Source organism: Gobio gobio (assembly GCF_949357685.1).
Source record: "Gobio gobio genome assembly, chromosome: 15".
Taxonomy (NCBI): domain Eukaryota; kingdom Metazoa; phylum Chordata; class Actinopteri; order Cypriniformes; family Gobionidae; genus Gobio; species Gobio gobio.
Window position 1 is genome coordinate 17,736,570 of NC_137108.1, and position 288,358 is coordinate 18,024,927.

A 288,358-nucleotide genomic window follows, 5' to 3' on the forward strand; every position below is an offset into this window, starting at 1 on the left:
GAGATGAGACTCTAATTGGTTTATTGCACGTTGCGCCCAAAACACCCATTACTCATTAAGAGTCTAGGTACAACCCTTTTAGACCATTTTAAAGAAAGATCTTTTAGAACGTCCTTGAACTAACAAAAGTGGATTCGGACACTCTCTAAGTGCACTTGCACTGCCGTGCGTTTTAGACCATGTGCTTAGATCATTAAAACAGGGCCCTAAGAGTGAATGTGTGCATAATAGCCTATCACAAATAGTTCAAATGAATTCCTTTAGGCCTACAATTAATTCTCTCTGGTTTGGTTTGATGTTATGGCCTTGAAACCCATGGCGAATTAGCCTTCGAATACAAATTTGATGTCAGGACTGTTCAACACGCAACACTAAAACGCTAAGTAACAAAACAAACTAATTTATAAATAAATACAACTTGTAAGTCAACTTGAACATTAAGGGCTTGTGCAGCTACACTCATGCATATATTTTCTAGAACGGTTGTGGACAGGTGCGGTGACAACTAAGTGTGAGATTCTTTTGGAATAAAACAGCCTTTGTGGCAACTTGTGCGGCGTTCAGTAAATGTTTTCCTGTCAGAGCTTTAACATCTAAGGATAAATCCCAGAGCAATCTTCTTCAGAGGTGTTACATTTCCACCACAGCTTGTGTTTGATGGTCCAAAGAGAGCCGAGAGAGATTTGGCGTGCATATTGATTCATCATGTAGTACATATTCATACACACACAGTTGAGAATAATCTCCAAAGAGAGGTGCACAAGGTGAACTCAAGTCGATGCACAAGAAGCGTAATTAAAATACCATGAGAAAATGTTTATTCAGTAGTGTTTTTTTTATGAAATACAATACTGTTTCTGTAATTCTGTGACATTACCACTCATCACACTTCTCCAGTTCCAGCTTTTAACATCATGCCGATGCACAAATGTCCTCAAATCCCTGTAGAACTGTTTCAGAACAGTAGGCACTTCAAGGGCTTCTAAAACATTTGTGAATATACATTTTCATAGATTTTTTAAACTAACATATTACATATAATATGTAGTATATAAATAATTATATTCTATAAATTATTGTATATTAACATATACAGAGACGTCGTTGACTCTAAATGGTCAGGTCTTTAAAAGAAACATATTGGAAATGCACATGAAAAGAAGAGTAAAAATGAGCAGATGTGATCCAAGGTATTAATCATCATCACTGTTAACAACACTGTTTGAGTCTTTGGAAGGTCAGAGACATTCAGCAGAATATGCGCGAGTCAGAAACAAAAGAGAAGTCATTTTAAAAGCTGCTTTCGCGTGAGCGATAATATTATGAAATAAAGAGAAATGGCCTTCATTAGGGTTTCTGTCAACAGTGAACATTGAAAATGTGTCGACCGAGAAGAGCGTGGGCGAACAAATCAGTAAAACTGACGACTTTTACTGGGTAAATGATGTGAACCTGTCATGAAAGATTCATTCTTGGACTCATTACACTTGTTCATAATCCATATTCTAATGAACTTTTCCCTTCCAAATGTTGGGTAACTGGATAGGAAATAGTTTTGCGGAGGGGGGGTGACCTTGATAAGCTTGTGTGCAATGCAAACTTATATCATATCATTACAAAGTAGTGTAAGTCAATTACTGCAGTTTTCAAGGATGCTATAAATGGAGACTTTGATGAAACAGTCAAGTATAACTGATTTTCCAAAGAGACAGAAAAAGAGAGAATGAAGAGCACAAGTATGGAGGAATGTGTTCTTGGCTTTAGGCAAAGTAGAATGTGAACTTTCAAGGACTTAACACTGTACCAACTATATTAGATCATGAAATATAACAAAATACATTGAAACATTCTGCAGTATGCTGTGATCTTTGAATGATTTCATACAAACATTCAGTTTGACTGAAGAAGCCAAAGGAGAAAAATACCCTTTACAAAAACGATGAGATGAAAAACGAAATTATCGATAAAGTCCACACTGAGATAAGTTACTCAAATGTAATGAGTGGAAAATTAAAGGTATCAGATATAACCCAGGATTTACACCCCGGAATTGTCTTGTTCTTTAATAAAACGTACCTCTACTGTTACAAAGTAGTCACTGACTAAAACCTGTGAGAAATGATTTACTTTCATACACTGACAACAATTGTTTTCGAAAACCATAGAGAAACAATCTTTGACATTTTTGATCCCAAAAAAAAAGAAAATACAAGCCCCGTTTGGGTTTGTGAAGCAAAAATTACTTTTTTGTTACATTTTTAAATAAGTAAAGGTTCCCCGTAAAAAAAAAATCCCCTCGATGTGCTACCGATCCACTGTTACTCTTGGAGAGGAGTTGGTTGTTGTAATGATGTTACTGTTGGCAATGATTGGTCATTCAGGCGTAGAACTCTTTACTCGGAGCCTTCTGATAGGCTGAGCTGGGTGGCTTGCGCTCTCCAAGGTCATAGCTCCCCTCATCCTTCTTTCTCATACGGTACACCAGAAGGAGGATCAGGAAGATGGCAAACAGGAAGCCAATCACTCCGCCGGCTATAACCGCTGCAACAAGAAGAATGACACCGTGTCAAAAAAACACGTTTATAATATCTAACACACAAATCCTCTCCAAGTTCTTCAACAAAGGTTCAGAGCTACAAATTAAATTGATCAAAATATCAGTTAAATATATACACATAGGCCCTGTTTACACTTGGTATTAAAGGTCCCATGGCATGGCATTTTTCTATTATTTTATAATGTTTCCTGAAGTGTACTTATATTGTTAGTATGACTTTTACATCATAAAATGTCATAATTTAGAAATAAAAGGCATTTTTTCTATACTGCTGTTTGCCCTGTGGCTGAATGCCCAGCTTCAAGAGGCGTGTCTGCTGTGAGACTTCAGTAAAAACGCCCACTGTTGTGATTGGCTGACATCTTTGCATTTTAAATGAGCGGAGGGGGCGTGGTTTAACGAGGTCTACGAGGCACGAGCAGGCACGAGCTGCTGCCAGAGAGACGGATGGACCTGAGTTCACTTCACATCAGTTCTCAGCATGTCTGAACTGTTGTAGTTACAGCATATACTTCAGGTTATTAGTCTATTTCTAGTCGGAGGGGCTGTCACTCATGTCAGAAAGTTAGTAACTTTAGTAAATTATGGATCAGCGCTGACTGGAGACGCGAACCGTTTAGAACGATTCAGTCCGATTTGGTGAACTGATTCAAAAGAAAGATCGTTCGCGAACCGGACATCACTAATGTACCAGAGACTGAGCTCAGCGATTGCTAACAAAGTTATTTATAGTAACTACTGAGTTATGAGAGCGCTGTCAGTCAGCGCGAGTTTATTGTGTTTGTATCTGAGAGTTCTGAATAAACACGAGTCCCAGTCACACCGAGTCCGTCTTCATCATTATTACCAACTTTGTAACACATGCAAAGTACCATTACAGCTGTCGAGATGGACGAGTTAAAAGTAAGTGTTGATAATAGCATTATTTTTAAAATAAAATAAAAGCGTCAGTGACGCGCGTTGAGTACACAGCGCAAACAAAGACACAACAGCAGTAATCGAATGTAATCCAGTTTATTGTGGGGCTAGGCTGGCTAGCCCGAATATGCTCACGCTTACCCCCCTTCTGCTTAATCTCACGCCACGTTTGGTGCCTCCGCTGTGGGCCAGATGCAGTACTGGGGGTCGGGGATGTTGAAGGCCAACGGCCAGTGCAGCCCGAGCTTCGGCGTGTGTGAGGCCGATGTTGAGCAGAAACTCATGACTGTATGCACATTTTAGAACCGATAGACGCGACGAGGACGTACAAAAACACTGACTCACAAAATAGAAAACACGAAAACACCGTTCTGTCGGGAGAGAGAGAAGCCGCCGTGTGTGCACGAATAATAAATAATTAGCTACACATCAGAAATCACTGATCACAGATCAGAAGGAACTGAAAAAAGACTTCTGTTTTCATTTGTACATCCAAACACTGAGAAACTGCCAGCGTTCACTCGTTCACAAGCAATGATCTCTATTCTCTCGAGCGTTTGCATGGGTGTGCCAGATTCTCTGGGCGGAGGAAAGGGAGGTAACCGTTCCTGCTTGGACGTCAAACCAGGAGACTTCAGGATTGGTTTGTCTGGCCTGTCATTTTCTCAAAGGCAGAGAAAGACAGCCAGAACTCGGTTTTACACCGATCAACATTTCTATCCACTTGGGGACAATATTCAGGCTAGGGGAACTCATATTAATGTTGAAAAACCTCATAAAATGAAAATTTCATGCCATGGGACCTTTAAGATGCGTTTTGGTCGATCGGATCACTAAATACAAGTGTAAACAGGGTCTAAAACGTTTTGAGCTTGTCCACTTTCGACCACTTCCAGAGGTAGACGAAATGCATTCGACCGGATTGCTTTCGTAGAGCAAACGCTCATGTGGCCGAATGTGTTCAAACAGCCAAAAAAGACTACTCTCTGCCTACTGACCTAAAGCTTAAACATTATACGCAAGCCAGAAGGGATTTAAACTTTGTCGGCTGAAGACCCAAGTTTGATTTGAAGATGAAAACGTACCAAGCACAACGCCCTGCCCTGACGGTCTTGTCTCTATTCAATGTTTCTTTGTTTGTCTTGTGTCTGACCACATGGCTCTGTCTTTGTTTGTGTTGGCCATGTGTTCCTCTAGTCCCACCTCCTTGTTTCCCTTTACCACGCCCCCTTGTTTAATCTTTGTTTCACTAATTGTGCTCACCTGATCCTCATGTGCTGATCCCTTTTATAATGAGCTCCTTTCCTTCTTGTCTCTGTTGGTTTGTTGTATTCACTCAGTGTTTGTGTATGCGTCTCTTGTCAGTCAGTGCTAGTGTTTCTGTCAGGTCTAGCTTTGAATTTAGTTTCTATTGGTTTTATTTTTTCCTGATTTTAGTCTAGTCAAGTTTTCAGTCTTTATTTTGCTGTAGTTTTCCCAAGCTTTATTTTGAATTCTCTTTTTACTTTTATTGTTAACTGCGTCTTTGTTTGCTAGTTCCAGTTATTCATTATAGAATTTATTTATTATTTTCCCTTTGCTACTTCCAGTTATATTTAATTAATTTGTTTTGGTAGCTCTTGTTGTCTTGTCCTGAGTGTTGTCTTGTCCTGAGTCTTGTCTTGTTTATCTCATGTCTGTTCCTGCCCTGCCCCCTTTCCGGAGTTCCCTGGCCACGGATTCTCACTGCCTGGCAGCAAGTCTGATGCAGCTGTCTAACAAGCCTCCGGTTCTGTGAGTTTCTACCTGGCAGCAAGACTGGGGCCACATCTGAGATCTACTACCAGCTTTGGGTCGTGTGCTCCTGCTTCTCAGGAACACTGTCCATCCAACAGTCTCCGAGGTCATCCTTTCTGTCAGTCCTTGTGTCATCTGCCCTACTGTTTGATCTGCTTCACGCCTCGCTCTCCTGCTGTCTTCAGTCTTTTTATTAAAAAAAACCCCTTGTTGCTCATTTGCATCTGGGTCCTGACACTCCCCTTTCTTGATTTCTAATGTTTCAGTGCAGAAACAAAAGATGCTCACCGTGTTTTTCCATTAGTCTCTGGCCATGTTCATATTTAAATTGCGTAAGCTTAGTCCATTAGGTCTAAAAAAAAAAAAAAAAGCCCATAGATTTACCCACCCATAGACCCCCATATGAATTTAAACACTAGGTGTAAATGGGAATGTGTCACCCTCGTCTACTTGTGATCCGCTCGACCAAAACACTTTAATACCAGGTGTAAACAAGGCCAGAGACGTCTGAAATGGTTTGTCAACTTATTAATTTACAGAAAATAAATTGGGTGATTCTTCAAATATTGGCACTTTTGATTACTTAAAAATAAAAATCTTAAAATGTTTATGTCCTGGAATAAAGATTAGGCAGGGGCCGTATTCACAAAACATCTTAAAGCTAAAAGTAGCTCCTAACTTGCCGGTTTAGGAAAAACTCTTAAAAATAATGGGCATGTTAATCCTAATTATAGGATTTTAGTATCTCACAAAACATTTTAGCGCTAACTAGCTCCTAAATCAGTGAAACGTTAGTAGTAGTCAAGAGGACTCCTAAGTCAAAAAGACCAAATCACAAACAATCCTAATGGCTGTTGTGGACATTTCTCCCCTTTCTAACTTCCATTTTGCTTCCTGTCTAATCACTGTCCTGTCATAAAAAGGCAAAAATGCCTAAAAAAACCCCACATATTTATTAAATAAGTAAATAAATAATGTGTCTGATTACCTGTGGCAGTTGTTTCACAAGTTCACATTTACAAATGATCGGATAGAGTAAAATTAGCATTTTTTGGGTGCTGTTCGAGGGCTCCGAGCTCAGAATTTAGCCCAAATCCAGAGTTTCCCCCGAATCTCTCCGGCTGGCCAGCTGGGCCAGTCGGGGTGGTGGAGGGATGCAGAAAGCTGTCGAGGTAGGTGAATCGGCTGTGTATAATGTATATACTCGAGCTTATTAGATAGTGCTCCTCCCTAACTTTGTTTATAAAACATAATTTTGCATGCAATCTCTCGAAATGCAGACATGTAAAAGGCTGACATTTAGCTGAACTTGTTTCATCAGTGACATTTAGCCTACTTTTTGAAATCTTTATTTGAATATGATAAACATTTTATTTAAAAATCTTTATTTGAATATGGTAAAATGATACCTCACTCTACAATATTTCTACGATTAAATCGCTGACAGAGACCCCTCCCCTATCAGCCAATCACTGTGGGCATAGTTAGTAAGCATGATTACATCATCCATAGCAACAAGGTCAACCCCCGCCCTTACTCTTAGCTTAAGACTTTTCTCTATTCCTTAGTAAAAGTTGCTCTCAGCAGCTTTGTGAATAGAATTTAAGAGAAAACTCTTAGCTAAGAAAATTTACTGCTATTAGGAGAACTGTTTTGTGAATCCGGCCCCAGATCAAATGTTGAATTACAGGGAGTGCAGAATTATTAGGCACTTTGATTTTCTGATCATATTTTTTTTCCAGGCACATTTGACCAATTCCAAACCACAGTAATCCTAATAAATACTATTGATTTAGTATTTAATAATGTATAAGTGATATATAATTGTTCATGAAGGCTGGAAATGAAAATCACCTTATATTCAGGTGTGCAGAATTATTAGGCATGTTTTCTTTTACAGATAAATTGAGCCAAAAAAGAGATTTAACTCAGACTGAAAAGTCAAAAAGTATTAAATGCCCATGAGAAGGATGCAATACTAGACATTGCAGTTAAGGCATGACCATTGGACAGTGAGATGCTCGTTGGGTCAGCAGGATCTGATAAAAACAGGTGGTGAAGAAAAGACACCTGTTAACTGCAAAAGAATTAAGAATTAAGGTGAAGAATTAAGGGTGAAACCATTAGGAACCCTTTAGTCTCCAGCGCCACCATTTTCCAGAGCTGCAACCTACCTGGAGTCTCCAGAAGTGCAAGGTGTCAGGATCTCAGAGACTTCAGTTAGGTAAAGAATCCTAAAAAATGACCCCCACTAAATAAGAATCATGAGCTGAAGTGTTGTAAAATACATGAAGCCTGCTTTTTTATAGGCTTTATTGGTTTTATAGGTTGAGAATGACTCTTGAAGGACCAGCACCACATCCTCTAGTACCACTGTTTGAAGAATTCATCTTCCAGAATCTGGCAGTACGTTTTGGGAGTTCATTTTAGTCCATCCTGAAGTCCGTTTTGCAGAGATGGACTAAAAATGAACTCCCAAAACGTACTGCCAGATTCTGGAAGATGAATTCTTCAAACAGTGGTACTAGAGGATGTGGTGCTGGTCCTTCAAGAGTCACTCTCAACCTATCTGTCCATAAAGCCTATAAAAAAGCAGGCTTCATGTATTTTACAACACTTCAGCTTATGATTCTTATCTAGTGGGGGTCATTTTTTAGGATTCTTTACCTAACTGAAGTCTCTGAGATCCTGACACCTTGCACTTCTGGAGACTCCAGGTAGGTTGCAGCTTTGGAAAATGGTGGCGCTGGAGACTAAAGGGTTCCTGATGGTTTCACCCTTAATTCTTCACCTTAATTCTTAATTCTTTTGCAGTTAACAGGTGTCTTTTCTTCACCACCTGTTTTTGTCAGATCCTGCTGACCCAACGAGCATTTCACTGTCCAATGGTCATGCCTTAACTGCAATGTCTAGTATTGCATTAGTATTGCATCCTTCTCATGGGCATTTAATACTTTTTGACTTTTCAGTCTGAGTTAAATCTCTTTTTTGGCTCAATTTATCTGTAAAAGAAAACATGCCTAATAATTCTGCACACCTGAATATAAGGTGTTTTTCATTTCCAGCCTTCATGAACAATTATATATCACTTATACATTATTAAATACTAAATCAATAGTAGTTATTAGGATTACTGTGGTTTGGAATTGGTCAAATGTGCCTGGAAAAAAAATATGATCAGAAAATCAACGTGCCTAATAATTCTACACTCCCTGTATATATATATATATATATATATATATATATATATATATATATATATATATATATATATATATATATATATATATATATATATATATATATATATATATATATATATATATATATATATATATATATATATATATATATATATATATATATATATATATATATATATATATTAAATTAATTATGTTTCTATTTGTTGTGCTTTCTATTTGATATGCTTCCCCCCATTTGCATCATAACCAAATATAATCAAAACTAAAACATTCTTTTAGTTTATTTTTTATGTTTTTGAAAAACAAAATGTTCTCCAAAATGTTTGGCATGATGGTAATGCCGGTTAGGTTGTTGTACAAATTGTGCAAAGTAGAATTTTTATGTTTTTTTTTTTTTTAAGTCTAGAGACTGAAGACAAAACCGTGAGACATTGTAGTAAATATAACACTTAAACAATCTTGGAATCTGAGGAAACAGTAATTTAAAGAGACAAATTAAAACTAGAATAATTGTTCAAATTAGAATTGCATTTTGGGCCAAATTTACTAAACAGAGCAAATTAGCGTGAGAGCGCAATCCTATACAGGGAGTGCAGAATTATTAGGCACGTTGATTTTCTGATCATATTTTTTTTCCAGGCACATTTGACCAATTCCAAACCACAGTAATCCTAATAACTACTATTGATTTAGTATTTAATAATGTATAAGTGATATATAATTGTTCATGAAGGCTGGAAATGAAAATCACCTTATATTCAGGTGTGCAGAATTATTAGGCATGTTTTCTTTTACAGATAAATTGAGCCAAAAAAGAGATTTAACTCAGACTGAAAAGTCAAAAAGTATTAAATGCCCATGAGAAGGATGCAATACTAATGCAATACTAGACATTGCAGTTAAGGCATGACCATTGGACAGTGAAATGCTCGTTGGGTCAGCAGGGTCAGACAAAAACAGGTGGTGAAGAAAAGACACCTGTTAACTGCAAAAGAATTAAGAATTAAGGTGAAGAATTAAGGGTGAAACCATCAGGAACCCTTTAGTCTCCAGCGCCACCATTTTCCAGAGCTGCAACCTACCTGGAGTCTCCAGAAGTGCAAGGTGTCAGGATCTCAGAGACTTCAGTTAGCTAAAGAATCCTAAAAAATGACCCCCACTAGATAAGAATCACAAGCTGAAGTGTTGTAAAATACATGAAGAAGGTTTTTTTATAGGCTTTATGGACAGATAGGTTGAGAGTGACTCTTGAAGGACCAGCACCACATCCTCTAGCTCCACTGTTTGAAGAATTCATCTTCCAGAATCTGGCAGTACGTTTTGGGAGTTCATTTTTAGGCCATCTCTGCAAAACGGACTTCAGGATGGACTAAAATGAACTCCCAAAACGTACTGCCAGATTCTGGAAGATGAATTCTTCAAACAGTGGTACTAGAGGATGTGGTGCTGGTCCTTCAAGAGTCACTCTCAACCTATCTGTCCATAAAGCCTATAAAAAAACCTTCTTCATGTATTTTACAACACTTCAGCTTGTGATTCTTATTTAGTGGGGGTCATTTTTTAGGATTCTTTACCTAACTGAAGTCTCTGAGATCCTGACACCTTGCACTTCTGGAGACTCCAGGTAGGTTGCAGCTCTGGAAAATGGTGGCGCTGGAGACTAAAGGGTTCCTGATGGTTTCACCCTTAATTCTTCACCTTAATTCTTAATTCTTTTGCGGTTAATAGGTGTCTTTTCTCCGCCACATGTTTTTGTCAGATCCTGCTGACCCAACGAGCATTTCACTGTCCAATGGTCACGCCTTAACTGCAATGTCTAGGATTGCATTAGTATTGCATCCTTCTCATGGGCATTTAATACTTTTTGACTTTTCAGTCTGAGTTAAATCTCTTTTTTGGCTCAATTTATCTGTAAAAGAAAACATGCCTAATAATTCTGCACACCTGAATATAAGGTGTTTTTCATTTCCAGCCTTCATGAACAATTATATATCACTTATACATTATTAAATACTAAATCAATAGTAGTTATTAGGATTACTGTGGTTTGGAATTGGTCAAATGTGCCTGGAAAAAAAATATGATCAGAAAATCAACGTGCCTAATAATTCTGCACTCCCTGTAAAAGCGCGATGGGAGCGGAAAGTTCAGCACGTGATCTACTGCGACACACAAATTAAAGAACACAGACGAATCATACCAACAGCAGCGCAAATTAGCGTCTGGTTTAAGATGTGCTTTTTTGGGCGGTAAATAACTGCGCAAATCCAGAAAATTGACAAGGGCAAACCTTAATAAATCACCTTGAGTGATTCATTTAAATACTCTCCTCCCATAAGTTTTGCATCTAAAAGGGAAACTCCTACAAATGCAAATGCAATAAGGTCAGCTGCAAAAAGAACTGTTCACGACTTTTCAGCGCTAATTTTTCACTGCGTGTCTTTGGTAAATCCTGACAGTAGTTTTTTAACGGGAAATAAAGGTTTGCGCTGGTGCAAGCTGTTAGTAAATCTGGCCCTTTGTCTTTAAAGTCTTACTTTAATAGGGGACTGAAATATTCCCCTGATTAAAGAATCACCCTTCTGTGTGTTGTTTATTTTGAACATACCTGCCAGCACTTCTGTCCTCTGGAAGAGATTTTCTGTGCGAACCTCATGAAGCAGGTCAGCATCTTGTACAACACTCGGTGAGCTGGTGGCTTCAACAGTGACCTGGGGCTTTTCTGTCTGATAGTTAGAGATCTAAAAAACAGTGAGAGAGGGAGCGAGAGAAAGACAGACAGCTTAACATCAAGATTGCTGACAAAAAAACAATTCAGCTAGTTGGAAAAAGTGAAGAGATTCAATAACAAGATTGAAGGATTAAAAACATAAGTGGTGTTCAGTAAAACTGCGAGAGACAGCAGGTCAGTGTATGCGTCAAAGAGGAGTAATATCAAAAGTATCACAAGTTGTCAAAGTTTTGCAGGGTGTGCAGGTTTTTCGGAGCAGTGGGAGTCAGCAAAAGCTTTGATAGTGTCAGAAGCAGTACGACTGAAATGGGCGAGCAATCGCACCTCTGGTCCCATGTCTGACTCAATGAATGTCTCTATGCTGATTTTGTCCATCTCTCTGGAAATGGTGGACTCCAAGCTGGGGCTGCTGGTGTAGACAGGCTCCTGAGTAGACCCCACACTGAATTCTCGGTACCGCACAATTACAGTGGAAGTGTCTTCATCATCATCTGTATCACTAAAACCTAAAAAGAATTGTGAGAAATAAAGAAATGAGATCAGTCAGCCATTAGAATGTTTTCCATATACAAATGAAATATAACTTGTAAGTTGTAAGTTGCAATCCTTGAATTTGATTGGCTGAGCAGTATTTTTTACTCAGCTTGTCTTTTTTTGTGCATTTCAAACTGTCTATCAGTCTTTGCTGGTAGGAATTTATAATTGTCTCTTTCTGCGGGGTTACAATAATATGCCAGTAGGTGGAGATCATGAGTGAGTCATTGAATCATTCACTCAATCAACTCATTCAAAAACATGGGCTTTCTGAAATTGCATACTCTCTTGAAACTGTTTTGAATAAATACTTACTTTGCGACCATTAAAAACGCACATTCTATAGAGTATGAATGTAATGCAGACATATTACGTTCACTATGTTGTCATTGACATGTCAATTGCACCAATTGTGTCGCTTCACTGCCATTCACAAATCCTCTCCCGTGGTCTCATGGGATAGTAAAGTGTCCATCGTATGCACACTTCAGAATCTTGCTGGAAGTAGTAGGTCATCTGGGTACTTTTTGAGTACTGTGAATTCGGACATTCATCTTTTGTCGCATACTGTATTTTGCCTACTTTATAGTAGGTAAGTATGCGATTTCGTATGCAGCCACGGATTCATTCATGAGCAAAACAAGTGATTGTCTTCACGAGTGAGTCATTGAATCATTCACTCAACTCTTTCATTCAGGAATGAAAATACAGCTGTCTATTGCCTGAAGGTGCGCCAAAGTTAATTCTGCTGTGGCTTAGCAAAAACAGATAAAGTCACTGTGTGAGTATTATGTCTAAAATATAATTTCCTCAGTATTATTTCCTTATATTTTCCAATCAAATCATAAATCATGATGATTTTCATCAACACTTATGTTTGTATGGTATTGTCATTTTTAAGGCGATTTTGAAAATATGAGGTTTTGCAAATGTTGACCTATGATGACGTGGGTGACCTATGACGTGTGATGGGACTATAATGACATCCTGACGGCCTGAGCTTTACTTTGAATGTTGAATGTGTCCGTATAAATATAATATAAATATAACAATACAGAATGGGAATGCAAGATCAGCACTTTTGCTTAAAGTGTTTCCAAGAGAGACAGATGAAATATATAAAATTTATAAATATTTCATGTGCCAGGTACACGGCACTGTGGTACAGCAGAAAGAGGTAGAGAAATGACTTATTAATAATGCAGAATTTCTGTATGGAGCAGACATCTGCTGAGTGACTATGGTGGTCTTGGCTGACCGCGTTTGACTGCAGGTGAAACATCTGCCCGCTCAAGGGGTGGGCAGCATTGTCTAGCAGCCACCTAGAAGCCCTTCTATTAAAAACACATTAGACAACCATTAGCCACAACAACACTGGCTCTGTGGGTTAATTGAAATTACTTCATCAAAAAGTCTTTCTAGTATACACTATACATTCTACACTAGTTAGTAAAAAAGCAGCTATAATAGAATAATTTTGTCTTTTTTTTGTTGAGTGATTATATAGGATAAACATTACAAGACTCTAACTAGACAAGACTTTTCTATTTTTTAAGAAAATGTCAGTTTTACTTGATGCAACACCCGCAAGGGTGTTTTGGATGGTTGCCAGGGCGTTACTATGCAGTTGGACCAAGTCAAAAGAGCCTTTCCACATGTTTCTATGGTCCTATTCCAAATGGCACATTTGATGTGGACTTGCGTTGTCGGTCTTGTGCTAGTGTTTGTGATGTCCACAAGAACGGTCTCATTTGTCATTGTAGGTTTCAGACTATCCAACAACACAGATTTGGAGGAGAAACACAAGGGCCACATTTGTGAAATTTCAGTTTTGCGGGCAAAAAAACCTGTCCCTTTTATAAAGTACAGCTCACACAGAAGTCACTTTCAAACCAAGCAGCTGTATGTTGCTCAACAACTTGATAATGAGCAAAATCTGCATGGGGAACTTTTTCGCCATCACAAAACTTCCGATCGCGTGGCTTTCTATTGGAATGACTGGACTTTAGCTGAGCAATGGTAAATGTGACCTCACCTCACCTAGGCTTGCATTTGGGACAGCGCCTTTGATATTCTGGCCCCTAGATCGCCACCAATGATCTCTAGGATCAACTTAGGCTCACAATGCTTTTGGGAAATGCAGCCCTGATCACTTAGGGACAAAAGTAGCAACATACCTCTCCTCAACAAGCCCCATGATTAGACATTATCATTCACAAGGGGTTTGTTGAGTAACAGTCATATCACAATTATGGTCTCTTGAGACCGAAGCTGCCTCAGAATAACAAGAGTAATAAAATTGGCTATTATAGAATCAGTAACAGTGATATAAACAATCCTTACCAGATCCTGAACCAGAAGTGGAGTCATCATCATCCAAAGAGTAGTCACCGGACTGCTGGTCATCCAAATAGATGTCATCAGCTGAGACGGGGGACTGACCGGAGACCAGTACCTGCACAGGTGAACACAAGCAGTATTTTAATATCTAACTTTCTTTAAAGCAAAAGGATTAGTCATTCCCTTAGTACATATGAAATGATCTAAAAAAATCTTCAGTTCCTGAGACAAGAAATGTGCACCACTTAAGTACCATTAACATATCAAACAAATCCTTTTTTTTCTATTTCTAAACAACACAGAAGAAAATCTTGGCTGATTTTGTTTTATGCTGAAGGCAAACAACAAAAATGCCTGCCCAAGGTTCCTCCCACTTCTGTTTCCCTGGAAACTACCTCAAAGGAAAGTAATATTTGATTCTCTTCCTCTGGAGAAAACTCTCTGAAAGCTCCCTGACCCGCTAAAACTGCGCTAAAAACCAATCTAAAAGTCAGCATCTGTCATTTCTTCGCACATTGTGGAAGTAACAAAAGGTTTATCGCTCTGAAGTAATACTTCAAGGTTGAGGGGTGGCGCAAACGGACAGACACGGTCTAGCAAACAAACGCAAGAGGCTATCATTGTTGTCAAGATAGGGGCAGATGGACCTATGTCTATTTCCAAAACCTATGACCCTTTCTTTTTCACCATGATAGTATCACATCCTCCAGCGACTTCGTCGTCTCCCACAGACTTTTCCATTCACGCTTGCTCGAGCTCAGCCGTCTCTGATCTTCTCCATCCATATTAACCCTTCATCAAATCACAAAGCGAAGCCACCAACAGCCACGCTTTGTGCACCTATGTGTGATTGTATTTCTTATAATGTGGAGGGCAAACAATGAAATAGTGCATGAAAGCGCTGATATTGTCTGTATGTGTGTGTGCATTTGATTAAAGTCTACAAGAGCGCCAATGGATCTGACAATGAGATTGGATAATACTCCAAGCACCTTTGTGTGTAATCTGAATCCTCCTATTCTCCCGGATGATAAATAATGGCACTCAGGTGATAAGGTTCAATTTTAGAGTGGTCACTCATGCAGGATAAAAACCCAGGAAGAGTGAAGGGGTTGGATTCAAAGCCTGTACAATAACAAGAGGCTGGAGCGGGCGCTGTTTTCAGAGGCGCTGAGGGGGAGATTAAACGGGACTTGAAAGCCAATGGAAGACTAAATAAAGCCACAGGGCCTGTGATCAGCCGTGGGTCCCGCTCAGGACACCTCGAACATACATCAGCCTCTGTTTGACTCTTCACATTTTTCACAGTCTCCTCACACAGCAAAGGCTTTCATTAGCCATCATTGCTCATCACGACAGCGAACACACAGGAAGATGGGATACAAAACCCTGTTTAACCTAGTGGGCTTACAATAACTGAACTTGAGTGACACAAGGGCTGTGTATAAAACCTAAGGCAGCTGACTAGACAGTCAATGACTAAACAGCCAGTGATTTTCTATGAAGGTTCCTAAGCAAATTGGTTTCAGACAGACTTCAAAGCCACCGTAATGTCATCTCAAATGATCTACAAAAAATTCCTGCGAGCTTTAGACATTTCCGAAAATGTTTATGTCTGATTAAAGTAGGCTGAAGGGGGGGTTAAGGGAGGAATCAGACAGTGTTTTTTTGTAAACAGGAAGTGATGTAAACAGTGGATTTGAATGTGCCTTGATGCCTTCCTAGGCCCTGTCCCAAATGGCACCCTAAACCCTCGCAGTCTTCCTACGAGTCCGCACTGTCATGACGTAATGCTTTGACTGTTGGGAAGATGTCCGCTGCGGAACCCGCACCAGTGCTTATTCGACCACAAAGGAGGCGCTCGCGAGCACCCTGCTGAGACCTAAAATGACAAATGGGACATCCTACGGTCTCGTGGACTGAACGGACACGCTCACGCGGCAACCATTGTGAGTCCACAAGACCGAAAGTGCATATGAAGTGTGCCATTTGGGACAGAGCCCTACAAAATAAAAAGTGTAGGACAGGCCTTAAGGAGCTATTTCTGATCCAAACTTTAAAGGGATAGTTCACCCAAAAATTAAAATTACCCCATGATTTACTCACCCTTAAGCCATCCAAGGTGTATATGACATTCTTCTTTCAGACGAATACAATCGGTGTAAAATAAAAAATATGTCCTGGCTCTTCCAAGCATTATAATGGCAGTAAATGGCAGCCGAAAATTTGAAGACCAAAAAAGGGCATCCATCCATTATAAAAGTAATCTACACAGCTCTGGGGGGAAGTTGAATACGAAAGGCCTTTATTAACCCCCCGGAGCCGTATGGATTACTTTTATAATGGATGGATGCACTTTTTTGGTCTGCAAATTTTGGGATGCCATTCACTGCCATTATAATGTTTGGAAGAGCCAGGACATTTATAATATAATAACTTTACAAAAAAACGCTGACTGATAGTATAACTTGGAAGAGCTGCACTGTTTACGCTACATCAACATCGTAAGAGTCTGACACAGGCTAGAGGAAATTGTTGAATAAAGTCGTTATTTTTGTTTTTTGTACACAAAAAGTATTTTCGTCACTTCATTAAATTAAGGTTGAACCACTGGAGTCACATAGACTATTTTAACGATGTTTTTACAACCTTTCTGGGCCTTGAAAGTGGTAATTAAATTGCTGTCTATGGAGGGGTCAGAGAGCTCTCGGATTTCATCAAAAATATCTTGATTTGTGTTCCGAAGAAGAACGAATGTCTTACGGGTTTTGGAACGACGGGTTTTGGGTGGGTCATTTACTATTTTTATTTACTAACTAAACTCTTTAAAGTTGGCATGAAATGGAAATTTTTTTTTATCTATTTTCTAAATACTTCTCTCTGGTGATGTACTGTATATCTGACTTTTCCAGTCATTTAGTTTGCATAAATCCCGTCTTTTTTCATACAATTAACCTCAGGCTCGCATTCAGATCTGCCTTCATCCAATCAACAACCTATGGTTAGAAACTCGTCCCAACCCAACATTTCGTTTAAGTCGAATGTACATCACAAAAACAGTCATGCCTATTTTTAGCTAATAGCACTAAATATCTAAAGATCTAGGATAGAGAGTGCAAAAGTCAAAGTATCTGAGAATATGGAACGTGATTCATAAAAAAAGTTCAAACTCAACCACCAGTATCAAATCCTGTAATAATTCCAGCATACATTTTTCCCATTTTTTTCTCTTATTGGAAAGTTTGAGTCTCTGTAGCTTAATCCGTCTTCCACTGAGAGCGATTTTGATCCCTGCGATTTTCACACCCATGTGTTTCATGAAAACTGACTTTAATGAATGGCAAAAGTGATTTAGAAAGGTCTCTAGAAATTCCTAGCGTTTAATTGAATGGGAATGCTCGGAAGAGCTTTGGTGAAATTGCTAATGGGATGAAGGGACTAAAAAGTCACGAACTGAAAGAAACTTCTGCAGGTGGAGGAGTCAGATCTCAGATTTCAGACTGAAGTCACTTTATTTTCTTTACTTTGAGGACGGCCATGAAAGAGAGAGAGACTTAAGTGAGGAAAAGAGAACCGAGTGAGAGAGCGCGGTAAGAGTGTGATGGATAATATCTCTCATTCCAAAACAAACTCCTGTCAGCCATATGAAGGTGAGAGCCGCATTCCTGAGTTCCCGGACTGCAACACAAGTGCTGTATTGTGCGAGGGTCTGAGTCCCTCTCTTTCAGCCCGTGCCAATGATACAGCTGGACAGGAAACTCTGAAACTCACAACCAGCTCACTCTTCTCACTCAAACAGCCTTGCCAAGCAGCCCAGCTCTCTCTCTCTCGCTCTCTCTCTCTAACACCCTCTCTCTCCCTCTCAGCTCACCGTCACCAACTCGTATGTTACACACAGTGTCCAGCCAGCTGTACGCAGCTGCCAAGTCGCAGAGTTGAAAGCAGAGAGAAAGTACTGACACATATGCTGGATTTGGCAAGCAGAGGTCTAAAGTACATAAAAGGAAAACATTTACTGCTGACCGAAAATGAGGTGAATAATTCAAAGACAGGAAGCAACAAGGGCATGAAATTAGAATGCTGTCCGTGCCAACATTAAAACGTCTACATCAATATTGAAATGTAATGTGATTTTAATATGATTTCACTTGTCCTTCGCGTAGAGAATGACAGTGGCAGAAGCTAAACGCTAGTGGCAGTTCTCCAGGTGGCTCTGTCTGTTTCCACACCCTGTGAAAACCTGATAAATTAAGTCTACTCCGGCTTTCCTCACGCTCTTACCACAGGATACACAGTGCAAAACACACAAATATGGTAAATTGAGCTGGCAAATGTAAATGCAGCCATTTTCCATAAGCCATTTATTTCAAGTCAACAACCTCTTGTTGAGTGGATGGTATATCAGACTCTGGGCTGGGCTGGAAAGCAGTTCTTTCTTTTTTTCTAAATCGCTAATGTTAGTCTTAAAGGTGCTGTATGTAATTTTTTGACTGTACTAAAGCGTACAAATACCATAATATGTTTGCAGATATTTAGGAAACATGCTAAGTTCACATTCTTCAACAATGCTACAGCCAAGTATTCTACTTTGAAATGTGCGTTCCGTGTCAGAATGTCTGTTTTTGTTTTGGTCTGTGTGATCCCGCCCCTCTGCCGATGTTTACCCAATAGTATTTAGACTTAGCGGCAACCTTCAGGACTTAAACTGCAATACATCGACTGGCAGCTAGAAGTCAATTCCATATATCCCCTATGTTAAACTGCCCAACTTTACAGCACAAAATATGTTTATAGCCTTGTACAAAGATTGGTTTTGGTCTATATAGCTAATTTTGCCCTTCATGACAACTGTGAGGGGGGTGAATATTTTAATAACTTATAAGTTTAAATTATATAAAGCCTAAAGTTCTGCATAATTAAGGGTGTGGCCACTTGGGTGATGGGTGGATTGCTACATCCTGCCTCTTTGCCCATTTTCTTTTAATAGGGAGTGACATGTGGAGACGCCGGATTCGCACATTTTGGGATTCAAAAATGGTCTTCAGAAACCAGGTGACATTTACAGTCTATGATTTCGACAGCTTATTGCAGCAATGGAAGTCAGTAAAACAAGCTGATGTCAGAGATCACAGATTCTACCCAACCTAAAAAGCCCCTATTGTGTGTCCTCAATCTGGCCTCCCGCATGAGGGCGGAGGAAATAACTCCAAATTATTTTGAATTTGGACTTTGAAATATTGAAATATTTTGAATTTGGAAAAATAGTCCATCTACAATAGTCTGTATGAATGTGTGCCTAGAGCTGTGTTTACAGAGCGATGAGCGGTTTATTTTGTGAATAAAGTTATGTTGAACGTTCTCCTTTCGTGAGCCTTTGACTTCGTTACAGACTGCTTTCCCTTACGTTTGGATTTCGTTTATCTTCAGTGTGAAGTATTGCCAATTCATCTTGTTGTTTTGCAATTCTTGTTTGTTTTCTTCCGCCTGCCTGTGTATTATTATTACTTGTTTTGCTCATTTACCCCTGCCCAGCAAGCAATAGCCATCATTTCACTGTCTCGGTTAACTATAGACCAGATATTGTCCGGCTATGAGTAACCCACTTCTAGCCAAAATAACCTTAAATTTGGTTACATGTAATTTTTGCCAAAATAACTTGCGAGATGTATGATATTCCATCACGTAAGCAAAGTAGTGATTACAAGGTGTTTGGTTTCATTTCTTTGACATGATCTATGACTAGTCTTTAATTGATGACCAGTCTAATCTTGGGCTTAGATGTCTATTATATTTTGCCTTGTTTTAGCCTAGATGTCAGGGCTGCTTTTGGACGGTTATTAGACGTCTTTTAAATGCAAAATTGCTTGCTGGGTGCTGTCTCGATTTGAATTTGTTTGCATTGTTGGAACTGTCTATCTGGTTACTGACCTGCGTGCCTGACTGACTACTCTAAAAAAAAACTCTGCTAATGGATTGTACTTTGGAGTCGACCCTGGTCTGTCAAAGTTGGTCGCATCAAATGAAAAAAAAAAATCACATTTACAATAATTATTTTCAAGAATTTCATCCTTATAGTAAGGCTCTGGACAGTTGTATCACAGAGAAATTTATAAAATATAAAATATAAAAATGAATTTTAATGTAATAATTAAAAAGTAAAACATGTATGAATAGCATTTTTAAGTGCCCCTATTATGTTTTTCGAATATTACCTTTCATGCTGTGTGTAATAGAGCTGTTTATGAATGTAAAAGGTCTGCAAATCAAAGTGCACAACACATTTATTGTCTCCTAAAATAACTAATTTGCATAATGGCAGTCTATGATCTTCACTGGCTGCTTCTGAATGACTACTTTAACCCGACCTAAAACATTGTAGTCGTAGCTGAGGCCTGGAAGGGTTTGGTTTGTGTTGTTGACATGTCGAGGTATGCCTGATATTAAGATGCCTTTTGTTCGATCGGATCACAAGTAGATGAGGGGGACACATTCCTGTTTACACCTATTTTAATCCGCCTCTTTTGTCCACTTGACCACTTATGTCCTGATTTCTTCAAGGGGAGGGTCTATGGGTAGGTATGGTAAATGTATGGGCTTTTTCAGATCTTTCGATCTAATGGATGAAATAAGCTCATGCAATTTGCATATGAACGTTACTAGAGACGACGGAAAAACATATGGAAAGCAGCAGCTTTCGTTTCTGCTCTGACAGAAACACGATAAGTGCGTGTTAGAAATCAGGAATGGTGAGAAAACATTGCGCTTGGTATGTTTTTCGTCTTCAAACCAAACATGGCTTTTCAGCCGACAAAGTTTAAATCCTGTGTTAAAAGCGTGTTTTCCATACTGTTTATGCATTAGGTAAGTAGTGGGAGAGTAGATGAGCGTACACACTAGATCACATGAGCGTCGACACTACGAAAGCAATCCGGTCAAGTGCGTTTTCCACTACCTCTGGAAGTGGTCGAAAGTGGACAAGCTCTAAATGTTTTAGACCCTGTTTACACTTGTATTTAGCATCGTCTACTTGTGATCTGATTGACAAAAACGCATCTTAATACCAGGTGTAAGTGGGTAGTGTTGTAGTCAAGACCACCTAAACCGAGACCAAGACTAGGGTGTGCCGAGACCAAGACAAGACTAAGACCAAGGCAGGGCAAGACCGAGTCAAGACCAAGACCAGACCAGCACTCCTTAAATTCATCTAAAAGATCCATCTACTGTCTGAGAAATGTCTTATATTTAATGAATAAATACAATTAGAATAGTAAGACACTATAGTGTTGATACCAATCAAATCACTGACAATAAAATTCATGGCACAGAAGTTGCATCTGAATTGGTACAATTACACCTGCATAAATAATGTTCAGATTAATTTAACATTAAAACATTAACATTATTGAACAGTAACGGAATCATTTATTCAACCGATTTGTTCAAAGCAGCTGATTCATTTAATGACAAAACATTGCCGAATTAGCAAAGACACAGTTTAAAATGTGTTATTTAATATTAACTTCTTGTTTGTATAAATCAATATTATTTGCAATCACGCTTATATTCATGAAAACAGCCCTCTTGATCTTGTGATATTGCTTAATTATAGTCTATGTTATATAAAACAAACTACATTTTGTAGGCATTTAAATACATTTTGGGCATTTTTGAGACAATAACTCATTGGAACTCATTGATTTTGAACAACGGCAGCACAGTAACAAAAGAAATCACATTACAAAGAAGTTATTCATTGCATTTTAAGCAGTAAGTTTTACATGAAATCACATTAATGATGTTAAATCAGACAATGCACTGGCAATTTAGTGATATCCTTGCAGTTGTGGTCTTGACAGGTCTTGAGATAAAATCCAGAGTCCTCTAACTCTGAGACCAAGACAAGACTGAGGAGAAATGCAGTTGAGACCGAGACAAGACATTCAAAAAACCAAGACCGGTCTTGAGTACTGCAACACTATAAATGGGACCTAGAATATGATTTATCCTTAGAAGTTAGCTAAGTTAGCTAGCTAAGTCAAACATTGCAATCTAAGCTGATTTACAGTACAGTATATTTGTCATAAGGACATAGGGAGTAACCAGGGGTTAAATTTGATTGTTTAAGTGGGGTGTACCATTGTGGTGGTCCTATTTACATAAAAATAAATCACTGAGTTAGGAATGCAAATACACTGACTAACATAAAAGAGCCCGTAGCCCCGGCTACAGAGTCTAACAGGCTTATGAAAAAGAGAAAAATACAGCAAAGAAGAGAGAAAATATCAGTTTAGAGACTGGAGTGAATTGAAGACACTGAATGCACAAGACAAAGCAGGGTTTTTTTTTAGCTGAAGCTCACACCGCCAGACTAATATGATTATTACACTCCGAACGGCCCCTTTACACATTCCAAACTGCATTCGGTTCCCTAAATGTAATCTCAATATGAAGCAGACTGCTGTGTTTCCTTTGAAATTCCTCTCTATGCCCATGAGGCCTGGCTGTGTAATTTCACATAGTCTGCTGCTCCGCTCCAGCCGCAGGAAAACGTGGTGTGTTTTCCTAGTTCAGACTGACACCTATTACACAATGATGCCATAAAGCCACCATCTTCCCTGGTAGAAAACACAGGCAGAGCCAGCATCTGCTCTGGTTCTCTCTGATCAGAGGGACAGAGCAAATTACCCTTGGACACACAGCTAAATCCAGCAAGACCTCAGTTGTCTACATCACTTTAATTAGCAGACATACAGTACTCAAGATTTACGTGTAATGTTCCGTTTAAATTATATGTTGCATATTGCAGACTGTAATAACTAGTTAGTTTAAAATACACTTATAGGCTTTTCCCACTGCGAATAACCATGAGTTAACATCGTTTTTAACCTCCAGGCTACTATTAACCTTGGATTAAGCAACGTTTCACACTTTTAATTTTGAATGGGGCTTAGCACAGATTTTTTTTGCTCTGGGTAATGAAGCACTGCTCAATGCCAACAGATCGCCTACAGTCTGTTTACAGACCGCCTGATGCATATAGCACACAAAGATAGCAAAAAATCTCATCTCACTCATGTCAGTTTTCCAGGTGGCATCAACAAAGATATAGCTATGTTTGAGGTTAGAAAGAAACCTATATCCAAGAGCACAATAAAGCGCTGCAGGAATGATTCCTAAAACCTTCTGAAATAGACCATTCTGAAATAAGTTCAAAGGTTTTGGGTTAAATGCCTGAAATAAGGTCTGTGGTTAAGGTCTGTCGTTTTGTTTTATGACATAAAATACATCAGTAATATTGTGATTTTTTTTTAACACTTATCTCATGTCTTGCAATCCCTTACAAAAAAGAAGTTTATACAAGTGTACTATTAGTATACTTCTTTTAAACTTAAAATAAGACAGTATATTGTCAGTCTAATTTTTATGTACTTCTCAGAAATATACTTAAAATTGCACTTAAGTATACTTGACTAATACTGAGCGAAAAGTCTAAGTATATTTGGCCTATCCGCTTGTTAAGTCATGACGTACGGAACGTCGTTTCTGGGTCCAAGCCTCAACTCTTTTCACTTGAGAATGCCATTGACGGCCGTTTATGAGCGCTATTTATTCATATTAAACATCAAACATTTTAAAAAGTTAAACATTTTAAATACTTACAGTCTACACAGCAGGCTCTGTGCTCACAGCGTCACAGACATTAATATTTTATCGATTTATAAAAGATGAATCACTGTCTGGCAATCTGGAATTTTGGTATGGAGATAAAGGTTATGATTATATATTTTTTGTAGTATTACACCACATTGTGTGTGTATATTAGCACCGTTTGTTGTTTTTCTTGTAGTATGAGATGGAGCGCTTGGACCCGGAAGCGTTGCCACGTGACGTCAGACTTAACAACTGGATACATCTTTAGATCGAGATATACTTAATATAGTATAATTAAGTATTATACAGTAAGTATACTTGGCTTGTAGTTTTTGATTGAGTAGCCTATGAAATACTTTTTTCACATAGTGTTACATACTGTCTATACTGTCAAACTTACATTGTTTGAAAATATTGATAAAGAAAACAGATATGTTCCTAATTCTGAGTATCTGAATTGTTGCTAGTCCACTGGTAGTGTACATAGGAATTTACTTCAAATCTACATTACTCTTTCCCTGCCATAGATAGAAATTCCCAGCTATCCATGTTTTCACTGTTATATGGTGCGCTATTACGCATCTTCTGAAAGAGTACAGAATCTCCGGATTAAAACACTGGTGAAGAAGAAGCAAAAACAAATGATAGAAGATTGCTTACGCAAATGTAAAATAACTTTACTTTTTTTAATGTTTTTTCATGAAACTTACCCATATTTAACTGTTGATAAAAAGAATGCATGAAGCTAGAATATATTGTTTTTAAAATGGAAAGAGTTAAAGTACAGTACAGGTATATTTCAAGTATATAATGCCTAAATAGGAACATAGTAGTATACTTAAAGTGCAAAAATTATATATAAATAATAAACTATAAATATGATGTTATGTTCACTTAAAGAAAACTTACTCATATATTTGCAGTATAACACTACTAAACTAGTAGTTTACTGAGAGTATACTTCAAAGTGTACTTTCATAAATTAAACATTATGTGCTACAAGTTTTTGATTTTGATCAGTATACCTATAAATTCACTTGTAGTGTAAACTTTGTTGTAAACTAGTTGTGTATTCAAAGTTTACTGCTGTTACACTTAAAGTGAAAAATATAATTTACAAAAATATACTTGTAAAATAAACTCTAAAATATACTATATAAAAATATAATTTTATACACTAAAAAGTGGGCCAATTTTGTCCCAAGTAGTATTGAAACAGTAAACTTACAAGTATATTTCTAGTACATTGATATTAGCATACTTACTACATAAAGTATACTTAAAAATACTTGAAATTTACTTAAAAATACTTAATAAAATGAACTTGAAGAAGCCTACACTTATTTTTCGTATGGGATCAAGTGGCTAACCTGTTCATTATCTACTCACAAGTCTGCGTTTACAGCCTTGAATGAAACGTGTAATCATCATCTTTTTTTGGTCACAGAGCTTATGTCCTGTAATAATAATAGAAAAATCCAATTGGCTTTTTGTCAAGGGAACCAGGGTCATGCTAACTTCCGGGTTGGTCTACCAAAAATGCAGACAAAATGTCATTACTGTAGCACTCTACTTATGGACGCACAGTCATTTTGATTAAAAATTCTGCACACATGCTAATTTCTTCTGTGTTTTCTGATGTTTCAGATACCCCCCCCCCACCCCCACCCCACCAGAATAAACTGCAAAGTGCACCACTGCAAAGTGACTTTATGCCGATCTAAATATCTGTGTCTGAATATACCTACTACCCTATATAGTATGCGAAAAGCAGTACACTAAATGAATGTCTGAAAATGTAGTATTCGTAAAACAGAAAGATTTACTGCTTGCTCAAATGTGAGAGAACTATTCATGTTCATATACACCATGTTGAAAACCTCGACATGGATGACATCAAGAAGTTCAGTGACACGACAGTAGGCAGTTTTGGAAATAATATGCAATTCTAAAATTTACAATGCTTAGTTCCCTCAGATGCCTTTTTTCCACATCTCATCTGGGCAACACAATTAAGGCGAACACTTTCATTATAATAACAAAAAAGCATTTCCGCAGATAGAGAAGCAGTTAGTGCCTCATATTAACCTCATACATATGCAAATAAGACTGCTAATGGAGTGTTTAGAAATTTACAGTGTGAAATCTCAAAACTACACAGGATCACCGTAATGCAGGGTTAACTATTTAAAGTAAGTAAAGTCTTACGTTAATATATTAGAATATATGTACATGCTTTTTATACTTATTACACATTGATGTGGTAGTAATGTTATTCATATGATTGTCAACTTATTCTTTCCACATATTTCATTTGTCAAGCCATTTCTTCATTGAATGAAACACAAGAAATTCAATAGAAACATCTGAGTCATTCACTTGTATTGAATTTAGAAATGAATATGAATCAATTTTACAGCACAAGGAAAAAACTGAAAGAAGAGAAGAATAAAAAACAGTAGGACACTGTGTAATGATTATTGGCTAATGAGCTGAACATGTTGAAAGCTGCAGATGTTCTTCTGTCTGCTTGTGTGTGCAGAGACAAAAACTTTAACAGCACACATACAAAAGACACTAAATCAAGTGAGAAAACCACTTTAAAATGGAAAGTCAAATAGTTTTTTTTTTAACGTTTCTCTGTTTGAGCTTTGGCTAAATAGATGATAACTGACTGAAAGTCGTATGAACCACGAAAGACAAAAAACAACCATGTTAAAAAAAAGTCGCTGTTTGGATTTAAATAGGCAAATTCTTAAAGGGTTAGTTCAGCAGTTTGGCGGTTTGACACGCGATCCGAATCATGATTCGGCTCACTGATTCATAACGCTTCGAAGCTTCATGATGCTATTGTCATCACTATGTAAGTCGTTATTTAGGGTTTTTTTGCACACAAAAACTATTCTCGCTGATTCATAAAGGTCTTTAGTACCTTTTAAGGGTCTTGAGAGTGTAAAGTGCCATTGTGCCAATGGAGATTTCAACTAAAATATCTTCATCTCTGTTCCGAAGATGAACGGAGGTCTTACGGGTGTCGAACGACATGAGGGTAAGTAATTGATGACAGAATTTTCATTTTTGGGTGAACTAACCCTTTAAGAGTCGGATCATTATTGTAGTGATTATTATGTTTCTAGCATGTTATATGTTTGCCAACAGTTCTTCTAGCCCGAATTGATGGAGTGTGTAGCTTTTCACAGTAGGAAGACACATCATGGCCATATTCCAGGATGACAATGTCAAGATTCCTCAGGCTCGAAGAATGGTTGGGAGGGAGCACGAAGAATTGGACCTTTGAGTCCAGACCTTAAATTCATTGAAAGTCTTTGGGATGTGCTGGATGAGACTTTACAGAGTGCTTGACTCTTGCATTTTCAATACAAGGTCCAAATATGTATGTACCTCTTGCTGGAAATAAATTCAATGAAATTATTGTACTATATTTTAGTTTGATAATATTTTCTATTTCCTGTTTTGTATTTTTAGAGGATTGTATGGTACTAAATGTTATTTATAAAGTAGTTATAATCCATTTATTCACTTTTTGAGCATGGACCTGAAAATTAAATTTCCAACTTAAACGGTAATAAATATTTAATGCTTTAGAGCAGTGGTTCCCAACCACGTTCCTGGAGGACCCCCAACAGTGCACATTTTGCATGTCTCCTCAATCAAACACACCTGATTCAGGTCATCAGCTCATTAGTAGCTACTCCAAGACCTGATGTGGGTGTGTCAGACAAAGGACACATCCAAAATGTGCACTGTTGGGGGTCCTCCAGGAACGTGGTTGGGAACCACTGCTTTAGAGTACAGACTTAAGTTTGGTCTCTTTTTAAAGACGACATTTGTCCATTTTCAATTTTTATATGAAATAAATTTTGCTCTAAAACAGTGAGGAAATCAAAGCCATAAATCTAAACAAGTTGTGTTCTAAATTTGAGGTTGATATCTAAAAAAAATAGCTTTCAGTAAGGTTTTGTTTGTGTGCAGTAATTAAATTTGTCTCCCATTCATTTCCAATGTGATAATTTTTGACCACGAACAATACAAGTGTGGGTGTGACTATTTTTTTCAGGACCATTTAACCTTTTCGAATCATGTCATGACTTGTGTGTGTGTGTGTCTGTTCCCACAGCAAGTACCAAAAAACCTTTACCAAATTTCTTACCATTCCAATGAAGGAAAAAAAGATTTGCTCAAAAATGACTCAACAGCACCAGAGGGTTACGCATTTGCTTATTTAAATCCAAATAGTGACTTTTTTTGGCCGGGCAGTGTATATATAAACATATATACTTTCACGTACACTCCTTTTCCACAAGGGAAAAAGTTATATTTACTTGCTATTTGCATCTAAATACCTTTTTAAACTAAAACACACCCAGCTACTGTGCTTGTGGACTAAAACCTTGAGGTTCACACAACTGTAGCTGTCAACTCTGAAGATTGACTGGAAGATTTGTGACCAGTGTGCATGTGTCAGGACTCCAGGGCTCCGGTAATGATCAGGACTACCGGACAGTGTGAGAACGCAGCTGTGACCGTGATATTAACCCCAACCGTCTGAGCTCTCGACGCACAGATGATATAACGCCTGACCAGCTGTGGAGATTCAAGCACACAGTGCACACACAGACTAAAACACTTACACTTCACTGCGCATATACACAACATCCATCAGGCTGCCATAACTGTCCAAAATATGCTTGGTGGAAAGTGGGAACCAGGATGAATACTGTCCATTCAGACCACAGGCATGTCTGGTATTCCTAAAATGCCTTCTCAAATACAGGTGCTGTCGGGAGTGGATGGAGCATAAGAAGCAAACAGAACGAGAGAAATGAAGGGTAAAGAGAAGGTTTACAGGAAAAAGAGAGAGGGAAAGACAAAAGAGAGGCTATACAAAACAGAAATAAAGTCTTGTTTTTTCAAAAAATGGTCATGGGAAGGAGGTGCTTAACCTCCAGATCAAACTAAATATTATATGAGCTGTTTAATTTTCTGTTCATTTTACATGAAGTTTGCAATTTTTGCAACCCTGTTACCAAAATACACTCTCAAAAAAAAAGAAGAGTACAAAATTGTACCTTTTAAGGTAAGTGGCCATCACTGGGGTGGTACCCTTAAGGGTAAATTTTTGTACCTCTAAGTAGAGGAAAACAATGCTATAATTGTACCTTAAGGATCAATTGTGTACCTTTAAAGGTACAGTTATACGTTTTCTCCCCTAAGGAACAAAATTGTGCCTTTTTTTCTGAGAGTATATGAGACAAAATACATTATAAAACCCAGATTTTTCTGTTTTTTTCTAGTAATAAGCATTAAAGTGCCACTATTAATCGATTCTGAACTGCCAAAACGAGTCGTCATCAATTCCAGTCAGACTTCCTGTTACAAACCTAGGATTGTAACACCTTTGCGTAATGCCAGCCTATGTTCTTCAACGGCTGCTCGCGAACGTCTACATTGACCCTCAAACACTGTAGTTGTATCTGAGGCCTGAAAGAGTTTGGTTCATGTTGTCATCATGTCGAGAAGAAGCTGTTTTCTGTGCTGCGGAAGCAAATCCACTTTGCATGCACTTCAAAATGAGGACTCGCGCTGGAATTGATACGGTAAAACCGACGTCATCATTACGATTCATATCACAGTGTATCAAGTGCAAAGGAAGCCTCTGGAGCTGAAATTCAGATGTGGTAACGAATGTTTAATTTCCGTCATGCGCTGTAAGCAGAAGACCAATCACAACAGACTGGAGACATCTGACCAATCAGAACAGAGGAAGCTCTCAGAAAGGCGGGGCTTAGAGAGACCAGATCCTTTATCGAACTGTTTCAGACTATGTGAGAAAAGAGATGATGCTGCAATTTATATTATGAGAAAATTAAAGTGTAAACCTGTTGTAGGAGACCTCCTAAAAAAAATCAGGAATCTTTAAAAATAGCGTAATATGAGAACTTTAAATAAATATCAAAATTAATCAGATAAACTGCAGGAATGAGTAACAGGGTTGAATAATTTAGCCTAAATTATTAGATACAGTAAAAACATTTTTTTTTTGTATTACTAGGGGTTCATTATTTGACCCAAATATTTTTAGGGGCGAATTAGTAAACACTACAGTTTTTTGTTTAGAAAAATAAAATAAAAGTGATTTTGTAATGGTGGAAAATTATGTGAAAACAGGGTTGCATGCAAAATATGCTGCATAGATTAATATGATTTTGGTAATTAAATGAGCTAATAATTACAAATATTTTTATGTAATTAACGGAATATTAATTTGATTATATCATTATGGCTGTTGCGGTAGCGGGACACTTTAGCCTTTTTCCCCTATCACATATTTTAGCAATCATCACAAATTGGTATCATTCAAAAGATTAAACACTCATAATTCATTCTGTGAAAACCGTTTTGAGATTCGACATGGTTTTACCATATACATACACTACTTTAGCAACACCAAATTTGGAACAAGACTTGGTTAAGCAGTCCCAATTTTTTTGTAAAATATGTATAAAATAAAAATTTTTTAGTTCCGTACATTTGCTTTACAGTAAACTTACACATCTATCACTTTTTTGAATCGCCTTCTTCAAAAAGAGACCTTAGATCTGATTTCCAAAGCATTAATTACCGGTAATTTAAATTCAGATCTACGCTCACAAAAGGGGGTGGCAGTTAACAGGTTAATACTACTTTTTAATACTGTTAATACTTTCAGATAGCAAGGATGCATTCAATTGATCAAAAAGACAATAAAGTAAAGACATTTCTAATGTTTCAAATGAAGAAACAATGTTTTTTAGAACTTTCTATTCATCAGCGAATCCTGGGGGGAAAGTATCACAGTTGTTTTCAACATTTAAAATAGGAAACGTTTCTTGAGGAGCAAATCTGCATATTAAAATGATTTCTGAAGGATTATGTGACACTGTAAATGTAATAATGCTGAAAATTCAGCTTTGCCACCACAGGGATAAATTACATTTTAAAACATATTAAAAAACAGTTATCTTAAATTGTAATAATATTTTACAATATACTGTTCCTGGGTTAAATAAATGCATTCAAACTTTTGAACAGTAGTGTATCTAATAGAGATCACAATGAAAAGCACAGAATTTGTTCCTTTAAATGCTTTAAAAATCTAATGGAATATCATTGTGGAAAGTGGCACAAGAGTTTATACCTTTATATTGTTATAGACTACTGAGTTATAATGAAGGAAGGGAAAAAATTACGGTTACACAGCATGTGAGGTCTACTGCATCTGGAGAACAGGTGAAAACACACACACACACACACACACACACACACACACACACACACACACACACACACACACACACATACTGCATATACTGTACAGATATGAAAATGTTCCAGCCAGGGTCTTTCCAAAAGACTGAGAGTTTATGATCTGGTCCGTGTACAGTTTTAAAGTGACGTTACAATTCAACTTTTCACAGCGCATAAATACAACAATAAAAATTTTAAAAGAGATTTTAAGACATTTTCCAAAGGCGTCTCTGGATTCCATGATTTTATTGGGCTAACCACTAATCAATGTATTTACCATTTTTAAGCTAAAACGTCATATACGCCATGTGAAGCACCATAAAGGTGCCTGCTGGTATTTTTTAACGGTCTTTAGAAACTCATGGAATACTGTCTTTCAGTAACTTAAAACCTCATACCTCGTTTTCCCATTTCTACGCACACTATGTACCATTGTGTCGGTGCACACCTGGGGCTCATGGGCTCTTATTTGAGAGTCCTCTGGAGAGCTCAGGTAACCCATTGGGTCATGAAGTGCACACCTGGTTATTCAGACCACTGATTTACAGCACATAGCACACCTGAGCTCTCACATACAGTATATCATGTTCACATGAGTGGACAATGAAATCCGAGAACTGATACAGCGACTTAAATCAGACAGATGGGTCAATCTGTATAGTACAAATCATCTGTTATGAGATCTGTTGTGGGGTCAATGACAAAAAGACTGTCCAAGTTAAAGAAAAGAAAAAGGCTCTTCTAAATGAACTCTTTGAAATCATGTTGGTTTTTGATACAAAAAAGTGAAGATTCTAAAAATGTCATGTGGTGTTACCATCAAGTAAAACGTAATAATATATTTTAAGTGTACACATTAATCGTTACATTTTAAAATATATTTTTCAAAGTTAAAAGTATTTATTTTTTACAATTATTTGATTAATTAATTAATAAATATAATCAAATTTTTAGCGAGTCACACCACATGACATTTTACACCAGAACTACCTTGCATATAAATCAAATACCAAGAGGGGAAATATATATACACCAAGCCAAAAATGGCTAAATATTTAGTGGTCTTTTATTAGTCTTAACCATTTTAGCCAAAATTGCACAAATACCATAGATAAAGTTACTGTGCGTGGAATAGCCTTCCCCTTTGTTTTCTTAAATTGTTTAAGCCGTATGGGTAAACTTGCTGACAGCTTTTTACAGGAAGAAGAGTGTTGTTCCACTCAATGTTAAACGGTTCATGAATTGGAAAATGTCTCCCAGTTTGTTTGCATTTAATGTGAGACCAAATATTCACTATAATGTTCCAATCTGGCCAAAACATAAGCCTGATGGACTTGTTCTCAATCCACTTCTTGGCTGTCTTTGCAATTTGGGCAGGAGCATTGTCTTGTTGAAAAATAACATCTGATCATTCCTCTTTAGATAACAACTTTTCATTTGTGGGAAGCAAGCCATTCTGCAATATTCCCCTGCACTCCAAAGCATTAAATTACTTTTCACAGTGAAGTAGCTCCCCAATACCAGCAGCTAAAAAGGCTCCGCACACAATGACACCTCTTCTGCCATGCTTCACTGTGCTAGAGACATTTATTATTATATTTCTCAGCAGATCATCGAACACACCTCTCTGTAGCATCACCATGCAACTCATGTTTCATTGTGATTCATCACTCCACACACAATTTCTCATATTCTGTCAAAACTTCTTTCTGTCTTTGATGTTGAGCTGAGACAGCAATGGCTTTTTAAGTACATTTGCTTACATTTTGCTAATTTCCTGACCAATGATTTGTGGTTAAAGTCAATTAAGTGTTCAGCCATTTTGGGTTTGGGCTTTTTTTTCCCAGTAGTGTGTGTGTGTGTGTGTGTGTGTATACACCGATCAGGCATAACATTATGACCACTGACAGGTGAAGTGAATAGCACAGATGCTCGATTGGATTGAGATCTGGGGTATTTGGAGGCCAAGTCAACACCTCAAACTTCTTGTTGTGCTCCTCAAACCATTCCTGAACCATTTTTGCTTTATGGCAGGGCACATTATCCTGCTGAAAGAGGTCACCGCCCATGACCCTGTAGACTGTTCCTTCCTTGGACCACTTTTGATAGATACTGACCACTGCAGACCAGGAACACCCCACAAGAGCTGCAGTTTTGGAGATGCTCTGACCCAGTCATCTAGCCATCACAATTTGGCACTTGTCAAACTTGCTCAAATCCTTACACCATTTTTCCTGCTTATAACACAACAACTTTGAAAACAAAATGTTTGTTTGCTGCCTAATATATCCCACCCACTAACAGGTGCCGTGATGAAGAGATAATCAGTTTTATTCTCTTCACCTCATAATGTTATGCCTGATCGTTATATATATTAACTATTCTTTTTAACAATTCTGAACTTTTAATTAAAGTATTCTGCAAATACAGATTGTTTTACAGTGATAATAGGAAATTAATGCAACAAAGAATGTTTTGGCAGTACAGCAGCTCTAGAAGTAAGTCATTGTCCAGCTTAAGTACGTTTTTGAATGATTCATTTCCGTTGTAAAAATCATTAGTTATTAATTCAGGGGCCGCTTACACAACACTGTTTTCAATTGAAAACAGAAAACTTTTAATGCGTTCTGGCCGTTCATTTACACAACAACAGCGTTTTGGTGGCCTGAGAACGCAAACTTTGGAATACCGTTATTACTCCATGTAAACTTCAAAAACGTAAATCTGTGAAAACGGTGACGTAATGCACATGCATATTATGTGTTTAGTCTATAGGCATGTGCGTTTTAATACGTAGTCTTTCTTTACAAAGTGACATTGCCAATTGCTTGCATGGGATGCATCGTTTTTAGTCATTTCCATCATTCAGGTGTCTAAATTCATTTTAATTCAGAAATTATGATCATCAAGAAGTGTCAATGTATGTATGAATTGGATTTTTAATGTATTTTTAAACAGATTATTAGATCTGGACAAAATTTTTTTTAATTTACTGTGGAATAACGAGGAAATAGAATAAAACAATCCAATAAAAATAATAATAATTTGGTAATAATTTACTCACCACATTCAATTAAAAACATAACTAACTAACTGCCCGGATGCATCTATGTTTAGATATGTGCAAGAAGCTCAACAGTACCAGTCCTCCATTATCTTCATTACACTTCCCCTTTTGTGTAAACGAGTAAATTAGTATTTGTATTTATTTTAAGATCCTTTAACAGGTACAACAAGGTGTAAGATTTTAATGAAAAAAATCACTTGGTGCAACAACACAGCTTGACATCATGCTGTTGATCAGCACCTTCAAAAAAGACAAATCTGAGGCATGAGCCTCCCTCATTCTGAGCAGCGTTCCTCCGTCTGTGCTGCTGGAGGACGGCCAAACCAGCTCCCTCTGGAAGGATAACCAGGCTCAAATTTACTGCTTACTTCTAAAAACTGAGCAGACTTTGGTGGAGTCTTTCGTGGACTTTACTCTGCGCTGCTCCAAAATAGCACAGTCAGTATCAGACAAACTTTCGTGAATCTTGCAGACTGTAAATTGTTCAGACTGTTTTCCGCATTCCAACGTTTCTAAAAGGGAAAAGTATTACAAAAAAAAAGGCAAAGGAAACTGGGGTAGAGGATATTCTGGAACTTTACAGGAAATTACATACAGAAGTTTTCTGTAAAATTCTTAGAAAAATAGGGGACAGATCATTAGATTTACTCTAGTCCCAAGTGTACACTTGATCGCCTAAAGGTATTTATCTTTCTAATGCCTTCTGTAAGACAGTCTGCTGGTTCTTAAGCTATGAAAAATCTCAAATGAATATCAGAAATGTACAAATATAGAGAAAAAACTTGCACATTCTTCACTTCACATAAAAATCCACCTATAAAACGTCAAATGCTTGGCCCATCCAAAGAAGCTTGTTTCTAAAAAATATGCCTCAAATTCCAAACAGGCTTTGGTTTGGTGGATAAAAGTGTGGTGAGGAGGGAGAGAGAGGGTGAGGAGTGAGAGATAGGTGGAGAAAAAAATAAAATAAAATCAGATCAACATTTTGATGTGATATGTCAGCTTAAACGCTGATAAAAATGTATCGGCCACATGAAAGCCTCACTATCTGGAGGCATCTTTTGTGCTCATGCCCTCTGTCTGCAGGGTGCTATCTGGCTAAATAAAGTTCAACAAAACAAATCTAAAAGCAAAAAGGGTGATTGTGAAACATTACAGAATCCAGAGGGCTTATTCCCCCCACTAAATTTAGACTTACTCTGTGGTGGTTGTACCATGTGTTAAATGTTTCCCAAAGTCCCTTCAGAAGCTAAAGATCATGAGTGATCAGATTCTCATGATGTGGATTTGACATGTTAACTCTTTCCCCGCCATTGACGGAAATTTCTGGCTTTCTGTGTTTTCACTGTTATACGGTAGGGGGCACTATTACACATCTTCTGAAAGAGTACAGAATCTCCAGGTCAAAACTAGGGATTTTAACCGATGACCGTTCGACCGATGGTTGACCGTATCAACGTTAACCGATCAAAGTTGTCGGTTAAAAAAAAAAAGTGATCTCTAAATTAGGCTATTATAGACAGTGGACTAAACGCTACTACAGTTAGCCATCTCATTCCAAAATCTTTGTGTGAAGTGAACAAATCCCTCACACTCGATTTTTCATAACTCGCCTGTTTGTACTTAATAAACCAATAAAAACATTTGGCGCGAGGTCACAGCGTTTGGGTTTGCACGCTCACAAGGTTTGCAAAAAGTAAACAGGCTAAAACACTTGAGGTTATTGTATACAACATTCCGCATAAGATGGGCTTACGTTTGGAAATATATTACATCTACATTTCAGTGGTAACACATAAGGTGTTGATCATCATCTTTCTTTATTATTGTTAGCACTACCTCGGCGTCTCTTCGGAGCTGTCATTTTCCTAAATGAGCCGCGGCAATGTTTCAAATGAGCTTCTAACGCTAGACAAATGCCTTTATTTTCAACGCGATCACCTTATACCCAAACCATTCCGAAACTAAGGAGCCATTTATCCTCCGATTACAAACAAGCTCCTCGGCTCCTCGGATTTTAAAAAAGTGACGTGAGTGAGGGAGGCGGCGGCGCCGGGACAGTGTGTGTGTGACGCCGCATTCACACGGGGCTTCGGCGTCAACGCTTGACGGAGGGCGTGGCTGAAGCTTGCTGCTGACGCGACCGTCATAGTGACAACAGCTAATCACATTACTTGCCGCTTGGACCACAACACAACACAAAAAAGCGCCTTTTTTGACAGCTAGTCTGTGAGACTATTTTGTGTATGAAAACTGATCACTTTAATATTTGATTCCTCATTTGGCAGGGGGATAGCGCCTATTTGAACCACACATGATATGATATGCTGCCTGTCATTCAATGATAAACAGAGTACACGGACGGAATACAAGCATGATACATTCCAGATTCTCCAACCCGCCGAGAGCGGGAGGCAGAGCGGCAGAGAGATGCGACAGAGTTGCGAAATTGCAGGCACGGCTTGCGGCTGTTATTTCAAATAGCGCAGCATATTTTAAACTAATCGGTTAACCGGTTTCAACCGGCTAATGAGGCTCAGTGGTCGGTCAAGAAAATGTTTAGTTTTCGCCATCCCTAGTCAAAACACAGGGGAAAAATAAGCAGAAACATGTGATATGTAATCATATGTATTGGGCTAGACGATTAATTGAAAAGTAATCGAAACCGGAATTCAGAACCTCGAACCGACATAATTTTCCTATGTCGGTTATTTCGTTTTTTTTAATCCTGTTAATACTTTCCCGTGTGTAGGTATGTGACTCCGCCCCATCCAGTCACATCAAGAGCAGTTTGCAGGCACACGGAACGATTCAGGAGCAGTTATCTTTATTTACACAATCTGGATGCTCAGTATTGCAAGGCCAATTGCATGTTTTACACAGTTTATTTTAAAGGTAAGTCGATCGTTTTTATATGCGCTGCTACACGCACTGCACACACAGACAGCACGCACAAGCCCCGAAGCGAGATCACATTCACTTGCGTCCTCGCGTTTAAAGGCTTGCCAGTTTGAACATTCAAGCGATTTTACACCATTCAAGAATATGGAATATGGAATACATCTCCGTTTAGTGCTCGCGAGCTGAGACCAGATCACTTTCACTTGCGTCCTACTGAAAGTTTGGCAATTGTATGTGTTTTAAGGCTTGCCAGTTTGAACATTGAAGCAATTTTAGACCATCGGATGTGTGTCATTATTTTGAACTAATGCGCTGATGCATTGTGACACACGAACACTCATACAGACAGTAGCTCGGACATCAGGTGAAGATCGCAAGTGCAGAGAAACATTCAGGGGGCCATGAAAATTTTGTGAAAATTATCAAAAGTGCTGGTGGTGGCTGGCAGCTTTTTTTAAAACGCTGGTGGGGAAAGAGTTAAAATGCCTCCAGATGAATGATGCTCAAAAAGAAACCAGTAAAATCAAAATTGACCATATTTACTTCCGAACTGCATAATGCATCTTGTTCTGAATGATTCTTTTGAAAAATATATTTTATCAAAACATAACTATAACTATTCTAAAACAATCTAAAACAACTTTCCTTTACCGATGACATCACTTAGCCCGCATAGGCTACTTGATAATGTTAACCAGTAGCCAAATAGCTATTTAGGCATTGCTTGAGCACATGCACAAAATGCTGATTTCTGGTATGCAACAGCTATTTTTCACAATCCAATTTCATTTTTTGTATTTGCAGTTTCACTCGGAAAAAAAACTTGACATAACAGAAGTGAAATGGGTTGCAAATGTTTCATGTATTTTCACAGCAATGCTCATTAGGGATGTTGCTGGCAATCTACAGGAGACAGATTTTAATGAATCCTCTGTGTAGATGAGAGATTTCCAGATATAGCTTGAAATATATGATATTATGCACATGAACAGTCCTTGACAGCTGTTTTACATTGATGATGCATCTTTTGCTACGCAGTGTGTATCTGATGATTGGACACACTACTTTGCAATTGACGAGTTATAATTATTCATACATTTTGATTACATAATAGAATTTAGCACAAAAAGTACTCAGAGGGATTCATAAGCAAATAGCGAAATGCCCCATAACCCAGCTGTTCTTACACTTCCTCTGTTTATGGCTTTCGCCGCTAGTATTCCACAACACAAGCTACTCCCACAGAGAGAGAGAGAGAGCACAGGAACATCTGCATCTTGTACATAAAACATCTGGCATAGATGTTTCTGCATTCTGGACAATAGAAGCACATCCATCTATGGGATTTATGCAGGGCTAGGGACTCTCACGTCGACGCATTCCTCCAGAGTCCTGCAGACAGCGGCCTAATCTGTCTGCGGTATGCAGGATCTGCTATGTCAACACACTGGCATGCCATGGAGTGAAACACCTATGGAACCATTAATCACTTCAGGACAATATCCTCATGGTTTTATCAGATGAGCTATGACAAATACAGGCACAAGAAAGCATTCACCTTCATTCTTTTTTAAAGTGCAAACTAAACACACCTACACAGCACTGATTGACAACGCTCCTGATTTAGAACTGTTTTTAATGCGAGTGGAACCCACGTAAAACTGTGAACAGACATGCACAGGGAGCAAATTTACCCAGTGTTACATTTCCCTTTCGCAAAAAAAGTCTGTACACTGTAAATACAGATGTGTTTCCGAAAGCACACCCACAACAGATGAGAATACCACATGCCTCTGGCAGACACACAGCACTTTTCAGATGCTAAATTGGTCTTCAGTATGGATAAACAACACTTGGACTGTTGGCACATTTTTATAAGCACTTTTGCCTTGTACTTTAATATATCATGACATTGTGATGGAATAATGTTCCAAAAAGTGCAGTTATCATCTATTACAGCTTTTGTATACTCAAGAGATATTCTCAACTTAAAAAGTGAAGTAAATTCACTATAATTAAAATGAGCCTACACTCTAAAAAATAATTCAGTGGCTTAGTAAATATCACAGTAATAGTTAACTTTATTAACTTAATAAAATCTCTAAATATCATTTACTTGATGTTTTGAGTTGAACATACCAAAATAATTGACTAAAAATCCAACAGTTAATTTTGTCTCAAATTTACAGTTATATTTAAGTTTTTTTCACTTAAATAATTTAGTGTTCGAATAACCAATTATTTATTTAAAATATACTTAATATATTTGTGAAATTTCCATCAAAATATTTGAGAAAGGAGAAATAAATCGATCTGTTTCAAGAACCACAAATATTACTTAATTCAAATCAAGATTATTAATCTTTAACACACACTGAAGAAATGGAGTAACTGTACTCGATTATAACACTGCACCCCTCCCCCGCCCCTTGACGTGACGACGGCTCGATGGTTGAGGGAGGTTTCAGGTTTGTGTGTTTTATTTTATCTATTAAATCATTACTGTGCTTAAAATAATTGTAATTAATGCAACACAACATACAGGGACGCAATGTGAGTCACCTAAACGGGTGTGGCATCTGTCTTTGAGGCCAAACACACGACTTTATTCCTTAAGATAATGAATATAATTAATTTGGATGATAAAATGTTCTTAAAACTGTGCACTGTTTGTTTATTGGCAGGTTATGGAGTCAGGCGCGTTGCAGCATCTTTGAGCTACGAGTGAAACGCAGGACGACGGTTTGAAGTTCAAAGTCCACCCGCAGAGCGCGAGTCCATCTCAGGCTCGAAAAACAGCGCTGGTACGGTGGAAATGGGATAACAGACAGGTTGATTACACTTGAATTACTTTACATGTTTAATTTTTACTTCTAAAATGTTTGTTACATGAGTTTAAATGTTGCCAATATTGTATACATGTCAAAACTGTAATATATGCTGTATTGCTGTACTCATCGACAATAAAGGCCAATGTCATGTATAAGTGTGGTTGTGTGGAGTATTTTACAAAGGTTTAGAGGAAATGAAAGTTAATATTAAAGTTATACTATAAGAGTAAATATTACTATGAATAAAACATTTTAATATTGATAAATATTGGTTTTTAAATGTTTTTCCTTCAATTTGTTCTACTCAATTTTATTTGTAAATGTGCTAAATGTAGTTACTCAGATCTACTTAATTTTTTTACTTGCATTTGTTCAACTTATACAGTGTATGTAATTGATTACACTGCTTTAAAATCTACTCAATTTTATAAGTGTAAAAATGTTTCACCAAAAAAATTTAGTAAATCATAGTAAACGTTTTTAGAGTGATCGGAGAGGCCAAAATGCTGATGTAAACTCTAAACAAACTTCTCTCAGGTTTATTAGTGGTTAATAAACTATTAGTGGAGTTCTGTAGTGGTTTGCACTGTGGGGTTTTACTGTATACATGTCATTCACACTTTCACTTCATCCAGCCTACCACCTCTGCAAAGTTTCCGTCTCTCTATCTCTCTTCCTGTCTCGTGTTTTATGTTTGCCTGTTGCAGGATTCATCACTAAAAGTGAATAAGCAGGGTTGCTCAAAGTGAATGACACATACAAGATGTGGGTGGATAGATAGATAGATAGATAGATAGATAGATAGATAGATAGATAGATAGATAGATAGATAGATAGATAGATAGATAGATAGATAGATAGATAGATAGATAGATAGATAGACAGACAGACAGACAGACAGACAGACAGACAGACAGACAGACAGACAGACAGACAGACAGACAGACAGACAGACAGACAGACAGACAGACAGACAGACAGACAGACAGACAGACAGACAGACAATATAGATAGACAGACAGACAGACAGACAGACAGACAGACAGACAGACAGATAGATAGATAGATAGATAGATAGATAGATAGATAGATAGATAGATAGATAGATAGATAGATAGATAGATAGATAGATAGATAGATAGATAGATAGATAGATAGATAGATAGATAGATAGTCAGACAATGGATATATAGACAGACAGACAGACAGACAGACAGACAGACAGACAGACAGACAGACAGACAGACAGATAGATAGATAGATAGATAGATAGATAGATAGATAGATAGATAGATAGATAGATAGATAGATAGATAGATAGATAGATAGATAGATAGATAGATAGATAGATAGATAGATAGATAGATAGATGGGTGGACATTTCTTTTCCTCTCAATCCAAAACTGTCTGCTTCTTCTATCCGACACAAACTTTTCTGAAAAATTTTCCATTTGCTATGCTAATTGAGGGGATCAGGAATTCAGATCAAACCTACATAAGATTCCATTCTGTGTTACAGCTATACACACACACACGTACACACACACACACACACACACACACACACACACACACACACACACACACACACACACAAACTGTCTGACAACATCTCTATTTCATGACTTCCTCTGCCTGGGGTTGTATATGCAGTCAGTACACAAATATTGTTCAGATACTGGCTCGACTACAGTGCACACAGGTGTTCTGAGTGGGAGTCTGTTTACGCCCATGAATGAGGTGTCAGCACAGTCATACGTCTGTCATAACACGTTGCCTTGCCAATGGGTACAGTTTATGTTTGGTTACATCATATTACGATGATACAAATATGTACGATTATTTGGTGGAACAGCGCAATAAGAAAGGCCGTAATAATCTGTTATCAACACTCACTCCCTAACAGTAAAATGTCAGCCATTTGTCCAAGAGGGTTCCCCCCCCCCCCCCCTTTCTTTCTCTGCAGTTATGCCATTATTTGGCTGTTTCCAAGTAGGACCAGACAGATGTGGCTTTGGATCAGGCTATGAGGACTCAAGGCTACACATTATGTGAATCCTCACTGTTGAGGAATTGAAAACTGAAATACATTCAAAGTGGAATGAAAAGAAATGAAAGGAATGCAAGTAATTGGGGAACCACTTATTGTCATTTTCATATTCGTTTCATTTGCTCCAAGAATCATGAAATAACCTATAAACCTTCTGATTTTCATGTAAAGCATTCCATTCCTTCTATAGACATGTTGAAATAAGATGCCACCTTTTAAAACAGATTGGTTAATACTTAAATAAGTTTGAACAGTCTATTTATTCACTATGAATGATTAGCACTGATAAGATGTGGTGCAACTCTGAGTCAAACTGAAGAGTAAAATCATTGCCAAGGTTAAAAAAGGATAAAAAACCTTATTTCAGGACGTACTGAAAACATGAGGGCAGTTGCTTCACTCGCACAACAAATCAATAAACAGGGTATTAGCACTGCGCAAAAGCTTTTAACAACTTCCAAACATCTTCCTGTAAAATTACACTGCAGTGGCTTGATTTTATTGCTTCTTTGTAATGGGCTTCATCACAGTCGAGAGCTAAAGGTAATTAACACATACAGATCTGCGTCCTGAAGCAACCTGCAAATTGCTTGATAGCACTTTGAAAGCAGTGTTGCTATTGAGAATCGATGTGCTGTGTTCATTGCTTTGCAGTCTAGTTCGCACAGAATGGTGAGACCTGTGGATATAGGAACAATCAGGCTCAGAGCTCTGAAACACCACAGTGGTTTTTAGTTTAAGAATGGGAAAAAGTCAACTTAGGATTTTTAGAGTGTAAAACTGGCTGGGAAACCTTCAAGCTCTCTCAGGAGGAGATCAGGGTTCATTAGCTGGTCGACTAAAAGCTATCTCAGTGGGCCAGAATATGTGCTCAATAGCACATTTATAAAGTGACATTGAACTTGAAGTGAATGTTCTGAGATGGAAAATCATGAGAACAATTATCACTTTAATATCATTGATCACGTCACTAATGTTGTTATACAACATTCTCATAATATGATGGGATTCACAGATCTTCCCGTTGACCAAGTTGACACTTTTGCTGAACCAAAAGGTGCATGTTAATAGTGATTAAGCAGTATAAAACAAGCACAAACATGTGGTAATGTCATAACATTACCACATATTTTATGATTATATATGGAAGTATGTACACCGTCCACCAACAAAAGTAACAACAAAAACAACATCAAACTCACCTTGTGGCCGGACAAGCAGACAGCTGCTGAAAGTGTCAGGAATATCCAAATGTTCCTCATTATTCCTCTTAAGAAGTCTTTTGGAAAGAAATCGTGGATGGCACTCGTCTGCGCTCCTTAAACCGGCTGCTACAGCTTCACCTAAAACACACACGCAAGATCCTTTCTCGAAAGATGTTTGGCGTTTTGATCCACCTGATCAAACTTCTCTTTTGCCTTTCCAAACGGGAACTACTAAGAGAGTATTGATGCGGTGTTGATATCTCGGGTCCATGTGAGGCAGCGCGGCTCTGCTCGGAGAGAGGATGAGGAAGAGAGAGAGAGAGAGAGAGAGAGAGAGAGAGAGAGAGAGAGAGAGAGAGAGAGAGAGAGAGAGAGAGAGAGAGAGAGAGAGAGAGAGAGAGAGAGAGAGAGAGAGAGAGAGAGAGAGAGAGAGAGAGAGAGAGAGAGAGAGAGAGAGAGAGAGAGAGAGAGACGGGGGAGGATTTTTGCGTCACAGTTGACTACCTACTTGGACCAGACTTTTTTCCGTCATTTCCGGCAAAAAGTGTGTCTGTGTGCATCTTACTCGTATTAAGACAGACTTCAGCTAAAATAAATAGCGAGATATTGTAAGATTAGCTGTTTTCGAGCGTGGTAACTGGTCCAAGTTAGTAGACCCGCTACCATAACCATCTGACGTTTTTTTTCTATGGTCCAAACCAGCTTCAAAATGTAAAATGCTCTTTACCAGACCTTTTTTACTTCAAGGATTCCTTTGTCCAATACAACATTCAAAGGTTCTCGTATCATATCTGATATGCACCTCTGGTATTTCTGTTGTAATAAAAATAAACTAAAAACTAGGCTATTTTCAGTTTAATGTTGTACATCTTTATTTTTGTGATTTGGTAACACTTAGGTTTCAGTAGTTAACTACTTTAGTTAACATGAATGAAGAATGAACATTAGTTAATGCACTATGAACTAACAATGAACGGCTGTATTTTTATTAACTAACATCAACAAAGATGAATAAATACTGTAACAAATGTTTTGTTCATTGTTAGTTCGAGTTAGCTAATACATTAGGTAATGTTAACTACTGAAACCTTATTGTAAAGTGTTAACCTTTTTGGCATTTTAATTAAGACTATGTTAACTAAAACTAAATTTGACTTTGACTTATTGGGGCCACATTTCGATGAGGCCTGGCCCCATGGTTGAGAGCAAATCGAGAAATCATCTATCATCTTACATAAACTGTGTAAATTACAAACCCATTACAGGCAGTGCTACACGTTTAATAAAATGTACAGTTTATCATAGGCTAGTTATTATTGTTTTGTTTATTTGCTTGCAACAACCGTTGCAATAATCCTCTATAGCTGTGTAATCAGCCACAACAAAGAAACAAAATGGCAAAGATTGCAAAATCGTCTTTGAAGGAGATCCTATATTAGTTACGTTTTACAGTGGCAACAATACCAGTCCTAACTAGTGTATTTTAGCTCAAATATGGTTGTTTATTCCTTGTCATTTCCAGTGCTGGGTGTAATGCATTACTAAGTAATTCATTACTGTAATTTAATTACTTTTCCCTTTACGTAAAAAGAGATTACTCTTAATTTTCTGTCATTTAATTATTTACTTATGGTGTAATTGCATCAAATATTGTATAGACTACAGAACAAAACAAAGGTGCATTTAACATTACATTTATATTATTTATTTGAAAGAATTAAAAGAGCAGTTTCATGTTTATCTTAGTGTTCACCTGGTCGAGGTTGATATGAGATTCATAAAGTAATTAGTAATAAGTAATGCAATCATTTTTAGAGAGAGTAATTAGTACAGCACTGTTGAAGATGTAATTATAACTAATTAATTAGTTATTTTTAATGAGTAACTTACCCAACATTGGTTAGGCTAGTTCTATGAAAATGCAAACACGTTTCACCTTTTACTGTAGATTGTATTATTTTTGTAATCCTGAAAAAAAAATTATTAGTAAGATGATGTGTTGGACATACGACCAATGTATATGAATATTTTCTGAATGGGGGTTTGTCTCCCCCTGCTGTTCTGACCTCATATAAGTGCACAAAATTACAAGCACACTTTACATAATGCTTTATACACTCAATTTATTGAGCACTTACGCAAATAGAGGTTCAGAGCATTTTAATAAGAAATCAAAAATTTGAATAATGTATACACAAGTGTTTTAGTGCTGCAAAAACATCAAATGTTTTATTTTAAATCCCTAAAATAAAGGACCCCAACAAATACACGTTTTTAATGTTTTATTTAAGTTATCTATTCATCAACTTCTGTTTTTTTAAGGGTAACCAGTGAAATAATGTTGACTTTGAAAGAATGTCTCACACTTTACCGTCAATAAAATGTATCTGATGATTGTGTCATTATAATATTCAAAACAATAAATACAGAGATTATCTCAAAACATTCCGAAAGACAAATGTCACATTGCAAGATCTACATGAAAACTGTCTACATGACACCACATAGGACCTGCATAGTTAAATGTGATTTTAAATTAGACTGAAGTGAGCAAAAGTCTTGATACTGAAAAATACAGTAAAAATGCTTAAAATTGGGAGATAAAGCAAAGGAGGGGAAAAGATACTGAAAGCACAGTGGACACAATATCATCTAATTCCAGGTTTAATGTCTGTTCCCTTTAAGGTGCCGATATGGTTTTTCCTCCAAACAGGGGGAATCTGTGAAAAAAAAAAAAAAGTTACAATCATCACTATAAAGTTGTAGAGAAGCTGCTGCACAGCAAACATGGAGTGTTGTGAGTGTTACGCACAGGAGGTGGAGAGCTGGGTTCTAAGTGTCGGCCCAGAAAAGAGAGAAGTCTTCTCCAGATTAGTCCACTGCCCAGGAACATGAACCCGGTCACCAACCAAAACACACGCGGGTCCTACACAAACACACACACACAAAAATCAATGTGGGTCAATGGACCCATTTGGAGCAGACGTCACAGTTACGTCACTTGCAGCTGCGCACACATAGTAGTGGCAGAAAAATAGCGCAACAAGTGGAGGAAAATAGGTAAATTTCTCAGAATAAGAGATAAATGTTTTGTTGTGCCTTTGTATGTCGGAATCAGAATGCAAAAAATACGGTCTTCATTTTTATATAATTCCGTCGTTGAAGACACCCTTTGAAGCTAAACGCAGACGTTTATGTTGCAAGTCGCAGACTGGACTGATGAAACCTACAATGATTTGTCTACTATTATAGCAGGAATTTGATGTAAACAGTAAGTCTACATAATATTCACATATGCAGTTCATAGGGGACATGTATACATAGCATTTAGAGCATGAAATAATTTATTAAAAAGTAACATTTTACATAAATAACTTTTAAACAGCCTATAACATTTTTATCTCATTCTTTTTCTTGCATTTGCGTGTTTATATCTCCCAGTTCGGACTTTATAACTCGCAATTGTGAGTTTATAGCACAATTCTAAGGGGGGAAAAGTCAGAATTGCAGGATATAAACTCACAATTCTGAGGAAAGACAGAATAACGAGTATCTCTCACAATTCTGTTTATAGACAAACTCTGATTTGCGAGAAAAAAAAGGTCAGAATTGTGAGATATAAACTCGAAAAGATCTTTTTTTACTCTTTTATTCTGTGGCTTCCACAGATTGCTATAGCAGAACTGTCATTTTCTACTAACAGGTAAGCTCCACCCACAAAAAAAAGTAATCGCTGTTTGTAAACACAAAATAGAGACAGAGCGCGTCATAATCTGAAAATCACACCCACCAGGGGGGAATATAATCCAACCGTCACCTTTGACTTCGTATTGCTTGAAGCGGCCTCCTTGTCATTTTTGACTTATAACAAAAAACAGAACGATGTCTAAAAGCTGCTATGTGACAGGGTGTACAGCAAACAAGCTAAACAAAACAGAAATACGTTTTTATAAGCTATCGACCTAAAAAACAAGCGTTTAAGGACACAAAAGTGGATACAGGCAATTGAGACAGAGCGCAAAAGGTCTAATTACTCTGAGAACTATGCCCACTGGAGGGGAACGTGATCGGTGAAAGAATACGCTAAAATATAATATATAAAACTGACATTAGGATATTTGACTTACCAGTGACAAAATGTTTACTGCACACATAGGCATAAAGAGTGTCAGGATCCCACAATTTACCCACGTCTTATTTCCTGTATCTACTTTTGTCTCCTTAAACGCTTGTTTTTTTGGGTCGACAGCTTATAAAAACTTAGTTCTGTGTTTTTTTTAGCTTGTTTGTTGTACACCCCATCACATATCAGCTTTTAGACATTGTTAAAAAAAAAAGTGTAAGTCAGAAATGACAAGAAGGCCACTTCACGCAATAGTCAATGGAGACTTTCAAAAGTACCGTATTTTCTGGACTATAAGTCAATGTCATCAGTTTGCCAAAATTAGAACACAGAACGTTCAAATGTTTTACGCAACATTTACACTTGGTAGGGAGCAGGTGTATATGCCTTTCGTATTAAAGGTCCCATGGCATGGCATTTTTCTATTATTTTATAGTGTTTCCTGAGGTGTACTTATATTGTTAGTATGATTTTTACATCATAAAATGTCATAATTTAGAAATAAAAGGCATTTTTTCTATACTGCTGTTTGCCCTGTGGCTGAATGCCCTGCTTCAAGAGGCGTGTCTGCTGTGAGACTTCAGGAAAAACGCCCACTGTTGTGATTGGCTGACATCTTTGCATTTTAAATGAGCAGAGGGGGCGTGGTTTAACGAGGCACGAGCAGGCACGAGTCTGCCAGAGACAGATGGACCTGTGTTCACTTCTCATCAGTTCTCTCAGCATGTCTCAGTTCAGGGTGAACTGTTGTAGTTACTAGAATATACTTCAGGTTATTAGTTTATTTCTAGTCAGAGGGGCTGTCACTCATGTCAGAAAGTTAGTAAATTATGGATCAGCGCTGACTCGAGACGCGAACCGTTTAGAACGATTCAGTCCGATTTGGTGAACTGGTTCGGTTCACTAAAAAGAACCGATTCAAAAGAATGATTCGTTCGCGAACAGGACATCACGGAGACGGAGCGATTGCTAACAAAGTTATTTATAGTAACTACTGAGTTATGAGAGCGTTGTCTGTCAGCGCGAGTTTATTGTGTTTGTATCTGAGAGTTCTGAATAAACACGAGTCCCAGTCACACCGAGTCCTCTTCATCATTATTCTACCAACTTTGTAACACATGCAATGTACCATTACAGCGAGATGAACGAGTTAGTAAGTTTGATTAAAGCATTATTTCTAGATATGTTCCAATCATATGAATAGCGTCAGTGACGCGCATTGAGTAACTTACACAGCGCAAACAAAGACACAACAGCAGTAATCGAATGTAATCCAGTTTATTGTGGGGAAAGCTGGCTAGCCTAGCCCAGATACCCTCACGCTTACCCCCCTTCTGCTTAATCTCACGCCGCGTTTGGTGCCTCCGCTGTGGGCCAGATGCAGTACTGGGGGTCGGGGATGTTGAAGGCCGAGCTTCGGCGTGTGTGAGGTTTATCTCTAAAGATGTTACTGCTGATGTTAAACAGAAAAGACTGTATGCACATTTTAGAACAGATAGACGCGACGAGGACGTACAAAACACTGACTCACAAGATAGAAAACACGAAAACACCGTTCTGTCGGGAGAGAGAGAAGCCACAGCGTGTGCACGAATAATAAATAATTAGCTACACATCAGAAATCAATGATCACAGATCAGAAGGAACTGAAGAAAGACTTCTATTTTCATTTGTACATCCAAACACTGAGAAACTGCCAGTTCACTCGTTCACAAGTAACGTTAATGATCTCTCGAGCGTTTGCATGGGCGTGCCAGATTCTCTGGGCGGAGGAAAGGGAGGAAACCGTTCCTGCTTGGACGTCAAACCAGGAGGCTTCAGGATTGGCTAGTCTGGCCTGTCATTTTCTCAAAGGCAGAGAGAGACAGCCAGAACTCGGGTTTACACCGATCAACATTTCTATCCACTTGGGGACAATATTCAGGCTAGGGGAACTCATATTAATGTTGAAATACCTCATAAAATGAAAATTTCATGCCATGGGACCTTTAACTAACATTTTCATGAATCCGATTTGCAATGAACGATTTACAAAAAAAATTGTTCTGCTCATGTTTCATGAATGAGGCCAATCGACTTCCCATTTTCATGCGATTGGTTGCTTTACATGCCAGTCAGACGGCCAATGAAAGCTGCAATGGAGCAATACGACAATATCAGTCTGGCAGATTGATAACACATTGTACACAATTCTGGCTATAACACTAGTAAAACGTTAAACTGTAGAAAAACGGAACTAACCTCTTCAAAGGAAGATTCTAAATTCATTCCAAAAGCCACACCCATCAAACCAAATAAGGAGAGGGAGAAGGTTCCCATGGTGAGCTGGAGGTTCAGGCGCATCATGACATTCCGATGGCTAAATTTAAGACAAGACACCACAGGTGAATAGGGTAAAATGTTATCAATTTCACTATAATACACCCTGTTCATTAAACAGAGTACATTAAAACTGTTTTGTATTACAATTTTCTAAATGGCATGATTAAATATGCAAAGAATGCATTACCTAATTAAGTATGCAATAATTTGCATAAATTCTTCAGAACAGAAATCTGAATATTGGATAAAGCCATGTTCTAAATTCTCGTTTCGTTTTGCTGTACATAGAGTTAAAGGTTTTTACAGAGGGGATTTAATTTGGATATCTTTTTTATCACTCCATAAACCAGAAAATACTGAACAGCAAAATGTTTTTAGGAATAAAATCAGGCTAATGGTATATGGTCAAAGCTTACATATACCAAAAAAGTGATTTTTGTAATGAAATCTACAGGCACAAATAGATAAAGTGTAAATAAACAGTGCAGCACTTCCGAGTTCTATGGCTCACCATTGGCTAGCTCCTGCGTCAGCATCACACGCATGCGTCGTGGTGCTCACGTGAACAGCATTGGCCAATGGTAAGCCGGCATTCTAACGTATCGCTTCGAAAGCACTGTACTGTATTTACTATGTCAACAGTGTAGGAGAATGACACAGCCGAGAAGAGTTTGTTGAATAAATTCATTCTTTTTGGGATTTTTGCACACAAAGTATTCTTGTCACTTCATAAAATTAAGGTTGAACCTAGGGCTGTACGATTAATCGAAAAATAACCAAAACCGACATTCAGAACCTCTAACAGACGTATTTTTCCCATGTCGGTTATTTCGGTTTTCACGTGACTCCGCCCCGTCAGTCACATCAAGTGCAGTTTGAAGGCACACAGACAGATGCAGGAGCAGTTATCTGTGTTTATAGATGCCCAGAATCACTATAGTAACTGCACGTTTTACACAGTTTATACAGGTCAGTTAATTGCTGTTCTTATAGCCTACGCGCTGACACACACACACACAGACGGCGCGCGCAAGCCCCAAAGCCGCTTTCACTTTCGTGCTCATAAAGTTTGTCAAGTAAATGCGTTTAAAGGCTTGCCAGTTTCAACATTTAAAGCGATTGTGAACTATTCAAAAACAACAATACGGAAAACTTCTCCGGTCAGGGCTCAGCTTTTTTCAGTGACACAGAAAAACTCTCTGAAAACGCGCGCGCCCTGAAGGCAGACCTCTATCACCTGCGTTCTCACAAAGCTTTGTCATTTGTATATGGTTTAAGCCCTGCCAGTTTGAACATTAAAGCGAGTTTCGACCATCAGATGTGTATTATGTTGAACTAATGCCTGATATATTTTGACAAACGAACACTCAGACAGAAACTGTGACTAAAGTAAAGTCACTAAAGTAGCTTAGAAACTCAACCGTTATAGGCATACATTTTAATACCTTTGAAGTAATTACAAACCATAGCTTCATAATGAATAGAGACGGTATGAGTAATTCACACACACAATCAGTCTCTCATTAATGCATTCAAATAAATGTAATGTAGGCCTACAGTGTTAATTTATCAGTATCTGATGTACAACAAACAGAAATCTGCTCCATAGACAATAAGTGCTGAAAGTTTACTTCAAGTATTTTAAAATCACAATGCACTTTTTCATTAGAAAAAAAAAATCCACCTTTAATAGTAGAAAATATTTACAGTACAAACCTTATCAGTGAACTTACTCAAAAACCTTATGAGGGCAAAAAAAAAAAGAGAGCAAAATAATCGTTCATTAATCGTAATCGAGGTCAAATGTTCAATTAATCGAGGTTTTTATTTTTGGTCAAATCGTTACAGCCTAGTTGAACCACTTGAGTCACATGGACTATTTTAACCATGTCTTAACTACCTTTCTGGGCCTTGAAAGTGGTAATTAAACTTGGGTCAGAGAGCTATCAGATTTCTTAAAAAAATTCTTAATTTGTGTTCCAAAGATGAATAAAGGTCTTACGGGTTTGGAACGACATGAGGGTGAGGAATTAATGACAGAATTTTATTTTTGGGATGAACTAACCCTATAACATTAAATCAAATTTCAAAACATGTTTCAATCAATTGTAGTACTGTATTGTGACCATGCGAGCATGTCGAATATTGAGCGTCACACATCTCTTAGCTCACGGTCACACTCCACTCATGTACTGCTCACGCTTCTAGTAAAATGAAATCCCACTCTGACATAAAATTTCTCTGTACTATACGTCTTTCGGTTTGTAATGAATTTCTTGAATTAATGTCTCAATTACAGTAGGCTTATAGATAACAATTATGATATTATATTTGTGGATTTAAAGCATTATTTAATATAGTAAATATAAATAAACGTGACATTACTTGACTGGATAGTGCCGAATTGCAGAGCTCTTGCAAAGATATCCACATCACTATGCTTTCTTCACTGCTGTTTTCTCACCGCTGTCATTTTTGTTGTATGTTTATTTTGTTATTGAGGGGAAGCACGCAGCACATATTTACATATTCGTCAAAACGGCACTTTCATCAGTGTGCACGTCAGATTTTTGCTATATAAAAAAAAAAATACATCAATCTTTGCCAACTCAGTTTCTCCACACCAGTGTTAATCTTGACAACAAATTTTGATTTAGTTTTAGTCATAGTCTTTTGACTAAAACGCCATTTAGTTTTAGTCATATTTTAGTCACCTGAATTGTTTTTAGTTTTAGTCTAGTTTTAGTCGACTAAATCTACAATAGATTTAGTCTCCTAAAATCTAATGAGTTTAGTTAAATTGTAATACACTAAGCATTTAAGCATTACATAACCGACTGTCACTTGAACTGACATTTTGACATCATTTTGTTTTTGACATTAAAAATACACAAAAGAGAGCTCAATTCACTTTGTTTTTGTTTTTTTAAAACATCTATATAGTTTTTTATAACTTTGTGTGTTTTAGTTAGTAGGCCATATCAGGTTAAGCTAAAGCTCCAAAAAAAATTGTTTATTTCTTTTTTTAATTTCAGTTAACATTTATTTAATTTCAAGTAATGAAGATTTTTTTAATGGTTTTAGTTAACTATTAATACCCTGATACTTTATTGAATATGTGTCAAATACTGATCTTTCCTCCTGACTATGAATTAAATTAAATACAGTTTATTGTGTAACCAAAAACTAATATATAATGCGTGACTTTTAATTATAAACAAGCTCGAAATACACATTGACTCTTATTTTGAAATGTCTGCGCCTTACTATTGCAGTTGCAGGAACTCATTCAAGTTCACGAGATAAAATATGCATTGTTACAACTGTCTAAAACATATTACTATATAAACCTCGTAAAGTTTGAAGGAAAAAAACATTGTCATTGCTCATCAGCATTAGTTCATTAACAATTGCCTGGAATAAATGTGTGTTATTGATTGATTGTGAACCGCTCTGGAGCGCTGTATTGGGGATGAGCCTGTAGAACACGCAAATTGCGCCGTGTTTTCCAGCGGTTAGATCAGCACGGTCAAATCAAATATGTGCATTTGTTACACAGGACATCAGTTCTGACTGGATCTCTTCCCTAATCGACCCTCCCTAACATTTGTGTCTCGTTTTTATTTGTTGACGAAAATGACAGTAAGGGTGCTTTCACACTTGGTTCGATTGCCTGGACCGAACCCGAGTTCGATTGCTCCCCCCTCCCCCTGCTGGACTGTGTTCATATTATATTATTTGGATCCAAACCGGGGTGCGTTTGCGTCATCAAAGCAGCAGCTGTTTACCAGGTTGCTTAGTAACGACAGCGAGCGTGAAGGCGGCAAAATGCATAGCGTTGCTCACCTGACTTTTATATTTTTGTTTTTTAACCATTGGTTTTGTTTCTAAAGCTTCAGTACGTAATGGCACTTGCGTCTATATGCAGCAAATGTACTGCAATGCTCTAAAGAATGCTGAAGACGAGCAGAAATTAGGTTTACAGCTCTCTGCTTGCAGTATGTCAGTCACGCTCGTCTGGAAAATGAGTGAAACACACACACACACACAAACACACATTTTTATCAAATCATCCGTCATTAATAGCGGTTCACTTCCGTGATTTAGTACGATTGCGTTCACATCAGCAGCGAACCGTACCGGAGTTCACATGAACCGTACCCCAGACCACCCTTTTTAAGCGGACTCTGGTACGGTTCGCGGGTGCGCACCCGAGTTCGGAAGACCGTGTTCACATCATCCAAACGTACCGAACTCTGACATTAATCGAACCCGGGTGCGCACCAAAACTGCTAGTGTGAAAGCACCCTAAGTTTTCGTCATAGTTTTTGTCATCCAACACTAGTTTTTATTTAGTTATCATCTCGTTTTCGTCAGTGAAAAAAGGTTGTTGACAAAAATGATGACGAAAATTATTCGTCAACGAAATTAACACTGCTCCACACTCCCTTACAAATAAATGTCATTCTTAGTTCTTAACTTTGATGTTTACTGTGCATTTAGGCTATGTAATGTATGAAGATCGCAACTTCGTTAAAACAATATTACAATTCCATAACCTCAAACTTATTGATTAATTTCACATATTCTCGAACCAGCATTTAGCCAGCATATTCTGGGTTGAGCGAGCGGAATCTTCAGAAAGGCGCTCTCCGCTCCGCTCACATGCTCTGACTGTGACATATGCATCTTGAAGTGTATTGCATCTTGAGGTGCAGCCCTAGTGCAGTTAAAAGGCATTATGGAAGATGTGGTTGCCGCTGGTACCTGTCCAGGTTAATGAAGATCACGCTTTCAGAGTCATCGATGAGGTCTTTCAGCTCTCTGGCTTTGTTGCCAAGCTCCTCTGCTTGCATGAAGTAATTCTCCAGCAGTAACTCCATCTCTTCAGCGTGATCTATACCCAGACTACTCTCCTCACTGGCTCCATGTGAACACACACACATACCCACAGGCAAACACAGGCACACCAGCAGATAAAAGACCCACACAACAATTATCAGCTAGCTATTTACACTGACATCAAGAATATTTGTGTACATGTAAATGTGTTGCTATAAAGTTGAATTCTGTGATGTGACACCTACAACACTTGCGGGTCGCTCCACTTGGTGACACAGAGTTCCTCTATCAGTTCGTCCTCATCCAGGATTTTTAGCAGACTCTCTTTAAACATCCTAATGTCCGTCTCTAGCTCTGAAAGGCTGCAGGAAGATAAAAAGGCTGTTTTTTCTCTCAAAGAAAATTATAGATCATGATACTTCAAAGCTTCCGCTCTAAAATAAACACTTTAATGACTTGAAATCATTTTCTACCAGACAGAGAACATATTGCCTAATAATAATAATGAGATGTGGGCTAGATATGTCATTTTATGAGGCTCATGTTATATCTAGATCTGCCAGATATGGTTTGATGATAAACCATGATACAAATTCCCAATGGTTAGTATTACAGTTCCATGTTTTAATTATCATTAAAAGCATATTTGATCATCGTGATTTGAAAAACTAGTGGTACTGATCAGCAATAATGCCACCTTCACGTGCTATCGGAAATTTCGTACTTCCCATTTCTAAAGTCGAAATTACGAGCTTATTGCATTTGAGTACTTTGTGGTCAGAATGAACAGGAATCATGGAGGACACCAGGTTTATTCTTGCCTATTTATTGGGGAAATCTTATTAAAACCAAAATAATATGTAGTGTCACATGCACTGACAACCATATACAACCATATCCGGATAGTCCGCTTTCTGCCGATTCTGTAATTTCAGTCAAATGCAGGCTATTTTGGCTGTGTATAAAACATATAATACGCTTCAAATGATTACTTGTATATGTAAATATGCACTACATTAATGTCAAGACAAGATGATCTAGCTGTTTTTGGGGGAAAACTAATAAATCATACCTATCACAGCTGTAGTTCTCCCTGCCCCCATGTTTAAAGTATACGGCACGCCCATCTCGGGAATTTGGGTATCAAATTTATTTCCGAACTTCCCAGTGGTAAACACGACATCAGAGGGCGTTCACGTGCAATTTTTACCTAGGAAACTCATATTTACGATACTTCCGATAGCACATTAAGGCAGCATAAAGGTAGGGAAGGGGATTTTTTTTGTTATACTGGTTGAATGTCTCTTCACATCCAGATAGCAATCACTAAGTTATTGGGTCTACATATTTATATGTATATATCTTGCCTGTGGAAGGCGTAGGACCATAAAAAGTTCGTCAAATCATTGCATTCGATGTCTTACCTGCCTGTCAACGTATTTCCATACCTCCGCGCACCGTCAAAAAATGCGTTTCATGAATCTACCGCAGTCAGGTGGTACAGCTAAGTGCTCTTTAAGTCGTTTTTGTACATAATTATTGTAATGTTATGTGTTTTGAGACATGAGGTAGTTTAACGCTCTGAAGGGAGGGTGGGATCTCAAGCTTTTAAAGCTAGCTCGCTATTGCTAGCCGCTCCGAAGATAGCCTACCATACCTTTAAGCAAAGTTGATAACAGTCCCACACAGGTGCAGCATAGGTTTTGTTTTGTGTGAAAACATGACGGAAGGAAGAGTGCTGAGAGAAATTATATGAATGAATGAATGAATGAATTAATGAATCTCTAAGTGGGAAAAGACAAGTAATGTGTAAAGCCTAATGAAGTAGTGTTTATTCAGCGCAGTGCTGCTTTGTTTACAGAGGTAACCAGGGAAACAGCTCTATTTCTGCTGTTCCATAAGCACCACCTACTGTCAGACAATGGATTTAAATTTTCATTCAGCCTGTTTGCCATTTTTGTTCAGATCAATGCAAAAATTAGACCAAATCTTTGTTATTTTGATGGGAAATAAGATAATATGCATTCTAAAAATCTCAAAACTTTGGATAAAAGGGAAGCTATGTAGAATGGTTTATGGCGCAGATAAAATACCTATACATTTTTTTTATTAAAGGCTGAAATGTGAGGTTTATCATTTTTTTACTTTTTTTGTCAAAACTATTTGAACGTATACAACGTAGGCAATGATTATTTCAACAAAAAAACTGCATGAAATTATTTCAGTGTGTGTATGAGTACTTTTTCGAACATTTCCAGCTCATTTTAACAACGCCATAATAATATCAATAACCATAAAGATTATGGTCACTATAATAGGGATATGAAATTTTCATACACTCTCATCTCTATTTTAAGCGCTCCCTGTGGTTTTCCGATGGTTTGATACTCAATGGTTTAATATATAATTGATCAATTTTATTTTACAGTGCACAAGTAATATATTTCTTGTTTAATTCAATATTACATTATAATTACAATAGAAATCATAATCGTACTGAATGGGTCAAAAACTGTGAAAAAATGTGGCCTTTGATGCCTAGCTTTACTCCACTACAAAACAACCCCAATCATTCTAGTACAAATTGTTCTTTCCCAATTAGAAAATTCATGTATTTTTTTATGTATTCATGTATTTTTATTTTCAAATCATTATAAGCATCACATTTTTATTGCACATTACATTTTGCAATGTCATTTTTTTCCCAACATCGTGCAGCCCTATTTAGATACTATCAGAGATTGGTCAATATTATGTACTTTTTATTAACACTAGCGATGAGCAAAACTACATATTTTCAAAATTGACAAGTCAACTCGGAAGCTAATTATAATTAGGCTTTAATACCACAAAACTATAAAAAGACTTAAGAGCAAACATTCTCTTTCAAATCACCACCACAACAAAAAAAATATTACAGATACAAAGACAAAAAAAATCTAGATAAACTCACTAGGGGACATTACTAACAACCTAATCAGCTGTTTGACGTCGAGTCGACTATCCTGACTCTTCCCTAATTAACAGAAGAAAAACCACAACAAAACAATCATTTTATAACTCTGGATAAGCTTAATAGCAATTACCCTACCAATTATGTTACAGCGATCTTTCATTAAGATTAGCTAATAAGAAAGTTTGGCTCTTAATGGTGTAGTTTAATGCCTCTTGCATTTGGGAACATAATGGTCTAAACACAACACAGCAAGTTAATGAACTCACCTCTTGCTATTAAGCAGGAGCATATGGAGTTTACTGCGGTCGGCGGAGAGGAGCTTTGGGTCAACCAACGACTCCAGACAATCAAGAACCTGAGGCTGAACTTCATTCAGTCGCATCTGCAGTAAATTCACCTGTGCCAAACACATGCTTACCCATATAAACATGCAACAACATAGGATTACACACACAAACATGGAACAATTATTAAGTAGACACAGAGAAAAACACCCAAAAAAACATGGACAAAAATCAGACTATGAAACAATTCCACACTAGCCAGGATATCAATAACAATAACAAAGTCATATCTATGCTTGTTTATGATGCATAGATATGCAACACAATATTTTTACAGTTCAAAGTTAATTATACTCAACAAGGCTGCATTTATTTAATCAAAAATACAGTAAAAACTGTAATATTGTGAAATATTTGTATAACATAATACACCTGCTTTTCTTTTTTTTTTATGTAATTTTAAAAAAGCAGAATTTTCAGCAGCCATTACTTAAGTGTCACACAATCCTTCAGTAATCAGTCTAATATTGTGATTTAGTGCTTAAATAACATTTTTAATTAACGATATTTTATATTTTTTGTGGAAAAAATTATACGTTATTAGATGAACAGAAAGTTCAAAAGAACAGCATTTATTTGAAAATGTTTTGTAACACCATAAACATCTTTACTGTCCCTTTTGATCAATTTAATGCATCCTTGCTAAATAAAAGTAATTAATTTCTTAAAATAAAATTAAAAAACGTACTAGGGCTGTGCGATATTGAAGAAAAATGCGATATCCTTGTTAAATAATGCGATATTCGATATGCGATACGATATTGTTTTAAGTGTGTAAAATCTATTTATTTCCCCAACTGATATCATAACCGAATGTGTTTACATGAATACTCATCAAGACAGCCATTTTGACATAACTGTATGCGTGTTTGACAGTTCGAGTGTGTAACAAGACAAGAAAAAAAGAACGGCTTGTGCGCATGTTTGGGTGTGTGTCAGACAGCGCGAGACTGCAGTGCAAGTTGTTTTTCGCAAGTTATTGCGTTTAATAACTCTTTTTAACGTCAAGCAAGTCACATAAGTAACAGTCCTGTGCCCAATTCTATTCTCTGGTATATGCGTCAACCTAAAACATATACTTTTCGCAATGTTAAAATAGCCTATTAAAATAATTCAGATATTGCGTGCCCCTGCGATATGCATATTGCGATATATACATATGCATATTGCGATATATACATTTGCGTTATTTCGATAATTTCGATATATTGCGCAGCCCTAAAACGTACCACGCCCAAACTTTTAAACGGTAGTGTATATACAGTTATTCTTATTTATTAATAAAAAATTATAACTTTAAATGCTCACCCTGTGTTGCAGAATGGCTTCCAGAGCTCTGAACTCAAAGGGCAGGGAGTAAGTAGCTAAATTTCCATCTCCTGCCAACTGTGGCCCAAGTTCTAACACCAGCCATTTCTCCAGGCCAAGACCACGGAAATCCAGCATCAGTAAACACTCCGGGGTAACCACTGCCTTCATGGACTTCACATAAAAAATAAAAAAACTTATTATTTAAAACAAGAAATATCTAATTTCTAAATACAAGTGAGTTATCACCTTTAGATAGAATATTTTTTGTTTTTGGTATTAACAAGTATAAGATAAAGATCATCTTGTGTTTATGAAACAATCTTCAGAAGCTCAGAGTGTAACGATGTGTGTCCATACCTCCATGCGTATGATGATGGCATTGTTCCGTGCTGTAATACTTGTTAAGTGCTGGAATCTCAGATCTCTCGCCTGCAAACTGAGCTCCTGATACAATTCAGTTTTCTTCTTTTCTAGAGAACAGAATAAGACCCAGATCCATCGATAAAAATCTAACATGGCAAATTTTGTCCAGAAAACACTTTTTCCCCAATTCTCTCTCGCTTCATAAGGAATTAATCGAATGTTAAATCAGATTAAAACAGGGTTGATAATAAACTAAACTAATTTAATAACATATTTAAAATACTTAAAATTGAACAGATTAAAATAGGTGGTTGATCATAAACAAGATTCATTACAAAATACTCAATTTAACATACTAAATCAAATATTCTGGAAAAAAAGGGAATTATTTTCTTTTTTCAAAAAAGCAAATATTCAAGTTAATATTTAGGGATGTATAGTAGGGCCATTGCATTTTAAAGAATTTCTTCATACAATTTAATAATATTGTATTGTTAAATAAGTTTCCTTGACAAATATAGAAGTTCACAACATTCAATTTGTTTATGTTAGTGTAAGAGCATGTCTTTAAATAAGACTTAGAATTAACATTGCAATGAATTTCTCCATAAAATGTTATATTATTTCCTTTTTTATAATAATAATAATAATATGAAGAAGAAGAATTCTGTCATATATGACTTTCTTGAGTTATATTAAATAATACCCTGACTCTTCCGAGCTTTGTAATGGCATTTAATAGTGCCCAAGTTTTTGAAGCTCCAAAAAGCGCATCCATCCATCATAAAAGTAATCCATACGACTCCAGTGCCTTTTGTCTTCTAATATATTATAATCACTGGCTTCCGTCAACGATTGTGCGCACGATCACGAGACAGCCGAGTTCCAGCGGAAGGGTGACCTCTGACACGACGTGATGTAGGACGTAACTCTTATATCGCAATCCCCTGACATTTTTCTTTTAAACCTCTCATTTTAATCCATGACCGGCATTTTGTTTTGCTCCTGCGTTCGTCAATTCTCACCTAAGCTTACACTACGCCTACATCATCCGTCATTTGTCGGGTCAGAGGTCACTTTTTCCAATGAGACTGAGAAGCTGCTCACTGCAGAGCAAATGGGTGGATCTTACATCTAGCTGCTTACCTGTAGCCCAAACGCTAGAGCGTGGCGCTATCAAGGCCAAGGTCATGGGTTCGATTCCCAGGGAAAGCAAGAACTGACAAAATGTAAAATGTGTACCTTGAATGCAATGTAAGTCGCTTTGGATAAAAGCGTCTGCCAAATGCATAAATGTAAATGTAGCCCCTCCTTGCTGGAGGTCTAGCAAGAAGGAGCTAGACCTAAGCTCCACCCATTTGCAGTAATATTCATAATGGGTGTTTCTCAAACGGAAGGCTGCATCCTACGAAGGCTGCACATCTCGGCTGGCAAGTCATCAAAAGTCGCTGAAGGCCATCTCAATTTGAAGGCAGCCTTTGTTTCGCGTCCTTCATTCAGCCTGTTTTAAAGGACACATTGGATGTATTCTTTGTGGCCTTAAATCACCAACAATCCTTTGCACACAATTAAAATCACACAAAAAAAAACTGATGGAAAATGAGTTAGTACTGAGCTTGTCTGAGTTTATTATGAAATGTAAGACAAAAATAATGTTTTCGGACATGAAAAAGCATAGATGTTATCTTTGTTTTGCTGTAAATTAATCACAAACACTAAACTGACAATAATGTAAGCCACTGGGAGACCACAGATGGCTGTCAGTCACTGTATTGCATTATTAGAAAGACAGTTAATATAAAGATTTGTAATACAAAGTATTTTTAAATCAAGTTTTAATAGTATTTTTGTGCTGTGATCACGGGGACGGGAACATGTGTGACGTAGCCATGCACACTTACTAGACGGTCTCATTCTAGCGTTTAATTGATGAGGAGGACACTAGCCTACACACCTCAGAAGGACTGGACTGGGAAGGACGCAGTCTCGGTAGGATGCAGCCTTCTGTTTGAGAAACACTCAATATTCAGGGATATTCATCCATACCCTAACCCTACCCCTACCCACATTTCTATCCCTCCACCCCATTGGACCTCTAAAGAGGAGGAGCTGTAAATCATTTGACTCTGCAGTGAGTACCACTTGATGAAACTCAGCTCTCTAGTGGACATGCGAACAGCTGTTGCTGGAAGCAATATTCTCTCAAATATTGTTCACAAATCTGTCTAAATCTTTGTTAGTGAGCACTTCTCCTTTGCTGAGATAATCCATCCACCTCACAGGTGTGGCATATCAAGATGCTGATCAGACAGCATGATTATTGCACAGGTGTGCCTTAGGCTGGCTACAATAAAAGGCCACTCTAAAATGTGCAGTTTCACTGTATAACATGACGTACATCATTTGTAGGGCTGCAACAACGAATTGCTAAAATCGATAAAAATCGATTATTAAAAGCGTTGGCAACGAATTTCATAATCGATTAGTTGTGTCGCACGACTATTATGCCCGTCAATAAGACGCGGAGATGTTTGAGTATAAATGAGTCCTTGATGAGGAGGAAGTTCAACAGCAGGGTAACGTTAAGTGACAACAAAATCCCAGTTTTGTTCCGTTTGGAAGTGAGGAGCGTGACATCCCTCCAGTAGCTCTTCTGGTGTTTACTCGTTATCCAGCTTGACAAGCATGACAGGTTAGCGTTAGCTTGTTAATAACAGTAGTAAAGCAGGGGTGGTAGGCTATAGTTTGCAAGACTAAAGACACGTTTTTAATCACTTGCCTTTCTTGGCCCATTCATTTTTCAATCTGTTGCTATGTTAATTTCGTTGACAAATAATTTGTCAGTATTTTAATCAACAAAATTTTTCACAGACAAAAACGAGACGAAAATCAAAACCAGCTTTGAATGACAAAAACTATGACTTATATCTAATGTCATTTTCGGTCAGCATTCGGTCTTAAAGTGACAGCAGTCCATTAACCTGCTTCCATTTGTGCTCTTAATATTAATCAAACAACAAAAGACAGAAAATCACCTCTTTATTTTTAATAAGGATTCATTATATTTATTATACATTAATTATTTAATCCATATTAATCTATAAGTAATGTTGTATGCATGTTGTTATAAAGAATGCATATCATTCATTGAAAATAAGACATTGTGTTCTTCTTTAGGAGGAGGAGTTTTACTTAATTGTTACATAATATTTTTGAATATGTCACAGCAGTTAAATCTGTGTCTGGATTTAATATCATTCATATTAATAGGTTAATACAGTAGATGTTTTCTCCAGGAGTATATAATGGGTTTGGACATTTTAGAGAAATTCTTAATGCATTACAATTTAACTAAACCCATTAATTTTGTTTAAGTGTATGCGTCTGAGTGTAGTGAACAAGTTCTAACATCCTGTTGAGTTTTCTGATTAGTATTTTTCTTTATATATATATATATATATATAATATTATATTATATTATATTATATAAAAAAAAAGATTTATAGATTTATTGTAGCAACCTGTGCACTTTCTGAAGATTTTTTGCACTGTGAATTTGCACTGTCAGTTCTGTTTTTGATTAAAGGATTGGAAATTAATGTTTTTAATCCGATTAATCGATTAATCGAATAAATAATCTACAGATTAATCGATTATTAAAATAATCATTAGTTGCAGCCCTAATCATTTGACTCTGCAGTGAGCACCACTTGATGAAACTCGGCTCTCTCGTGGACGTGCGAACGGCCGTTGCTGGAAGCCAGAGACACTTTTATGATAGATGGAAGTGCTTTTTAGAGCTTCAAAAACTAGGGCTCTATTCAATGCCATTATAAAGCTGGAAAAAAGGGTATTATTTAATATAACTTACATCATACCAAAAATTTGGAACATACAGTAGTTTGTGAAAAGCATCCAACTCACCAAATGAGGTCACATTGCCATTACGCTCAAATTTCATCTGTTGAATGAGAACGTGAATCAGTAAAGGTGAGTGTGAATGACCTAACCCTTCTAATCATAGACAGTGTGTGATTAAAACTAAAAGATGCACATCTTACCACAACAAACACTGGAGCAACACTAGAGAGGGCTGCCTGGGATGCATCAGTGCCTCTTTCTCGACAGGAGAGGTCTGGCAACAGAAATAAATGTGTTACTCCTGTTGTTTGAGCAGCCGATCGAGTCATAAAACAACACAGCAGCAGCAGCAGCACTTACAGGGTCCCTGAGCTCTCATCCGCAGGGTGCTGTGAGGTGTCCGTCCACATGTTGATGTAAGAGGGCGTTTGAAAGGTGATCTTGAGCACTTCACAGATCTCCATGGCCAGCATTTCATTGACACTTTCCTGAGACTCTCTCGACACACAAACCTCAAACATGGCTCCATGTTTTAAAACACTTGAGTTAAAAGTCCATTTTACCCCGACACCCAGGTGAGGTTACTGTGCGAACTCAAACTCCATCAATACTAACTTAGTCAACATGACACACTTACTTTGGTCATGCTAGAACTCCATTGGAACCCGATTATGTTGCTAGTTTGTATTAGTTGTTAAAGTAAAGAACATCTCCAAAATCCCGGTAATAAAAAGTAAGAAAGAAACGGCCGGGTTTGATGCCTTTAGCTGTCCTGCTTACTCACATTCGCAGGTTTATCTCCGCTTAACTATTAGCTCGTAATGTGTTTGGCATACGAACACATAAGTACAGTAATACCGTCTCCATCGTAGAGTTAAGCGAGTTGTGAACAGCGTGTTTTCGGAAACTGTTGATGACGTGAAGCACGCGCTCGCTGTCTCTCCAATGGGCGGCAGTGATGGGCATCGACGTCACTGAGCTGCATGACGGTGTTACTATAGGCTTGTTTGAGATGCGCCTCGCCTCGCCTGAAATTCAGCCGAGACTAGGCGGCTGCAGTGAGGGGAGGAGTGAAAAAAGTGCAGGCAAGCCGGACAGTTCTCTCTTCTCGTAGTGGATCAGACACCTGCGAGATCAAAGGCGGATATCGCGGGATTCACACTCGTGCGCTTTGTTGCTGATAAACTGGATGTAATTTAAGTTCTGTTACTTTTATATGAATATAAATATTATGAACAAGACACCCAAAGTTTTTGTTATTTATTTCCATTCGAAAGACGTGTTTATCAATCATTTTTACTTTAATTAGGCCTACATACTTGTTTGTATATATATATATATTTTATAAATATGACAACAATCACATAACCCACAGAGAGATCGCCTTTGTTAGAGAGTTTGGGAATATTCACACATAAAAACATGATATCAGAGTTTTAAAATCAAACATTTTGAAAAAGAACCATGCATCACGGTTGTTTAAACCAATAAGCATTAAGCTGTGTCGTCAGCAAGTCGTTTCCCATCATGCTTTTGCTCCGCGCAGTCTGTGGAGAGCAGCTGCGCTCGACTGCAGAATCCGACACATCCGCCTTTCGCTCGCGAGAGTTTTTTGACATACGTCAGCATGACATCAGAGCAAGGCGGACCGCCCTCGGACACTTTTCTAACCGGAATGCATCTCGCGCTGATCACCGGTGATCGGTTCTGCGCAGATTTCGCTCATCTCAAACAAGCCTAATATATTCGGTTCCTGAAATATTTGGTTCCAGTGGGTGGTGCAATCATGAATATTGATTAGTTTACCCGTGCTGTGGGAGTGTCCTTGAGACTACGCGCAAACGAATGGAACAGAAATTATTGGTGCACGCTCTTCAAATCGCAACATGTTTAATGGATTACAACTCAACGCAACTCTTCACATTTTCAAAACAGTTTTTGTGTTATGATACTGACTGAGCTGTTGTGCTGATTGATTTATTAGATGCATTCAAATACAAAGCATAATAAATACAATTTATTTTGACTTTGATGTGTTTGGGCTTGATTGATACTTTAATTGGAATAGTTTGTGTCGACAACAATAACTGAGATAAACCTCCACAAATGTATAAAATAATTGCATGTGCTACCCTGGTGTGATTATTCATGTCATCCTTAATTTCTTGCTTATTTTTTAGATAGCCAGTGCTTCCCAACCTCCACAGGCCCATCGATAAGACTCAAGTACCTCTTTTCAACAACTACAAATGTTTATTTTCCTGGTTATTGTGTAGCATTAAAGTCAGAAAGCTTTAAAAAAAAAAAAAAAAAAAAAAAAAAGCAACATCAAAATATTTGTCTATACTGTAGCCTATCTAAACCTGTATGACTTCTTATGTGGAGCACAAAATATATTCCTAATGGGGGAAAAAACTACAACACTTTTCTCACATATAATTTCAAAATATATTCTTATATGTTCCACAGAAGAAAAAGTCATACAGGTTTGAAATACAATGAAGGTGACCATTTTAATGTAGGTGACAATCCCTTTAAAATGGGTCCACAAAAACATAGACTAACATGTTGTCTGTTCTTTGACAATATGTTGCACTGTGGTGTAAATTATTTTGAAATAACCAACATGTCATGTTAATATAATGATGTGTGGAAGCATCCAAAATGATCCATATGATCCATAGAGGTGTGTTTAATTGTGTAACATTCTCTAATCTATCAGAGGTGTTTTTCTATACACCATACAATGATAAACAAAGGTAAACCATAATCTTGTAGGGCAGGGATTGCCAAACTATTTTGCCAGCCAAACTCAGTTGACCCAAAATATTTACTTTAAGTCTCCTGATATTTTAAGTTAATATTTCAATTTAACAAAACATTTGCATGTTTGCTATTTTTACTATTGTTATATAACAATTAAGTAATGAGGCAGTTGCTCCATGAATGTAACTCACATTGAAAAGACAAGGAACATTTCAAAACAATGTGTGGAAAGAAGGAATGCAAGAATAATGCGTCTCTGAGATAACTGTTTATTAAAACAGAGCTTGGTCACTCTTTGGCAAATGAGAACATCCTCCATGTGTGTCCATATCACACACATTCAGAACCAGCGTCTGCAGCTCTCACATCCAATCCGAAACAGACAATCTGACTTTGCATGACAATGAAAACATAGAAGATACATTGGTGAGGACATATTTCCTCATCTTTCCAAAAAATATTGAAGTTGCTGCTTACCTTTGCCCAAGAAGAATATGTCATCATCAGAACAAATAATTCAAAAGTTTATACATGTGTTTTATAATACTGCAATGTTTATTATAATGACTACAAAGAATAATACTATTTTTCTTCGTTATGTAGCTTATGTGGTTAATTGTGCATTTATTATTGTGACTTTAATGATACAAATTTATGCAGTATAATGTGAGACAAAAAGGAAAACATTTGTAGTTTGGTGTTGATAAGGGGCACTTGAGCCTTACTGATGGGGTTTTCTACAAAATGAACAAGAAATTAAGGATGACACAGAATAATCAAAACAGTTTAAATTCATATTATTAGGCCACAGGAGATTAATTTCAGTCGTGTATCACTGAATGACAACTATAGCACAAGGAAACTATTCAAATGAATTTTAAATAATCACACGTTTAAAAAAAATAAAAAAAAGGCCAAACAGATCAAAGAGTTAAAAGAAGCTAGACTCACCAGTTATTCGCTCATATTTGCTCTGCATAATCTGAATGTCTGCAATTAATCAGGCAAAACAGCTCTGGCGATTTATCAAACTTTGTTTTGAAACTGTTGCACAGTTGTTGTTTATTATTAAACACTTTTTATTAAACTTTTTTACTATTTTGAAATAATAATTAATCGGAGTGTGTGCTAATATTTTCTGTTCCATTGATTTGCGCGTAGTCTCAAGGACACGCCCATAGCACGGGAAACGTATGAATATTCATGAAAACACCACCCACTGGAACCAAATATTTCAGGAACCGAATATATTGTAACACCGGCGTTAAAGAGATAGTTTACAAAAAAAAAATACAATTCTGTTATTATTTACTCACTTCTACAAACTCACTCATTTACGGTTACGAACCTGTATGAGTTTCTTTATTCTGTTCAACACAAAAGACGATATTCAGAAGAATGTTGGTAACCACCAGAGAGCTGACCGTAGCATTTGTATTTTTTTCTGGTTATGCTTTTTGGGTGAACTAACTTATCCCTTTAAAGCTGCACGCTTTATCAAACTTGACGTATAAATCAATAGCAAAAATATTAGGACCTATTTTCAAAAACATATTCACATTTTATTTATTTAGAATTCTGTTGTTGCGAATATTAAGTTAATGATATATGTATATTCTATTATTATTATTTTTATATTGTAAATATAATATATAGCCTAAGTATTAGTATTATAATATTAAAAAAACAAAAAATAAATGTATTGAATGTACAGTTAATTTCTTTATTTTGCTAGCAAATACATAGGCCTACATACAGGCGTAACTTATTTTTCGAATGAATTCACACAATGCAAACTTCGTTATTCAGTTTTGTACTAGTAGCCTATTTGTTACATAAGACATTTTTAAAAAGCTGCATGTTCACTGGATCAAGAAATATTTGTTATAATGAACTTTATATAATTCTTTTAATTAGAAGTCTTAACAATTTAACGTATCTTCTCTGCATTTCTCCAGCTTGCTTATCTAATAAACCTGACATTGTAGGCCTATGTATATTACAAATATTGCTGGCTCTTTGATGAAGTGCTTTTATTCCTCTTTTGTAGCCATCTGCTAAATGCATAAATGCAATACATTTATTGTTTTCTGTGTATTTTGCTTGTGCATCTCTTTTTATTATTTAGCCTACTTACAGTTGGCTTTTGTTATGTATTTTTTAGGGGTAGGGGGGGACTGGGATAACAATTTCAGGCGTAATGTTTTGACATTACTAGATGTGAGCATAAAAATTAATAGAGACATGGAGACAAACATGCATCTTTTGTAACACAGAAGAAGAATCCATAAAACACTTATTCTTTGAATGTGTATGTACGCAATTGTTTTGGATTGATGTTGAATATCTGATATTTAAATTCACAAAATTAAAGATACAACTATCTGGTAAAGATTTGGAGCAAAATTTGGTGGTTAACTTAGTATGTATGGAAAATACCATATACACAAATAGAAATGGTCAAAAAATAAACCTAACATTATATTATTTAAAATTGAACTTAAACATTATATTGAGTCCCTAAAATATGCAAAAAATAATAATAAATAATCGAAACGGATTTATAGAATCCTTTTCTTTTTGGAATTTTTTGTAAGTTTTCCCCTGTATAGTTTCTTTTTTCCCCCCTGTTGTTTCCTTTGATGCTATTGTGAATGTAATAGATGATAATATGTGTATGTTGTTCGTGTTCTTGTTATGCAATAAAAAAATAAAAATTTGTTTTTAAAAAAGTCAGAAGCGCAGATACTCATTACGGCCGCAGGGTGGCGCGCTACGCATTTATCCCACTCAAACCTGCCCACAAATACTGTATTCCAAGATGCTGGTCGTCCATGAGATCATGCGTTTGTATGTTCGGGGAATTTGATGTAAATGAATATCTCCGCTCCAGTCTCTGTGCTCTGGTGATTTTAGGCCCTTCTGTCATTCACTGAAACATCAACTCGCTGCTGCACTGATGCTTTTCCAGCGCCTGGAATAGAGACATAATTTCCCCTCCGCGAGCGCGCAATGATGAATGAACGAGGCAAGTGATGCTGTGCTTTGCCAGCTAAGGGGAATCGCTGAAAGCTTTTTGTTCTGTATTCGTCCCCTTTGCAATAACGACTCGGCGTGGCGTTACGATGTTCCCGTCGTGCTATTCTAAGCCCAAAAATGGCTCTCAGTTCAAGATGTCTTACACTAAAGTGATATGTGGGGTGTTGGTGGTGTATGTCCTCCATACGTGCTGGGCCATATACGGCTTCATTCACACCAAACCCTGTGACAGCGCCAAAGGGGACAGCTGCGTTACATCTTATCTCACTGTCAAGCCTCGACTTCAGGTGAGAAGATATCATTGAACTGTCTTTGTCAAATGTATTGTAAGTAGCCCGTTTCTTCAAAAGGTTACTGTTGCGTGTAATCTCTCAACAGCTTAGTATCTATTCGACTCTGGACCCCAGTGATGAAGCTGGACACAACCTGCTCTTCAAAGTGGACAGATTTGACATGAACGCCAAGTTTGAAAGGCAAGCTGACCTTTTGTAATTTGCCTCCCGTGTGAAAAAGAACTACAGTTTAACATACTTTTAAGAAGAGTATTTATTTTCGAACATGTTAATTGCAATTAAACTAAAAGGTATTGTATTAAACGCAGCTGAACTTGAGAGTGCTTTTTGTCCCGTTTAGATAATATGTAATATAATTTCATAATGTTGTCTTTGAAATATTGTTTAAAGAGTACTGCTGAATTTACCGAAAAGGATTTATTATAAACTTGTATGACATTTATTTAAATAGCCTATTTGTAATGAAGTTGCAATTAAGTAGCCTACATCTAAAATATATTAACTTAAAAAAAGCAATATTGAATAGCACATTACAGTTAAAATCATAATCAAGTATTTTAAATCTGCTTTAGTATGTTAGTCAACAACACATTAAAAGAAGTGTCCTTTAAAGCATTACAAAAGATTATTAAAACATAATGATTCAAAACGTACTTTTTAAAGTGACATTACAAAGTGCACTTTTTTAAAATGTACTTAAAGGAACACTCCACTTTTTTTGAAAATAGGCTAATTTTCGAACTCCCCTAGAGTTAAACAGTTGAGTTTTACCGTTTTCGAATCCTTTCTGCCGATCTCCGGGTCTGGCGGTAGCACTTAGCACATAGCTTAGCATAGATCATTAAATCTGATTGGACCGTTAGTCTCTTGCTCAAAAATGACCAAAGACTTGCGATATTTTTCCTATTTAAAACTTGGCTTTTCTGTAGTTACATCATGTACTAACTTTGCTCCTATACCATGGGTGCAGTGGCGCAATGATATTACGCAGCGCCTGAAAATTGTCCCCAGCACGCTCCCTGTGCAAGCAGGTTGTCACGTTGGTTATGTTGATGGAAGTTAGCCTATTTTCAGGCGCTGCGTAATATCATTGCGCCACTGCACCCATGATACGCCAGCAAAGTTCCTTGATTATTACGCAGGAATGAGAATATAGTTCCTTGCCATATCACCCTAGAAAATCGCAACTTTTCATTTTCCGTCGGTCTTAGTACATGATGTAACTACAGAAGAGTCAAGTTTTAAATAGGAAAAATAAGTCTTTGGTCATTTTTGAGCGAGATGCTAATGGTCTAATCAGATTCAATGATCTATGCTAAGCTATGCTTAATGACCCGGAGATCGGCTGAATGGATTTGAAAACGGTAAAACGCAACTGTTTAACTCTAGGGGAGTTGGAAAATGAGCCTATTTTCAAAAAAAGTGGAGCGTTCTTTTAAGACATTAAGACTTAAGTGACATTTTATTCATTATTATATTAAAACCTAATTCCAGAAAAGTTGGGATTGGGACATTTTGTAAAATGCAATAAAATCAAGAATATGTGATTTGTTCATTTAACCTCTATTTAACTGACAAAAGTACAAAGACAAAAAAATCCAATGTTTCCTTGGCCAAATTAGTATTTTGTAAATATAAATAAATTTTTTCGATTTTGATGGCTGCTACGCACTCCAAAATAGTTGGGACAGACCCAAAATAAAAGGGAAAAAGATGACAGAATATCCTGTTTTGTTACAGTCCGCAGTTAGCATGTGGATTAGTAGGTGTGGGTATCGTGAATGGGCTATAAAAGGAGCATCCATCATAGGCTTAGTCTTTGCAAGCAAAGATAGGTCAGGCCATGACTCACCACTTTGCCAAATTACATGAGAGAATTGAAACAAAAAATAAATCAAATTTCTCATCTCACGCACTGGCTTTACTTGATAATCCAGACAAAGATGTTTGACGCAGATGAACAATGAAAGAACATTTAATAAACACCAGGAACTAGAAATGGGGTGGACCGATCCTTGCAAAATGGTGCTCACTAACACAGATTTAGACATATTTGTGAACAATATTTGAGAGAAATGGGCCTTTTGTGTACGTAGAAAAAGTCTTAGATCTTTGAGTTCAGCTCAAAAAAACAAAAGTGTTGCGTTTATAATTTTGTTCAGTGTAAATAAAATGTTACATTTCCTTGCAAATGCCACTTGGTTTGATTTTAATAATAATTTAATGACATTTAAATGACAGATTTTTTTAAGTGTGGTTTTAGCGACCAGTATATATATCAAAGGAGCATGGTATTTACCATGTGATACCATAATAATAATAATAATACATTTTATTTGTACTGCACTTTACATTTGGAACAAAGTGCTACAGTTAAGATCATTTAAGAAGGATAAAATACTAATAGATTGAATAGTTAAAAGTCATAAGTTCTCCTAAAAAGAAATGTTTTTAGTCCTTTTTTAAAAGTCTCAGTAGTTTGAGGTGCCCTCAGATGGTCGGGGAGGGCATTCCAAATCCGAGGACCATAGGATTTACTACCATAGAATCACCACAGTACATTTTTGGGAGGGCTAGATGACAATCTTATTTACCATTTAGTTACAGGAAGTACACAGTGGCTCAGAACTGGTGATCTAGTGAGAAATCGATACAATTTGAGAAACTTTTACTTTAATGTGATTTTGACCATTTTTATTGTATGCAAATACTGAAACTGCATTGTTTGGTTCCTCAGATAGCATACAATGTTTTGTGATTAAAGGAAGGTGAGTGTCGCAGTTCCTGAGATGACCCATGCGAATGGGACCGTCCATGCCGTGGTGTTTGTGCACAAGAGTGGAGTTATACCTTGGAAAGACAGCAGACATGTTCGGCTTGTGGCCCGTCTCACCTCTCAGATGATCCTTCTTCAGTCTGGCACCAGCACAAACCGTGAGGTATTGTTGCCAATTATTACTGCCCGCACTTTTTCAGCAGTCTTTATCATTGTTGTATCCATACAAGTTCAAAGTACTTGAATTCCTCCAAATCTTAAAGGGTTCGTTCGGCCAAAACTAAAAATTATGTCATTAATTACTCGCTATCATGTCGTTCCAAACCTGTAAGACCTTTGTTCGTCTTCTGAACACAAATTAAGATATTTTTGATAAAATCCGAGAGCTCTCTGACCCCCCATAGACTGTAATGTTAATACCACTTTCAAGGCCCAGAAAGGTAGTAAAGACATCATTACAATAGTCCATGTGACTCCAGTGGTACAACCTTAAGGTTATGAAGTGACGAGAATACTTTTTGTGTGGTAAAACAAACAAACTAAAAGAACGACTTTATTCAACAATCTCTTCTCTTCCGTGTCGGTCTCTGACGCTGTTCACATTGTAAACACAGTGCAGTGCTTCCGGGTTCTACGTCAGAACGGCGGCTCACTATTAGCCGGCTCCTGTCAGCATCACACGCATGCTTCATGGTGCTCAAGTGAACAGTGTCAGAGACTGACACGGAAGATCTTATTGTTCAATAAAGTCTTTTTTTGTTTTAAATTTCGCACAAAAAATATTCTCATCGCTTCATAAAATTAAGGTTGAACCACTGTAGTCACATGGACGATTTTAACCATGTCTTTACTGGCCTTCTAGAGCTTGAAAATGGTAATAACGTTGCAGACTATGGGTCTATTATCAAAAATATCTTAATTTGTGGTCTGAAAGATGAACGAAGGTCTGCTTTTTCACCCACTTAAAGGGATAGTTCACCCAAAAATTTAAATTAGCCCATAATTTACTCACCCTCAAGTTATCCTAGGTGTATATGACATTCTTCTTCCAGACAAATAAAATCGGAGTTATATTAAAAAAGTCCAGGCTAATCCAAGCATTAGAATTTGATTAATAGTTGCTCAGTTTTTGAAGTCCATAAAAAGTGCATCTGTCCGTCAAATAACGTGCTCCACGCGGCTCAGGGGTGTTAATAAATGCCTTCTGAAGCGAATCTTGTGTAAGAAAAATATCCATATTTAAAAATGTATCAGGTAAACTTTCGGCCAACCGCCTTCCGTGGAAAAGTGTTGAATGTTGAAAGTGAAACTCAAGATGCGTACGTGACTCATGACGAGCGGACCTGGTCGCGTTAGTCTTTCGATCGGCAGGGGAACTTTCAACAATTTTTCCGTAAATTGAACAGGGAAGGCGGCTGGCCGAAAGTTTACTTCATAAACTTTTAAATATGGATATTTTTCTTACAAACGCATCGATTCGCTTCAGAAGGCCTTTATTAACACCCCAGAGCCGCGTGGAGCACGTTGTTTGATGGGCAGATACACTTTTTATGGACTTCAAAAACAGAGCAACTATTAATCCAATTCTAAAGCATGGATTAGCCTGGACTTTTGTAATATAACTCAGATTTTATTAGTCTGAAAGAAGAATGTCATATACACCTAGGATGACTTGAGGGTGAGTAAATTATGGGCTAATTTTCATTTTTGGGTGAACTATCCCTTTAAGTAAACCTTAAGTACATATGTATATGTATTTTCATGATGACTTCTGATATCTTTGAAATATGGTTAAAGGGGCTATATGCGTTTTTCTGAAATTTAAACTCGCGACTGACACCTGTGGCCAAAAAACAGAACTGCTCTTATTTTCTGCTCGCTTTCGCAGCGGTGGTGACGTCACATCCGCAGACAGCGCGGGAAAAAAACGACCCGACAGAAAATAGGAAAAATAGGATACAGGCTTATAGGTGCACCCACTGTGAGCGGACAAGGTGTCAGTATGCTCATCAGGAGATGTTTGAGTCATAAATGGTAAAATAAAAAGGCTATTGTTACGTTTATTTTGGGGAAAAAGTTGCATATAGCCCCTTTAAAGTGACAATATACTCCTTACGTACTAGAGCCCGTACACACATGCACACTTCAATCTCTCGACAAACTAAAAGGCGTAGATGAAATTTGATTGATTGTACTGAATGTCAACTTGCTTGTTTTGCTCAGGAAAAGGATTTATTAAGTCCAGAGAAACTATGCTTCTAACCTCAGCTGTAGAGCTGTATAATGACATCCATAGTTGGCTAAAGATACTTTTAGGAAAAGTATAAGTAATAAACATGCAACCCTGCATAAGAGCATCATCCAAAGTTTCTCAACTTTATTTGTACAGTCCAGCAAAATATTATATTACTTTATCAGTCCATGAAAAACATATGCACTAAATTAATAAACTCTACTACAAATCCCTTCATATGCAGTAAAAAATCTCAGCTGATTAAAACCAGTCAATTACGTTTAGTTGACTAAATTAAAAAAAGTTTGGGTTTTTTTGTGTGCAAATGCATCATGACAGATAACTTGAATGTGGATACTTTCCTGTGTAAAGGCACCAGAGCGGCAGCAGATTGTTTCTTACTGGAGATCACGACTTACCTTGAACGTAATGAATGAGGATTTCACCTTCAACAGTGCTGCGGTGCCCAGCGACCTTCGGCGCTATATGAAAATGTGAGTTATTTTCTGAAACCTTGATCATGTGTGTCTGTGTCGAATGTCTTACCTGGGGCCCGTACCATGATGGTAGTTGAACAAACTCAGGGTTACAGGATTAGTTTCGAGTTGACAAAACCAAACCAATCCAATCAGGCTTTGTAGGTACCATGATGCGGAGTCAAGTCAAGTCCCCTTTATTTATATAGCGCTTTTTACAATGCCGATTGTTTTAAAAGCAGCTTCACAGTGTTAAACAGAAAAATAATGCAACAGAATTTGAATCGGCTGTACAGCCGCTCTGGAGAAAATGGTGATGTTATCCAGCTCATTTCAATTATCATATAGTGACAATACAGGCAGATCAGTAATTTAGTTGAATTTTTTTTTGAATATTTAGTTGGAAATTTAGTGTCCCCAACTGAGCAAGCTGGAGTTTGTTTATTAAGCGAGCAGGGCAACCACCCAGTAGAGCATTACAATAATCTAGCCTTGAGGTCATGAACGCATGAACTAACTGTTCAGCATTTTGTATTGAAAGCATGTGTCGTGATTTAGATATATTTTTAAGATGGTAGAATGCAGTTTTACAGATGCTAGAAACATGGCTTTCAAATGAAAGATTGGTATCAAAGAGCACACCCAGGTTCCTAACTGACGACGAGGACTTGACAGAGCAGCCATCAAGTGTTAGACAGTATTCTAGGTTACTACTTGTGGAGTTTTTTCTGAATTAAGTTGCAGGAAATTACTAGACATCCACTTTTTTAATCAGCATCTCTTTTAATAGCCTAGTCGGTGTAGGGTCGAGCATACATGTTGTTGATTTTGATGATTTAACGAGTTTAGCCAATTCTTCTTCTTCTTCTTCTATAGCAGTGAATGAGTGTAATTCACTGAGCATGAACCTTCTCTGTCAGCTTTGATCATGAGTTTAGGTGTAACATCAGTAGCATCAGTAACATTTAGTAATCACATTTTTAACAAAAAAACTACATGTAGTAATTTTTGATCCTAAGCTTATTTATATTACCTTTATAGTCTATATTTATATTAATTTAACCTAAGTGCATAATAATAATTGATCAACTAAAACTGTTTGTGTAATGGATTACGGGTATGATAATTACATAATATCTAAATCATACAAAATTATTATTATAAATAGGCTTTGCTGAAAGCCCGACGATATTGTCTTTAAAAATCAGTTGCTATGAAGTGACCTTTAATTTGGAGAAACTCTGACTTTGACTTTAGTCAGAGATGTGTCACTCTGCTCACAGCTGATTGGTCCAATTTCAGTTTGAGATCTCTTATGCAGAACATAACCTGCCCCGGAGCAGGTTAGCCGTGGTGCGCAAGTTACAATGGCGATGAACACTGCTAAAATCCAAACCACTTTCATGGTCCCTAAAACCCAGGGTTGGCGCAAACTAAACTGAAACAAACCTAGCTAGCCACCTAAACCGGCTTCATGGTACAGGCCCCTGTGGCCTGTTGCACAAAGCTGGTTTTAGTTGCTACCAAGATAAGTTCGAGTTTTTATTGGATTGGTTTTTAACAGTGTTTATCACCATAGTAACTTACACTACACGGCTAGCCTGCTCTGGAGCAGGCTTTCTTCTGGATTAGAGATCGCAAACCCAAACTGGACCAATCAGCTGCAAGTAAAGATGCAATAAAGCCACACCACCTGTATCTCTTGTTCCAAATTAAAGCAGTTTATAGTGAAAACTTTAGAGACAAAATTGCTCATCTTTTGGTGCTAATTATTTATTTATATTAGGCTATATGAATTATAATTACTTTATAATTCATACAATAAATTCATATAATTATTGAATATGCATATATAATTGACAAGTAGCCAAATATTAATATAAATATAATACATGCATTCATAATTCCTTTAAACAACGTGTATTCATTTGAGCTCTTTGTGAACCTATTATTATTATTAGGCATATTTATTTGATTCACATCACTCATTGATATAGTCAGATATTCTTTCAGCTACCTTCTCAAACTTTCGCTGCAGCAGCAGTGTTTTTTTCCTGCTTTGTAAACGCATTTAAAATCATGATAATTTTCGAAACGATCTCTCAATCTTCAGAAGAGAAGTGAATCAAACGGACACTGTGATTGGCTGTGGATTAAACTCTGGATTAAACCCGAGTTGACACAGAATGTTTATACCAAGCTTTGAACCGTTGAACTTGATCTAAACCAGGTTGGATTTATCTGGATTTGTCAACTCTAAACTTACTCTGAAACTCAGAGTTTGTTCAGCTAGCTTCATGCAACAGGCCTCTGGATATCCAAAACTGTTTGTTTTACTTTCGTTATATTTCCTCAGAGTTGAAGATGGAAAAAAAGAAAAAAAGAAATTGTATCTGCCTCTTTTACTGGTTGACGAGCTAAGAAGCCGATTCAAGGACTTAATTGTATGTAAAAATTCTGAGATTCTATATAAAATTGAAAAATGCCAATTTAAATGCCTTTGATTTATGAACGCACGTTTACATGTTAAATTACACAGGAGATAAACAGCACCACAAAAGCAGTCCCGCTGACAATATCATACGACACCATTACCTTGCGCAAATTCAGAATATGGATCCACATACAAGCTGTCATATACTCACTCAAACATTTTGGTGAGTGACATACAATGCATGGCATCAAATCATAATGCATCAAATCATGCATTAATCATACGTTTCTTTTTCTACTTTCCTCCTTGCAGGATTTTCAGAGCAGAATCTTGATGAAATTAAAGGCATGTTTGTTGACAGTGGGCTGCACATCTTGGCTTTGTCCATTCTAGTGCCTGCATTCCATGTAAAAATGCTTTATAAAGATACATATTTTGATGTACTTAATCGGTTTATTATTATTATTATCTTACCAATAATGGAATATTCTGTTTTGCAGCTCTCTTTTGAGGTATTTGCCTTCAAGAATGACATAAGGTTCTGGCAAGAAAAGAAGAGTTTAGCTGGTATTTCTAGAAGATCAGGTACTGAATAAATAGCTGCTGTATGTTGGTGCGACAAGACTAGCCACAAATAATTTGTCGCAATTGGGAAAAATGGCTATAAAATCGCGTTTGTCCCTGCAGTTGTGTGGAGATGTTTCAGTACTATCGTAATATTCCTCCATCTACTAGAAGAGAAATCCAGCTGGCTGATTCTGCTTCCCACTGGGATCTCGGCTCTAATTGAGGTATAAAAATAGATGAAATGTGCTCATTTTGGACCGCTGGCATTTATTTCTGTTTAAACCAAACATGACTTTCCCCCTACTATCGTTTGTTCTTGAATTTGTAGTTATGGAAAGTGAATAAGGTCTTAGCACTTTCACCCACATTTCATGTAAGTGTTTATTAATTATTCTCCGTAAGCACAGTATGGTCTTTTTGAGGAATATGCTACACATCTTACTCACTGTGATTTTGTTTTGTTGAAGGATGAAAGAATGGATGACTTTGAGCGCACGACAGAAGACTATGATTCTAAGGTGTGAGCAATTTTGAACCGTTTCACATTTAGATCATTATTAATTCCTGTTTTATTGAGTTCCTATAGAATTGGTCATGCCATTCTTTGACACAGCTTTTTTTTCTTTAGTCTGATCATACAGTTCAAGTAGTTTCACAAGGACATTCTCATTACTTGTACAGGCCATGAAGTTCTTGTCATATCTGATGTATCCATTGTGTATCAGTGGGGCCATATACTCGTACTTGTATCTCCAAAATAAAAGGTAACATTTTTCATTAATAAAGTATAATCTCATTTAGTGGTGCTGGAAAGTTTGTGAACCCTTAAGACACTTCTGTAAATTTGACCTACTTTGAAACTGGATCTACCTGTAAGCTATATAAACCTTTACTAGATAAAGAGAAATCCAGTTAACAAATAACACTGCATATTTTAACTTAATTATTAAGCGAAATAATCCAGCAGTGCACATCTTTGTTCACTGTGCTGTTATCTGGTGTGACGCCCTTGAGCAGCAATAACAGGAACCAAATGTTTCCAAATAACTGTGAATCAGTTCTATATGTCAGCTTGAAAGTATTTTGCCCCCTTCCTCCTTACACCTGCTCAACTCATTTATATCAGAGAGTTATATTGCGCATCTGTCTATATAGGTCATATTAATACAGAAAATTCACAAACTTTTTAGCACCACTGTAATTTAATATACTATTATATGTATTTATGTTTTTATTATATTGTGTACTCTCAATAGTTGGTACTCTTGGATAACCAATGGCCTTATTAGTGGTAAGCGCTTTAATAATAAAAACTGTTAATTCACACTTTATTACAAAATAGGTCAAAATAAGCGTTCCTCTTCTTTTGAAACATTAAGGTGTTTATGCGTTTGGATTTCTGTCAATGGTTCCTCAGCTGTTCATCAATTACAAGGTTTGTGTATTGCCCAGCTATAAAATACAGTTCAACTGCAGTTGTCTTTTTCCTGTACTGAATGTTCCTTAAGTGTTTCTTTTGCTTTTCTCCACAGTTAAAATCAGTGGCTCACCTGCAGATGTCCATCTTGATGTATAAGGTATGTTACAGTGTTCATTTAAAGAGAAATCAATTCACCATTAAAAGACCATTAAAACGAAGAGGCTGTTCACATACAGTGGGGAGAACATGTATTTGATACACTGCCGTTTTTGCAGGTTTGCTCACTTAAAAAGCATGTAGAAGTCTGTAATTTGTATCATAGGTACACTTCAACTGTGAGTGACGGAATCTAAAACAAAAATCCAGAAAATCACATTGTATGATTTTTAAGTAATTAATTTGCATTTTATTGCATGACATAAGTATTTGATACATCAGAAAAGCAGAACTTAATATTTGGTACAGAAACATTTGTTTGCAATTACAGAGATCATACGTTTCCTGTAGTTCTTGACCAGGTTTGCACACACTGCAGCAGGGATTTTGGCCCTCTCCTCCATACAGATCTTCTCCAGATCCTTCAGGTTTCGGGGCTGTCGCTGGGCAATACGGACTTTCAGCTCCCTCCAAAGATTTTCTATTGGGTTCAGGTCTGGAGACTGGCTAGGCCACTCCAGGACCTTGATATGTTTCTTACGGAGCCACTCCTTAGTTGCCCTGGCTGTGTGTTTTGGGTCGTTGTCATGCTGGAAGACCCAACCACGACCCATCTTCAATGCTCTTACTGAGGGAAGGAGGTTGTTGGCCAAGATCTCACGATACATGGCCCCATCCATCCTCCCCTCAATATGGTGCAGTCGTCCTGTCCCCTTTGTAGAAAAGCATCCCCAAAGAATGATGTTTCCACCTCCATGCTTCACGGTTGGGATGGTGTTCTTGGGGTTTTACTCATCCTTTTTCTTCCTCCAAACACGGCGAGTGGAGTTTAGACCAAAAAGCTCTATTTTTGTCTCATCATACCACATGACCTTCTCCCATTCCTCCTCTGGATCATCCAGATGGTAAACTTCAGACGGGCCTGGACATTGACCAGGTCCTGCCGTATAGTTCTGGGCTGATCCCTCACCTTCCTCGTGATCATTGATTCCCCCATGAGGTGAGATTGACCATCATCTTGAACTTCTTCCATTTTTGAATAATTACACCAACAGTTGTTACCTTCTCACCAAGCTGCTTGCCTATTGTCCTGTAGTCCATCCCAGCCTTGTGCAGGTCTACAATTTTATCCCTGCTGTCCTTACACAGCTCTCTGGTCTTGGCCATTGTGGAGAGGTTGGAGTCTGTTTGTTTGAGTGTGTGGTCAGGTGTCTTTTATACAGGTAACTAATGAGTTCAAACAGGTGCAGTTAATACAGGTAATGAGTGGAGAACAGGAGGGCTTCTTAAAGAAAAACTAACAGGTCTGTGAGAGCCGGAATTCTTTCTGGTTGGTAGGTGATCAAATACTTATGTCATACAATAAAAATCATACTATGTGATTTTCTGGATTTTTGTTTTATATTCTGTCTCTCACAGTTGAAGTGTACCTATGATAAAAATTACAGACCTCTACATGCTTTGTAAGTAGGAAAACCTGCAAAATCGCCAGTGTATTAAATACTTGTTCTTCCCACTGTAGGTCACATTTTTATACTGCAGGTCTTGATACCCAGTTCCGATTTTTTTGACAACGAGCTCCAATCTTCTTCTAAAAGTGACATATCTTATATCTAGATTTACACTACACACTTGACAAAACAACCAAAGGTACACGTAGGGTCGTCACGATTCCAAAATTCCAGTAGTCAGTACCAATACCATTCAAATTTTACGGTTCTCTGTACCAATTTTTAAGCAAAATCTGTTGGAACTATTTTACTATTTTATTTAACTATTTGATAAAAATATTATGTATGATGGTGAGCATTATAAGTAAATAATTCATATAAACATTTGAAGGCTACATAATGTCTACATATAAAAAGATCAACCCTCACATAGACGGCAGAGGCTGAAAATGCCACGAGCGTCACACATGCTTCAGTGTGTGTGATAAATAGAACCGCACGTCTGTGCCATTCACCCACACAGAGACACGCAGAACATTCAGAATTCATATCTAAATAGTCATTTGTGGTTAGTTATTCTGGAGCCCCGCACTTAGATAAACACAGAAGCGACTGAAAGCAGCTGCCTATTAGTAGGTACCAGTACTACAGAAATGCTGGTATCGTCACATTTTCCAAATTTCAAAAGTCCCTGTACTTTTGACATCCCTAGGTGCACTTAATGAACCGGAAAAGCTTAGGTCGAAAAAGGAAGTAAAAACGGGGTGATTTTGCAGTGGAGGCAGATGAAGTGCTAATACAAGCTTTTGCATTCCGCACCATCTTTAAAGGTCAGCAAAACATTGGGTTGAGCTTTCGTCCTCCTCTATTGCGCCATTGAAAAGAGTCATGTGATCACGGTTGGTGTCCGCCTGAGTTGCACATTCGCCACCATCGCTTTTTCAGTGACGCATGACTTGCATTGACAGGGGAATATCCCATCTGTCTGCTTACATGGCAAATGCACGTATCAGATTTATTTCCACATATGAATGAGGCCTGAAACACATCTGAGCATATCAGAATCCATGTGGTTTTTTCCTGCTTACACATTCATGGTTCATATCTGATCTGTGCCACATGGGAGGAAAAAAATTGGATTTGGGCCTCTTGAACCATGTAATGTAAATGCGGCCATCGAAGGCTTTTTGCATTCCACTGTGCTGCTTTTCCATAGTTTTTTTTTTCATTTCATTTTTACGTATTTGACTGTTGTACTTGTGGTTCACAGCATTCTAAAACCACGACACTCAATTTAAAGGAGATAAAGTAAAAACACAAAATTTACCTTAAGCTTTTAAAAGTTGTGTATGCATTAACACATTGGGGTGTTCAGTTCCGTGTTTTTCAGCGTCGACTCCTACTCCATTTGCTTTTTTAAAGGGATAGTTCACCCAAAAATTTAAATTAGCCCATGATTAGACATTTACTCACCCTCAAGTCATCCTAGGTGTATATGACATTCTTCTTTCAGACGAATAAAATCTGAGTTATATAAAAAAAATCTTGGCTCTTCCCATGTACGTACTTTCGTTTTTGAAGTCCATAAAAGTGCATCCATCCATCATATAACTGCATCACACGGCTCTGGGGGGTTAATAAAGGCCTTCTGAAGTGAAGCGATACGTTTGTGTAAGAAAAATATTCATATTTAAAACTTTATAAAGTAAAATATCTAGCTTCCACCAGATCGCCTTCCCTATTCAACTTACAAAAAAATTTACCTCTCACAGTTCAAAATGCTTACGCTAAGTCTAATGACATTGCACACCAGTTACGTTTTTCTTTTTTGGAAGAGAGCCAGGACATTTTTAAAATAACTCTGATTGTATTCGTCTGAAAGAAGAATGTCATGTACACCTAGGATGACTTGAGGGTGAGTAAATCATGGGCTAATTAAAATTTTTGGGTGCACTAACCCTTTAAGTCAAAACAGGGTTGGCAATATGCGAATACAAGATTTCCGTCATTATTACCACTAAATGAAGGCTATTCTTTTTTTCAGGCACAAAGCCTAAAACTAGCTTATTAAAACAGCACACTTTGAGCATGACTGGGCAAATTGGTCCAGTTTAGAGATGACATTACCTTGAAATAATGTGTCACCATCGTTTCCTAGTTGTTGCCAATACTACCTCATTTTAAAGAGGGAAAAGTCATGAGAAAAAGCTTTGGTCGAATATTATTTCAGAGTTAAATAAACGAGAGAGAAGGCAATTTATCGTTAAAAATGAATTAATCTAATTCAGCTAAACGTTCAGGTGAGTGCATTGTCTCTTGTATCTCTTGTAATAATGCAAAAAAATCTGCTTGGATAGGATAGAGTTCAAGATACTACAAATAATATCTAGTCTAATTAGGTACACTTATTAATGTGTTTATTCTTGTTGGCAGTTTTTTTTTTTTTTTTTTTTTATTAAGATAAGTTAAATAATTATGAACACAAATTAGGTTACCATGGCAAACCAAATTAATATAAAACCACAACGCTAGCAAAGAGTTAAAAGTGTATATAATTACAACGTAATTGGCTGTTATTTAATTGTAAATAAGCTACATGTAGGATAAAACTGTGAGACTGTGATGTTGTTTCTGCGACAGCTCCAGCTCTCTTATGCACGAGTGAGCAATTTCAAACGCAGCAAAGTAGTCGACAGCGAAAGTCGATTCCTGTGCTGGAGGAAGTCGAGGAATCGACTGTTTTGGAGTCGACTCCCCATTACTAGCACCCATATTAATACATCAACGACACCTATTTAGTGTTCAGAGACTTGCCCGCACACTCGTTGTGAAGTAACGAGGAGGAAGTATTATTTAGATCAGTGGTTCTCAACTGGTTTTGGCATGGGACCAACATGTTTCCATGGACAGCCACAACCCAGATTTTTTGATATTTGAGCCAAGCAAATTTATTTCTCAGAAATGGCTGACACACACACACAAGTACCATCCCACTTTACATACACATTAATTGTACACAATAAACAGTATAATGTAAGGCTATTACATAGGATTTACCAGTACACAATGTACCGGTTAAATATTTTATTGGTACTTTTATGGTAATTTCATGGCTGACTAACTGATAACGTAAGAACGGTGTTGCTTGCTCGTCCAATTGAAGAGTGTGCACTGCAAGCACAGTATAATGTCTGAAAGGACCGGAAAGTCCGTTTTTCTGAGGTGAGAGACTTTATTTCGTAACTGGTTAAGAAACCGCATCTGCTTCAACAGCGCTGTTGCACGTCTTCAAAATAAATGTATTCCTTGAAGTAGATTTATTATTATTATTTTATTTATTTTACTCCGTGATCCAACCCTCGAGTTGAGAAACACAGACTTAGAAGAATATAAAATGTGTGAAAGGTCATCAGACATGTTCCTGGCTGTGTGTAGCACCTACAGCTCTGCATATCCTTCAGAAGGATCTTAATGTTGGGGCTGAACTTTTAATAAGGTAAATGATCATTACGTTCAAACTACTACATAAACTGTAGTACAAATGGGGAATATCAATCTTACTTTTTTGTTTTTTTGTTAAGTTTGTGCTTAATAGGAAGTCTTAAGATTTCAATATAAAAGAGACCCTTTCCAAAAAAGATCATTACTGAATGGTGAATTGCTTTTGCTTCCCAGGGCTTGAACACGTTCATCAGTGATGTGTTCAGTGGAATAATAACAACCCCTGGACCCCATCAGTTGGCATGCTTCAGAGATGATGTGGTCTTTCTCATCTACCTCTATCAGCGCAGGTGGGGAAAACATACATTTGGTTCATGTGGAAAAGGATGTGAACAAGTAAATCTGCAAAAAGCCCTTTGCAGTGTCGGGGAGTAACATCTGAGTATTCTTCTAAGTACAAATCTTAGTAATGTAGCTACATTTTCATTGACATTAGTTCACTTCTTTATCCAGTATCCCCTTTTCCTCTAATAAGCTATTTTTTTCCAGTAGCTTTCTTTAGCATTAATAAAACACATTCTCCTAAACTGTTCTCTATCTCTGAAGAATTGGGGAGATTCATTTTAGTCTGGATGGTTTAAATCAAATGATTCACAGATTTATTTTCTAGCCCCTGCTGTATTTTCCAGTCTTATATATATAATATGTAGTCAAGTGGTTCATTGCTATGTTTTTAGCACTTTGTTAAATAGGGCTGCTCGATTATGGCAAAAATCATCATCATGATTATTTTGCTCAATACTGAAATCACGATTATTTAACACGATTATTGGTGGGTGATATGATCAAAGTCTTATTTCATGATATGAGTCATTTTAAATGTCAGTGAAATTTCACAATTATTAATACTTCAGCAAAAACTAATACTAGGTTAATTCATGTAAGTAAAAGTCCTCAAAACAGTTACAGAAGACAAGTAAACAGTCAGCAATTCAATAAGTTTTATTACCTTCTTTTTTTCAAAAAGGTTTTATGCTGAGACCTTAATTGAAAAACTTGATTTATTGCATCAGATGAATACTTGTATACTGTACACTACCATTCAAAAGTTTGCCATCAGTTGCTTAAATTGTTAAATTAGCAATACTTATTGAGAAATTATTGCACAAGGACACATAAAATTTACCAAAACTGACAGTTAGGACATTTATGTTACAAATACAAAAAAAAAAAAAGAAAACCTATTCGTCAAAGAATACTAAAAAAAGTATTGCTGTTTACGCAATAATATAAAGCAGCACAGCTGTTTTCAAGATTGATAATAATAAGAAATATTCCCTCTCTGTCAGTCACTTCGACATGGTGTCGAAGACACAAGGGGTCATACTTGGGAGCCCCAATCACCTCAGATACTTCAGAAAAGGCCAATGAGAAGTGGCACTCCCCACTTCCTCATTTCCCCTCTAAAGAAGAAGCGGCTGCTGGAAATAAATACAGCACAGCACAGCGGTCTCCCTAAAAGAGCAAGCACAGATAACTGCAGAGAACTTCCCCTGGACGCTTTAGCTACAGAGCAAACAGACAGAAATTGTCTTTTTTAAAGAGGCCTTTCCACCTGTGTTTCTGGGTGTGGTTGTTATCTGTTGTCTCACGTGCTTGGGTCGTACACATGCTGAGAAAGCTTTCGTGGATGGCTTATGTCCTCACTGCGACAACATGACCATGGCAATGTTGCAGTCGCGACTCTCTTTTCTGTCTAGAGAGAGAGTCATCTCAGCCATTTCCCGTGCTGGTCCTTCTGCAATGCACAAGGCCGCGACGGCTAGCACTGAGGGCGATATGAGGACAACAACGGGAGCATTTCTTCCGGGTCAATCCCCATGGGCCTCCCATTTCTCATCTCGAACGTTGCGTCCATTGGATTTCCCGTATGTGTTTGACATTGCATCACATGTTGCATGAGGATGTTGTTGATAGCAGCATCAGAGGGTGGGCTAATGCCTTCTGGCGTGGAAAACTCGGCTGGGCCCCCACCCAGTCTGTGTGTGACTCTAAGTTAGAGGTCATGCTTGCCCGGGCCGCCGAGAGTATCGGGTTCTTTATTGTCCTGAGCACTCTCGGTTGAATGATTGGTATCTGAGCTTGGAGCGCGACTCACAGCCGCCCCCGCCCCCGCCCCTCCCATTGCCTTTCTTCCTTGAAGTGCATGAGGAGCTCACAAAGTCATGGAAGCTCTTCCGCCCTCACTACCCTTGATGGTGGGGCAACCAGGGGATATATAGTGCAAGGCAATTCTGGTGCCATTTAACCCAGGGGTTTTCAAACTTTATGATGCCAAGGACCCCCAAATATGATGAACCTTTATGAGGGACCCCCTCCCTAAAATCCATCCATATCTTTATGTACGAAAAAATATTTAAACTGTTAGATAAATAGTAAGTGTGACATTATAAATACAACATAGTTTCCCAACTTAAATTGGCTATTAATGTTGGATGTATAAACCTGAAGAAGAACATTTTCAATTCAAAATTGTTTGTATAAGCACCTTTCACAATAAATGTAAGCAGCTTACGTCCTGCATTAAGAAAACTGTCTTACAACCCCAGTGAGCGAGATAAAGGGGACTATAGTGAGAAAAACAAACTAAAGATACAAAGCAAACATTCACAACATTCACAATGTATACGGCAAGAAAGGAGAGAAACATTTAGAAATTAAACCGTCAGAATAATCGGTAGACTTTATCCATTTTTGCTTTGTCTTTTAATTCTCTGAAATTTTCTGGGTACCCCTTAGAACCATCTGGAGGACCCCTGGGAAAACCCCTGATGTAACCTAATAGGAATTTCTTACAAAATAACAAATCAGACAAATGAATAAATGCGAATAAAGGTTTTTATAGGACATAGGACAAGAGAAGGAAAAAGAAGAAAAAAAGAGAAGAACAGAAAAGGTCAAGGAAGTCAGTCTGGAGTGACCTATTCTCATTGTAAGTACTGTCCTTTGGTCCCTGAGTGGTACAAACAACTACACGGCTTTCGTGGGGCATTGGGTAGGTTAAGATGTTGCGAGTGCACTTGTTATCCAGCATGCGGTAGCTTTTCAACATCCACAACGCAATAACCTCATAACTCGGTTCAGCTTTTGTGGTGCTTTCCATAGGGACCCATAATGTCAGTCTTCAACACCACGTCAAAGTCACTGACAGATAGGGAACGTCTCGATTACTGTTGTACACTCCGTTCCCTGATCGAGACATGGTGTCCGAACACTGGACTACCCTCTGGATAGTCAGAACACACTCTCAGCTCCTCAGCACAAACCTGAATGAGTGGATGCAGGCCAGCTCTATTTATACCCGTATGTCCGAGGGAGTAGCACATGCAAATTCTACTCGCCAATTCCCATGGACTTTTCTGAAGTATCAGAGGTGATATCAAGATACAACAGTAACCAAGACATTTCTTGAACACCAAATCAGCGTATTTTATTGGTTTCTGAAGGATCATGTGAAGCTGAAGGTTGGAGTAATGGTTGCATTTTGAAATATATTAAAATAGAGAACATATATATTTTTATAATAGTAATAATATTTCACAATATTACTATTTTACTGTATTTTTGATCAAATGAATGCAGACCCCAAACTTTTGAATGGTAGTATGTAGCTTTTAGCTTGATATAGTTACAAAGTAGCTTCCCAGTCTTTATTAAAGGGTTAGTTCACCCAAAAATGAAAATTCTGTCATTAATTACTTACCCTCATGTCGTTCGACACCCGTCAGACCTCCGTTCATCTTCGGAACAGAAATGAAGATATTTTAGTTGAAATCTGATGGCTCTGAAAGGCTTCGAAGCGTTATGAATCAGTGAGCCGAATGATGATTCGGATCGCGTGTCAAACTGCTGAAATTTGGCGATTCAAACCGCTGATTCGACTCGCTGATTCATAACGCTTCGAAGCTTCATGAGGCCGTGTTTTGAAATCGTCATCACTATGTAAGTGGTTATTTAGGGTTTTTTTGCGCACAAAAACTATTGTCGCCGATTCATAAAGTTATTTTAGAACCACTGTACTGAGATGGACTTTGTAACGACGTCTTTAGTACCTTCTAAGGGTCTTGAGACTGTAACGTGCCATTGAGCCAATGGAGGCCTTTCAGAGCCATCAGATTTCAACTAAAATATCTTCATTTCTGTTCCGAAGATGAACGGAGGTCTGACGGGTGTCGAAAGACATGAGCGTAAGTAATTAATGACAGAATTTTCATTTTTGGGTGAACTAACCCTTTAAGGGTAGAATTATTAGCCATTGGACTGCCTAAAATGTTCATTTCACTGTCCTCAGGATTTACCCAGTGAGCAAGTCCAGGTCGCGTGATTACGGGGCATCACACAGGAAGAAAGCCAAAGGAAAGCCACATGAAGACTAAGCGTCCACGACGTTCTCTGACAGCTTGCGCTCTCCATGCATGCAATACAGGAGAAATGCTAAGAACACTGAAGAAGGACATTACAGTCGTCGAAAGTTCTGTGTATTCTTGAAATGATCCTGCCTCCTGCTGTCTGCTGCAAAATCCCAAGGAGCTACACCTACTTGAACAAGCCAGAGCTGATGAGAATAGCAGAGCACACCTGCTTTAAACTAAATCAGTGTGTAATATTCACTCAGGCCGTTCCTTCCACCAATTAAAAAGTGATGTAAGCTCTAAAAGAAATTACAGCAACACCCACCTGGGCTTTTACGTCCGTTGAAAGAATGACTGCAGTGGCAAAACCTGTGATTACTGAATCTACAACTACTGTTTTTAAACGTCCAAAATAGTTGTTTTAAACAGAAATGTACATTCTACAGATTTTGAAACACATTTTGAGTTAGCTGCTTTGCATTGTTCTCTTTGTTTTGCATCTGAACCACAGTTCCTTTCTGACATGCTGTGCACATCAACAGGAAATGAACCTGTTGAAAAGGTACTGACTTTTTCATTTTCTGAAATAGCAAGCTTCAGTACAGTATTTATTGCAAATGTTTAAAGAGTATCTTTTCGTCATGCGCATTATTTGGTCTTGGTCTTTTACATGAAAAAGAAAAAAATGTCAACCACATCTGTTTGACTATGTCTTTCATTTGACTTTTAAAGAATGTTTTATTAAAGTTTGACAACAGAATGATTTCCTTCTGGGGGGTTTTTTCCGTCTTGTTGACTTTAAACACATTTAAAGTGATTTTATCTGTGTTGTGGTAGTTTCACCCATTAGTGGAAGCAGTCAGACCTGTTCAGTCTGAAGGGAGGGAACATAATAGGAATAGTTATACAATTTACATGATGACATCAGATAAACAAAGCAGTACTCGAGCTAGAGTGTAAATGTCTGAACTTTTTACCTAGCCATAAATATGACTATTAATTCATTGAATAAAAGTGCCATTTTTCACTGAAGCCAGTCGAGATTAGTCTGAATTTCTTACACTACGTCTCGGTTGAAAAGCCACGAGAAGGATATGAAATCATCTGCGACGGAGCTACACATACAAAAAATGCTCTGTTTGTAAAATTCAACAGTTGTGTCAGAATGCACATTGACACCAGGCCAAAAGTATGAGGGAATGCCAGCTGTACTGGTGTGTGGCCCTTTTTCACTTGTTCTTTCAAAAGGATAAGAGAAAGAATGTCTGCTTGGGTGTATCTTTGACGACACAGTGAGTTTCAGTCTGAGGCAGAAACGCCCAGTGAACATCTCCCACACAATGCAGTCAGTGTTTCAGCAGCATGGATACTCTTTCTAGTCTGCTCTTTTTACTTCTAACTGTACACTCAGGTATGGCTTCTCATTCGTTTGAATTGCATTTTGGATTGTCAACATGCTTTCATGGTTAATAATTTGTAATCCGGCTCTGTAATATGCGTCTAATTTTGTGGTTGGAAGAAAATTCAGTTGCCATTTCTAAACAGCGCTAAGAATTACTGTATGGTTAAAGAAATGATAAAAGTATGATATATATGCTACCGTTTGGAAGTTTGGGGTCTGTAGGATTTTGTTAGTTGTTTTAAATGCCCTATATGTTCACTAAGGCTGCATTTATTTGATTAAAAATACAGTAAAACAGTAATATTGTACAGTAGCATAGTAACAACAGTAGGCTACTAATGTTATAACAGTTTTCAATCTTCATTTTGAAGTTGTATTGATTCCTGCGATGGTAAAGCTTTTCAGCGTCATCGCCAGTCTTCAGTGTCATATGATCCTTCACAAATCATTAAAATATGCTGATTTGTTGCTCAAGAAACATTTCTTGCTGTTATCAGCACAGTTGTGCTATTATTTTGTGGAAACTGATACTTTTTTTTCATGGATTTTTTATTTGAAATAGAAACATTTTGTAGCATTATAAATGTCTTTGTCACTTTTGATCAATTTAATACATCATTGCAGAATAAAAGTACTAATGTCTTTCAAAGTGACCCCAAACTTTTAAACGGTACTTTATATTCAACTGGGTTATAAGGCTACTTTTTAAGCTTGGGTTTATAACCCTCTCCATGATTATGTAAGTGACTGTTAATATTTACCAAGCTGTAATGTGTATTGTGTAAACAACATTTCCCAGCACTAACAGTTTCAAGGGTAGTGAAATAGTATTAGAACGCAGTGTTCTCTATTATGAATTCCAAAAATGTTGAATTGTCTGTTAGATTGCATAATAAAAATAACTCAGTTCAATATTGATAACATAAATGCATGTGTTTCTTTAAGAGCCAGCTTATTTTTCTCTTTTGCAGTAAATGCTCTTACGTGTTACTTGTGTGGCTCCGTAACATCAAATGAAGAATGTAACAAAAACTATCAGGACTGCCAGGCTCCTCTGGACACCTGCATGACCACTGTAGCCACACTTGGTGAGCAAATGCCCTTGACATCACAGCAGCTCTGTTCTTCTTCAAAACATACCTGATCATCCAACTACATATCATTCTTAAGAGCATTATCTTCTAAACATAATTCTTGGACCAATCCTGTCAGGACATGGCCACATTTTTTATAATATACACAAATCATGTTTTGTAGTCTTATGTTAATTCATGTTTTTAGTCCGAGTTTTGTTTTGGAGGCCTCTAATTAGAGTTACTAATGGTCACTGTTGTAACATTCTGGTTTGGGTGGAAAATGGGAAGGACAATCACTATAAAGTGACTTTCATTGTCAGCCTCAATGATGAATTACTCACAGTGGGCGGAGCTAAAGAATCTCGAGCACACACACACACTCCCTGGATAACTTTCGATTCACTGTACATTCGTGTTGTTTACATTATATGCACTTAGGCGCCGATTGCCAACAAAACACAGACATTTGATGCAGTTTGAAGTTGAACACACTTGCAGAACTCTGTTGATGCTCCAGAAAAACAAACTGCATCCATTGTTAACGCTGGGTTATTTGGGAAGCTGAAAAAGGTTATCTTTTCCTCACAACCAGAAACACACTTCTTTAGTGACATTGTTGATTTTGTGGTCTAAAAACAAAACGCTGTTGATGCTCTTGCTCTAGTTCTGGTTGATGTGCACACGCGCATATCAGCGAGAAGTGCACACATACAAGGAATTCTGCCCTTTATGACATCATACAGGGCCACACTCGGGAAAAAAAAAATCTGAATCTTGTTAGAATCCTGAAGGAGTATATTTGGCACAGAAATACTCCGTCATACGTCCAACTAGAGTTGTTCCGATTCTAGTATCTGAAATATCACCAATACCACAACAAATTCTGGCATCGGTATCGGCGAGTACTTGAACCCATGTACCGATCCGATACCATTTTTTTAAACAAGACCTAGTTATTATGACCGCTAGCTTGGCCTAACAACTGCACGCTTCTTCTTCGCTGCTCAGAATGCATTGCAAACACAGGAAGCCACAAGCAACCACTGTTTAGAGCAGGGGTGTCCAAACTTTTTTAAAAGGGGGCCAGATTCGATGTTGTGGACATACTCGGGGGCCGGTCCCTTTTCTATTATATATATATATATATATATATATATATATATATATATATATATATATATATATATTTAGTTTCTTGGAAACATGACAGATTTGACAAAAGCTTGAACTGACAGTAGAGTAGCTTGAGATAGGACACAGATGTAAATGTATAGATATTTAACAATATCTGTAAAACTTTCATCAACCAAAAAGTGTTAATGGGTGAAAATTAAATATTATTACTGAGTTAGAACTCTATTCTTATTTACATTTAACAAGTGCTCTATTAAGATCACCACAGGTACTTTTCTTACTTGGTATTTCTGTCTTTTTTCCAGTCCAAATATCTAAAAATTCTTAAATCAAGAATCAAGAAAATCAAAATTACATATTTTTTCTTGATTCCTGGGGGGAAAAAATCTAAATGAATTGAGTTTTGGCTTGAAACAAACTAAATTATCTGCCTATGGATTAGAAAAATAATCTTGTTTCTGTTTGGGACAGAAACAAGATTCCAATCAGAAACATTCTTTTTCTTACCCCGTTGGCAGATATATTTGCTTGTTTTAACCAAAAACTATTTCATTTTATTTTCCAGAAAATAATAAAAAATATCTAATGTAATTTCACTTCTCTAGTTAATGCGTCTTGATTTAAGAATTTTTAGATATATTTATACTAGAAACAAGACAAAAATACTAAATTACAGCATTTTTTGCAGTGCACACAAGGCAAAAAATACAACAACAAAAAAAATATTTCTATATCTAGAATGGCTTTATTGTATTTAGTCTATAAACATATAAATACAAATGCACAAAACTGCAAGTTTATGACAAAAATAGTCTGCAATTTGGCTTTTATTACTAATTTAATACATGTCTACATTACAAATTAAATAAAATTAGATATTAACCTACATTTCTGACAAATTACCACGGCTACAGGTAGTGTTACCACAGTAAACACATGATAAATGTTGATGAATTGTTGTTTGAGAAGTATTTGAACTGAATCGGCTCAGCTGATTTACACGTTAGAGTTGTTGATTAAGTCAGCGCTGTTTAACTGGATTTAAATGAAATCAAATCACAGAGAGATTCGCAGCTCGTACCGGGGACCTCTGTGCTGAACTCGAACACTTCTCACAGGCTGTTTAGTGGCCGCGTGATCGAGACACTCAGCAGGTACACATTTGTTCAGAGCTTTTACGGTCTATGGTTCAGAGAGTCAGAGCTCGCGAGTTGCGCAGAGCACAAGAAGCGCTGTTTCCCTGGCCTAAAATCTAGTACTGCCACCTTGCGTTGACATTGTGAAACTGCACGATGTGTAAATTATCCGTGGCGGGCCACATATAATATATTTTAAAGGGTTAGTTCACCCAAAAATGAAAATTCTGTCATTAATTACTTACCCTCATGTTGTTCGACACCCGTAAGACCTCCGTTCATCTTCGGAACAGAAATGAAGATATTTTAGTTGAAATCTGATGGCTCTGAAAGGCCTGAAAGGCAAAAAAATGGCTCAGATTTCAGATGGCTCTGAAAGGCAAAAAAAAAATTAGGATTCAGAGAAGCATTGAAAGGTTTAACAATTGTTTATTTCTTGCAAGAAAGGCATTCATCACTCTGAGCTGTCAGAGGGTTAAGGCAAACTTCCGTCTGTGTCTGAAAGCTTTATACCCCCCAACCTCGCGCGCCCAAGCTGCCACATTCAACTTCCTCTTTATTTCATCAGCTTGTGCGTGCAAGGTTTACAAAAGTCACGTGTCAAACACATCACCATATCATGTCATATTCCTTAATATAAATACACTGTGTATCTGCCTGTTGCCGGGCAGAAGTTTCTTCTTTTATCGTTTCTCTGAACTAGACCCTTTTCTTGTTATCTAGTTTTGGCGAAACTAAGCGGAACTTAATGTTCTCTGAAATGTATTTTAATAATGCATCAAACCACAAAGAACATAATGTTCTCTGAAGCTTCACTTAATAAGACAATGGTTAATACAAATTTATGTTAAAGCATGCATTCAAAATTTCCATAACAAGAGCAGCAAAGAAGAAATGAAAACACGTTAGCAGTATGTCCGCTGTTTAGCAGTATTTCATCTCTGTGTGGATGGCGGGCTCATGACACTCGCTCGCGGTCTTTGTAGTCTCTGCCTTGTCACTATCAAGCGGCAACCTCCCTCGGTTTCTCTACGTCCATTTTTTTTTTTTTTTACAGTCTATGGTCACTATATGAGAACACGAACGCATAAACCGTCATTTCATGAGAATTTACTGTTTCATTTGAGAAAACTTGAGAAGGTCTTCAGGGCAACCCGTCAAAATAAAAGTTTGGTTTAATGGGAAGAAATTGCCAGAATGTATTAGGCTACTGTTGTACAGTAGATTTAGCTACATCTCTATGTAATAATAATACGTCTCTATTAATAATAATAATTATACCTAGATGTTTGTAAAGAGATTATTTTCTTGTAAAACTTTATATTGTAAAACTAAAATACCTTTTTCAGTTTGCAGTGTTAGATTTGTGGCTGCATTTGAAGTTCTTTTTCCCTTGAGAAAAATAAATAATATTACTGTCAAATGCATGTCAGATGATAAAAATACTGTAATAAATACAGTAGTTCACTGTATGTATTTGTTCATGTTTTATTAAGGGATAAGTCTGAAGCACACCATAAAATAATTCTAGCAATTCATACAGGGCTAGTAGTATATACAGATACACACCCAGGTATCGGATCAGTACTCTGTATCGGCCAATACCCTGAGCACAGGTATCGGAATCGGTATCGGGAAGGGAAAAAGGATATCGGAACATTTCTACGTCCAACTCATTTTTTTCATGCCATGTTTAGCATGAGAACAGTGTAAATAAGTCAGATGCAGATAACTGGCTATTTTCAGACAGTTCATGTTAGTGAGTAGTCTACGTCTAATTATAAACACCACTTTTACCTGATCTCCAACTTAAGCAAACGCTTTTAATACACATTTAGTTCAAACAAATCCATGCCCGGTTGCCAGGTTTTCACAACAAAACCCGCCCAATTGCTCCTCAAAACTAGCCCTGTCGGTTTTCAGGGGGGTCCTCCGGTCCACCCACATGCTTCTCAGCCATGCAGCCTTCACCTGTGGAGAGAGGCGTGGCCATGTCCGCTCAATACTCCCCAGTTTCTAGACTCCACCCCATGTCAAAACAGTGCCATGAAGTGAAACCATAGACTGTAAAAAAAGATGGACGACATGCCTTCACTATCTTCCATTGACGTAAGTGAAGCTATAGATATGTATACATACTTATATATCGTCGCTGCCCGATGAAACTCACGTATGTCCAAAACGGTTACTTTTCAGGAAGTGAAAAAAACACCGTATTTCAAAAGCAGTTGAATGTAGCGTTGTCATACTTGGTACGGCATCTTTACATGTAACCATATTCTTGCCAGTGTAATGATATAATCCACATTTGACCAAAATTGAGTTTAAATGGACATACGTGCATATTTTACAGTAACGGTGGTCGATACGCGTTCTTCCGATCATTAATTAGAATGGCCAAGTCGCGTTTCATATTGACAGAGGAATACGTGCTGGACATTCTCAGCCTCTGGCAAGCGGTGATAGCAGTATGAGTGAGGCATGTTCTAGTGACAATCATGACAGTAGCATTACAGGCTATAATTTGATCAGTTTGACTAAGAAAAAAAAAGTTTGAATCTTATCAATGAGACCGAGTTTATTTACATACTAGCAAGCAAACTAATCTGTGAAGAACTAGAATAGAACTAAACTGTGGAGAGCTTCAATGTCGTACTTTCGGCTATCCAGTGCTGAGCTTCGATGAAACTTCATGAGACCGGCGAGATGCTTCCACAGGGCGGGGAGATATGCGGCGTGATTGACAGCTTTGACACCAAATGGATATACGTGAAAATCAGATGACATGATTTCACAACTTTTCATTGGCCATTTAGATATGTGAAGCATACTGTATACAGAAATGAACCTGGACATTCAATCCGTCGAAAAATCTCAAAATCGGCAAAATGGACATACGTGGTTTTCATCGGACAGCGACGATATATATATATATCTATGAGTGAAGCCACCAGTGTTCAAATGTGGCGCTGACATCTTTGGTCTCGAGGGATGCCAATTTACACAAATTCCCCTGATCGATTGTCGTTTAAATTAACGATCAATTAATCGATTAATCGTTAGCCTTAACACTGCAATATGCGTCTATAGCAGTGGCCTATAGCCAGTCGATGAATTGCAAATCACTTCTGTTTTGGTTTCAAGAGAGACCGCGTGAGGTTGCCGCTTGGTATGGTGGCACACTTGAGTGAAACGCACAGAAAAGTGAAGCGCAAAGGGAAAACGGTATCGCAAACTCACACTTGACTGAAACACGGAATAAGCAGTGCAAATGAAGGGACTTTATGCATTATTTTGACACTATAGACTACTGTTAATACGTCCGTAATATTGCTGTGGAAATAATCAAGCTTTTGGGGTTAGTCATGGTCTGTAGTAGCCTGGCTCCGCCCTCCTACGTACTTCCGCTCAATTTTCATTTTCCTTCAGTATGTCATCTGGGTTTGCAGTATATTCACTGGTTTTCTCCGGCCAAATTTTAACCGGTCCAATCAGCGAACAGAGGGAGTGGCTGAGAACGATGACGTTAATGTCATGCGCTAGTTTGAGTTGTAGTTCAGTAATGGCGGCGGAGAAAGATGCGAGCGAACCCGTTCGGGTATACCCATAAGTTAAAGCCGGAGCAAGAACAATCTTTGTTGATTTTTGTTTGTGGCCATGATGTTGTGGACCTCCTCCCCACGAGGTTCGGGAAAAGTTTGATTTTCCAGCCAGCTCCGTTAGTGTTGAAGGAGCGAAGTAAGCTTTATAGGGTTAATAAGAGAGATTGCATTTTATCCTAATGTCTAGGCCTATGTAAATAACAGAATCTTAGAAGAGCCACATTCAGTTGAAAGCAAATAAAGAAGTTTACCTAATAAAACAGAATGGCATAAGGCAACGGATTTCAAGAAGTCAGATGTTCTGTACACAAAAAGCTGCTATGTTAGTCATAAAAACTATTCCAACATGGAAGAGGGAAAACTAGATAAACTTTGATTTTGTCTTTGTAGGAGGCGTTACTGCCATTGCGAAGACATGCTCCTTTTCAAAACTCTGCACAAGTGCTGCTTCAATTGCCTCTGTAGACAGTAGTGGGAATGGAGTCCAGGTGACATGCTGTAACAGTAACCTGTGCAACTACAGTGGAGCCACAAGCATTACACTGCACAGATGGCTGCTGGTCCTACCGCTGCTCCTCATCACCCTCCTCTTCAGACAGCACACTTGACATGTTAGACACTCAGGGTATAGAGCTCCATCATGGAATAACAGTCTTTTTCATGCTGAAAATACAACCTTGTAACTACTGAGCCATGTAACTTAATTTCCCCAGCTTCATTACCTGTTTGATAACAGTGTTTTTGTTGAAAATAAGGATGTACATTTAACCTATCATGTTTTCCAGACATCCGATCATATTCAAGTACTTGTTTATATAAATTTGAAGTTAGCAAGAGTTGCACAAAATAATGGCCTGTGTAAAATGTGTATAATCCAATGTTAACATAACTGTTGTAAATTAATTCAGGCCCTAGATTTTTTTATATCTATGGATATTGGTGTTTTATGACTTATTTTACTTGTATAAAAGAATTCTAATAAAAATTCAGTTCTAATAAATACAATGCTAAAATCTAATTCTTGTTTTGAATTAAAGGTGTCATTTTATACTGTTGTCTGAGGTCAACTTATGACGTTCGCGTGGTTTTTACATTCAGAAACATAATGAATAAGTCATAGGCTATTTTCTGCCTTGGTTTTGAGGCTCTCTGAAAAACGCTCGGTTTTGATGGGCGTGCCGCACTGAAGACTTGGAAGTAAACGCCCACGGCTAGGATCGGATAAGATTTGCACATTTAATGAGCTTTTGCTCCCCTGTCAGTGACAGCGTGTGGCAAACGGCAACCGGAATGAATCACCCACCCCGTCTGAAAAGCACATAGCCCCGGACTTTGGGCTTTGCGAGCTGGCGTTACAAGTCCGAGTCTGATCACGAATGAACCAATAACACCTTCTCCAGCCTGTGACAGCTGCTAAGGTATGTAATCAATAGATATCAAATTATCTGTAACAATGCAATACTAACACATATAAAAACATGTTTTACTCACATAAGTGTGTTTTCTTTGACTAACAAGGACATTTTCAGCTCTGAAACTTGCAGGATATTCTTCTATCACGATTAACTTTTATATACCAAAGGCTCAAAGGAAAGTTGATTTCTCAATTCATCACCCCTTTAAGCAATGCAAAAAACAATGGGTTATAAACTAAAATAACTTTTAAAAATGTTAATGGTAGACTGTGTAAACAAAACTACATGCATTTTGCAAATAACATTATTTTGGTTGGTTATCCTACACTGCAGTGGCAGCTGGTCAATAGAGGGCGCTGGGGCGCCGCCCCCATCAAAATTCCAGAAATATACATGTATACAAAAATGTGAAAATAAAAATAAAATAGTTTACTCATACGATGTGCTGGCTGTTAGTAAGAGCCTCAGCATTTAATAAAAACTGGCTTTGATGGGTTAACTATTTTATATGTTCTTCAATATGATTCATGCTGTTTCATGCGCGAGGGACGCCGGACAAATGGATGTCTATGTGAGTCCAAATATGGGCAGCATGTGACCTGAAGCTGGTCTCTAATTGGTTTCTTAAAGATCCTCCTGCGGACGCAGGTTGCTGTGTCCCTGGCGAATCAGAATTGGATGCGTGTTATTTTATCCAATCTGATTGGTTCTCGTCACCTGTCATTCAACTTTCCGCTCTTGGCCACTAAAGCGAAAGTGCGCGGGCGACATCGTCACTCCGACTCCGCGAAAACCTTGTTAGAATGATCAATTTCGTAGAGATGGCAGCAGTTAAACCAAATCCTTTCACAAGGCGTTCGTTGGAAGAAAAATTAAGGATCCCGAACCGGACCAACACGATTTACAAATCCAGCAGCAGGCCAGTGACAGGACGCAGCTGCACTCGGAGCTTCACACGCTTGTTATGAGAAACGTAGGTGGCTGGCTGGATGTGTTGTTAGCAATGCCCTTTATTGCTTTCCCTGTCTTTTATTTCAAAGTGTCTGTACTGAAGTTTTGTGGGCAACAAAGGGGGTAAGAGACCTCAAAAATCGAACTGAAATATGCAAACGTCATGACACTACTGAGATGACTGACTTTAATCAGAGAGTCATTGAGAAATTTGCTGGAAAGAAAGGAGAGCAAAATGTATATGTTCAAGTAGTCAACATGCTAGTCTGTTGTTGCTGTTTCGTATCTTTTTTTTCCTTTCCTCATTCAATTATATGTGGGAAATGAATGTGTAAAAAGATAAAAGTGAAGACACTGTTTTCTCTTTAATGCTTGAATTTGTGCTTGAATTTAGTCAACATGCATCTTGATACTACACCCCACCGCCAAAAAAAACCCCGCCCCCCAAAAAATAATGATCACCAGCCGCCACTGCTACACTGTAAAAAATTAAAACGGAAAATGTACTTGTCACAGTTATGTTCAGTTTGTTTTAGTTTTCATGGACATTCAGTTTGTTTTCATCAGTCACGTGTTCATTTGTTCTATTTCCTGCCACAATCTGTCACCATGGACACTAACCTCATTCATCACAGCTGTCATTTTAGTTAATCATCTGTGTATTTAAGTTCCTGCTTGTTTTCAGTCCATTGTCTGGTATTGTGCAGTGTGCAGTCTTGCACATTGGCTTATTTGGATCTTATTACAGTATTTTTCAATTGCTAAAACACATTTCTTGAAACCTTCATCCATATTCTAAAAACTTTAAACACAAAACACAGTCTTTAAACTACATTCACAAAACCCCTGACTCTTCTGGCAAAATCAAACACTTGACTCAAAACCATTTGATCGGTGCTCAAAATCAAACAATGCTTTCAAAACATAAACACAGCCAGTCAATATATAAACACTCATCAGCATTCATTAGACACTACATCAAAAAATTGAGAACACAATCGTCCAGGGCATGTAGTTACAGAGAAAAAATGTTTATTGCATATAGAAAGTAATTTTGCCATAAATAAAAGTAAATAATTCACAACTCAGTACAGCAAATATATTGCATACTGTAAGTAATACAGTATTGAATTTATGTATTTTCAGCATAGAAATAAAGTAAGGCCAAAGAACAAAGACAACTCTAAATGAAAAGTGTATTACACAAACTTTTGTGCAATTGCAAAATCAAAGTCAATGAGAGAGGTAGGTTGCAGCTTTGGAAAATGGTGGCGCTGGAGACTAAAGGGTTCCTGATGGTTTCACCCTTAATTCTTCACCTTAATTCTTAATTCTTTTGCAGTTAACAGGTGTCTTTTCTTCACCACCTGTTTTTGTCAGATCCTGCTGACCCAACGAGCATTTCACTGTCCAATGGTCATGCCTTAACTGCAATGTCTAGTATTGCATTAGTATTGCATCCTTCTCATGGGCATTTAATACTTTTTGACTTTTCAGTCTGAGTTAAATCTCTTTTTTGGCTCAATTTATCTGTAAAAGAAAACATGCCTAATAATTCTGCACACCTGAATATAAGGTGATTTTCATTTCCAGCCTTCATGAACAATAATATATCACTTATACATTATTAAATACTAAATCAATAGTAGTTATTAGGATTACTGTGGTTTGGAATTGGTCAAATGTGCCTGGAAAAAAAATATGATCAGAAAATCAACGTGCCTAATAATTCTGCACTCCCTGTAGATCCAGCAGCAGTCGCATCGCGAGAGCAGCTGGGCCGTCTCACCACGCACAGCGCTGACAAACTCTATTGGCGATTTCGCCGCTCTATTGAAGTGATAACGAGCGCCAGGCATCCGCTTTATCCATTTGAATTTGATACAAGCGCAACATCATGTGTACAACAAAGGCTCTGTGGCGAAACTAGCTGAACCAGACCTCTCCGACCATGTGAACGGAAGTGTTGAGGTGAACTATAGGCTGCCTACACCAGAGGTTTTCAAACTTTTTGTGTGTGTGGACCACTATTTGTAATCAAAAAATTTTGCGGACCACCTCATAACACACATAATAAAATATGTCTACACACGGTCCTACCTGAATTAATCCGCAACTCTAAATAGGCTTACTAGCACTAAAACTATAACTAGTCATCACATCAGTACAACAGGCTTGTTAAAAGAAAGTTTACTGCACACAACGGCTGCCACATATTTAATTTATTTATTCTGGCTCATAGATGCATCCGACTCACTGTCAATCTCTTCATTTTTTGTAACTTCTGCCTCTGTCTCTTTTCTCTTCAGAGAACCTGTTGCTATCCACCGATCCATAACAGCACTGAACTTGAACGTCACGGCTGAGCGCCACTAGCCTATTTTAGTAATCGCACAATAACTTGACAATTTAATACAAATGTTATATCAATATAGGCCTACATATTCTTTTTACTTTTTATTTTTTAATGGGAATTTCCTAGTAAAATGAAGGTAAAAAAATATTATTTTATTTTATTTTGCCTTTCCACGGACCACCTGCAGTACCCTCACGGACCACTAGTGGTCCGCGGACCACAGTTTGGGAATGGCTGGCCTACACGACTGTAATAATCATGGCCATAGTCAGCTTAGATGAGGTCGCCGTGGTCTAGACCTCGGTATTTTTCAGAGGTGTATATAAAAAATGTTGTAAAATAATTTCATCAGATTAGGCATAAGATAATGAATATGTGTGTGTACATATTGTGAATTAATGTATTAAACGTATTTAACTAGCGTTCGTAGCCTTCAGTGAATTAACTTATCCGTTATCAGTTAACCTTATGTTTACTTTTTTCACCGACACAAACGAAAATGAAAAGACTATCAGCCAGAGCTCAGCTTTTGGAGGGGAAGAGACCGGGCAAAAGAAAGAGTTATGGAAACGAGAGAATGATGAAATGAGGAGAGAGCAGGTATTACAGATAATCTATTCTACTACCCAATAACATGGTTTTAAAAACATTATTTTTTAAACCTTCAACCATCTTAAAATGCACATGACGATTTGACGATTTTGTTTTTTAAAAATACGAATTATTTCTGTGGTAGAAAACGTTGTGGCACCAAGATCAGCTACGGTTTGGGCCCTACGTGTTCTTAATCCAGGCCTGGTTGCAGTGGAGTTAAAAGGACAAATCAAATCACAGTACCAGTCAATATGGGAGCTATTTTGACTGGATGTGAGAATAGCCACAATATTTGGACCATCATACATTGTTGTTTTGTTGTTGTTGTTTCTTGTGTTTTATGATAGCCTACAGAAAAACTTTCGATTCTGCATTTTGACATACTCTGCAATAGTTCTTGGTTGTGAATTATTTCTGTTGTAGTTGTGTCTTCAGCCATTTTGGTGTGTTACATTTGAATCAGTTTTGGACTTCCCATTTTTATGTTTGAATTTACATTGTGAAAAACAAGGTTGTGTTCCATATTGTGGTGCTCAGAAATTTTAACATAGTATCGTCATCATATCAGTGTAGATGTTGATGGACCACAATAAAATATCAAGTAAATAAGTATTGTGATACTTATCCCAAAAAGTATTGCTATACCACGATACTCAATATGTTGCCCAACGGTGAGTCATTTTTCCCTGTTGCACCTACATAAAATGTGAGGGTTCCCCCACCTGCCAAATCCCAGTTTAACCACTGTCTACACCAAAATCAGTAAATATACAATAATCATCCTTATCGCAAGAGCTGTTCAGTCCAAACTGCACTAAAAAATTAATCATGGTCTTGTAATTTTCACAAAATAAATTGTGTATATTTCCTTAATAAAATTGTGATGCAGTGTTGTACAGGAAATATTGAGAACATTTCACTAATAAAACCAAGCGATACATTTTCCAATTTTTTTAAGGAAATTTAAACTATTTTGAGGCTTGAATTGAGGAACCGATTAAGCTGATACAATTAAGGGAAAAAAGGCTACCTATTTATTTTAATAGAATTAGCTCAATTGTGCAGTTTTATTTAGAGACACCATTGTACATATGCTTTGCCTGTGGCTGGAAATGGAGAGTTAATATTTAAATGAAGTGTTATTTTATGTTTTTTTGAGTGAAGGGAAACATCTGTTAATGTTTAATGTTCAGTTATGTTTGACATTTGAAAGAGTTTCTTTATGTTGAAGTTTTGACATTTACCATTGTGCAGAAGAGTAGATCTTATGGTTAGGCATGTATACTAATTTCATAAAGCATATTGCTTTATTCAATGAGCAAAGACTGTGCTAATGTCAGTGCAGTAACAAGTTCGTTTCTACTTGTGCTGTGCTAGCAGCCTTCAGTCTATTGTGTTACTCTACTCAAAGTTAAATATACCAGGTCGTTTCCATTCATTTTAAGTTTTATCTTTGTTTAAAGTCGACTTAAATAACCACATTTCACAAAAAAAATTAATTGTTTCAAAGACTAAATAAATAGATTCTACATGATTTATTCAGGTAGATTCCATTAAAAACAAGCCTTAAAAACTACTCAAAAATATTGTGTGTATTGTTACCATAATTTAAGTAAATAGCACAACATTTTTTACAGCTGTGAATTATTTAATCACATTCAATCTGATCTGTATTAGGGGAGAGCGGGGCACGATTAACCCGTGACAGTGCCCCTGATTACCACCAGAGGGCACTCCCTCCCGGACTGTCATTCCATCAAAGACTACATTACCCATAATCCTTTGCCTGGACTTATCATCACTCATTGTTTACACCCCTCTCTCATTTATCTCATTACCTCTGTCTATATATCTAGCCTGTTCATCCTGTTATTCACTGTGAAGTCTTGTCTGTACAGCATTACGGAGTGGGTTCCCTGGTTTCCATGTTCCTGTTTATATATATATATATGGATTCAAAAACGGTAAAACTCAACTGTTTAACTCTAGTGGAGTTGGAAAATGAGCCTATTTTCAACATTAGTGGCGTTCCTTTAATTGAAGACAACTTAATTGTTGTAAACAACAACCTTTTCATTATGAAGGAGAAAAAAAACGGCATAAATTAAATCGTAAATGTAGGATACACATTAGTGGAAGACAATTCACCAATAAATAAAATTATTATTTTTATTGATCAAGAACTGATTTAAAATAAATACCTACAACAGACAAAAACAAAAAAAACAAAACCGATGTGTGCTGTACAGGGCATGTGCAATCTTCAACTAATGGTGATTCAAATCCTTCTTTAAAATATTTGTCCAGCCTCATTATGTGATAACACTTCTATCAACAGGTGAGCTCATGTTAACAGTTACACAAAATGAAAAATCCTTACAACAATGTAGAAAATGGATGGAAAACTGACAGACATTACAAAAGTGATTCAAAAGGTGATCAACTGTGGCAAACATAAAAAATTATGACAAATGTTGAGTTGTGATGCTGGATATATAATATCCATATTGCATGGTGCTTGTATCCAAAAGGCTGTAAGTATATGATGATAGTTGACAGCTATAAAAACTAAGGGTGGGGGAAAACACAAAGCTTGACATTCTTTTGCAAAGCGTTTAGAAGAAAAAAGTTCAAGTATGTCTCTTCATTATTAGCTTTGTCTTGCAGTGGCCTCTGCTGGCGGTGAGCGGGTGTGTTGAGCTTCATGGCAAGGCTTCTCCATTGAGCTCTATGGCGAGTTTAGCGTCTGTGTCCGTCTGTACGAGTAGCGTGCCGGAAAACTGGCCCGCAGAGGCCGGCACGAACTGCACAGGGAGGTTGATGTAGTGTTGTGATCTAGAAAGGCACATGAAAAGAAAAAAAAAAGGTTTCAAATGCTTGAAAACATGCAGGTATAATAGCACACTTAACTAGAAAAATATAACCAACTGATGTGGAATGCATAACTTCATATTAAATATTTAAACAAGTTTGAGTCTAAATTAAACCCAAATTAAAATTGATTTATAACACCACACACATTTAGTACTCAAACGCGTGCATATAGTGCTACAAACCACACAAAAACAACAACTGGCCGACCTGTGGCTGAGCTCGGAATCAGAGCCTTCACATCAGGCATTGGCAGCAGGAAGTGACATGGGTTGCTTTAATAAAATCTCTCTACTTGCTACCATTTCTTAAATTGGCTTGAGCAAACAGTAAGACCTACTACTACTAGAGAATAAGCAGAGAGAATTTAACTCACCTTAGAGAATAATTTGAATGCTTGATGTGGAAAGGCTCTTTAGGACTTATGAATTTTAGCTGCAAGTTAATTAGAAAAGCTCACAATAAGTCTCATGCCAGACATTTAGGTACAGTACAATAATAACACTGCACACATTAACATGCAATAGGACTATTTAGTGACTGAAGTTGTTCACAACAAGAACGATAACTATAAAAGATAACCATCTTAGCGTCCACACCAGCAGACGATATCTCGTCTGTCACTTTAAATCCTCGAGCTTGTTACAGCAGGATGGATTCTGATTGGCTGTCAATGTTTTTATCGTTCATCAGCTGGATAAAAGCATTCTGAAAGTGATTCCAATGATATCGTTTCTCTTTGCCTTCTTTATAGCTGTAGTGTGAACTCTATTCCTTAATATTGAGAACGATTTTAGAACTATCTTTATCGTCATCTTTATAGTTATCGTCCTTGGAGTGAACAGCCATTAGACTGTATGTATTTTATGTAAATAATTGATCTGTGAATTGTCAATGTATTTTTCCTCATAGAAACAGAACTTTAAAACAACTGAAGTGTCTGTATTGATTAGTTATTGCCTCTTTACAAACGCCATGTGACTTCTTTGAAGGTCATTCGTGCAGCGTGGTGTTCTCACCTCGTGTGTGTTGGAGGAGTTATTTCTGAAGTTAACCTTCAGCGTGCTGGCGACGCCCACACGTGTGGCAGGAAAAGTGTACAGACTTTGGGGTGCATACACTCCCCTCTTTTGGGTCTCAGTTGAAGATCTGAATGAAAATATGCCCTATGAAATGTCTTAGAGGGGAAAGTTCAATCTTCCTCTATAAATTATATTTCGATTAGTTGCAGATTGTAGTGCCGAGTTCTGCATGTTAATAAGACGCAGTCAGTAGTTCTTACCCTGGCTTTGAGCCCACAGAATCCAGTCTCTTCCTGTTCTTCACAGTGGCTTCCGTTTTCACCAAGGAGCAATTTTCTTTAACACTCGATCCTTCTCCTGCTCTTATGCCCTGCACACACAAATTAATACACTCAACCGTGAAGGACTACCCTACCATTCCCAATTGAAGTACTGCTCATGCATTACTCTTTCAGTCTCACTGTGATTAATGCATGACTGAAACAGCACTTTCATCTAACAGCCCATGTGGTTAGCAGGCAAATTTAATGAGAGTTGCATTCATTTAATCTGGTTATAAAAGACACAAACTACAAAACACTTCATTCAAGAGACTTACAGTGCCGCACAGCTGGAAGCGAACACGGCTCTTGTGCTGAGGTTTGGCTGCTGGGTGGCATTCCAAATCCCAAAACTGGGCATAATCTCCTCGGTCACGTGGGAGGAAAGTGATTGGAACCTTAACAAACAAAAAAAAAAGAACACACCAACAAAACCAGTTAATCAGGTTAAATTGCATTAGATCTGTCAGAGACAAGATAATGTTGACACACACAGCCCTACCTTCATCCTCTCGTGAATCCCCAAAGTCCCAGATACCTTCTCACATCTGAAGGCAGAGTATGTGGCACGATAAACATCTCCACTGCTATCAACACCCTGAACCAAGAGACATCAAAGTCAAAATTAATAAATCCCCCAGGAATGAAAAGGCATCAAAATTCTGAAAAAAAAAAGTGGGGGAAAAAAAAACAAAAAAACACACCTTCACGTATGGAGGTGCAAATGAAGAGAGGTACCACCTCACCTCCTCTCCATGATTCTCCACCTCCAGAGAACATTCTGTACAAAGGAAAAGTTTACCTCACACAATTTTAATAGGCTAAGATTTCAGAATTATACTGACATTTCTAGTGTCTCAAACTGATCAAAATCCTGTTACTGGAAAAATAATTACAGGTGTTTTTTTGAGAAAATGAATGAGACAGCCACCGATAAGAGGAGACAAGTCTTGAAGACAAAATTAGGATATGTAATTTTAATAAAGTTCAGATGGCAGGTTCTAGTTACCAGATGACTCTCCAGAGGCAGTGGGTGGGAAGACCAGGGTTCGGTTCTTGATCTCAACCTGAGGTTGGGCACTGCTGCTCTGCGGTTTCTGTCCTGGTACGGTAGGGGTCTCAGCCTGGGGGGGTAATGGGCATAGAGAGCGGTCCGTGGCACAGCTAGTGGCAGAGACATCCATGGCCAGATCTTGCCGTATCTGGACTTTAATAGACTTCAGAGAAAGAGACATAAGAATGGAGGTTACGGAGAGAGCAACACCATGTTTTATTAGTACCCGCTGTAACACACATCCACATTTTGTACAGAAGAATGTATAAGCTGATTTTTTATTTTAAAAAAAGAAAGCACATTTCTATTATTAAACTCAATGGAGTGCTTTGCTCCATATGCTTGTGAAACTTGTGTCAGTTGAAATCCAATTATTTGTCTCTGATTGGAAACTGATCTAAAGGACTGACTATCCTTCACGGTGCATCACAACTGTTCTGATCTGATTTCGGTCCTGGTGCCGTTTAGTTTTCTGGAATCTCTGCATTGGCTTCAATGGCGAAGAAATTTCATTGGTATGCCAACACCCAAAAACAGCATGTCAATGGTTGGACTACTGCATCTTATATGAAGCAGCGGCAGAAACAGGTGAGGCTGGCAAACGCAACTTTATTTTCTGCTGCTATCTCCGCCAGTCTCAATTAGGGGTGGGCAATCTGATGATTTTATATCGAGATCGATCTTGATGTCCACAATCTACTTTTCAAGCGAATTGTAAAGATTGTGATCTTTTATGTCCTCATTTCGCTGGATAGAACTGTTAAACAAAATAAGTAAACTGTATACGAAAGAGCATCATAGTGTTTGCTTTTATATTATTAGTAACAGAAAGGCAAACACTTATACTTTCAGCATCCAGAAAATGCGCATTTATATCATTCAAACAAATCTTTGAATATCTAATAAACATTTAATTTTACAAACCTTGCGGGCTTAGTGGAATCCAGCTGTCAGATATTCTGAAGTGTGCATTTGTAGCCTGCTTGAATGTGTTACTCAGTGTGTGACGTTCGGTCCGTGTGAAATGAAAATACTGTTTTATATTGTTCAAATAGTTTAGTCCATAGGCTTGTTCCAGTCTGGATATTCTCAATAGTACACCTCAAAAGTTGGGAAGATCGCGATTCATATCGTGGATCGTGATTGTTTGTTATAAGATCGTGACGTGAAATTTTGGGAAGATCGCCTACTAGCAGTATACTAAAATTCTGCTCAACATGCACTTTGCAACAACCTTGTTTATGAAACACATTTGACCATGTTTCCCACAACGTCTGAAATGTTTACATTTTACGTGGCGTGAGAAATTCAAAAGGTGACAATGATCAAATTTTGTGTAGCTTTTCTGCCTGAGCGGTCAGACTGAAACGGAAATTCAGAAATGTGATTTGAATAGGATTTCAAACAAGCACAGTACTTTTCTCTGTGGTAAATCAACAGCATGTCTCACATGTTGATATATACAGTTGCAAGAAAAAAAGTATGTGAACCGCTTGCAGAATCTGTGAAAAAGTGAATAATTGTAACTAAATAAGATCATACAAAACATTAATTTGTCTTCCGGGAAGCATGTAAGAATCTTCTGTTGCTTCTGAAGGACAGTTCTAAATGAAAAAAAGTTCATATTTATACAAATTAAGAAAACTTTGGACATCCTGTTCAAAAGTCCCCCCCCATTAATAGTTGTGTTTGACTCCTTCAATAGTCCTCAGTGTGAAAAGACGAATCTCAAAATCACTGTCACTGCTTGAAAGGATTCAAATATGCAAAAGATGCTGGAAAACTGAAGAATGTGCAGGGCCAAAGTACATTGGGGAGTTTAACCTCTTAACAAGCGCCCCATTTTTTAGGAATTCTTTGAAAACGATATACCCAAATGAAAATGTCTGCAGCTCTTAAACCCTATGGTCTATATTCATAAACCTGGTCTTATTTTAAACTAGACACTTGAAATATTGCTACCCAAGAGTCATAATAACTCAAAGTAATATGGGAACAGAGTAATATACATGTAAATATACATGTAAGTGACTCACGTTTTTTGTTTTCACTTAGGGAAAAAAATATTATAATTTAATGTTAAGAGCCTGAAAATAACTTAAATATAAAACTGAATGTCTAATCATGTCATGATTCAAATATGAGGATGATTCTCTCAGTAATGTAGCTTCTGTGAGCTTTTATGTCAAGAAAAGTCTAGGCGTCATTTCAAAAAGGCCATTTATTTCAGAACATTTGCTATTGTAAAGAGTAGTTTTTCAATCAAATAAATCTGCAATAAACTGCAATATACTACTAATTATAATGGATAAACAGTTACTGAAAAACTAAAGCAACTATTTACAGAGATTACAAAGTGTAAAAAACTCATTTAGCTGATGGGAAGCGTCTGTGAGAGACAGCGCGCTCCACTGCAGTTGCGCCATGGAGAACGCGCAGCCAGCGCAAAAACAGTATTCACCAAAGCCTACTTACGCAAACTGCGCAAGATAATGCCTTTTGATTGGTTACTAAGTCCATCAATCAAACCTTTGTTGGAAAGGCATTGGCTGGGCACCGAGTGCCTTTATCCAACGAAAACCATGTGCGCAATGATTGACAGCTCACCAAGCCTGTAAGGCACTTCCTCTATATGATGCATCCCAGAAGAGTCTCTGATTGAAGGAGAGAGACGAGGGTTGAACCATTGCACGTGGGAGAAGCCATTCTAGCAGGGGGAGTTTGCCAGACACGGAATAGAATCGATATTTCATTGAAAATGGACATGATTGATCACGCTAACTCAAAACTCTCTTGCAAACAACGGAGGATTTTTAGTTTTTTCCCTATTTTTTCGTTGTTTTGGATTAAAAAGTGGGATGCATTTTGAAGAATGGACTCTTACACAGAGATGTATGCGGGTGTTTATTGGATTCGTCCGATCTGATCTGAACGACAGGAGATGAAAGATGAGTAACGCTGATATTATGCTAATGTTTACATGGACGGTCCTTTAGCGTTTCATTTAACCCTTTCCTCTCTGGTGTATTTATTGCAAAAACAAGTTCAGAACATGAATCTTGAGTGTTTTAGCTTTCAAATGATGCATAGTTTGAGATAGTTGATTGAATATTTTGTATAAAACAAAAGTAAATAAAAGTACACACCCCCCCACTTCCGTCAACCCCCCCGTCCACGATCCGATGCGGGTTAAGAAGTTAAAGGCGGCATGAAATCAAATTTTAGAATTCGTATTTTTATATTAATATTGTAGTGTTTAATATAACTGATTTATCTGTGCACTTCATTATTTTTTTTAAATTCATTTACCCTTATAATCTTTAATCAAATATGTTAACTTTCCCTCCCCCATCGAAACGACCTCTCTTCTCTCCCGGTCATGTGCTATGGCGCGAGGGCGGGGTTATCGCCCCGTCTCGTTTCTGCACCTCCTCTCAGAAACATGTCACTGATTGTGGTTAGGTGCATTTTTCTCGGTATACACAATACCTTCTTCAAGAAGGACTTGAGGCAAAAAGAGAGAAATACATGAGGAATAAAAGCTTTTTTTTTAATGTAAAAATTACTCAATATAGTCAGACGAACAGCTTATCGTGACGACTCGCACTGAGGAATGCAGCGTGTGTGAACGCGCTTACGGCGCGCCCCCCTAATAAGGGAGAGCTGAGAAAAAAGCTTTACAGAAAAAAAAGCCATAAAAGGCTTAAAATAAGTACAATCTGTAGCATAAACCAGCAAAAAGTGAGGAAATATGCTCAGTAACATTATGTAGAAAAGATTTAGAGAGAAAATACATTTATTTAAGAGATATATCGAGTTTTTCTCCACAACTGAGTGCAAACTTCAAATCTGCCTCCATTTTGTTAGCAACGCCTAACTTTCAACGATCCAATCAATTCCCGAAGGACGAAATCAAGCCTCGCCCTACATTTTTTCTAATTTCAGAAGCCGTTTCACTCGGATATACGTCACAATAAGGAGAAAAAGACGATCTCAACTTCCGTTTCATGCCGACTTTATCTGTTCAAGACGAACAAGGGACTCACCACACAAAAACAGCAGTGGATCATCCAGGGAACGACACAGTATTGAGAATCAATGGTTCACAAACTTTTGAACAGGGTCATTTTAATAAATTCAGCATTTTTTTTTGTCTTGTGGACTATATGTTAAAAAAAAAATATATGCAAAATATCTTATCCAGGTTATAGGTTTTATCGATTAAATGTATTATCGACAATTAATCGATCATCGATTAATCATTAACATCCCTAATTCCTACCATGTTGTTTTAAGGGAAACTAGTACCTTCTGTTGATTATCACACTGTACATAGATCTGTCCACTCCAAGGCAGCATGGAGGATTTGGTTGCCAGAGATGGATTGGGACTGATGAGGATTTGCAAGTGGCTCCTGAAAACAGAAAAGCAATAATGTGCTTTAAATGAAATATGTGAACAAAACGTTAAAGGTCATTGCGTTTCATTGATTTTCCTGGTGGTTATATGCAAGTCTCGTACTGAGGTTCAATGACTCCGTGCTGTGGAGTGATGGTAAGGCAGTGGGCAGGCCAGGACAGCTCAAAGCTCAGCTCTCTGTTTGAGCGGTTCAGTATTTGCACATGCCTGGTGTCAGGCGCACTATCTGCAAATAAGCCAACAGAAAACAAACATTTGGAGGGGGAAGCATTCGATCCCACTATGGTAAGGGCATTTTCTTTGCTTCAAACAAATAAATATTGTTAAAACAACGTAATTTTTTTAATATCACATTCCTGAACTCAAATAGGTCTTACTGATAGTGGGTGCAGTGAGAACCAGCTGTTCAGGCTTGATGCTCCAGGTGTTCTCCAGGTTTAGCTCTGTTTGTTTCAGCACAGGTCCTGAAGGGCTTAATGGAGGACCTTTGACTGGCAGCACGTCCAGAGAAACATTACTGATGTAACGGCCCGATGACCCCAAACCGCTGCGTGGAGAACTACACATTAACGTCATCAGCACCGTTAAGTCTGAAAGCATTTGTTTACGTTCACCATGTTATTTGAGGAGGATGATTACCTGTCTGACTCGGAAGCGTGCCGTTGTGAAGGTCTGATGGACTCCATATGGTCGCTCTCTCCAGAGTCTGACATTTCCACAGTGCCAAACAGTGACAGCATCACTTTGCTCATGTTGCCATAGAAAATTTGAGCTTCATTTGGCCTCTGAGGCAGATCATAGGCTGAAAGTGAACCAATCATAAAGCCAAAAATCACAACCAGGGTCAGTTGAGTAAAAGCAATTAAATTTGAGCCCATCTTTGTAAACGTACCCTCCTGAACCTGCTCTTCACCGAGGAACATTTCATCAAAGGGGATATTCTTCAATAAGCTGTTCTCAGACAGCACTTTATTCCCTGCTTCTGGTTTGATTTGAAGTAACCTTGAAAACAGAATAAAACACAAATTACAAAACATGTTTTATCATCACACAATGTCTAAAAAATGTTTTTAAAATCAAATGAACTTTTCACATCAATTTGATATTTAATAAGCATATCAAGGAGGTAATATCCTCAGCAGGTAAGTGTGAATCATATGCTTAGCAATTATATCTCATTCCCAAAAAGGTCTCCAATGTATTACAGATGGCTGCATGCAGCACTTGAAAAATAAATGTGATATAGCCGTTTTGAATCTGAGGCAACCTAATGTGTTAAATTAGAAGCAAGCCTCTAAGAAAATACACATTATTTGGTTAGATTTCAGTTATGTTTACATTACGAAAGTACATAAATTACACACATGTCACCTTTCAATATTTTGTGTTCGGTAGTTTTCAATAATTAGTATATTGTGATATATTAAATATATACAAAATGTGATATTAATATGAAATAGGAATAAAGTTTATGTTTTTGCTCACCAGGGCTGCATTTATTTGATCAAAAATACAGCAAAAACTGTTCAGCTTTGCCATCACAAGAATACATTTAATTAAAATATTTTAAAATAGAAAACAGTAATTTTACATTGCTAAAAAATATAGTAAAACAGTAATATTGCAAATAAATAGTCTTGGTGAGCATAAGAGACATCTTTCAAAAACAAATGACGTAAATTGCAACCATTCATTAAATATTTTAAGCAGGGCTTAAAAACGGAAAAAATATCAATCGGTTCACTCCGAGCAGAATCAATATTTTAGCGTTTCCGTTTTTTCGTTCCTCAATAAACATTACTGTTCCGAAAACGGTTTGATTTGAAAAGATACCGGTTAATAACGTTATTTTAATTTAGCCTATACTTTAAACAAATATGTATAAATAAAGACTTATTTTCACTCAATAATAATATAACTTGAATATTTTAATACACGTCTTTGCAACACAATCAAATTCAGTCAGCTAATAAAGCTTGATCATTTAATGCAATATACCATACCATTTAATACAAAGCATCAACTGTCTATATAGAAAACATTGACCTGTCCTGTATTGGCAATCTGAAAGACTATAGGAAAATTTTTTGATAGATGCTAGTAGCCTACTTGGATAGGCTTAAACGGAATCCATAAACTAGCCTAAATCAGTCTCTTTTCGTACGTTTAAATAAGCAGTACGGACTTTAAGCTCAAATAATGTCCTCCAATACCTGCACATTCATTGTAGACCTCAGCGGGGAAAGAAATGTACTTGAGGCATGAAAATGCGCGCTCTACATAGGGTGACCACCGTCAAACAAACCAAATGTGGGACAATTACTAACTTTGTGTGGGACAATGTGGGACATGTTACCAACACTAAAACATAACCTGAAACTGTTGTATAATCTTAAATTCAACATCACTGAGCCCAAAGGCAGCAGGCATCATGCAGATAACTATTTTTGAAACAGTTCTGACCAAGTGCAACTAAAATCCAACTAAATAAATAATGAAACAAATAAAACAACATGAAATTAGTTAATCTTATATTAATTTATATACAGAACTATCCATTCGTTTTCTGACAGGGAACACATGGAACGATTCACCGCTCCACATTTTGATTGACAGCCGTCACAACCTACTAGTGACCGTGTTTACTCCTTTCTTTTCAACCATTGGATATGATTTAAAAAATGGCTTTTGTATTTGTGTAAGGCGGGATGTTACTTCTGACTAGGCGCTGTTAAATATAGGTGAAAAACGATGCCGCAAAAATAATAAATAAAAGGCTTTCTTAAAAAGGCAAAAGAACGCATGCATGTTTTCTCAATATGATCATTAAAAATCAACAGACTGATGAAAATGCAGGACATTTTCTCAATATGCGATATGCGGGACAAGGGGTGAAAATGCTGTGCGGTACAACGCAAAGCGGGACAGGTGGTCACCCTAGCTCTACACTGACTTGCGTTACCGGTAGATTCATAGATGACTGGTGCGCGGGCATTTCACTCGCGCTTGATACGTCAACGTCACATAATGTACTACTCAATTCATGATTGGTCACTGCCAAATTAAAATTAAAGAGAACGATAAAATAACGTTATTAACCGGTTAATGGTCATTTCAAATTAACGTTTCTGTTCAGAACGATTTCAAATTGATTTTGATTTCGTTTTTGTTCCTCTTAAAATTGTTCGTTTCCGGTTTTCGTTCCTTGAACCGGTTCAGAGCCCTGATTTTAAGACTGACAGAATTCTCAGCTTGAATGAGAAGAATTTTAATCAAGTCAAATGAGAAAAGTCACTGACTTCCTGAACTGTTGTCGAGAGACCTCGTCCCCACAGAAGAGGCAGACAGTGGCAAGGAGAGCGGCAGCGGACTGACAGAGTGCCTGCTCTCTGCGTGAAGCCTTCATCGCTATTGTGATCACCTGTATAAAATAAAACCTTTTGTGAATAGAACCTTTAACTGTTATGTGGAAGGAAAAAAAAAATTTCTCTTTAGATTTTTTTTTTTTTTTTAAACCTCAGTAAAATGTGCACTTGGCTCACCTCCTGTGTTCTCTCTTTCAGTACAAACTGTGAAGGGGACAAGCTAATAACGCTCGAATCCATAACAGTTCGATTCTGAAGATTGCTGTAGGGTACCACTTTTACGAAGGCAGCACGTGAGCCCGTGTTCCGCACGCACACGCAGAGTTTACTGACACGGCCGGCCTGCACTCCACCCAGCATGGCCACATAGCCATCAGAACGTTTCCTCAACTCCTCCAGAATCACGTTACTTGTGCCGCCATATCCTGACAAAGGGATCTGAGAACACCATGATAAAATGTAATGCTACAAATTTGTAACACTGTTTAAAAATCTCTGATAAACAATAATACTAACGCACAGTGAATTTGACCCCAGGCTGGGAGGCACGTGCAGCAGACTGCTTGATCTCCAGTTTGGCCAGCATGGAGGCAACACGCGTGGGAGCAAAGAGCAGATGAACAGTCACATCCTCTTTGGGTTTGATTGACAGCTCTCGGTTACGTGTCAGCCGCTCATCTGGGCCGAATGAACTCTGCAGCTGGAGGGTTGAGGCAGAAAAAGACAAAGGAGAGAAAAGATAAATGGATAGATATGTGTATATACTGCCACCGGTTCAAAAATCGAAGGAGCTGGTTGGTTGGTTTTCCTAGGCTAATAAGAGTGCATCAGTTGGGTTCACAAAGTAAAAACTCCATTAATTTTCTCAATAGGGAAATTGATTTTTTTTTTTATTCGTTATAAACGTTTAAAGACAGACCTACTTTGAGCTCAGAGAATGTTAATTGATGGGTTTTTTTGTTGAAGCCTTTTACTCACATTTAGCAGCTCAATGAAATGAACTAAATTTCTCACGGAATTAGCTTACCTGGAAACAATCTTGGTCTTGACCCCTGATGAGAAGTCTGAGTTGTTGTGATGTAGTGGGTGAATTGTTTCTTAGCACCAGTTTCTGTTGCCTACAAATACAAAAGCATCATCCACAATTCATTCGTATGTTTACAGCAGTTTATGACTTTCTATTAGAAGTGTAGCGGTTCTTGGTGAAAAACCAAACCGTACCGTTCTCCACCCACAGTTGGGTTCGACACATCTATAATATGGTTTGGTGAAAAAAACTAAACATAAAATGGACAGTTCCGCTAATGTAAGTTTCGGTAAATTAATACACGTTTGAATACGCACGCGTTTCATGTGAGAATAGCTGTCCAGTCAACTGTTAGTATGTAAATCTGTTGCTGACATCATTTACTCACGTGTTGGTGTGTTGCAATTCAGCATGACAAGCGAAGGAGACACGCTGCTGAGAGAGCCTTGATAAACCTCATGACATTCTAGCTTCCCAATCCATTATAACATGAGTGCCGTATGCTCAAGGCAAAATGTCTGATATGTCCAGTCATTCATCACCATGGTGTTGATAGCGCTTGAGCGCAGGTTGGACCGAAACAGCACACATTGCCTTCAGGGTTTAAATAGACACTCAGTGCTAATTCGAACAGACAAAACAATAATAAAAGGGATGATCAGGACTAGACAATAAGGACTGCCTGGGGCCAGTGTGAAAGATGTTTGGGACAGTTGACGGAACTGTCACGGTCCCAATCGGGCCAGTGCTGAATCGTCTTGAAACTATCTTTTGCATTTATTTTTAAGCCTTTCCAATTTAAACATTCAAGCGAAAGATGACACAAAAGAGAACTTGCGCACGGTATGAGAAGTTTTCTATGTGCACACATCTGAAGCCTACACTCTAGCCGCGTTTCCATTACAGATTTGCGCAAAACTTTTGCGATATTTTCTAAAAGTCGATAAAAAAAATATTGCGAAAAGACATCGTTTCCATTAACTGATGTTATATATGCGACTAAAAATATGTTTTTCCTCTCGTGATAAGTCATTCCAAAAATCATTCTACGTATGTTGTTAGGTTTATGTATATCCCAGCCACCGCACGCCATTATTTTTAATGGTAAGAAACGTGTGTGTTATCCAAGCACTGATGGCAAGGAAAGCACCTTATACTTGAGTGGCACTTATGAGGTGTTATGATAAATTGTGGCATTTTATATTCTATTGTTTTTTATGAGTTTAATAAAGAACTCGTCTTCTGTCCAAACACACCATCACCTGTAAAGAATGATCCACTTTTACATACGCCAGGTGTGACGCATTGCCACATACAGAGACGAGCAAAAACTTTGAATTTGCATGGTGTTAACTCAAAAGGTTTTTTTTACCACTTCCGTTATTTTGGCTTGGAATTTCATTTGTTGGAAATATAAACTGAATTTAGAAATGCTTTTGAAATGAAAAACTTTGAAATGAAGACAGCGTTTGGAGTGGAGTGCAAAATAATCTGTTCCCTGAGACCGCGGCCTTTGCAGTTATTGTGAGTTTACACAAATAAAAGTAGACAGTTTACTGTTCATAATTATATCTTGCACTCATCTGTCTGGCTAAAAATGACGGCGTATTGTGAGTTGTTTGCGCTGGAATAAGGAAAAAATCCATCAGAAGGCGCCGACGACTTCGTCAGACAGAGGGTTAAAGAAAACGTAGCCTATTTAGTAGGGATGAGCGAGTACAGCATTATCTGTATCTGTATCTGTTAACCATATGAATTATCTGTATCTGTACTTGGACTGGGCCGGGCCTAACCTGGAAGTGGGCGGGATTTAACCCGGAAGTGGTCGGGTTGTCTTGAAATGGGCGGGGCTTTAACCAGTATGTTATTTTTAATCATGCAATTGCTATGGGTTGATCAGAAATTGTTATATTTATTGCTGATTAGAAAACTATTTACATGACAGCATCAGCATTGAGCTTCAGATCTTTTTTTTTGATCACAATAACAAACGAACTATATACAGAACAAGTTTTGCAACAATTAATACAACACATGCGGTTGCAATTATTAAGAAAAATGTAATGAACAAGAGTTTTCATCTAAACATAACTTTCTTTTTTTAAGTTTTAATTTTTTTATGATCAGTGATTTTTTTTTTTGGTTCTTTTTTATTTCCACACCAGGTGTGTGTGTGTGTGTGTGTGTGTGAGTGAGTAAGAGAGAGACAGAGAGAGAGAGAGTGTGTGTAGCTAATTAATTCGTAATATTATAGTTTTACACCACTAATTCCTTTATTTTTTTATGAAATGCAGCAAGAAAGTGTCAGACACTGCGTGAAGTCAAAAAACTGGTTAGAGCCAGCAGACGGTAAAAAAAAACAAAAAAAAAAAACTCTGTTGACCGGCAGAGAGAGAGAGTGTGTGTAGCTAATTAATTTGTAATAGCCTATAGTTTTTATACCACTAACTTACTTACTTAATTTTTTTGCGTGAAGTCAAAAAACTGGTTTGTCAGCAGACGTTAAAAAAAAGAAAAAAAAATCTCCGACAGGCAGAGACGCAACGCTACTCGCTTTCTACCAAGCACCACGTCTGAACAAACCCCACGTTTACCAGAACTCTACTGGTTAATAAGTAAGTACTACAAAAAAAACGAAATAAAAAAAAAACCTGAAGCTGAAGAAACCCTAAACGTTAACGGGAAAGACCCGCGAACCTGAGTGACTGAGGGAGAGACAGAGAGAGAAAGAGAGCTGTTCTCTTCTCAGCGTTCTGTGTGTGTGAGTGAGCAGAGCGGGCAGCGGGACACAGCAAATCTGTATGTGTAAGGGAGGGGCGCTGTGACTAGCCTATCACAGAACGCAGACACAGTCAGCTACCCAATGAGGATTTTTATTCCATCCGAGCACAGATATTGACTCGTATTACTCGTATAATACTTGTTTATCCGTACCGGATACTCGTTTCAGCCGAGTATCCGGCTCAACTCTACTATTTAGTTTCATGGTTAGGCTATGTCTAAATATTATAATCTTTTAATTTCATATGTTGATTATGAAAAGTGAGCAGCATGAGTAAGGCACATAATCAGATGCGCATATGTCTGGGGACATGGATTTTGAGCACTTCATTGAATTGTGTTTTCTAGAAAGTCTTTCTTTAAAATTAAATTTTGTTTTGTATAATTGTATTTTAATTTTGATCAATGTTTAATCAACTATTTGGCTGTATAATTAATAAATAAGAAGCAAACCAAGATCGTCGGGAATGGATTGACGTGCGTAACTGGCCTGTTTCCTCGGCCTCTGTGTAAAGCTAAAACTAGCGCTTTAATACATTATTTACAGTAGGCCTATAGATATGATATTTGTGGCTGCACCGGGGTCTATCATTATAAAGTTACGCCACTTTCCTTATTAGGAGAAAATAGATGTCGTTTTAACGACATAAGATCTCGTTATTACGACATACTTGAGTGGAAAAAAATAATATGTAGGCCCTGTGTTGGAGCAATGTGTGACCGTACCAGGTGACCTGTCAATGCGGAAAAACGTTTTCCATTGCAGTTTTGCAAAAATGTCCTTTATCGAATTGCCTGAAAAACCACCTCATGTGAGCGCAAAAACTTTTTTGCGATACATGGGAGTTTTTGCGAAATTGACGCGTTTCCATTGGGTGTATTTTCAATTCGCCATTTCAATTTGCGCAATTTTAAGGGTAATGGAAACGCAGCTACTGATAGCTGCATCCCCAGCATGCGAATACTTTCCATGCATTATGTCTTGAAGTGACAGCAGCCTAATATGCTTGCTGCTGTCAGTGTTTTTTTTTTAAACATTAAAACACTGCTCTTGACTGAATAACTTTTGTAACTTTAATAAGGATTCATCTATATTTAGTGTATAGAGTGAAGACTATGCAGTGTTATTTTACATTTGATTAGATTTCATGTACAGAAATTGGATAAAGTATTGTTAGACCTACCTGAAAAGCAGTTTATTTTATTAGTTTCTTTGCACTATTGTATTTATTTGTGCTGTTGCATGGGAGTTTCATTTGTTCTTATTTTCTTTATTTTTTTGACAGTGGTCATTTTTTCCTGAACATAGCACATACCAAACCGTACCGGAACAGTGACTAAAACAAACCGAACCGCAAGTAATTTGAACCGTTACACCCCTACTTTCTATGGCTATGTGTACTCACACTGCTCTGCCCAGCGTAACCCCTCCCCATGCCATGAACTGTTTGTTGGACAGGATGGGTGGGATTTCAGCCTGTGATAACACAGCAGGTGGGCATACCACTTTTCCAGAAACTCCCTGGACCATCTCTCCTTTCAACATCACCTCATACTGAGGTCCACTGGGTAGAACCAGAATCGTCAACATGCTGAGAAAAAGAAGAAAAAAAAAACTTACTTGAAAGTGCAACAATATGAAGTAGCAAGTATATTTTAAAACAATCTGAAGCCTTTAACATTTAAAATCAGAAATAAAAACCTCAAATGAGGACAAAAGCAATTAACATACAAAAACTAAATCTATATGAATGAACATGCCTCTCCTTGTGTTTCTGTGTGTCCTGGGCAGTGAAAGAGACCACTACACATTGCTCCTCTCCAGCTTTCAGAGCCAGTTCATCTGGCCTCACAGTGAAGCAGCTGTCACCATCAGTAATCTGAAAAACAGCCAGAAAGACAGAAATTAGAATGAAAACCAAAGCTTTTCAAAACAAAACATTTGATGGTGTTTATTCTAGAGTATGTTGACAATGTATGAGAAACATCTTAGTGTATTAAAATGTTAAGCTCATATCAGGTACCTTTAGTCTGAGCAGAACATCAATGTTTCCCGCATTCTTTAAGGGAAGATTCTGCTTTGCAGTCTGCCCCAAAGGAGCCTGAAGACACACCGTCTGTACAGATATTCATGTAGTAAATAAGTGACAGCAAGCAAATAAGCAAAAAACTGAACCCATTTCATAACCCCAAAAAATCCAGGTGTCCTTTAGCTTGTAGACACAATGTTTCCCCTGTTACCTGTAGGTCTTTTGGTGCATGCACTCTGGCAGTGCCTGTCCTTGCCCTCAGGGCTACGCTCTGGATCACATGACTTGGGCCTGGACTGTCCACCTCAATATCCACCCGTGCACTGTATTCATCGGCTGGCCCCAGCTCACCTGAATAAAAATAAATAAAATAAATAAATAAATAAATAAATAAAAAAAGAGCAGCAGCTCACGGTCATTGTGTGCTTTATTTTACTGGATAGACCATAAACCCCCCACAAAAATTACTTTAAATGAACATTAACTAAAATATATAAAATAAAAAAAACTAAAATAATTAGAACAGGGAAAAAAATAATCAAAAATTAAATGGGAAAAGAATGAAAATGGAAAAGATACAATGAAAAATATTAAATCTATATAGTAGCATATCAGTGATGCTATAATAACACTAATACAGGATGAACATTTCTCAACTTGTGTCTAGTTTTAACTTTTTAGATATACTAGTTTTGTGTTTCTAGGTTGACTAGTTTTTAGGTTTTTAGACATACCTGAACTTGAAATGTACTTTTGAGGGGCACTGAAATGAACCCACACCAAGAAGCTTTCTTGATTCTGGGAAAGAAAGACATGCATTTGAACACTCAAATCTGCCATCAGGTCAGAAAAATAACTATTTAGAGAGATATTCACCTCTGAATAACTGGCATGCAGCACATGGTTGATGACTGATGAAGTTGAAAGTGAGGTCAGGTTTGAGCCAGAATGAAGGGAACCGTCTGTGCTCATGGTGACCGGGCTCTTAGAGAAGCCGAAACAATGCCATGCTGATGCATTCTATGAGAGACAAAACCAACTGTTTAACATGCCATTGAATGAGAGCTTTATCTGTCTAACATGTGACAAGGATTACATCATGCACAACCAATGTTTCATATATTTTTCATAACCAAATGCTGACAGATCTCACTGACCGCACTGATAACCAGTCGAATAGGCACAGTGGCATGAGTCCTGTTGACCAGTTTGAGCGGCAGGGTCTTCGTACCACCCCCCGCCAGGTCCCCGAAGTCCAGGCAGCCTGTCTTTCCAACGTCTACCTATTAATTAAAATAAGAGAAAGAAAAGCAACAGTTTTTTTTTCTTCACACATTTTACATTGATTAAAACAGAACTTTTAAAAGATATCTACAGAAAAATAACTAACAAATTTCAGGTATAAAGGCCAATTTGCACTGCACCAACAGATACAGACCAATGGCAACAGTCACCAGATTACAGGACGTCACTTCTCAGACATTCTAATTCAGCATTTTCAATCAGCGATAAGCTCTGACAGATGCCGACAAAACCCAATAAATTGTCTGTTGCGGTTCGTTGGTGCAGTGTGAATTGAAATCACCACATCATTAATCCCAGTACAAAAAATTTTATTATATGCAGTTTTAGTGTTTTGGAATATCAACTCTGGAAACTCTTTTAACCTGTATTGAAGGGTTCTCAGCCACAGCGATCAGCACCACTTTCTTGGCAAAGACTTCTGCGTGAGCCACAGTCTCCGTCTCTGCAGATGCAGGCCAGGATGACACACTGAGAGTACACTGATACAGTCCAGCCCTTGGAGCTATGAACAAAACCTTCTGTTCTTCTGTACATTTGGGTCCAATTATGGTCTTATTCTTAACTATTAGCCACTGGAAGGGGAGGGACTCCACCTGTGATGCAATGAAAATTATAATACTGCATACAAAAACTAACAATGAATACATTTAGCCACAAGAGGCTTTAGATAAATTGCTTTTTGACCAGTAAGTTTGCCAGATTTTACTAAATCTAGACCACTGGTTCTCAACCTTTCTAAATGCAAGGCCAACATTATCCATACAAAATATTTAAAGACCCAAGACTCTTTTCTAGTTCTCATAAATTTAATAGCAGGAATCCAAAAGTTTTAGGAGCCGAATGTTCTTCAATGTTCCCAAATATTTAAATGAAAGAATTTACATAACTTTTATCCATTAAATAATGAACAACCTGAAAATTAGGGGAGGGGGAAGTTATACATTAAAAAATATATTTATATATTTATTATAAAAACTACCATTGAGTTAAAGGGTTAGTTCACCCAAAAATGAAAATTCTGTCATTAATTGCTCACCCTCATGTCATTCGACATCCGTTCATCTTCGGAACACAAATGAAGATATTTTAGTTGAAAGCTGATGGCTGAGAAAGGCTTCAGATAGGCCTCCATTGGCATTCAGTACATTTACACTCCCAAGACCCATAAAAGGCACTTAAAACGTCGTTACAAAGTCCATCTCACCACAGTGGCTCTACAATAATTTTACGAAGCGACGACAATAGTTTTTGTGCGGAAAAAAAAAAATCAAAATAACGACTTTATTCAACCTCTTCTTGTCTTCCGTGTGTGCCTCCACGACGCATGCGCGAGAATATGACGTAGCGCCAGGGTTCGGGAATCCATGAAATGCACACTTTAACCCCATTTTGAGCACTACGCGGAGACCTAAAGCACGATCAATGTAGAATTCAACAGCTTAGATACGCGCGTCTTCCTCTGCTTGTAAACAAATCGCTTCTGGGTCATGTGTCCGAACGCCGGATCTGCGTAATATTCTCACGCATGCGTCGTGGAGGCACACACGGAAGACAAGAACAAGTTGGATAAAGGTGTTATTTTGATTTTTTTTGGTGCACAAAAACTATTGTCGTCGCATCGTAAAATTATTGTAGAGTCACTGTGGGGAGATGGACTTTGTAACAACGTTTTAAGTGCCTTTTATGGGTCTTGGGAGTGTAAATGTACTGAATGCCAATGGAGGCCTGTCTGAAGCCTTTCTCAGCCATCAGCTTTCAACAAAAATATCTTCATTTGTGTTCCGAATATGAACGGAGGTCTTACGGGTGTCGAACGACATGAGGGTGAGTAATTAATGACAGAATTTTCATTTTTGGGTGAACTAACCCTTTAATATTTTTCTCCATTATGATTTCCACAGGTTTTCCAATAAAATAAGCAATGTATTTTTTTCGTTTTATGCTTGCTTTGTCCTACTTTAAATCATTTTACATAGTGATACAACAAGATGAATTTCTAACACAACCCGAAATATATAAATTTTCAGCTAATTAACTTATCACTCAAACTGTGAGTTGTACAAATTTATACCGTACACAAGACAATTTTTTAATTATATATTAATTCATTACTGAAATAAAACTTAAATGGTGGCTGTAATAAAAATATTTTCAGTTGCATCAATCTTGACATCATCTTAAAGCCTCACTGAAGTCCCCCTAGTGGGTCCTGGCCTCATTATTGAGAACAACTGGACTACTTTTGACAGATTTTCTTACCTTCTCTCCATCAATGGATAGGCTTGTGATGGAGATGGAAACTTGCTGCCAGCGCTCAGAGGGGTTGAAAATGTTGAGGGACGTCTGAGAGGCAATTCCCACACAGCAAGAACTGGGAAACTTCAGCTCATTTGGAACCATCACTTGAGCTAAAGTGCAAGTGAAAAAATAATTTTTTTTTTTAAAGAAATTCCTTCATAACACTGTCTTTCAAATACATAAATCAATTCCACTCACTTCTAAGGTCTGCTAGATCTTGTGCGGCCCATGACCCAACATTTGGCTGTCCATAGGTCTTGCTGACTGGATAATGAGGATGTTGTTGTTGACCGGTGTTCAGGTAACCAGACTGAAGACTTGTAGATCCAGGGACATGCCCCATATGTCCCATTGATGGATTTGCAGTAGGCATTGGAGCTGATACTCCATACAAACCAGATGGCCCTCCAATCTGATAGGGAGGAGCATGTAGAGGACCCTCTGAGCTCAGATACTGCTGTGCCAGATGGGAACTGAAGATGGAACGTCCTGTTAGGAGGCTGGGAAGGTTTTGCATGGCACCCTGAGAGCTGTAGCTCGGAACTGATCCATATGTCAAGTCATCTGCAACACCAAAACAAGACCCAGACCCAGACCCCAAGCCATGAGGCAGCAAATGGTGTGCCGGTTCTGTGGCTGTCCCAGGTGGATGCTGAATGTTTAGCTTGCTCAAGTACCCAGAATCCCCTTGAGTGTACAACCTCGGCCCAGGCTCAGACTGGCGGTTGCCATTAGCGTATACGTTTTCTTTATGGAAGTCAGTTTCACTTTGGCAACGTGAGCCCAGTTCTGAGGTCTTTTGGTTGAATCCTGGAATTTCAGCGTGGCAAAAAGGTTCTGGACTCTTTGAAGAACTCAAAACATTTCCATTATCAAATGGCTCCACTGGAGGAGTTGGGCTAGCTCTGATAATAGTGGTGCTTAAAGCCATCGAGGTGTTTTTCTATAGAAGCAGAGAAAAAGATTCTTCTGTACATTTAAACCATAAAGCAAATCAGTGGCATCACAATCAATATCAAATAGTGATCAACTAATATGGGCTGCCAATGCCAATATCTAAGAGCTTTTTTTCCTTTTCTTTTATACAAAATATGTTGTTGTACATGCCTTCGGTCATCTGATTGTTAGTTTATACTTTTTTGGCAATTAAATAGACTTAGTATAATTCTAGAACTGTCCACCTTCAGGTCATGGTGCAGGTGTCTTTTTTTCTGTTAAACTTAAGTGTTTTCTTACATTTACCTCAAAAGCGTTAAATCAGTTAACTGAAGCAACTTAGGTTGTCTGATTATCCATACATCAATTTTTCTCAAATTTATCTTAATGCGAGTAGCAAATATGATACATTAGCGTTTTGAGGAACATTTATTTGTACATCTCTCAATCATCATTGTATGACAGTGCATTATAGAGCTGTATTCGATATATCGATACAATGGTGTATCGTCACATACTACTTGTCGATACAGCTGCTTCTGTATTGCCTCTGCAGCACGCAGCGAATATAATATTAAGGCTAGAACAAGGTCAAGGCCAATCTAGCCCGCAGAGGCACATAACTAGGGTTTCCTGATATAAAGAGACGTAATCCCCCAATCAGAGCTTCACACTTGCGCAATATGTAAATGTATTCAAACTGGCAACCATGTGTATGCGCTCTGTCTCCACTGTGGATAAAAGTGCTGGCTTTCTGAAAACAAAAATGGTAAGCTTAAAGTTCAGTGATCAGCAGTTCGATGTTCTATTCACAGAAATGTGCTGCATTTCTCTATTAACAGTGAAGCGGTGAGTTTCATTGCTTCAAAATGATGTTACCAACTCACTGAGAAAAATAACTCTACAGTGGTGAAGCTATTTTATTGATGACAATTGCAGGGCAGAGTTGAGAAGTTTCTGTGTTGCTGAATGTTTGTGTGTGCGCGGCACGATCTGTGGGAGTGACTGTCTGAATGCATGTGCAACAGTGAAGAAAGCACATCATTTTCTTAAATGTTGAGAGTGTGTTAATTTGTGCAATGATAACCTACCAGCAATATAAAGATGATTTTTAACATTATGGCCCAGTTTCACAGACAGGGCTTAGATTAAGTCATGGTTAGAACAAGTTCAATTAGGACATTTAAGCAGCTTTAATAAACTTGCCTTAGAAAAAAACATTACTGATGTGCATCTTGAGACAAACATCTTAAGACATATTAGTGGGAGATATAGATTGATGAATGATATTTATATGCCTTTTATGCAAGTATTCAGCTTGTCATGTAAATCAATGAGATCTTTATAATAGTATAGCAATCAGAATTTCACTATACTTTTTGGTCACATAAACATAAGCAACTGCAACAATTTGGATAATTTTGCTACTATATGACTTCTATATTACTATAAACTAGGGATGCACCGGTTGACCGGCCAAAAACCGGAAACGGTTTTCTTTGTATTTGTCTGCCGATTTTTCCAGAAATGCGACCACGTGCACATACGCCTATATTGCAATAATTCGCGAACATGTCACTTGTGTGTCACAAACGGAAACTGGAGAACTGAGGGAAGAGACGAGATACGCTGAAGGGAATGAAGAGCCGCTTTCCTGCGGGAGCTGAAGTTGCGCAAGCTTACCTCTCCGCGCCCTGCACAAGCGTAGATAGTGAGCGTTTGTTCAGCTCAGCATCTCACGTGTTGGATCGGATGAGAACGAAACAGACTAACTTGTGACAAAGCCAAAATACTTCTTTTTGTAGCCTAAAGAAGAACATGCATGCACTTTTGAAATGAAATACTATCAGTTCTGTAGCCTATAGTATAGGATGATAATTTTTATTTTACCTTAAAATTACATTGACTTAATTTGATTTAAAAAGCACCTGCTGTAGCATCTTAGTTTTTTTAGTTGCACTAAACTTTTGATTTAACATTTTGGAACAATTATATACATTGGTTTTATTTAATTTCACTGGTAAAGACTTTTTTTCTTTACACTGAATTTAAAAACAAATGCTGATTTTTAGCCAAAAGCCAATTTAGCCTGTTAAATACCAAATAAACATCTTGTTCATGTATACTTTCGTTCTTTTATTGTGTTAAAAAAAAAAACGGAAATCGGTATCTGGCCAGTTTTCTTGGAAAAAAAAATAAAAAATTTAATTCTTCGGAATCGGCCATGTAAAATCATGATCGGTGCATAGGGCTGAAACGATTCATCGAGTTACTCGATTAACTCGATTACAAAAATTCCTCAAGGCAAAAATTCTGCTTCGAAGCCTCGTTCAATTCCTATGACGATTCTAGATGTCCAGAATCACTATAGTAACTGCATGTTTTACACAGTTTATGCAAGTTGATTACCGTTCTTATAGCTGCCACACACACACACACACACACACACACACACACATGGCGCGCGCAAGCCCCGAAGCCAGATTGCTTTCACTTTCGTCCTCATAAAGTTTGTCAAGTAAATGCTTTTAAAGCCTTGCCAGTTTGAACATTGAAGCGATTGTGCACTATTCAAATAACAATACGGAAAACGTATCCGTTCAGTGCTCAGCTTTTTTCTGTGACACGGAGTTTAGCCGTGTCGCGTCTTTGACAACGAGCGCGCGCCCTGAAGGCAGACCTCTTTTCGCGTGAAGATCATGCGCAGAGAGCAGAGCAGAAACGCAGTGTCAACGCCGTTCTGTGACTAAAGTAAAGTCACTAAAGTAGCTTAGAAACTCAACTCAACCGTTATAGGCATACATTTGAATACCTTTTAAGTAATTACAAACCACAGCTTCATAATGAATAGAGACGATAATATGAGTAATTCACACACACACAATCACTCTCTCATTAATGCATCCAAATAAATGTAATGTAGGTCTACTACTGTGTTAATGTATCCATCTGATGTACAACAAACATAAATCTGCTCCATAGACATCAATAACTGCTGAAAGTGAACCGTTTCCTATAAAAAAAGTATTTTAAAATCACAAAGAAATGCACTTTTTGCATTTGTTGGAAAAATTCCAACTTTAATAGTAGAAAATCAGTAACACACACACGCATGCACCCTCCTCTCTCTCGCGCCAGTCAGATCAATCGTGGCAATGAATCACATATGCTTAAACTTTTATGTAGCCACGCAACAATAATTTCAGCATTCACTGTATACACCGGGACGTGATGATGTGACGCGATTTTTCGAACGGATGCTTCACCTAAAATGCCCCGCAATGCAAGTGATGCAAGCCAAATGCAGCGTTCTATTGAAAATTAATGTATGTATTTCTGCCGTACCAAACTGCAATGAAGCACCACACACACACACCACCCACACACCACCCACACACCACCCACACGTTACCATAGCAAATAGGCTCACCCCAGAAATTATATATTATTTGTTAGTAGCTTAATGGTAAATGCTGCAGGTGTAGAAATCCACATAAAATATATTTACTTTGATGTCAGGGCTAGATTACAGCATGACACCTGTTGTGCATATTAATAAATTAAATAGCTTTTCCTCTTCATTTTCGTTATGCATTATTTGTTTTGGTTGTTTAAAAACAGATTTTTTTTAATCCGATTAATCGACCGATTAAGTGCTAGATTAATCGATTACAAAAAGAATCGATAGCTGCAGCCCTACTATAAACTATATGCCATTAAAGCCTGATCATAAACACATATGCAAATGTTTTCTTTCATTTTGTCTAAAGGTTCAATAAACTTCCATTTTAAAACTAAAATTTTCAGACTATTTCATGTCAGGCTTTATAGGGTTAATAAAGCAGCAACAACTTAACATCCCAAATAGCCAATTCATATTGTAATCTACATAAAACTAAAAAGGGTATTACAACAACAACAAAAAAACAACTCACCTTATGGTGGTCAGGGGTGGGCATGCAAGTGTTCTCATTAATGGAGAGGTAAGTCAGCCTGCTGAGAGTTGGGCTTGAACAATGAGACTGTGGGGACCCAGGATCTTCATCAGCCTTCCCACTATTGGGTGAGCACGGAGACGTCTCCCTATTCCCAAAACACATGAATAAGTGTCAAATCATGTCATTATTTATCCATGCGTTTTAACAATATTTGTGGTTCAATACATCATAGAATAACTACTATGGCTGATTAAAAAACAACCATAAAAATAATACAATGAGAAATTTGAATGTGGCACCACAAAAAAGCAAGATAGAAATCCATTAGATATGTAAACAAGTATAAAAACTTTTTTTTACCCATATCCACTTGGAATGGAGGTCTGACTTGGACTGGAGTGTGTAAGAGGGGAGGTGGATGGTCTGAAATTACAATGGCTGACCTCCACAACACCAGGGGCACCACTTTCAGGCGAGCCTTTAATAAAAAGTAGATGTCCTTTATTTTCTGAAACGTATATGATATTCATGCACAATAGGAAAATTAATAAAGTAACTAGGACTGTCAAGAAAACATATTTAAATCATATGATATGCCATTAATCGCATTTTGCAATCAGCATCTCAATATTTGCAGAGTAAAGACCACAAAGAGAATAATAATAAAAAACATTACATTATTGTGGCAGATAAAAACTTTGCACTGATATTACAAAAAATATCTGAAGTGAGACCCATGAATTAAATTGCTCAACTGACAGCCCTACATTAAAGTCATGATGAAATGAAAGTAGTGACAGATCTTTTCTTCCATATTGTGATTCAAGTGTAAATTTGAGGGCAAAAAAAAAAACAGAACACAAAAAAAATATTAATAATTGTGTAGGTCGGGGACCTGGTTCTATTCATTAGTTGCTGATTGGCTCATTAGTTGCAGACCTGAATGCAATCTTGCAGTCGATTAAAAAAATGGGAGGGATTAATGTGACCTAAATGATTGGAGAAGTCTGGCAGTCACCACCAGAGAGACGTCTGCTGTTTCACCAGAAGATGCATGGATGATTTGTTTACAATAATTACATGCATTTAGAAAAAAGATTATAATAATAATAGTATTTATTTCATTTCATGTCAACTATAAAACAAGCAGTATGACAGGTTTAACATGTTAAAAATAAAATAAGAGATATACCAAATTTTTCCTGTGGTGCTGGCAGTGAATCCTGGTGATCAACAGCTGCAATTTTCTCTTTTGAAACAGACTGGGTGGCTTTAGGGCTTCTGGGTGATCGCGTCTGGTTAATTGTGGGTTTGTCTGTCCGGCCTCCTGTTGTCCTGGGTTTGTATGGGGAGGTCTTCAACGACGATAGTTCTGAGCGGCCACCACTTCGAAGGCCTGGTGAGGTCTTTGGGCCAAGAGCAGGAGTTGACATGGACCCGTCACCTTTCAGAGATCGGCGGTTACCTGTGGCAGAACTGTTGGCTACTTGTTGTCGAGCTGTTCCCATTTTGATTCTGGATTCAGAGACACTTTTATTGGTGGATGGTGTTGCACGACAGTCATTTTTGTTTTTCTCAAAGCCAGATTTTAAATCGACAGGTTTCGATTTAAAGGATGTGGAAGATGATGACTGGCCAGAGCCTAAAGATCTTTTGGCAGGATGCGCAATGGCAGTGGCAGTTGGTAAACTGCTCGACTTAGGTCGAGGAATTGCACTTCGTTTGGCATCTGACCTTGGATTTGATGATACAACATAAGTATCCTCCATTTGTTTGGATGCTTTACTTGCCAGAACCTGACATTTTTTGTTTACTGCTTGCTCTTCCGTTACTGAATGCTGTTCATTTTTATGGGTGGTTCCATTTTCCAGAGGTGCCAACAACTGTTGAGTCTGCTTATTAGAACTGGCCAAGTTATCAGCCAAAGTGAGGATGTCCAAGCAGGACTGTGAAGTAGATCCATCACTGTCACTACTTGAGACATCAGCCCTCATCAGATATTTCTCCATGTCGGGAGTACTGATGTCTCCCACTGATGTTGTTTTCTGCAGGTTTTCCAGTAGACCTTTCTGATTTAAGGCTGCTAAAGGACTGATTATGGACTTTTCTGCTACTTGCTGGCGGCTTTTAGAGCGGCTCCGTTTGGACAACTCCATGATCATGGCAGCGAGCTGTGCTGGATCTGAGCTGATGGAGGCATCAGCAATTGCAGAGGCAATTGTACTGATGCTGAGCATAAGGTTGCTGCTGGAGTTGGGTGATTCTGAACTATGGCCAGAGCCCTCCTTATCTTCATATTGTGCAGAGATCTAATCCAAAATCAGAAAAAAGGTTTAAATATTTTTGCCAAATTTTAAAAGACAGCAGTCCAAATCAAAATGGTTGTGAATACCTGGGAAACCTGCATCTCATTTGTTTGTGGCTGCACATTTTTCTCATGAGCAGCTTCAGCCGTGTTGGGCTCAAGAGTCTTATCTAGATCATCTGTAGTTCACATAAAATATATCAAATTACTTGTCCAAACTAAAATGATTAAACAAATAACTAGTGTGAGCAAAGTATGTTGAATGCACCTGGATTAAGAGTCTCATCAGCATCACTTTGCTGAACTGTCTCAATGTGGATAGAGCTTCCGCTGGAGAACAAATCTGAGGGCCGGAGTAATGCAAAAGGTTCCCTCTTCTCAGGAGAAGTAATGAAGTATCCAAAAGATGGCTGAAAAACAAACATCAAATGGTTGAAAATCTGTAGGTAAGCTTGATTCTTAAAACTCTATGGCAGAGGCGTTCCAACCCTGAACCCCCACCTTTTATTTATTTATTTATTTTTTATTTAACCTTTATTTATCCAGGTAAACCTTCCAGCAGAGTTTTGCTTTAGCCCCAATTAAACACCCGAATCAGCAGTCTTCAGGATTACTAGACACTTCTATGCTGCATCTGAAAATCTCATACACTGACTAAGTACTTCTTTTGAATATCTTTTTTTTTAGCAGTCGCAAAATAATTACATATAGTATGTAGTATTAATGTAACATTAACGAACATACTACATTTGTCATGTTGCTTCATTGCCATTCACAAATCATCTCCCGTTGTCTCATGAGAGGTCCATAAATGTCCAATGTATGCACACTTATGTATCTTGCCAGAAGTTGTAGGTCATCTAGTTACTTTCCTCCTACTTTTTATGAATACTGTGAATTCAGACATACTGTTTTTACCTACTATATAGTAGGGGAGTATGCCATTTCAGATGCAAGAAGGTTGGAGCTAAACTATTCAGAAACTTGGCCCTCCACAAGCAGGACTGGTCAACTCTGCGCTATGGCATCCCAAGCAAACTCTTGATGCAATGATTGTTAGCAAAGCATCTGGGCAGCGTTTCTCAAAAATATCTTGATCAAAGTTAAAATCATAGCCACCAATGGGCTCTAAGGTCTACTTAGGCTTATAATGCTTTTGGGAAACTAAGCCCTGGCCAAATTCTAAATGCTTAATTGACTTACTTTGTATTAAAAATATACATTATCAAGTTCATGCATACCCTAGGAAGCCAGACCATTTTTGAGTTGCTGGCTCCATACTGTGTAATCTACAGAAAGGGTTTTCCAATCATGATTAAGTTGCTAGCGCACTTTGCATAGTCTGAGCCATTTGAATGGCATACAGTGTATTACAACATCGTCTTTGTCCCAAAAACCTGCTTGGGCAGGTGTCTTCTGAGTCCTTACCCTTTTAACATGGTCCTCTTCACTGCTACCAAGACACCCCAGAGCTTCAGAGCGCCTCTGAAAAAACTCGCCCAGTGAAATGCGCAGATAACTTTGGTTCCCAGCCTCGAGTTCAGAGGAGACTTGGGAGGCCCTCATGAGGATGTTGCTACTTGTTGTTGGGGCTTTCCAAGAGGTGTCTCCCAGCACTTCACTCATATTTACAGCTTGAATCTGCTCTTCCTACCAGAACACAAAATTAAAACACATTTGTTGGTTCCTTAATCACATCTATGGGGCCTTTGTGTAAAATGGACTTTAGTTACAGTTTGGCTGAACTCAAAAACCTAAAGAGAACCATTCACACCTGCATAAACCGGTGCTCCTTTTCAAACTCCTCCTGATCCTCAATTATCTTGTCCATGGCCTGGCCTAAGGGAGAACAACATATGCTGTGAAATCAATGACAATTCATTTAAAGGATAAACTGACCCATAAAAACGTGTCAATGTACTTTTTTTTGTTTTTTTTTAAAGACGTATGATTATCTTTCACAAGTGGAACATAACAGGAGAAACTGAATAACTGCCAGGTGGTTAAAATGACTTATCAGCCTATTGAGTCAACAAGACCTGAATCCACAAGATGTGACTCAAAAAAGTCAATGTGAGGATGAGCCAATTGAGGAATAGTAAAACCCAAAATTTTTCATTAAAGGGGTCATGAACTGCAGTTTTTTTATTGTTTTATGATGTTTCCTGGGGTACACTTATAATGTTAGAATGCTTTTTACATCAAAAAGTCATAATTTATAAATAAAAGCATTTTTCCTACCCTGATTTTAGCCTTCTGCTCTGAACGCTCCGTTTTAAGGGGCGTGTCCACTGGGAGACTTCAGTGTAAACACCCACTGCTGTGATTGGCTAACGTCTTTGCATTTTAAATAGTATTACTCCCTCTTTTAGCTCGTTTTTACAATTACAGCTCTCATGGTTAACTAATCGTGAAAAGTGTTGGATTACATTTAGATCTATGGCATTATATTTAGATCTATGGCATTATATTAATATTGTGGCATGAAAGGTTGCAGTTATGATCATTGTAGCCGACCACAGACATGCTGAGCGCATGAAAGCAGTGATCTCGTCATTGCAACTCATTTTCTGTAAAATAAACTAATGCTTTCATCTTCACTAACAGTTCAAATGTGATATAGTTAAGAGATTCGTTGAATAAAACAGGAGTCACTGATAAACTCTCCTGTTTGATTGACAGCTCCAGCACATGCTGTTCAAACGATTGCAAAGGGAGCTTTCATTGATCGCTTTCTTTATGGAATTGAATCACTGTTAAACAACAGATTATTTTCATCCTACTAAGAGAAACAATGGAAGTTGATGTTTAGTCACTGGTCTGATTTACTGACAGACAAAGAACATCTGACTACATGAATCATCACATTTCAGATCAGGCATTAGAATGAACAGTTACTTAAGGCCTGTTCACACCGGGACGATTTTCACACGCGTTTATCGCCGACGTTTAACGCCTCGGGACTAAACAATGGGTGCCAATGTGAGTGTTCACACCGACGCGCAAAACGCCAGGCGTAAAAGCGTCATTTTTAAAAAAAACGCCCCGGGTTCGTTTTTTTATTTTGACGCGGCGCGTAAAAAACTGTCCGACCAATGAGATCGGCGCTTTTGTTCACGTGCCTGGAGCTGCTGAAGTGACAGTAAAACACGACTTGGTGGCGCTCAAGCACAAAACGGTTTTGCCGAGCACACATTGATACGACGAAGAAGTAGTAAGTAGACAAAGAAGAAGATGAACGGCTAATGCTGCTTGCCAGTTAGCAAAAAGTGTGTGAATGGTTTTGTCCATATACATAATATGTCTATGGTTTTGGCAAGCACGTAAATACTGTCTCTCTTCTCCTTCTGTGTGACAAGCGAGTGTCAGAGGCTTAAAGTGCCGCAGCACCATCTTGTGTACCGGGAGCGCATCGACTGAATGTGCGCGTTCACTCGGCGCAGCGCCAGTGAAAATCGCTTGGGTGTGAACACTCAAGACGCGCCGAAAAACAGCACGAAAAACGCTGGCGATAAGCGCGCGCGATATTCGTCCCGTGTGTACAGGCCTTTACATGTTGCATTACTGTTGAACCCAGTCACTGCACAATATTTTGTAATCCTCAATGGCATGTTTATTGCTTTGTAGCTCAATGGTTTAACACTAGGCCTATGTTACATGTGCGAATCGGTGGGCGGGGCAAAACAGTGAATGTAGTAGGTGTTGATATTCTTCTGCTGAGGCGGTGCTTGCCTCCCTTTGACGTCATAGATCCCCACTTTGAAACACCTGTCGTTTGCTGGGCCGTGGTGTCTATAAAAGCTTTTCTTTTATTTAACAAGGAAGTTTTCAGCTCTGAAACTTACAGGATATTCTTACATTACCATGACCTTTTATATATCTAAAGCTCAAGGGAAAGTTGATTTCTCAATTCATCACCCCTTTAAGGTTGCATTCACACTTAGGCCACATGTCCACCAAAGTGTTTTCACTCGGCCAGCTGGCGTATTCAATTGTTTTCAATGGGAGCACCGTGTTTTTAGAACGCCATGAGCGTAAAGAGCTTAAGAGCTTTCCGTACTGCTTATTTAAACGTTCGAAAATAATGTCCTCCAATACCTGCACATTCATTGTAGACCTCAGCGGGGAAAGAAATGTACTTGAGGCATGAAAATGCGTGCTCTGCACTGACAGTAGATTCATAGATGACTGGTGCGCGGGCATTTCACTCACGCTTGATCCGTCAACGTCACATGCTGTACTACTCATTTCATGATTGGTCACTGCCAAATAAAAATATTAAAGAGAACGATAAAATAACGTTATTAACCGGTTAATGGTCATTTCAAATTAACGTTTCTGTTCAGAACGATTCAAATTGATTTTGGTTTCGTTTTCGTTCCTCTTAAAATTTCGTTTGTTTCCGGTTTTCATTTTTGTTCCTTGAACCGGTTCGGAGCCCTGGTTCCTTTTATTGAAAGTAACCTACCTACAATTGGCGTATTCAATTGTTTTCAATGGGAGCACCGTGTTTTTAGAACGCCATGAGCGTAAAGAGGAGCTGAGCGCTCTGCGTTTTTTACAAGTCGCCGAGAGTTGAAGAATGTTCAACTTTGAGTAAAAAACAGTGCTCATCACTCACTTTTCACACAGCTTTCCAATCATAGTGGAGGAGGGGCAGGACAAATACAACACAGACCAACTGCCACATTCTGCTTGTTCAACATCAACAGATGAAAACAACGAGCATAATAACGAAACAAAATAATTTAAAACAAGAGCCAGAGGAAATACTTTACATTGTATCTGCATTTTTATATAGAACCAATACAGAAACAAACTATCTGTGAAATTAGATACTAGTAACACTTTATTCCGTATCATAAGCAAAGAGTCTCAACTGAGAAAAAAACCCTGCTGCACTGTCAAAACACTCAAGCGGCCACAGCAAGACGTTTTCAGCAGAGCTGGCATGGTCTAAGCCATTTGAATGGCATACAGTGTATTCCAATGTCGTCTTTGTCCCAAAAACCTGCTTAGGCTGGTGTCTTCTGAGTCCTTACCCTTTTAACATGGTCAACGCTTTGGTGGACACAAGGACTTAGTTCGGTTCGCTTGGTTCGGTTTAGACCTGGTCCGATTAGCCTTTTTAATCATCGAACCAAAAGATACCGAACCTAAAGGCATAGGGATACATTCACAATCTGATTGGTCAGCTTGTATGACGTATTGCCTATTTTGAGATGGAAATTACTGAACATTCAAAACAATGCTGTGTGCTGGGATAAATGCGCTTGTTGCGTGTGCGTAGCCAGCATATGATGGTATTTTGACCAGCTGATAACTGGTAAAGAGCTTGTTTTTGCTAATTTATGTGAACGGTGATCATTTTGACAATGTTGTCGTCTGTCCGCGAAACTTCTCAAAAAAAGAAAAGGAAAAACTTCGGTTTTTAGTACATCGTTGTCGTGTAAATGTAACCTTAGACTTTCATATATTAAACGGGTCATGAACACAAAGCGAAAGGGTTGTTGCTATGCAACACACTACGATGGACACTTTAATACCATACAGCATCATCATGCACCCGTTTAGAAAGACGCATGTATCAGTTTATAATGTTTACTTTGTGTAAACAGCCTCAAACAGATGTGGCATGTCATGTCAAAAAGTGTGCCCGTATGATGGGTTTATTAAAACTGAGACGCTTGCATCCACTCTAGGCATTGTTAGCCTTAGGGCTGGGTATGAAGTTCGCCACAAACATGTGCAAGGTAAATAGGGGGTAAGTGTTCCAACCAACATAAATGTAAAAGATGTGGAAAAGATCAAAAGTGTGGCTATATTTCACCAGGTTCGATGCCAGGGTGCAATGCACATACAGTATAGGCTACTTTCACCACAGACATAAGAAATAGGCCTATAGAAAACTTAAAATATATACATTTACACAAACCAATTCAAACAAATACTTTGATTATGTAATCCAAATGAAAGGTGCATTTCCGTCTATAGGCGCCTGCGGTTACTACTTAACTTAAATAAAAGCAACGTTTTTTTTTGTAGATAATGTGTAACGTAATCTTGTTAAAACAGAACAATTTAATTTGTATCGAAAAAAGTATCATCCAGGAACCGGTATCGAAGACAAGGTATTGGTATCGTACATTTTTTTGAACGATACCCAGCCCTAGTTAGCCTACTCAATTGTTCACTCCTGACATATAGCAACAAAGCTAAGTTTTTGTTCCTTTCAGGGCTTAAAAACAGAAAAAAATATCAATCGGTTCACTCCGAGCAGAATCGATATTATAGCGTTTCCGTTTTTGCGTTCCTCAATAAACATTACTGTTCCGAAAACGGTTTGATTTGAAAAAATACCGGTTAATAACGTTATTTTAATTTCGCCTATACTTTAAACAAATATGTATAAATACTTATTTTCACTCAAAAATAATATAACGCATGGTAATTAAACTTGAATATTTATTTCATAACATTTTTAAAACCACAACAGAAATACATGCATTAATTACAAAGCATAAACAGTGGACCGGTTTTGGAGCGTTAGACAATCGAAAGTGGCCTCTTATGCCTAATTCTTTTCAGAAGAGTGATATCATTCTTTGTAACGTTACATAACTTTTTTTCAACACGACTTGTTTTAAAAAATGTATAAATAAAGAATAAATAAACTGGATAACCATTAAAGCACCGTCAACTGGTAATTTCAAAGCAAACACTGCGCAACACGTCCTTGCATCACATAATCAAATTCAGTCAGCTAATAAAGCTTGATCATTTAATGCAATATAACATACCATTTAATACGAAGCATCAACCGTCTATAGAAAACATTGACCTGTATTGGCGATCTGAAAGACTATAGGAAAAATGTTTGATAGATGCTATAGCCTACTTGGATAGGCTTAAACGGAATCCATAAACTAGCCTAAATCAGTCTGTTTGAGCTTAAAGTCCGTACTGCTTATTTAAACGTTCGAAAATAATGTCCTCCAATACCTGCACATTCATTGTAGACCTCAGCGGGGAAAGAAATGTACTTGAGGCATGAAAATGCGTGCTCTGCACTGACAGTAGATTCATAGATGACTGGTGCGCGGGCATTTCACTCACGCTTGATCCGTCAACGTCACATGCTGTACTACTCATTTCATGATTGGTCACTGCCAAATAAAAATATTAAAGAGAACGATAAAATAACGTTATTAACCGGTTAATGGTCATTTCAAATGAACGTTTCTGTTCAGAACGATTCAAATTGATTTTGATTTCGTTTTCGTTCCTCTTAAAATTTCGTTTGTTTCCGGTTTTCATTTTCGTTCCTTGAACCGGTTCGGAGCCCTGGTTCCTTTTATTGAAAGTAACCTACTTTTACTTGAGACATTTCTTCAAGTTTGTGATTTGGAAGAGGCGAAAGGAAACCTTGCATTTGCAAGATTGCTTGAAAATATTTTCACAATTACATACTTCACTTTTAAGGATGAGAGCATCACTGCATTTCACTTACTTCCACCAAGAAAATCTTCAGACTGGAACTGCACAGCAACTTCCTCAGGCATATTAGCCTCCATTTCCTTCTCAAAGGAAGAGTAATAGGCCAAATCAGTGACCCACTTTCCCTCTTCATTCTGGTAGACCACGCTATGAGTGGCATTTTCCCCTGAGGAAATATTGAACATTTAATTTCTAGATCATGAATATGGTTTCTTAAAATAAAAAACTATGTAAAACTACAAATAACAGAGAAACCATTTAAATACATTAGAAATGGAAGGAAAAGTGAGTTACCTTGCTGTAACTCAAGCTCCACATTATCTGGTTGGTGATTCCAAATATCATTATGTTCCTCATGATTCTCATTAAAGCTCTGGGAAAGGTACCTAGCATCCAGAGACTCTCCAGGATGATCATCTTTACTGTTGGTGCTCTGCTCCTTGTTGAGTCCTGGAGAATCCCCACAAGGGCCACCACGTAGGCCCAGGGTACCGAGATCCAAAGTGTGGCCTAGGTCGACTCCTTGCTCGGTTTTATTATGGGATTCCTGAAGAACCTGAGAGAGGTGGAAACTGCTCTGGGTGCCCTGAAGGAAGGGGCTGACTGAGGAAGAAACGTCCTGAGGGTTGTGACCAGCACCTGCCCTCAGGTATATGGAGTCCAGGTGAACTTCTGCTGGGTTATCCATTGCATCCTGTTAAGGAGAAAAGTGTTAATGGTATCAACAACTATTTTTGCTACAGCAAAAGGAAACAGAGAAAGGCTTACAAGAGCCTCTTGTCGGTCCAGACTCATGCTCCAATTGACTGGGCCTCGACTGGCAGGTCCAGATGCCACAGCAGTATGACCAGCCTCCCCTGTGCCAACTGGACCAACACGGTCACCCATCTAAAAAGATCCAAAAGAAACTAAAATACCATCTGTAATTTTTCTATGATTTGAATAATTATGCTAGGGCATACAAAAATAAAATAGCCAAGAAAAAAAGAGAAGAATAAAACTTGTTTCCTGCATTGAAAATATTTTTGTCAGCCACCAACAAGATTTTAACAATCGTTTTATTTGATAAATCAATGTGACGCTCCCGTGAGTGTTTGTGTAAGCGTTCTTTGAAGAGCATCAAAAGTTTCTATTCGCAACGTGTTTTTTGCAGAATTGAGCTTTGTAGCCAATCACAGACATCGCTGTTGAGCGTGTGAACGCAATGGTCAATCAGATGCATTTAAGTTAAACCTGGTGCACACCGTGCGATTTATAATAGTCCTTTATGATTGTTCCTTGTCAGACTGTGCGAACATGATCCTCGTTGTGAGCCATGTCACACTGTAAGATCCCAGTTGTCATTAATTTCACTGTACAATAGTCAAGACGCTATCAAAAAGGAGGCGCACAAGAAAACTATTTCCAGAGTTTAACATCAATAAATGACGCGTTTGGTGACAGTGAGCTGCATTACACGCGGGATTGAAATGGTGGCTACAAAGAAATCTCTAACATTAATTTGGGTCATGTTTGTCTTGAAAAATGAAGACTATTTGACGTCGTCATAGGAGAAGTCACACTGCAGGACTGCGCGCCAAATCTGACACTGACAGAATTTTGTCAGAGGTAAAATTTTAATCGCAGTGGTCATTAATCAGCCGCCGGTGAACATGTCAAACTAACGATCAAAGACTTCAGATTTTAGCCTAGGATCAGAGGAATCTTTTAGGATTTGCAAAATTTGTCTCAGATGGCCAAATCGTGGCCAAAAATCAGTGTGCACCCGCCTTAAGCCAGAATCCGCTCAAAACAGCAGAGTGTTTGTTCAGGGCGAGTTCGGAAGGCTTGCGAATCCTTTCATTATAACCAAAAAAGTATTAACACAGTTAATAAAAGATTCATTGCACAGCGAAGAAAGCTTCAGTGATTATAACGGCAGTGATCTCTGATTGCTTTCTATATATAAAACATTTTTCATGCTACTAACTACACATTGCAAAGTTTTTATATTGACAACCATATTTAAATGCGCGATCGAATCCGATTGACAATGATAACCATAGCAATGTACAAAATATCTGATTCGGTATGTCAAAAGTCTAGGAGTGTAAATGCAAAGTAAGAGCTGCCACTTTTTCTATGTAATGTCTAACTTTTAAATCAGTCAATCAGTGACCTTTCACATATTAACATATTTTTAGCATATTCCAAGCACTTGGTTCAATGATTTGTCTTCCTGGCAGTGATAATTTTTATTTAATGAATAAATAGGTTAAGTTAATATTACAAACTGTTTCTTTGCATTTATTTTAGGTTTATTTGCATGTTTTCAGTGTAGTTAGCCATGTTTTGTTAGCCAAGTGTAACTAAAATGGGAAGCTTAGAAAAGACACAGTTCCAAAGTAACTTCCTCAAAACTAAATGGCATTTACTTTTGTTTAAAAAAACATAACATTTTACATTGATCATTGCTTACATGCCACTAACTTTACCTGGCCATTCATAATCATGCCCGATCTGCTTAGCAAAGACTGAAGCTGATCATCTCCGGTCTCTCCGCTTCCACCCACAATGCCCAGGCCACGCAACACATCGTAGGTGCTCTGGACTGTGGTGGGAGGCAAAGGTATGGTAGACACGCCTCCATTTCCATCCTCATCACTCCCACTACTCCCATCTCCTCCTCCTCCATCACCTGACACCACAGAGAAAGAGTGATGAACTTCCTGTGATTTAATAAACGTAGCTATTTTTATTAAATAAACAGCCCTTTACCAGTAATAGGCGAGTTGATGACCTGTCCCTCTGCTGAGCAGCGGTGCTCAATGCCTGTCCTGGTGTCGGTATTCCTCCCTGCAGTCTGCAACTCATCATCAGAACTCCCTCCTTCCAACCCTGGTCGAAAATGAGGCCGATGGCTCTCCCCAACCTGATCATGAAGAAATATTTGATACTGAATTACAAAATTTATTTTGTAATGTTTGAATCTGGCCAAAATAAAAAGCACAGATAACAATGGGAACAGAAAGGAGTCCAAAACAAACCGGTTGTCTGGAGATGCTGGGTAGGAGGAATCTTGCTCTGCCCCGGTTCTGTAAAGCCTCTAGCTCGTCCTCCGTATCCTCTTCATCACTTGCAGGACAAGAATCCATACCTGTGGCTGCCAGGCGTACATCAGGCATGTGAAATTCCCTCTGTGGCGTGACACCGCAAGAGCAAACGTTAGCCCAACAGTTTCAGAAGGCAGGGAAATTTAGTACATATTGATCATTTATTTGTCTTTTTAATCTTTTCTTTGGAATAATATGGCTATTTCAAACATTGGCAACCACACCAGAAGCATGCATCATGAAAGTAAATGAGGTCAATTTTTACTTAATTTTAAGACTATTAGCCCATACTTGGTCATAGTCATCTTGGAAACTGTGTCTGTTCCTTTCTGGTTCAGTAGAGGTTGGCTGAGATGAACGAGAAGGCAACTCCTACAACAGGAACAGATAGCGTTATAAAAAAAAAAAAAAAAAAAAGCTAAGCTTTTGTAAACAACTGGCAAAAGAGAGAACTCACTACAGGGATTTCTTGTCCTTCCACATGGCCTCTCTGCATTGCAGGTGGCATCAACTTGTTGAAGTACAGCTCCAGTTCCTCATCATTGAGGTGGTTCACATCAATGTCATCATCTAATGGACAAAAAAAAAAAACAGTAACAATCAGTTCTTGCCTTGTTTGTCTTCAGGGTTCCCACTCTTTCATGAACACCAGATTCAAGGACTTTTTAAAGCACCTTTTATTTTATATCAAGCACAATGACATACAATAAAGGTGGGTTTGTTACTGCCAATCTGGACAGTATTAAAAAACCTACTGAACCTGTATTTATCACTGCAGTAACACTAAGGCATATAACTTACTGACAACTAAAATATAATTTTAGGGGCATGTGACTTTTTTAAAATCGAATGAGGAAAGAGGCTGCTAGTGTGTACAAGAGAGGGAATGAGTTTTAAACGAGAGATGTAGTTTGCAGCTCTCTTATTCCTGCTTTTAACATTTACACACTGGTTTTAGTTCTTTTTTACGAATCATTACTTAATTAAAACATTACAATATTATTACATGAATTTTCCAATTAAAAGAAGATATGGACAAGTTAATTGCTAGGCATTAATAATATGCAAAATTATTTATGAAATCACTTGTACATCAATTTTAAGGCTTTTAAAGATCTTTAAGACCTGCACAGGTTGAGATCAGTGTTTATTGAAACATCCTAAACCATAAAATGACAGTAAAAAAAAAAAACAACTTAAACATTGTGATAAGCTGAAATGTGAAGGTTTTTATAAAACTTGGTTTTGGCAACTTAAGCTAATCTAAAATATGATTATACTTATTATTCTAGATGCCTTATTATTCTACATTTTGCATTACAAGTCCATTAGCTCCTCATCGATCCACCAGTTAATATTTATAACTGTGTAGCTAAAAATATGGGTTAATATGCATTATTCTGAACAAACTAACTGATGCACTGGAAACATTTCTTTCTGATTAATCGCAATTACAAACAATTTTTTTAATACGATTTTAATGTATTTTATAATGTAATAATTTCAGTTAATCTTTTAAATACTTGTTTAATGGAATCTTATGGGACAGCAGAAATATATTGGTTTCCCCACTTTCCCCACTAGCACTAAGGAGTACTGCGCTTATAAACACTACTTTATTAAGCATTCTTCGTTGGAACTTTGATAAAACAATTTTTAAGTAGCTCAACAACACTGAGCCAAGCATCACTGAATTTGCACTTCCTTGGCACTAGCTAGTTCCACGTTGAGTGCTCATTATGCAGAGCTGCCTGCATCCACCTGCGATCCACCAGCTCACGCAACATTTTTTCAGGTCTTTCCCGCTTCCTCCCCAATGAATAGCGCTGTTTTATTCTGGCTTTGGCAGTGCATAAAATGACAATTTTTGTAATAGCACCATTTTACTCTAACAAAATGCATTTCAGGCTTAATTCAAGCACTTTTACAGTACTTCCCTGTCCTTGAATCCATGTGTCTGAAATTCAAGGACTTTCAAGAAGCATGGAACCCTGTATCTTGGTTCTTTCAAGCTTGTTAGAACATAGAACTGAAATTCTTAACCAACCAGTGATATCGCTGTCCATGCTGTCCAGAGACATCAGTTTCTCATTGGCCAGGAAGCTGGCGATGCTGCCACTGCACCTTCCACTTTCGGTTCCTTCACTGGCAAAGCCCTCCTCTTCCTCCATCATCACTGGGAGCATTGTGGTCTAAGGAGAAACAGAAGAAAGCTAACCCTACTGCACCATATTTGATACAAAACAATGCCTCAATTTACAACATGATCAAAACTTAGAGAATTTCCTGTTGTGTGCAAAATTGATAGTTTATCAATGGTTGGCTGCAAATTAGCCTTTGGCTAGAAGCCTATATGTGGAGCATCGGCTGCTTGAAATTGTAGCAATGTTTTTTCTGCATTGTCACTGTCAAATTTCATTTTAAGCATAATTGCCTTTTAGTATAATGCTGAAAATTGATTATATGTGTATTTCAAGATAAACACTCACTGGACTGAAGCAATTGAGGTTACTTGATTATCCATCACTTTGTAAAACCATGTTAAAATATGAGTATCAAATACATCAGGCTTTTGATGAAACATTAATTTGTACATCTCAATCATTATATTGCATTGCATTATATTATACGTTTTGGGCCCACAATAAAAATTTAAAAACTAAGCATTTAAATATCCTTTTACTAAGACATTAGTAGTGCTGTCAATCGATTAAAAGAAAGTTATTTCTTTTTATTTCTTTCTATGATTAATCGCGATTAAAAACACTTGCATTTTGAGATTAACTGTGAAATTATTACATTATGAAATGTATTAAAAACGTATAAAAATATGTAGAAACAACAAAGACAGTATATTTTAAATACTTGTTTAAATGTAAACTTTATGAATGCCAGTATGACATTGAAAGGTTGGATTCTGAAATCCACTGCCGCTTCTCTCTTTATATATTATAATTAAAATCATAATCAAAGCCTTAATCAATATTTATCTTTCTATATTATTATAATGATTTTAATGATTCTTTCAAGTTACGATTTTGCTTAATCAATAGGACCAATGCTTGTGGTTTCTTACTTTATATTTTCTAAAGTTTGTATTTTGTCTCTGAGTGGTGACTGAGGGTCTGTCCTAGGGATGTGTGAGGTGTCACTAAACACTTGATTTCAGTCTAAAGAATTGTATGAATATGGCCGGTACTATTGCCTGTACCTCTCACTGAGAGAAAGCACATGTTATCAGTATGTTTTGGGAAACTTTTTCTGGTTAGGACCAGAGCTCAACCAACTCCAACTCCAACCTAGGAGAGACTGGGTCTCTGTGTGTAGTATTCTGTGTTACAGATCAGTATTGGAGGTGGATTACTGGCATCCTAAGAGATGGGTGGACTTGTTCTGGGCAAGCTGGCGCCTGCTCCAGAATCTGGAAGGTGCCTAATTCCGTGGTGAAAGCGTCAAAAAGTGATACATGTACATGTAAATCTGATTAACTGACAATGTGTTGAAATTTACCATGACTGTATATTTTCTCTGAGCCAATCAGAATCATCCACCTTGCAGTAATGACGTGGCTAGACCTTGAAAACAGTATAACTGTTGAGAAATTGTATGTACGAGAGGCGGGTAGAGGGAGCACGGCCTACAACATACTAATACAGCTACTGATGTCTCGATGATAATGATCATTTCATACATTTGGTTTTTGGTAGCAACAGACCACTCAACAGGATAAAAGATAAGCTTCAATGAAAACCAAAGAAAAGGGTACCTGAGCTGCCATTTTTTCGTTGTCTCCAATATGAGAAAATGACAGTAGACCAGTCGAGAGGTCTAAAGAAAAAAAAAAGAAAATGTATTTCAAAATACTTACAGCTTACACAAGTTACCCAGACTCCACTATTTTGTAAATAATTTGTCCATCATGCATCATCAATTAGACATTAGCCCTGCCATTAAATTTAAGACAGCAAGTCTTTATTAACTAAAACAAAAAATCGTAGATTACGTACCTGTAGTCCGAAGAGGAACAGAACTCGACATAAGAGGTGGAGCCACCCTTCCTGATGTTGTTTTGGAAACAGAAGCAGATTCTGTATCATCCAAATTAACATTCACCAGCAGGTCAGAGAATCGATTCACAGGAATAAAGTCATCTACATTGTCTCTAAAAGAGAAAAAAAGAAGAGAAAAACAAATGTCTTCAATGTTTCACAACTGACTGACAGCAGATACAGTATTATTAATATTATTATTAGTCGTCCTACAGAATACTTAATGAAGACAAAAGAAACCGTGTTGTAAAATGAAAAGTGTCAAATGAAAAAGTATTTTGCACAACATTAAAAACTTTTTAACATTTTTTAAAGGGGTCTAATGCCATTTCATGCATTCTAACTTATTTACACTGTTAAAGAGTTGGATTCTCATGCTAAACATGGCCAAAGTTGAAACGTATGACAGTATTTCTGTTCCAAATAAACTCCTTCAGGATTCTGATAACTTTTGGAAAGTTTTTTTCCGAGTATGGCCCAGTATGATGTCAAAGGGTGGAATTCCTTGTATGGGCATATCTCCTGGATATCCATGCGTGTGCACATCAACCAGAGCGAAAGCAAGAGCACGTCCATCAACAAGCTTTGTTCGGGTTACGGAAGCCGTCGGCAGCGCTGTGATTTCACCACGAAATCAACAAGTGTGTTTTTGGTTGTGAGGGAAAAAAATAGCATAAAGGGAACAGTACGCAGTGGGTTTTTCCAGAGCAGCAACAGAGTTGTACAAGAGTGTTATTTGTTCACAGCATTTCGGTGAACAATTTTGTATAAACAATACTGGATTTGCAGATCGTTTGAAACTGAAAGACGGAGCTGTCCCTAGTGATAAAAGATCCCAGTCATGAGTCGGAGTGTAACTGCATCAAATGTCTGCATATAACGTCAACAACACAAACGTATAGTGAATCAAAAGTTATAATAGAGACAGAGCGTATTTAGGCCACGCCCACACCGGGGGGGAAAACAATCCAACGCTCTCCATTGACTTTGCATTGCGTGAGGCTGCATCCTTGTCATTTCGGACTTATAACAAAAAACAGAACAATGTCTAAAAGCTGATATGTTACAAAGTGTACAGCAAACAAGCTAAAAAACACAGAAATAAGTTTTTATTAGCTGTCGACCCAAAAAAAAAAAAGAGTTTAAGGAGACAAAAATGGATAACGGATAAAACGTGATGCTTCAGCAAAAAGAATGGGTAAAGTATGTCTCAGTATGCCTATGTGTGCAGTAAATATGTTGTCACTGTTAAGTCAAATATCCAAATGTCAGTTTTATATATTATATTTACTGTCGCTTATTACGTTCCCCTCTAGTGGGTGTAGTTCTCAGTGTAATATGACCCGCGCACTCTGTCTCAATGGCCTGTATCCACTTTTTTTGTCCTTAAACGCTCGTTTTTTGGGTCAATAGCTTATAAAAACTTCTGGGTTTTTGGTTGTGGGTTTTGTTTAGCTTGTTTGCTGTACACTTTGTCACATATCCGCTTTTAGATATTGTTCTGTTTTTTGTTATAAGTCCGAAATGACAAGGATGCCGCTTCACGCAATGCAAAGTCAATGGAGAGCGTGACTCTTTAGCTCCGCCCACTGCACACCTCCACAAGCTTTGCAGTTTTCGGGAAGAAACTGTACAGCGCATCTGTCTTTTATAAATCGAATAAAACTAAAGACACTTTGGAGATATGAAGGATGCAATACTACTCAATAGGTACTCAAGATTAACATGAGATTGAAAGAAACTGTGTTATAAACCCTTTAATAAGTTTATATGGTTGTTTGCAGACGGGAAACTAGCAGTGCAGTCAATTCTGAAAGACACAACATTCAGTCAATGCCAATAATCTTAAAACTGGCAAATGTTGGCTGATTTCTTTTTTAGACGAGGAAATTTCAGTCCATCACAATTAGTACTTCAAATGACCCCACATGCACACAATCCCTAATCAGTAGCCCACTTTCTGGCAAAAATGAAACAAAATATACATTTATACATTTCAATTGCTGAACACTTACAAATCTTCTTTGAGGCTTAGAACAAACTTTTCCCTGCCTCCATCTGACCCCTGGGAATGCATGAGTGAAAACTGTCCATCCTCCAAGTATGATGCTTGGATATCAGTAACTCTGAAAGGGACAAATTAACTTAAATGATAATACTGCCATTAAACAAACACGATTTATTAAGTTAGCAATATATGTAAAGCATGTGTACCCTTAACCTACATGACCATAAAAGACCATAACACTAAATAGTTTTACGTTTCTGTGACAGGTTTACAAATCTAATGAAATGCTGTAATCATCCGTTTCCAAAATGTATTTTGGAAAATACATTTGGATTTGATAAAGCGTAACTTGCACACATTAGCTGTGTCTCATTTCGAAAGGCTGCATCCTCCGGAGGTCGCATTTGAAGGCTGCATGCGTCTGAAGGCTGTCTCATTTCAAAAAAGTAAGTAGGATACTCCGAATGCGACCTTCAAATGCGCCCTTCTTTTCAGGAATTCGGAGTGTGCATGAGATGTATCCTTCGTTGCTGCAGATAACCCACAATTCTTTGCGTCGCCATTAACAACAGTCATGTTTTTTAAATATTATTTGAAAAAATGGCGCCGCCGGCAGATATACATGCAAGCGAAGATGTGGTGTTTAAACTTAAGTAGTTTAAAGCTTGTTTTTGTTTTTAAGCTGTATATATACCTCAAATAGATAGTTGTGGTAAACAGGATTACAAGTGTTGTGATTTTTTTTTTTTAACGTTTAGAACAGTACTTTGCTGTCAAGGCAAAACATTTCATAGTCATTTTCAAGTTATAAATAATTTTCATTCATATAACTGGTGTGAGAGCGCAACTCCACGGTGAACGTGTTGGCATAGCAACGTGATACTTCCTGCCTGTGTGTCCTACGGAGGACGTCTCGTTTAATTCTGATTAAGGACTCTCCGTATACCGCATCCTTCATAGGATGTGTCCTCCAGAGGATGCAGCCTTCAAAATTAAATTAAATGAGACACAGCTATTGTATGATAAACTCAGTGCATGCAGAGATTAAGGGCCTGTCCCAATACTCACACTTGCAGTCTTTGCACTTGTCTAATTGAACACTTGGGCCAAATGCAGGAAATGCATCATACAAGGCGGCACAACTTTTGGTTATCCAATGGGGCACAAAAAAAGCATGTTTTTACAGAGCTTTTTTACAATTATTTTGAATACTTTGCACTCTCTTGTTCGATAATCCTTATGTAAGAGATGGCAAACTAATTGTGGTGCTTCTAATTTGATAACTATAACGACATAGATAAAAGATACAGCTCTTTTAATTGTTCTAAATATAAAAAATAAAAAGCAAAGTCCACACCACAATTACAGTGCATCTGGAAAGTATTCAGCGCTTCACTTTTTCCACATTTTGTTATGGTACAGCCTTATTCCAAAATGGATTCAATTCATTATTTTCCTCAAAATTCTACAAACAATATCCAATAATAACAACGTGAAAGAAGTTTGTTTAAAATCTTGGCAAATTTTTGGCACCGATTACAGCCTCAGGTCTTTTTGAGTATGATACTACAAGCTTGGCACACCTATTTTTGGGCAGTTTCTCCCCTTCTTCTTTGCAGGACTTCAAGCTCCATCAGGTTGGATGGGGAGCATCAGTGCACAGCCATTTTCAGGTTCAATCGGGTTCAAGTCTGGGCTCTGGCTGGGCCACTCAAGGACATTCACAGAGTTGTCCCATAACCACTCCTTTATCTCCTTTATCATCTTGGCTGTTTGCTTAGGGTCATTGTCCTGTTGGAAGATGAACCGTCGCCCCAGTCTGAGGTCCAGAGCGCTCTGGAGCAGGTTTTCATCAAGGATGTCTCTGTACATTGCTGCAGTCATCTTTCCCAATCCCAATCCCAACTAGTCTCCCAGTTCCTGCCAGTTCCTGTTTTTACCACAGGTGGACTCCAATCAAGTTGTAGAAACATCTCAAGGATGATCAGTGGAAACAGGATGCACCTGAGCTCAATTGTGAGTGTCAGGGCAAAGGCTGTGAATACTTATGTACTTTTTTTCATTGTTTATTATTTAATAAATTTGCAAAGATTTCAAACAAACTTATTTCACATTGTCATTATGGGATATTGTTTGTAGAATTTTGAGGAAAATAATGAATTTAATCAATTTTAGAATAAGGCTGTAACCAGTGTTGGGAATAACGGCGTTACTAACGGAATTACTTTTTTCAGTAACGAGTAATCAAACGAATTACTGTTTCTTCCGTTACAACGCCGTTAGCGTTACTGAGGAAAAAAATGTGGCGTTACTATAATTGAGCTCATTGAAGCGGTTTTCATCCGAACAGGCTCTCTGTCAGTCGGACCTGCAGTGTGTGTGTGTGTGTGTGTGTGTGTGTGCGCGCGCGCCAGCCATGCGTGTTGGGGGTTGGGTTGGGTGGTACACATAACTGATGATGATTGGTGGGTGGGAGACAAGGTTGAGGTTGATAGGTTGAGTTCACACACACACACCTATGACGCGCACGCATTTGCACAGTCAGCGATGGCAGTCCAACGACTTCAAAGGTAGCTTTCGCAAACTGGAAGTATAAGCGCTACTTTTCCCTCGTTGAGGTGAAAGGTAAGAATATTTATGTAACGTGCAGCTTATGCCCAGGAAGAAAGAGTCCATCCACGTCGGTGGCAAGTAATTCTATTTCTAATCTAATGAAGCCTCACGTCATCACAGCAACAACATTAGTGGCTAAAAACCCAGGTGATAACGTGAGCTCCACTACCAGGAGTAGTAAAGAAGTACTGATACTATTTACACAATATTTACACTATTGTAGGTCAATGATAATATTTACACAATATGTACACTATAGTAGGTCTACTGATAATATTTACAATAATATATTGAATTTGATAGGTGTCTCTCACATTGTCCCACAGCAACATTACAATAGTGTAATAATTTATTCTATTTAATTTTAAAATTTAATAATAATTTATTCTATTTAGTGTCCAATTCATTCATTTAACATATTTAATATTGGGGGCATCCAAGTTATTTGACATATTTGAACATTTGAAGAAAAGAAAAAAAGTAACACATTAGTTACTTTCCCTGGTAATTAGTTACTTTTATAATGATGTAACTCAGTTACTATTTGTAAGAAGTAACTAGTAACTATAACTAATTACTTTTTTAAAGTAACGTGCCCAACACTGGCTGTAACAACAAAATGTGGAAAAAGTGAAGCTCTGTGAATACTTTCCGGATGCACTGTATAACGATAACGGCACTGAGAAACAACATTGTTAGAATCCCTTTCAGCTGATGAACGATAAAAACATTGCCAATCAGGATTCATCCTGCTTTAAAGCATTCAAACAAAGCGGCAAATGAGAGCATGCGCTTTGAATAAACAGAACAATAATGTGCGTTGGTGTGGATGCTGTCGGATATAGTTATCGTTCTTGGTGTGAACGGCCCTTTAGAGGATTTAGTGTGCTTTAAGGGCACTGTCCTTTGGCAATTATTCGACCTGGGACAGTCTTGCACATTAAGTTCCTGTCGCGTACAAGACAGTAAATGGGGCTATTGGGACAGGCTCAGAGTTCCCTGCATTCACTGTGAACAGAGACATTAAAAACACCAGATCAGCTTGAGTGCCACACATTGCTTTGAAATACGCAGCACAAGAAACTATATACTTTAAGTCACCATGAAATCAAAATGAACAAATCATATTTTTTATTTTGAATAAAATATTGGAGTATTTATTATAAACAATTTATCCATGCACATTTTTTTTTTTTAATAATCACGTAACCTTTCATCAAAATAAATCCTGATGATGCGTTTAATGGCGTGAGGACGACATGTCAATCACATGAGGTCACAGCAATAGCAAACCACATCCATCCAATTCCTGATGGACAAAGTCAAGTCCAACCCTATATATGTTTAGTAAGCGTTTTGGATACGAGTTGATATACATCACAGGGAAGAAAAGACAAATCCCAGCTTCTGTATCCTGTCAAATTTAATTAAATCGTAGACTCTTACGATTTGATAAGTGATTTTGATTTTAGTTTGATTGATGGGGGCCATTACGCAAAGATGGCCACTGTGGTTAAACCAAGTAAAATAAAATAAAAAACAGATGGTTTTAGAACACCAATGTTGGTAAATCACTCAAAACAACAACAACATAATAAAAATGATATGGCAACCAAGTTTACAATTTTTGGACCACTTGAGATGGATCCCTTGTTTACCAAACAGGAAACCAAGGAAGTCATCATTCTCACCAAGTTAGGACAGACACACGGTCACAATATTCGTGAGATTACATGCAGTAGTTCCCCACCTGTTGTCTACTGGAGGTCTAATTTTAGCCACGGTAGAGGCTGCCATGGGCATCCCGAGTGTAGAGCCCAGTGTCATGTTCCCGAGAGTGGTTCGGCCACTACTGCCCAGCGAGGCGTTGGAAAGGAAGCTGGGAAACGGCTCATCCTCAATGTTTTGGAAGTTCTCCATGTCTGTGTGGCTCATTGGCACAGGACTTCACCACATGAGGAGTGACTACAAAAAAAGAAGTGCATATTTCAGTCATGCAGAACTCGTGAGTTCCTATAGGGAACAAGTGCTAAATGATATTGTCATACTGTGCCTGTTTGTTTACTGGACATGTAGACTGACATCAACAAAAGACAAGATTGGAAGATGTTATGTCTCCTACACACAAGTCAAATCACAGATAACAGGGTGTTTTGTACCTCAATTGTTACACAGATAGAGCTGACATCTGTTGATATGGCAGCTAGCTTCTGTTGCATTTAGCTCTTTATCATTACTGGAAAATGCCAAAGCACATTTTAACAGATTAAACTAAATAAATATAAGTTATATTTAGCAACATCGTTAACATGACTGTTTCTTTCCATATACTCCACAATTGGCTTGTTTCATGTGACGTTTGTGGTCATCAGACTAGCTTTGTCAGTTCAATAACCAACAACTTTAACTGCACATCAAAGTTTCTGAACGCAGAATAACAGTATTTGCGGTTGGACTGAATAAAAACTATGTTACATTACATACATAAGCATAAAAGTCTGTTTAACTTAAATAAACGCCGTGCAGTGGAGACTAACGTTAGCTGTAAAGGCCAGGGTACAACCAACCATGTAACGTAGCTTAAACAGTTAAACAAAAGCAAAAAAGTGACACTTAAAATGTAATTTAAACAGAAACGACGTTTTTTTCGGGCTCAGGCTTACTTTCTTCGGCGAGTCGTTGGAGGAAAACTAAACCATGACAACAACTCTGAAAAAGATTTGCAACAGCTGAGAAGAATCTGTTTCGATGAGAACTTACCATGAGGAGAAAAGCGGCACTTCTGCCTTACAAAGGAAGTTAATTCGACTACTTCATACAAACACAGCGCCAATACTCCGTATCATAAGAAAACGTTGCCTTTATAGCGGCCTCCTCGCTTTCTGAGAACAGTTTGTCGAAGTCTAAAGATGAAGTGAAGCCATTACGAGAGAATCCCGCCTCTAGGTTTCTCTTTGCATGGGCGGGGCTTCGACATAACGGCGATTTTCATTGGAGAATCCGATCTGACTGAATTCAAGGAGTGGCGTAATCTTCTGTCAATCACCCTGTTGGTGTTTTGAACGAAGAAGCTGTTTGTTTCAAACATTTTTAATACATAAATGGGTTCTAAATAGTGTTGTAACATGTATACTTTAGGCATAGTATTTATAGGAGAGCAGATAATTTCTGAATGCATAAAGACTTCAATTGGTTGTATAGATCTTAAAATCAAACTATTAAAAGCCTGATTTTTTAATTAAATAATATTTTGTGATTAAAAATAACGTTCTTTATAACCTAACACGAGAATCTAACTCTGAATCTATGGAGCAGATCCACAGAACAGCTGAGACTGAGCAGCTGTGTGGGATCCTTACATGACAGTTGCTTACTAAACACGTTCATTGTAAATCACCAAACGGCACATTTAAATAGCCTGATCAAATTAAGACTGGAAATCAATACTGTCATATAAGGCCATAAACAAAATTCCTGAATACAAGAAAATATATCTGCATATCATACACCATAACAAAATTACAGTTGTAGTAGAAGATATTTCTTTGGATTACTAAGATATACATTTTAATGTCAGTAACGTCACCTGATCAGTGTTTTTTTTTTCTGTGTAATTTGCCATTTCACAAAAAAAAAAAATCAACTTCTGTTGAAGTCTTAAAACTGGAAATTAATACAACTTGCCCCTTTTTAATTAAAAAAATAAATATATACATAAAGGTATTCATAAGCATATAAAGGAACCAGTGACTTCCAAACAAATAATTCTTTTTTTTTAAATTAAATTTAATCGTGAATTCTTTTTTGTGTTACTTTTTTCTTTATTTATTATTTATTTTTAAACTTATTTTAATTTTAACTTATTCCCTAAATTGTTTTTATATTTATGTAGGTCTTTCTTTACAGAAACTTTTGGCCATAAAACATAGAAAATACTAAATCATCATAAATACAGATTATGACAACTCTCAGTATATCTTTGTCAACACGCATGATTTTAATAAAAAAAAGCTAAATTTGTGCATACTTCATATATACCAGCGACTTAAACTATGACATTTTTTATTCTCATTCAAAAACACAAGAGTGAAGTCAATTAGACCAAAATTGTATAATCATGATGTGACAAAATAGAATAGAAAAAGAAATCAAAAGTATAACCCTATATAGAAAGACAGTCCCTTTTGTGGTCAAGGCATTTTCATCCATTCAAAGTTGACTCATTACAACATAATTCTGAAAACCATGTTTTTTACAGTCTGCATTCAGAGTAAAACAAAATACTACAGACAGAAAGAAAAGTAAACTTGGAAATCATTCCTTGAAGGCAGTTCAAAATAATGGACCCATGTTAAGTGCCAGTCTTGTCGCATGTCCAGCAAGCACAATCAGTTGTTCTCAGTGTGAAGTCCCGTATCATAGAAGTGCTCAGCTCCAGATTTCCTCAGGGTGGTCCTGTAGAATGGCATCTATCTTCCAGTGGCCCCGTTTAGAGCACTCTGTCCAGCAGCAGAGCCCAGGACGGCACTCAGAGCACCAGGATGACCAGATGACCCATATACTGGACTGCCATCTCCCTTTAGAATACCTGTGCATTTCCAATTGTACATGTAGTTTGCTGGAGAAACATAAACAAATAAATACAATTAAAACAGTTAGTTACCATGAAATCAAAATGGAAAATTATTGTTTGTTATGCAATATAGCAGTAATTATAAATAATTTTTCTGTGCACATCATTATTTTTCTTTTTTTAATGAATGTGCACCTGTAATCTTTAAACGCCCCATGGCATGAAAATTTCATTTTATGAGGTTTTTTAACATTAATATGAGTTCCCCTAGCCTGTATATTGTCCCCAAGTGGCTAGAAATTTTGATGGGTGTAAACCGAGTACTGGCTGTCTTTCTCTGCCTTTGAGAAAATGACAGCTCAGACAAGCTGATCTTGAATGTTCCTGTTATGACGTCATACCAGGAAAGGTTACCTCCCCTTCCTCTGCTTTGCCCGCCCAGAGCACTCGGAGAAAATGGATTCAGTTTGTCAGCACAGGCTTTACAAACAGACTTAACAATATGGATTCGACAGCACCGCGACAAACAGTGAGTAACAGTGTTCATTAATGCCCGATCTGTGATCAGTGATTTCTGATGTGTAGCTAATCATTCAAGTTCACTCAGACATTCTTTTTAGATCGTTTAATGATCGCCGTCTTGATGCCCTAAGCGCAATGCATCAGTGAATCAAGCCAGTGACTAAAACGGTCGTTTCTGTTAGTAGCATGAAACAAATCCATTTTTAAGTGATTAAACTACAGAGAGCGATCAAAGAACACTCTTTATAATGTTCAGATCTGTCAATCACACGTCGCGAGTGTATCTGCACACTTGCCCAAACTGCCGTTATAATGAATGACGCTGTTATGCAGCACAGCGAAGGTCTTACTGTATTCATATCGACGCCGTGTTTGCGGTTAGTTGTGGTGAAAGCATTTTGTCAGAGAAAACGCGTTGCAATGAGGAGATCACTTAGGGCTGTGCAATTAATCGAATTTCGATTTCGATTTTGCCTCCCAACGATCACCAAAATAGTACAATCGAGAAAAAACGATTATTTTGCCTTGCGTTGTGAATGAAACGCGCATGCGCTCATCCGCCCCTCCCGAACCCACAAATCTCTCTCAGGTCGTGAGTCTCGTGTGCATATCATCCGCTGGAATTTAAAAACTCGGCGCGAGTAAAGATGGCAGAAGGAGGGCAGTTACAGCAGCGTTTGGTGAGCAAAAAAGGCAAAACCAACTCCGTTGTCTGGGAACAGTTTGGCTTCGAGGAATCAGACGACGAGCAGAAACATGCTAAGATTTGCTACATGGTAGTGGCTGCAACGCAAGGGAACACCACGAATTTGTTTAACCACTTGAAAATTAAACAGTGACCTATGACAATCTAATAAAGAAACAAAAACTGACGAGAGCAGGGGAGCCGTGTAAACGTCCTTTTTTTCCTTCATATTTTTCAAATAATTCTCTCTTTGTAAACTTTGTTCAATGCATGCGAGATTGCGAGTGCTGCCATATTTTCGAATATGACCAGTCGTTTTCACCGTCATCACCCGGGTTTAGTGCTTTAGGTTTAGAATGAGAAGCCGCGCACGCTGTGAGAAATGTGTCTCTGTGTCATCCGAGAGCGCGCACACGTCTCTCAGCGCGCAAATATTGAGTTCTCTTTCAAGTCTTGCTCTTAAACGGACAAACTCACGCAAAACGTATGTCAACATGTCCATCTTGATGAGTATCTTAGCAGACATAGTCTCTATATACCTTAAGTGAACTTTATACAGTCGATAAAGAAGACGAGAGGTCTTAAAGGGGCAGTAGCTTTTACTGCAGTCTGTTTAATGTCAAACAACAAAAGACAAGGACATCACTCACCGCTCTTGATTGAATAGCTTTTGTAAGTTTAATAGGATTAATCTTTAATTTATGCACTCAAATATGCAATATGCAATGTTATTTTACATTTGATACATTTCTGTACCTGAAAACTAATGTTAGACGTACATGAAAAGCATAGTCGAACCATATTGTTGATCTTATTTATTTGTGGTTATCATTTTTACGTGAATACTTTTATACTTTGATTCGAATATATGTTATATTATTTATTTTAATAATTCAAAAAGTACAACAAATGTTACAATTTCAATTGAATTGTTGAAAGGTGTATTTTTAATAAATACAACACATTCCCAAAGTCATGTGAAATAATCGTGTTACATAATCGTGATTTCAATATTGACCAAAATAATCGTGATTATGATTTTTTCCATAATCGAGCAGCCCTAAGATCACTGCATTCATGCGATCAACAGACTGCCTGTCTACTCAATGCTCATCACTGCAGCCTTTCATGTGATAGGAATATATCATAAAATAATGCTATAATCCACACTTTTGACGATTTGTTCATCTCGACGACTGTGTTACAAAGTTCATAGAATAAGGTGGAAGAAGACAGAGTCGACGTGACTGGGACTGTTTATTCAGAACTCTCAGCTACAAACAAAATAAGCTTGCGCTAACAGCACAGCGCTCTCAACAACTCGGAACAATAAAACTTCCTCCAGCTCTCCCTGGTTCACGAGTGCCAAGTCAGTCTCTCTCTTTAATGCATGCGGTTCGGATTTAGGAACATCAAAATGACTGCTGTGTTCGTTATTACACCCAACAACACAACACCACAATCGCTTAGACGCCATTCTGCTCCAGCGTATCAACAATGGCGGACTGATGACAGCTCGCTCAGGGCGGGTCTGTGTTGAAACGCTGCTGTCAATCAACAATCTTAGGAGGGGCGTACACCGTGTAACGTCACACGATCAGACGGCTCGATTTGAGACAGGGGAAAATATATAAGGAGATTAAAAAAAAACACTGGATGTATTTTTATCATTATAGGATGGTTGTGTACAGGCACTGCCAACACACATTTCCGTATAATCAACTTGTAAAAGTGCATGTACCATTCTATGACCCCTTTAAGTCAAATATCAGATTTATAGATTATAATTTAGCATATCCTGTCGCCGACTATGTTCCCCTCCAGTGGGCATAGTTCTGTGTAATATAACATGTCGCGCTCTGTCTCAATTGCCTGTATCCACTTTTGTGTCCTTAAATGCCGGTTTTTATGTCAACAGCTTATAAAGCTGTGTTTTTGGTTCTGGGTTTTTTAGCTTGTTTGCTGTGCACACGCTCTGTTCTGTAAGACATTTTTGTTCTGTTCCCCACCCGGTGAGCGTGGTTATCAGATTTTGACACGTCGCATGTCTTTATAGCAAACAACAACCATCCAATCAATTCCTGATGGACAAAATCAAGACCTGCCCAATATTTTCTTTTTCTAGTTTGAGAAGCCTTTTCACTTGTATATACACATCACAATAGAGAAGAAAATACTTCTGTTGTATGCTTTAATATCATTCTGGTAGTTGAATATATGAGGATTGTGATTATAAATTCTTTTATAACACTCACCTTTCCAGAGTCTCACACAGCCATCGTCACCAGAGGAGGCCAGAATTGTGCTGGTGATGTTCCAACTGACGCGCCACACCTGAGAGTTATGACTGTCAAACTGGGCCAGCACCTGCACCTCGAATTTAGTGGGCGCTGATGAGGAGCTGTCCTTTCTGTTAGTCAAAAAGAGGCATGCAAATTGTGGTAAATCTATAAACCTTAATCACAGCAGCGCCATCTTTGATTTTTAATGAGAATGAAAGCGAGGCTGTGAGGGATAGCCATCTCTTTAGTGGGTTGAACTGTTTTTGGATTGTCCTGCTGAAGAAACGCTGAAAAAATATGTTTCACAGAAATTTCACTAGACCAAAAAAAAAACTCCAGACAACATGAGTTGAGGAAAATTACAATTGCAAAATTCTTTGTGCCAATTGCAAAAGTCTTTGTGCTAAGCTAGGCTAGCGGTGATTTATGGCACGCACGGAGACGAGAATGGTATGTATGGATCTAACTCTGGGGGATACGGTGAATAAGCTAAAGTCCCAAAAAGTCAGCGTGTTCCTTTAAAGAACCCTAACATCAGGACTGCAATGCTCAAAAATAAATAAATACATAAACAGATATCTAAAGTTGCCTTTCCACTATCTCTAACAAACGACATGCTAAAGACCGATAGTCAATCATTTTCAATGAAGAGTAGGACAGGAGATACGTGGAGTTCTGACCATATGCGTAAATTTTGGATCCGATTGGAGCTTCAGATGCATTGATATATTTGTACTTCTGTGGCTAGACCGTATGCAACCATCCAATGTGATGTATTCTAATCAAAACTATGAAACTGAGATCACACATGAGATCACAGCAAAAAACAATCACAAGAAAACCTACTGTTTCCCTTTCAGACATATCGGGGAGCCATTTGTTTAGTGTGGATATATTCATTGAAATTGTTGATTTTGCAATGGTGAAAAAGTTGAGGATAACGGTTGCTTTACTACCACTAGAGGGTGAAATGCGACAATCGTATGCTAATGTTGGAGATGGTGGAAAGGCGCTTTTAGAATTATCATATAGATGCACTGATGTACAGGGCTTAAACAGTAAAGAAAAATGCATGCCATCATTACACAAGATATATTTCCAATTCTACTGTAATACTCATTCGGCTTCATTTCACTCACCGAAGTGGAACCAGTTTGAAGATGCGAACGTCTTTGGTAGCAATAGCAAGTACATGGAAAGACCGGCCCAGATTTGGAGCAAATGCAATATCATGTACCGGATCTGTAACTGTCATCAGTGTCTCCGCTTTGGCATATTTCCTACAACCATAAAAACAGATAAATATATATAAAGATTCAAATGTGTGTAAAAAAGATAGCTGTTAGTCAGCTGTTTCCCACCATTCTATATCCAACAGCTAAATCCTTAACTTCAAAATGATTTCAAAATGTGTGAAATGTTGCTGTTCCTCAGATTTTGTTGAATAAGTGTGAACTAGCATATAAAGTGATTTGAAGGCAAACCTTGTAACGTCATTATACTCGTATATCTGAACCTTGCCACCATACGTCGCATTGCTGTCATCACTTCCCACTGCAATCATAGGGGCGTGAGCTCGAGAACTGTGAAGACACAAGAAAAAAATATTTTTCTTAAAGGGATAGTTCACCCAAAATGAAAATTCTGTCGTCATTTATTCACCCTCAAGTTGTTCCAAAGCTTTATGAAATACTTTTTTCTGCTGATTGCTGAACACAAAATAAGATATTTTTAAGAATATGGGTAACCAAATAGTTGATGGGCCCCATTGACTCCCATAATATTTTTTTCCCCCATACTATGGAAGTCCATGGGTCCCATCAACCTGAGGTTGAGTAAAAAACAGAATTTTCATTTTTGGCCAAACTATCTCTTTAAGTAATGTGCATTTATTGATTCAGTTTGCTAGGGCAATACAGTCTCAAAGCCTGAGAGGTCTTGAAAGCAAAAAGAATCTTGTTGCAAATGTTGTCAACAGAAACGTCAAACTTAATAGATGTTATGCAACACATCTATGCTATTTGCAGTCACAGATCTAATGAGAAGACAAAGGTTTAACCCTTTTGTGAAAGTTTACAACGATCAATTATCTGAGACTTTCAGATTTAGGATACATTAAGTTACAAAATGTGCACATCTATAAATAGGTCCCTTTTTGATGAAGCAGAAAATGGACAGAATCCCATCATAAAAATGGAATTCACTCACGGAATATCACAGAATTTGACACGTTTTGGCTGTACACTTGATTAAATCTCGATATGAACAACTTAAGACTGCTAGTGAAATCTGTTTTGAGATCTGTTTCTGTGTGAAGGAATAGCTCCATTTCGTCTTCTATACATACTCAAGCATGTGAGACGCTTTCAGTCTTTTTAGTGTCTTCAGTCTAGAGCTTAGATTGGGCTCAAAAAAAATCGAGCCCGGCCCGGCCCAACACATTAACTGTAATGACCTCGAGCCCGATTTAAACCCGACCATTTTTTTATACGTTCTGACGAGAACGAGCCTGTAATGCGCGAAACGGACCGGTGTGTAACCTACTATACTTATTGTAGCCATTAAACAATATATTTTGTTTCATATTTATGTTCAAATATTATAATGCTATTTTTAAATTTCATCTAATTATGAAAAGCGCAAAGATGCGAGTGGGTCAGAAATGATTTTGGTGGTTATTATATTTTGTTTAATATTAAGTTTTGTTTTGTAGAAAGCCTTTCTTTAAAGTGAATTTCGTTTTCTATAAATTGTATATTAATTTTAATCAAGGTTTCGTCAGCCAATTGCCTGGATTTAATAAATAAGAAGCAAATAGACTATAGCAGACTATAATCGTGACATGAAGGTGCGGGAGCGATCACTTTCATTGCACATGAACTGGAGCGCGTCTCATAAATAAAACCCAAACTCCGCAGGCTACTTGCCTCACAGACATGAGAAATATTTGTATAGGAAGCTTGAAATGTCCACTATTAAACGAAACATATATGAGGACATGAACATCACAAGCATTTAATTAGAGGAATTGTCATATTAAACACACACAAAAAAGGTCTTCACAACAACCTGCCAAAATATCAGTTTAACTTAAAATTGTGTAAGAAATATATTACTATTGTAAAGTAGAACGTACCTCACAAAGTAATAATAATAGTAGGGGTGTCAAAAGTAACACACGTGACTAATTTCTTCAGTTAAACATTTTTAAATTATATTTAACAATTAACGCAGCATCCATTTTTTTCAGTCATCATTTGGCTAGAGTTACATTATATGAGCACGCTCTTATTCATGCAAATGCTTTTAAACCACGACAAGAAAAAAGAGAACTCAGTGCGGTTCTGCCGTGCATGCTGTCTGTTAATCTCCTGACTGTGTGACACACACATGACTATGACTATGTTGTAGCTATGTTTATCTATCATTTGTGCGTCCTCACCTGGAAGGGTTCCACGAGATGCAGGAGCAGGAGAGTTTGGACGAGATCTCGTGCTGCAGGGACCACTGGCTCAGGTTCATCACGTCAGGGGCCTCGTAGATTCGCACCACCCCGTCTGCAGAACATGTGGTCAGCATCAAGCCCATGTGCTTCGGGGCAAACTTCACATCGGTCACAGATGTCCGACTGTCCACAAGTGTGGTTCTCTTTATCTGATGTGAGAACAGGGGAGACATAAATGCTGACTATTTCTGTTCTAAAGTTTAGAACAGAATAACTGATTCTCTGCTATGTTTACACCTTGTTTTGCAACATGGAAGTAATCTATTTCCTGTGAATGTGCGAGACTTCTCATTCATTAGACTAGAACAAAATGCAGTACAACTTTTTACACTGCAAACGAGTGCGTTTATGATTATGATAATAAATTAAAATAATAAAATAAATACCACATTGCAATGTCAAGCAGCCTAACAGACTGTTTTTTACAACCAAAATAACTGACACCGGAAGCCTCGCACATTCAAGTTACAAATGGCTCTCGTTAAAAATAAGGTGGTGCTTATATTTGGAAGTTTACTGCCAAATATAAGCAGTACAACACAAGTAGTATGTGTCTTAACTCCTGGAAGTCCAATCAGAATCAAAGAGGGAATATATACACACACTATTTAAGCATATATATAAATATTAACCTCAATCAATTCCAACATATTCTAAAACAACTTTGGAAAATCAACTGATTTAAAACAAAAGTCCATACTAGAAGGAATCTCATTTACCCAGTGGCTTTGCCCTCGTTGTTTGTCATTGGACTCTCCAACTATCTCCTCCCATACTATAGCAGTACGGTCAAAGGAGCAGGATGCCAACACCTGTCCAAACTCTGGATGGGCCCAGGTCACTCGCCAAACTGAGCCACTGTGAGTCTACAAAACAAGAGTTTGTGTCAAATCAAATCACAGCCCAAAACCTAATAAACCCCTTTAACAACCAATACTGCAAGTCTACAACAATCCATGATGGCAAAATCAATTCAGTAAACCATCTGAATATGAGAACACGTTTAATAAAGATTTGGGATGATAAAGATTTGGCAGTGGTTCTCAACCTTTTTGACCCGAAGGCCCCACAGTGTCCAACACAATATTTGAAGGACACCCCCATTTTATATTTTTCAGTTGTAATTATGCCAAAGCTGCTTGTTTTCCTTAACATGTTTATTATTAATAGAAATTGAAAGTGTTGATATATTACAGTCACCATGAAATCAAAATGGACTTTTATATGTAATATTGCAGTATTTATTATAAATTATTTATACATGCACATCATTTTAGATTCAGGTGGTATCCTAATATTGTCTGATGTAGTGTTTGCTGACTCAAGGGCGGGACAACCAGTCACTCACACGAGATCACAGGAAGAGCAAACCACAACCACCCAATCAATTCCCAATGGACAAAATCAAGTACCACGCTACATTTTTTCTTGTTCATGAAGCCGTTTCACTCGGATGTCTCACAATAGGGAAGAAAAGACTTTCGCAACTTCCATTTCACGCCATCTTTAAGAGGATCTATTGTTTTTTTTTTTTTTTTTTTTTACATATTTTCAACTTTCTTTAGTGTATAAAGTAGCTATTTGAGCATGAAAAAGACACAAAGCCACTCCAAAGGGACTTTTTATATCAGTAAGCCAAGCACGGTTTCTGAACTTGCTGAAATGCCACAACTGTAGTTCCTAGTTTTCTTCCGGAAACCAAAAAAAAAAAAGGGGCGAGGCCTGGTTGAATTGCATTAGTAGTGTGTTGAAACTCACAGTTATTGTAAATGGTGTGAAATTTCCAAAACGCATCCAATGTTTACATCCATTCCTCCAATGACATTCATTAAAAAAAGTCTCCTTCCCTGCGTAACACTTTTTTTTTTGGTAACCTTGCAGGCTTGCCTTCAATTAATCACACCCACGTCTGATGCATATGGCACATTTAAAGATGCTGTATGTACGTTTTTGACTGTACTAAAGCATAAAAAAACAATGTTTACAGATATTTAGCCGAGTTCACATCCTCGTTTCTCTGAAAAACAATGCTACAGCCAGTTATTTTACTTTGAAATGTGCATTCCGTGTCAGAATGTCTGTTTTTGGTCTGTGCGATAACGCACGTTGCCAATTTACCCAATAGTATTTCGACACCACAGGTTGCCAGTTGGCAGAAAACACAGAGTATTGCTGTCATGGAAGCCAGCAAACAAACCGGGTCAGCGATTGCAGATTCTACCAGACATAAAAAGCCTCGGCATCCATCAAAAAATCTTTATGAACGGTAAGTCTCCTCACCTTCCATTATCAATTGCACTCGTTCCTGTTGCCTGTCCTCAAACTGGCAACCCATGTGGGCGTCAAGAGGAGGGAGCGAGGCAAACAATCTTATGAATTTGGACTGCAGTACCAATTTCAACCACTAGCTGTCATTGTTACATACAGCACCTTTAACTGGAAACACTTCAGGACTTTTAAAGTCATTATTTGATTAGTTGAATTCTACAGAAGGTACGCAAGACGTGTTTGTGTTCTTTAAGCCAAACCCCCTAATGGAAGAAGAATGCTGTCGTGTTTACAACTGTCACAATGAGCTCTTATCAGGATCAACTAAATACTGGATTTTCAAAAGTGTGTTAAGTATGTGAGGTTCACGGATAGACCGTTTAAAATACGTCCAAGAGTTTTACACACCGGTCTGTTATTGTAGGGACATCAACCCCTAAGCATGACACAGAACAAAGCAAACTGTGATTGGTTGCTTTAGTTTACATGTCAGTCAGACGGCCTCTGGGCGGTCATTGGCAAATGAAAGCTGCTATGGAGTCCAGACCTTCTGCCGGTCTGGCTACGCAAGACTAGCCTTCAAGTGGCTTTGGAGAAGACTAGGAAGAGAGGTGCTGCAACAATGTAAAATATGTGAAAAGGCATGTTTTTAAACATTCAATCAAAAACTAAATCAAGACTATGTAAAAAGGCATAATAGGTCCTTTTTAAATGGGGAACATGATTCCAATCATACGTTTTAGCATTTTGATTAAGAGTATTTTAATTTAATTTAAATACTTCATTCTTTAGCCCCCTTGGATGTTTGCTGAGGCCCCCCTAATGGGACCTGGACCCTTGGTTGAGAACCACTTTCTTAAAGGTATACCTACTTTCCAGCTAGCTGTGCAGCTCCATTCTCCATTCTCCCCCTTGTCCCACACCTAAGAGAGATATAAAATCAATACAAAAAAAACGCACAAATGGCACACTTCTTGTCATATAACTTAGGCTACTCGTTGACCACATCGATTACATTGCAAACCAAGTTTAGCAGGCCATGGTGTGAGAAATCATTCACCTTAATGCTTTGGTCGCTGGAGCACGTCGCCATTCTCCGCCCGTGAAAATCATACGAAACATCGTGGATCAGATCTTTATGATCTGCTGCGATGCTGCGCGCTACAAACATGCTGTTATTTACTTGATCCTTCCTGGCACGCGGGAAGTAAACACGCACTTCCCCACTTTTCAAACGCAAGGTTACCACCGGTCCAATCCCTTTTTTTTTTTTTAACAGTCTATGGTCCAATCACGTTTGACATGAGAAGCATGCGTTCTAAGATCTTTATAAAATAAGCCCAGTTTAAGTCTTTAAGAGGATGATGTGAAGATCAGCTCAAATCTGAGCATGCGCAGTAAGGCCATCCTGCATTTCAGTTAAATAGCGCCCTCTAGTGGACATGATCGTGACCGTACAATACAAGACAGGAAACCATGAATGTTTGATATTTGCATTTATTCAGCAGTAAAACAGCAAAGTTTGTGTTAAGAAAAATACGCATTCATAAAATATTCTTCTGTGATCTCTCCTTTTTGGATGAACAAAAACAACTAGAAAAACTACCCACACGTGCTATGGAATGAAGGCAGCGGTTTAAGATCATTCAAAACACCAAAATGAAGTGTAACAGTACATGAACAAATGTAAACATGAAAGAAAAGCTTAAGCTAACAATTAGGAAGTTGAAAAATCAAAATACACCCATCATCTGGGCAATGAGAAGTATAGTAAGCAAGAGAAGAGCGAGGGACAACTGAACTGCCAGGCCAGAGTTGCAGAAGTCTTCCTCACAACACTTGGTCGTCATGGTGTACAAGGTCCTATTGGCAAGAAACTCTACATATGTTGTCTTGTTGCATGCCTCCATGGGAAGACAACCCATCACTTTTATATCCAGGACAGAAGCTGAAAACCCAAATGGGAGAATTAGATTAGCCAGAGTAAAAAAGGGAGACACGTTTTGCCAAGATGATACTCCAAAAACTGGATGTTGGCATCACATTTACCTGCTTTACCAGTTCCCACATAACACAACTCATCAGAAGTGCAGTTTGTCTTTGTAGTGTAACACAGATCCCAGAATCCAAGATCACACCGAAAGCACTCAAGTGTTTGTCCTGAAAGCAAAAACGATTGCTTTAAATGGCATATGTTATAATGGCACAAATGTTTTTAGTTTCCATGTTAGATAACAACTGCGTTTAATATTTTCAAATGCTACCAAACACTCATATTGCACATAGACAAGTTAATAGGCTAATAATTGGTATGTTTTTTAAAATCCAGTAGACCTATGGAAACAGGCAGTTCAATTGATTCGTTTTTGGTTTAAACAAAAGCACATTAACAATACATAGCATAGACTGTAAGCTACTTCTCAAATTAAATACTTACCCAAACAACACAAAGACATCAAAATCACAGAGGCAGTTAAAATATTTCCTGTCATGATTAAGTGAATTTTAAAAGTAGACAAACTTATAAAACTGAATGTAACCCCTAAGCTGGATATGGTCTTTACAAACAAGAACTACAAACAAACAGACAGCCAGCCAGTCTATCCAATCGCGTATGCCTGCTGGGGATTGTGTTGTATAATTCACGATAGGTGTGAGGGGGGATAAAAGCATTATCTTATTAGCCATTTATGAGAAGCAGCTGGTCGTGGAGCATATGAAAATAAACTACGCCCACGTTCACACCTTATTAATCACATTAAAGCCTGACACATGTTTGGTTTAAACGTGAGTTGTGCATGACACATCTACACTAATGGAATGTCCTTAAGAAAATTAATGTCTACAATTAATAAAAAACAATAAAAACATGGTTATTATTGTAGTTAGACTACCACACAATTTTTTTTTGTGCTAAACTACATACAAATGGTTAAGTGACAATCAATCCGTCAAGTGGCCTACACTTCTTCTACTACAATCTGATTTGTTCTATAGGCCTAAATGTAATGGGACTAAAAGACAACAAAATAGATTGTCACTAAAAGGATGTAAAAATTTAAAATCAGAATAATAACATACAGTGTCTGCCTAATAGAGATGGGAGATATGGGGGCATAGTATGATTAGTGGTAGTGCTATCCGAATTCAGCCGTCTGCTCTTTTCAACCGAGTACGTCGATGTTTTGAGTTTGAAGAGAAACGTGATAGATTTGTAGACGATATTTTTTTGTAAAATGTGACAATTGCTTGAGTAAAGACATGCTATTTTTATTATACATTTATATGGCAGAGTAGAACGCGGTCGCCATCGCGATATAACCTGCAGAAGAGTGAGTGAATGACTCTTTTAAGTGAAGTGATTCAAAAGTTTCGATTCTCTGGAATGAATCTCCACTACTACCTGGAAGTAATAAGGGAAGCCATGGCGACTCTCGCAGACAGAGGGCGCAGTTTCTCGCTGTCCTCTCCACTGGCACACGGAAGTAGCCGATGGGGGTGCTGAAAGTGCTGGTAATTTTATCCTCTTTGATGAGGGTTAACATCGTACTGCACCGTTCCTCCTGCCGTTTTCACGGGATCATGACAATTTCTAACAATGGAATAGTGACCCCTCGTTTGATCTCAGACGACATTTGATTTAACCGTTTTCCGTTTGAATAACCCCGAAAAAATGGATCAGGAGTTTGAGAACATCGATTCATCTGGACAGTGGCAAAATCTTTATAATGTAAGTCATGTTTTATTTTTATTTATTTATTATAAGTTAAATATGAGTCGCTCTTAAGATGAACGTTTGGGACACCTGCTGTATTTTGCCCTGATACATTTACAATGTTTATCTAATAGTCCTAGACAAGTAACGTACTCGGCCCGTGAGAACGAATGGGTAATTCAGCTTTGCGTTACTGCGCATGCGTGCAATACCGAGAAATACGGTCCACATTAACTTACCGCCTGCTGTTAAATCTGAAATAATCTTCTGTGAATAATTTCAGCTCGGTAAACCTGTTCGTGAGTGTTTATGGTTTTACAAGAGTATTGATTAAATTGGTTTATGTATTTCTCATTCTGGCCAATAAGCATAATGAGTGGGCAGTGTATTATTGTAGTAAACTATACGGCGAATTGCCATATGTCAAAACAACTTGACTGATGTGAAGTGCACGAGTGGTCATGTCACAGTGCGGTACTCAGAGCAGCTCACTAGGTGCTTCCTGTGAACACGTGGGCTGTGTCTCAACACCTAGTGAAGCTGTTTACCTAGACAACATTTTAAGACATCACTGACTCGTGTTGTTTTTTTAGGTACCATAGGAGTTCCCAGTCCTAGCACCCTAAATGCCATCTCATTTCTGCCGCCTTCTAACCCCCCCGCGTGCGCCTATGTTGTCTAAAATGCTGTCAAGTTAGGGAGCTCGTGAGGTTTTGAGACACGACCATGCACTGATATGGTTTCTGAGAACTGACGAGCACTTCCCAAGAACTGAAGAACCGAAGCTGTCAGTTCTCTATAACTCAGCCAGATAGGCAAGCCCAACCCCCCTTATTTGACTGCATATATTCGTATCGTTTTATGTTCTTTATTTAAATGTTAATAACACCCCCCTCCCTCCTTCTCCTTTTGCCATTTGTTAGTATATTTTTAAACATTTAATAAGTGATTTTAAAAAAGAATGGCTCTTAGGGTTTTCACACTGATGTTTGTTATTTTGTAATCTCTTTCTAGGAAATCCGTAACCAGTCTCAGGAGTGTGCCTGCAAAGTGGCAAAGTTCCCAGAAAATCGCAATAGGAATAGATATAGAGACGTCAGTCCCTGTAAGTTTCTCCCATGTAAACCATTTTAACAAGGTTTCACTCATTTTGTAACCTTGCCCTTTAAAGGGATAGTTCAGCAAAATGTGAATCATTTGTATCATTTACTCAGCATCATGTTGTTCCATATCTCTATGACTTTTTCTGTATGTGAACTAGGGGTGTAACGATGCCCTCATGTCACAGTTCGATACATATCAAGATACTGAACAAAACACAAACGTGCTGTTGATTAAAATGCTAAATTTGGTATTACATTGGGGGTGGAAATGAATAGGCTTGGACTTGGTGCTGGTAACTCAATGCACTGGACTGTGGTGACACCACAATAAAAATATTCATGGTTCTTAAGCTGAAAAAACAGAATTATTTTAGACGGATATGCTTGCACTCTGTCACTGACCACTTTTACTGGTAACAAAAGACATTTGGCATCAGGACCCATAAATATTCCCCCATTGCAATATTAGGCCTATACATTTTAAATATTCAACATTATATAGTAGTACTGAAACTAAAACTCTGTAAACTTGAATTTTTTCTCACACAGTAATTTTCATTTTGGGTGAACTATTCACAATACAGATTGTCACTATCCACGATACATATTGTTGCATTTTTGTATTGCGATATATTGTGACACAACGTATTGTTACACCCCTAATGTGAACTACAAAAGGGGATGTTGATCAGAATAATTTACATGTGAAATTAAATGGTGACCTTTTGTGCTCCATGAAGGAAAGACAGCCATATAGATTTGAATTGCATGAGTGCGAGTAAATTATATCAGAATTATCATTAAAAGTCCTTAAAATGAAAGCTTTTTTTTCTGTAAGCTTACGTTGAATTTTTACACAAACGCATGCTAACATGTTTGTTGTGACTCTGGCTTAATAACCTGCATTTTTGTGTTAAGATGATCACAGTCGGGTGAGATTAGAAAATTCAGAGAATGACTACATAAATGCGAGCTTAATTACCGTGGAGGAGGCCCAGAGAAGGTACATATTGACACAGGTATGACAGTAATGGAAAAAGTAAGTCCACTGTTTGCATTTTGCTAACTTATATTGATGTGTCACGTGACCTAAATACACATTTACATGCGGTTGTTTTTAACGAACAAGTTTGATTTACACATTCCCCCTGTTTACTACGATTTAGCATCATTAAACCTAAACCTCATTAAACCATCATTAAACCTACCTTTTACAGACTTCTGCTGAACAAAGAAGGATGTCTCATAGATTGTTTATGTTTCTTTTGCGTTATCCAGCTTGTTGAAATTGTTTGCATATTCAGTAATGTAATTGCAGATACTTTTCTCTTTCTGCAGGGTCCCCTGAGGAACACTTGTGGTCACTTCTGGCTAATGATTTGGGAACAACGTTCCAAAGCAATTATTATGCTTAACAGAGTTATAGAAAAAGGCTCGGTGAGTGAACACATCTGATGTTTGTTATTTGCCTTGCTTTGTTGTAGACATGTTCCAGTAAATCACGATATATCACGATAACCAACATGCGCGATATTGTCATCGTGGGCATTTCAAAATAGGGGAGAGCGGGGCACAACTTAAAAGCGGGGTTAGTTGTAACACGCATGGTTTAACACTTTCCACACACGCCAGGATGACGGAACTTAGTGTATTTACTAGTCGCCATATCAACATGATTTAGAGAAAAAAATTGCGTCGAAATCTTTGGAAGACATCACTGAACATTTATTTAACCATTGCAAAAGTAAACTTTTCATCTCTGTTTTTTTGTGTTTATTTAAAAATTTATATTAATCTTATATCAGTTATTTAACAATTGATATAGTTATTTGATGCATGTTGTAACACTGCGTTACAATGTGCCCCTATTAGAACTATGCTATTATATTCTATACTTTTATGAATTCTATTGAGAACCATGAGAAAAAGGTGAATAAAGACTGAGAGTCAATGTTCAGAAATTCTTAATTATTAGTTATTTTTTTTAACTATGCTGTATAACTGTGTTTTGAGGTTTGTTTGTTGTCAAACTCAAAAATGTGTTTATTTTTAATTATTAAATAATGCCATTATTTTATTAGAAAAATTTAATAATTTTATTTTATTGACAAAATATTTTAGTTTGACTTGGATATTTTTGTTATTATATCAAATCAGATAACATTTTAAGCTGTCATTTGGACATGTTACAATGTACCCCACCTATGGGGCATGTTGTCACATTTCACTTGCATTCTTTCGGTGTAAATCAAGAAAAAAGTATACACTGTATTAATGAAAAAAACACATAATTGTTCTAGACGTGTGTAATTAATGTGGGAAAAAATAAATACTCTCTGAACCAAAAGTGGATTTGAGAACTGAGAAAGTCAAAAATAATTCCTTATTGTACATTTTAAGGATGCATTTTAAGAATACCTTCCAAGTAAATTCACCTGTTAAAATGTACAACACTGTCTGAATGCTACGTCTAAGAGGCATGTGTGCACTCTTATATAAACAAGCCCAGCGTGCATGAGAAACATGATGGAACAAGTGAAAGAGACGAGCTGAATGAAAACAGTTGCGTCATAATTCAGAGGCTGTATCCTTCGAAGACCGCATTTGTGATTGCATCACGGCGGCGCGAAGAAGGGTGTCCCAATTCGAAGGCTCCTTCAATTGCAGCCTTGATATGCATCCTTCATTTCCCGGGCAATGAAGGATACAGCTGATGGATCCTTCGCGGCCTAGCCTACCCCAGAATTCACTGCGATGTTCAAATGTTGATTCATATCTTAATACTTAAAGGAACACTCTACTTTTTTTGAAAATAGGCTCATTTTCCAACTCCCCTAGAGTTAAACAGTTGAGTTTTACCGTTTTTGAATCCATTCAGCCGATCTCCGGGTCTGGCGGTAGCACTTTTAGCATAGCTTAACATAGATCATTGAATCTGATTAGACCGTTAGCATATCGCTCAAAAAAATGACCAAAAAGTTTAGATATTTTTCCTATTTAAAACTTGACTCTTCTGTTACATTGTGTATTTAGACCAACGGAAAATGAAAAGTTGCGATTTTCCTGACCGATATGGCAAGGAACTATACTCTCATTCCTGCGTAATAATCAAGGAACTCTGCTGCCGTACCATGGGTGCAGCGGCGCAATGATATTACGCAGGAATGAGAGTATAGTTCCTAGCCATATCGCAAAAAAAAAATCGCAACTTTTAATTTTCCGTTGGTCTTAGTACACTGTGTAACAGAAGAGTCAAGTTTTAAATAGGAAAAATATTGAAAGTCTTGGGTCATTTTTGTGTGAGATGCTAACGGTCTAATCTGATTGAATTATCTATGCTAAGCTATGCTAAAAGTGCTACCGCCAGAACCAGAGATCGGCTGAATGGATTCGAAAATGGTAAAAATCAACTGTTTAACTCTAGGGGAGTTGGAAAATGAGCCTATTTTCAAAAAAAAACATTTTAACCTGGACTATGCCCTGGTTATTGTTTGAAAATGACCTGATTCTTTACTATTGTTCAGTAACACTTTACAATTAGGTTTCATTTGTTAACATTAGTGCATTCATTAGTTAAAGCTATAGTTCACCCAAAAAATGAAAATTCTGTCATGTATTCACTCTCAAGTTGTTTCCGAGCCTGTATGAATGTCTCTCTTCTGCTGAACACAAAATATGATATTTTGAAGAATGTTGGTAACCAAACCCCATTGACCCTCTATAGTATTTTTTTCCCCTTCATTAGAAGTCAATGTCATCAACTGTTTAGTTCCCTATATTCGTCAAAATATCATCTTTTTTGTTCAGCAGAAGAAAGACATTTATAAAGGTTTGGAACAACTTGAAGGTGAGTTAATAATGACAGAATTTTTATTTTTGGATGAACAATCCCTTTAATATTAAAGGGTTAGTTCACCCAAAAATGAAAATTCTGTCATTAATTACTTACCCTCATGTCGTTCGACACCCGTCAGACCTCCGTTCATCTTTTTAGTTGAAATCCGATGGCTCAGAAAGGCCTCCATTGGCACAATGCACTTTACACTCTCAAGACCCATAAAAAGTACTAAAGACGTTGTCCATCTCACTACAGTGGTTCTACAATAACTTTATGAAGCGACGAGAATAGTTTTTGTGCGCAAAAAAAACCTAAATAAAACACTGCATCATGAAGCTTCGAACCGTTACGAATCAGTGAGTCGATTCAGCGGTTTGGATCACTAAAGTCGCGTGATTACTGCAGTTTGGCGGTTTGACACGCGATCCGAATCATGATTCGACTCGCTGATTCATAACGCTTCGAAGCTACATGATGCTGTGTTTTGAAATCGTCATCACTAGTCGATATTTAGGTTTTTTTTTGTGTACAAAAGCTATTTTCGTCGATTCATAAAATTATTGTAGAACCACTGTAGTGAGATGGACTTTGTAACGACGTCTTTAGTACCTTTTATGGGTCTTGAGATTGTACAGTGCATTGTGCCAATGGAGGCCTTTCTGAGCCATCAGATTTCAACTAAAATATCTTTATTTGTGTTCCGAAGATGAACGGAGGTCTTACGGGTGTCGAACGACATGCGTGTAAGCAATTAATGACAGAATTTTCATTTTTGGGTGAACTAACCCTTTCATTTCAGCATTTAAAATCAAAAGTTTAATCTGTTAATTTTGTATTTAATGCACCTGAACTAACAATGAACAGTTGTATATTTATTAAAAAATAACATTAACAAAGATTAATAACTATTATAAGAAATGTAGATATTGCACTTTGTTAGTTAATGGATTAACTAAGGTTAACTAATGTGGCCTCACTGTAAAGTGTTACCTATTGTCCTCTATAGTTCCTTTGCACTTTGATCTGTTTGAAACTTTTGTTTAATGTATACATTTTCTGTGTGTTTGTTGTATTTAATTGTTATTTTTGTTATAAGAAAAAGTAATTAAACCTGTTAGGAGAACTTTTTGGTAACATTCAATACATTGATAATACAATATACTGTGATAACCTTAAGCAATTATTGTTCTATGACAATTTGATAATGTCACATGCCTATTTTATTATAAAGTTTTTTTATTATATGTTTATGTAACACTTTCTTTTAAAGGAGGGATAGGATAATTTGTAATACTGTTCAAAAGTTTGGGGTCAGTATGATTTAATTAAAAAAGAAAAAAGAAATACAACTTTTATTCAGGAAGGATGCATTAAATTGACCGAAAGTGGTAAAGATGATTACGTTCCAAAAAATATATGTTTCAAATAAATGCGGAACTTTCTATTCAGCAAAGGATCCAACAAATAAATGTATCACCTTTTCTACAAAAAAATATTTCCACAAATCATAATAAGAAATGTTTTTTGAGGAGCAAATCAACATATTAGCATGATTTCTGAAGGATCATGTGACACTGAAGACTGGAGTAAATTCTGAAAATTCAGCTTTGATCACAGGAATACATTACATTTTTAAATATATTATTTAAAACAGTTCTTTTTAAAATGTAATATTACACAATATTATTGTATTTAAAAGCCGACCCCAAACTTTTGAACAGTAGAGTAAATCTTACTTATTGTTATTTGAAATAATTGTCATGAAATCTGGTAGTATGTTAATGCATTTAACACCAACCAGTTCCAACAGTGGTAAATAATTTTGAAATGAAAGAATGTTCTTTTGCTGTTTTTGTTGACGCTGAACAGGAGAAGTGTGCGCAGTACTGGCCATCAAAGGAGGAGCGAGACATGGATTTCAGTGACACTGGGTTTATGGTGACTCTAGAGTCTGAGGAGGTCCAACCCAATTACACAATAAGACTATTAGAACTTCGAAACGTCAAGGTGTGAATGCAATGCAATGTCAAATTATCACATCGTTGAAAGCTTCTCTAAACAAGACATGCAAAATAAATGTTGTTTACATTTTTTCCCATATGTTAAGACAGGAGAAACCAGAGATATCTACCATTTTCATTACACAACATGGCCTGATTTCGGTGTTCCAGAGTCCCCAGCATCATTCCTCAACTTCCTTTTCAAGGTTCGAGAATCTGGCTCATTGGGACCAGAGAACGGACCCGCGGTGGTCCACTGCAGTGCAGGAATAGGGCGGTCTGGGACCTTCTCATTGGTCGACACCTGCCTTGTCTTGGTAAGACTGCCGTTACAAAATAGTTAATCATTTTCTAAAGGTTTCACAGCACATCATTTATTACATTCATTATGTGAGACTGTAATCATTTCTTAAGCCGCCGTTATCAGGTATAATATATGTACTGTGGAACTGACTTTTCAATATCCTTTTCTATTTGTAGATGGACAAGAGGAAAGACCCTTTGTCTGTGGACATACAAAAAGTTTTGTTAGATATGAGAGAGTATCGAATGGGTCTCATCCAAACCCCAGATCAGCTTCGGTTTTCATACATGGCAGTCATAGAGGGAGCAAAGAGCATCCTGAGAGAATCTACTCTGCAAGAATCAAGCATGGTGCGATTGCATTATTACATTTGATATTTGATTTTGAGTAGTATAGTAATAATCAGTGTTGCACTTTAAAAAATAGCACATTATTTACAGTTTTGCTCATAAGTTTACCCCTTGCAGAATATGCATTAAGAGACGGTGAGTGTAAACTTTTTTAATTGGTTGATCGGGGGAAAATTTTACTTATTTTGTCTTCGAGAAAACAACATATTCTAAAGGGCGGTGCTAAATGAAAAAAGAAAGATCTTTTAAGCAAAATAAGAAAATGTAATACCCATGGCTTTTAATGCATTGTGTTGCAATCTTCAGCATCAGTGAATGTTTTCACCTTCACCTAATAGTTGTCTATGAGTCCCTCAGTTGTCCTCAGTGTAAAACGGTGGATCTCAAAATCACACAGTCACATTAAAAGGGTTTAAATATGCAGAAGATGCTAAAGAATGTGAGGAACCTGGAACAGTGGTCAGTTTAACTGCTCAGTACAAACAAGGGACTCATGAATAACTATCATAAAAACATAAATACAGTCGTTGATCATCCAGGTAACAATGCACAGTATTAAAGGGTTAGTTCACCCAAAAAAGTATTTTAATTATGTCATTACTTACTCACCACCGTCATGTCATTCCAAACCGTATGACCTTCGTTCATCTTCATAACACAAATTAGGATATTTTTGATGAAAACCGAGAGCTTTCTGACCCCTCCATAGACAGATGTTTAATTAACACTTTCAAGGTCCAGAAAGCTAGTAAAAACATTGTTAAAATAGTCCATGTGACTCCAGTGGTTCAACCTTAGTTTTATGAAGCGACGAGAATACTTTTTGTGTGCAAAAACAAAAGAAATTATGACTTTATTCAACAATTTTTTCTCTAGCCTATGCCAGTCTCCCTTTAAAGGGATTGTTCACCCAAAAGTAATACATTCTGTCATCATTTACTCACCCTCAAGTTGTTCCAAACCTGTATGCATTTCTTTCTTCTGCTGACCACAAAAGAAGATATTTTGAAGAATGTCGGTAACCAAACAGTTGATGGGACCCATTGACTTCAATAGTAATTTTTCCATACTACGCAAGTCACATCACAACAGCACAAATAAATGCTGTTCGTTCTATTTATCAAAGAATACTGGAAAAAGAATTATCGCAGTTTTCACAAAGCAAGCACAACTGTTTCCAACATTAAAGGGTTAGTTCACCCAAAAATGAAAATTCTGTCATTAATTACTTACCCTCATGTCGTTCGACACCCGTAAGACCTCCGTTAATCTTCGGAACACAAATAAAGATATTTTAGTTGAAATCTGATGGCTCTGAAAGGCCTCCATTGGCACAATGCACTGTACACTCTCAAGACCCATAAAATGTACTAAAGACGTCGTTACAAAGTCCATCTCACTACAGTGGTTCTACAATAACTTTATAAAGTGACGAGAATAGTTTTTGTGCGCAAAAAAAACCTAAATAACGACTTGTATAGTGATGACTGATTTCAAAATAATGCATCATGAAGCTTCAAAGCGTTATGAATCAGTGAGTCGAATCATGATTCGGATCGCGTGTCAAACCGCCAAACTGCTGAAATCAGTTGACTTTGGCGATTCAAACCGCTGAATCGACTCACTGATTCATAACGCTTTGAAGCTTCATGATGCCTTGTTTTGAAATCGGTCATCATGATATGTCGTTATTTAGGGGTTTTTTGCGCACAAAAACTATTCTCGTCACTTTATAAAGTTATTGTAGAACCACTGTAGTGAGATGGACTTTGTAACGACGTCTTTAGTACCTTTTATGGGTCTTGAGAGTGTAAAGTGCATTGTGCCAATGGAGGCCTTTCTGAGCGATCGTATTTCAACTAAAATATCTTCATTTGTGTTCCGAAGATGAACGGAGGTCTTACAGGTGTCGAACGACATGAGGGTAAGTAATTAATGACATAATTTTCATTTTTGGGTGAACTAACCCTTTAACAATAATAGGAAATGTTTCTTGAGCAGCAAATCAATATATTAGAATGATTTCTGAAGGATCATGTGACACTGAAGACTATTAGTTATTTTAATTATAATAATATTTTGCAATATCACTATTTTACTATGTTTGAGCGGTGAGCATAAGAGACTTTTTTCAAAAACGAGGAAAAAAAACCAAACTTGTATTATATATAACCCAAATATGCTGTAAAAAAGTTTTTTTTTTGTTTGTTTTTTAAACCACTTTTTAAGAATAAAATACATTATTATGTAGTGTGAAGTCTGATTTTTAAGAAAATATAAGGGGTCACTAACTTTGACACATTTCACACTACTGAAATGTGTCTTATGGTGTGACATAAAAATAATTAAGAATATAGGAGTGTCGCGCCAAAGGACAACATAAATTAACACTTTTATAGTGGTTCCAAAAAAAAAGTTAAAAATTTGAACAATTCTGAGACAGACTCTTCATGTCTGAAGCTTCACAGTAACATGACCTTGAATTGGGTTCTTCAACTAATTAAACTTGTCAGTGGAATTGCCCGATTTTAATATCAGGATATGGTGTCACACTGGTTTTCATGTTCCCACGCTTTTAGAAATATATGAATGAAAAAAATGAGTAATTTACTAAAAAAGACACTTTAGACAAAATTATGCCTGAGGTATTTATAAGCATTTGTATGCTGCTTTTTTATTTTATTTATAAAAGTTATTTATTGAACCATGCTTGAGACAGTCACACCATAGGACAATTTTGAGATTTGGCTCAAAAATGTAAAAAGACTAAGCAGTTTTTATATGAATAGGTCCATGTAAGAAAAATAAATGTTTAACCATTTAAAGCATTTTTTTTATCGTGAAAATGCCATGTCATCTCAACAACCCATATCAACCCATATATATTTAATGTAATGTGTTTGTATCTCTAACTCTAAACCTTTTTCACTGAATGCAGAAGCAGCATAAAGAATGGCAGGAGCCAGAAGCTTATTTAGTTTCATCTTCTCAAAGCCCCATCTGTAGTTCAGAGAAACACAACGGACAGTCTGACTCCTGTACGGAGCCACAAGATCCAGAACGAGAAAGGATACAGTCACCAAAGGAAGAGCGGGTTACAGAGTTAAAAACATTTGGGTAAGAGAAAGGAGAAAATGTAAAAGAAATGTAACATTTGATCTACTAAACTGATAGTGGAGTTGTTCTACTCTTGTTCTATCAACCGTGATTGTTATAACAGTGTTAGACGGAATTACAGAGTTGTTCAATAACTATATGTAAAATATGCATTACCGCTCAAAAGTTTGGGGTCAGTAAGATATTTTTAAATGAATACTTTTATTCAGAAATGATCAAAGGTGACAGTAGAGACTTTTTCATTGTTTCAAAAGAATTATATTTCCAATAAATGCTGTTCTTTTGAACTTTCTATTCATGAAACGATCCTGATTTTTCTTTTTTAATTTATTTTATCACACTTTCCACAAAAACATTAAGCAGCACAACCTTTTTTTACATTGATAATAATAAGAAATGTTTCTTGAGCACCAAATCAGTATGTTAGAATGATATCTGAAGGATCATGTGACACTGAAGACTGGAGTAATGATGCTGAAAATTCAGCTTTGCCATCACAGGAATAAATTACATTTTTAAATATTAATATTTTTACAGTATTGATCAAATAAATGCAGCCTTGTTGAGCATCCAATACTTCTTTTTAAAAAATATGACCTACCCCCAAGTTTGAGTAGTGCAGGCGTGCAAAAGGGTTTAAAAATTATACTTGTGATATTTTACAAGGATGGTAAACATCCAAAAGTTTGATAAAATGTATATTTTAAAAAAGGACATGCATAAAGTGATTTAATTCAGCTCACTTTTATTTTTTTATTTATTTTTTTCCTAAAAAATATGAAGTAATTAACGATGTGTGTGTTGTTGTTTCTTCCAGCCTACGCAAGCGGAACCGCGACGAGCGAATAGCCAGCACGGCACAGATGGTGCAGCAAATGAAGCTGAAACTGAGCGATTCGGAGAAAAAGAAAGAGAACTGGCAGTTCTGGAGACCAATTCTCCTAAATGTCGGTGCTGGTGCCGCTGTAGCACTAGGACTGTGCATGTGCTGGGCCTTTCTGTCCCAGTAATGCCATTTCATCCCACAGATTCCTCCTCTTGTCTTTTATTTTGCCCAGGGACCCAAATTATGGTACTCATATTAGTAGGTGCTTGGATGTTTTTAGATAAGGGACAAAATGTAGAATGACCGTGTTTACAAGCATTCAATCCCGGACATTCTACATGAGTTATTGAATGTTTGTGTCGTGTTATTACAGTGTAACGAATGATGTAGTTACATTGTAACTGCTATTGTTGTTCTATCATGGCAAGTTCTCGAGGCCTAGCAACTTTCACTGTACAGTATTTTGTCGCAGTTTACCTGCGGAGCAATGTTAAATAGTATCGAAGCTTGTTTCCAACACAAAATAAAAAAGGTAAATGTGACTTTATCTCACAATTCTGACTTTTTTTCTCAGAATGAGTTTTTCTCACAATTGCGACTTTAAATCTCGCAATTCTGACTTCATAACTTGCTATTGTGAGTTTATATCGCAATACTGAGAAAAAATTCTGAATTGCAGTATTTCATATTGCATTTGCAAGAAAAGTCACAGTTGTGAGTTAAAATCTCACAGTTGTGAGTTTATTTCTCAGAATTGCGACTATTTCTCTTAATAGTGACTTTAAATCTCGCAATTCTAAGAAAAAAGGTCAGAATTGCAGGATACAATCTCTAGATTGCGAGAAAAAAGTCTGAATTGCGGCTTTATTTCTCAAAATTGCTACTTTAAATTTTGCAATTCTGACTTATAAACTCACAATAGTGAGTTATAATCACAATATTGAGAAACAATTCTGAATTGCAGGATTTAATCTTGCATTTGCAAGAAAAGTCACAATTGCAAGTTTAGGGCCCAGTTTCACAGACTGGGCTTAGATTAAAACAGGATTAGGCCTTAATTCAATTAGGACATTTTAAGAAGCTTTAATAAATGAGCATTAGAAATAAAAGAATGTGCATCTTGAGACAATACAATGGCACTGACATGTTTTAAGATTTGTCAGTCCAAGTTTAGTTAATACAACTCAAACATGCATTTTAGTCTGTGACTAGTTTAAGCCTTGTCTGTGAAACCGGAGGTTTATTCCTCAGAATTGTGACCTTTTTATCAAAATAGTGACTTTAAATCAGAATTGCCTGATATAATCTCACAATTGTGGCTTTATTTCTCAAAATTGCTACTTTAAATCTCACAATTCTGACTTTATAACTCTCTATTGTGAGTTTATATCACAATTGAGAGTAAAAAAGGTCAGAATTGCATGATTTAATCTCACAGTTCTGAGTTTATTCCTCCGAATTGCGACTATTTTTAAACAGTGACTTTAAATCTCGCAATTTTAAGAAAAAAGGTCAAAATTGTAAGAGAAAAGTCCGAATTGTTAGATGTAAACTTGCAATTGTAAGTTATAAAGTCAGAATTGCAGGATATAATCTTGCAATTGCAAGAAAAAAGTTAATTGCAGCTTTATTTCTCAAAATTGCTACTTTAAATTTCGCAATTCTCACTTTATAACTCCCTATTGTGAGTTTATATCATAATTCTGAGGAAAAAAAGTCAGAATTGCAGGATTTAATCTCGCATTTGCAAGAAAAGTCACAGTTGTGAGTTTATTTCTCAGAATTGCGAAATATTTCTCTTAATAGTGACTTTAAATCTCGCAATTCTAAGAAAAAAGGTCAGAATTGCAGGATACAATCTCTTAATTGCGAGAAAAAAGTCTGAATTGCGGCTTTATTTCTCAAAATTGCTACTTTAAATCTTGCAATTCTGACTTAAACTCACAATAGTGAGTTATAATAACAATTCTGAGAAAAAAGTAATTGCAGGATTTAAGAAAAGAAAAGTCATTATTCCTCAGAATTTACTTTTTCTCTAAATAGTGACTTTAAAGCTCACAATTCTGAGAGAAAAAGTCAGAATTGCAAGAAAAAAGTTTGAATATAATCTCGCAATTGTGGGGGGAAAAGTCTGAATTGCGGCTTTTTTTTCTCAAAATTGCTACTTTTAAGCAATTCTGACTTTATAACTCACTATTGTGAGTTTATATCAATTCTGAGAGAAAAAAAAGTCAGAATTGCAGGATTTAATCTCACATTTGCAAGAAAAGTCACAATTGCGAGTTTAAATCTCACAATTCTGAGAAATTGTACAGATATTGTAAGGATATAAACATGCAGTTGCACAAAAAAAAGGGTCAGAATTGCGAGATAAGCAATTTTCTTTTTTTATTCCCTGGAGGAAACAAGCTTCCATAAAACAGACCCCCACCGGTCCTACTGAGTCAGTTTATTAAATGCTTCTGTCTTCAAGTTTCAGCATGGATCTTCATAGGGTGACTCATTTGTTTCAGTAGGTCAAAGCCCAGTGAGTTTCCGTACATGCACATCTCAGGATCTTCTAGTAATAAACTGACTGTAGATTCAGCCAAATGTAATAAGTGGTCTGGTTTCCACTTTCAAAATGTACATAGTAAACTCTTTACTAAAGAAGAAATATTGCTGTTTATTTGTCTCAGGCATCTTCAGTGCATATTCTTCTCTGGTTTCACAAGCTCATTTGCATCCATAAAGCGTGGGCTAAAACTGATATATGAGTGTGAATGAATGCAGATTGTGATAGATTTCACTTGATGCATGTTTACAGATGTCTACATCAGTGCCGTGTCAGGCCTACTATGGTTAATTTTTAGACGATGAATGCTAAACTAAGCCTATGGCGATTTATTTTTGTCTCCAAGGATCAAAGTTTGTTTCCAGTTCCCATTACCTCACACTGTTCATTGTGGGTTTAATGCCAATTACTTAGCAGAATCAATGTGAGTCAAATTAGATGTCTCTTCCTGCCATGGTTCCAGGAATTGATCCAATATTTCCAGAAGTGGCTAATGGTGGAGTGGTAATTTCATTCCATCTAGCCAAGTGACCAAGCGGGAAAGACCGATCCTTTTTCCTCACAGCAGACTGTTGTCACAAGTACGGGAAAATGTCTTATTGGAGCCAAGCTTCGCTAAAGGGATGACTTCTTGAAAGCTTATTTTTTTAAAGGAAATTGTTCCAAATATTGAGTTTTAGAGTTCTTATTGATTTCATAAATTTATTTTTGGTTCTTATTCGAGTTTGAAAGGTTTTCAAAGTGCATCAGTGTTAGGGTTGCTTGAGTTATTTTTGACATGTGAATGTAACATTTTGTTAAAATAATTAAAAGATTAATGATATTTTGTTTTTCTGAGAATTTTGCTTGGTGCAAAAAAAAAAAAAAAAGATATTTGACAGTTGTAAAAAAAAAATTTTTTTTTAAGTCAATCTGCGAAGCATGGATACTTCTGGAATGTTATATTTTAAATAGTTTTAAGAGTAAAATGTGTATGGTTTACATTTGAGACTTTTCATCTTACAACATAAATTACATAGCCTACATACATACCTCAAAACGTTCATTTTACCGCTACTGTGTTTTAAGGAACTAGTTGCTACATACGGACAGCTTTGCATGACTGAAAATACAGTTGAGAACTATTTACATTAACACTAGCCTACAGTACGTACACAAAATGCAAATATTGATACAATTATGTATAGAAAAACAGTAAAAGGACTAGGAAAAAAGAAAAGTAACGAGAAAATAGTAGACAGATAATATTAAAATCAGAATAACTGCAACTGGGTTTAAATATCAAATATTTAGAGCTTTAGGAGCTCTTTTATTCAAAGAGTGGCCTATCTTGTACAACCCCAGTCAACAAAATCATAAAATTGGGTTATTTATTAGTAAACGTGCATTCGTGAATGTGAAATTTGTTAAAAATATAAATAAATTAAAAGCACTTTTCATTCTCTTTACCATATTCAGTGAAGCCAGTAGCCCACATTTTCCTAAAATAGCCTACTGTGAGGTCTTGAACACATTTCAGCATTTGACACAACAGTGTAACTGAATAAGTGAAAAAAAATAAAAGGAAGGTAGTTTAATTATAGTTATTACAGAAAGTGCACTTTGTGTTATAGTATAGTTTTTTGTTCAATATTCTTTCGAGAACTACAAGATCCAGGGGCAGAATTTGCATGACGTAATTTCCTAAGTATGAAGGGGCGTCAACGCGGTGCCTGAATTAAACAAAAGAGGTTCATATTTCCTATAATCTCCGAATTTGTAAAAAACGAAAGCTCACGAACACCGTAGTTCGTTAAACGTAAGGCAATTCGTTTTTTTTAAATAGCTTTTAGTGTATTTTAAAACCGCAACTGCGAAAATACACAGGCGCTGTGACGACAGATTCCCGCTTGCCTTTCCGCCAGGATTTAAAATGTCAGTTGCAGGAGGCGTTGACATCGCATCCAGCAAAAGAACAACATAAATATAATGAATGTGCTGAGCCCCCGCATTTAATGCAGACGTTGACTATAAATGCTTAGTTATAAACGTGGAGTTTAAACCTCTGTCGCATTTTCATACTCGCAAAAATGTCCCTGCCACCAGAAAAAGCAACTGAATTAAAACAAATAATTCATGACCATTTAATCAAGGTAAGGTGATGATCTGTTTGTTGTTACTTGCAAATCATGAAGTAAATGCTGTTAACGTTACATGACCGTGTGGGACTTTGAACAAATTATTTATGTTAAAACCATATCCTGTTTTAAATAAGTTTATATTAATAAAATAATGTTGGAGTACTACAAGAAATACATCCCGGGTTTGTTTTCAGATGCGCTGTTTTTATTTTCTGCTGGTGTATTTGGGTGGTCGACATGACAACCACCCACGCTATATTTCTATTTTTTGTTACTACGCATTTCATATATATATTTATATATACACGTATCTATGACACATACAGTTTAGTTAATTTAGACCAACTGGAATATCTATTATTTTTATTATTATTATTATTATTATTTGTCACGCATCAAGAGGCTAAAATGTGATTACAATGTTAAAGTTAAAAAATGATGCACTTTCCCTTTACACACACACACACACACACACACACACACACACACACACACACACACACACACACACACACACACACACACACACACACACACACACACACACACACACACACACACACACACACACACACACACACACACACACTTGTTTGTGTAGTTTACTCTCCATAGGTGTAATGGTTTTTATACTGTACAAACTGTATATGTGTCAATGACGTGACGTGCATATTTTTGTGCATTATTTCTTTTTCAAAATAATTTTTATATATCACTTTATTCTATCTCAACAAATGAACAGACTAACAAAACTATTTACACTATCTTAATAAATAAAATATAAAACTAAATACTATGGGATAATTTTAGGTTTGAAACCTTTTATATAAACATGTTTTATAAATATTAGTAGTTTAAAATCTGTTGAGATAATTGAGAAAACTTTTGTCCAGCAATTTGTATATCAGGGTGGCACAACTGCAAACATGGCTCTTTTATTATTCATGTAATAACAGTAAAATGATAATGCTTTAACTGATTTTGTGGCAGATCTCTCTCAAATACTGTTAAAAATGGCTAATTTCAAGTGGTATACTTTCAGTGTCAGATGATACAACTACAGTACACACCGATCAGGCATAAAATTATGACATTATGAAGTGAATAACACTGATTATCTCTTCATCACGGCACCTGTTAGTGGTTGGGATATATTAGACAGCAAGTGAACATTTTGTCTTCAAAGTTTATGTGTTAGAAGCAGGAAAAATAGGCAAGCATAAGGATTTGAACGACTTTGACAAGGGCCAAATTGTGATGGCTAGACTAAGTGGTCTAAGGAAGGAACAGTGGTGAACCGACGACAGGGTCATGGGTGGCCAAGGCTCATTGATGCATGTGGGGAGCGAAGGCTAGCCCGTGTGGTCAGATCAAACAGACGAGCTACTGTAGCTCAAATTGCTCAAGAAGTTAATGCTGGGAAGAAGGCAAGCCGGCGGAGGCAGTGTGATGCTTCAGGTAATGTTCAGCTGGGAAACCTTGGGTCCTGCCATCCATGTGGATGTTACTTTGACACGTACCACCTACCTAAGCATTGCTGCAGACCATGTACACCCTTTCATGGAAACAGTATTCCCTGGTGGCTGTGGCCTCGTTCAGCAGGATAATGCGCCCTGCCATAAAGCATAAATGATTCAGGAATAGTTTGAGGAGTACAATGAGTTTGAGGTGTTGACTTGGCCTCCAAATTCCCCAGATCTCAATCCAATCGAGCATCTTTGGGATGTGCTGAACAAACAAGTCCGATCCATGGAGGCCCCACCTCGCAACTTACAGGACTTAAAGGATCTGCTGCTAACATCTTGGTGGCAGATAAGCACACCTTCAGGGGTCTAGTGGAGTCCTTGCCTCGACAGGCCAGGGCTGTTTCGGCAGCAAAAGAGACCCCGACACAATATTAGAAAGGTGGTCATAATGTTTAGCCTGATCGGTGTATATACATACAATTATTTGGTTGTACAGCCTGCCATAAAACCAGTCGAATTTAAACACTGAAATTTAACAACTGAAACCTGTTTAAACACATTGTTCGTGACTCACAATATGCATTACATCAGTTTTAAAAAGTTTTTTTTAAAGCTTTATTTGTCAATGAACCATATTCTATTTCTCTTACACTAACACTAACCCTACCCACCACAGAAAACTTAAACAGTTTAGTAAAAAAAAACAGTTTAGTATGTTTTTAGCTAATTAGTTTACGAGGACAGGATAAACATTAAATGTTTATGTTTAAGATGTAATGCCCTTGTCATTATACACATTTCTGTCCTCAATAACCATATATATCGTACAATGTCTGACACACACTTTTGTTTCACTATATTAGTGAGGACTAATTGCATAGACTTCCATTGATTTTATATCAGGTAATTGATATTTTCTATCGCCTAACCCAACAACTACCCCTAAAACCTACCCATCACAGAAACATGGTCATAAAAACACGTTTTGGCCTTTTTAACTAGTGAGGACCAGTAAAATGTCCTCACTAGTCGGTTGTCATAAGATTTCACTATATAACTGAGGACAAGTATAGCCAAACCTGTAACACACATATACAGGACATAAAACTTGATCTTGAAAAAAAAAAAGAGTAATGTTATTTGTCAACTGACCCATTTTCAGATGGATATCCATGGTAAGATTCGTGACGTTTTAGCGGAGACAGTGAGGGGTGATGGGCAGCATGGACAGCGCTCGCTCTCTGAGGAAGACTTCATACATGCTCTTCAGCGGAGAGGAATCGTGGATGATGTGATGAAAGATCTCCACTTTACAAATGCAGTATGAGTATTCAGATTTTTGAACTTCTATTACATACATTGAGATTACCAAAAGAATGCATCTCCTCGCCGAAACACATATTTGATGTTTCTTCAAATGACTAGTTGGTTTCTCACCAGGATGTTTCTCACACTGATGCTGATACTGTGAACAGGTCTGCGACCCGTTTTGTGGACAAGAACATCACACAGCTGAAGACAAGTGAGTGTGTGTTAAAGGGTCATCATTTACTCACGCTCTTGCTGTTCCACACTCATATGACTTTTGTTCATCTTTGAAACACAAAAGTAGACATTTTTTATGAAAACTGAGAACCTTTCCACTAAAACTTTGGCACTTCGAAGTTCGAAAACTTAATTAAAGTCAAGCATGCACAGTTGAGCTCCTGTTTACCATATTGGATGTGCTCTATGCATGTGCATTGGTCAATGTTTATAGCCTAAAGAAAGGGTGTGTTCACACTTGGCATGTTTGGTTAAAGTCCTCTCGGGGACAAATGTGGGCAAAATAATAAAAAAAAATTTTTTTTTTTTACAAATACTTTCCTTAATCTGAGCGGTGCAAGACTTGGCTACTTTTCCTAAATTTGCCACCTGAACACATACACACACACACAAAAATTGACTCGATTCTACAATGTTAAGTGCTTGAAGAAAAAAAAAACCTCCTTAATCCCGCCTTCGTGGACAAAAATGGGCACCCATAGGAATGAATGGGAAAAACTGTAATTCCAAGCATTTTTTTTTTTATTTGTCCAATAAAAATCAATAAATCCAACACAATGCAGATCATACATACACACAAATGAAGGAGTGAGCCTATACAACATTCTCAATGTGGCAAACACTCACACTCACACATGCGCACACACACACACACACACACATGTTTGTTTTTGTGAAATGTGAGGACATTCCATAGGCGTAATGGTTTTTATACCGTACAAACCGTATTTTATTTCCCCTTACACTGCCCCTAAACCTAGCCCTCACAGGAGACTGTGCAGTTCACTTTCTGTGAAAAAAAACTTGTTCTGTGTGATTTATAAGCATTTTGAAAAGTGAGGACATGGGGAACGTCCTCATATTTCACCCTCTTTTTGTAATACCTATGTCATACCCATGTCATTATACACATTTGTGTCCTGATATTTCACGAAAACATGCCCACACACACACACACACACACACACACACACACACACACACACACACACACACACACACACACACACATCCAAAAAAGCATTGCATTGAAAGCCATTGAATGAGCCTATAACAGAGTGTTTTATTTTTTTATTTTTGTCAAATAAAAAAAGTCACACATACACAAACAAAGGAATTAAATGAGCCAATAACTGAAAAAAAAATAACTGGGGGGATTGTGCAGTGGTGGGGGCATACATGTCCAAATTACGCCTATGCTTTCAGGTAAAATAACGGACGGACAAAATATTTAGGTAATTTCAATCTTAAATTTTCTTTGATCCTATTGAAAAAATAAATTGTAGAACACACTTTGTAAAACTACCACGTCTCAGTCACGAACATGTCCAGTCAGTGTCACTGTCAACATAACCTAAAACTGTCCACACACAAAACATGAGCAGCGGTTACAACACACGTTAGATGCTTTATTTCCACTTTTCGAATATTTTCTTTATTTTTATTGAAAATAAACACCTTTCCGATCTGATATGTGATGCAAAAAGGAAGTAGAGCGAGTTCGGCAAAAGGTGGATTCGAACCTTCGAATTGTGTCAACTTAATGCCACACACTTTACCCCTACACTATCTCTACTGAAAGTTCCTTATGGTGTGTTCCTGGCTTTACAGAATGAACCTACGCTTGGAATTGAAAAGTCTTACCGTTACTTGTGGCCTGATGGATGAGTTCTCTCCCGCGTCAATGCGAGTTTTTAAAAGTCCTTTTTATAGAATTTTGCATCGCTGCTGTTTATCTATCACACAACTGCAAATTATAGGCTAAGTGAATAGGTAAACACACTTCATGAACTCACATGCATACATGAGGCATCCTGACACCGAATTGCCTAACACAGCTGTCAATCAAACTCATCACGCATTATGCAAAAACCATAGACTGTAAAAAAAAAAAAACCCATTTCATTTATTTTAGTATTTGAGATGTTATAATAATTTTGTAATTACGTTAAAATAATTTAAACAACTGTTATTTAACAAATATTATATTTGTATAATAAACTGGGGGGGCCTACTCATCATAGGGGGCGGGTCTACCCTGACTGAGATCTATTGATATCACATAGGGAAAAGAACCGTGTAAGCCTTCTGTCTACCATCTTTTGTGTCCCACTGACGAAAGAAAGAAAGGGTGGCATAAATGTTGAAATTGTAATATTTTTTTATTTTTTACTTTCACCAGCTAACATCAGTCCACTACGGAGATACCTCTACCTACAAGTTATGGGTGGTAAAGCTTTCCTGGAGCACTTGCAGGAGCCAGAGCCTTTACCTGGTCAGGTGTGCTCTACATTCACCCTTCATCTCCACTTCCGCAACCAGCGCTTCCGCTCCAAACCAGTCCCATGTGCTTGTGAGCCAGACCTACAGGAGGGCTTTCTTCTGGAAGTCCATAGAGATGGTCCAGGTTTCTTAAACAACCCTACTTATACTAGCAGCCTATAATGTCCTCCTCTTCATTTCTGTCATGTGTAAAGGCTAACAATAAAGACAAAGATATAGTTTTAAGAATCGAAATGTTAAAGAATAGTGGAGTCCACACCACAACTTTAACGATATGACACAGAGAAACAGTTTTGTTTTTTCAGCTGATGAACAATAAAAGCATTGACAGCCAATTAAAAATCCATCCTGCTTTAAAGAGTTTGAGCATTTAAGGCAGCAGATGACATAACTGCTGCACGTGCTTGCTTATAATAAACAGAATGATATTGTGTGTTGGTGTGGACGCTGATAGTTATTGTTATAGTTATAATTCTTTTGAACGGGCCTTAACTCTGTGGTATTGTTGTGGCACAGGAGATGCTAGCAAGATGGCTGATGCTACCACCATGTTGTCCATCTGTGATCCAGTGCATATGGTGCTGATTAAAACAGACACGTCTGGGGACACAACACTAGTTTCTTCTTATTTTCTTGACTGGCGGACAGTTCTCAGTGCTCCCAATGGAAAAACCGGTGCCTCAGTAGAACTACTAGGAGTGGGTAAGCAAATGTCATATTATTAAACTATTTCCTTTCAAAAACCCAAAATTTCAATTCTGTCATTCTTTACGCATCCTCATGTCATTCCAGTATGACTTGCTTTCTTCCATGGGACACAAAATAATATATTTAGAAGAATGTTTTGTCCGTACATAGTTGGTGGAGTCCGAAACAACTTTGGACCCAACTAACTTTCATTGTATGGACAAAAATATTTGAAAAAAACTCAAAATATCTAGTTTTGGAGAATTACAATTTTTTGGGTAAACTATGGATTAGCAAAAAGTTGCTAATCCATGAAAATTGTTGGTTGGCATGTACCATAGACTGTATAAAACAATGGACGTAGTGTCCGTGACGTCACCCGTAGGTTTCTACGTGTGGAATGTACGTGTGCTTATGTATTGTTTTTTTTCCAGGCAGTGAAAGTAAAGTATCTGCTGGTGTTCTGAATCTGAAGTTGGAACTGTATCCTCCCCTTACTGAGACCCTGAGCCCTGAGGTCACCACCACCCAGGTGATTCATTACTATAGAGAGGCTTCAGTTCATTTCAAATGAAGTATTTGTGATGAGCTACAGTCATAACCATGTAATAATCAGTCCCTATTTACATTTTTGGAATTATGTTGGTAATGCATAAACATCTTTGTAGAAACAGCAGTTCTACTGATAAAAGGACAATGAATCAAATGTTTCTGGTTTTAAATATTCTGGAATGTCTTGCCCCATAGACTTCCAATGAATGCACATTACTGTAAACATTATTTATTGTGTCCTTTTCTTTTTCTTCTTACGCTCCTGACTGAGTCTATGGCAGGCCATAGATCCATACATAGCACATTTATGAAATTTGTGACAATAATACTTTAAAGGTGTCATGAACTGGCTTTTTTATCTTTTATACTGTTGTCTGAGGTTTACTTATGACGTTCGCGTGGTTTTTACATTCAAAAACATCTTAATGAATAAGTCATAGGCTATTTTCTGCCTTGGCTCTCTGAAAAATGCTCGGTTTTGATGGGCGTGCCGCACTGAAGACTTGGAAGTAAACGCTCACAGCTTCAGCTCCCCTCAGTACATGTGGGGATTGTTTTGAAAGCGTCAGGGGAAACGCTCACAGGGCTCGCAAAATGCCTTTATCAAACACACAATGATTCATCTCTCATCCACCCGCAATTGATTGGAATGTTATTTTTGTATTACTTGGCCCGCCCGATCAGTGAATATAACCGCGAACCGTACACACACACACGCGCGCAAGAAAGGAATGTTATTTCACTATTTAAGATACGCACGTGAGCTGGAACCGGCATGTTTATTGATTGGTAGCGCAACCAGTTTAGCTCCACGAGTCGGTGGGCGGGCTTGAGGCGGTGAACTTTTATAAACCAAAGGCTCAAGGGAAAGTTGATTTCTCAATTCATCACCCCTTTGAGGTGAAAATAATTTTTTGTTTTGTTTTCTAAACATAATTTGTCCAAAAAAGGTAATGGTGAATCATCAACAATGCTTTCTCATTCTTGTAATTTCTCTTTTTTTTACAAGGTTTGTCTCTGTAACAGATTGCCTAAAATTGAATGTTTTTAGAAAAAACTTGTGGTCTTTTTCCAGCAATCCCTGGAGAGACAGAAAACAGCAGAGAAGGAGAGGCTGTTTTTGGTATATGCCAAACAGTGGTGGCAGGAATTCTTGGAGATTCGACCCTCACACCAGTCCAAATTGGTGAAGATCTTTGCACAGGTGACCTTACTGAGCACCGTACTGGTGAAAGTTGATAGAAGTTGCTATTGCTGATTTATGCTTGTGCATAACAGTATTTGATTCAGATTCAGATGTCTTATACTTGTGTGTTTTCCAGGATGAAAATGGTGTGAACCGGCCTGTGTGCTCATATGTACGTGTACTACGTGCCGGAAGGTTGCTTGAGAGTCCGCGGCAGGCTGCACGCTTCGTTAGCCTGTTAGCTCAGGAGAGAGCGCCTATGGTTGGGGGAGGAGTCAGACAGGAGCAGTGGTGCTCTATGATGGCTTTTCTGTGCAGGAACAAGGCAAGACCTCCTGTTAAATGCTGATCTTACACTAAGCACTGAAACTGAATAATCAAACACTCGAGTAAAATATTAGAATGAACTGTTTTTTGAACATTGACAATTTCATTACAATTATTAACATGTTTTTTGTTGTCAGGGTGACTGTGAGGATCATGCCACGTTGCTGTGTAGTCTGCTGTTGGGATTTGGACTAGATGCTTATGTATGTGTGGGCACCAAAGCCAAGAACATTCCACACACCTGGGTCATGACCTGCGGTACAGACGGCTCCATCACTTTTTGGGAAAGTTTCACTGCACACAGGTAATAATTCATACATTTTTATTAGTTTTTTTTTTTTTATCTTCTAAACTGCCCCTAACATGGCTCCAGACTCAAATAAAATGACTTCAAAAGTTTTTATAAAATTATATATTTAGGAGCCAAATGGCTTTTTTAGTCAACAAATTGTCGACACAGTTGCTCAATGGTTTTATCTATTTATTTATGCCTGTTTAAAAAAAAAAAAAAAAAAAATTATTGTGTTGATTATAGTTTCAAAATGTCACCCACCATACTCCCAAACTAAGTTTCTATTATAATCAACATACAATAATTTTTAAAAAAAAATTAAAATCCTTGTAAAGTCAAAATTAAATATGTGTTCCGAGTTTGTCACACCACAGACAAATGTGTTATTAACCACCCAGCCAAATTGAATAATAAAAAAATCCGCCAAGTAAATAATATAGCTTATTAAAATCTTGAAAAAATAAGCAGCATTCTCTGCTCTCAAGCGCTGGGGACGTGTCCGCTGTCGGGTGCTGAAACCACACCCACTCGCAGGAAAGCTGCCATAAGAACACAAGACAACAATCACGTATAGTTCGCGACGGCACCAGATGTCAGTGGGACGGGACAATGAAGGCTCGGTTCGACCCAATTCTGCAGCGGATTATTAGTGAATCCCAGTTGTCTCTGATGAAAGTTTGTAAAACTATCCGGTGTAAAGTCACTGCAGAGGCAGGTGTTGGTGGTGATCCTCAGCTCTCCATGGTAAATGGACTGCATTTAGACGGTTTCAACGGCAACAACATAAACAAACGTTACTGAACATCCATGCTTTTGTGGCCCAATCTTAACTTCCGGTAGACGTCCGCAAAGAATCAATAACAACAGAGGCTGCGTTATCTTTCTTATGTGCTATCATCTTTCATTTTAATTGGGCAGCATTATCTTAATTGACATGTTTTTATTGTTTCAGCATGTTTATTATAAATAATCTCCCATTTCTGTCTGCAATATAGAGTGGGGGAAACGCCCTCTTAAAGGGTTAGTTCACCCAAAAATGTAAATTCATACATTAATTACTCACCCTCATGTCGACCCCAACCCGTAAGACCGTAGAGAAGAAGAAAAATATCTTAAGTTGTGTTCCAAAGATGAACGAAGGTCTTACAGGTTTGGAATTACATGAGGCAGAGTAATGATTACAGAATTACAATTTTTGGGTGAACTAACCCTTTAAAGACCGTGTAATGCCGTTTTCTGTACAGTAGCCTATCTATAAATGCTTGCGCGCTCGCCTTCAATCATGCAATGCATCGGAGTACATGTGTCTTTGTTTTTATAACATAAGATTAATGTTGGGAAAGTTAACTTGTAGATAAAGTACCCTATTTGAGATTGATTGTATGAATGCATCACAAAAAATCCTGTGCTCTATGGGCAGTGGGCACTGGCATTAATAGACAAAGCGAAAGCTGTTTTGCACTCCGTGATAAAGGCACATTTAAATATTTTGCGGGAAACATACATCCGATCAGTTATCCAGATGGCGACCACGATGTGAACAAATGTAAACTCGCCGTGTCCTGATTGACTGATGATCACGGTGCTCGCATGTTAATGCCAAGTGTAAACGCAGCCAGAATAAGATACCTCTAGAGTAGATTATTTCTGATAACAAGCTAAATAGATAACAAGTAAATTACATTAGACATACAGTCTAAATTACATTAGATGCTGCTCTCGTATGAACATAGATCTAAGTGAACAAAAACATCCTGTGATAGCTTGAAATATGACAGTGCACCGTATATATAGTTATTTTCTTTCAAAAGTAAGAGTCGACTCGGAGTCATTTTTAAGAATCGTTAGAAGACCGAAGCTTTTTCTCTGACTAGATGACGTCAACTTGTCAAGTTATTTGAATACGATACGCCCACTTATTGCGCTCCAAGACGCCAGTGAAAACTAGAAAACATCATGGCTACGAGACGCTGTGTTCTGAAGTGCCACTCAAAGGCAAACTTTTTTCATCTGCCCAAGGATGAGCATTTGAAGACTAAGTGGCTTGAAGACAAACCATACATCGTCGCGATTGTGTGTTTATTAGTCGTCAAATGTATGTTTCGCGATCTCAGGAAGCTTTTATTATGGACTTCTATTATGGCACATGGTTCTTCTTCGTCTGTCTGTACCATACATGGACTACATGTGCACAGAGCGCCCTCCGGCTGCCAGTATGAATTGAAAACAACACATAAGAGACTCAATCGCTCATGATTAGGCTATAACTGCCCATTTTGAGGAAGTATTGAATAAAAAATACTCCTCTGTTTAGAAATTTGACACAGACATATGAGAATCTATCAATATGTCTCCTCATCTGCACACTTTTGAACTAAAAGCCCTGAGGGATGTTGATTTGTCGCGAGTCTTCGTGAGGAGAATAGAGGAGTTTTTTTATGAATGAGATCAGCTGAGGCTCATATTACAATCAAACAGTACCGACGCGGTTTTCATATTCATAACTCCTGACACATATTAACAAATTACTGTCACTATAAGACTTTGATGGGCGTTCCGTTTCCGAAAATATCTGCACAGACTAAACCAATCACAACTGACTGGGTCATCGGACCAATCACCGCAGATTAGCGTCACGTAAAGGCAGGGTTTTGAAAAGTGAATCACTAAAGGAATCATTTGAGAATCGCTGTCAAAACAGGTAAAAATAAATGCATATTATAAGAAAACTAAAGTCTTTTTTGTCATTGCATGCATGCAAAACTGTTGTTGGGGACTTCTAAAACAATATTTGGAACATTTTAAATGCCATGATAGGTGCTCTTTAAGGCTTTTTGATGATTCGCACACACTTTTTTTGCGCTGGTGTCATATTCTCTCTGCTTGATCGTTAATATTTATATCATCTTATCCAAGAATAGTACATCAAAAATGTTTTTCTACTGAGTAGTGCGCCATACTATCCCCTTGCCAGACCGATAAACAAACACAGACCGGAAGTTAACTTCGGGCCAGGCGCGTAACCGTGGCAACGCGCGTGCGTCCGATGAAACCGTCTATAGCGCCTTCAACAGACCCATGGCCATCCAAAGCGCTTTACATATTGCCTCACATTCACCCATTCATACACCGACGGCGGTGTCAACCATGCAAGGCGCCATCCAGCTCGTCGGGAGCAGCTGGGTTTAGGTGTCTTGCTCATGGACACCTCGACACTTGGTCCGGTGGAACCGGGGATTGAACCACCAACCTTCTGGTTTGTAGACAACCTACATGAACCACTGAGCCACTGCCGCTCCATCAAGGTAGCTGTTCACAAAATGAATCCACCTCTTCTTGATATCATCATTTTTGTTTTGTAAACTGTTTTGTAAGTTGTAGGCTGTAGTAACTAACGGTACTGACAGTAACTCGCAATCGAGCGGGCTAACTTATGCGAATGTGCTCTAGTTATGATAGTGTTAGGGGAGGAGCCAGGCACAGTGGCTCCAGTGCGTCATCAAGCCACCGTTTTAGCCCCGTCTAAAAAATCCTGAACATAGCAATGGTGAAAAACTGGAAAAAACGGTCTAACTCCACAATTCAGTACCACACAGTTAACAAACTTTGTAACGTGTTTCAGCAATACATTTCTAACATTTATAATGTGTTTATAAACAAATCTCAGTATTGCCTTTACAGGGACTTTAAGATTAATATTGTACTGAATATTTTGTGAAATAATTGAATAATTGTATCATTATATACTCAATGGCCCCTTTATTAGGTATGCCTTGCTAGTACTGGGTTGGACCCCTTTTTGCCTTCAGAACTGCCTTAATTATTTGTGGCATAGATTCAACAAGGTGCTGGAAACATTCTTTGGTCCATATTGACATAATAGCATCACGCAGTTGCTGCAGATTTGTCGGCTACACATCCATGATGCGACTCTCTCGTTCCACCACATCCCAAAAGTGCCTCATTGAGATCTGTTGACTGTGGAGGCCATTTGAGGAGTGAACTCATTGTCATGGTCAAGAAACCAGTTTGAGAGGATTTGAGCTTTGTGACATGGTTGTCCTGCCATCAGAGGATGGGCACACTGTGGTCATAAAGGGATGGACATGGTCAGCAACTATACTCAGGTAGGCTGTGACATTTCAACAATGCTCAATTGGTACTAAGAAGGGCCCAAAGTGTGCCAAGAAAATATCCTTCACTCCATTACACCACCATCTCCAGCCTGGACTGTTGATACAAGACTGGATAGATCCATGTTGTTTACACCAAATTCTGACTTTACCATCTGAATGTCTGATGAGTCTCAATTTCTGTCGCAACCAGGCAACAATTTTCCAATCTTCTATTGTCCAATTTTGGTGAGCCCGTGTGAATTGTAGCCTCAATTTCCTGTTCTTCGCTGACAGGAGTGTCACCCGGTGTGTCGTCTGCTGCTGTAGCTCATCTGCTTCAAGCTTTAAAGTGTGGTGCGTTCAGAGATGCTCTTCTGCAGACCTCAGTTGTAACTAGTGGTTATTTGAGATGCTGTTGCATTTCTATCAGCTCAAACCAGTCGGTCCATTCTCCTCTGACATACAAGGTATTTTTCGCCCACAGAACTGCCGCTCACTGGATATTTTCTCTTTTTCGGACTATTCTCTTTAAACCCTAGAGATGGTTGTTTGTGAAAATCCCAGTAGATCAGCAGTTTCTGAAATACTCAGGCCAGCCCGTCACACTTAAATCACCTTCCTTCCACATTTTGATGCTCAGTTTGAACTTCAGCAGATCGCTTGGACCATGTCTACATGCCTAAATGCATTGAGTTGCTGCCATGTGATATTTGCATTAACGAGCAGTTGAACAGGTTCTACCTAATACATTTCAAATAGATATCAAGTTTAAGGCTGTTTTGTAAAAATGTTGACTAATTCATTAAAAAGAACTGTTCATAAAAGTAATCATGCTGTGTTTGTTGCAGTGTGCAGTAAACACTGCCGGTCACTCTAAAGATGTAACATATGCACGATATGTCTCTGTTAATCTGTTGATATCTTGCTCTAAGACTAGCTTTCCTGCTTTGTTTTCTGTACTAGATACCTCCACCGCCCAATAGACCCAGATGCTCCTCCCATGGTCCCCCAACCAAAACCCAGCCACCCTTACCGGACACTCGGCTGCGTCTTCAACCACAAGACGTTCTTGGCAAACTGTCAGCCGTCAGATGCTGTGGAGTTGTGTGTGTTTGACTTTGCAGACGGCTCCCGCTGGAAGGCCATGAGTGAGGAGGCCGTGAGATCTGTATGTGCACCCGGCTCCACCTCCTCTCTTCCGCCGACTCCTCCTCTCTGCTCCCCTTCTGTAGTGCCCAATGAGGCCAGCAACCAACTGGAGTTGGAGATGCGCTACCTATTAGCAGAGCATAGGAAGGTAATAAAAACACATGCGCAAGTAACCTTTGACACAGCAAACTGTGTAATGGGCATTTCTGAATGCAGTTCAAGTGAACTTTAACCCCAAAATGAAAATTCTGTCATCATTTACTCTCATGTCAGTTCAAAATGACCAAAAAACACCAGTAAAGTATCATAAAAGTGGTCCATGCAACTAGTGTGACCAACTAGTATATTCCGAGTCTTCTGAAGCTGCACTACTGTTCAAAAGTTTGGAGTCAGATGTTTCTGTTCACCAAGGCTGCATTTTGTTTTAATCAAAAAACAGTAAAAATATTTTGAAATAATTTCTATTTTAATATATTTGAAAATGTAATTTGTCTGATTGCAAAGCTACATTTTCAGCATCATTACTCCAGTGTCATGATCCTTCAGAAATCATATAAATGTTGAAAACAGTTGTGCTGCTTAATATTTGATTATATATTTTTTTCTGCAATATGTAACATTTTTGCAGGAAAATATCCAAAAACCACTAGGCCACTAGAGCTGAACAAACAAAGCATAAGAAGTGCGCATTAACGTCTCATTCACAAACTCTCTCTCTCTCTCTCTCTCTCTCTCTCTCTCTCTCTCTCTACGTTGCATTATCATTAACATACATAGTAAATTACACAAAAACACTCATAAACAGTAAACAAACATACAGACCTTATGTCTTTTCGGGGGTGCTAATAAACTAAACGTTTGATCTGAAAACCACTCCAAAAAAAGTGCGAGCTCTCCCTTTCACAGCCCGCATTGCTCCGTAGACTATAATACCCATCAAAATAAGAGTCCCTCCTTAGTAAGACAGATAATGCAGACCTTAAACATATCTAAACTCAGAAATTTCAAAAATGTAAACAAAAACAAATCCGAAGATAAATCCCAATTAAAGCTGCGAGCAGCGATGTCGGGCCCAAGCCGGTGGCACCGCCACCCCGGTGGCATCAGTTTAACTGTGCACGGCAGGCAATAGGCATTTAAAATGGGAAAACATAAAAGGACTATGTCAAAGTCATCTGAATTCACCACATTAACTGCAGCAGTTGGTGCTGCTATGACCACAACAGCCACATCTATGAGATCAATTACATTTATATGAATTTCATGTCAGATTATGTCAAAGGTCAAATTGGAATGAGTTCAGAATACCATTCGAATGCTGATGTTGTTTTATTCTAACACTTCTCTTCATGTGTTTTTGAGCTACCTTAGCTACCGTTTGTGCACCAATCTTATGCACCATAAAACATGCTTTCATTTCAATATGGGTGGTCCAATAATTTTTTTTTTAATAAAAAATGTATAAATGGAGCCAAATCACAGAAACTGCAAAGATGATTTTAATATCAGTGTCAGGTAAGAGTAAGATGCGTGTCTACATTTTATGGAAGTTTATTATAAATAGCCACTTTTATAAAATCATGTGAAATTTATGTTTTAATACATTTATATTATATCAGTAAATAATTAATTTAAAGACATGTGCATCATACGTGATCTTGGCAAACACATCACATGACGTTTTTATTTCAAGTGATAGTTATTTGTGATAGCCTATATGAAAGGGTTAAATTATGATCAAGAGAGAAAGTCACACACACACACACACACACACACACACACACACACACACACACACACACACACACACACACACACACACACACACACACACACACACACACACACACACACACACACACACACACACACACAATGATAGAGTGAGAGTGAGGGGGAGGGGAAGGACTGAGAGAAAGGCACACACACAAACTCACAGGGTGAGAGAGAGACCCCCCCCCCCCCCCACACACACACACACACACACACAGATAGAGAGGGGGAAGGGGAAAGACAGGCAGATGGCATTCCATAGACTTAATGGTTTGTATACTGTACAAACTGTACATTCTATCCCCCTACACTACCCCTAAGCCTACATATCGCACACACACACACACACACACACACCATAGCTGTCAACCCTCCCGTTTTTTCCGGGTTTCTCACCCTTTTCCCGCTGTCTTCCCGTTTTAGTATTTTCCCGTAAAATATCCCGTATTTTTACGTTCTGATTGTGTTAACTCAGAACACGCAACTATCTGGTTTAGTGCCAGAAGACGCGAATGAGAAGTCGCGCGCACTGTGAGAAAATTTTCCGTGCACTCATCCAAGAGCGCGCACACGTCTCTCAGCTCGCAAATATTGAGTTCTCTTTCAAGTCTTGCTCTTGAACGGACAAACTCACGCAAAAAGTATGTCAACATATTGATGAGTATTCTAGCAGACATAGTCTGTATATGGCTTAAGTAAGCTTTATACAGTCCAGAAAAGACGACACATATCCGAGGTCTTAAAGGGGCAAAAGCCTTTACTGCTGTCTGTTTAATGTCAAACAAAAGACAAGGGCATCACTCACTGCACTTGATTGAATAACTTTTGTAAGTTTAATAGGATTAATCTTTAATTTATACAGTCATATATGCAATGTTATTTTACATTTGATCAATTTCTGTAACTGAAAACTAATGTTAGACGTACCTGAAAAACCTGAAAAGCATAGTTTATTTTATTAGTATCTTTGCTCGATAGTATTTATTTTTACTCTATGAAATTTACTCTTTATTTACTTTAGTATTTACTCTATGAAACATTAATGACGTTACATTACAGTATAACTGAAAGCTCCCAATTTCAACATTTATTAGGCTTTAAAAAACAACTTAATTTAAGTGAACTTAAAAAAATCTTTACATAAACCCAAAATAATAAATGTTATATTTACCCATGGCCTTCCCTGTTATACAGAAATGTAATAGTTATCAAACCTTCCTTAACTGCATAAATAATAAATGAAATATAGATGAATCATCATTAAAGCTACAATTTTCTCTGTTCCCGTTGTTCTTTGATGAAACATTAATGACATCATCATCAGTGCTACTGTCACTTTAAGAACAGCCGCGGATCTCACGCGGGGTCCCGCGCATCTCATTTCCTCACAACTCTTTAAGTTCATTTAAGACGTTATATAACTAATTTAAGACTCTAATATGAAAATACTCAAAATCCTCTGTGTTATTGGTTGTTCAACAGCAAAAGAGAACTCGATGTGAGCAGGAAACTAACGCGTGTCTATCTATGCGTCGAGTGTGTGTGTGTGTGTGTGTGTGTGTGTGTGTCAGTGCCTTGATTAGCTGACATGAGACGCATCCACACAGACAGGACACTGACACACACACACACACACACACACACACACACACACACACACACACACACACACACACACACACACACACACACACACACACACACACACACACACACACACACACACACACACACACACACACACACACACAGACAGGACACTGACACACACACAGACAGGACACTGGCACACACACACACACACACACACACACACACACACACACACACACACACACACACACACACACACAGACAGGACACTGACACACACACAGACAGGACACTGGCACACACACACACACACACACACACACACAGACAGGACACTGACACACACACACACACACACACACACACACACACACAGACAGGACACTGGCACACACACACACACACACACACACACACACACAGACAGGACACTGACACACACACACACACACACACAGACAGGACATTGGCATACAGCGCGCTCTCTTGTGTCTTGTCGCGCTTGGAAGCATTTACATGAATAGGAGCGTGATCATGTAACGCTAAGCAAAAATGGATATAAAAACGGACGCTGCGTTATTTGCGTTAAATATTTTTAATGCGTTAAGCTTCCGTTTCACGTTGACCGAGTTTGGTGGAGATTGAATAAATCGCCTACGAGGAGAACGTAAAAACTCAGACCCTGAATTATACAAATATTCATGTTCAAACAAAAACTTTCTGTGAAAAAAAGACACTTATAAACAGACACTTGTAGAAAACAATGTGAATTTTGTTTTAAAATAAATTTGAACTATGCCAGTAAATAATGAATTTAAAGACAAATGTGTCAAAAGTGATCTTTGCAAACACAGCACATGACCTTAAAGCACATGTATAGAAAACACACTCACACTCCTCTGTTTTAAAAAAGAGTTCTGTCTGAATGAGTACATGTAATCACGGCTGTCAGGTGATAAGATAATTAGTCCAGAGATGTTTTTTCAAGAATTACTTTTTGTAATTGCAATTTTTTTTAACTATCCACTCACCTAATTTAATATATATTTTTGTTATAGCTTATGATTATATATTTTTATTTTATTGGTCAACAGTAGTTCTCATCGCCGATGAGGTCTTTAAATATTTTGAGAAGGTCTTAAAAAAGTCTTAAAAAGGTATTAAAATTTACTTCAGGATTCCTGCATATACCCTGCATATGCATCATACGTGATCTTGGCAAACACAGCACATGACGTTTTTATTTAAAATTAGAAAGTTTTAAATTAGTTAAATTAGATTAGTTAAATTAGAAAGTTGTCCGGCTCGAAGAGAACAATATATGTACGGGGACACATGAAATGTCTACAAATGTATGTCCTCAGAAATCACAGAAGCACACACACACACACACACACACACACACACACACACACACACACACACACACACACACACACACAGAGAGAGAGAGAGAGAGAGAGAGAGAGAGAGAGAGAGAGAGAGAGAGAGAAACAAGTTTTTTTTTTATCCTGCTTCAAAACTAACACAATGCTGCCATCTTGTGTTCATTGAGGGAAGGGCAGCACACACGGGCACAATACATTATACAAATAAATATTTATAAAATATATATATATTCATCTGAAAAATAGTACAGTCATTTTAAATTAATCTAAGTTCAATTACCAAACATACAATCTTAATTTAATTTAAATCAAAATATTATTTTACAAGATATGAGACAATTTCTGTTCCCCTTTTTTTGTCCTTATTTAATCCCTCGCCATGGCAACACCGTTTGAGATATCCAATATTCGTTCGCATTTTAGCATCTTCCGTATCTTTGTTTCATGTTGACCGAGTTTGGTGGAGATTGAATAAATCGCCTATGAGGAGAACGTAAAAACTCAGACCCTGAATTACATAAATATTCACCTTCAAACCAAAATATCTGACTTCCCGTTGGTCGGAGCTAATGACTGTAAATTAGAAAGTTGTCCGGCTCGAAGAGAACAATATATGTACCGAGTTTGGTGACTGAAGATAAAACTAACCCCCCCACTTTTGTCAAAAGGTGGCGCTAGAGAGCCCCTCATCCCCGCCCGTTTCTGAGGCTTTGTCCATGTGTACTGACTGACATCTCTGATGTGTGTGTTGAGTTTCAAGCAGTTTCAAGCAATTTCAAGCATGCTAAGAGCCTCAGAACAGCCAAAAGATTATTAAACTTTGACACGTTGCCATGGCAACAGTATTTAAAATTTCAGGAATCCATTTCATACGTCTCTATCTGTCATGTTTTCACATTATACTGATGAAGTTTGAAATAAATCGGGTCAAAATAAGATGGTGATTCAAAGCATTTTTGAAAGTGACACACTTCCTGCTGCCAGTTGGTGGCGCTATAACTTTGACTCACAAAAGTCATATCCATGTGATCGGCTTCTTACAACAAACACACAGCTGAAGTTTCATCCAAACCAGTCAATGTTTGCACAAGTTATAACACACTTCCTGTTTCCCTTTTCTCGCCATAAATTCGTTGCTTCGCCACGGCCAAACCATTTGAGATATCAAAAATCCGCTCGCAATTTAGCATCCTGGATATGTTCTCTTCATGCTGACCGAGTTTGGCAATGATCGAAACAATGGCCTCGGAGGAGTATATTAAATTCCAGAGCATGCGTTTTCCGAACAACCCATAATCGCTCACTTCCTGTAGGGCTGACGCATAACTATGAGCACGAAAGTTGTTCGGCCCGATGAGATCTAAATGTGTACCGAGTTTCATACATGTACGTGCAAGTGTGTTTGATATATGGACCAAGTTTTCAGACCCCACTTTAGGGGGCGCTGTCGAGCCCCCCTGCCACGCCCGGGTACCAGCTTCAGCCCGGCTCTGATGGCCGCGCATTCCGACGCCCGTGCGAAGTTTCAAGAGTTTTCGAGCATGTTAAGTGCCCCAAAAGTACCCGAGAAGTCGAAAAAAAAAACAAAAAAAAAAAAAACAAAGAATAATCTGAGGAAGAACAATAGGGCTCTGCGCCCTTTGGGCTTGGGCCCTAATAAAGTCTGTGACGCAGAAGGGACCACCTCTCGTTGAGGAGCATTCAAGTGGGACTTAATGGAGGGATATATAAAAGATTTAAAAATGAATATGGTGGGAGATTAATTTGGAAGTCAGGGTTTATCACAATGCAAACGGGAGAAGCCTCATGTTACGGTCGTCACGATCGCAGATGACAACATCCAGGATCAACACTTCATGTAGCGCAGGGTAGGATTGAAATAATTTACATTTAACCATCTTAATATGGAGAGATGCACTGAAATGTACACCTTCGTTTATGTGTTTTTGACCTACACTGTTAATGTTACATGACATGAGAACAGCTATTTCAGTTTGTATTTTAGCAGGAACTAACTAACTTTAATCGTAACTTAATGAGAGTATGACACTTAGAAAATCCTCTCAGGATAACTGGAATCAGTGTTACAGTACCACAGGCACATCGTTTTACCATTTTTGTAGCATAAACACAATCAAACTGATGAGAGCTATGGATTTTCCAATGTTTCTCTATGGCGCTGAAATCTAAAAATGTCAGAGTTCCGGTCCCAGTGCAACTGATACTCAACTGCCATTGGCTCATCTGCGTTCGAGGGGAGGGGTCATATCTGCGCTACCCTCGGTTTCTGGTTTTATTTTGCAGAAATGCTTTCCTCTTACTGCAGTGTGCAACAAGTGTCATAGCTGACGCAGAGCGAACGCACAGAGTAAACCCACAACTTAATTTTCAACACACTCAAATGTGTCTAATATGATAAACAGAGCTGAGTTACCTCATACTCATGACCGGAAAAGCGGAAATGGCGCATGCGACTGTGGCATAATAAAAGTCCATTAACAATCGCTCCAGTGGCATTGCTCAGCTCCCACAACACTCTGCTCTGCTTCATACTACAGTGATGTTAATAATCATATTCATGAACATGATTTCTGCCCGAGTAATATCCCGATTCTTCTCCACCGGATGTGAGGTGAAGACCAGATTCTGCGCTCAAACTTGGCGTCATCAAGCTACGCCTTTGTTTTGAATAGGCAACCTCTAGCGAACGGAAAAATTACAGTAAAATTTCTATAGTAAAATAGAAATAAACGTCTTTACTGTCACCTTTGGTCAATTTAATGCATTATTGCTGAGTAAAAAAAATTAATTTCTTAAAAAAAAAAAAAAAAAAAAAAAAACCTTACTGACTGGTAGTCAGTAAATGATGTCAATGCACCATTTTTCTAGTCCATACAAATGATGTAGGAAATTTCAGCACAAATTGTTGTTGAACTAAACATAAATTTCAGTTTGTTCCTCCTAGAAAATCGTGCAGTTGTATGCACTGCTTTATTGTCATTTTGAAACTTGACATACCAAAAAATGGAAATGAGTGACCAGCGCATTCTTCATTTTATGTTCAGTGGATGAAAGACTTTTGAGGTTTGGAGCAACATGAATATTGGTGTAATTTTTTCTAAAGGAACACGCCGACTTTATGGGACTTTAGCTTATTCACCGTATCCCCCAGAGTTAGATAAGTCCATACATACCATTCTCATCTCCGTGCGTGCCATAACTCTGTCTGACGCACCCACCGCTAGCCTAGCCTAGCTTAGCACAAAGACTGGCGGTAAACGGCTCCAGCTAGCCTACTGCTCAATAAGTGACAAAATAACAGCAACATGTAAATAGGAAAATGTTGGCGTTATTTTGTCACTTATGGAGATGAGAATGGTATGTATGGACTTATCTAACTCTGGGGGATACGGTGAATAAGCTAAAGTCCCAAAAAGTCAGCGTGTTCCTTTAAAAATCTCGGTTTACCTCATACTGTAAATACAAGACTACTTTCTTGCAATTGAAAAACAGCATGAAACTTTGGCTGACAGATACATTCCTACTTTGGTAGCACTTATATTTTACAGTCCTGTTCCGCATCTACGTACATACTATATACTTATAGCATTTATAATAACTGTGTAATAATAACTAGGTACTAACCCTGAACCTACTCCTTAACCCATGCAGTTACCTTGTATTACCATTACTTAAGTAAACTGTTAGTACACACACTGTAAAATAAAGTGTAACCGATCCTTTTTAACATGCTTTTGGAATGACTAAGTGGAATGTCTATCTGTAGGATCTTGGTCTGGCAATGGTCTGGGATGATCACCTGTCATACCTGCTGTCAGCAGCGCTGTCGGCGTATGAACTAGAGCGCTGTACAGGTGTGTCGTGTGGAAACGAGGAGTTTCAGGATGCTGTGAGAAGGGCTGTGCCCGACGGACATACTTTTAAAGGCTTTCCTATTCATTTCTTGCACCGTAATGCACGCAGGGCGTTCGCTACCTGCCTCAGGTACCTTCACAAACGAACTGATCTACCTTTAAATGTCTTTTTTAACTGATATGACTTACAATGGAAAGTTGTTTAGAGAAGTACTGTTAGTGCTGCAGAAATCACACACTGCAGCTTTAACAAAGACAAACAACTAACATCTACTAACTTGTTCTCTTATGTATCACTCAGGTCACCGTTCTGTGAAGAGATTGTTTGCTGCCGAGGGGATCATGTGCGACTGGCGGTGAGGGTTCGTGTGTTTGCTTATCCAGAGTCAGCTTGTGCTGTATGGATCATGTTCGCTTGCAAGTACAGATCCGTGCTGTGACAGAAAGCAGAATGATCATTCACCTCAGGTTTACAGAATTCACTGTAATAGTCTCCTGACTATCTGCTAGGTTTAGAGTATTATTATGAGTTTTGGAATTACATGTATGAATTTAATGACATTTACACTATTTGTGCTGCTCACGTATGTTCAGTATAACAGTATGTAGTTTTAAAATGTATTTATGGATATATTTTTCTAAATAAATTTTATGATGCCCTTATTTGTCTTTGGCATGTTTTTTTAATTCCCTTTAATTTTACCACTACTTACACTACTTAAAGGTTTTCAGTATTACTGATGACAATTTTGGAATACTTATGCTCACCAAGGCTGCATTTTTTTGATCAATAATACAGTAAAATACAAATATAGTAAAATATAATTACAATTTAATATAACTGTTAAAATGATTTCTGAAGGATCATGTGACACTGAAGACTGTAGTAATGATCCTGAAAATTCAGCTTTGCCATCAGGAATAAATTACATTAGAAATTATAATAAAATGTAAAACAGTTCTTTTAAATTGTTATAATATGTCACAATAGTACTTTTCTTACTGTATGTTTGATCATTTAAATCAAATGGTGAGCATAAGAGTTATTTCAAAAACATTTTAAGAAATCTTAACTATTCCGAATTTTTTTTTAAATGTTGAGTGGATCCGATTTAATATTGCAACATAAACAAACTAAGGTATTTCTACTCATAAGGAAAAAAATGTGTTAATTTATTTTTTATATTTACATTTTTTTTTTCTCCCAAATGACAAGTGTCACGTATAAAAAAAAAAAAAAAAAGTTTTTTAAATGTAAATAGGCAATTTAATAACACGTATTGGCAGTGACATACATTTTGTGTTTGGCTAAGTTTGCTGTTTCAGTTGTTGTGGTGTTGATTCACATTTTCAGTTGCATAAATAATTGCAAAAAGCTTAATTGGCCAAAAAAAAAAAACTACATTTCACTGGGGGGGTTTTTCCGCCTTGGCAGTTGGTACAAAATGACCAACGAACTTCATTTCACTAATCATATCTCATGGGAAAGTGTGGATCTCAAGGATCTGATTTGATTATAAGAGCAGACTGATTGCTATATAATAAAAGGAGGGAAGAAGTGCTTTCCATCATTGTGGTCTTGTGGTAGCAATGGTTACCTCAAAACAAAGATATGCAGCCATCATTGCTTTGCATCTTCGTGCAAGGCAATTGCTGCAAAGATAATTGCAACCATTTGCCGGATCATCATGAAGATGGCTTCAGGACGTCCCAGAGTGTCCAACAAGTGCCTGGTGTCAAGAAGGGCAGCAAAGAAGCCACTTCTCTCCAAGACAAACTAAAAATGCAGGAAGTATAAGAATAGGACAGCAGAAGACTGGTGCGAAGCTATTTTCTCTGATGAAGCTTCCTTACAATTTGGGTCATCTGGAAAATCGATCGTAACTTCTCCACCCAATCCAGGAGGAATTTGTTGATGATCCATGCATTTTCCAGCATAATGGAGCACCATGTCACAAGGCAAGAAGTGGCTCAGAGATCATTACATTGAAAATTTGGATTCGTGGCCAGGCTACTCCCCATAGAGAACCTGTGGTCAATCCTCAAAAGGTGAGTGGACAAGCAGAAGTTCCTTGAATTGTGATCAACTCTAAGCACTAATAAGGCAAGAATGGATCGCCATCAGTCAGGATTTGGCCCAGAAAGTGATATCCAGCATGCCAGAGCGAATTGCAGAGGTCGTGAAGAAAGAAGGGTCAACACTGTAAATATTGACTCTTATATTGAATGTTTTTGCCAATAAAATAGCCTTTAAAACGTATGAAATGATTATCATTGTTTTCCAGTATACAACAGAAACAACGGCTGTGCAGTTGATATTAGCAATGTTTTATTTTGGCCAGGAGATGGCAACATACTCTTAAAAAAAGAATTGCACAATTTTAGACTGGATCCTATGGGAAAGAAGCACCGACTAATCCGTCCTCATGCTGCAGCACATTTATTGAAACTAAAGCAGAAATGCTCTAGTTCGAGACTTGTATGATGAGCCTGCCGTCTCTTTTCTAAGAATGACCTTTGTGATCGTGTTCCTCTTTCCTTTTAAGAGCCATTAGCGAATCTGCCCGAGTATTCAGAGAACCTGCACTAGACCACAAGTGCACATTATCAATTCATTATTTAGCTCTCCCAGGTCACATGATTGTCTCCTCCATAAGCTTCTCATTAACAGGTACCAGTTGCCATGGCTGCCATCCAATTCCACTTAGAGTTGATACAAATTTGTTTTACACAGAAGCAAATATGCTTTTACTAAACTATGGTATTTTGTTTAAATCTTGAAATGTGGTCTGAGTCATTAGTGCTATTATTAGAATTAATTCATGCTGATGAAGATAAATGTAAGGTTCTAATGCTGCTTTCACGTGCTATCTGAAATTTGATCATTCCCACTTCTTCCCTCTTCAAGTCGTGATTATGAGCTTTCGAAACTCGTATTTATGATAATTCCGAGAGCACGTGAAGGCAGCATAAGTTAAAGGGTTAGTTCGCCCAAAAAATTACAAACCCGTAGGACCTTTGTTCATCTTCGGACCACAAATTAAGATATTTTTTAAGCTTTCTGACCCCTCCATAGAGAGCAATGTAATACCACTTTCAAGGCCCAGAAAGGTAGTAAAGACATTGTTAAAATTGTCCATGTGACTCCAGTGGTTCAGCCTTAGTTTTATGAAGCATCAAGAATACTTTTGGTGCGCAAAAACAAACAAAAATAACGACTTTATTCAACAATTTCTTCACGTCTGTGTCAGTCTCCTATGTTATTGACGTAGTAAATACAGTGCAGCGTTTCCGAGTTATGTCAGAGCTACGGCAGCATGCTGGCTTACCATTGGCCGATGCTGGTCACGTGAGCACCACCACGCATGACCAATGCAAACTGTGTAAGAGTGGCACAGGCTAGAAGAAATTGTTGAATAAAGTCGTTATTTTTGTTTGTTTTTTTTGTGCACAAAAAGTATTCTCGTCACTTCATAAAATTAAGGTTGAACCACTGGAGTCACATGGACTATTTTCACAATGTTTTTACTACCTTTCCGGGCCTTGCTGTCTGTGGAGGGGGTCAGAGAGCTCCCGGATTTCATCAAAAACATCTTAATTTGTGTTCTGAAGATGAACGAAGGGCGAGGGTGACATGTGGGTGAGTAATTAATGACTGAATTTTCATTTTTGGATGATCTAACCCTTAATGAGAAAATAAATTCATTTTTGCAAATACATTAAATAGCACAACGTGGGTGGGACTGGGAATAAAATATTCTAAAAGCATTCTAAGTGAGCTGCTTGAAGTGCACTGTAAGTGAGCATTGTAGAATAGACATTATGCATATACCTTACTGTTCAACATTGAGTCACTATACTTGAAGAATAACAAAATGCAGTAAACTCTATAACTATACAAACAAGTATGTTTGTGATGATGATTATAGATTAAAACGATAATTATAAATACCAGTTTGCAACATTAAGCAGCATTATGTGGAGTTTTTCAGTGACTCTTTCTGTAGTTTACATGGTTGCGCCAGTAGGTGGCGACAGGTAGTTCACTTTGTAGACAGGTAGTGAGTCACTGAATCATTCGCTCAACCGATTCACTCAAAACACTGATTCATTCAGGAAGTAAACACCACAAATGTGGCTGGTGGTCACGATGCAGTGGGTTCTTCCCGGCTTCTTGTGGAACTTTTGTTGGTGTCAGAACACAAATAGACAATGTAAGTGACTAAATATTAATTTCTTGTTGAAGTGTTGTATGAAACTGTCACTTGCAGTCGTGCTGTTGGTTAGAACATATTTAGCAATGAAGAAATGGAGATGATGTGCTAAATTTTATGTATTGAGAGAGGCTGCAGTCTGATCTCATCAGTTAATTTATAAGTTCTCACAAATTCAAATTAGATTCAATGAGATAAACTTCTTCAAAAGCCGATGGACTATGTAGGAGTGTTCCATTCGCTGCTTTTAATCCTTTATCTTGCAATGGTGCGTGTAATTTTCCTTCTGTCCACCAGGGGGAGACAAAACACAAACAACAATAGAGCCGCAATTGCAAACCTAAAGATGATGTTTTACAGCAGTGTTTTCCACCCTTGTTCCTGGAGGCACACCAACAGTACATCTTTTCAAACTCTTGCTAAGCAAACACACATCATTCATCTCATCAGCTCATTAGTAAAAACTACAAGACCAGAACTAGATGGGTCAGATTAGAGAGACAACCAAAATGTGTACTTTTGACAGTGTACCTTCAGGAACAGGGTTGGGAAACACTGGTTTATGAATGAAATACATTGATATTTTTTAACCTTTAATTTTTGGGTGATTGCATGTTGTCACATTTACGTTGGAGGTATCATGGTTTGCTGAACTGAAAGCCTAGCTACACAAGAACATACTATTTGCTTGTTTGCACAAGGCTGCATTTCATTAGGATGCAGTGTTACGAAGAAGCAATAGTGCATTCCAGCACATGAGCTAATTTTAGGGGCGCAAAATGCATTGAATCGTGTGCTTTGCCTCTATTTAATTGTCTGTCTTCTGGTTATTCCACTTGTACATTACTTGTGAACTGTGTGGAAACACTGACGTCAAATTATATCCGACTTCGCCATCTCTTGCCAACTATCGTGCGTTCACCTCACAGCTACTGTCGATGACTAGAAGGAGTGTGTGTGGCATTGGGGGTAGGAGCTGCGGAAAGGTGATTTATGTTAATGAATATTTCCTTTTTAACTGAACCCCACCTTCACCTTTAATCACATTCCCTGTCTAGGAGAGGAAGTGTTTGATGCTGCCAAACAAGTATTGTCTTCACTGCATATGAAATGCCTTGAACTGCAGGTGCAATTGTCTAATGGGTCTGTAGGGACTGAGAAATCATCTCACCAGACCAGTGACAAAAACACACTCTGCTAACACTGACAAAAGTGGCTGTTGATTAGAAGAGAAGTTTGATTTAATAATGTGTTGTTTTGGAAATCTTTTTGTTTTTCAGACTGTGGTAATTGATCAGATTGTCTAGACTTCTGCAGTCCCGGTGTCTTATTGATATATGACAGGTATGTTTTTTACATTTGCTGTCCAAGTTTCCTTAATTATTCATAAAAAAAGAGAAATGAACAAAAACAAATAACTATTTATTTTAATGTCTTAGCTTGATTCCTGTGATTTAGTAAAACTGGTGCAATTTGTTTTTAGTGTTTACCTCATAGAAATCTTCAAAATTCAAGTCAAGTTGATAACTGTTACATTGATCTTTTTTATTAATTACTTGAGCTCATCCACAGATCATTTACTAATATCAAAAATATCACGATGAAACATGAATTCTTACAACAGAGTACACAATTGTGCCAGTTTATAATTACACCGCATGCATTTATCCAATTATATACACTGTAAATTGCAAATGAGATACTTCAGAGTAGAAAAGCATAAAAGGTAAAATGGCTTCATTTATCTAATGCAAGAAAGACCTGCCACTTTTGTAATGAAACAAATAACACTTTTTTTCCATTAATGAAACAAAGGCAATTATAGAACAGACATGTGAAAACAATGTTTAAAGATATTAAATGCTCAAACAAATTGAATTTCTGCGAACACCTGTTCCACCGAAACAGTGTAAGCAATTAAGCCCCCCAGTGCCCCCCCCCCCCCATCTTGTTAATGTTTTCAGATAACAGACAATGGAAATTTACAGCCGTTAACCGTCAAGGGTATTATTAATGTTTTAATTATTTCTAGTTATAAAATTATTTTGAACTGTATTACAGATTGTGCCACAAATATTTTCATCATTTAAGATGTTTATTATATGTTTATGAAAATGTGGAAACTTTAGATGGTTTAAAAAATAAATATAGTAAGTAAATAACATATAATTAATTGGTTAACATTAGTTCATGTGTTAACTAACACAAACTAACAATGAACAAAACTTTTGTTACAGTATTATTCATCTTTGTTAATGTTAGTTAATAAAATACAGTTGTTCATGTTAGTTCACAGTTAGTAACATTAACTTTTGATTTTAATAATATATTAGTAATAGCTGAAATTAACATGAACAAAGATTAATAAATGCCATAGAAGTGCAGTTCATTATTAGTTCATGTTAACTAATGTTGTTCACTAATGAAACGTTTACAGTTATATGTAAATCTGACTATATAGATACAAATTTTAATATATATTTATAAGCCTGAATATATAAATATAAATGCGAATATATAATTAGAACTCTGAATATATAAATTAATTAAATGAATTATCCTATTTATTCAGAATTATAACTATATATATTTGGATTTACATTTATATATTCAGATTTATAACTATATATTCAGATTTACATATAATTATTTCCTGTTTGGACCCCATAATAAATATACATAAATATAAATAAAAATATATATACACATGTACGTACATACATAGGCTACATACATACATACACACACACACACACTACTCTTCGAAAGTCTAGGGTTAGTAAGAATTTTTACTTAATACACAACTTAATACTTTTGAACTTTTAATCAGCAAGGACACATTAAATGTATCAAAAGTGAGGGTAAAGGAATTTAAATTAAAACTAAAAAATATGTAAAATAAATGATGCTGTCTTATACATTCTATTCATCAAATGTATCACATGTATCAAAAAAAATATCACGGTTTCCACAAAAACATAATCAGCAACTGCTTTCAACATTGATAATATTAAGCAACATATCCTGAGCAATAGATCAGCATATTAGAATGATTTCTGAAGGATCTACATTTATATTTACATCTACATTTACTGAAGACTGGAGTAATGATGCTGAAAATTCAGCTTTGCATCACATGAATAAATTACATTTAATAATATATTAAAATAGAAAACAGTTATTTTAAATTGTAATAATAGTTCACAATATTGCTGTTTTTTTTCTGTATTTTTGGTCAAGTAAATGAGCATAAGAGTCTCTCTCTCTCTCTCTCTCTCTCTCTCTCTCTCTCTCTCTCTCTTTCGCTCTATTGATAGTATACAGTTGATATATAATTTAAAAAAAATTTTTTAGAACCAAAGTAGGGGAAAAAATCTTGTGCCAAGGTATTTTCTGCAGCATCCTCATTTTGTGTACCATTTTTTCCCCATCCGTCTTTCATCTTTGTGTTGTTTTTTTTCAATGTATGAAGATTCTGCAGTGCGTATGGGTGTGCATGTGACAGAAAAAAGAGAGAACGTGGGGTACAGGAGAAACATGCTGCATTGCCCAGGGCAGTATGGGTAATAAAGTCATTAATTCAGCTGATTAAGTTGGCCTTTGGGTTAAAGAAAAATCATATCCGTCTCCTTCTCAGATGTAACTGGGGACGCACAGAAGAGGCGAAAATGCCAGCTAATTAGCAGACGAAAAGAGAGGGAATGAGCACGGAGGGAGGGAACGACGGATTGGGGGGACAGAGAGGTGCTTCTACTGAACTCTTAATGAGACATCTTTGGGGGTGAGGGGGTGACATGCTCATCAAACCGCACACACACACACACACACCAATCTCAAAGACGTGTGCTTCCTCAGAGCCGCGCGATGCTAACTAATGATCCGCAACTAGAGCGAGAGCGAGAGGGGTAAAATGTCAGCCGATGCACGGTTTTAATGAGCTTGTTGTGAAAGGCGAGCATGGTGAGGGAAAGAAAATTACAGCGAAAAACATCGACAGGACTGACCCATCATGCTTTCCTTGAAGACTCCAAATTGCCACGGGCTTTGCTTGATTTCCCCATTTAATAGAGGCTACCTGTATCTCTCGAGAGGGCTTTGTGGAAGATTGCTTCATGCCATTTTGTCTCGAAGGACAAGGTCAGGGAGATCTCTTTCCCTCCGTGGCAAAGTCAGAGGACAGCGGATGACAACAGATAGGTCTTGTAGCCCTCTGATTTGCCCGGTGGTATCAGCCGTGTCCTTCATCCTCTGCCTCTCCATCTTTTGTGTGCACGTCCAGAGCTCTTGTTTTGAGTGACAGACATTTTCCAGGCGCGTCATGTTGATTGACGGGGTACGGCAACCTGGACCTGTCGATCACGAGGATTCAGCGAGCCGAGATGGTGGTGGTCGAACAGATGCATGTGTTCAGTTGTCAGAACTTGCTGCTTGCTTGACGTGGGCTTCCTTAATGCTTTAAATTAAGCTATTTAAAATTCAGTGGCAAAAACATTGCCAAAGTGGCATATTAAAAACTGACAAGTATTCATTTTATAATAATAGTTTATTATTAATAAAAACATATTACAGTATATTGTGTGTAATATGAATGGACACCACTTAATAAACAAAGTATAAATGATGTCATTTTACGGTACATCACTTCACTGTAAACCCTGGTAACACTTTACATAAGGTCCCATTTGGTAACATTAGTTAATGCGGCCCCACTTTATATTAGGTGTCCTTAACTACTGTATTTACATCATAAAATAAGTACAATGTACTTATTGTGTTTATATTGTATTGCAAAACACGTTTGCTGATATTGAGGTGGGAATGGGGTTAAGTTAGGGACTGTTGAGGGGGTATGGGTAGGTTTAAGGGTAGGGTCAGCACTGTAATTATAAATGTAACTAATTAATTACAGATGTAATTACATGCAAGTATTTTAAAAAATCGAAGTACAATGTAAAAACATGTATGTACACAATAAGTGCATTGTATCAAATGATTAATTAAAATGTTATTACATAGTAGTTAAGGCCACCGAATATAAAGTGGGTCCGTTAATGCATTAGCTAACATGAATTAACGATGAGCAATATATTTTTAAAGGATTTATGAATTTTTATTAATGGTTCACAGTGTGTTATAACTAATGCTAACAAATACAACTTATGATTTTAAAAATTGATTAGTAAATGTTGAAATTAACCTTGGCTGGCATTAAATGCTGTAGTAGTATTGTTCAATGTTCATGCTATCTAATGTAGTTAACTAATGTTAACAAATGAAGCCTTATTGTAAAGTGTTACTCGGGTTTACAGTGAAGTGATACTGTAAAATGTCATAATTTATACTTTGTTTATTAATTGGTGCACATTTCATATAAATATTTAATTTGAGGAAGTCGATTTCTTTAAACCAATAAGTTTAAAATCCAGTATTTACAAGTGCTAGGAACTTCATTTGAGTTCACAGGGGAAAAATCGTATTAAATCTGAATAAATGTATTAAGCATTCTATAGTTAAAACTTAACTAAGTAAAACCATTCTCATTACACTGAGACAAAATAACAGATAACGTTTTTTTCTATTGAGTGCAATGTAAGTAAAAATGTAGGTTTTTGTACTTAAAGTTGAAAATCCTCTTTTTTAGACTTGCTGTTAATTGATCAAATTGATAGATTTTATTATTGTTTACATTTATTCAAAGCAACTTGCTTTGCATTTGAGGTATACATTTGATCAGTCCATGCAGGAATCAAACCTATGACCTTGTCATTACTTGTGTCATCTTATTTATCCTTTATGAAACAGTTTTTTGGTAATACTTCAGTATGGGGAATTAACATATTCTCTATTAACGATGACTTTTGCCTCAATAAACTCATAATTTACTCCTAATTTACTTAGTTAGTAAATTGCTGAGTTTAGGTATTGGGTTGGATTAGGGGATGTAGAATAAGGTCATGCAGAATAAAGCATTAATATGTGCTTTATAAGTACTAATGAACAGCCAGTATCCTAGTAATATGAATGCTATGCAACTAGTTAATAGTGAGAATTGGACCCTAAAATAAAGTGTTACCGTTTTTTTAAACTTAACCTATCAATACATTTTTTCATCCCACTTTATATTGTTTCTTTAACTATGTAATACAATTTAAATGAATCATTTGATAGAATGCACAAGTGTTTTTACATTGTACTTATATTGAAAAAAAAAACACCTGCACATAATTACAACTGTAATTAATTTCTGTAATAACATCTATAATTACACTGTTGACCCCTCCCTTACATCTTAACCCTCCCTTTAACTTACCCATACCACCACACCTGTCCCTAACTTTACCCGTATCCCACCTCAATAGCAGCAAAAGTGTTTTGCAATACAACATCAACACAATAAGAACACATAGCTAACTATATATATATTTATGTAAGTACATAGTAGTTAAAGACACCAGTTACTTTGTTACGGTGGCATTGTTACAGTGTAATTATATAATAATATTGATTAACTACATGTACTTACTACAGGGTTAGGGATTAGGCTTTGGTTGAGGGTTAGTTGCATGTAATTAAGCATCCTTTATGTTATTACTATAGTAAGTGCATGTAACATATGTAAAAAGGACACATGTGAAATTAAGTGTTACCAAGACACCTAATATAAAGTGTGACCATTTTTTTTCCCCTTGGTATTTTAGGCCGTATTTCTATTTCCTTATCAACTATGTTTAATTTGATCTAATGCAAGCAAGCCAGGTTCAGGTATGTTGCGTATTTATATGTCAAAATGGGTTTCTAAGGCCATGTTCAGACTGCCAGCAAAAATCAGATTTTTTTTACATATCCAGATGGGTTTTTGAGTGGGTTTTGTTTACAGATGCATCTCAGTCTTGGTGCTCCGGCTGCTCAAAACGGATGTCATTTGCGTCACTCATAACGTGACACACAACATCAAAACTGGTGACAGAAATGCCAGAAGTATTCATATAGTGTTCAAATGGTATGTCCAAAGATTTTGGCATTTTCCTGTGTTCTGCACTGCGACTCGACAGGATGCTTATTTCGAGAGCAAGATGATGCACCTCCAGTTTTCCTGCATTCGTTTTGAGAGCCTCGTCACATACTTGATTGCGCCTATTTTGTAATCCAAAGCATCCCATGATAGATATGTTGGCCAGATAGGTTGGTTATCTGGACGCTCAAATCTTATTTAATCACTTGCAATAAATAGTGCGGACAGGAAAAAAATCTGATATGCCTGCATAGCCTAAATAGATAGTTATGCAAGATGGATGATCAAAGTTTATTTTTAAAGGAAACTAGACCTAGAAATCTTGTTTGTTTTATGTCTGATGTTGTTAAGTATTTACTGAATTATGCATAAATTGCATCTATCCCAATTAAGTAGCTCAAATCAAAGCATGCATGACTTCAGTTTTAGGGCAACTGTCAAATTAAAAAGTGCATAACAAAAAAATGGGCCACAATATTATGACAATGCAGTAGTACGCTGTTTTGTTTCACATACATGGATTGACTGGAGAAAAACAAGTCAGTTAAGCGTTGCTTGGATAATATCTGACCACAATGCAAGTATAATCTTCCATCATGAAAGGATATTTCAAGCAATTTTTCTAGACCCAAAGGATAAAAATATGTTAATTTGAACTAGCCTTGCTTAAAATTGTTACATCAAAAACAAAACAGAAAAAATCCCAAATGTAAAAGACTAATCACATACTAGATTATCAGCCCAGGCTCATTGGACAAATCTGTACTTATGGCAACATTTCTACAAAATGATGATATAACGTTGCTGGGATTATTTCTGTTTTGCTTTTGTTTTTAAAGCAACCCTAGTTCAAATTAACATATTTTTATCCTTTGGGTCTGGAAAAATTGCTTGTTTTTTGAGTTGATATGCAACCCCTCGAATCCATTTAAGATGATGGAAAACATGAAAATGCAGTGCTTTATTTTCCCAGTGCACCTCCAAAAAAAGAAAAGAAAACCGCATTGTGTTGTTTTGGATCAAGTGTCCACTTGAAGAGAAAGAAATATTTAGAAAAACTGTATTAGTCTATTAAATACTCTTTTTTAGGTCTATTTATATTGTGAAATACTGGGCAATATTTGACAATAGTTCAGGTCTGAAGGATGCAGAGTTGTGTTTGAATTTTCCAATCAATGCATATTTGAATTTGACACCATAAACTGGCTATTCTGCACTTCATCGGTTCTCCAACTAGCAGCACAGCACTATTGATATGCCTCTCACAGGAGAGTTGGTGACCTCGCACGACTTCAGTTCCGCCTGCATTGTGCTCCATTGTGTACATCTCAGGAGGAAAGCAAGAGTGCCGTGTTCGCTTCAGGCACAAGTCAAGTTCTAATAGCCGGCCGCATTTTCATATCCACAGAGCGTGTGTAACTTTGTGAAAATGGCACAAAGCTGGGGAGTTGATCTAATTCGACATCAGACTTCTGCGTTTATGTAATGCAGCTCGAACATTAGTCATTTAGTGGCTGTAGAGTGATAATTCCATTTAATGTTTAATAGTTATGGGATGGTGATCACACTTGGGTGAGGAAGTAATTTCAAAAGAATGAAAAATTCCATTAAAAGAATGTTATCTGTTGAATTAGCAATGAAGGCCGGGGTCTCTTTTGGTTTGTATTTTGATTTGACTGACATTCTGCACACATTTCAGCATTGCATTTCCCAGCAGATCTAACTACTAAACCTGCATAAGAAAATGCTGCTAAATAATACAGCGTTCTGTTGTTTATTTTATATCGTTTATAGACAGGCTTGTGTTATTTATTTAAATGAAAATCATATTTTGAAGCCTAAGACTTGAAAACTAAATGGACCAAAATGATATGTTTCAGTGATATTTGAGAGATCCTCTATTCGGAAACACAACCCCCTTTTGAGTTTTTTTGAGGTAAGCATTGATATTAACTCTATCCCCACCAGTGTTTTTTCTTTTCTTTTTCTTTTTCTTATAGCCTAATGTATTTTTGTATCAACAATTATTGAATGTGGTTAAAGGGATAGCTCACCCAAAAATGAAAATTCTGTCATCATTTACTCACCCTCAAGTTGTTCCAAACCTGTATGAGTTTCTTTGTTCTGCTGAACACAAAAGATGATATTTTGAAGAATGTTTGTAACCAAGCAGATTTTTTTCCCTACTATGGTAGTCAATGGCTGCTTGGTTACAAACATTCTTCTTTTTTCACTTTTTTTTCAAAGACTGCATCCAGATCGGATTCAGAACGATGATCAAAACACAGATGGAGTAGATTGAGTCCATCAACACCCCTAATGCTTGCACAGTCCTAAAGCTCGTGCTAAGACGACATTTCATTCATTAACATTTGGCAGTTTTGATTTAATATTGATGATTGCGTTATTTTACATATATGCAAAATATTACATATATCACGTGTTTCTGCATCTTCTTTGCGTGTGTTTTGATCAGGAGATTTGGTACTCTTTCAGAAGGTGTGTTATACCGCCCCTTATTCTGTCAAGGGCAGGAAAGCATTTTCTCACAAATGATGCAAAAAATCTGCATAATCACTGCTGACAACAGAAAGCCAATTATAATCTAAACATCCATCGTTTACCTGTGACAGCACACTGGACAGCCCATAGAAAGCGAAAACATTAATCGCTACTTTAAAGCATTTAAAAAGTGACAAAATGTAATTATATATTTGGTTCATATTTAAAAGAGAAGATTCAGTGTATGTTTACATGACAGTGATGTACTAAAAGCGGAAACGTTTTTCCTTGTTCACACGGATCCGCGAAAACGACTAAAACCGCTGTATTATTTATGCCAGGCCTATTTACTAAACATGTAATACGTATGCGCATAATGTCACTGTTTTCACAAATTCATGATTTTGTAGTTTACGCAGAGACAATAATGATATTGTTTTCAAAAACTTGCACTTTGAAGCCCATTTTCAAAAGGGTTAGTTTTTAGGCTCCCAAAATGCCATTGTCATGTAAATGTACGGCCAAAACAACACAAAAAAAAATCCCTTTTTAGTTGAAAATTGTGTTGTCCCCCTCAGTTCCTTGATTTCACATAAGTTCAGTTAATCTGAAGTTCAGTTAAACCTTCACTGTAAAAAATGACATTGTATACTTTTTTTTACTTGATCTGACCATAAGAATTTACTTTCATTTGCGTAACTTGTTTAAAGTCACATTCAGTGATATTTAATATTGAATAAAACCAGTTCAAGCGAAATATATGGAATTTGTAAATAACAGCTTCACTTTTCGAATTGTGCCTTTCACAAAGCTTCAGAAAACTAAGAAAATAGCACATTATTTGGTTGGACTACTTTTATAGTTATGGACTGTCATATGGAAAAGCTGCATAAAGATTCTTTAAACAGCATATGGGTTTGAAACAACATGAGGTTGAGTCAACATGAGTCAACAAGGATAACTTTTTGGTTGAATAGTTCCCTTATGAAAAAAGTAACATACATAAAGCATACTTATTACGGAAAATAATAATAATTAAAAATATATATATTCAGTGCAATGTAATATTTCCATACACATACTTGCATGTTAATTGCAGTTAAATGTATTTATAGTTTATATTAAATGCAGATACACTCTATGGACAAAAATACTGGGACGCCTGACCATTACACCAACATGGACATAAGCCCATCTTAAATACATAGACATTAATATGGAATTGGTCCCCCTTTGCAGCCTCTACTCTTCTGGGAAGGCTTTCCACAAGATTCTGGAGTTTTACTGTGGGAATTTTTGTCCATTCATCCAGTAGAGCATTTGTGAGGTGAGGGACTGATGTTGGACGAGAAGGCCTGGCTCCCAATCTCCATTCCTGTTCATCCCAAAGGTGTTTGATTGGGTTGAGATCAGGGCTCTGTGTGGGCCAGTCAAGTTCTTCCACACCAAACTCACATCTATATGGACCTTGCTTTGTGCACTAGGGCACAGTCATACTGGAATAGAAAAGGGCCTTCCCCAAATTTTTTTACAAATTTGGAAGCACATTGTTCAAAATATCTTGGTATGCCGAAGCATTAAGATTTACGTTCTTTGGAAGTAATGGGCTTAGCCCAACCCATGAAAACCAGTCCCATCCCTCCTCAATCTTTATAGTTGGCACAATACAGATGGCAGGTAACGTTCTTCTGACAGAACACGTTTCCTCTGCACCAGTCCAGTGGTGCCAAGCTTTACACCAATCCATCCGACGCCTGGCATTGTACTTTATGATGTGAGGCTTGCATGCAGATGCTCAGTCACGGAGAACCAAGAACCATTCCATGAAGCTCCCACGGCACAGTTTTTGTGCTGATATTAATGCAGGGCTCCAGACTAACTTTTTTCACCAGGAGCACAGTGGCCCCCAACTGAAAATTTTAGGGGCACAACCAGAAAATTTAGGGGCGCACACCGTAAGTCAACATGCTAACCAAATCTACTAATTTCCACTGTATTACTAATAGGGATGGGTATCGTAAAGGTTTTAACGGTATTACTACCCCTACCGATACTGCTTATCGATCCGGTACTTTTTATTATACTGTATATATTTTTTTTAATGAAAAAAAAACACAATTAAGAACATAATTAACATGGCTTTATAATATGAAAAGTAAAATATCTATAGCAAAAGAAACAGCAATGTTTGATATATATAAAACACCTATTTGTAAATGGACCAGTGTGCAGGCATTAGGTCTGCTAACATTAATATTACTTAAGCCCCGTTTCCATCGAAATTACCCGGAACAATTTGTACCAGGGACTTTTTTACAGGAACTTTTTCCCCCCAGACCTGCTACTGTCTGCGTTTCCACTGCGGTCCAAAGTACCGTGAAGATTAGGCAAATTAGTCCGGTGATGTAGGACTGCGCGCGGCTGCTCCTCCCAGTCAGCGACGGACAGTCATCATTTTTGCGCGACACTGTCTGCAACCAAGTATGGAGGAGATGCAAGCAGCGCTGCTTTTGCTGGTTATGTATTGGTTTACTAAAGAGGTCATTAACAAAACTGCGGAAAAGAGAGAAGCACTGATACTAAAGCGTTTTCTGAAAGCTCGTAAAGCTAGATTCAAAATAAGACAACGTATGTTATTATCAGCTATTACGGACATTGACCGTGCGATTGCTGAGACAACGCGCGCCATCGGAAAGAAAGAGCAAGACTGATATTTACTGAACGCCGAATGAACCTCGCAAGAGACTTTTAAAAATGCCGGTTGAAATAAAGTGCTGCGTGAGTTCAACCAATCAGCATGTTCAGCACCCAAGTCCCACCCCTGAAAGTTCCCGAACTTTGAAAAAGTACTACCTCGGGAGCAGGGCCGTTTGGAGGGGGAAATATTTACCCGGAACTTAATTTAGACCCTGGTTCCTGCGGTCGAAATACACAGAGTACCACCCCAAAGTTCTTAGTTCCTGGGGAAAGTTCCTGCGGTGGAAACGCGGCTTATGAAAGAACAAACCTACAAATAAATCGAATAAAGTAATGAAATGTAAAATAACACTGCATAGTTTTCACTGTATAAATTGATAGATTAATGCTTATAAAAGCTAAAGTTATTCGTTCAAGAGATGTGAATATTTTCTATTAGCCTTTTGTTCGATTCGAATTAATGGCTCAGTAGTCAGCAGGTGTATTAGACGCTGCCCCTTTAAGACCGAATGCAGAACTATTCTCCTATTTCTCCAAACTATTTACGCCCATTTAAGATATAAACTGATAAAGTAACTACTCTCCAATCCGGTCATTTTGACACAGGCTATTTGTTGTTTATTTGATGGTTATTTGATGGCACACGAAGCCTAAAATATAAAGTGCAAGTCGGTCCATTTCGCAGCACACACACATTAGCCGGCTTGAAGTTGGAAACAACGTCTCTTGCGCGGATTTATTGTGCATTTAATAGCTCTTTATTATAAAACACATCCCGCAATTTAACAACAGTAGAGACTGCATTTTACAACAATCACTGATTATGACGTTAAGTTTAGGTTTAGGGAGAAATGACAGCGCAAGGCTGTGAAGGGAAGGATGACGCGCTCGACGGAACACGGCTATAGGAATAGTTTTACCTCACATCATCTTTTTATAATTCTTGGAAGCCGAAATCAAAAATAAAATTAGATTAATTTTGCAGCACATCCCCAGTTTAAGCAGACCAAACTTTTGTGTAGTTCCCTTGGCCATCCTTACTTGGCTGACTGACGCGTTGTGTTTGCTGTAGCTCCACTTGAGAGAGCTCACTCGCTTTCTCTCTCTTCTGGATTGCGAATAGCAAAAATGCATCACAGACAAATGGTTTAATATTATCTCATATAGAAACGGCTGGCAAAGATAGAATTTGCCAGATATAACGTCTATCAATTATAAATAGTAAGTGTATTATCTTAATTTCTCCTACTAAGCTACTACTGAGCTCTTTAGAACGACACATTTCCCCCCCACAAATGTTTGTAAATGCAGACTGCATGGCTAGGTGCTTGATTTTATACACCTGTGGTAAGGTCTGATTGGAACACCTGAATTCAATAGAGGTGTGTCCCAAAACTTTTGTCCATGTAGTGTAGCTGACTTTTCTTAATCCACTTAAAGACCCTCTGAAGTGCCTCGAAACGAACTGCATTATTCAATGTGTTGATGTAATTTCCACTGATACAGGAAGACAGGGCAGGACATATCGATCAGCTCCTCCCCCCTTTTTAAAATGGCCAATAGCGTATAGTTTATATCACAGCTCAGCAAGCTCCTATCTCTAACCGTTTCTCCTCCTAATATGCTCCATTATCGCTTTAAAATATAGAATTTGAATTATAAATGCCGGAAAAAAGATAGCGACTTTTTTTTGCAGCTTGAGTTGTTGCATCTAATACAAATTAAGCATCTCTAGTTTATTAGTAGATCTGGCGCTGGAATGCGTTTTTGAAATCATGCAGAGTGCTCGTGGCCGCTGTATCGGTGGCTCGTGCACAGACAAACGCTTCAATTGATTGCTATTGCGGAGACTGTTCGTTCCGTTGAAATCACAAAACGAAATGCACCCAAATGTGTCCCTGTTCTTGATATACAATCAATGATTAACATCTTTGGTTTTAATGAGAAAATAAATAAATAAACTATGCAGTGGTGGATTAGAACCCAGAACCTCTGGCACGCTTAAAGGGTTAGTTCACCCAAAAATGAAAATTCTGTCATTAATTACTTACCCTCATGTCGTTCGACACCCGTAAGACCTCCGTTCATCTTCGGAACACAAATGAAGATATTTTAGTTGAAATCTGATGGCTCTGAAAGGCCTCCATTGGCACAATGGCACTTTACACTCTCAAGACCCATAAAAGGTACTAAAGACATCGTTACAAAGTCCATCTCACTACAGTGGTTCTAAAAGAACTTTATGAATCGGCAAGAATAGTTTTTGTGTGCAAAAAAACCCTAAATAACGACTAACATAGTGATGATGATTTCAAAACAAGGCATCATGAAGCTTCGAAGCATTATGAATCAGCGAGTCGAATCAGCCGTTTGAATCGCCAAATTTAAGCAGTTTTGGCGGTTTGACACGCGATCCGAATCATGATTCGGCTCACTGATTCATAACGCTTCGAAGCTTCATGATGCCTTGTTTTGAAATCGTCATCACTATGTAAGTCGTTATTTAGGGTTTTTTTGCACACAAAAACCATTCTCGCCGATTCATAAAGTTATTTTAGAACCACTGTAGTGAGATGGACTTTGTAACGACGTCTTTAGTACCTTTTAAGGGTCTTGAGAGTGTAAAGTGCCATTGTGCAAATGGAGGCCTTTCAGAGCCATCAGATTTCAACTAAAATATCTTCATTTCTGTTCCGAAGATGAACGGAGGTCTTACGGGTGTCGAACGACATGAGGGTAAGTAATTAATGACAGAATTTTCATTTTTGGGTGAACTAACCCTTTAACAAAAATTCTACCACTAGACCATCAAGAGCTCACACACACTCACAGCAGATCTATGTATTTATTCACTAACATAAAGAATCTCTGGACTACAAAATATTGTGTTATATAGCAGATGTAAGGATGAAACTATCATCCCATTTCCGGCAGGCCAATCACAGCGCTTGCGGTCCGCGTAGAATTGACGAGTTGTTACAGTTTTTGGAGAGGTGCACTTCAGGGTACGTCATAGGCTACACGTGCAACACACAGCATACGACGTAGCTACAGTGTTCACGCGGCGCAGAAGTATAAATTGGGCTTAACGCGAAAGTGAGAGACAAAATGTTCTAAATCTTCTAAATGTGAATTTGTCATTGTTTTGGAGCACACTAGCTTATATATAACAGTAAGACTAACATAGTCATACTAAAAACTTAAATTTTGATTTCAGTATTTATATGTAATTTAAATAAAATAGTCTAAATAAAATATAAATCTATAGTCTTTTAAATATGGCTAAAGTGTATTGATGTTGTAAATTGAAATGCAATTTTGAATAACACACTACAGTTAAATGTATGACCAAGTACTTTACATTTTCTTTATTTTGTTAGTCAACACATTAAAGTGTACTTTTTCAAAACATGTCAAAAGTGTATTAAAATGTACTTTAACGTAAAGTGCGCTTTAACATAAAATGCTTCGGTGAACTAAGAAACATAGTCATGAATGTGTACTCTAAGTACACTTTAAGTGGCCTTTTATAGTACTATTATTATTATAATATTATCTGCAAGTAGCCTACCATTTTTATATATATATATTTTAAAAAATTTGAAGTACACTACAAGTGCACATTTTATCCAATAAGCACACTTCATTTTCACAAGGATTCCTTTCAGTTTTGCTGTTACTAGGTTAACTAATATGCCCTCATTCAGGTATAAATCTATAAAATAATTAACTATAAAATTATTGCAGTTCATCTTGTCGCTTGGCGGATTGTTTTGTAGACTGTTTTTTCTTGGTGGAAGCTTTAAGATAATACAGCCGTCTAGATAATTATAAGATTTCAGTAACTTTCCGTTCTTTCTCTGGTTCTCTCATTTCACAGTTCTCTCCTTCCCTCCGTCTTAGCACAGTGCAGTGAATGCTGGCGTATAGCAGCCTCTTCCCTTCAATAATGAAAATATCACAGGAGACCCAGAGGGGGGCTGCTGACCTTTATCGGGCCGGTGCATTATCGCCACGCTTGCTTGCTCTTTCGTAAAATGCCTGGCCACACTCTTCTCCCCGGGGCAATATGGCTGAGTGACTGCAGTGGATTGAGTGCTTGTAGATCCATACCCTGTGTAAATAATTTATCACCCTCAGATGCTGCTGAGGATGGGGAGAGGGGAAATAAGAAGCAGAGTCTGTAAATGAAGAAAGGGCTTATATTTGTGCACTGCAATGCACTCAATTACTGACTGACTTAGAAACGCTGGGAGAAAATTAAGTCGAGCTTGACTGAAACAAAGCAGGATTTCGCTGTTCTCTGGTCGGTTGGTTGATTTTGTAGCAGAAGATTCAAAACATGTTTATAGTTTAGCAGTTTTAGCCATGTTGAAGGAAGATACTGGGATACGTTGTTTTATATTATGCTGAGATTTAGAGGTAATGCCATTATAGCGAATCTTCACTTGTGATTCTGAAGACCAATTTTTAATTTTAAAACTAAACCGTTCAGGTACTTGATTCTGATTGGTCAGTACACTGTTCTATCTGTTCTAACGTAGATGATATAGAAACGTGAAGCACCTGTCCATAAAATATACTGTATATGTCCTTGATAATCACCCATGAAATAAAGTTCTGTTATATTTTATGCTAAAGACACCCTAAGAAAAATGTGCTTTTCACTATTCCTAAAGTGTATGCTTGCAGAAAAATTATACATGTTTGTATTGAACATTGATGGACCAACAGATTTTGTGAAAATATATCATAAAAGTGGTTTATTTTGTTTAAAAATCGTATAAATGTACGATGTGGTAAGGTGGGCCTTTTGCCCCACCCAGGGGGTAAGACAAGCATGGGCATGGGGCAAAAGGCACAAAGTATTGATACAAATACTTTGGCTAAAGTAATGTTTTTATTAATGTCGAAGTTAATACTTGTTCAAAACAATCACTTTTAGCAAAGTTTGTACTATTTTTTGTTTATTTTGATAAAATAATTAATTTTTGTAATTATTTACAGTCATTAAAATTAGGGCTGCATGATTTGGGGAAAATATCTTATTGCGATTATTCTGGTTAAAATTGCGATTGCGATTTAAAATGCGATTATTATTATTATTTATACATTTTTACAAATGGAAAGTGTGTATATAACATTTTGTGATTATATATTAATGTGACTAATAATAATAATTATGATTATTATTATTGCTAAATAAAAATAAGGAATATTACTATTACAATAACATTCATTATTAAAAAATTAAAATAGAGCATTTAAGAATAAATATAACAGTATAATAATAATAATAATATTTATATTTTATAGAAAACAAAATTATGGGTTACCTAGTATGCAGACAGCCTATGACTTAAAATCATTAGAAAGGTCTAAGGATTTATTGTAAAAAACAATTATTATTATACAAATCTGTGCTTTTTATCTGTGATATCAATTTCTTAAAGTCTATGTCTTTAATATGAAATATGAGCCTCTTATGCATCCAATGTGGGGATTAAAACTCCTGTACATTTAAGAAAAACATATGGATTGTCATATAAATGTATTTAGAGAGAAGTTTTATTTTCTTATTTTCTACCCAAAAGTTTCATTCATACTGGAGGCCAGAGGGCGCCCTCCAGCAGAAACGGCACATTTGCGCCAAAGAAGTAATTGTTTGGTTTCAGGAAATCCCTTTGGGAAATCCCTAAATTGAAGCTGGCTGTATGCTGAATAAAACGAAGATAGAAACGCTTTGACTGATTAAACATGAAGATAATACTTCTGCGACAAGATATGGTGTATTTGAGTTAAGTGTGCAGTGCTGATTAGCATTCTGTGATAAGAAGCCACATCAGCTTGACTGACTATATGAAGTGAGTTAAAACCTGGTATTAAACGTTGTATTTGGTTGGACAACAGGTTTATGAACGCTTCGCATTACTAGTTTGTGAAGATGTTTGACACATGTTGCTCAAACTCGCAGTGCTTTCAGACGCAGCAGTGTTTACTCCTGATCACAGAGCCGCTCTTCACTGACACGCTGGGCATTTATTTATTTAATTCAAATCGCAGCCTTTGCGCTTTCATAATAGCACATAAGCCAAATCGCGATTGCGGTTCGATTTCGATTAATCGTGCAGCCCTAATTAAAATACTGTGTGTTAATATAAAACTATACTTTTAAAAATACAGAAACCAAACTATTTTAAAAAGTAAAGATTCTGAAAGCATTGAAGGAGATCCCATAATAATTGTATATAGATTTACAGTAGTAACAATAAATTATATTTTATTATTGAATATTGATATTTTTAAATATTATGGTTTCATTATAAATATGGTGATTATCTTTAACTTGATGTATGATATTAAGCATCTGAATCTAACCATGCTTTGTCAACAAATGGAAAAGTCAGCTGGCTGTTTAATATCATTTTAAGTATTGTGACTTTCGCACGCAGCATGACTTTTTACCCCAAATAACATACTTTTACATATTCTTCCGTAGTTGAAAAACTGTTGCTTTATTTACAAAACTGAAAATCCTTAAGAAGACCGTTGTCTCAAAATATAGTCAATAATTTTTTAGCGACTCTCATTTGCTATAAATCTACAACATTTAACCCTTTAAGACCTAAGGGTATTTTTACAATAAATTTTCCGCCTGGTGTTATTTACTAAAAAAGCTTGTAAAACATCAACCCTGTTGTGCACAGACAATTGACACACCTCTTTTTTTTCAAGACAAGTTGCTCTGTCAGTATATTTGTGTTGCACTGATGTCACCTGAATGTAAAATAAGTTATGGGACCATAAAGACAAATGAAAACATAAAACGGAAATTGAATCACTCAAATATTTATTGAAAACACACACAAATAAATAAAAGCTAAGCATATTTCCTCTGGAAAACAGTTTGTTCAAGTCTTTGGAGTCCTGGAACTCAGGAATAAACATGATAACTTATACAGAACCAAAACTATTTACATTTTTCCAAAAAAAGTCCAGGCGCTTTTGGCCTCTTTGGATTTTGGATATTTACTGGTGCCAAGCCTCAAAACAGTTCCTATCAGGAACTTCTCCTCAAACTTTCTCCTCAAACTTTTTCCTCAAACTTTCTCCACAAAACTACTAAAAACTGCAGCGCGTCTCTCTCTCTCTATCCTCAACACTAGCCGTGCGTCTCTCTCTCTTCACAATAAAAGAGCTGTGGTTCATGCGTAATGACGCACACCAACGTGGATGACGGATCAGCCTGTCATTGGTCAAACCCTCATCCAAAATGGCAGCTAGCATCGCGCTAGCGGCAAAAATGACGGAAAATTTATAAATTATGGACATCAAGTGGATATATCTTGGATGTAAGCGTTTTGATTTATTGCTGAACAACTCCAAAAAGATGCACATGTTCCAGGCTGGATAGAAAACCTTCTGTAAAGGTTACAAAGACACCAAAGACACCCCCGTGATGGCTAGCTCGTTAGCTTTCTGCTGGAAAAAACGGTAAGAAAATCGATAAAAGTTTCATGAAATAATATAGATATTTATCGGAGGTGCCGTGTGACGTCGTGGGCGATGCCGTCGGGCTCTGAGGGTTAAAAAAACCCATACAATATTAGATCAAATTATCACAGAATCAACTTTGCGCTGCTGCACATGATGGTGCATCTTAAAAAGCGGATGTTTAGGAAAGTGCTGCGGCAAGTGTTTGTGCCATCTAGTGGTTTGGAGGAGAATAAAATTAAATGCAATTAAATGTGACATTAAGTTTCTTATAAACAAGTGCAGACTCGCATTCACATCTGCCTCCATCTTATCAACAACCGATAGATGGAACCAAGACCCTGTTCTACTTTATTTTCTCTTCGATAATCCGTTTCACTCAGATGTACATTAGGGAAGAAAAGATTTGGGTTACCTTTATTTTAATGGTCCACTTTAGACTAGTGTTAGACCGATATTTCGGCTGGCCGATATATCGGGCCGATATTTGCGTGATATTTTTATGTGTATCGACATCGGCCGATACAAGGCTGCTGCGTTCGCCGATTTTTTTTTCCCCCTACATTATTTACAGACAGGCATCCACAGGCAGCTCTCACCCTCTTCAAACTCTCTTGCTCTCCCTCCCTCACGCATATTAATCAAAATCAATTGAGAATTGACACAATGGTAAAAGGTTGAAAGACTGAAGTTTCACGTGGAGCATTGGGAGATTTTTTTCCTGAATTACCGCTGGTGTTGCTCTACAAGAGATTAAGTTAGGTGCACCTACACTCTAAAAAATGCTGAGTTAAAAATAACCCAAGTTGGGTTGAAAATGGACTAACCCATCAATTGGGTTGTTTTAAGCAAACATTTAACCCAACCACTGGGTCAAAACAACCCAATTGCTGGGTTAGTCCATATTCAACCCAACTTGGGTTATTTTTAACCTAGCATTTTTTAGAGTGTAACCATTAAATGACTAGGTTGTAATTAGTTTTAAAATGAAGTATAGTACAGTCAGTGTGCACTTTATTATGCTGCTTGCTTGTTGATACTGTGTGCAATAGTGTAATTATTTTATTTATGCTTAAGTATTTATTTTCAGAATTTAATTTCACCACTGAACTCTTATTTTTTCTTGTTCTACCTCACCTGTTTTTACTATTTGTTAAATATAGTTTTTTTTTGTTCAATAAATGTTCCTTTTTTAAATTGTAAATTTTAAATGATCATCATGATCATTGTGTCATTTTTATGATGTAAATTGAGGGAGCAAAAGCAGTATCGGCTGCAAATATCGTCTCAAGATAATCGGCAGCCCATATCGGTCATCGACTAAGGCTGATGAAAAAAAATCGGTATCGGCATCGGCACTAAAAAATCCATATCGGTCGATCCCTACTTTAGACTTTCTAGTTATAACTCTCTTTAGAGTATTAGTAGACTGTTAGGTTAGGTTAGGGTTAGAGTTATTAGAATAAGTTGACATCACATATAGTTGCAAAGTTACTTAGTCAGTACAGTTAGAATGTCTGGTGGAGGACCATCACAACAAAGTGTTTGCAGATATTAAGCAGACAGTCTTCTAATACTCTAATGACTGATGAAGTTACTTAAAGGTTTAGTTCACCCAAAAATTAAAATTAGCCAATGATTTACTCATCCTCTAGTCATCCTAGGTGTATATGACATTCTTCTTTCAGACGAATAAATAAAAAATGTCCTGGCTCTTCCAAACTTAATGGCAGTGACTTGTTGGGTCGTTTTTTGAACTCCATAAAAGTGCATCTATCCAACATATAACTGTACAACTTGCGCTAAAAGAGTAACCCTTGAACCAAAGCGCAGAGGATAGAGCAAAACAAAACATGAATTAGAGTCTAAAACGAGAATTTTTTAAGAGAAATGGTGGAGGATGTCAATATAAGAGAAGAGGGGCTTGAGTTTGCTGCCCAGCCCTATCCGCAAGAGGCCTCAAAGCTTGCGATGCTCCTGTACATCGCATTACTCTTTTGCTTAAGTCGACTTGCGTACCACTGACCGCCGGAAGCTAGTTATTTTAGTCTATAAAGTTTTAAATATGGATATTTTTCTTACACAAATGTGCCACTTCGCTTCAGAAGGCCCCCTGGAGCCGTGTGGAGCGGTTATATGATTGATAGATGCACTTTTATGGACTTCAAAAATGACCCAACAAGTCACTGACATTATAATGCTTGGAAGATCCAGGACATTTTTAGTATAACTCTGATTTTATTCGTCTGAAAGTAGAATGTCATATACACCTAGGATGACTTGAGGGTGAGTAAATCATGGGCTAATTTTCTATTTTTGGGTGAACTAGCCCTTTAAAGTGAGTCGAAGAACTATTGTAGTAGTAGTACCAAGATTTGTCTCTGCTTTTCCAACTCAAAAATTATGTAAAGCAAGTAGTGTAATATTTACATTTATCATTTAGCAGATTCAAAAAAAGCAATTTTCTGAACACAAAATATAATGAATTTGTATGATAAATTAGCATGTTAATATTTTTTTTCTCAAATCTTTTTATTTTGTAGCATAGGGCTAAGGGTGCTATGCATCTAACAATGCCCTTTAGCAGTGATTAGCACAACCTCTTGTATAATACATTTTGACAAGCTATTAAATGTTTTTCTCAGTTTAACATTTTGAGCCCATTAGTGTTTTGTATATCTCTGAAGGAATGCCTACCCCGGTGTATGTTGATATTGGTTAATCTCTTTCTAAAGATGCTGGAGGGTTGGACCCTCACAGTAGGGTCCTTAGTAATAGAATCCCTGCCATCTGGAGCTGGTGAGTTCTGTAGAACAGAGGCCCAGGCCGTATTGAATATGAATTGCCTCTAACCTCCAGAACTACTCCAGAACCCCGCTGTGTTCTGCTCCGGTCCCTGAGGGTTACCTGGGCAGTGGGCCAGAGCCATTGTTTGATACTGACTTGTTTCAAATTGCTGTGATATTTTTGTCTAAAATATATCATATAAGAGGGGTTTGCGGTCTGCGTCCATGAATGATGTTCAGATTTCCGTAGATTAGATCCTCAAAATATTTATTTTGCATTAAATTTTAAATCACTTAATTAGACTTGGCATGACTAAACATAAATTACATTAGTGCCATTTTATAATGCATTTCATTACCAGCAGATGTAAATAATTAAAACCAGATTGTCATAAATCAAAGAAATTATAAAAAAATATATAAATTAAACTATAAATGTAAAAAAAAAAACTGCTGTGCATTCATGAACAAATAATTCTGTTTGATTTGTTTGGTGAATCGGCTCTAATTATCTGTGCACAATGATTTTCATTATTTCTCCCTCACACAATGCTAATGTTTGACTTATTATCGACCACTTTTATGATATTTTAATGATGCTTTTGCATTTGCATTTTTTTAGATACTTGAAAGTCTCACACTTCGGTCATCGTAATTGCATGGAAAAGAGCGACAAGCATGTTCTTTAAAATTTCTCCTTTTGTGTTCCACAGAAAAAAGACTCATTTTTTATCTTTTTTTTCCCCATTAAAATTAAAAAGAAAATGTAAAGTTTCCTTACAGTGTTGAAAAACTGTAATGATCTAATTTAAGAGATTTAAGGGACATTTAAACGGGTAATGAATTTAGAAATCCAACTTTTTTATATATATACAACAATATATATATATATATATATATATATATATATATATATATATATATATATATATATATATATATATATATATATATATATATATATATATATATATATATATATATATATATATATATATATATATATATATATATATATATATATATATATATATATATATAGGTAATCTTAATATAAGAATATCCTGTACGTTTCAGAAATGAAAACGTCCTTGTTAGTCAAAGAAACGTTTTTATTGACAGCTGACTCGGCAAACGATCGATCTGCGAATGTGCTTACCTGTGACGTCAGAGTTCAGTGAAACGCCGCCTTAAACGAAGAAGATGAATGCCTAATTCTGTAGCCCCGCTCACCAATTCATGCATGAAAGTAACATAAATAACATATGCCTACATGGAGCTAAACCGGATCGAACTTCCAAGCAATAAAGCTTATGGCATGTTTCAAACATGCCACAAGCTTCCTTCGGATTCCAAAATGCATGGTTTAACTTTATTTTTAATGAATCCAGCTCCCGTGGGGAAGACATTGCATTTGTTTGCGTCATTTCACCGGATTCGTTTTTAAACAAGAGACTGGATTTGCAGACAGGATGAGAGAAAAAAAACAATGCTGTGCCTTCTGCATCTGACAGGAATGGTAAAACACTATTATGTGAGTAAATTTTTTTTTTCATATATGTGATAGTATTGCACTGTTACGCTATCTACTGATTATGGACGTGTCTAACTAAATATAACTTCCACGCAGGCTGGAGTATGCTTTGTATTTGAGGTGTTGTTGGTTCATTGTCCTGTGATTCGTGATGTAAGGTGGAAAATAATCAAAGATATTTGAAATGGAACAAAATCCTCTGCTTTGCTGTTAACTGCCATCGTCGTGATCAAGATATTGAAATTGACTCAACCCCTTCCCCCTTAACGCCATCAGAAGGGCCAGGTTGAGTTAGAAAGACAAAAGAATGATTGGCCGGCTGGCCAACAGGTTTTCGCACCTTTGATACAATGGGGGAAGTTTTGTCTGATTGGTTATTTTCAAATGTCTCACGGGTTGGTCTGATTGGTCAGTTTTACAAGAGTCAGGTTTGAATTTGGTGACATCAGGGAAGAGGATAAAAGAAGATTTCATCTGTAGCTCGCGCTCTTTGGTTTCTCTGGCTTTCTCTGGAGAGAGCTGTTCTTTAGCTCTCTCTCTCTCTCTCTCTCTCTCTCTCTCTCTCTCTCTCTCTTTCTCTCTCTCTCTCTTTCTCTCTCTCTCTCACAGGTAACATTCTAGGCAGAGGCCTACAGAGCATAATTAAGGGTTTATGTTTTACATTTATTTGAAACGATTTTAAGTGTAACCATAACCAGAATTTGTGTTTCCTTTTAGAAGAGATTTATGTCTATGATGTAATTGACATTTTACATTTACTTGATTGTTAATAAATTGTTACATTTTGATCCTTTCTGAATTAATCTGTAATTATTAACGATCTCCAATGTGGAACGTTATAATTGTAACAAAGGGTTAAAACGGAACGATCAAATGTATGATTAACTACCAAATATAGATGACCAAACAATCGGTTGGGATTCTCTTCTAAATGCGACCACTATGATAAATGGAGTCAGATAAAGAATATTATAATCAAATCCATTCTTCCAGCTGAGACACTGAACGCGTAAGGCCTTCACCGCGGTTCGCTACCGATCATTGGAGCGCATTCATGCGGTCTTACAGTTGGTGACTCCGACGTGATGTTGCGAGCAGACGAGCAACGTGTTTTCAGCGAAGTATTGGATTTAAAATCAACAAGAGATTTGAGCTTCTCTTTTTCAGCTGTTCTGTTGATCTTGTGAATGGATTAAAGCTGACCCTCCGACCAGAGAATGCGTAAGTAAACTTTCTTTGCCTTTTAGTTTTGTTGAGGGAAAGTTTTATTTGCAACTCACACATATAGACACATTTCTAGAACGGGTCGGTATGCCCACTATAGATCGGAACCGTAGAAATCCGATATTGTGTAAGAATTAGACGTGAAACATGACTTTTCAGGGAAATAACAGCAGCAGTGTAGATGAGGAAATTATGGCAATTTTAGGCGTACAATTACAAGATCTCCTCGTTCGATTAAGCGATAAAGGATTGAACCTGAAATGGAGTAACACCGAAATTATATCCTGGTATTCTGCTAAGGGCGCACAGCTCAAATCTGAATCAAAATACAAGAAAATCCCCGCTGCAATTGTTTATTTGCTTCGTCGTAACGATCTCAAGACAATGGTCGAGAACGAACGAACGATAGCAAATATCAAAGAAATTGAAAGATTGCGATCTGACGAATTACAAAAGTTAAGATCAAAAGTCGAATCAGTCTCATACGAGCAACAAGGGTGGGCTAGACAGCGCGAAGAAATGGCGACACAAATCGATCAGTTACAAAGAAAACTTCAAACCGGCAGTAATTACATATCTGCTCTCGAAGGCTGTTGTGATAATGTAGGATTTCCAGTGGCCGCAGTAAAACAAGCAGCACTGGATGAAACTTTTGAGCTAGCAAAGCCAAATGATAGTGATGACGATGACGCTGCGTTAGGATACAGGCCACAAACTCGTAACCGAGCTCCTGTGTTAATGCCTGAACATCCAAAACAACGAAGCCTGATAAAGACTCGCACAAAAGCTAACGACACAGCTAAGAAATCTGTTAAGGTCGCCGTGCTTAAAACTATGACTAATGCGAACGACGAAACCACAACGATCAGCCGTCCGTTAACCTGCGAAGAATGTTCCAGACACAAACAAGTCGTTGGAGTAATGCCAAGAAAAGGGCCGTTTCAACCCTACTGGGAAACATTGATGCTACAGGCTACGGTGTATAAGCTAGAAGTTAGAGACGTGTGGCAAATAGCACTTCTCACTCTCCCTGAAGAGCTCAGACCGAAACTAACCGAAGGCATGAAGTCTGGCAGCATAATAGACCGAGTCCGCAACGAAACAGACGAAGCCATATATGAACGACTAAAACAGGCATTATTAGAAATGAGGGGACCGACACACGCAGATTGGAGCAAAATACTAGAAATCCAACAGGCGAGTGATGAAACATTTGAGACATACGCCGAGCGGTTATGGGTAACTTACAGAGAACACTCAGGATTAGAAAATGCAGATCGAGACCATGACGCGTTATTACAACTTGTGAAAAATAATGCTGGCATCCCAATCCAACGGGCTTTGTCAAATGGCGTCGATCCAGTTAAAAACACATTCCAATCCATAGTAGACTGGGGCTCAAGAATAGAAAATAGATGGAAATCTAAGCTAAATGCTGAAAAGTGCATGACTCCCATAATGCTTAACAGCAATGGGATTAAAAAGCATGTTCACTTCGTAGATGAGGTGACTTGCTCTAATGAATCTGAAGCATTTAGTTCAGAAAATGCACAAGAAAGTGTGTCTATTTTAGCCCTTAAGGGGATGCAGGATGATTTGCAAGCATCCGAGAGCCATGAATATACTGAAACTCCAGGAGAAGGTAGCAGACAACCCAACAGACAACCCAATGGCAAAAATAACAGGTTTTGCAGATCCTGTCAGAAAATCGGACATGTCGATGGAAAATGCTGGTCACTGGGTAACGGGCGACCTCCACCGTATTTTCAGAAAAATAGGAAATTACTTTTTAAAGGCAAAGAAAAGCGCTCATTTGCAGGTAAAACTCTCAGTGAGCTAACTGCAGTGTTCATGCAAGGCCTTCAGCTATTAACTTCACTTGCGAGCGGGCTAGCAGCCTCTTAGCAAGGAGTTTAATAATAAAACATCCAGATTACAATGGTCCTGTTTGTATTTTCAAATTTGTAATTGTATAACACATTGTGTGCATTGATTACACATAATAGTTGTTTGTGTTACAAGATACACATAGACTAGTCAAGTTTATTCTTTAAAACACATGATTGCTTTACTGTAAGTGATGAAACACTTAGGATAAAGGTCGTAGATGCTGCGCATTCTAGGCCATGTATCTTGTGTAAATTGGAATAACTTTAATACTGGAATTGTACAGCAATTTCAAGTTGTATGTGTCAATGTTGAATTTGTTTGTCTCCTATAGTGGAAGCTCTGCTATTTCCCATATAGCTGCAGTAAACCATAAACAGGAACATAGAATTGCCATTTGGCTACAGTGTGAATTACAATTGCATTAACCATGAAAATGTCTTCATCACAACAGGACTCAATAACTCTGACCTTTGCTATTTCTAATTTGAGCAAGTTATAATACTTTTCATTGGTTCAATTCCCAGTGCCAAAAAGGAGGGGAATTGTGCTGTTAAATGTGGCACAGATAATAGAAAACCAATTCATCCTTCACTCAAAATGACTGTAATAGTCTTAAGTGTTAATACACAGAAACAACAGCAGCAATTAACTGTGTTTCTCTCTAAATTTGTTTCTCTTTAAATTTGTAATTTGTTTCTATCTCAGATGACAATTGCAATTCCTTGGAGGACGGACGGCCAAAAGGCCCTCCTCCCCCCTGCATCTCAAAACTGGAGATGTGAGAGATGGGTGCGAATATCTTTATATATATTTGATGGGGTCAATCACACCTCACAATACGTCTACATGACCTCCCAGTGAAAAAACTGGAATTAAATTATGCAACACAGATTGATATTGATTAGATTCCACCCATCTCCAAAACATTAACACAGAACACACCCTACACTCACGACAACATCACCTGGAATAGACCAAATCTATTCAGGCTGAGCACTACACATCATAAACGACAAAGATGACATAGAGTCTAAAAGTGTTACTTCACTAAAGATCTATTGTTCATCTTTTCACACTAACAGATCCAGATAGCTACACTCACACACACACACACACACACACACACACACACACACACACACACACACACACACACACACACACACACACACACACACACACACACACACACAGTTACCAGGAATACCCATTATTGTATGACTAATCATATTTAGATCTACATTAATTACATTGGAAGATTCCTGAACAAACACAGTGGTTATTATATATATATATGTTTTCATAAATGTGATTGATTTGTTGTTTTTCTTTTATGGTTTATTGATGAGTACCATCTTTTTTTAATGTATCAATTGCACTGACTTTTGCTACATTTCCTTCGAGAAATTCAGAACAAAATGCTCAAATTCCACTACCACCGAAATAGTGGAAAGTTACATGAACTTTGAGTTTGATTTCCGAGTCTTGGTTACACTGAATATTTTGCTAATACTCCTCATGAAAAGGGGGACTTAAAATCAACAATGATTTGTTTTGTTATAATGCATTTTATTTCAATGTTCCCAGAAACAATGTACGAGCTTGTGGAATCTTCTTTTTATTCTCAAACCCTGACCACTTTATTAAGTATATTGATTTAAGGGCTTATTTCCAGAGACTATTTTAATATGACCACATCAGACTTCTGACCAATGAAAAATGCCATGTATGCTTTTGTTCTTTGTTGTGCTTAATCACAGAATACCTGCAGCAAAAGTTCGCTCCTGTGTCCTCAAAAAGAGTGGCTGTTCTTGAGGTGTGAAGTAATCAATGGACGTTTTGCATATCAATGATGAAGTTCTCATGCAGGGCTACAAGGACAACAAAGGCTGAAAACTGATCAGCTGCTTTTGCAACAAGTCTGGACGAGAAGTCTGAAGAATAACATCTACACACAACAGAAAGCATATCTTTGTGGACAATGCCACCTTTGGACTCAATGGTTGTGGCCAATGGTGCCAAACGGGGAACTGTAAGGTGGAAAATAATCAAAGATATTTGAAATGGAACAAAATCCTCTGCTTTGCTGTTAACTGCCATCGTCGTGATCAAGATATTGAAATTGACTCAACCCCTTCCCCCTTAACGCCATCAGAAGGGCCAGGTTGAGTTAGAAAGACAAAAGAATGATTGGCCGGCTGGCCAACAGGTTTTCGCACCTTTGATACAATGGGGGAAGTTTTGTCTGATTGGTTATTTTCAAATGTCTCACGGGTTGGTCTGATTGGTCAGTTTTACAAGAGTCAGGTTTGAATTTGGTGACATCAGGGAAGAGGATAAAAGAAGATTTCATCTGTAGCTCGCGCTCTTTGGTTTCTCTGGCTTTCTCTGGAGAGAGCTGTTCTTTAGCTCTCTCTCTCTCTCTCTCTCTCTCTCTCTCTCTCTCTCTCTCTCTCTCTTCTCTCTCTCTCTCTTTCTCTCTCTCTCTCACAGGTAACATTCTAGGCAGAGGCCTACAGAGCATAATTAAGGGTTTATGTTTTACATTTATTTGAAACGATTTTAAGTGTAACCATAACCAGAATTTGTGTTTCCTTTTAGAAGAGATTTATGTCTATGATGTAATTGACATTTTACATTTACTTGATTGTTAATAAATTGTTACATTTTGATCCTTTCTGAATTAATCTGTAATTATTAACGATCTCCAATGTGGAACGTTATAATTGTAACAAAGGGTTAAAACGGAACGATCAAATGTATGATTAACTACCAAATATAGATGACCAAACAATCGGTTGGGATTCTCTTCTAAATGCGACCACTATGATAAATGGAGTCAGATAAAGAATATTATAATCAAATCCATTCTTCCAGCTGAGACACTGAACGCGTAAGGCCTTCACCGCGGTTCGCTACCGATCATTGGAGCGCATTCATGCGGTCTTACAGTGAGCATACTCGAACATGTATGGGCCAGGGCTCACACTATCTTAAATAGTGAAATACACATGCGTGTGTGTGTGCTATGCACGGTTTGCACGGTTATATACACCGATCGGGCCGGCCAAGTAATAAAAAATAACATTCCAATTAATTACGGGTGGATGAGAGATAAATCATTGTGTTTGTTTGATAAAGACATTTTGTGAGCCCTTTGGGCGAATCATTCTGGTTGCCGTTTCTCCATATTGGAAGTTTTCAAAACAACATTGTGTTATGACTAGGGAGCCGAAGCTCATTATAATATGCAAAATGTTATCCTATCATAGCAGTGGGCGTTTACTTCCAAGTTTTTAATGCGGCACACCCATAAAAACAAAGCGTTTCAAGAGCTAGGCTCAAATCCAGGGTAGAAAATAGCCAATTACCTATTCATTATGATGATTTTGAATGTAAAAAACCACAAGAACGTTATAAGTTGACCAGTATAAAAAAATGAAAAAAGCCCGTTCATGACCCCTTTAATGTAATTTTACAGTAAAATAATTTATTTTTTGTTAAATTGACAGTTTTTGGAAGTGAAAAAGAACAAGTTATCTTATAATTCATAGTGAAAAAACATAAATTGACATTGCTGGAGTTCCCTGTGTAACACTTCAATTCTGATGTTTCTTCTTTGATTTTTCTTATCAGTTATGTACATTAGGTGTTTATTTAGCATATTTTGTTATTAAATTAAAATTAATTGCATTAGTGTTGTGTGTTACCATGGTGGTATTATGTATTTGTATGAGACCGTGCACCTTTTATATTTACTGTACCTCAGCTTGTGGAAAAGCTATTTGTGATGAACTTTGATTCATCATACGACAATCCCTTTACCACCTGTATTTTTTGGTGGTTATCAGTGTATAATAAAGATAGAAAACAGAAGTCAGTACTTCAGTATATTAGCATTATATCAGTTAATGAAATACAGGTTTCCTAAAATGTTGCTACCATATTTTTTACTGTAAAGTTCTGCCAACCACAGCTGCTGATTTGTTTGGTTTTTTTTTGTAGGCCTACCATAAATGTAACTATTTTATTTCATTTTTTATACAGTGTTCTTGATGGAACCATAGATGCCAGTAAAGAAGCTTTATTTTTAAGAGTGTGAGTTTGGGACAGTTTTGGGCATTTCACACTGCACTTAACCCTGAACTCTAAACTCCAACTTGTAAATGGCCGCCAACTACATGGATCCTGGCACCAACCCTGGGATTAGCTGATTTTGCTGTGTTAACCTCACATTGCGGTGCCAAACAATGTGGTATTAGAAAGTTATGACTAGATGCTTAACAACAGACAGGCAATTGTGTGCTTCGTATCACATGCAGTCACAGAAACATTATGCGTTGTGTAAACATTATGCGTTGAAGTAAAAAATGTCAAATGTTGACGGCTTTTCACTCTGTGCTCAATGCCATTCTAAAGCCCGCTTTTAACCCTGGGTTGAGAAGCGATTCACATTTGTAATTTAGAATCAGGGTTAGTACCGCTTTTTACCTGGAGTTATAAAACCCTGCTCCAAAGCAGGGTTAGCGCTGCTTTTGTGGTGCCAGACTTGTACAGCTTGAAATGATGTGGTGTTAGAATGTTACGCCTAGATGCTTAGTAACAGATAACCAATCGCATGCCTCATTTTCAAGTGCTTTGGTCAATCACGGAAACATTGCACATTGTATAAACAGTAGTTTTAACGGTTGAGGGGGAAAATGTCAAATGCGATGGAAAACTCAACAATTGGAGTGAAGTTTCATTATTACATTTATAGTCCAAAAAGTATTAAAAAGAATTATAGCAGTCTGCAATATATAATAATGAGGATGAACAAGGATGTAAGGAAGAACAATGCTAGAGCCTTTATATAAATAGGTCGCTTGCTGCCTTTGTCCAATCAATGACACTGAAATATGCAAATAATAATATTAGCCCAGGGTTTAGGAATGTACCGTGTAAAACATCAGCTTATGAATACCCAGGGTTAATTGTTTGAGCAGTGTGAAACATGAAACAAGATAACCCAAGATTCTGTTTACCTGGGGTTTAGAATGACCCAGGTTTAGCTAGTCCAAGTGTGAAAAGTCCTTGTGAGAAGATAAAATACTTGAATGATCCATGCAAACCGCAGTAAAAACTTAAAACTGCATTTATACCTTTACCGTCAGCACCCATTTCCAGCTTGAAGTCTTCAAACGAAGGTCTCTGCAGAGAGGAGATACACTGCTCTGCTCTAAGAGCACAAACCAGGAGAACCCAATTAGCAGTGATTTGTGGCAAAGGAGGAGATAGGGACGTGAACAAATGACGACGGGTGAGAGAAGAGACAGAGCAGTGATTAATGTGGAAGCTGTAAAGCACGGAAATGGAAAAGACAGGACAGAACAGTGGGGCGCTGCCTGACAGGTACCACCTGACACACCTGCTATGAGAAGAAAAGAAGAGAACAAAAGGGAATTGCCTTCGCTTTTCCACTGGGACTGTTTTTGTAAATAGGTTAAGAAAATGGAACATTTTCTTAACAAAGAGAAAAAGCTAATGAACATACTAGTGGTAGACTGATATCCAACTAGGTATTTTGAGCTTGCATTGGCCAGTAACTGCTCAGTTTGGCTGATTAACAGGTCATTTCACCTACACAGACAGCCTTATCAATGACTTTTTAAATGTAATATTTAAGGCAGTGTCTATTTCTCTGAGTGCATTGGCAGTTTAGCTTGAACTGGATTTTGAGTTGGTTTTCTACTGTTTCCTATGTTTGCATGGTGATTCATTGTTTGATTGATTCTCTGCACCTGCTCCTCTTTTCTTTTCGTCTTTTTTTTGTATTCTGAGATTCTGTTATGTTGCGAAGTGTTTGTTTTCATTACATAAATTCTTGTGTTTAGATCCAGCTTTATTTTCGTTAATGCCTCCACCCTACCGTGACAGAAGATCGGGCCTGATAATGTATCTAGCAGCATTTCAGATCTTCCCTCCCAGGGGGATGTTTCCCCCGAGGACCACACGCATGTTTTTAGATCTGCTCCATCATATCCACTGCGATTACGACAGCCTCTGCATGTTTTTTCTTAGCCTGCCTGGAGATGGTCATGGAATTTCCAATAGTTCTTTAACTGAGTGCTTTTACAGTACAGATCCCCTTACACCATCGGTGAGCGTGAGGAGGATCCTTTATCGCCAGTGCCCACAGTTGAACCATAATATCCTTAAAGGGATAGTTCACCCAAAAATGAAAATTAGATGCCTAAACTACGCCAGATCGTGTACAGACCTCACACACCGGAAGTGATCGTACGCTGAAGGCTGTTGGACATAGTGGTGTATTAGAGGTAAAAAATTATATAAATACTGTTCGGTTTCTCGCACAAACCGATGTGTCTTAAGACAGCCGCAGTGTTTAATATGGATTTGTCTGTGCATGTTTTTTTTACTCTCATAGATTTTGTTACCATTCACATTCATTGTACGACTGACAGACTGCAACTGTTGGACTTAAAAATCTTCATTTGTGTTCTACTGAAGAAACAAAGTCACCTATATCTTGAATGCCCTGGGGGTAAGCAGATAAACATGTGCCTGTGATAAACACGAACCTGTGATGCTACAATCGTCCCAGAGCTCAAGCCAGAAGAGGAGTCTGACCAGTTGTGTGTGCCGATTTCTTTGTCTGCTCCAGTGGGAATACTCATCGGGTATGAGGGTATGGAGTGGAGTCCCTTCCTAATTCCCAAGGCTTAAGTGAGTGTGCTGAGCTAAAACCCATTGTTATTATTGAGGAATGTGTGTCTAGTTCCAAGTCTCCATCTTCATGCTCCCGCCCAGCCTCCCACTCCCACCTCCTCTGCAAATGCCATTCAGTTCTTCGGCCCTGTCTATGCTAGCTCCCATTGGCCCTTCAGCTCCTCCTTCGCTGGCATCACCTAGCGACTCGGATCTGCCTTGGGCTTCCTGTTCGCCAGCTCCGCCTAGATGTGTCATTCCCTGACTCCACCTCAAGCCTCAGAACCCTGGACTCCACCTCATCTTGTCATCCCTCAAACTCCGTCAGGCTCCCTCGTTCCAACATCACCCCTGGTTTTGCCACTTCTGGTCCTCCAGCTACTCCTTGTCCCTCCACCCTTTTGGCTCTACCGGGCTCTTCCTTCCTTCCGGCTTCACCATTGTCCTTTCTCCCTTAGGTCTGCCTAGTCCCCATCTTCACCTTGGCCTGCAGTTCTGCCTCGGCCCTCCAGTACAGGGGTGTCGCACTGGGTCTTTGGCACATCGGCTCTGCCTGGGTCTCTTCCACCATCATCTCCACCTCACTCATGGCTACACCATGTCTCTTCCCTCCTTCGGTTCTGCCATGGGCCTGCATCCAAGTGACTCTGTTGGGGGTCCCTCCCTGGCTCCTTCTGCCGTCATCCACTCCCTAGCTGCGCCTGCCATCATCAGGTAATGTCACATCTGGTCTGTGTTTGAGTTTTGCTTGAGTTGGCCTTTGAGTTGGTTTTATATGTTTGCATTTGTTTCACAAGTTTCTATTGTGATTCATTGTTTGATTAATTCTCTGCACCTGTTCCTTATATAATTTTGTTGATTATCAAGCCAAGTCACCTTTTTTTTTATATAGCGCTTTTTACAATACTGATTGTTTCAAAGCAGCTTCACAGTGTTAAACAGAAAAATAATGCAACAGAATTTGATTCAGCTGTACAGCCGGTCTGGAGAAAACGGTGATGTTGTCCAGCTTATTTCAATAGTAACAATGCAGGCAGATCAGTAATGTAGTTGAACATTTATTTCAATATTTAGTTGAACATTTTGTGCCCCCAACTGAGCAAGCCAAGCCAAAGGCGACAGTGTCAAGGAACCAAAACTCCATCAGGTGGCATAATGGAGAAAAATGGAGAAAACCTTGGGAGAAATCAGGCTCAGTCGGGGTGCCAGTTCTCCTCTGGCCATCATGCCGTGTCGGTGAGGCAATTATTAGATAGGGATATTCAAAAGATCGGAGTCATCACGTCAGAGACGGGTTTATTGAGGATGCCGTGTCGGCGAGGCAATTATTAGATAGGAATATTTGAAAGATCGGAGTCATCACACCGGAGACGGGTTTATTGAGGATGCCGTGTCGATGAGGCAATTTCAGGGGGAGTCTAATTGACACGGTCTCTGCTGACTCCTCAGGGATGCGTTGGTCATGTCTGGGCGCAGGTCCACCATCTGATCTGGATACGGCCCGGATCCGGCTAACTGCAGTAAACCTCGGGATAAACAGAGAGACTAGCATTAGCGTAGATGCCATTCTTTTTATGATGTAACAAGTACATTAGGTGTTATGGGAAGTGTTCCCGGTTCTGGCTGACCTAGTTAATGCAGCCTAACAATCATTTAATTGATTTGAATAATATAAATAAAAAATGTTTTATGTGTATGCCATAGTGAAGAGATGTGTTTTTAGTCTAGATTTAAACTAACAGAGTGTGTCTGCTTTCCAAACAATGCTAGGAAGACTGTTCCAGAGTTTAGGTGCTAAATAGGAAAAGGATCGACCACCTGCAGTTGATTATCAACTGGCCAGAATTTTGAGACCGCAATAGACGTGATGGAGTATAATGTGTTAAGAGCTCGCTCAAGTACTGGGGCGCTAAACCATTTAGTGCTTTTTTATTTTATTTAGTGCTGATTATCCTGTGTATATATAGCCCTGTGTTTATGTTCTTTGTCCAGTCTCGTCATTAGACATTGGTTCTGTTTTTTGTATTTTTTTTGTATTCTGAGATTTTGAGAAATGTTATTTTGAGTTTTTCAAATATTAACTGCTTGTGATTTGATCCAGACTTTATTTTCGTGTTTGCCTCAACGCTACAGTGACAATAACATATTAAATGAAAATATATTAAAATAGAAACTTTGTAAAATTTGTAATCAAACATTAGAAAAACATACTTTTCCCCAAAGGTTTTGAATGGAATAGTACAGGCTAAAATATTACAATAAAGGTAAATACAATTCAATAGAAAATAATTTATATATACAGTGTGTATATAATTTCTAATAAAAATATAACTTTAATACAGTTTAATTCTAATAAAATGTTAACCATTTTAAAATAATGAATGTGTACAAATATAAAATGTGATTAGAGGGAAGAGTCTTTATAGTTACTAAATGACTTCCACTTTGGCACAGCGCAATGATGGTTTTGGAGGCTTTTCAAACAGTCTCTTTTTAGTCCTATAGGTCATTAACTGGAGGGAAAACAGCCTTGAGATGGAGTCAAACACTCAGCCTGGCACTCAATTTGTTAGCTAAATATTCCTACCGTGTCTGGCTACCCGGAACGCTGTTCTGTGGCTGTCATGGTGATGGGTCGGTATGTGGAGTATCCCGTAGAGGACTGTTCACTCAGCTAATTAAAATGCAGGAGATAGTTATGGGGCCGATACGCCGCCTCTCCCTCACCAGCATCCAGTTCCCAATCTTTCTCTCTCTCTCTCATATTCTGGCAACACTAATTGACCAGGGGAAGCACAGCGGCAGTTCTCTCTCTTTTCTTTTGCTCCATCCCTTCCTTTTTCTTTGTATCTCTCCTCTTCTTTTCTCTCTAATGGAAGCTGTACTGCTGCCCTTTCTTTCTCCTGTCTGGCTCTGCTAATTAAAACTATGCTGAAACAGAAAGCAGAGGAGGAGGCACATATATATTCTGCTGTCTGATTATCCAAAGAATTCAAGAGCAGACTGTTCAACAAGATCACAGCAAATACTTTTCCTTGTCCTATGTTGCTTTTGATCACAAGTGATTCAGTGCTACCCAAGACCAATTACATCAGTATTATAAAAAGGGTTCTTACTTTTGCCAAGCCTTCAAACTTTCCTTTTGAAATAAATGCCTTTCACGGCTATTCGAGTGATTCAGAAGTCAAAACATCTAATTTGGTTTGTTTTCTTTATTTATATTTTACAGTTCATTTTTTTTATTTTGAGATAAATGTCTTGTTAATGATTTTGAGCAACAGTTTTTTAATAACGGAAGAATATGCAAGAGTATGGTATTTGGGGTAAAATTAAAAAAAAGTATTTTGCTCGAGCCCCTGCCCTTTTTCAAAATGAATCAAAAGTGGTCAATAAAACTAAATAAATGTGATTATTATAACATGACATTGATGACAATGTATACAATAGTAACGAACGGCTCAAAAGTCGGACAATTTTTGTTGAGGCGTTGCCATAACGCGTTGCTATGGGTTGCGTGCGTTTTGATTGATTGCTGATTTTCCTCTGTTCGGAAGCGGCTCTCGAGCCAAATATGGTCCTTTCCGAGAGTGTGTGGCCTTACGGAAAAAAAGTAAACCAATATTTTTTTTCATCCATAATCAGAGCTAATGTGTTGATTTAATTACAAATCTATATATTATATATTTTAAAGTATTACACAATTCAATGCCCGTTTGTCATGTATATACACCAACCAATCGTGATCTGGCAAAGCAAGTTCAAATTCCATTGGGCATGTGAAGTGGAGCGGTAATTTTCTGTTCTTATTCATAAATCGGTTGAAAACTACATGGACAGACGAACTAACGTTTCGGGCTTTCGGTACGGTGCGCGCGTGTACCGAACGGTTATGAATGTAATCTATAACAGACAGTTAACAGTCGGCTTGTTTAAAGCGCGGAACACACTTCAATCCGAGTTCCCACACGAACATATTAAGTATTCAGTCCATTTTATCATGAAATTCAAACGATAAATGCCATTATAACGCTCTATTATGTGACGTGACAGATAGACGCGTATCAGTTCAACTTCAAGCGGCAGCGCGCGGCGCGCGAGTGAACGCGATCATCTCTTCCTAAAGAATTGAATATCTAAAGGTATGTTGAGGATACATTACAACTTACTGAAACGTATCATATGTTGTGTAATTGCTCCATCGGTGTTTCAACCGCGGAAAGACAATAAAACAGCTTGTAAACAAACAATGTCATGTAGAATCACATTTACCCCAGAAGTCATTCAGTGCACAGCTGTGAGTTCACTAGAGAGATTAACTCTTTCACTGAATACATGCACTATAGCCTATAAATTCGTTATATTAGCCTATATATATTCATTACCACTTAGCCTGTTAGTGATGTCTTGTTTATTTAATGTATGTTTAAATAAACCTGTCATGAAAATTACAGCCACTAAATGATTATATTTCAACGAGTTGGAGAAAAAAAAAAAATAATTTTAGATTTAGATATTAATGCAAAAACTGCCTTATGTGAAGCGTATGAGTGTTGATTATTATATCTAAAAATAAATAGCAAATTAATTTAGGCTAATAGTTTGGGCTCTGTTGTTAATCTTTAATAGCAATATGTAAGGGCTCCCTATATAGTTTACAGCATTATCTTTAAGAAACTTTTAGTTATAACTGAATTCATTTAAGGACAGACACAATTTTTTTTTTCATTAAACCACTGTTGAATAAAAATTAATAAAAAGCAATTTTGTAAAACTGCTGTACCGAATCCGTACCGAACCGTGACTTCAAAACCGAGGTACTTACCGAACCGTCAGTTTTGTGTACCGTTACACCCCAAATATATATATATTTACATATTGCCCATTTTTTACATCTGAGCCCCTGCCTCTGAAGAACTCTCTGCACGGCCCTGAGCAGAACAGCCAATCAGAACGATCAGATGGCCCGACTGACCGACAATCGGCGATGCCGATTCAACATGTCGAATCGGCTGAAAAATAACCGACGAGAACCAACATCAGCCAACGGTGTGGAACACACAGAGAAAACTCAGTTGGCCGACGCACGAAAACTGTCTGATGGCCGACCGTCGGCTTGATGTGTTCCAGGCTATTGGGTTTAATATGGAGTTGGCCCACCCTTTGCAGCTATAACAGCTTCAACTCTTCTGGGAAGGTTTTCCACAAGGTTTAGGAGTGTGTTTATGGGAATTTTTGACCATTCTTCTAGAAGCGCTTTTGTGAGGTCAGGCACGGATGTTGGATAAGAAGGCCAGGCTCGCAGTCTCAACTCTAATTCGTCCCAAAGGTGTTCTATCGGGTTGAGGTCAGGACTAGTCAAGTTCCTCCACACCAAACTCGCTCATCCATGTCTTTATGGACCTTGCTTTGTGCACTGGTGCGCAGTCATTTTTGAACAGGAAGGGGCCATCCCCAAACTATTCGCACAAAGTTGGGAGCATGAAATTGTCCAAAATCGTCTTGGTATGCTGAAGCATTAAGAGTTACTTTGACTGGAACTAAGGGGCCAAGGCCCCCCACCCCCCTGACAAACAACCCACACCAAGCAAAAAACTTTACGCACAATGCAGTCAGGCAAGTATCGTTCACCTGAAAACTGGCAAACCCAGACTTGTCCATCGGATTGCCAGACAGAGAAGCGTGATTTGTCACTCCAGAGAACATGTCTCCACTGCTCTAGAGTCCAGTGGCGGCGTGCTTTACACCACTGCATCCGACGCTTTGCATTGCACTTGGTGATGGATGGCTTGGATGCAGCTGGTCGGCCATGGAAACCCATTCCATGCCACACGAAGTTTGGAGGTCTGTAGCTATTGACTCTTGGCGAGGTCTGTAGCTATTGACAAGTTGGCGACTTCCTCGCACTATGAGCCTCAGTATGCGCTGACCCCGCTCTGTGATTTTACGTGTCCTACCACTTCGTGGCAGAGTTGCTGTTGTTCCCAATTGCTTTCACTTTGTTATAATACTACTAACAGTTGACCATGGAATATTTAGTAGAGAGGAAATTTCATGAATGGACTTATTGCACAGGTGGCAACCTATCACGGTACCACGCTTGAATTCACTGAGCTCCTGAGAGCAACCCATTCTTTCACAAATGTTTGTAGAAGCGTCTGCATGCCCAGGTGCTTGATTTTATACACCTGTGGCCATGGAAGTGATTGGAACACCTCAATTCAATGATTTGGAGGGGTGTCCCAATACTTTTGGCAATATAGTGTATATTAAGTTGCGTGCCTTAGAGATAATAAACATATTTATAATGAAACCATCATATTTAAATATATGGTATTAATCATGTCATATAATAAAATACAATTTATTGTTCCTACTGTAAATCTATATTAAATTAGTATGAGATGTCATTCAATGGTTTCAGAATATTTACTTGTTAAAATGAATTTGTTTCTGTGTTTTTAAAATGAATAAACAGAAAATAGTACAAACTTTGCTAAAGTCATTGTTTTGAACAACTTTTAACTTCATTAAAAACACATTACTTTAGCTAAAATATTTATATCGATACTTTGATATACAAACCCATGTGTGGGGTTAAAGGCCTACCTTGCCATCTCATACATTTATACGAATTTTAAACTAAATAAACCCCTTTTATGATAATTTTTTTTACACAAAATCTGCTGCTCCATCAATTTTCCGTACAAACATACATCTTAAAAGAACAAAATTTTAAGCATGCAGATGTGTCATTTTGCAGTATATTTTTACATTTTGGAGTTATTTTTTTCTGTATACACTCACCTAAAGGATTATTAGGAACACCATACTAATACTGTGTTTTGACCCCCTTTCGCCTTCAGAACTGCCTTAATTCTACGTGGCATTGATTCAACAAGGTGCTGAATGCATTCTTTAGAAATGTTGGCCCATATTGATAGGATAGCATCTTGCAGTTGATGGAGATTTGTGGGATGCACATCCAGGGCACGAAGCTCCCGTTCCACCACATCCAAAAGATGCTCTATTGGGTTGAGATCTGGTGACTGTGGAGGCCATTTTAGTAGTCTTCTTCTGTTGTAGCCCATCCGCCTCAAGGTTGTGCGTGTTGTGGATTCACAAATGCTTTGCTGCATACCTCAGTTGTAACGAGTGGTTATTTCAGTCAAAGTTGCTCTTCTATCAGCTTGAATAAGGCATTTTCGCCCACAGGACTGCCGCATACTGGATGTTTTTCCCTTTTCACACCATTCTTTGTAAACCCTAGAAATGGTTGTGCGTGAAAATCCCAGTAACTGAGCAGATTGTGAAATACTCAGACTGGCCCGTCTGGCACCAACAACCATGCCACGCTCAAAATTGCTTAAATCTCCTTTCTTTCCCATTCTGACATTCATTTTAGAGTTCAGGAGATTGTCTTGACCAGGACCACACCCATAAATGCATTGAAGCAACTGCCATGTGATTGGTTGATTAGATAATTGCATTAATGAGAAATTGAACAGGTGTTCCTAATAATCCTTTAGGTGAGTGTATGTTGAATGTATGTATTTAAAAAAGATGCAGCAGAGTGTGATATATTATCACCGTTACAGTTTCCGAAGAAATTTTGCATGCTCAAATTCTGTGACTGCAGCATTAAAAGGAAGAGTTCACTCAATAATAAAATTCTGCCACAATCTATATACTTTTAAGTATTCCTTGCCCTGCGTCGCTTTTATTCTCAAGTGATTCTGTGCTACACAAGACCAATTACATCAGTATTATAAAAGGGTTTTTACTTTCGCCAAGCCTTCAAACTTTCCTTTTGAAATGCATGCCTTTCAAGGCTCTTTCCATTGACTTCCATTCATTTCGCGAGGTCAAGTTTTATTTCTTAAAGAGAAAAGGTAAGACGTTAATACAGTTAATCTCATTGGGATTCATTTGTCTCAAATATTTCCCCCAAAGATTAAAAGTCTATCAGCATTTACTTACCCCTATTTATATTCTTCGGGGAAACATGCAAAAAATATAATAATAAGCGAAATGTCAAAGCCATTTTTTTCATATAATGACAGTGGATGGTGAGTTTTACGGCAAAGCTTCGATGAAATTAATCAAATAATTCATGGATTCTTAACACCATTGGTCCTTATGTCACATGAGTCATGACCATGGGTGATATTTGAGAAGCATTTTATGATACTTTTATGTTTTTTGTCCTTTTCACTGTCATTGATTGGGGAGATCTGTTTAATAATAAAGAAAATAATGCCATGTTCAATATATTGGAAAAACAGGGGGTTAGTAAATGATAAAATGTTCTTTTTGTTTAACCAAATGAAAGCCATTGAGTTTCACTGTTAAATACCCCCTAACCTTTTCTCTTTCATCCACAATACTTATCTCTCTTTTTACTCCCTCACCTTTCCGTGGATTCTTTGGTTACGTGGCCGCCATTGCACTCCTCTGCCTTTCCTAAACCCTCTCTGATAAGTCACAGACCCTCAAATACAGAAGGGGGAAGGGAATGAAGTGAAGCAGGTGAACTCTGGCTGGCGTCCAGGGAGGGAAAGGCAGGCAGTTTGTAGGTCAGTGCTGATGGGAGACACGGAGGAGTGGAGGCCTTGCCCGCGTCCTCAGTGCTCGCAGTTCCAGCCCAGTCTCCAATTACTGATGGAACTCTTGCATCTCTCGCTCTGTCTTCCTTTCTCCTCTCATCCTCCTTGAAACCATGCCAGAAAAGGCCTCCCTAAAGACACAGGAAGACAGAAACAAGACAAAGATTTTCAGGATCGGTGGAGGGGAAAAGAAAGGTTGTGAAATATTAAACATGACGAGGTCTCATTGGAATGAAGTGGCACGTTTTTCTTCTGAAATATACAAGTGGAAGAATAACAGCCTTGCTATATGTCAATAATTAGTTGGCGGGGAAATTTACAGCAGACATTTTATAATTATATTGTGTCTATTTGTCTATGAATATTTGAATCAAAAAGTTATATTCATCATCAAACTGCAAGTTCCACTGCCGCTGTCGTTTTGCCCTATTTTTATGTTTCTTGTTATTATGACATTTTAAGCTGCGGTTTCTGATATATATATATATATATATATATATATATATATATATATATATATATATATATATATATATATATATATATATATATATATATATATATATATATATATATATATATATATATAAAATATTCAGAAATGTACAGCTAAATCAATGCATGTTAGGCAGTTTTCTAATGCGACAAATGACTGGTATTTAAAAACCTATAAAAAATGTGATTAATATTTGCGTTTCATTTGCATTGGTTGGGAATTTGAACATTTTCTTTTCATTAATTTTCTTCAAGCTCTCATAGTTAATAGTCCCTTGTGAAAAAGAAGAATACTTTAGCATACTTTTAAAAGGACTAATTCTGGAAATAATATCCTTCAAACGAATATACTTAAGTGCGAACTAATTGTAATGTTTTCTGTCACTTAAATTGCATGATAATTGCAAATAAATGAAAGTGTAAATTAATATTAAATGCAATTAGAGTGATTTTTTTAAATTATTTTAAGTATGACTTGCATCTTTAGATGTGCATCTACATTTAAATATCTAAATATAGTAAGTTAAAATTTAGTACATTTAAAATATATTAACTTTTAATATAATATCGAACATTTAATGTGCTTTAGTATGCAGTCAACACATAAAAATATGTGTACTACTTTAAAACATGACAAAAGATTATTAAAACATAATGAAATGAAACATACTAAAACAATATGTACTTTAAAGAATAACTTTTTGCACTTTTTAAAAATATATATATGGTAGCATCAGTACTGCAATTCATTTCTTGCACCCGAAGTCACGGTATAGTTGTAATTTAATTGTAATAAATTATATTTACAGTACTGTAAGAATACTGTGAATGTATTGCATCTAGTTGCCAACAATATTCAGTAAACCAGTTGAGATGCAAGAGCTGTGAAAGGCTTCCAGTCTCGAGAGTAAAGAGAAGAGATTTCACTTCCTCAGCAGACCGTAGGGCAAGCATAGGTCTTTTCATTTAAATATTAATGCCACCACTGAAGTAAGCAAGCATGACGAGGATGCAATTATAACCAGAATAAGCCTTTGATAAGTCTTGCTATAAAGAGGGGCCGTGTTAGTAAATAAACGCATTGTTGTGCCTGTTTATGTTTATGGGGAGATCCGTGCTCCTAAAGTAGCCATTAAACACTTGAAGAGAGCATTAGTGCCACACTTCAATACGAAGTTTATAGAGGGAATAAGAAAGAGACTGAAAAAAAGGTAGTGATGGCTTTTTCACTCATCATCTGAGCCATTTATTATGATTGTATGTGTGTATGCGGCATTAATGTGCATGTGCAGGCCTGCCACGTAGGCTCGCCGTGCATGTTAAGTGCATGTGCGTGTGTGTGTACCAGCCCATGTGTTTATTGGTGGCGGGCCAGTTGTCTCTGGCTTGTTTTGCTCGGTCGATAATTTCCTCATTTGCTAGCGGGAAAATAGCTAATTAAAACCCTCTTCAGCTAACAGCCTGTTTGGGAGTATGCTAATGCAGTCCTGGGCTGGCTTCTGTTCCTGCCCCGTTCCCAACACACACGCCTGTTTCCCCCTATTATGGCGGTGGTTCGGGACACATCACTGCGGCGAGCCGTTTCATTCGGAAAGAAACGTTTTAAATTAGAGTGATTAGCAACTACGTCGTTACATTGTAATAATCAGTGAATTACATGTTTATTACACAATTACACTAAATTTCTAACTATAATATAAATGATTGGCAATCACATTAATGTCAGAATTTTTTCATTTCTATCCAAGGTCAGTGAAAGACAATGGCAAAAATGTACTTCCTAGAAAATTAATGTTTAAAATAATAAAGAAAATAAATGTAAAATGTAATGTAATATATATATATATATATATATATATATATATATATATATATATATATATATATATATATATATATATATATATATATATATATATATATATATATATATATATATATATATATATATATATATATATATATATATATATTAGGGCTGTCAAAAGATTAATTGCGATTAATCGCATCCAAAATAAAAGTCTGTGTTTACATAATATATGTGTGTGTACTCTGTTAATTATTATTTATGTATAAATACACAAACAAGCATGTATATATTTAAGAAAAAAATATAATTTTTATATATAAAACATTTATATTTATATATATTATAGATTTTATAAATGTATAATACAGTATATACATGCAAATATTTCTTTAAAATATACATGAATGTGTGTGTAGTTATATATAAATAATAATTAACAGAGTACACACACATATATTAAGTAAACACAAACTTTTATTTGTATTTTATTTTTAAAAATTTTTGATGCGTATATATATATTGTGTGTGTGCATGCGTGTACAATATTATTTCTGTAATATACATAGACCTCAGATGCAAAGTCTGTCTGAAATTTTTCAGCCTTTTTTTTTTTTTTAAGTGAGCATTTTTATGTTTTTAATTTTAGTCTTGTCAGTGACATTTGGAAAATAAGGCATTTCAATAACTGGCTAATAAACTTTTCATTTTCATTGCAATTACAGAACTATATACATGTTTATATTATATATATATATATATATATATATATATATATATATATATATATATATATATATATATATATATATATATATATATATATATATATATGTATGTTAATGCAAATCTATATATTGCATTAACCTTTTAACGACTTTAAATTAAAATAGTTTGTGCCTTAAAATAGATACAAGAAAGCTGTAATTTTACACTTTTATTCTCTAATGTATTTATCGTGCACCAAGTATTAGGTCCCTCAAAATGCGGGTAATGATGCTATTTTTATAAACAAAAGTTTTGAGCTTGTTTTCAGGGGAAATTAATATTTTATTCTTGATGTTAGTGTTCATGCCTTGGGGTGAGCTTGCTAAAATCTGACAGCACAACACCAGAGAGTACAACTACAAGGCTGTAGTAATTAGCTGTTTTTTTACAAATGATATTTTTTATTGATGTGTTGTTTTTCTTTACTGACTTCCTTTGTAATGCCTTGATGAAAGAGGCAGTCGAAGAGAATAGATCGAGCCAAACAAAAAAGATTACAGCTTTCATGTCCTTGCCGCTCTTTCATCAAAACTTTGTGTTGTTCATTAAGGTCACCAGACTTTTCTTCCTGTCGTCTTCTCCTCTGGCGTGTTTTGTTTGTTACATTTGACGAACCTCAATTAAGTTTTGTTGCAGAATTAATTGTGCTGAAATTGGTGTCAAGCTGATGGAGGAAATTCATATTTTTGTTTCTGAATCACATCCTTCATGACACCTTCTAACTAGGTCACACATCATCAGTTTATGTAAGGGATATTATCTTTTGTCTTTTGTGCAGAAACTGGCATTCATAACTAATGGAAACTCTAAGCGGTACTTCATCCACATTTCACCATCATGATGGCACTCTTGAACAATGTGCAGCATATGATTTAAACGGCTTGCTGGAAGAGAGAGGTTTGGAATGATCATTTAAGAATTATTACAGTTGTACACTGACTTTAAAAAATTGTATCTATTTGGCAGATGCTTTTATCAAAAGGAACCTGCCGTTATATATTCTTATTTGTGTATGTGTTGTCCGCTTCTACTGTAGTTCCATCAGTACAGCTACAGGAATAACACTTTTTCAGGTTCAATATAATGATCAAGTTCATTTCTATATTTGTAAATTGTACAAATTAACATTAGATTATGTATTATGAATTAATATAAATGAACAAAGAACAATACTAGCCCACATTTATAAATGAACACTTACCTATTTTAATAAATGCTCTAAAAACCACCGTTCATATACTTTATGAATAACTAATGTTAACAAATTGAACCTTGTTACCCCATACTTAAAAAAATCACAGAAATAATATACTTAAAAATAATCTTTCGATGCAAACTGAATGCGTTTTCTGACACTTTATGAGATGTTATTTACAGTTAAATGACTATGTATTATAGTTAAATTTATATTCAATGCAATTAGCTTGCTTTTTGACCTATTTAAGTATGACTGAAGTACATCTTTATTTGACCCTGGACCACAAAACCAGTCATAAGGGTCAATTTTTTAAAATTGAGATTTATACATCATCTCAAAGCTGAATAAATAAGTTTTCCATTTGTTAGGATAGGACAATATTTGGCCGATATACATCTATTTGAAAATCTGGAATCTGAGGGTGCAAAATAATCGAAATATTGAGAAAATCGCCTTTAAAGTTGTCCCAATGAAGTCCTTAGCAATGCATATTACTACGAATAAATTGTTGATATATTTACGGTAGGAAATTCACCAAATATCTTAATGGAACATGGATTTTTACTTAATATCCTAATGATTCTTGGCATAAAAGATAATTTTTACCCATACAATGTATTGTTGGCTATTGCCACAAATATACCTGTGCAACTTATGGTCCAGGGTCACATATGTAATTTCATAATCGCTTCTTCTGTAGTTTGTGAATGGTTAATTTGTACTGCTCTATGTACTGACAAGCATTTCAACTAAAATATACAACCCCAAATCAGAAAAAGTTGGGACAGTATGGAAAACGCAAAAAAGAAAAGAAAAAAGAAGTGATTTCTAAATTTACTTTGACTTGTATTTCATTGCAGACAATATGAACACAAAATATTGCATGTTTTGTCTGGTCAACTTCATGTCATTTGTAAATATGCATCCTTTCCTGTCATTCAGACCTGCAACACATTTAAAAAAAAGTTGGGACAGGAGCAATTTAGGGCTAGTAATGAGGTAAAATGGTTAAATAATGATGTGATTTGAAACAGGTGATGTCAACAGGTGATTGTAATTATGATTTGGTACAAAAGCAGCATCCAAGAAAGGTCTAATCCTTTAGGAGCAAAGATGGGCAGAGGATCGCCAGTTTGCCAACAAATACGTGAGAAAATTATTGAAATGTTTAAAAACAATGTTCCTCAAAGAAAGATTGGAAGAGATTTGGATATTTCACATTCAACAGTGCATAACATAATTAAAAGATTCAAGGAATCTGGAGGAATTTCAGTGCGTAAAGGACAAGGGCGCAAGCCTAAGCTGAACAACCGTGATCTCCGATCCCTCAGGCGGCACTGCATCAAGAATCGTCATTCATCTATAAGCACCACATGGGCTCAGGACTACTTTGGCAAACCTTTGTCAAGTACCACAATACGTAGTTACATCCACAAATGCCAGTTAAAACTGTACTGTTCCAAAAGGAAGCCCTATGTTAACAGTGTCCAGAAGCGCCGTCGACTTCTCTGGGCTCGGAGGCATCTGGGATGGACCATCACACAGTGGAAACGTATACTGTGGTCAGATGAATCAGTATTTCAGGTATTTTTTGGGAGGAATGGACGCCGTGTGCTCCGGACCAAAGAAGAAAAGGATCATCCAGACTGTTACCAGCAACAAGTCCAAAAGCCAGGGTCTGTCATGGTATGGGGTTGTGTCAGTGCCCTTGGCAAAGGTAACTTGCACTTCTGTGAAGGCACCATTAATGCTGAAAAGTACATAGAGATTTTGGAGCATAATATGCTGCCTTCAAGAAGATATCTTTTCCAGGGACGTCCATGCATATTTCAACAAGACAATGCAAAACCACATTCTGCACACATTACAAAGTCCTGGCTGCGGAGGAAAAGGGTACGGGTACTTGACTGGCCTGCCTGCAGTCCCGACCTGTCTCCAATAGAGAATGTGTGTGACAACGAAGACCCCGTACTGTTGCCCACCTTAAGACTTGTTTGCAGGAAGAATGAGACAAAATTACACCTGAAACACTTCATCACTTGGTGTCTTCAGTCCCTAAACGTCTTTTAAGTGTTGTGGAAAGGAATGGCAACATTACAAAGTGGTAAATGCTTTACTGTCCCAACTTTTTTTGAAATGTGTTGCAGGTCTGAATGACAGGAAAGGATGCATATTTACAAATGACATGAAGTTGACCAGACAAAACATGAAATATTTTGTGTTCATATTGTCTGCAATGAAATACAAGTCAAAGTAAATTTAGAAATAACATTTTTTTTTTTTTTTTGTGCGTTTTCCATTCTGTCCCAACTTTTTCTGATTTTGGGTTGTACTTTAATGCCATTTCTATTGAAACTAGTGTGGGTTACACTTTATTTTACAGTGTATTTTATTTTACTTACAGTGTACAGAAAGTACTGAATAAAATAAAGGTAATTACAAGGGTTAAGGTTAGGTTTAGGGGTAGGTTCAGGGTTAGTAGGTATTACGGTAACACTTTACAATAAGGTTGTATTAGTTATAAATTATAGATAAATTCATCAAAGATAAATTCATTTTTCAAAATGAGTTCATGTTAACTAATGTAGTTAACTAATGAACCTTATTGTAAAGTGTTACCGTTATTACCCAGTTATTGTAATGACTACAATAAGTATATAGCCTTACACTTTATTTTAAGGTGTCAAATAATGTTAATGTAATTATGTATTTAAGTACTGAGTAATATTGATTAACTACATGTACTTACTATAGGGTTAGAGCAGGATTAGGGTATGGTTGAGGGTTAGTTGCATGTAATCATGCATCATTTACTGTTATTACTATGGTAAGTACATGTAACATATGTAGCAAGGACACCGTGAAATAAAGTGCTACCCTATATGTAATATATTTGTAATTAAACATTTGTAATGATGAAGTTGCAATTTAGTACATTTAACTAAATTGTACGTTTAACTAAACATATATTACCATTGAATATTAAGTAACAGTAAAGTTAAAATTAGAATTTTACATGTGCTCATCAAAATAAGTGCATTTCTTTCAAACATGATTATTACAAAGTGCACTTTACTAAAGCATGTTAAGAAGCATAATCATGAAAGTGAACTCATGTTAAGGACACTTTTGACCTTTTATTTCATTAATATTATATTATCTTCAAGTATAGTTATTACAAATATACGTAAATTAATTTACATTTTACATTTGTTACAGTGTAATCATTTAAGTACTGAGTAAAGGCCTGTGCACACCGGGACGATTATCGCGCGTGCTTATCACCAGCGTTTTTCGAGACGTTTTCCGCGCATTTTTGTGTTCACAGTTCACACCCGAGTGATTTTCACTGGCGTCAACTGAACGTGCAAATTCAGTAGATGCCGTTCCCGGTACACAAGGTGGTGCTACGGCCTTTTACACTTCTGACACTCGCTTGTGACGCAGAAGAAGAAGAGGGACAGTATTTACGTGCTCGCCAAAACCATTCACACACTTTTTGCTAACTGGCAAGCAGCATTAGCAGCTCATCTTCTTCTTAGTCTACTTACTTTCTCTTTGTCGTATCAATGTGTGCTCGGCAAGACCGTTTTGTGCTTGAGCGCCACTAGGTCGTGTTTTACTGTAACTTCAGCAGCTCTTGGCACGTGAACAAAAGCGCTGATCTCATTGGTCGGCCAGTTTTTAACGCGCCGCGTCAAAACAAAAAAACTAACCCAAGGCGTTTTTTTTTTTAAATGACGCTTTTACGTCTGCCGTTTTGCACGTCGGTGTGCACACTCACATTGGCGCCCTTTGTTTAGTAAACGAGGCGTTAAACGTCGGTGATAAACCCTCGCAAAAATGGTCCCGGTGTGAACAGACCTTAATATTAATTAAGTACATGTACTTACCATAGGGTTAGGGTAGGATTAGGATTTGGTTGAGGGTTGGTTGCATGTAATTATGGATAATTTACTATGTTAAGTATATGGTGGCACTGTAAAATAAAGTGTTACCTATACTTTTTGAATTTAAAGTATTGTACTACAAGTACACATTCATATAATTGATCACATAAGCACAGGAATATACAATATTCAAGTTTAAACTAGTTCAATTTAAACTAACTAACTTGTTGCAGTGTTGCAAATAGCTTTGCATTGTGATACAACATAATGCACTGCGGCTCTTGAATGCACAAGCGAAGAGACATTCCGAGTAACACAAAAAAAGGCTAGATTGCAAGCTCAGGTTTCTCTCGGGCAAGCCACTTGATTGCTCACAGAGACGTTTCTGAAGCTGTCAGAGGCTTTTTGTACAGCTGCCAATTATCACTGCGCTCAGTGTTTTTCAACAATACTGTGGCGACACATCATTTGTCGAAAAGTCACACGCTTTCAGAAGTTAATTGGATTTTAAAAACCAATATAAAATTCCATCGCTATAATCGCTCCTTAAAGATTTTTCTTTCATCAGAGTTGGCCGCTAATTGCGTGAGCCTGAATGGAAGTGGGCGGATGAAATTGCCTTGAGTCTGTATCATAATACTGCAAACTATAGACAGGAAATCTATGACAGGTTGAGAAAAGATTTGTCGTTTTTCGCTAGTGGACGTGAGACAAGGAAGAGAACCCTTCAAGGTGCAGGCAAATTCAAATGGATGTTTAGAGTGTTACAATAAAATCTGTGCTTTGAAATAGTCTTGAAGAATTCTGTCCTTATACTCACCTTTATGTAATTCCAAACCTGTGTGTATTTCCTTCATCTTTGAAACACAAAAGAAGATTTTGAAAAACATCTGTGCTTTTGTCCACATAATGAAAGTCAGTGGGGTCTAATGTTGTTTTGCAACTCATTAGTATGCAATGGACAAAAACAGTTTAAACACTTGGTCACACTTTAGATTAGGGTCCAATTCTCACTAATAACTAACTATTAACTTCAACCTCTGACTCGATAAACTCCTAAATACTGCTTATTAATAGTTAGTAAGGTAGTTAAGTTTAGGTATTGTGGATTGAGGGATGTAGAATATGGTCATGCAGAAGGCATTAATATGTGCTTTATAAGTACTAAACAGCTAATATTATGCAAGAAACAAGTTAATAGCGAGAATTGCTTTACCAAACAATTTTTTAACATTAGTTAACTACATCATTTAAATGAAAAATACCTCTAAAACATGCATTAATGAGTTCATGTGAATTTCAACATTTTCTAATTATTAAAATCAAATGTTTTAGTGGACCTGAGCTAACATAAACAAACAATGAACAGTTGTATTTTTAGATCAATAAAAACGGTTACATATGTATTTATTATGTTAACTGATGCATTAACTTACGGGACCTTATTGTAAAGTGTTACTAAACATTGATTAAAATATATTTCTTTTGCATTTATCAGAAAACTGTAAAAACAAAAAATTTTAAGTACAATCAACTTGGATGTTTAAGTAATTTCAACTTAAATTGCATTAAACTGACTTTAAAAAATGAGTCGAATCTTGTATAGTTAATAAAAAAAAGTTGAAAATTCTCAACAGATTTGACGAGTTAAATCGATGTAAAAACATGGTCGTAACTTATGGATCATGTAATTTTTTACCGTGGAGAAAGAAAATCAAACACCTTTGGAATGACATGCGAGTGGCAGAATTAAAATTTTTGGGTGAGCAAATCTCATAGTTTTTTTAGTCATTTGTGTTTTTTTTTAACCCCGTTTCTGAATTTGTGAAATATTATTTCTGCACCGATTTGTTCAATCAGAAATTACAGTAATTATGCACACAATCATTCTAATTGTGGGTAGTACTGGTGATTGTTATTTCACAAGTAAGTGCTCAGGACTAACCACTGGAACTGCAAATTGCAGCCTTGCAATGTTATTGAAACTAGACTCACAACATGAATTTCAATTATTCAGAACAATCTAGGACCTGATAAACAGCACATTTCTCTCCCCGCCTCATGTCCTTCACCAAGAACAGTGCAATTACATCTCTGCTGGGAATTGGGGGGCTGACAGAATACAAGAGGACAGTAATCAGAAGAGGAGAGGTCCGTCTTTTGATAGCAAATTACACAGCAGAGCAACACTGCATGCTTCCAACATCCCTGAAGTCAGAATGTAGACCATCTCTTACGCATTTGTCCTACTTAACTGAACACATGCTTATATAGACACACACACACACGCATTCAGAAAGGTCAGCAGTGTCAGCGTTGTATCTCACTGCACAGACGCTGTTTGTCTCATATGTGAGATCATATAAGATATTGAGATGGATGAGCCTTTGAAATGTCATAGCGATAAGACTGTTTTCTAACAAAAAAGAATTGTTGTCAATAGACTTTAAAGGTATAGCTCATTCAAAAATGTCATCATTGTCTTTTGACTGTGAATGAAGGATAAGTTTGACTTTCCGTTTTCCAATGGACATGAAAGGAGATATTTATAGTGTGAGCTGTTCTCAAACAAGATTTTCAGTAAATATTGACTTCATATTTTAGTTTGATATCATATGACTTAAGGACACTTAGAATGTAGGGCAAAAGTCCTAAATTAAACATTTGTTAAGTGCTTTATTTATTCACTGTATTTATAGTATTTATTAATATTTTTAATTAGCTTTTATTTTCATCTTATCAGTTTTAGTTTTAAGTTTTAGTATTCCTATTAATTCATTTTATTTCAGTTTGAATCATTTTTACAACTTCAACTGATTTTATTTTGTTTGTTTTAATTTTTTCTCTATTCATTTTTTAATCTAATATTTATGTTTTATTTCAGCTTTATTTCAGTTAACGGAAATGTTGTTTCAATAGTTTTCTATTTAGTTAACAATACCAACAATGTTGTTGAGCTTTACAGCCACTGTGCTCCATTGGCTACATTCAGACTGCAGGTAAATGAGGCCCGAATTAATTTTTTGTTCATATCATGTTCATATATATCTGTTTTTCTCATGAAAGCGTGAACAGCACAAACCACATGGAATCTGATCTTTTCGATTCAGATTTGTGCCACTTCCATATGTCGTCCTAAATCCGATACAGGTCAGATGTTTTGCAATTTCAGTCTGAACAGTCATATCAGAATTCATGCGACTTTTACATCACTCTAGAACAGGGGTGGGCAAAAAAACAGCTAATCAATGTCTTCAGGATTACTAGAAGGCTACAGGCAGGGTGTGGTTTGGTCAGGTTTGATCAGGGTTGAAGCTAAACTCTGCAGGACATTGACCCTCCAGGAATTGGCCACCCCTGCTCTAGAGCAACATTTGTCACTATTCTGTGCTCATGGGAGTCACTTCAAAGATTTTACATACCACATTTGCGAAAGGTACTCAGTGAAGGACAGTGATGTGTCAGAGCTCATAAGTGTTACAGTGACAGTTCTACAAGCAAAACATTAGGGCCCGGATCATAAATGTTTAAAAACTCTGCTCTCTTTTTTCGAATCCTCGTCTTTGTTTTTGTCTTGTCGTGGGCTTTCACTGCAGATCAGTGTATTCGCTTACTTTAATGTTCTCTGTTTTACTTCCGTATGACTGGGTGACGTCTTTTTTATTGTTCTTTTGCGTATGAGGGTCAGTTCAGGACCATGATCTGTTCACACTGGAATCTGATATTGGCCACATTTAAAACAACAATGTGAAAAGCTATACAAAATAATCAGATCTGAGCAATATATCGGAATTTACCTATTGGTGAGCTCGTCCCCCTTAGTTACTGTTGCTAACTCAGACAAACAAACGGAGTTGCTAACTGTCTTACAATGACAGAAAAAAAATCGGGTCTAACCAATAAATCTGAATTGAGCACTAAAGGCCTTTGCACACTGAGTCCGAAATTTTCGCATGCGTTTATTCGTATTCGTGATCCGAAAAATTGGTCACGCACAGAGACCTTGCACACTGAGTCCGATGCGTATTAATGAATGCGATACGAAAAAAAAAAAAGCAAAACAACACAAAATGCCGTCTTCAAGTAGTGTGGATGGTTTTTTTGTCCTCTCTCTTAAAAAATGAAAAAGAGGAAATATTGGGTCCATCCACTTCTGCGATTGCGTAGAGAGGAAGGAGAGTTCCACCTCCTTATCAAGGAGCATTGCGGGATTATCCAGACCGATTCAAAGTTTACTTTAGAATGTCAGTGGCTCCGTCTGATGCTTTGCTAGCGATACTGGAGCCACATATTAAAAAGAAGACCACAAATTTCCGTGAATCAATTTATCCTGAACAGAGACTGACAGCCTATGTCTAAAGGTATGGATCCGCACGCGCGCACACACACACACACACGGTTTACAGGGACTTGGTGTGCTATAATTATAGCTGTGATATAATAATATTTGTAGTATTTTTGATACAATAAAATTTGTATATATAATTGTAGGTATCTGAGCACTGGCGATTCATTCACCAGCATTGCCAGCAGTTTTAGGTTGGGCATCAGCACTGTAGATGGGAAAAACGGATGCGAAAAACGCAGAAAATCGAACCTGTTCCGATTTTTTTTTTGACGGACGAAAGTTTCGGAGGCAGTGTGCAAGCGTAATTGACATAACGTGAGGTTGAATTTATTTTTTGACGTGCGAAAATTTCGCATGCGAATTTCGGACTCAGTGTGCAAAAGCCTTAAGGCTCGCAGTGTGAACGTAGCCTCACGTTGTATAGAAAAGAGCAGCTCAGACATTTTAAAGAACTTCGTTTGTGTTATTATCTGGGTTATGTTTAGTTCTGTTTAGTTTAACTGTGTTTGGTTTCGTTTTCAGTTAGTACATTGTTCCCGTTTTACCTGTGTTTTGTGTTCCCTAATTTCCTTGGTTGTTCAGCTGATTACCTCCCCCTGGGGTGAAAATCAAGTTTTTATTGTTGTTTATGTCTATGTGGTGTTTTTAATATGCTTTAAGACAAACCATGTGCAAATCTATAAGTCAACACCATTGCTGAGTATTTTCTCTTTAAAGGTGAACTATGTAAGATTTTTGCAGTAAAATATCCAAAAACCACTGGGCCAGTGTTATATATTTTGTTCAGTTGAGTACTTAGAATATCCCAAATGTTTCCAACTATTTGTAAATCGTGAGAAATTGCTATTTTAACCAAGGAACCGGGACGTGTGAGCTATGCGTTTGAGGGAGTCCCCTGTCTATTGCGTCATATCTGCGTCACCCTCGGTTTCCGGTTTTATTTAGCAGAAACGCTGTACTCTCACTGCAGTGTGAACAAGTGTCATAGCAGCCGCCGAGCGAACGTCATATCTTCCTTTTCAACACACTCAGATATATCTAATACGATAAACAGAGTTGCATTACCTCATACTCATGTCTGGAAAAGTGTAAGTGGCGCGGGCGACCGTGTCATAATAAAAGTCCTGCCGGCGACTATGCCATAATAACAGTCCCGCTCTTCAATCGCCCCTGTGGCCTTGCTCAGCTCCACAACACTCTGTCCTGCTCTGCTTCATACTACAGTAATGGTAATAATCGCATCCATGAACATGATTTCTGCCTGAGTCCTAAAGGCCACTCCCAAGTCACGCCTACCGGTTACATCTCTTGCCCACTGCGGCACCGCCCCCACCGTCGTTTTCATTTTTATAGTAATAAAATAATTTAGTTCAGTTAGCGAACAGACACTGCAATTAAAAACTGAACGTTTGTGCTCAAATACAGCATGAGCCGAACAAGAGTCGCAGCACAAACACAGCAGTAGTCAGATTTCATTCATCAGAGAGTGAGGAGCTGACAGACCAGATGATCGCAGAAGATTTGGTTTCAAAAGTTTGTCATTGTACCGTTTTGTTGTTGTGTTTTCATGAACCCACAATTCAAGCAACCCGCCCTGAATTGCCGCTAATTTTAAACCGAAACTAAAATGAGCACGGACAACCGGCATTCATTCACGGCCGCACAGTGCGTGTCCAGTCTGTCGTGTTTTCAGTTCATGCCTGTGGAAGCTTAACTTTCACAGGAATTCATTGAGAACACTCGCTTTGCTCCGCACCGCTCCGTTATGAATGTCCGTGCGGCCATCTGTGTCTTACATTCTGTGAGTGAAATCCCTCCTCTGTGGGCGGGTTGAAAACACGCAGAACTAGCTCCTACTGGCTGTAGTCTCTAGCCTCTGGCCAAAAAAGCCTCCGATGACGCAAAATGACGATATTTGTGTCATCTGAGTCTTTTTTCCAGACATAAAATACAATAAATCTCTCGTCTCAGGGGGATATGAAGGGGGGGAAGCACGATCATTCGAATATACTACCTGGTTTCTACTGATACAAAGCTTATTGCTAAATCGCTGAAGTAACCCTTTAAAACTCCAGTGAACCAAAATCAGTCTTAGAAACGCGGTTTGAAATCGCTGGTGTTTCTGACGTCACAAACTACATTTCAACCAATCATATCAACGTGTGGCCGGGCTTTAGAAAAACAAATACGATGTGGAGAAGCAGTGAAGTTTCAAGAGAAGCCAGGTTATCCCGGTATTTTTTTTGTTGGTATTAAAAATCAGGTAGATTTAGCAATATTGCGGGAGTATGGTGTGTGTTATGATGAACTATATGCTTTACTTCACTGACGTTCTGGATACTGATTTTTAGAAGGCAGCTGTCTGACTCTGAGATGGAAAACGGGGACATGGTTTGTGTAACATTAGAAACACATTATTAGCCGTTTGATAATGTAGTCAAGCAAAAGGCTAATTATATTAATTACCAGTATGTGTCCGACGTTGTAAAGAGCGATACCTGTGTGCAGCGTTTACTACAGTAACTTGAGCAAAAGTTGAGGGAGTGGATCTCTGAGCAGGTGTGAGTGAGTGGAGGCGGGGATAATTTGCATATTATTGCATATTGCATACACAAGGGTGTAGAGGTACATTCAAAGGCATGAAGACTTTTTTTCACAGGAAAAAAACATGTAAATGTGAGCAAAGATGAGTTTTAAGGGATAAAATGATTGACTACAGGGGGACTTTAAGTTAGTGAGTTATTTCTGTTCAGTGTTCGGTCTCATTTATGTAGGCCAATGTGTGGTTAGACTTATTATGACCCGGTTTCACAGACAGGGCTTTGATTAAGCCAGGATTAGGCCTTAGTTCAATTAGGGCATTTAAGTAGCTTTTATAAACGTGCCTCAGAAGAAAAAAAACATTACTGGTGTGCATCTTGAGACGTTTTAAGATATGTAGGTGTAAGTTGCTTTCAGTTATAACAGTTCAAACATGCATTTTAGTCTGGGACTATCTTAAGCCTTGTCTGTGAAACCGGGGGTATATCTCCTGTAGTTTTCCTAAAGTGATCGTTGAGTTTATTAAATACTATTTCCTTGAATGTCTTTGTACCATGCGTGTTGTTAAGCCATACCGAATCGTGACAGACATATGATATGTATCGCATTCAATATTAATAATACAATTAATAATGAAAAAAATCATTTTATATTAATTTCTTTGCATATACTTATCTATCCAGTATTTTTTTTTCTCTATACAGTATTTTGCATATATCCTGTGGATGAGCTCCCAATGAATTTGCGCATCTGTCAGCGGTCCCACACGTGCTGCAAATTGATATTCCATTATTTCACGTATTATCTTAGATGAAAGGCTTTCTAATTCTACACAGAAAGAGTCAAACAAAGGAAAAGCAGCCCAGGGTCAGTAATGCCGCAAGCAGCGGGACTCCACCTCCTCCTCCACCTGTCACTCAGGAACCTCTCCGTCCGAAGCCCAATTAAATCTCTCCCCTCCACGTGAGCTGACCCCGCTGGCATGAATATGTATGAGAGCGAATGCAAATAAACCGCTTCACCGCTGTGCGCGTAAGGGCTCTAAGGAAGAGCATAACAAAGGGAAGGCCCACACCGAGCGTCAGAGGCACGGATGCCATCACTTCCCAGAATCATCACAGGCTGAACGGAACACGGAACCTGCCGAGACGTCCTGGCCGGCACGACGTGTGTACGTGTGTTTGACCATTATCTGTACTACAAAAGCCTTTTTATGGCTCGCTAGACAGCTGGCGTGCAGGAAAAGGACATCAAATAGCGTTAAACTTTTTAATGTGCTTGGTAAATATGGATCTGAAGGGACACCTTTTACTTAGGAGAGAAGAAAAGCCATGAATTATATATGAACTCCGGATATCGTTGAGTGGAGCGATACGGTTAAAGAACAATAGGCTATATACAGAACTGCTATTATTATAAAAATCATTATCATTAGCAGTGATAGTAGCAGTGACGGCCACAGATTATACAATTCGCTCTCTGTGAAGGAATTAAATATAAAACTGTTCGGGTGCAAACGCTCGATTTCAAAGCCACTGTTTGGAGGTCAGAATTAATACCCAAATAAAATAAGTAATAAGGGTGATGGCTTCATAGATAGTGACATTTAGTGCAGGAAAAGTGCCAAGTCGTCACAGCGTACAGGGGTGTGCTTGTAAATAATTAATCTTTGCTCTTCATGTCTACTTGTCAGTACAGACTGGGGGCTTGTATCCTGGCAACGCGCCATGGTTTCCACATGCTGCAGGGAGAGAGAGGCCCTCAGGGGGGAGCCAATCATCTCTCTGCCTGAAGCTGAAACATCAACGCACACACACACACACACATGCACGCATATATGCAAGCGCAGGCTTACTCACGCAGAGAGAGCGGTCTATGTATGTACATATGCTACCGTAAACCGGATACACACACACGCGCGCGTGCTAAGTGTTATGTTCTGTTTCCTTCTGGCTTTATTCCTTAGACGTCTTCATTTCACAGGCATATCTCAGACCGGCGTCATTCATATTTTAGCATGGCTGCTTGGTTTACACCCGCCTTGTACAAGGCAGACTAAAATACAGCCTTTAAATGACTCTGCATTTGCTACAATATGAATTAAGTGCTTATAACAAAGAAAAATAATAAAATCACACTCATTTTTCAGCCACAAAGGAAATCTTTAGGAAATGCTTTTTAAAAAAAAAAGGATGGTAACACTTTATTTTAAGGTGATGTAGTTACATTATAATACATGTACTTACTATAGTAATCACAGTAAATTATGCATCATTTTCAAGTGCTTTTTTTGACGCACTTAACATATAATTTCCTAATTACTTCTATCTTTGAAATGTGGTACTGCAAAATGTAATGAAAAGGAGTTATGGTAAACTAAATTATACCTTAATGTCATTTCTATTGAAACTTGTGTTACCCATTTAAATATATTCGTAATTACACATTTGTAAAGATGATGTTGCAGTTGATTACATTTAAAATATATTCACTTTAAATGCAAAGTAACACTACAGTTAAAATTATAATCAAGTACTTTACATGTGCTTTAGTATTTTAGTCAACACAAAATATCATAGTATAATTTTAAAGCAAAATTTAAAAGATGATTAAAACATAAACACCTTTTAAAACAGCTTTAAGTGTGTTAAGAAACACTTGGTAACACTTTATTTCACAGTGTCCTTGTTACATATGATACATGTAATATTAGTAAATTATGCATGATTACATGCAACTAATCCTCAAACAAACCCTAATACCCTAACCCTATAGTAAGTACATGTTGTAAATTATTATTACTGAGGACTTAAATATATAATTACACTGTAACAGTAACACCTTAAAAATTGTGTAACCCTTTATTTTAAGGTAGTGTAATTATACATTTAAGTACATTTAAGAGTAATATTAATTCATGTACATGGTTAGGGTTTGGTTTAGGGTTAGTTGCATGTAATTATGCATAGTATTATTATTATTGTAAGTACATGTAACAAGTGGATAAAGTGTTATGAAATATTCTCTTAAAGGGTTACTTAACCCAAAAATGAAAAATCTGTCATTATACTGACTATCATGTCGTTCCAAACCCTTTAGACCTTCGTTCATCTTCGGAACACAAATGATGATATTTTTGATGAAATCTGAGAGCTCTCTGACCCCTCCATAGACAGCAATATAATTAACACTTTCAAGGCCCAGAAAGGTAGTAAAGACATCATTAAAATAGCCCATGTGACTCCAGTGGTTCAACCTTAATGTTATGAAGTGACGAGAATACTTTTTGTGTGCAAAAAACAATCCAAATGATTAATTTATTCAACAATTTCTTCTAGCCTGTGTCAGACTTACGCTGTTGACATAGTGTAAACAGTGCAGCGCTTCCTACTTCTTCACTCTAAAAAAATACTGGGTTAAAAATAACCCAAGTTGGGTTGAAAATGGACTAACCCAGCAATTGGGATGTTTTAACCCAGCGATTGGGTTGTTTTAACCCAGCAATTGGGCTGTTTTAAGCAAACATTTAACCCAGCCGCTGGGTAAAAACAACCCAAACACTGGGTTAAAACCAACCTGGTCTCATTGTGAAAATGTACCTCTGGCAACGTTTTTGCAAACCACCAAAATACGTACCAATATGTACATATCTCTGCAGTTTCAAAGTGAAATGAACACTAGAGGCAGTAAAACAGCAAGCACTTTTTATCGTTTTTTTTTTCATGTAAATTAATAAATTTTGGAGTTTGCGTCACTTAATCTGCTCCATATGCTCGGCTTTTTTATATAATAAGTTTGCTCAGTAGCTCAGCTGGTACAGATTTGTACTTGTAATAATGAAAGCTCAGGTACGAATCCCGTGAAAGACAAGTCATGATAAAAGAGCTCAAAGATGAGTTCACAGAAGCTAACAAGACATGGTTACTATTGTATTTTTGTCACATTTGCTTTTGTTAACACTATCGGTTAGGTTTAGGGTTTAGTGTAGGTGTACGTTAAAAAAACAATGTCACAAAACGTCAGATTGACGCTCATCCGTTCCGGGAAAAAAACGAAGCTTTTGGCGGCACCCAGTGGACATATCACTTTGAAACTGCAGTGATATGTACATATTGGTACGTATTTTGGGGTTTGCAAAAACGTTGCCAGAGGTACATTTTCGCAATGAGACCAGGCTGGTTAAAACAACCCAATAACTGCGTTAGTCCATTTTCAACCCAACTTGGGTTATTTTTAACCCAGCATTTTTTAGAGTGTAAGGCAGAACGACTCATGCGAATGTGTCGTGGTGCTCACGTGAACAGCGTCAGCCAATGGTAAACTGGCGTTCTGGAAACTGCACTGTTTACACTGTGTCAACACCTGCAGGCTAGAAGAAATTGTTGAATAAATTCATTATTTTGTTTGTTTTTTGCACACAAAAAGTATTCTCGTCACTTCATAACATTAAGGTTGAACCACTGTAGTCACATGGACAATTTAAATGATGTCTTTCCTACCTTTCTGGGCCTTGAAAGTGTTAATTAAATTGCAGTCTTGATTTGTTCCGAAGACGAATGAAGGTCTTACGGTTTGGAACGACATGAGGGTGAGGAATTAATGACAGAATTTCATTTTTGGGGGAACTAACCCTTTAAGATTTGAAGTACACTACAAGTGTACATTCGGTTGCACTTTATTTTAAGGTGTATTTGTTACAGTGTAATTATACATTTACTTACTATGGGTTTAGGATTAGGGTTTGGTTTAGGGTTAGTTGCATGTAATTATAATTAGTAATATTACTAATTTACCACATGTAACATATGACACTGTCAAATAAAGTGTTACAACACTTTCAATAAAATTAAGCACACTTCTTCTTTGTTGTGAATGCCTCCTTGAAATAAAGCATCTTATTTCAAAGGGGTCACAAAATAAGTTCTCTGGCCTTTTACTCCGAGTGTAAATTAGGTCATTGTGTTGAGTTCACCGTCCCATGTCAATGCCAACCATAAGATGCTTCTCAAAGGGGTCAAACGTCCCAGTAACAGTGTTGCGTAACATCCCAAGAACAAACAGAAGCCAAATCCCACTGACGTAACCACATGACCTGTTTTTAATAACCGGTCTTTAGTGTCAGATAACCAAAACTCACTTCGCACACATTCACCATTCAGTCCCAGGATTCTAATTAGGCAGCGAGAGCTGCTTCTGTCTCTCCAGAGTCTCAGACAACAGAAACTTCCAACTCTGCGCTGCAATAGGCAATTAAATGTTATTATTTTAGCCTTCAAAAATTAATAATTAGCACATAAGAGAGGTTTGAAGATTAATGTTATAATGAGAGAAAATCAGGCACATTAGTGCAGCCCCTCCAAATGAAATCAATGTTCATTTTTCTTTTCACGAAATACTTGGACAATAATACTAGGCCTGTATGGAGAAGACGACATTGACTTTGAATGTTTTGATCTGGCCTTTTTGCTGGAAGAGCGGCGAGATGATCAGTGGAATTTCAAAATGTCATAGTGACAGTTACACAAACATTCTATTCCGTGAAACAGATTGTAAGGTTAGATGCGTGTATGTATGAGAGCATTAAGTGCTCCTGCCTCGGGGCTGTGTGTATGTGTGTGTGTGTGTGTGTGTGTGTGTGTGTGTTTTCGAGGACCCAGTAAAGGCCTGCCTCCTGGGTCAGCCTCATTAAAATTCTAATGGCTTCTCAGCTACATGCAAATGGCTCTAATGGCAAAGCTAAGCGAGAGAGAGAGAGACAAAGAGAGCGAGCAAGAGAGAGAGAGAGAGAGAAATAATTCAAAATTAGATTCATGTTTTTTTTTTAGCAAACATCAAGAGGGACAGTGTCTGTCTCAGCTCATGTGTATGTGTACAAGTGGCATATTGTTGTTTAGTCAAAGCGTTCAGCTCTAAGCCGTGAAGACAGTTTGACTGTGCTGCTTAAATGATACTGGAACGCTGATGGAAGACCATATTTCATTTGGTCTAGAGTTGTGTTTTAAATGCTCCTTAATGTACGGTTGAATCATAATGCTGCAAAGGCCTTCATTTTTCACATACATTCGTTTTCCAACAAGCAAATATGCAGATGAAAACCATTCCTGGTAACACTTTACATTAAGTTTCACATTAGTTAACTACAATAGTTAACATGAACTAATGAAAAATACAAATTTTAACATTTACTAATACATAAATTAGCATCTGTTAATGGACGAACATGAACAAACAATGAAAAGTTGTATTTTTAATACAAAGATTAATACAAACTGTAACGCATGCATGTATTAGTTATTGTTAGTTAATGCATTAACTATTCCATTAACCCTTTTATATATGTTTGGTGTGCACATAAATATTCACAAAAAGAAGAGAGAGAAAAAATCACTGACATTGCTTGTAATTTTCACAGACAATTACAAAGAAGCAGCAAGTAAGACATTGAATTAAATGTAAAAATTTGAAGTAGAAAGACGGAAAAAAGTATTTTCTTGTAAAACATACTCCAATAACCTTCGAAAAACATTTTTTACAGTGTACTTACCTTCATGGTGCTTTGTCTTCTGCTTAACACAGTAGAAAATATATTAAAAAAAAAAAAAAATGCTGTACGTTTTATCCGTTCAATGAGTCAATGTGTCCAATGTGAGTCCAAAACTTTTACTTTCACTGTATGAACAAAACAAAAAACATTTTAAAATATCACAGAAGAAATGAGGGTGGGTATTTAATTGTTTTGGGTGAACTATTCCTTGAAAATGTCTTGAAAAAATGATCCAGACATTCACTGTATTTTTGAACAGCCCCATAAAGAATGATTTCATTAATTGGCAATCAAGCACAGCCTGTGCAATTGTCTTCTCGTCGACTCAACATGGCTGAAATTCTCAGTTACCACAGCGATAAAACGCCGGGTGATGGCATTTCATTCAGAGAATCAAATGAGAAAACAATCCACAAAGCAAGGGCTGTTTATTCAAGTTTATGCACGGGGAGATGCTGAGCGAGAGAGAATAGTATGTAGAGCGAGAGTTTAAAATACATTCTTCCCAGTGTGTGTGATCCCTGCAGTGAAAGCATATCTCTAGCTGCCAGCGCTCCGCTATTGAACTCTGTGTCAGAGCGCTGGAGTTCTCTTGTGCTTGCAGCTGTGGGGCTGAAGTGTTGTTTCCCAGCAAGTGAGCCAAACACTGTCCCTCAGCTTAAAGACCCCCCAAACACACACTCGCACACACACACACACACACACACACACACACACACACACACACACACACACACACACACACACACACACACACACACACACACACACACACACACACACACACACACACACACACACACACACACACACACACACACACACACACACACACACACACACACACACACACACACACACACACACACACACACAGACATGCACACACAGAGTGAGCACAATGGATTCAGAAAGGGCTCTCATCTGAAGAGTGTTGGCTTCTGTCTTTGAGTGTCAATTCTGTGTTCTTTTTCCCAGGCTGGATTCCTCTAGTTGTGCGACAGTTGAAGGGGCTTAGGCCCTGATTTTCATCTTCATGTCAGCTTGTATTACTCATTTCTGTTTGTGAAGGGCACACTGATGGACTTGAGTGATGTTGCAGAGCTCTTAACTTGCGTCTCGATTTAGACTCTAAACCAAAACCTTAACTGTAGTTCCATTGTACAAAATACAGATTTTTACTATTATATGTATTATTTGGTAGACGCTCTAGACAATATGAAATCCTTTTGCAATTCATTTGACTTTCAGAGTAAAACAGGATATTCAATGAGAAAAAATGTAGGATGGGAGTTTTCCATCAGTAAAAAACGAAATGTTTTGCCACACTATTAGGCCAGTGGAAGTTGTTGTAAATACGGTACAGTTTAAGACGTTTTAAAGTGTGAGATTATGCAAATGTGAAAGTGCATACTTTGAGAAATGCACATTCAATATAATGTACAAAAACCAATACAATATCACTGTAAAAAATATCCTGGTAATTGTATTGTTAGGGGGTATATATATATATATATATATATATATATATATATATATATATATATATATATATATATATATATATATATATATATATATATATATATATATATTAATATATCAGTGAGGAAAATATGTATTTGAACACCCCTGCTATAAAAAATCCAGAAATCACAATGTATGATTTTTTCACTATTTATTTGTATGATACAGCTGCAAATAAGTATTGGAACACCTGAGAAAATCAATGTTAATATTTGGTACAGTAGCCTTTGTTTGCAATTACAGAGGTCAAACGTTTCCTGTAGTTGTTCAGCAGGTTTGCACTGCAGGAGGGATTTTGGCCCACTCCTCCACACAGATCTTCTCTAGATCAGTCAGGTTTCTGGCCTGTCGCTGAGAAACACGGAGTCTGAGCTCCCTCCAAAGATTCTCTATTGGGTTTAGGTCTGGAGACTGGCTAGGCCACGCCAGAACCTTGATATGCTTCTTATAGAGCCACTCCTTGGTTATCCTGGCTGTGTGCTTCGGGTCATTGTCATGTTGGAAGACCCAGCCTCGACCCATCTTCAGTCCTCTAACTGAGGGAAGGAGGTTGTTCCCCAAAATCTCGCAATACATGGCCCCTGTCATCCTCTCCTTAATACAGTGCAGTCGCCCTGTCCCATGTGCAGAAAAACAACCCCAAAACATGATGCTTCCACCCCCATGCTTCACAGTAGGGATGGTGTTCTTGGGATGGTACTCATCATTCTTCTTCCTCCAAACACTTTTAGTGGAATTATGACCAAAAAGTTATATTTTGGTCTCATCTGACCACATGACTTTCTCCCATGACTCCTCTGGATCATCCAAATGGTCATTGGCAAACTTAAGATGGGCCTGGACATGTGCTGGTTTAAGCAAGGGAACCTTCCGTGCCATGCATGATTTCAAACCATGACGTCTTAGTGTATTACCAACAGTAACCTTGGAAACGGTGGTCCCAGCTCTTTTCAGGTCATTGACCAGCTCCTCTCGTGTAGTTCTGGGCTGATTTCTCACCTTTCTTAGGATCATTGAGACCCCACAAGGTGAGATCTTGCATGGAGCCCCAGTCCAAGGGAGATTGACAGTCATGTTTAGCTTCTTCCATTTTCTAATGATTGCTCCAACAGTGGACCTTTTTTCACCAAGCTGCTAGGCAATTTCCCCCGTAGCCCTTTCCAGCCTTGTGGAGGTGTACAATTTTGTCTCTAGTGTCTTTGGACAGCTTTTTGGTCTTGGCCATGTTAGTAGTTGGATTATTACTGATTGTATGGGGTGGACAGGTGTCTTTATGCAGCTAACGACCTCAAACAGGTGCATCTAATTTAGGATAATAAATGGGGTGGAGGTGGACATTTTAAAGGCAGACTAACAGGTCTTTGAGGGTCAGAATTCTAGCTGATAGACAGGTGTTCAAATACTTATTTGCAGCTGTATCATACAAATAAATAGTTAAAAAACATACATTATGATTTATGGATTTTTTTTTTAGATTATGTCTCTCACAGTGGACATGCAGCTACGATGACAATTTCAGACCCCTCCATGATTTCTAAGTGGGAGAACTTGCAAAATAGCAGGGTGTTCAAATACTTTTTTCCTCACTATATATATATGGGAGCGTGGGGCACAACCTAATGCGGGGTTAGTTGTAACACGCATGTTTTAACCCTTTCCACACATGCCAGAATGACGAAACGTAGTGTATTTACTAATTGCCAAATCAACATTATTTAGAGAAAAAATAGCGCCAAAATTAAAAAATCTCTGGAAGATATTACGAAACATGTTTTTAACCAGAGCAAAAGTAAATTTCTTACTTAAGTTTAGTTTTCATCTCTGTTTTTTGTGTTTATTTAAAATAAGACAAATCCGATAATATTGTAATCTTATATCTGTTATTTAACAGTTGAGATCGTTCTTTACTGCTGATCTAACAGCAGAAGACACGAGCCGCGATTTTTATCCCAGTTGCGCAGATGGGGTGCGTTGTAACTGCGTTACATTGAGCCCCTATTAGAAATATGCCATTATATCATATACTTTTATGAATTCTTTTGAGAAACCATGAGGAAACGATGAATAATGTCTGAGAGTTAATGTTCAGAAATTATTAATTATTATTATGTTTTGAACTACGCTTTATAGCTGTATTTAGCGATGTGTTTGTAGTCAAACTCAAAAATTTGTATATTTTGTATGTTTAAAAAATGCCATTATTTTATTTTAAAAAGTTAATAATTGTATTTTGTTGACAACATATTTTAGTTTGTCTTGTATATTTTTTTGATTATATCAGGTAACATTTTAAGCTGTTATTTTGTCATGTTACATCGTGCCCCACCAAATGTTACAATGTACCCCACCTATGGGGCATGTTGTCACATTTCACTTCCATTCTTTCGGGGTAAATCAAGAAAAAAGTATACACTGTATTAATGATAGAAAAACACATAATTGTACTAGACATGTGTGCAATTAATGTGGGAAAAAATAAATACTCTGAACCCCAAGTGGATTTACACAAACTGAGAAAGTCAAAAAGTGTTAGGTTGTGCCCCGCTCTCCCCCTATACCGATCAAGCATAACATTATTACAGGTCAAGTGAATAACACTGATTATCTCTTCATCATGGCACCTGTTAGTGGGTGGGATATATTAGGCAGAAAGTGAACATTTTGTCCTCAAAGTTGATGTGTTAGAAGCAGGAAAAACGGGCAAGCGACCAGTCAGGGTGCCCATGCTGACCCCTGTCCACCACCGAAAGCACCAACAGTGGGCACGTGAGCATCAGAACTGGACCACGGAGCAATGGAAGAAGGTGCCCTAGTCTGATGAATCACATTGTTTTACATCACGTGGATGGCCGGGTGCATGCGTTGCTTACCTGGGGAACACATGGCACCAGGACACACTATGGGAAGAAGGCCAGCCGGCTGAGGCAGTGTGATGCTTTGGGCAATGTTCTACTGGGAAACCTTGGGTCCTGCCATCCATGTGGATGTTACTTTGACATGTACCACCTACCTAAGTAAGCATTGTTGCAGACTGTACCTTTCATGGAAACGGTATTCCCTGTTGGCTGTGGTCTCTTTCAGCAGGATAATGCGCCCTGCCCAAAGCAGGAATGGTTTGAGGAGCACAACAATCAGTTGGAGGTGTTTTTGTATATTATTATAGATGTATTTAATAAGTACTATTATACTTATAATGTTGTTATCTACTTCAAATAATTTACTTACTAATAACCACCATAATGCAGGTGGTAAAAGAGAAAACTATATGATGAGGGCTAAAATAATTCAATAAATATTAACTGAAAAACAGAAAACGGAACCCTCTATTGTACATAAATGAGAACACAAATGAGAAGAAACAAAAGTATTTTATTTCCGTTTTTCCACTGTATATGGTAAGGTAAATTATAGTTAACCAATTTATGTTTTTACTACAGCTTTTTATCTTTTGTTCTCTAAAAATTGCTAATATTTTTTACAATGCACCTTACACTACATGAGAGGTCGTTGGAGGGGAAGGGTTGAGAAACAAGAGGCCTTGATGTCAGCGGAAATGTAAAGTCGTTTCAATGGCGGAGCAAGTCATTATATTTTTTTATTACCTTGCTTTTTTCAATTCACTAGTGAATTGTTCACGAGAACAGGCACTTGTATTAAGAGAGTAAATGGGACAATTTTATGTTGACTTTAAATGTGACTTTAACTGCATTCATGGCTTTCATTTTAGTTTCCTGGTTAGTCTAACTCATGACGTTAGCATTGCTAGCATCACGCTCTACTAGTTTAGCTATATAAACAATATGGGATTTCAAACATCAAACCCATTAAGACTCATCAAGTCTCAAAATACCAATTTGTGAAGACATTCTCCATTCAATATTCAACATAAAGCAGAATGTTCTTCCCCACGAACCCTCTGCCTTTGTTAAGAATGTAATTCCTATCCACTCATATTTAAACACTTATCTATTACACCGGTGGCTAACATGGGCCATTAGGACTCACCGGGCAGAACAGCTATTATGAACTTCATTTCAAACCGCCTCCAGCAGAGGTTCAGTGCCACTGGATAATTCATTTCTGCAGCAAAGTGTCTACATTTTAAGAAACATTGGGTTCATATCAATGGATATTTCAAAGACTCAGAGGTGCCATTCTTTAGTCCGTTCTTTGTTTTGTGTCCTACCACCATGCCTCAGAGGTTGTTGTGGTTTCTCATCAGTCCTATTGTCTCTGGTGCATCTGTGCCTGTCAGTAGGTGGTCAGCACAGCTCAATCTGCCCACTCTGGACCTTCAACCTGACCTGCATGGTTTCAGCTGCTCCTGACATGTTCATAAATCCAGGCGTGGATGGCATGTGAAGATGAACATGCGGCAGACATTTCACCTGCTGTCTACACACAGCTCCTGCCCTGCAGAAAACCTCCCCTCCTGTGGATTCGGTTACGGAGAGCTTTTCTAACAAGGACGTTGCGTTCGATACAGGGTCAGAAATGAACTTTTCTACTGAGGCATTGTCCTTTATGTGAAATAAAACCAAATGCTTCATGCAATCAGAATACAATATACGCTGTAAACCTGAATAAGATGGCAAAACTCCCAAAAATTGAGGTAATCGGTTACATAACATTTTTTAGTAAGCAGAACTTTCTGATTTTTTATTTTGTACTCATACATTTTAATTGCTCTAAACTTCAAATATTTTTGAGTTAGATAACTCATACATTTAAATAAAAATGATCAGCTTAAATATTTTTAGTAGTGGAAACTTAACTAGTTAATGGAATAAATGCTACCTTGCTAATTGATAGTATTAGCATAGCATAGCACTTGCTGAATGAGCAATAGAAAACATTTAACATTATATATGTTCTCAAACTAAGCCCATGATGGTAACCCTACAAAAAAACCCAACATGAAACTCTTTTAAACTAACATAGCAAAACATTAAACAAGACCCTTAACATTAATCTTGCACCAAAAAAATTATATAACACTTAATTTTAGCATTTAAAATCAAATCATTCAGGAACATTTATAAAACTCAAAACAATGAAACAATTCCGATTACTTAAAATGTGTCCGTTTTGTGAAGAGAAGAAAGTTCTAAATACTCATAAAAGTTCATTTGATTGAACTAACTTGTTTAATTTGAGTTGGCTCTACTCAAACCAATTAATTATTTTGAGCGTTAGGGTTTACAGTGAGTGCTACCAATAAAATGTTATATCAACATCAACAAAAGTCATCTTTTCACCACAAAGGTGGACCACAAGCTGCGTCTGATATGGCATTTATGTTTATTTTAGGGCTGGAACTGACGACTACTATTTTTTCAATTGATTAATCTATCGATTATTTTACGATTTCCCATTCCCATGCAAAAAAATGTTCCCCATTACTGAAGAGGTTCATGACTTAAGCTGGGTGCACACTGCGATTTATAATAGTCCTTCACGTTTGTTCCTTGTCAGACTGTACGTACATGATCCCCGCTGTCAGCCATGTCACACTGTAAGATCTCAGTTGTCATTAATGTCAGACTGTGCGATAGTCTAGGCGCGCGCACGCAAGAAAACTCTTTCGGAGTTCATCATTTATATTCATCATGACAGTGAGCTGCATTACACGCGGGACTGAAATGGTGGCTACAAAGAAATCTCAAGCGCTCATTTTGTGTCACAGTTTGTCTTGAAAAGCGAAGATAATTTGACGGTCGTCGTAGGAGAAGTCACACTGCAGGATTGTGCGGCAAATCTTCTGACACTGCCAGAATTTCGTCTGAGGTAAAATTTGATCGCAGATGTCATTAATCGGCTGCCGGTGAACATGTCAAACTAACGATCAAAGACTTCAGATTTTAGCCTAGGATCAGAGGAATCTTTTAGGATTTGCTAAATTTGTCTCAGACGGCCAAATCGTGGCCAAAATCGCACAGTGTGCACCCGGCTTTAGTTAGTCAGTTTGCTTATAAACACACGGGCCATAATCACTGTTTACACTGCAAAATGAATCTCTTATATCGTATTTATACTTTGTTGTGATGAGAGGATTTGCAAGAGTGTGGAATTCAGACAGTGAACAAAACGCTGACGTATTCAGCAGTGACTAATGTAAATGCCTCCCATTGGCATTGCATTCATAACGACAACAACATTTTTTGTGATTGGTTTTAATTCTCAATGTCGCAAAAACACGCATAAAAAACATCTGATGCAACTTGAGCAGATCTAAATGTAATGCCGCATTACTTTTCATTCAATTTCACATTTTACTTTACTCATGATAGCCATAATAGATTTATTTCAATTGTGCATGGGCAGTTTTTGCCCCCTTATCTTGAATTTTGGGGGCATTTTTGTTCATTTTCATGGTATTTTTGCCCATTAATTTTCTCTCATTTATTTGACTTCTGCACCTCCCCCAGTTTAGCACCTCCACAAGCATTATTCGTGGTCATACCCTGTAGTGATGTGATCTGCTACCCTACCAGGTGAGAATGAGGGATGCATGTGCCATCGGCGCACACAAGAACTCACACCTGCGTATGCAACCGCATTGACCTAGCAACTGCCTTGAGAGCATTTGGTTGTCAACACCGGATGCCTCTCCATCTGTTGGCCCAGCGGAGAGCTTCGCTCGGCCCAGGAAGGGCTCGGGGAGTGTGAACCTGCTGAATTTGACCGTGTTGCCCAGCATGGCACCATAGGTGGGCTGTCAGGCCGATGTCTAACATGGACCTGACTTCTGGTGCCTTTGAACGTTGACCCACTTTGCTTGTTCTTGATTTCAGCGCTTGTCAAAGTCAAATGAGGACCAGCAAGGGTGTTTGAGACCTTGTTGACTTTGAGAGGATGTGAAGAGAATCAAAAAAATTACAACTCTTTATTGTTCTCGCTGATCAGCAGCTGTTGTACTTGAATGACTTAGAGTTTACACGACACCGTTTTAAACTTCAAACTGAAAACTTTGTATGTGTTTTGGTCGTTCATTTACATGACAACAGCATTTTTGTTTTCAAAGGGCAAGTTTTTGAAAACGATATTATTATTGTGAATTTGTGAAAAAGGTGACGTCATGCACACGTATTACGTGTTCAATAGGTGCATAGTGTTTCTTTTCAAAGTGACATCGCCAACTGGCATGAATAATACAGCGCTTTAGTCGCTTTCGCAGATCCGTGTGAACAGGGATCATTTTGACAACATTGTCGCCTCTACGCAAAAAACGCAAAAGAAAAACTTTTCCATTTTTAGTACATTGTTGTTGTGTAAACGTACCCTTAGTCCAGTATTTTTTCCTTTGGTTGATTGTTTATAGATTTGCCATCCACCTTGTTTTGGTATGCAATTATTTATTTCTAAAACCGTTTTTTTTTTTTGTCATAGTTTTGTTGAACATATCTTTGTAAATTAGTAGTCAACTTTACTCTGACTAAAGTGGTGTCCTATTTTAGGGTACATTTACATGTAATTGTGTCCATCATTTACATGTCATTTTGTACAGACGCTAGTTAGCCTATAATTATTGTTGTGTACGTATAGGATATGTTTGGGTAATTAACCCACTATAGGAAAACACTTCAGTTTTCATTCCTCCATACAGAATAAATATTTAATTACAAAGATGTTAAAGATTAGCAGACAGGATGTCAATTCATTATGTGATAAACTTATGCTGAATCCGAAATCGCATACACTCTAAAAAATGCTGGGTTAAAAATAACCCAAGTTGGGTTGAAAATGGACTAACCCAGCAATTGGGTTGTTTTAACCCAGCAGTTGGGTTAAATGTTTGCTTAAAACAACCCAATTGCTGGGTTAGTCCATTTTCAACCCAACTTGGGTTCCCTTTCGTTCAGTCACTACGACGTAACGTTAGTGACTAACGAATGGGGGTTTCGCTTAGAAGCCTATCAACTTCGAGTTTTGAGAAAACGCCCAATGGCGTGCCAATGCCATGGGGCATGCGGAATTTGCATACGTAGCTCCGCCTCACTGCGTGAGTATATAAGGAAGTACGAGGCAATATCGCATTATGTTTCTGCTTTCGGAGCCAAGAGTACCTACCTCTTCACTCCTACAGCCTTCTGAGACTCTGTCAGCTTCTTCGAGACGAGCAGCTTTCCAGTCGGTGTTGGTGTGACGGCGCGTTCCAGTGATCGCATACTTCCTGCCTGCTGATCTGTGCAGTGGTCCGCCTGACAGCTGGTGTGTGTTTCCCTGGGCGCTTCGGCATCGACTGCAAGGTTTTCCTCTCACAAAAAGAGCTTGCGCGTGGCACGTCTTTTTCAAGACGGTTCGCCCGTGCACTTCCGGGTGCGATCGATTTTCCGCTGCTGTCTGAGGACGCATTCACTGCTCGAGCGTGTTTGGGCTTCAGCGCGCACGGGCAGTGTTTGCGGATGTGTCACGTTTCCATTGCGGGGGCGTGACCATCGCGATGTCACGGTCGAGACTCAATGATCTCCGTGAGGAGAGAGAGTCCCCTCTGCCACACCCCAATCTACCGTCCCCGAGTGAGATGGTACTTTGGCTGGTGGCCAGGGTGACCTGAGGGCGGTGCTGTGGTATTAAGAACCCCGACGTTCATTCCTCGGGCCACACCCCCCTCTTATACATCGCTTCCGCGAGTGTTGGATTGAATCTACGGCCCGTCTCTGACGCCCCGTTCGTTCAGTTCACGCTCCGGATAGCAGTGAGATGTCGATCGCCGCATCCCAAGGTGGGCTGGAGTCCTTTGGGGATGACGATTAGGTTGTGCTCCGCCTCCGGGTGTGTCAGCACTGCCTGATCTGACCTAAAGTTGACAGCCATGTTATCTCGGGCAGCCGCGAGTCTCGCGCTGGTGTGGAACTCCGCCCAGTCACGGGTGCTCGTGGTTGCGCGATTGGTTTTTGGGGGCGGCACCCGACAGCTGTTGGGCCCCGCCCCCAATGCCTTTCGCTCCCGGGGTGCATGAGGAGATCACGCGGTCCCGGAAGTCCCCGTGCTTCTCGCGACCGTTTGGTGGCCTCCTCCGCCTTCTCTGCCCTTGATGGGGCCGCGGCCTAGGGTACACTGGGGCCCCCTCCCCCCCCCACTGTTGAACTCTCTGTTGCGCACTACGGTGTCCACAGAGGGCTTTGACGTGGCGTGGTGTGGCTGTCCTAAGCACCCCCCCCCAAAGCCTGTGGGCTCGTCTACTTCGGTGGCGTGGTCCCGCAGTGCTACGGGCAGGCCGCCGCCCCTTTGCACATGCACAAGGGTGGAGCCGACCCAGGGCTCTTCATTGAGCTGCGTGCCGCAACTGACCCCGCCCCCGGGCGGTGAAGGTGGCCACACGCTCCCTGGGTCGGGCGATGTCCACAGCTGTGGTCCGGGAGAACACCAGGCCTTACCTGGTGATGTGGAGGACGTTGAGCGGGCCCGCCTCCTCAACTCACCCATATCCCAGGCTGGCCTCTTCGGCGGCGCGGCTGAGAACTGCGCCCAACAGTTCTCGGCCGCCCCAGAGCAGACTGAGGCTGCAACACGTACTGCCCCGGCGGCCAGCTGCTGCACCAGCCGCCGGCCCAGTCGCCTCAGTCCGCTCGCCGCCGAGGGCGCCCTCCCTCTTCCCGCCCGGCCCCAGCAGCAGCCTTCACCTGGGCCGCGCCGTGGAGGTGGTTGAGGATGTCGCCCAGTCCGCTTCCCAGACTGGTTAAACGCCAGGATGGAGGTGGACAACTCAGAGATGGGTTCCAGTTCTTCCCAGGGGATGGTAGCAGGGCCTCTCCTTCCCCCGGTGGAGGGCCGGGGGAAAATCCTTCCGCTGCTGGCCCCCGGGCTAGCGGCGCTTGGGAAGAACTCATGTTCCTGTCTCTGAGCCCCCAGAGATCGGTGACGGCAGTGCGCGCCACCCTCGGGTCACGCCACTCTCGTCCCTCTCTGTCGCCAGCCCCCTGGCAGAGCAGACCCCCGTGGAACGCGAGTCCTTCCCTGGTCTCCTCTGTCAGGGCGCAGCCGTTAACCGTGCTCCGACCCGGGGACGCCCAACAGCCTCCCCTGTCCGCGCCGGTAACGCTGCCTCGCTGCCCCACCCGGGGTACGCCTACTGTCCGTATGACCCCGTTGGTGCAGTCTCTGGAAGCCTGGCTTCAGCTTCCGGGGCTGTCCCGCTGGGTTGCCCGGACCGTCAGGCTCGGCTACGCGATTCAGTTCGCGCAGGCTCCTCCCCGTTACAGGGGAGTCCGCTATACCGTGACCGGGGCCCATGCCCCCGTCATGCGTGCGGAGATTGCCACTCTACTGGCGAAGGGTGCGATCGAGCCTGTCCCTCCAGCCGAAATGAGGTCGGGGTTCTACAGCCCCTACTTCATTGTACCCAAGAAAACCGGTGGGTTACGGCCAATCCTGGACCTTCGCATCTTGAACCGATCCCTTCACCGGCTTCCGTTCAAGATGTTGACTGCGAAACGCCTTTTCGAATGCGTTCGTCCGGACGATTGGTTTGCAGCGATCGACCTGAAGGACGCCTACTTCCATGTCTCCATCCTTCCTCGACACAGACCGTTCCTACGGTTTGCTTTCGAGGGGCGGGCATACCAGTACGCAGTTCTCCCATTCGGGTTATCTCTGTCCCCTCGCGTCTTCACGAAGATCGCCGAGGCAGCCCTTGCGCCCCTTTGGCAGCACGGGGTCCGCATCCTGAACTACCTCGACGACTGGCTCATACTAGGCCACTCTCGAGAGCAGGTTTGCGGACACAGAGATCTGGTTCTCCACCACTTAACCCGTCTGGGCCTTCGGGTCAACTGGGAGAAGAGCAAACTCTGCCCAGTGCAGAGGATCTCTTTTCTCGGTATGGAGATCGACTCGGTCGCCATGTACGCGCAGCTTTCGAGCGAGCGCGCGCAGTCTCTGCTGACTTGCCTCCGACAAATCGAGAGCAAGAATGCGGTTCCACTGAAACTTTTTCAGAGGCTCCTGGGGCATATGGCATCTGCAGCCGCGGTAACGCCGCTCGGATTGCTTCATATGAGACCGCTTCAGCACTGGCTTCGCGATCGAGTCCCGAGATGGGCATGGCAGTCTGGCACGCTCCGGATCCAAGTGACTCGGGCCTGCTTACAGACACTCACCCCGTGGTCGAACCTCAGCTTTCTACGGGCCGGTGTGCCCTTAGGACGAGTTTCCAGGCATGTTGTCGTATCGACGGATGCCTCTGCCACGGGCTGGGGTGCCATGTGCAATGGACAAGCAGCCGCGGGCTCCTGGACAGGACCCCAGCGCCTCCTGCATGTCAATTGCCTCGAGTTGCTGGCAGTACGGTTCGCCCTGCACCGCTTCCGAGCGTTGCTGAAGG

At 37.8% G+C, this 288,358-nt stretch overlaps 8 protein-coding genes across 15 annotated transcripts; 4 read left to right on the plus strand and 4 right to left on the minus strand.

Annotated features, from left to right (window-relative positions):
- Positions 1-797: 797 nt before the first annotated feature.
- LOC307138564 (syndecan-2-A-like) lies at positions 798-43,404 on the minus strand. Of its 2 annotated transcripts, none has more exons than XM_079836933.1 (5): positions 43,073-43,404; positions 14,066-14,177; positions 11,513-11,694; positions 11,066-11,198; positions 798-2,541 (listed from the first exon to the last, which is right to left on the minus strand). In XM_079836933.1, exons 1-5 carry the CDS (start codon positions 43,130-43,132, stop codon positions 2,378-2,380), a joined length of 651 nt encoding a protein of 216 aa, XP_079693059.1. In that variant the 5' UTR covers positions 43,133-43,404; the 3' UTR covers positions 798-2,377. The 2 variants fall into 2 exon arrangements, 1 of the variants encoding a protein (XP_079693059.1); XR_013818039.1 differs by lacking the exon at positions 798-2,541 and adding an exon at positions 8,856-9,036 and having other exon boundaries at positions 10,574-11,198; positions 43,073-43,356.
- Positions 43,405-45,179: 1,775 nt separating this feature from the next.
- Positions 45,180-64,148, minus strand: mrs2 (magnesium transporter MRS2). Of its 2 annotated transcripts, XM_079837230.1 has the most exons (11): positions 63,558-64,148; positions 63,398-63,471; positions 63,261-63,297; positions 59,331-59,443; positions 58,971-59,144; positions 57,585-57,715; positions 54,608-54,724; positions 54,288-54,440; positions 49,440-49,557; positions 45,888-46,001; positions 45,180-45,795 (listed from the first exon to the last, which is right to left on the minus strand). In XM_079837230.1, the coding sequence occupies exons 1-11, from the start codon at positions 63,724-63,726 to the stop codon at positions 45,724-45,726; spliced, it is 1,272 nt and encodes a 423-aa protein (XP_079693356.1). In that variant the 5' UTR covers positions 63,727-64,148; the 3' UTR covers positions 45,180-45,723. The 2 variants fall into 2 exon arrangements, with proteins under 2 accessions (XP_079693356.1, XP_079693357.1); XM_079837231.1 differs by lacking the exons at positions 45,180-45,795; positions 45,888-46,001 and adding an exon at positions 49,194-49,330 and having other exon boundaries at positions 63,558-64,144.
- A 4,603-nt stretch (positions 64,149-68,751) lies between these two features.
- LOC307138151 (lipid scramblase CLPTM1L-like) lies at positions 68,752-89,423 on the plus strand. The gene is made up of 17 exons (XM_079836313.1): positions 68,752-69,289; positions 69,381-69,475; positions 72,060-72,234; positions 74,677-74,798; positions 77,137-77,224; positions 77,320-77,437; positions 77,527-77,621; positions 77,715-77,799; positions 77,902-78,005; positions 78,110-78,154; positions 78,249-78,299; positions 78,463-78,545; positions 79,038-79,072; positions 79,161-79,216; positions 79,314-79,358; positions 84,484-84,599; positions 88,601-89,423. Exons 1-17 carry the CDS (start codon positions 69,089-69,091, stop codon positions 88,683-88,685), a joined length of 1,599 nt encoding a protein of 532 aa, XP_079692439.1. The 5' UTR covers positions 68,752-69,088; the 3' UTR covers positions 88,686-89,423.
- A 112-nt stretch (positions 89,424-89,535) lies between these two features.
- LOC307138152 (uncharacterized protein) lies at positions 89,536-98,076 on the plus strand. Its single transcript, XM_079836314.1, has 3 exons — positions 89,536-90,072; positions 91,035-91,151; positions 97,402-98,076. Exons 1-3 carry the CDS (start codon positions 90,024-90,026, stop codon positions 97,617-97,619), a joined length of 384 nt encoding a protein of 127 aa, XP_079692440.1. The 5' UTR covers positions 89,536-90,023; the 3' UTR covers positions 97,620-98,076.
- A 6,265-nt stretch (positions 98,077-104,341) lies between these two features.
- On the minus strand, positions 104,342-154,217 carry cep192 (centrosomal protein 192). Of its 5 annotated transcripts, none has more exons than XM_079837445.1 (48): positions 154,018-154,217; positions 153,008-153,222; positions 148,652-148,762; positions 146,595-146,749; positions 146,354-146,415; positions 144,635-144,779; positions 143,045-143,157; positions 142,879-142,959; positions 142,522-142,671; positions 142,253-142,406; positions 141,970-142,172; positions 140,264-140,383; positions 139,790-140,189; positions 139,509-139,661; positions 133,773-133,837; positions 133,427-133,648; positions 132,267-132,408; positions 132,086-132,177; positions 130,886-132,002; positions 130,054-130,171; positions 129,691-129,838; positions 125,018-125,762; positions 124,781-124,929; positions 122,884-123,114; positions 122,374-122,499; positions 122,093-122,236; positions 121,957-122,014; positions 121,428-121,567; positions 121,211-121,303; positions 120,948-121,066; positions 120,593-120,778; positions 116,406-116,496; positions 115,899-116,078; positions 115,556-115,816; positions 115,313-115,434; positions 112,906-113,015; positions 112,653-112,815; positions 112,391-112,572; positions 112,116-112,239; positions 111,903-112,008; positions 107,550-107,757; positions 107,245-107,321; positions 107,043-107,138; positions 106,819-106,938; positions 106,481-106,590; positions 106,218-106,347; positions 105,575-105,633; positions 104,342-105,162 (listed from the first exon to the last, which is right to left on the minus strand). In XM_079837445.1, exons 2-48 carry the CDS (start codon positions 153,190-153,192, stop codon positions 105,030-105,032), a joined length of 8,199 nt encoding a protein of 2,732 aa, XP_079693571.1. In that variant the 5' UTR covers positions 153,193-153,222; positions 154,018-154,217; the 3' UTR covers positions 104,342-105,029. The 5 variants fall into 5 exon arrangements, with proteins under 5 accessions (XP_079693571.1, XP_079693572.1, XP_079693570.1 ...); XM_079837446.1 differs by having other exon boundaries at positions 112,391-112,560; positions 121,951-122,014; XM_079837444.1 differs by having other exon boundaries at positions 121,951-122,014.
- Positions 154,218-155,097: 880 nt separating this feature from the next.
- Positions 155,098-166,482, minus strand: LOC307138455 (nucleoporin SEH1-like). Its single transcript, XM_079836763.1, has 8 exons — positions 166,153-166,482; positions 165,965-166,015; positions 163,544-163,690; positions 162,762-162,973; positions 160,804-160,902; positions 160,459-160,599; positions 159,293-159,447; positions 155,098-155,875 (listed from the first exon to the last, which is right to left on the minus strand). The coding sequence occupies exons 1-8, from the start codon at positions 166,261-166,263 to the stop codon at positions 155,727-155,729; spliced, it is 1,065 nt and encodes a 354-aa protein (XP_079692889.1). The 5' UTR covers positions 166,264-166,482; the 3' UTR covers positions 155,098-155,726.
- Positions 166,483-168,563: 2,081 nt separating this feature from the next.
- On the plus strand, positions 168,564-183,010 carry ptpn2a (protein tyrosine phosphatase non-receptor type 2a). Of its 2 annotated transcripts, XM_079838031.1 has the most exons (9): positions 168,564-168,822; positions 169,822-169,912; positions 170,829-170,929; positions 171,249-171,347; positions 175,618-175,755; positions 175,856-176,065; positions 176,229-176,402; positions 179,341-179,519; positions 180,337-183,010. In XM_079838031.1, exons 1-9 carry the CDS (start codon positions 168,766-168,768, stop codon positions 180,527-180,529), a joined length of 1,242 nt encoding a protein of 413 aa, XP_079694157.1. In that variant the 5' UTR covers positions 168,564-168,765; the 3' UTR covers positions 180,530-183,010. The 2 variants fall into 2 exon arrangements, with proteins under 2 accessions (XP_079694157.1, XP_079694158.1); XM_079838032.1 differs by lacking the exon at positions 170,829-170,929 and having other exon boundaries at positions 180,337-182,991.
- A 1,776-nt stretch (positions 183,011-184,786) lies between these two features.
- On the plus strand, positions 184,787-207,913 carry cep76 (centrosomal protein 76). The gene is made up of 12 exons (XM_079837485.1): positions 184,787-185,031; positions 187,648-187,806; positions 187,926-188,007; positions 190,213-190,437; positions 190,830-191,015; positions 191,435-191,532; positions 192,628-192,756; positions 192,875-193,063; positions 193,203-193,369; positions 198,436-198,769; positions 207,163-207,380; positions 207,552-207,913. Exons 1-12 carry the CDS (start codon positions 184,969-184,971, stop codon positions 207,688-207,690), a joined length of 1,989 nt encoding a protein of 662 aa, XP_079693611.1. The 5' UTR covers positions 184,787-184,968; the 3' UTR covers positions 207,691-207,913.
- The last annotated feature ends 80,445 nt before the right edge of the window (positions 207,914-288,358 follow it).

What these genes read in the sequence shown, in the direction of transcription:
- LOC307138564 (XM_079836933.1), bottom strand. Translation starts at nt 43,132, where the DNA reads ATGAGGAACATTTGGATATTCCTGACACTTTCAGCAGCTGTCTGCTTG. An exon ending in AGTCAGACATGGGACCAGAG is followed by an intron (nt 11,199 to 11,512) that starts GTGCGATTGCTC and finishes ACTGTTTTTTAG; the next exon opens with ATCTCTAACTATCAGACAGA. An exon ending in GAGGACAGAAGTGCTGGCAG is followed by an intron (nt 2,542 to 11,065) that starts GTATGTTCAAAA and finishes TTCTTGTTGCAG; the next exon opens with CGGTTATAGCCGGCGGAGTG.
- mrs2 (XM_079837230.1), bottom strand. Translation starts at nt 63,726, where the DNA reads ATGGAGCCATGTTTGAGGTTTGTGTGTCGAGAGAGTCTCAGGAAAGTG. An exon ending in GATGAGAGCTCAGGGACCCT is followed by an intron (nt 63,472 to 63,557) that starts GTAAGTGCTGCT and finishes TTCTGTTGCCAG; the next exon opens with ACCTCTCCTGTCGAGAAAGA. An exon ending in AAGCCATTCTGCAACACAGG is followed by an intron (nt 57,716 to 58,970) that starts GTGAGCATTTAA and finishes TGTTTGGCACAG; the next exon opens with GTGAATTTACTGCAGATGCG.
- LOC307138151 (XM_079836313.1), top strand. Translation starts at nt 69,089, where the DNA reads ATGTTCCCGTCGTGCTATTCTAAGCCCAAAAATGGCTCTCAGTTCAAG. An exon ending in CACTTTCACCCACATTTCAT is followed by an intron (nt 78,155 to 78,248) that starts GTAAGTGTTTAT and finishes GTTTTGTTGAAG; the next exon opens with GATGAAAGAATGGATGACTT. An exon ending in AACCAATGGCCTTATTAGTG is followed by an intron (nt 79,073 to 79,160) that starts GTAAGCGCTTTA and finishes TGAAACATTAAG; the next exon opens with GTGTTTATGCGTTTGGATTT.
- LOC307138152 (XM_079836314.1), top strand. Translation starts at nt 90,024, where the DNA reads ATGGATACTCTTTCTAGTCTGCTCTTTTTACTTCTAACTGTACACTCA. An exon ending in ACTTCTAACTGTACACTCAG is followed by an intron (nt 90,073 to 91,034) that starts GTATGGCTTCTC and finishes TCTCTTTTGCAG; the next exon opens with TAAATGCTCTTACGTGTTAC. An exon ending in GACCACTGTAGCCACACTTG is followed by an intron (nt 91,152 to 97,401) that starts GTGAGCAAATGC and finishes TTGTCTTTGTAG; the next exon opens with GAGGCGTTACTGCCATTGCG.
- cep192 (XM_079837444.1), bottom strand. Translation starts at nt 153,192, where the DNA reads ATGAGCCACACAGACATGGAGAACTTCCAAAACATTGAGGATGAGCCG. An exon ending in AAAGTACATTTCAAGTTCAG is followed by an intron (nt 121,568 to 121,950) that starts GTATGTCTAAAA and finishes ATTTTTATTCAG; the next exon opens with GTGAGCTGGGGCCAGCCGAT. An exon ending in TCTGTGGGCTCAAAGCCAGG is followed by an intron (nt 106,348 to 106,480) that starts GTAAGAACTACT and finishes ATTTTCATTCAG; the next exon opens with ATCTTCAACTGAGACCCAAA.
- LOC307138455 (XM_079836763.1), bottom strand. Translation starts at nt 166,263, where the DNA reads ATGTTTGTAGCGCGCAGCATCGCAGCAGATCATAAAGATCTGATCCAC. An exon ending in CCAGCGACCAAAGCATTAAG is followed by an intron (nt 166,016 to 166,152) that starts GTGAATGATTTC and finishes TATCTCTCTTAG; the next exon opens with GTGTGGGACAAGGGGGAGAA. An exon ending in AACGAGGGCAAAGCCACTGG is followed by an intron (nt 162,974 to 163,543) that starts GTAAATGAGATT and finishes TTCTCACATCAG; the next exon opens with ATAAAGAGAACCACACTTGT.
- ptpn2a (XM_079838031.1), top strand. Translation starts at nt 168,766, where the DNA reads ATGGATCAGGAGTTTGAGAACATCGATTCATCTGGACAGTGGCAAAAT. An exon ending in GAAGGTACATATTGACACAG is followed by an intron (nt 170,930 to 171,248) that starts GTATGACAGTAA and finishes CTCTTTCTGCAG; the next exon opens with GGTCCCCTGAGGAACACTTG. An exon ending in TCGACACCTGCCTTGTCTTG is followed by an intron (nt 176,066 to 176,228) that starts GTAAGACTGCCG and finishes TTCTATTTGTAG; the next exon opens with ATGGACAAGAGGAAAGACCC.
- cep76 (XM_079837485.1), top strand. Translation starts at nt 184,969, where the DNA reads ATGTCCCTGCCACCAGAAAAAGCAACTGAATTAAAACAAATAATTCAT. An exon ending in TGGTGAAGATCTTTGCACAG is followed by an intron (nt 192,757 to 192,874) that starts GTGACCTTACTG and finishes TGTGTTTTCCAG; the next exon opens with GATGAAAATGGTGTGAACCG. An exon ending in GCGTTCGCTACCTGCCTCAG is followed by an intron (nt 207,381 to 207,551) that starts GTACCTTCACAA and finishes TGTATCACTCAG; the next exon opens with GTCACCGTTCTGTGAAGAGA.